The sequence below is a fragment of the Aquarana catesbeiana genome, linkage group LG07 (genome assembly GCF_042186555.1).
Source record: "Aquarana catesbeiana isolate 2022-GZ linkage group LG07, ASM4218655v1, whole genome shotgun sequence".
Taxonomy (NCBI): domain Eukaryota; kingdom Metazoa; phylum Chordata; class Amphibia; order Anura; family Ranidae; genus Aquarana; species Aquarana catesbeiana.
The window spans coordinates 103,909,573-104,197,930 of record NC_133330.1 but is presented as its reverse complement, the minus strand read 5'-3'; the positions used below and the strand labels follow the sequence as shown (position 1 = coordinate 104,197,930).

Genomic DNA, 288,358 nt, shown 5'->3' with positions numbered 1-288,358 from the left:
TACGGAGGTGAATTCTACAAACTTTTGACAATGATTGGATTTGAGGCTGAAATGACAAGTCGGAGTCTAGGATTACACCTAGTACCCTGGCGTGAGGGGAGGGACTGATGGTTGCATTGTTGATTTTGATGGAAAAGTCATGGAGGGGGGCACGGGCGGGGGGGAATATTAATAGCTCAGTTTTAGAGAGATTTAGTTTAAGGAAGTGGTGCGACATCCATGCTGATATGTCAGTTAGTAAGTTAGTAATGCGAGAGGAGACTGAAGGAGTGAGGTGAGGAGTAGACAGATAGATTTGGGTGTCATCAGCGTATAAGTGGTATTGGAAGCCGTGGGCAGTTATTAGGTGACCAAGGGAGGTGGTGTAGATAGAGAAGAGAAGGGGTCCAAGAACCGAGCCTTGGGGGACCCCCACAGAAAGGGGCAATGGAGAGGAGGAGACAGAGTTGTAGGTGACACTGAAGGAGCGCTGTGATAAATAGCCAGAGAACCAGGATAGAGCAGAATCTCGGAGGCCAAGGGAATGTAGTTTATTGAGAAGGAGCGGGTGGTCAACAGTATCAAAGGCCGCAGAGAGGTCAAGTAGTAGGAGTATGGAGTACTGGCTGTTGGTTTTAGCAGTTAGTAAATCGTTAGTGAGTTTTAGTAAGGTAGTTTCCGTGGAGTGCTGCGAGCGAAAGCCAGACTGTAAGGGGTCAAGAAGGTTATTTTCATTGAGGTAGGAGCTAAGACGGTTGTAGACTAAGCGTTCTAGAAGTTTAGAGGTGAATGGGAGTAATGAGATGGGTCTTAAGTTGTTCAGGTCGGTAGGGTCCAGTGAGGGCTTTTTAAGAATGGGAGTGATCTGTGCATGTTTTAGAGGGGAGGGGAAAATGCCACTAGAAAGGGAGAGATTGAAGATGTGGGTGAGGGAGCATAGGATGGAAGAAGAGGGTGACCGTAGTAGTTGTGAGGGAACAGGATCCAAGGGACAATTGGTTAGGTGGGCATTCGAGAAAATTTTTGTAACCTCTTCCGTAATAGCCAATTCAAAAGAGGAGAGGGTTGAATGTGCTGCTGGGCAAGGTATGATGGGTGGGGAAGATGTACGCACAGTGGAGATGTCCTCACGAATTGCATTGATCTTGTCTTTGAAGTGATTGGCAATCTCTTGGGCAGTGAGTGAGTTAGTGGGTAGAGGGGGTGGTGGACGAAGCAGAGAGTTAAAGGTTGAGAAGAGCCGACGGGGACTGGATGACAAGGAATTAATAAGAGAGACAAAGTAGGCTTGTTTGGCAGCATGGAGGCATGAATTGTATTTTAGAAGGGCAGATTTATATAGGGTGAAATCTTGCAGGCATTTGGTTTTACGCCACAGTCGTTCAAGAGCACGGCAATGTCTCTTGAGATTTCTAGTGTTATCAGTTTGCCAGGGTTGTAACGGTCGGGGCCTAATTCTGCGTGTGGTTAGGGGAGCAAGTGCATCTAGTGATGATGAGAGTGAACTGTTGTAGACAGAAGTGGCCAGGTCAGGACAGGACAGGGGAGAGATTATGTCATATAGGTTGTCAGTAGCAGAATAGAGAAGAGAAGGGTTAAAGTGGCGAAGGTTTCTACAAGTAATTGTTTGCTGCTTGGAGGGATGGGTGGTTGGAGGCAAGGATACAGTGAAAGTAATGAGGTTGTGATCAGATAGAGGAAAGGGGGTGTTGGTGAGGTTGCCAGGGTTGCAGAGATGGGAGAATACAAGGTCAAGGGTATTACCATTGGAGTGAGTGGAAGTATGTGTCCATTGGGTTAGGTCAAAAGATGAGGTTAAGTTGAGAAGTTTAGCTGTAGTTGGGCTGTTGACATTGACAGGAATGTTAAAGTCACCAAGAATAATGGTGGGTATTTCAGAGGAGAGAAAGTAGGGTAGCCAGGCAGCAAAGTCATCAATGAAGCGCGATACCGGTCCTGGAGGCCTATAAATTGCTGCAATCCTCAGAGAAATGGGAGAAAACAGACGAATACAGTGCATCTCGAAAGAAGAGAGGGATAGAGAGGGAGGGACAGTAAGGACTTGGAAGGTGCTTTGTGGGGACAGAAGGAAGCCAACTCCACCTCCTTTCTGTCTGTTGGGTCTGGAGGAGTGAGTCCAATGGAGACCACCATGGGAGAGGGCAGCAGGAGAAGCTGAGTCAAAATTTTGCAGCCAGGTTTCTGTTATGGCGAGTATGTTCAAGCCATGAGAGATGAAGAGGTCATGTACAGATGTTAGCTTGTTACAGATGGAGCGGGCGTTCCACAGGGCACATGAGATTGGTGGGGTGCTTTGAGGAAGTAGGGGGTTGGATAGGAGATAGGAGACAATTACCAAAAATATTAATAGCAGACTCAGCAAAGCCAGTTCAGTGGGGATGTACAGTTGGATAGGAGATAGGAGACAATTACCAAAAATATTAATAGCAGACTCAGCAAAGCCAGTTCAGTGGGGATGTACAGTTGGATAGGAGATAGGAGACAATTACCAAAAATATTAATAGCAGACTCAGCAAAGCCAGTTCAGTGGGGATGTACAGTTGGATAGGAGATAGGAGACAATTACCAAAAATATTAATAGCAGACTCAGCAAAGCCAGTTCAGTGGGGATGTACAGTTGGATAGGAGATAGGAGACAATTACCAAAAATATTAATCCCCACACATTATCACTGTTCCTATTTTGTGTGTATTAATCACTTGTAATATATGTGAGAGGAATGGTGTAGGTTGTTTGTTAGGAGCGTAGTAGGAAATCACCGTGATTGCTGTATCCATTATATAACCCATGAGTATCAGGTATCTACCTTCTGGGTCTTTAATTTCTGATGATAAGGTGAATGGTGTGGATCGGTGAAATGCAATTAGAGTTCCCCTTTGCTTGGTACAGGCAGAAGCCGTGTAAATTTGTTGATAAAAAGGAGAAATATATTTTGGAGTAGAATCTTTGGTGAAGTGTGTTTCTTGGAGGCATACTATGTGAGCCTTCTTGTTATGGAAAGTACGGAAGGCTTTGGTCCTTTTTTGAGGGACATTTATTCCCTGAACATTCAGGGAAAGTATATTCAGTGGTGCCATGGCAATAGATCAAATAGTTTTGACTTACTTTTTGTTATGCAGAGCTGACTGCGCAGATCAACCTGTGTGGACTGAAGAGATGAATAGATAGAAAAGAAACCAGTGAATTCTGGAGTAAAGAGTAAACAAAAAACATATGAGATTAGATGATACATTGTATAAATTATTTTTTGAAAGTAATCACAATTTACCCGTGAAAGAGAATAAATATCTCTCTCAGGGGAATAAGTGCCTTCGTCACACTCCCACATAATATGGTTGGGAGAATGAGGAGGGCTAATGGGGGTACACGGATCTTCCGCTTACAGGAGAGAAGTGCTATGTCAAAAGACATCAAAATGATGTTTCATTAATTGGAGTGCAGAATATAGTTTTTGTTGAAATTATTTATTCCAGGGTGGTTGTATATGGTTAGTCTTGCCCTAGGCTAAATAATTCAGTTAGAAAGGTACTGTTAATAACTTTGGTATTGATGAAGATAGTTTGAATTATTTTGGGATTTTAACCCTTTTAGAGTAAACAATTACATATTTTATTCATATGTAACTGTTTAGATATGTTAACTCATAAAATTGAGGTTGTATTGCTTCAGATTAGAATAAACAAAAACATAATTCTAGGAACTAGTTAGGTAATAATATATTTGTTTTAAGAAAAGAAAGAAAAAGCTTCCATTACTTCTGGATTATTGAACATATTTGTCCTAAAAAGTAATAAATCTATTGTTATTACCTGATAATATATAACTGAACAAGAATTTCCTTATTTCACTTATATATTCTAAGGCTATATGAATCAGAAGCAATAAGAAATATAACTGGAATGTAACATGATCCCACACAGTGTGTGACTATCAGAATGCAGTTACATTCAGTTATAAATATAGGTTTTTTTATAGAGAACCATCTCTTAGTATAATAAATGAAGAGATATCAGGAATTAGGATGTCAGTCCATTGAATCTTCTTGGTCCATGGATGATGTGGCATAACGGCCTCTTTTGTGAGAATGATGATTCCCATTTTGTTCTGAAATTTTCTGGGTGCTGCCTGAAGGTGAAGATGATGCCATTCTTCTGCGTGTGGGAGTGTTGCTGCTTGTGGGTTCTGTCAGATTTAATTTTAAAAGGGTTTGTTGTAGTTCATCTGCTGATCTGCTTCTGTAAATTGTACCTTGGTAGTTAAATCTGACTGAAAAGGGGAAGCCCCATTGATACATAATGTTGTGGCGTTGCAGTTCCATTAGTTGGGGTTTCATGGATCGTCTTTTAGTAATAGTAAGTTGGGATAGGTCAGCAAAAATTTGATAATTGTGTCCTTGAAAATTAAGTTCCTTTTTTTCTCTTGCAGCAATTAGTATTTGTTCTTTCGTTCTGTAATAATGAAATTTTGTGATTATATCACGTGGGGGTCCATCTTTCTTTTTGGCTGTGAGGGCTCTGTGTACTCTGTCCAGTTCTAAACGTTCAATAGGGATAGCTGGCTTTAGTTCTTGTAATAGAGCAGTAATAGTAGATTGCAGGTCTGTCACAGTTTCAGGTATTCCCCTTATGCGCAAGTTTGAACGTCTGGCTCTATTTTCGTAATCTTCGAGCTTAGTTTGAAGTATTAAATTCTCTTTTTTTAATTGTTCCAATTCTGTTATATTTTCTTGGGTTGTAATTTCAATTTCATCCATTTTTATTTCTAAGGCTGCGGTGCGGTTTCCCAGCTCTCTTATTTCTTTGGTTAGGCTTTTTGTTATTTGGTCTGAGGTTTGTTTTAAAGCCTTATGAAGCATCTTTTCAAATTGTAATAATATTACTGGGGATGCTGAGGAGGCTTGTGGAGAAGTTTGTGAGAGGATTTGTTCTGTATCTGACTCAAATGGAGAGTCTTGCTGTGACATTTTCTGTCTGTGAGAGCGCCCTGATGCTGTATCTTGTGAGGTGACTGGAGCTGCTTCAGCTGCAGTGAGTGCCTGTGAGCTCTTTGTGAGGTGATTTTTATTTCTGCCACGGTTTCCTCCCAGTACCATATTTCCTGCCCAAACTTTCACAGTTTGTTCTTTGGGGCAAAAAGGTTCAAATGGATACCTTTTGAGCCTGCAGGCTCCGTTTTGTCCTTCTCTTCTCTCCTCAGCGGTGTGGAGCTCTAACAATGCATGTCTGCTCCGCTAGGCTCCGCCTCCTGCCCCCGAGTACATGCTTTTTAACCTTCAATAAAAATACCACTTTGCTTGAATTACTACACTATCTGGTACCCCTCTGTTCTTTCATGTGTTTGCTCTGCTGTTACTGAGGGATCAAAGCACAGGGAACACCAGCACCGGTCCAGGGACCCCAAAGAGAGACCACCTCCTCCAGTATTTGCTTTCTATGCGGTTTTCCCATTACCGCAAGGTGAGGGGTCATTACCAAATTGTGTGTGTTTATGCACGAAGAAGACATACACCCTCTCTCTTTCGGCACCTCACTGGCTGTTTTTTGCACATTGAACTTTTAAAGGAGTACTACCACCGAATGTTTTATATTTTTTTGTTTTCACTGGCACACAGGTTTGGTGTGTTTAAGACTTTTTGTTGGACTTTATATTTTTTATGGCGATATCGTTTGCGATGTGATTTATAGATATATACCACACATCTGTTTGCACTTTATGCGATTTTTGCACAAGTTATAATCTTTTTTTTTGGTTTGCACATTTGCCCATTTGCACTGTATATTCAAAATTGCACATGTCATTATAGCATTATATATGCATGAGGACAACATAGAAATTTTGTATGGTCCTTGCAATGATGTTGTTGTTTCTTTGCACATATTTATGAACATATATAGGATTCCATATATTCTTGTGGGTTGCACATTGGCACATTAGTACTTTATGCTTAGTTTTGCACATGTTGTAATAGCATTATGCATGTATGAGGATTATTTATTTTTGTCTGGTCCCTGCATGCATTGTGTTGCTGCATTTTGCACATGTTTATGATTATAGTACGGGATAGTTATTTATTTATTTATTTATATACTTTTTGCACTTCTTCAATAAGATATTGTGCATGAGATTTCACTATTACCTATTTACATATGATCTTATAGCCCCATTACATTGATTTTACACTGCCATAGGCTATCACATCCTCTCACTCCATCAGGTTAGCGCAGCACCAACTCTTTATGCAAAGTGGGCAATTTGCCCTATCACCCATCAGCGGCCCGCCTGGCCACCTTGTGACTCAATCACCTCTTGCCCATATAAGCCTTTAAAATTAGCACTTTTGTTTTTTTATGTTAGTGTCCCCATAGACTTTAACGGTGTTCCGCGGCTTTCGAATTTGCCGCTAACACCGCATAATGTTCGCTGTTCGCCAAACACCCGATGTTCGAACTTACGTTTCACTGGTTTCCTAGGATTCATTGTCTTCTATGAGCTCCACCTGCCGGTGAAGGCATTGCACTTTGAACATTGCTATGTCATTACTTTTAAAGGGGACACATTACTGGTGTTTATATTAACTCGTTGCTCATTAGTATTAAAGGTACTATAAGCCGACCTGGGGTTCCCCTTTAGTCATAGCATTCTACAGCAATCAATACCTTGCTTGGGGAATCCATTAAATTTGTGTAAATTTGTATACATTGATATTATTCTCTTATTGTTGCAAAGTGTTATTGACTGTTTTGAGAACTATTTCAACCGAGTATTGGCTGTTTATCCATGATTTGGCTGACCAATATCCTTATAAGTCTTTTCTCTTGGCTAAGTTGAGAGAGTTTAAACAGTTTGAACTGTGTCTGTGTGTTATTACTGTGTTATTCCATTAATCAGATTGCTAGGTGAGCCGGAGGGGCTGGGACAGTTCTTTGAGGTTGAGAGGCAAAGTAACAGACTGAACAAACAAAAGCAGCTCCTTCGGGGGTATCGCTAAACTAGTATCCCTGCAAACACCAGGATGGACCCTGCAGTGGTGTGAGGAAGAAGGCGCCCGCTTAGAGTTGAGCATGGTGATTGAGCTCCCTGGGGAGATCTGGGCTGAAGAACAAATCAGCCAGACAGTAAAGACACTGTCCCCAGACAGGGTGTGGGTGATCGATGTTAGGCCAGACCATGGGACCTCTCGCACCTATGCTTTGCTAGAATGGAAGCAAGGATGCCATTGGCTGATAAAACTGATTCCGACTCACCCAGCTAAACACACAAGACGTGTCCAGACAGTTCTAGCCAAGTTGGGGTTACAGAGGAAGACATCCCTGCCACGGCACCCCTGGCCATGATTAGACCAGAGTTCTTTGCTGCCCTGGGAGACTTTATGCCAAAATGTCAGAAAGACACTCCAACATGCTCTGGAACTGGGTATCAGAAGCTCAGGGCCCTTTCTGGAAGACAACCAGTGCCTGCAGGGGAGGACAATTTTGAAGAGTGGCTGGACCAGGCCACCCAAGCCTTAGATGAATGGGACATTCCTAAGACCCACAAGAAACAGAGAATCACAGAGAGCTTAAAAGGGCCTGCCTCAGAAGCCACCCGCTATTTGAAGCTCAGCAAGCAAGATTGTGTTGCCCAGGACTATTTGAACATCCCGCAGGATGTGCTTGGGCACACAGAGAAGGTTTCTGATCTCATGTACCAGCTGGAGCACACTTACCAAAACGAGGGAGAGAAGCTGTCTGATTACATGAGACGTTTGGACAAAATTATGCACCAGATATTGCTGAAGAAAAGTCTAGACCCCCAGAAGGTGGATGAAGTCCATGCACAACAAGCTTTGAGGGGTGCCCAGCCTTTGGACCTCATCACACTCTTGTTGAGAACCCGGCAAGATGGTGACATCTTGAAGTACCCAGATCTGATCCAGATTGTGCAGAAAGAGGAGGCCATGCTGGAAAACAAAAAAAAAGAGTCAGAGGTCAGAATCTGTTGTTGGGATTAGGGTGGCCAGTGCAGCTGATGGCGACCCTGAGGTCAAGCTTCTTAAGGCTCAGGTGTCACAGCTGATAGAGATGATGGCCCTGTTGACCATCAAGCCCACTGTTCTACCCAGTGATGACGTTTCAGTGCCCAAGTAGTCCTCAAGCTCTTATGGTTGCTCAGGCGGAGAAGACAGCAAACCAAGCACTTGCCTTTGCAGAAGCTAAAAGAGCTAGAGATATGGGGCATTGGGACTCAGAACTTCCCCTATGATGGCCATCTACCAGTCAAGCTGACCTTCGATCCCTCCGTAGCTGGGATGGCTGAGACCTTTGACACTTTTTTTTTGTATGCATTTTGGGGATGGAGGTACATTTTTGTAAATGTCCTCATATAAAGTCCCATTTAGTTAGTTCTCTTTTTTTCACCTTTGACACTTTGACAGTGGTCTGTCCTCGCCCACCAGGGGCCAGTAAGAGTTCTCTCATCATAGGGAACAATGCTGATCTTGTCAGAAGACTGTTGACACCTCTTCTCCAAGGGCCGGACACTTCAACTACAAGTGTGCACCCCATGTTGAGATAAGTCTATCAGTGCCTAGTACAAGAACAGAAGGCCCAAGCTGAAGGAGTTAAAAAGATCTGGTGCTTGGACTGGAGTGAGAAGGTGTTACAGTGTTAAAATGGCCTGTTTACGGGCATCTGTCAAACTAAATGGGAAACAACCAGACCCTTGAAGCGGACAGAAAGAGAGAAGACATGGCAACAATGAAAAAATAAAATGCAATAGAGACGTCCAAAGCCTAAATAAAATACCAAAATATGATACTGACAGCAAAACTATGTGCAACAATGATGTGCAAGTATAAAGTGCAAAGTGTAACGCTGAAAAGTAATCCAATCTCATAAAATGCAATAGAGACGTCCAAAGCCTAAATAAAATACCAAAATATGATACTAACAGCAAAACTATGTGCAACAATGATGTGCAAGTATAAAGTGCAAAGTGTAACACTAAAAAGTAATCCAATCTCACATAGCAAGTGAGTGGAAAAGATCAAATGTAAATAATGTCACATGATAATATTTGTGAATAATCCAATCTCACGTGACAAGTAAATGAAAAAATGTGAGCAATGTCACATGATAATATAAGTGTTGAATCAATAAATTGTGAACATCTAGCATAAAATAAGCATCAGAAAATATTACTATTTAAAAAAGTAGTAACGATATAATTCACAGGCATGCGATTCACAAATGCAATTTTTCTATGCGACTTCACTTGCTATGTGAGATTGGATTACTTTTCAGTGTTACACTTTGCACTTTATACTTGCACATCATTGTTGCACATAGTTTTGCTGTTAGTATCATATTTTGGTATTTTATTTAGGCGTTGGATGTCTCTATTGCATTTTATGAGATTGGATTACTTTTTCAGTGTTATGCCCCGTACACACGGTCGGATTTTCCGACGGAAAATGTGTGATAGGACCTTGTTGTCGGAAATTCCGACAGTGTGTAGGCTCCATCACACATTTTCCATCGGATTTTCCGACACACAAAGTTTGAGAGCAGGATCTCAAATTTTCCGACAACAAAATCCGTTGTCGGAAATTCCGATCGTGTGTACACAAATCCGACGGACAAAGTGCCACGCATGCTCAGAATAAATAAAGAGATAAAAGCTATTGGCCACTGCCCCGTTTATAGTCCCGACGTAGGTGTTTTACGTCACCGCGTTCAGAACGATCGGATTTTCCGACAACTTTGTGTGACCGTGTGTATGCAAGACAAGTTTGAGCCAACATTCGTCGGAAAAAATCCCAGGATTTTGTTGTCGGAATGTCCGAACAAAGTCCGACCGTGTGTACGGGGCATAACACTTTGCACTTTATACTTGCACATCATTGTTGCACATAGTTTTGCTGTCAGTATCATATTTTGGTATTTTATTTAGGCTTTGGAAGTCTCTATTGCATTTTATCTTTTCATTGTTCACGTTGTGACTAAGGTAGTGCTACATATTTTTATATTTGTCTATTAAGGTTATGTGAGTACACTATTTTATGTTGGCGGCTCCTTGTCTATTTTATAATTTTTTTTGTGGTTCTTTGCACATTAGTTATTATCCTTAACATAACAACTTCGCCAGTGAAGATGCCGGCTCGGATGTTGCTGGGACAAGTGAATCCGGATTCCCCAGTCTCACTGTCTGATTTGATGGGGGGAGAAAAGGATGGGATCCCTGTCGAGGAGTTCTATCTGAAGAACACTTCTCTCTCACTGAATGGAAAGGAAGAGCCAAGACTCCTGAGATGGCAGGCTGCATTCTCGATGAGTGAATTGGATGTGGGATGAGCAAAGAGTGACAACCACTGGATCTGTCTTTCAGAGAAAGAGTCCGGCTGATTCCTTTAGGAGACTTGGAAGACCTGCTTGAACAATTGGCAGAATTGAAGAAAGCAGGTATCATCTGAGAATTCGGAAGTCCATACGCTTTTCCGATAGTGGTGGTACAGAAGAAGAATGGGTCGCTGAGGCTGTATATCAACTATAGAACGCTGAACAGAAGGACCATTCCCGACCAGTACACCTCCCCACAGATAGAAGACGCCTTGCAGAACCTGTCAGGGGCAAAATGTTTCAGCGTGCTGGACCTGAAGAGCGGGTACTGTCCCCCATGCATCCTTAGGACTGGGAGAAGACTACCTTTATTACGCTGGTGGGGTTCTTCGAATTTGACCGCATGCCTCAGGGCTTTTCCGGTGCCCCAGCCACTTTCCAAAGGCTCATGGAGAAGACGGTGAGTGACATGAACCTGGTAGAAGTGTTGGTGTATCTAGATGACTTCATTGTCTACGGGAAGACCTAGAGGAGCACGAAGAGCATCTGGAGAAGGTCCTCAAGAGACTCCATGACGAGGGGTTGAAGCTTTTCTGGAGAAGTGCCAGTTTTATCAACCCTCGGTCAACTACCTTGGTCACATCGTGTCTGCTGATTGAGTGGCCACTGACCCCCAGAAGCGGGAAGCCGTCACCTCCTGGCTGAGGCCCACTAATGTGACCAATCTCAGGTCATTTCTGGGATTCTGTTCCTATTACAGAAGATTCCTCAAGGGATTCGCTAAAATAGCTCAATGAGCTACTGAAAAGTGAAGAGGAAGACGATGACCCAAATCCAACTAAGCCTGTCAGACCAGCTGGAGGGCCCAGAAAACCTAGAGAGTCAATTCGGGAACAGGGAACTGCCCAATGTGAAGAGGCCTTTAGGCACTGAAATGGAGCCTAACAACCACTCCAGTCCTGGCCTATGTAGATCCAACCAAGCCATATGAACTATACATTGATGCCTTAACAAAAAAGCGTGAACTACATGTATCATCACAGGGTGATGCTCTGGATACACAAGTAACAGTGTGCCAACGTCCCGATATTGTTTGGAAGAAATTAGAGTAGAAACATGGAACTTATAGGCACACATATATATTAGTTAAAAAAATTGAAAGTTTTTAATAGGATAAAGTTAAAACCATTGTATACAAACACATTAAAAAATATATAATTGAGTGACCTGAAGGACTCTCATAACACCTCTAATATACATGTATTTTTATATATATATATATACACATATATATATATATATATATATATATATATATACACATATATATATATATATATATATATATATATATATATATATATATATATATATATATACACACATATATATATATATATATATATATATATATATATACATGTAACAAACGCAAAGGTTTGGAGCGTGTAGAATGATATAAATCCAATGGTTGTTTGGATACGTGGAGAGGTTGAATCGTGTTTGGAGGTCGCTCAGAAAATCGCTCTACATGTTACATGCTTTGATGTGCTTCTTCAGGAGATTGCGTATCTAATAGACATATAGGAAGGTAATATAAGAATACATCAAAATACATCAAAGTATCCGGAAAAAACATGATTACATATAACTAAAAAGATGATAGTCACTCTGGTGAGGCCCAACAGTGCATGCAGCCCAGAACAGGTAGCCAAAGAGGCGACAAGAAACTGGGCCCCTCCATGTGGTATATATATATATATATATATATATATATATCAAGATAGCATATTTACAGAAAAGTATATAGTTGAACATACGGCCAATATAAATTGTGTTATTATATTCTAGCAAATGAATATTTACATTAAAAAGTTCTCACAGAATAATAACAGGATATATAGATTTATGAATAAACACGGGCCAAGAGAATTGTCCCATAATTTCAAAGTAAAAAAATCTATAAATAAAAAAGGGAGACATAATGGCAGCATGGGTGTGTATATATACACATATAACACCCAAAAAAAAAGGCATACTTAGCAGCACTCACATACTAGAGTCAAACCTACAGGTATTGTACACTGGCCATTTGGTTTAAAAATGTTCAAACAAATTACATAGACAGATGTTACAGGTGTGTAGTCAAAACCATGTATGGCTAATAAGTGTCACCACCAAAAAAGAGGTGATAGACACACAATGGTTGATACTTATCCACAACGGCGGAATGAGTGAACTGATGTCAATATAAATTGTTGTAACAATAACCAGCGATGTCCAATGGTAGAGAGGAGAGTGTTTGGCTAAAATAGCCACTCACTTAATAGCCAGGGGAAAATGAAAAGAGAGCAATAAAGTATTGATAGTAGCACCAAAATGGCTAAAAGATAGAAAAAATACAAAAATATATGTGCTCAAATTTAGCCACTAGTCTTAACTTTTGTGGACAAAAGCTGTGGTAAATGATAAAGAATGAGCAACCGCCATGTGTAGTCAAGTGAAGATATATGTATATATATATATATATATATATATATATATTTAAAGTGCGTCACCACAAACCTGAAGTGCGCGGCTCAAAACCGGAAGTGTGTCACCGCAAGCCGGGAAACCAGAAGTGCGCCGCCGCAAACCGGAAGTACGCAAACCGGAAACACACCACCCGGCCTGGCCACAGGCTACCGTGCATGCGCCAAAGGGCGCTGCAAACATGGCAACAGATGGCCAATGCAATGGCAGCAGAAGCAGATCAAAAAGGGTGAGGAGACACCCAAAAGATCTGCTAATTGCCGCGCACCTGGTCAAAAAGGGGACAAGGTGCAAGGCGCTGGGTTGCCACAGAAGGAAGGGCAAAAGGCCTCAATGTCTCCCCAGGTCACAAGAATGGGCAACATGCTGAACCTCAACAGAGCGGCAACCTTAAAAAATACAATGCAAAAGGGGAAGGTAACACGAGCGTCCCTTAAAACAATTATGCCCCGTACACATGGTTGGACATTGATCGGACATTCCGACAACAAAATCCTAGGATTTTTTCCGACGGATGTTGGCTCAAACTTGTCTTGCATACACACGGTCACACAAAGTTGTCGGAAAATCCGATCGTTCTGAACGCGGTGACATAAAACACGTACGTCGGGACTATAAACGGGGCAGTAGCCAATAGCTTTCATCTCTTTATTTATTCTGAGCATGCGTGGCACTTTGTGCGTCGGATTTGTGTACACACGATCGGAAATTCCGACAACGGATTTTGTTGTCGGAAAATTTTATAGCCTGCTCTCAAACTTTGTGTGTCGGAAAATCCGATGGAAAATGTGTGATGGAGCCTACACACGGTCGGAATTTCCGACAACAAGGTCCTATCACACATTTTCCGTCGGAAAATCCGACCGTGTGTATGGGGCATTAGAGTACATAACATATTTACATAAGTCCATAAACCTAAGTTCGGTACAAAGACATACATTGCAACAGGTTTATTATATCGAATCTTTTTGAATGTAGATTTTGAAGAGATTATTGCTAGACCAACAAGGTTCAACCATATATTTTTCTGTAAATATGCCATCTTGCTACATATATATATATATATATATATATATATATATATATATATGTGTCCCCACATGTAGAGGCCCTGTTTCTTGTCCCCTCTTTGACTACCTGTTCTGGGCTGCATGCACTGTTGGGCCACACCAGAGTGACTATCATCTTTTTATTTATATATAATCATATTTTTTCCACATATTTTGATGTATTCTTATAATACCTTCCGACATGTCTATTAGATACGCAAGCTCCTGAAGAAGAGCATCAATGCGCGTAACATGTAGAGCAATTTTCTAAAAGGGACCTCTGAACGCGACTCAACCTCTCCACATATCCAAACAACCACTGGATTTATATTATTCTACACACTCCAAACCTTTGTGTTTATCCTATTAAAAACTCAAATTTTTACCTAATATATACGTGTGCCTATAAAGTCCATGTTTCTACTCTAATTTCTTCTATACATTGATGCCAGTCGAGATGGATTAGGTGGGGTACTGTATCAAGAGAATGACTGCCAACTACAGTCTGTTGCCTATGTGAGTCTGAGCTTGGCACCCGCCGAGAAGAACTACCCCACGCACAAACTTGGGTTCCTGGCCTTGAAGTAAGCAGTGGTGGATAAGCTGAGGGATTACCTGTATGGAGCAGAGTTTGTGATCAAGACTGACAATAGTCCTCTCACCTACATCCTCACTACCGCCAAGTTGGATGTGATGGGTCACAGATGGTTTGCTGCCCTATCGGGGTTTTACTTTCAGCCTGAAGTATCGACCAAGGGTCGGGAACAAAGACGCGGATGCTCTGTTAAGAAGGCCCCATTGCTCCAAAGACCCTCCAGAATAATAGGCCCAGCTGACACCTGAAAGGGTACGAGCCTTATGTCAAGGAGCAGAACATCAAGCTGGAGGTGGATCCAGGGCCGAAGACATTGAAGTATTAGCCGCTTGTTTCCCCACAAGTTATTGCAATGTCACCCAATTCAGGGATGAAGGTCTGCCAAAGCTTTCTAAGAAAGACTTGCGACGGGACCAGTTGGAAGACCCTTTATGTGGTTTGGCACTGATGGCTTTGGAGAGCCAATGCCTTGACCTGCTCCTTACTGACTTCCCAAAGGAAACTCGTCTACTGCCCCGAGAGTGGGACTGATTGCAGCTGCATCAGGGGATGGTCTACCATAGGGGCCCCTCTGATGATCTCGAAGAGAGATGGCAGTTGTTCCTGCCAGAAAAACATAGCGAGACAGTATTTACCTAGGGCCCAAGAAGACTTTTTACCTGGTAAGGGACCGGTTCTACTAGCCCTGCTAGCAGGCAGAAGTCAAGGGTTATTGCCACTCCTGCATCTGGTGCATCCAAAGGAAGACTCTGCCTCATTGAGCTGCCCCAATGGGCCATCTTCAGAACCAAAGACCCATGGAGCTGGTGTGCATTGACTTTCTGTGCTTGGAGCCTGACCTGAGCGGACAAGGGAATATCCTGGTAGTGACTGACTACTTCACTCGGTATGCCCAAGGCATTTCCCACAAGGGACCAACAAGCATCCACGATGGCCAAGATCTTAGTGGAGAAGTTCTTTGTGTACCATTGCCTGCCCCAACGTAAGGGAGAGATTTCAAGAGAAGCCTCATCAAGAGACTTTTAGACCTGTTATTAAGAAGTCCAGAACCACCCCGTATCATCCTCAAGGGGATTCTCAGCCAGAGAGGTTCAACCAAACCCTCCTAGATATGCTTGGGACTCAGAACAAAAGCAGCACTGGAGCAAGCATATAGCCACTATTGTGCATGCCTATAACAGCACCACAAATTATGCCACAGGATACTCTCCCTATGGTCTGATGTTCGGACGGAAGGCCCAGCTGCCAGTATACTTGGCCTTTGGCACGTCCTTAGACCATACATCAGCAACCTCCCACAGGGGATATGTGGATCACCTACGGGAAAGTTTGAAGACTGCCTATGACAAGGCCCAAGCTGCTTCAGATGCCTGAGGACAGAGGAACAAAAGAAACTTTGGCCTCAGGGTATGGGTACAGGACTTACAACCGGGTGACAAGGTACTGCTCAGAAACCTGGGTGTCCCTGGAAAACACAAGTTGGCTGACTCCTGGAAGTTGCAGCCCTATGTCGTTTGCAAACAGCTGCCAGGACTCCCAGTGTATCAAATCCGGCCAGAAGGGAGCACGGGCCTGCTGAAGACTTGGCACCGCAACCATCTGTTGCCCCTGTCGGATGCAGTTCGTGTGCCACCACAGCCAGATTCACAGTCCACATCCATGGCCTCTCAGAGATCCAAACCAGTGACTAGGTCTGAGCCGGTGCCTCTTGCTGAAGAGGATGAGAATAGCGAGGATGAAGAGATGGGAATGGATTGGCTTCGGCCGTCCCAACAAACAGGGCCTGCCACCCCCTCTTCTTCTCCTCCGAAGGTGACCGACAAGGAGATTCTTAAGCCAGAGGCTCCTGAGTTTGGGCCTCAAAATCCACCTTCTGAAGGGTTGGAAGACCCTAAATGCTCAGTTTGAAGCTGTGGAGCTTGGTGTAAGTGGAGCTGGATTAAGTGGGAGTTAAAAACAAGTGTTAGAGTATACAAGTCTTGCTGTCTGTTGGTGTTTGCTGTCTGTTGGTGTTTGCTGTCTGTTGGTGTTTGCTGTCTGTTGGTGGGTGTTTGCTGTCTGTTGGTGTGTGTTTGCTGTCTGTTGGTGGGTGTTTGCTGTCTGTTGGTGTGTGTTTGCTGTCTGTTGGTGTGTGTTTGCTGTCTGTTAGTGTGTTTGCTGTCTGTTGGTGTGTGTTTGCTGTCTGTTGGTGTTTGCTGGGTTGCATTTTGGGGACTTTTCCTTTTAGTTTTTAATTTGCCTTTTGCTGTCACTTTTTAAATAGTTTTTTTTTTTTTCTTGTTTCATCAGTCTATCAATTAAGGGGTGTGGTTAATTGCTCACAGGTGCCTATTTAACTTGTTGTAGGACTCAGTCTGAGCGTGCTCAGTTTGAAGCTGTGGAGCTTGGTGTAAGTGGAGCTGGATTAAGTGGGAGTTAAAAACAAGTGTTAGAGTATACAAGTCTTGCTGTCTGTTGGTGTTTGCTGTCTGTTGGTGTTTGCTGTCTGTTGGTGGGTGTTTGCTGTCTGTTGGTGGGTGTTTGCTGTCTGTTGGTGTGTGTTTGCTGTCTGTTGGTGTGTGTTTGCTGTCTGTTGGTGTTTGCTGGGTTGCATTTTGGGGACTTTTCCTTTTAGTTTTTAATTTGCCTTTTGCTGTCACTTTTTAAATAGCTTTTTTTTCTTTTTTTTTTTCTTGTTTCATCAGTCTATCAATTAAGGGGTGTGGTTAATTGCTCACAGGTGCCTATTTAACATGTTGTAGGACTCAGTCTGAGCGTGCTCAGTTTGAAGCTGTGGAGCTTGGTGTAAGTGGCGCTGGATTAAGTGGGAGTTAAAAACAAGTGTTAGAGTATACAAGTCTTGCTGTCTGTTGGTGTTTGCTGTCTGTTGGTGTTTGCTGTCTGTTGGTGGGTGTTTGCGGTCTGTTGGTGGGTGTTTGCGGTCTGTTGGTGGGTGTTTGCTGTCTGTTGGTGTGTGTTTGCTGTCTGTTGGTGTGTGTTTGCTGTCTGTTGGTGTTTGCTGGGTTTCATTTTGGGGACTTTTCCTTTTAGTTTTTAATTTGCCTTTTGCTGTCACTTTTTAAATAGCTTTTTTTTTTTTTTTTTTTTTCTTGTTTCATCAGTCTATCAATTAAGGGGTGTGGTTAATTGCTCACAGGTGCCTATTTAACTTGTTGTAGGACTCAGTCTGAGCGTGCTCAGTTTGAAGCTGTGGAGCTTGGTGTAAGTGGAGCTGGATTAAGTGGGAGTTAAAAACAAGTGTTAGAGTATACAAGTCTTGCTGTCTGTTGGTGTTTGCTGTCTGTTGGTGTTTGCTGTCTGTTGGTGTTTGCTGTCTGTTGGTGTGTGTTTGCTGTCTGTTGGTGTTTGCTGGGTTGCATTTTGGGGACTTTTCCTTTTAGTTTTTAATTTGCCTTTTGCTGTCACTTTTTAAATAGTTTTTTTTTTTTTTTTTTTCTTGTTTCATCAGTCTATCAATTAAGGGGTGTGGTTAATTGCTCACAGGTGCCTATTTAACTTGTTGTAGGACTCAGTCTGAGCGTGCTCAGTTTGAAGCTGTGGAGCTTGGTGTAAGTGGAGCTGGATTAAGTGGGAGTTAAAAACAAGTGTTAGAGTATACAAGTCTTGCTGTCTGTTGGTGTTTGCTGTCTGTTGGTGTTTGCTGTCTGTTGGTGTTTGCTGTCTGTTGGTGGGTGTTTGCTGTCTGTTGGTGGGTGTTTGCTGTCTGTTGGTGTGTGTTTGCTGTCTGTTGGTGTTTGCTGGGTTGCATTTTGGGGACTTTTCCTTTTAGTTTTTAATTTGCCTTTTGCTGTCACTTTTTAAATAGCTTTTTTTTTTCTTTTTTTTTTTTTCTTGTTTCATCAGTCTATCAATTAAGGGGTGTGGTTAATTGCTCACAGGTGCCTATTTAACTTGTTGTAGGACTCAGTCTGAGAGTGCTCAGTTTGAAGCTGTGGAGCTTGGTGTAAGTGGAGCTGGATTAAGTGGGAGTTAAAAACAAGTGTTAGAGTATACAAGTCTTGCTGTCTGTTGGTGTTTGCTGTCTGTTGGTGTTTGCTGTCTGTTGGTGTTTGCTGTCTGTTGGTGTGTGTTTGCTGTCTGTTGGTGTGTGTTTGCTGTCTGTTGGTGTTTGCTGGGTTGCATTTTGGGGACTTTTCCTTTTAGTTTTTAATTTGCCTTTTGCTGTCACTTTTTAAATAGCTTTTTTTTTTTTCTTGTTTCATCAGTCTATCAATTAAGGGGTGTGGTTAATTGCTCACAGGTGCCTATTTAACTTGTTGTAGGACTCAGTCTGAGCGTGCTCAGTTTGAAGCTGTGGAGCTTGGTGTAAGTGGAGCTGGATTAAGTGGGAGTTAAAAACAAGTGTTAGAGTATACAAGTCTTGCTGTCTGTTGGTGTTTGCTGTCTGTTGGTGTTTGCTGTCTGTTGGTGGGTGTTTGCTGTCTGTTGGTGGGTGTTTGCTGTCTGTTGGTGGGTGTTTGCTGTCTGTTGGTGTGTGTTTGCTGTCTGTTAGTGTGTTTGCTGTCTGTTGGTGTGTGTTTGCTGTCTGTTGGTGTTTGCTGGGTTGCATTTTGGGGACTTTTCCTTTTAGTTTTTAATTTGCCTTTTGCTGTCACTTTTTAAATAGTTTTTTTTTTTTTTCTTGTTTCATCAGTCTATCAATTAAGGGGTGTGGTTAATTGCTCACAGGTGCCTATTTAACTTGTTGTAGGACTCAGTCTGAGCGTGCTCAGTTTGAAGCTGTGGAGCTTGGTGTAAGTGGAGCTGGATTAAGTGGGAGTTAAAAACAAGTGTTAGAGTATACAAGTCTTGCTGTCTGTTGGTGTTTGCTGTCTGTTGGTGTTTGCTGTCTGTTGGTGGGTGTTTGCTGTCTGTTGGTGTGTGTTTGCTGTCTGTTGGTGTGTGTTTGCTGTCTGTTGGTGTTTGCTGGGTTGCATTTTGGGGACTTTTCCTTTTAGTTTTTAATTTGCCTTTTGCTGTCACTTTTTAAATAGCTTTTTTTTCTTTTTTTTTTTTCTTGTTTCATCAGTCTATCAATTAAGGGGTGTGGTTAATTGCTCACAGGTGCCTATTTAACTTGTTGTAGGACTCAGTCTGAGCGTGCTCAGTTTGAAGCTGTGGAGCTTGGTGTAAGTGGCGCTGGATTAAGTGGGAGTTAAAAACAAGTGTTAGAGTATACAAGTCTTGCTGTCTGTTGGTGTTTGCTGTCTGTTGGTGTTTGCTGTCTGTTGGTGGGTGTTTGCGGTCTGTTGGTGGGTGTTTGCGGTCTGTTGGTGGGTGTTTGCTGTCTGTTGGTGTGTGTTTGCTGTCTGTTGGTGTGTGTTTGCTGTCTGTTGGTGTTTGCTGGGTTTCATTTTGGGGACTTTTCCTTTTAGTTTTTAATTTGCCTTTTGCTGTCACTTTTTAAATAGCTTTTTTTTTTTTTTTTTTTTTTTCTTGTTTCATCAGTCTATCAATTAAGGGGTGTGGTTAATTGCTCACAGGTGCCTATTTAACTTGTTGTAGGACTCAGTCTGAGCGTGCTCAGTTTGAAGCTGTGGAGCTTGGTGTAAGTGGAGCTGGATTAAGTGGGAGTTAAAAACAAGTGTTAGAGTATACAAGTCTTGCTGTCTGTTGGTGTTTGCTGTCTGTTGGTGTTTGCTGTCTGTTGGTGTTTGCTGTCTGTTGGTGTGTGTTTGCTGTCTGTTGGTGTGTGTTTGCTGTCTGTTGGTGTTTGCTGGGTTGCATTTTGGGGACTTTTCCTTTTAGTTTTTAATTTGCCTTTTGCTGTCACTTTTTAAATAGCTTTTTTTTTTTTTTCTTGTTTCATCAGTCTATCAATTAAGGGGTGTGGTTAATTGCTCACAGGTGCCTATTTAACTTGTTGTAGGACTCAGTCTGAGCGTGCTCAGTTTGAAGCTGTGGAGCTTGGTGTAAGTGGAGCTGGATTAAGTGGGAGTTAAAAACAAGTGTTAGAGTATACAAGTCTTGCTGTCTGTTGGTGTTTGCTGTCTGTTGGTGTTTGCTGTCTGTTGGTGTTTGCTGTCTGTTGGTGTGTGTTTGCTGTCTGTTGGTGTGTGTTTGCTGTCTGTTGGTGTTTGCTGGGTTGCATTTTGTGGACTTTTCCTTTTAGTTTTTAATTTGCCTTTTGCTGTCACTTTTTAAATAGCTTTTTTTTTTTTCTTGTTTCATCAGTCTATCAATTAAGGGGTGTGGTTAATTGCTCACAGGTGCCTATTTAACTTGTTGTAGGACTCAGTCTGAGCGTGCTCAGTTTGAAGCTGTGGAGCTTGGTGTAAGTGGAGCTGGATTAAGTGGGAGTTAAAAACAAGTGTTAGAGTATACAAGTCTTGCTGTCTGTTGGTGTTTGCTGTCTGTTGGTGTTTGCTGTCTGTTGGTGTTTGCTGTCTGTTGGTGTGTGTTTGCTGTCTGTTGGTGTTTGCTGGGTTGCATTTTGTGGACTTTTCCTTTTAGTTTTTAATTTGCCTTTTGCTGTCACTTTTTAAATAGCTTTTTTTTTTTCTTGTTTCATCAGTCTATCAATTAAGGGGTGTGGTTAATTGCTCACAGGTGCCTATTTAACTTGTTGTAGGACTCAGTCTGAGCGTGCTCAGTTTGAAGCTGTGGAGCTTGGTGTAAGTGGAGCTGGATTAAGTGGGAGTTAAAAACAAGTGTTAGAGTATACAAGTCTTGCTGTCTGTTGGTGTTTGCTGTCTGTTGGTGTTTGCTGTCTGTTGGTGTTTGCTGTCTGTTGGTGTTTGCTGTCTGTTGGTGTGTGTTTGCTGTCTGTTGGTGTGTGTTTGCTGTCTGTTGGTGTTTGCTGGGTTGCATTTTGTGGACTTTTCCTTTTAGTTTTTAATTTGCCTTTTGCTGTCACTTTTTAAATAGTTTTTTTTTTTCTTGTTTCATCAGTCTATCAATTAAGGGGTGTGGTTAATTGCTCACAGGTGCCTATTTAACTTGTTGTAGGACTCAGTCTGAGCGTGCTCAGTTTGAAGCTGTGGAGCTTGGTGTAAGTGGAGCTGGATTAAGTGGGAGTTAAAAACAAGTGTTAGAGTATACAAGTCTTGCTGTCTGTTGGTGTTTGCTGTCTGTTGGTGTTTGCTGTCTGTTGGTGTTTGCTGTCTGTTGGTGTTTGCTGTCTGTTGGTGTGTGTTTGCTGTCTGTTGGTGTGTGTTTGCTGTCTGTTGGTGTTTGCTGGGTTGCATTTTGTGGACTTTTCCTTTTAGTTTTTAATTTGCCTTTTGCTGTCACTTTTTAAATAGCTTTTTTTTTTTTCTTGTTTCATCAGTCTATCAATTAAGGGGTGTGGTTAATTGCTCACAGGTGCCTATTTAACTTGTTGTAGGACTCAGTCTGAGCGTGCTCAGTTTGAAGCTGTGGAGCTTGGTGTAAGTGGAGCTGGATTAAGTGGGAGTTAAAAACAAGTGTTAGAGTATACAAGTCTTGCTGTCTGTTGGTGTTTGCTGTCTGTTGGTGTTTGCTGTCTGTTGGTGTGTGTTTGCTGTCTGTTGGTGTGTGTTTGCTGTCTGTTGGTGTGTGTTTGCTGTCTGTTGGTGTTTGCTGGGTTGCATTTTGTGGACTTTTCCTTTTAGTTTTTAATTTGCCTTTTGCTGTCACTTTTTAAATAGCTTTTTTTTTTTTTTTTTTTTTCTTGTTTCATCAGTCTATCAATTAAGGGGTGTGGTTAATTGCTCACAGGTGCCTATTTAACTTGTTGTAGGACTCAGTCTGAGCGTGCTCAGTTTGAAGCTGTGGAGCTTGGTGTAAGTGGAGCTGGATTAAGTGGGAGTTAAAAACAAGAGTTTAAAACAGGAGGTTATAACAGGGGTCATAGTACCTGTGTAGTGTGAGTATCTGAGTGTTGTCTGAGTAGTGTGTGTGGATCGTTAGTACTTGTGTATTGTGTACCTGTGTATTGTCTTGTCGTGTACCTGTGTATTGTCTTCAGTATTAGTGCCAGGAAGCTAGTTGTTAGGTAATTTGGACAGGGTAAAATCCCCAAATCCTCACTAAATTTAATAGGTACGATGCCCGGCGGGTGTGGAGAGGCGACTCTTTGTACATCTTGCCGCATGTATGCGTTCCTTGATGATCCGATCGAGGGCAAATACTGCTGTGCAAAATGTAAGCACATTGTTTCCCTGGAAGCCCAGGTTCTGAATCTGGGGAAGCAACTGTCAGCACTGAGAAGTCCCTCCATACTAAAGGTGAGCCAGGAACGTACACGGCAGGTGCCGGCAGGGGCCAGCACAGAGGCGGGTGGAGACAAAGAGGTGCAGGCACTAGCAAAGAGTAGATGGGTGACAGTCAGGAGGGGTAGAGGGGGAAGTGCCAGGGAGGCCGATCCAGGACTGGAGCATCCCAATAAGTACACTCCATTGAGTGACATTGGTGTAACCAGTCAGGGACCAGCACTGCTGGAGATGAGGGACTCTCCTAGCTGCCAGGGGAAGAACTCCTCCAGTGAGAGTGGGGGGGCAGCAAAGGGAAAGGAAAGACAGATTCTGGTGGTAGGGGACTCAATTCTTAGAAGGACAGAGAGGGCAATCTGTAACCAAGACCTGAAGCGCCGAACAGTATGTTGTCTACCGGGCGCTCGGGTTCGGCACATCACGGATCTTGTGGACAGATTACTGGGAGGGGCTGGGGAAGACCCGGCTGTCATGGTGCACGTTGGCACATTCCATTGGGTAATAAATTTAAAAGAGCGAACAAACATCCTGGATGGCTTAACTCCAATGTAAAAATGCATATAAAAGCAAAGGAGAAGGCCTTCTAAAAATACAAGGTTGAGGGATCATCCACAGCATTCAGAATTTATAAAGAATGCAATAAGAAATGTAAGGGTGCAATTAGGGTGGCTAAGATAGAACATGAAAGACACATAGCGGAGGAGAGCAAAAAAAATCCCAAGAAATTCTTTAAGTATGTAAACAATAAAAAAGGGAGGACAGACCATATTGGCCCCATAAAGAATGAGGAAGGACATCTGGTTACAAAGGATGGGGAGATGGCAAAGGTATTGAATTTATTCTCCTCCTCAGTCTTCACGAGTGAATCAGGGGGCTTCAGTAACCAAAACTGCAGTGTTTATCCTCATGACACAACACAGGAAGCACCTACATGGTTAACAGAGGACGGAATTAAAATTAGACTTGAGAAACTTAACATTAATAAATCACCGGGACCAGATGGCTTGCATCCGAGGGTACTTAGGGAACTCAGTCAGATGATTGCCAGACCGTTGTTCCTAATTTTTACAGACAGTCTATTGACTGGAATGGTACCAGCTGATTGGAGAAAAGCCAATGTAGCACCAATATTTAAAAAGGGCCCAAAAAACATACCTGGGAATTACAGACCAGTTAGCCTAACATCAATAGTATGTAAACTCTTGGAGGGGATGATAAGGGACTATATACAAGATTTTAGTAATAAGAATGATATCATTAGCAGTAATCAGCATGGATTCATGAAGAATTGTTCTTGCCAAACCAATCTATTAACCTTCTATGAGGAGGTGAGTTGCCATCTAGATAAAGGAAGGCCCGTAGACGTGGTGTATCTGGATTTTGCAAAAGCATTTGACACAGTTCCCCATAAACGTTTACTGTACAAAATAAGGTGCGTTGGCATGGACCATAGGGTGAGTACATGGATTAAAAACTGGCTACAAGGGCGTGTTCAGAGGGTGGTGATAAATGGGGAGTACTCAGAATGGTCAGGGGTGGGTAGTGGGGTTCCCCAGGGTTCTGTGCTGGGACCAATCCTATTTAATTTGTTCATAAACGACCTGGAGGATGGGATAAACAGTTCAATCTCTGTATTTGCAGACGATACTAAGCTAAGCAGGGCAATAACTTCTCCACAGGATGTGGAAATCTTGCAAAAAGACCTGAACAAATTAATGGGGTGGGCGACTACATGGCAAATGAGGTTCAATGTAGAAAAATGTAAAATAATGCATTTGGGTGGCAAAAATATGAATGCAATCTATACACTGGGGGGAGAACCTCTGGGGGAATCTAGGATGGAAAAGGACCTTGGGGTCCTAGTAGATGATAGGCTCAGCAATGGCATGCAATGCCAAGCTGCTGCTAATAAAGCAAACAGAATATTGGCATGCATTAAAAGGGGGATCAACTGCAGGGATAAAACGATAATTCTCCCGCTCTACAAGACTCTGGTCCGCCCGCACCTGGAGTATGCTGTCCAGTTCTGGGCACCAGTCCTCAGGAGGGACGTACTGGAAATGGAGCGAGTACAAAGAAGGGCAACAAAGCTAATAAAGGGTCTGGAGGATCTTAGTTATGAGGAAAGGTTGCGAGCACTGAACTTATTCTCTCTGGAGAAGAGACCCTTGAGAGGGGATATGATTTCAATTTACAAATACTGTACTGGTGACCCCACAATAGGGATAAAACTTTTTCGCAGAAGAGAGTTTAATAAGACTCGTGGCCACTCATTACAATTAGAAGAAAAGAGGTTTAACCTTAAACTACGTAGAGGGTTCTTTACTGTAAGAGCGGCAAGGATGTGGAATTCCCTTCCACAGGAGGTGGTCTCAGCGGGGAGCATTGATAGCTTCAAGAAACTATTAGATAATCACCTGAATGACCGCAATATACAGGGATATGTAATGTAATACTGACACATAATCACACACATAGGTTGGACTTGATGGACTTGTGTCTTTTTTCAACCTCACCTACTATGTAACTATGTAACTATGTAAATCTTCCCTGCTGACAGCAGACCCTGAAGACTTCCCATCCTTCGTTGAAGAGGAAGCTGAAGCTGATATGCAGGAAGAAGGAGAGACCAGTATGCCTGTAACCCCAGAGCCTAAAGAACAGCGAAAGCGAAGGGTTATTTACCCGCCTAAAAGACTGACATATGACATTTTGGGTGAAATCTCTGAAGAGGTCATTCTCACTGCAAAAAGGATTCTTGTAACACCTGATCATTCCACCACAGATTTGGTGGGGGACAATCCCAACTCACCCCTGGCACATCTAGCAGGGCTATAGCAACTCAGGTGGCCTGTAGGCAGGACAACCTCCCCTCCTATGCTAATTGGTGGGAGGTTCCTATGCCAGGTTTTTATGCTGGTGTAAACTGTCTGATTTCCTGTGCACACTAATTTCCTTTTCCTCCGCTTGTATATATAAAGCATGTAACAGGTTCAGGACTTTACTGCCTTTGGAGGACCAAAGGTTTTTTGGTGGGGGGAGTGTGTTGCAGGTGCTGCAGCCAAAGACTTACATTAACACAGATAAGCTGACAGGGCAAAGTTCAGAGTGTCTGCAGCTGTGAGGAGTTTCCCCCCTCCCTTTTCTCTTCACTGACTGCATATTAACACAGGCATCTGCTCACTCTGCACCCTCCCCTGTGTTCCTTTTGGCAGGAGGAAGAAAGCCAATTAAAGGCACAGTTACAGGAGCCAATGAATGAGACTTTAACAAGCAGCAGCAGCTGAGAAGGACTCTGGAATATGAAGTCCCAGCACAAAGCAACCTAACTGACTCTTAAAGGGACGGGACTACAAATCTCAGAGGGCTCTGCAAAGCAGAGGGCTGGTTTAGGACTCCATTTTGGAAGGCTAGGGAGTTCTCCACAAGGCAGAGAAAGAGACAGATGTGATCTGAGGGGCTGCTGCTACCCACGGAGGGGATCCATCCAACCACAGTTCCAGAAGATGGTGTGTTGATCCTGCCACAGCTCCAGAGGTCGGTGTGTTGATCCTGCCACAGCTCCAGAGGTCGGTGTGCTGATCCTGCCACAGTACCAGGAGTCAGACGGTGATGGACGTCCCACCAGCGAGAGACCTCTAGTGCATCTTCATACCAGAAACAAATAAACACTGCTCTAGGCAAACATCCCATAATAATGCCCAAAATGGGAAAAAAATGTAGCGCATAATAAGGAAAAATATTAATGTTATAACATAATAAAGTCCATGAAACCACAAGTCCTTCAACCCAATATGGTGAGCAAAAATAAGTGCAAAAAGTCTATACACCAAAAAATAAAATGTATAATGTCCAACCATATTTGAACACGGATACAATCACTAAGGATGGTGGTTGTTCTAAGTGTTGACAGACGACTAGGTTGGTCCGTGGAAGAAAACCACATCAGACGAAAGATGGCATCAATGAGAGAATAGTAAGTATAAACTCTTACCAGATGGAATGGACTCCCCTGTCAGCAACATGAAGTCTGAAAGGCAGTGTGCCACCCTGGGCAGATAGGGAGATATCCAGGCAGTCTTGCATTTGACTTAGGACCTTGCTAGTGAGGCCTCACGTAGAGGGTCAGAAACCACCCTCATTTGCAAGGACTGTAACTAATTTGGAACCAATTCCCTCCTTAGATGTTCCTCTTTCTTGGCCTGATGTATTTTCTTACTGAAGAAACTATTGCTTGTTTTACAATAGTTTCTTCAGTAACAAAATCATGTAAAGGACTGCCCATATGGATACGCCAGTCCAAGTTCCCGGACATATAGGGAACACCTGGAGTCATGCAGGTGTATGGGATATTCAATCAATAAACTTAGATACGACATCCCAAAAAACCCTGCATACATACCAGATGTTCCACACAGCACAAAAATACAAGAATATATAAATACAAAGTAAACAAAAACATTTAAAACTTCATATATTCACATAAAAAATAAAGAACCAAAACCCATGTGCATATGCATTTGTGTATCATAAAAACATAAACATATAATGAAATAAAATGAAATACAATGCAAATGTCTTGTTATTGCATTTATTCTACACTACATAGGGCCACTTGAGAAAAATATATGATCGGCATGTATCAATAATATTATAATCAAAAATCACACATAATAATGACTCCACTTCCCCTATGAACATAGGACTGCGAATAAACATCGCAGTATAGTGTAGATGGGAGGAATGATATAACTCTAGTATGTAGAAAATCATATGTGGTAAGAAGTCCTGAATGGATCAAACAGGGACACGTAGACAGGAAGTGCATGAGCACATGAAAAGATTGAACTAAACAGAGATTGACGTTAAAGATGGAATCCTAACGGATCTCTAAACAAACATATGACTACAAGAGTCACATGCAGAGGCTAAGGGAAAAAGATATATATATATATATATATATATATATATAATATATAGATAGATGTCTTGCGAGCTACCAATGAAGAGTGTCCAAAGAATGTTTTAAACATAAGAGAACCAATCCACACCCGCTAAGCATATTCACACTTCGCATATTCTGTGTAAAAAATATTAAAAATAAACAAATGCAGCGCTATGTAATATATCACTCACTCAGGTGAAAAAATATATATACATAATTTCCGTGGGCAACACGCGAGTGAATGTTGGAGCAGCTTGAATTCCCAAACAAAGAATATAATGGAAAAAAATGTATAAATGAAATACTTGTTGTCAAGCAAGTGCACAGTGAAACTTAGAAGATGTTGTGTTGTTTTTTTTTTGTTTTTTTTTGTGAAGCAGACAACAAATAGGACAAAATGACAGAAAACGTCAATGTGCATAACCATTCACCCCCTAAAGTCAATACATTGTAGAGCCACCTTTTGTGGCTATCACAGCTCCAAGTTGCTTTGGATAAGTCTCTATTAGCTTGCCACATCTTACCACTGGGATTTTTGGCCATTCCTCCTTGCAAAACTGCTCCAGCTCCAGCTTCTTCAAGTTGGATGGTTTGCTTGTGAACAGCAATCTTTAAGTCTGACCACAGATTTTCTATTGGATTGAGGTCTGGGCTTTGACTAGGCCATTCCAACACATTTACATGTTTCCCCTTAAACCACGTGTTGCTTTAGCAGTGTGTTTGGGGTCATTGTCCTGCTGGAAGGTGAACCTCTGTCCTAGCCTCAAATCACACACAGAGTGGTACAGGTTTTGCTCAAGAATATCCCTGTATTTAGCACCATCCATCTTTCCCTCAACCCTGACCAGTTTCCCAGTCCCGACTGCTGAAAAACATCCCCCACAGCATGATGCTGCCACCACCATGTTTCACTGTGGGGATGGTGTTCTTTGGGTGATGTGTTGGGTTTGCGCCAGACATAGCGTTTTCTTTGATGGACAAAAAGTTAAATTTTAGTCTCATCAGACCAGAGCACCTTCCTCCCACATGTCTTTTTGCAAACTCAAAACCTGCCATTTTGTTTTTTGCTGAAAGTAATGGCTTTCTTTTGGCCATAAAGCCCAACTCTATGGCGCGTATGGCTTATTGTTGTCCTATGTACAGATACTGCAGTCTCTGCTGTGGAACTCTGCAGCTCCTCCAGGGTTACCTTAGGTCTCTGTGCTGCCTCTCTGATTGATGCCCTCCTTGCCTGGTCCATGAGTTTTGGTGTACGGCCTTCTCTTGGCAGGTTTGCTGTTGTGTCATTTTCTTTCCATTTGGTTACAATAGATTTGATGGTGCTGCTAGGGATCATCAAAGATTTGGATATTTTTTTATCACCTAACCCTGACTTGTACTCAGTGGTGTATTTAGGTTTTGTGCTGCCCTAGGCCTGACTAAACTCATGCACCCCCCTAATTTAAATACGACCCACCCCTTGCTGCTGAGGCCACACCCCTTCCTGTTTAAGACCCACCCTATCATCTGTAAACCACACCCCTTCCTCTTTAGGCTCATTTGGCACCTTTCAGGGGGGAGGGGGGAACAGGTACCTGTTTTTGACAGGTACCCTTCCCCACTCCCTGGAGACTGCAACTAAATGTGGACTGTTTAAAGGGTTTGCATTGATTTTAGCATGCATGGAACACTTTGCACATGCCAGTTGCGGCTGGTGCTCAAAATTTTTGGGGGGGTGCAAACAAACTAAGAAATTCAGAAAAAAAGACATCAATTGCAGCCTCACTGTGCCCCATCAAATGCAGCCACTGTTCCATCAAACGCAGCCACTATTCCCACCAAACGCAGCCACTATTCCCACCAAACGCAGCCACTATTCCCACCAAACGCAGCCACTGTGCCCACCAAACGCAACCACTGTGCCCACCAACTGCAGACACTGTGCCCACCAAACGCAGACACTGTGCCCCATCAAATGCAGCCACTGTTCCATCAAACGCAGCCACTATTCCCACCAAATGCAACCACTGTGCCCACCAAACGCAACCACTGTGCCCACCAAACGCAACCACTGTGCCCATCAAACGCAGACACTGTGCCCCATCAAATGCAGCCACTGTTCCATCAAACGCAGCCACTATTCCCACCAAACGCAGCCACTGTGCCCACCAAACGCAACCACTGTGCCCACCAAATGCAACCACTGTGCCCATCAACTGCAGCCACTGTGCCCACCAAACGCAGACACTGTGCCCCATCAAACGCAGCCACTGTGCCCACCAAACGCAGCCACTGTGCCATCAATTGCAGCCACTGTGCCATCAAACGCAGCCACTGTGCCCACCAAACGCAGCCACTGTGCCCATCAATTGCAGCCACTGTGCCCATCAATTGCAGCCACTGTGCCCACCAAATGCAGCCACTGTGCCCACCAAACGCAGCCACTGTGCCCACCAAACGCAGCCACTGTGCCCACCAAACGCAGCCACTGTGCCCATCATTTGCAGCCACTGTGCCATCAAATGCGGCCATTGTGCCCCATCAAACGCGGCCACTGTGCCCATCAATTGCAGACACTGTGCCCCATCAAACGCAGCCACTGTGCCATCAATTGCAGCCACTGTGCCATCAAACGCAGCCACTGTGCCAAACGCAGCCACTGTGCGCATCAATTGCAGCCACTGTGCCCATCAATTGCACCCACTGTGCCATCAAATGCAGCCACTGTGCCAAACGCAGCCACTGTGCCCATCAATTGCAGCCACTGTGCCACCAAACGCAGCCACTGTGCCCACCAAACGCAGCCACTGTGCCCATCATTTGCAGCCACTGTGCCCACCAAACGCAGACACTGTGCCCCATCAAACGCAGCCACTGTGCCCACCAAACGCAGCCACTGTGCCATCAATTGCAGCCACTGTGCCATCAAACGCAGCCACTGTGCCCACCAAACGCAGCCACTGTGCCCATCAATTGCAGCCACTGTGCCCATCAATTGCAGCCACTGTGCCCACCAAACGCAGCCACTGTGCCCACCAAACGCAGCCACTGTGCCCACCAAACGCAGCCACTGTGCCCATCATTTGCAGCCACTGTGCCATCAAATGCGGCCATTGTGCCCCATCAAACGCGGCCACTGTGCCCATCAATTGCAGCCACTGTGCCCATCAATTGCAGCCACTGTGCCCATCAATTGCAGCCACTGGGGCCCACCAAATGCAGACACTGTGCCCCATCAAACGCAGCCACTGTGCCATCAATTGCAGCAACTGTGCCATCAAACGCAGCCACTGTGCCAAACGCAGCCACTGTGCCCATCAATTGCACCCACTGTGCCATCAAATGCAGCCACTGTGCCATCAAATGCAGCCACTGTGCCAAACACAGCCACTGTGCCCATCAATTGCAGCCACTGTGCCACCAAACGCAGCCACTGTGCCCACCAAACGCAGCCACTGTGCCCATCATTTGCAGCCACTGTGCCATCAAATGCAGCCATTGTGCCCCATCAAACGCAGCCACTGTGCCCATCAATTGCAGCCACTGTGCCACCAAACGCAGCCACTGTGCCCTCAAATGCTGTCACTGTGCCCATCAATTGCAGCCACTGTGCCACCAAACGCAGCCACTGTGCCCACCAAACGCAGCCACTGTGCCCACCAAACGCAGCCACTGTGCCCATCATTTGCAGCCACTGTGCCATCAAATGCGGCCATTGTGCCCCATCAAACGCAGCCACTGTGCCCATCAATTGCAGCCACTGTGCCACCAAACGCAGCCACTGTGCCCATCAATTGCAGTCACTGTGCCTTTAAACGCAGCCATTGTGCCCCATCAAACGCTGTCACTGTGCCCCATCAATTGTAGCCACTGTGCCATCAAATGCCAACACTGTTCCCACAAAAATCTTATAATTTATTTAATAACTTTACCTGCTGTTCTGCAGGGTTCCCTTGTGCCTCTCTCTCTGTTTATCTTTTCCTGACGTCACTGCCAGACCCTGCCCCAGTGCCAAGGAGAAGGGTCAAGCATTGTGGAGGAGGGTAGGCGGAGCATAAGGCTCCACCTCCGCCAATCATCGGCCGCTTATGGGGGCGTGAGTCACACGCCGCCCCCCGCATGAAAGAAAGTCCCCCCACCCGTCTTCCTGATTCCCGGCTCCCGCGCCCGCCCCCGCACATATGCAGCCCACGGCAGCAGCCTTGCTGTAGCGGGCGGCGCTGCTGTGTATGGGCGTGCTTGTCAGAGGGTGGAGGGGCGTGAGCTCTGCTAAGCACGCCCATACACACGCCCCTCCACCCTCTGCCAAGCACGCCCATACACAACAGCGCGGCTACAGCAAGGCGGCCGCCGTGGGCTGCCTGTGTGCGGGGGGCGGCCGCGGGAGCCGGGAATCGGGTGGGGGGACTTTCTCTCATGCGGGGGGGGGCTTTTTTTGCCGCCCCCCCGCAAAGTGTCGGCCTAGGCCAAAACACAGCCCTGCTTGTACTGCTCAACAGCATTGTCCCTTATTTGTCTGGAGAGTTCCTTGGTCTTCATGGCAGTGTTTGGTTTAGTGGTGCCTCTTGCTTAGGTGTTGCAGCCTCTGGGGCCTTTCAAAAATGAGTGCATATGTAATGACAGATCATGTGACACTTAGATTGCACACAGGTGGACATCATTTGACCTTTTTATGTGACTTCTGATTTTACTTCACCAACTTAGACTATTGTGTTCTGATCCATCACATATAATTCAGATTAAAAAAACATTGAACTAAAGGCTGTAATGTAACAAAATAGGTAAAAAGCCAAGGGGGTGAATACTTTTGCAAGGCACTGTATAATATAAGCAAGCAAGTGCCCAGTAAAAGAAATATAAAAATATTAAAGTAAACATCAAAAATTCTTAATTTCAGCAAGTTCACAGTGAAAAAAAAATATATAATATAATGTCCCATAAAGTGGCTCTGTGATGATGATCCAAATAATATGAATCGTGACTTCACACACGTGCTCCCCCCCCCCCCCCCATGACTGCGCTCACCTCCAATTGTGTGATTGCGCAATTAAGTTTGGTCCACAACAGCAGCCGAACCACCTCTGGGCTCTAAATAGCAGGATTTACAGGCTTCCCCAGAGGGGATGGTATCCTCAATTAAAAATACAAAAGAGGCCAGATAGTGCAATATAAAATATAGAAATTTATTGTAGGTAAACATTAGGGTACTCACACTTTATGGGTGCTTCCAGCGCACCAGGCTATAGAAACTGTGGACTTGCTGAAATTAAGAATTTTTGATATTTTGATGTTTACTTAATTTTTTTTATATTTCTTTCATTGTGCACTTGCTTGACAACAAGTATTTCATTTATTTATTTTTTACCATTTATATTCTTTGTTTGGGAATTAAAGTTGCTCCAACATTCACATGTGCATTGCCCACGGCAATTATATATATATTGGCTCTGTTTTAATTTATGAATTTATTCATTTTATTCTTTAAACTTAATATAATTTTAAATTTAATTTAAAAGTTTAATTTTAATAATTATCAGTATGTACTGTCTCTTAGCCAATATAACCAATATAGTGCTACAACAAATTGATTTTAGTTATAACTCATACATTTTTTATGTTTTTAAAAGTATTTAATATTATATTTATTGTGGATCACTAGATTCTAATCATGTGCATATTTATTAAAGATTTTAATAAAGAAATATTTATGCGTAAATTCCCCCATCCATTCAATGACATTGAAAATGCTAAAACACTGTTATTTCCTTACCATCGATCCCATCCTTTGCAAATATACAGGTTCTAAACCTAACATTACTTTTAGGAGGGCAAGGTCGCTCAGGGAGAGATTGATACAGAGCCATTTTACTGAGACAGAGAGAGAAGATACCACCTCGAGAGGAACCTGGCAATGTGGTTCATGCGCTTTTTGCCCATGGATATATGAAAACTATGCAATGTATCTGCCAAACGGAGGGCGTGGTGTACATTATGTTTTACGAATGTGTTCGTTTCTATGTGGGCAAAACCAAACAAGCTTTTTGGCATTGAATCAAGGATCATATATATATATTACATCAACTGTAATCAACTGCTGACACCTATAGGATGACATGTAAATCAAATACATGCTGGTGACAGCATTAGACAGCATTAGAACACATTCCAATGAACTCTCAAGGTGGTACCCCATGTGGGCTTATATTTTTTTAATTTTTTTTTATTTATAAAAAAAAACCTTGCCGGTTGCTTGTTGGCGGGAGTTTCCTGTTTTTGGGGATACGTGATGTTGATGCGTTTTTGTTTTTGTTTTTGCGTTTGTGCGATATGTCATTGCACTATTTGCAGCATATGCCCTATTATGGAGGGCTTGTTCTTGTCCGCCCACTTATCTGGGGGTAGAGTTTTGGCGTTAGCCGCTTGGTGTGTGTTTGCGTGGATATGTGTCATTATACTGCTCTATGTATCTCTCCACTTCCTGTGTACATCTATCTAATCACTGGCTAAGTGTTTGTGGTCTTGTCACCACTCACCACGCTTACTTCCTGTTGATATTTGCTGAACCATTTGAGAAGTGTTTTGTTTGGCCACATGACCATGTTCACGTGACTATGATTACACGGTTGATGGTATATGTCATGTGATCAGATACTCCTTTATTCCTGTTGATATCTGCTCAATCATTTGAAAGGTGGATTTGTGGTCACATGACTACACCAACATGACTACGATCACATGGCAATGTCATACGCCATATGACCGGATATCCCTCTGCTTTCTTTATGCCCTATCAAAGATGGTGATGCAGTGTTATGACATGACTTTGAGCATGTGACCCATGATCATGTGGAGCTATTCTATTTCACATTACTCTGCTTTTTTTTTTTTTTTTTTTTGGAGCAATTTTCAGGTTGCCACATCCCTCTACTTCCTCTCCCTCTATATAAATTGGTATGCACATGGGTCTGGGTTTCACATAGCAAGGAAAGCCATCCACAGGGGTGTAGCACCAATAGGTCTTTGCTCAACCATTCCAGCAACCACTATGCAACTTTATGTCCTAAAGTGGATATTTATTCCATTCAATTGCTTCTATTACAGGGGCACACTTTTTCCCTATGTATGCGGCAATACCAAGTTGAGCCCTAAAAAAAGGTCTCCCCCTATGTGATAAGCCCAGTTTTTACACATACAGGTGGGTCCATGCATTTTTTTTTCATATGCCAAATAATAGTTTACTATGCCCCCTCTCTTAGATATTCCATTCGCCTCCATACTTAAAGGGACTGTATACTTACCTATTTAATAACTTGGTCCGGTATCCATGGGCCAGCTCTTGGTACTATTGGTAAGTACTATTTGTATATACTCTCTGGATATCTTCTTTGGTAATTTTTCTTTATTATATATACCCCATCTAACGGGTCAATATCTGATTATTGATTTGGTATATTTTTAGATATTGTATTGAACACGCTTAGACCCCTTTCACACTGCCGACGCCTGGGCATCTGCGGTAAAGCGGCTCTATTTTTTGCAACCCCGTCAGAATTCTGGAGACCCCAATGACACACACAACAGGCAGCTTCTATGTGCAAAGAGAGTCTGAACTCTTTATTAAGAATGATATCTTTATATGTGAGTTACAACACAGAGGGGAGGGGCAAACTCGCTCCTAAGTTTCTAAGGGTTAACCAGGCTTCTACAGAGAGATTTTTTCATCATTAATTTTAGGCAGCTGAAAGGAATTTACAAAGATAGCTTATCTGCAAGAACATAAACTATCGCAAATTGGCCCAAACACAATGATGAGGTCTAAAACTCTAACGAGAAAGAAGTGTAAGATAAGGCACGTACATTCTTTATAAACAAGCTCGTGAAATGGAGGGTAGATTACAAAATGGAGTGACAGTTGATCATATGCTCTATTACAATCCCCTCTTAAGTCATAAAAAATGACTTACATAGTTTCTTGTGTAATATAGACTGAGGTAAGCTTTACTTTCAGCACCTGGGTCAGGGATTTTAGTGGCTCTAGTAATTAAACACATCATTTTACCTTAATCTCACCATCTCATCAACAGCATAAGACTCCTTCAGCCAATGGACTCCAGACACCGACTAATTACTCGCCACAGAGAGCAGAAAAAGTAAGAATAACAGTTTCTTACCGTGGCCACTTGTCTGCTCGACGTGAGTTTCATGTCTCTATGGCCGGGAGCCCACTGGACTGTATCCGAGTCGAAAGGCACCATTCTGTTAAATTGGGTTAGGGAGTCTCTAATCAAAACATTCAGATGAGATAGTAGACCCAGATCTTTGTAAAATAACATAATTAGGTGACTCTAGTTTACTACATATCCAACATTACTCATAACCTGATTTTTTGTGCATATGCATATTTGAACTTCATCAGTAACATTTTATCATGGAATGTGGTTGACCCTTCCCCTATCTCATTTTCTCCCAATGATTCTCTTTTTGACCTTTTACATGTGTCATGTATAGGTTGTGCTCCACATATGCCTTTTATGGCACCCAAGTCCTCAGGGTGATATATACTGTTAGTCATGATCCATGTGGGTAAGAACACAATCAAAGTGATCAAGAATAGGAGGCACAAGGCCTTCCCAGAAGTCAGTATTCAAGGATTTTCACTGTTTACTTCACCTCCTTTGTCTTTAATCTTTCTCTTAAGTGTTTGGTTCACCTTCTTCACACGACTGGCATGAAACCAGGCCTGTTGTCCCTCTACCAGAATAGCTGTGCGGGTAACTGTGATCACTGTGGTTGGGGGTCCAAAGGGATACTCTTGCTTCTTGGTGTGGTTTAATTGCTGGACCACCACAGTGTCACCCACTTGGAAAGGGTGTGTAGGTTCCTGTGAAGAAAAAGGAGAGGTGCGAGCAACATTTCTTTCAATTTTATCCAAAATTTTCTTACATATTCTTCCTGAATGAGATCAAGTTCCCCTCTTTCTAGCATAAGTGGCTGTTTGGCCCATGGGGTGGGGAATGGCCTACCCATTAGGACTTCAAAAGGAGAGTATGCTATTTTCTTAGAGGGTGTCATTCTTACCTCAGCTAGAACTGCTGGGAAGACCTTCTTCCAATTGGTATACGTACCTCCAGTGGCCTTCCTGATCATATCATTAATGGTTCTGTTCATCCTTTCCATTATACCTGAACTTTGAGGGTGATAGGGTATGTGAAACTTCCAGTCAATTTTGAGGGTTTTTACTAGATCTTGGCAGACTTAGGCCACAAATGCAGGGCCATTGTCTGAGTTGATCTGAAGTGGGCATCCCCATCTGGGAATGATTTCCTGTGTAAGAATTCTCACTACTGTTCGTGCATCTTCCTTTGTTGTGACAAGCATTTCTATCCATCTTGAGAACATGTCCACTATTACAAGTAGGTATTTTTGTCTCTTACTCAACTTAGGCATGTGTGTGAAATCAATTTGTAAATAAGTGAATGGTCTGGATGGATAGATTAGGTGTTCATGTTTTGCCTTGTGAGGGTTCCTGGGATTATTCCAGATGCATGTTATGCATCTGGAAACATATTCCTTCACTAAGGAGGGAAGACCAGAGATGTAAAAATCCTTGTCTAATAATTCACATGTGACCTTTCAGCCTCTGTGTCCTACACCATGGTATTGTACAATCAATAAAGGAGCACTTGCTACAGAAATACATGGTCTCCCCCCATGGCAGACAAGCTCAGAATCTGAGCTTTTCTGCACACCTACTGCATTCCATTGGATATATAAAAAATACTGCGCTATAAATAAAAAACATAAAAAAAGCTGCGACTAAAAGTGTTATACTACACCAAACATATGTATAAATAAAATGAAAAGCCGCGCTGAGCAATGAGATTTGCAAAGATGAAAAACAAACAAATATTAAGTGAAGAACAAACAACCCAATAAATACTGATACATATTGATATCTGCAAATTACAATAGGTGTATCTGATAACCCATAACGTGATTATACACCAAATGTGAAAGTGAAAAAAAATGATACATATATATGGGATATTAATTTGAGGTCCATAAAAAAACAGTCTGTATGAGTAAACAACAAAGATTCCAATAGATTTCAATGGAAGGTGAATCCACAGTGATGAATGGTGAAAATTCACACCGAAGTGACTAGTGAAATGTGAAAATCTCCTTCACCACTGAAAAATACTGCCGCTTACCAGAAAGTGTTGGTCCCTTGTTACAGGGGACCACACAAAGCGAATGGCTGCAACCCCAGCCCGGGATCACACTGGCAAGCCCTGGTCTCCAAAGTGTCAGCAAAGGTGGTCAGCAGACAGGATCAGCAGGAACCAGTTTTATAAAAAAACAAGAAAACTCCACATAGTGTAAACCTGTTACATTTTTTTAAGTATAAAAACAGGTGGCAACTTACATCAAAGGAGAGTTTAAAAAGCATATAAAAGATTAGCCGGCCGGCTTGTACAAAGCCCGTATGCTTCCGGGACTCAGCGGTGACGTCAGGGCGTAGCTCCTCCTCCCTACGTCGTTTCGTCACTAGCGGACGTGGTCACGGGATACCTTTTATCTTTTATATGGGCTTGCCAGTGTGATCCCGGGCTGGGGTTGCAGCCATTCGCTTTGTGTGGTCCCCTGTAACAAGGGACCAACACTTTCTGGTAAGCAGCAGTATTTTTCAGTGGTGGAGGAGATTTTCACATTTCACTAGTCAATTCGGTGTGAATTTTCACCATTCATCACTGTGGATTCATCCTCTTTTGGAATCAATTGGAATCTTTGTTGTTTACTCATACAGACTGTTTTTTTATGGACCGAATTTGTATCATTTCAAATTAATATCCCATATATATGTATAATTTTTTTTCACGTTCACATTTGGTGTATAATCACGTTATGGGTTATCAGATACACCTATTGTAATTTGCAGATATCAATATGTATCAGTATTTATTGGGTATTCTTTAGTAGAATGGATACATTGTGAGTGGTGTGTATTGTGGTGGCATGTCCTAGAGTGAATAATGTAGCCATTTCCACCACCATCGCACAGGATGCCAGAGCTCCGAGACACGCTAGCATGCCCTGCACTGGCATAGGCACAATCCTTGTAAAAAATACAATAGGGCGGAGTTTTGCCCCCATGCTTCTGCGCTAGGACCCCCGCCATTGTTTTACATTGTCCCTGGCAGGCAATCCAAGTACATGAGCTGTGGCCATTGCATTTTTAAGATACACAAAAGCATTGTACATTTCATCATTCCATTTCACACAATCTGGCATGTCAGTACCTGTGGCTTGCCTCAGGAGATTATCGTAGTAGGAACAATCAGGTATCCATTGGTGGCAGTAACCAATCATACCAAGAAAAGATAGCATGTCCTTCTTAGTGAGTGGGCGGGGCCAGACCCATTGAGAGCCGCAGCTCTCTTGTGATTGATTTTCCTTTCTCCTTTGGAGAGCACAAAACGAAGGTATTCAACAGTCTCCTGACACTAGGGATGAGCCGAACACCCCCCCGGTTCGGTTCGCGTCAGAACATCTGAGCGGACCAAAAATTTGCGCGAACTTTCGAACCCTGTTAAAGTCTATGGGACTCGAGCGTGAGAAATCAAAAGTGCGAATTTTAAAGGCTAATATGCAAGTTATTGTCCTTAATAGGGTTTGGGGACCCGGGTCCTGCCCCTGGGTACATGTATCAATGCAAAAAAAGTTTTAAAAACGGACATTTTTTCGGGAGCAGTGATTTTAATGATGCTTAAAGTGAAAAAATAAAAGTGAAATATTCCTTTAAATATCGTGCCTGGGGGGTGTCTATAGTATGCCTGTAAAGTGGTGCATGTTTCCCCTGTTTAGAACAGTCCCTGCTCAAAATGACATTTCTAAAGGAAAAAAAGTCATTTAAAACTGCTTGCGGCTTTAATGTCATGTCTGGTCCTGGCAATATGGATGAAATTCATTGAGAAACCCCCCCCCCCAGCCCATTACCAGCCCCTTTGGGTCTTGTATGGATATTAGGGGAACCCCGCACCCAAATAAAAAAAGGGAAAGGCGTGGGGCCTTCAGGCCCTATATACTCTGAACAGCAGTATACAGGCAGTGCAAACAAGACAGGGACTGTAGGTTTGTTCTTAAGCAGAATCTGTTTGTAATTTTGAACTGGTACGTGTAGCTGCAGCCAAAATATCTATTTTTAAGCTTTTTGGAAAACATAGGGAAGGATTATCACCCCTGTAACATTTGTTTTGCTGTCTGTGCACCTGTTCAGAAGATTTCACCTCACTTTATGTCCCAATGACAATTGGATTTTGAAAATTTGGGGGTTTTAGTGAAACAAGGAGATGTTTCATCCTCTGCTCCCTCTGCAACAGCAAGATAAGGTCCACAACCTTACTCTTATAACATGGATCATGGAGGGTTGCCAGCCAGTAATGATCCTTGATACCACAAATACGAGGATCCTTCCGCAGGCTTTGCAGGATCAGGGAGGCTATGCAGCGTAGGTTTGCTGAAGCATTTGGTCTGGAGTCCTCTGGGTCACTAAGGACGACATGATCTGCAGTCACCTCCTCCCAGCCACGTACAAGTCCATGGGTTTCTTTGGACTGTAAATGATCCCTTGAAGGCTGCTGCTGATGCTGAGTGCTGATGCTAGGCTCCACCTCCATGCTGACACAATCCTCCTCCTCCTTCTCCTCGTCCTCTTCCTGTGTGATCGGCGGGCATGCAGGAACACTGTCTGGATAAAGGGGGCCTTGAGAGGTAAGGAAGTCCTCCTCTTCCTGCCTCTGTTCTGCCTCAAGTGCCCTGTCCATTATTCCACGCAGCGTGTGCTCCAACAGGTGGACAAGAGGGACAGTGTCACTGATGCATGCACTGTCACTGCTCCCCATCCTCGTGGCCTCCTCAAATGGTGACAGGACAGTGCATGCATCACTGATCATGGACCACTGGCGTGGGGAAAAAAAAACAAGCTCCCCTGACCCTGTCCTGATGCCATAGTAGCACAGGTACTCTTTGATGGCCCTCTGCTGCGTGTGCAGCCGCTGCAGCATGGCCAACGTTGAGTTCCACCTGGTGGGCATGTCACAGATTAGGCGGTTCTTGGGCAGGTTAAATTCCTTTTGGAGGTCAGCCAGCCGAGCACTGGCATTATATGACCGGCGGAAATGCACACAGACTTTCCTGGCCTGCCTCAGGACATCCTGTAAGCCCAGGTACCTGCCCAAGAACCGCTGCACCACCAAGTTAAGGACGTGAGCCAAACAGGGCACATGGGTCAGTTGTCCCTGTCAGTGGGCGGAGAGGAGGTTGGTGCCATTGTAGCAAACCACCATTCCTGGCTTAAGCTGGCATGGCATCAACCACCTCTGAGCCTACCCCTGCAAAGCTGACAGAATCTCTGCCCCAGCGTGGCTCCTGTCCCCCAAGCACACCAGCTCAAGCACCGCATGGCATCTTTTTGCCTGCGTGCATGCGTAGCCCCTTGAATGCCTACGGATCACCGCTGGTTCTGAGGACAAATCAGCACAGGAAGAGGCCATGGAGGAAGAAGAAGAGGAGGGGGTGGAGGAGAGAGTTGTGGCAGAATCACCACTAGTAGAATTTTGGAGGCGTGGTAGTGGAACAACCTCCAACACTACTGCACCCTATCCTGCATCCTGCCCAGCTGCCAGCAGAGTCACCCAGTGTGCAATGAAATATAGGTAACGTCCCTGTCCATGCCTTCTGGACCATGAGTCAGCGGTAATATGCACCTTACCACTGACCGCCCTGTCCAGCGAGGCATAGACATTGCCTTCCACATGTCAGTAGAGAGCCGGAATTACCTTTCGTGAAAAAGAGTGGCATTTGGGAACCTGCCACTGAGGTACCGCACATTCCACAAACTCACGAAAGGGGGCAGAGTCTACCAACTGAAAAGGCAGCAGTTAAAGTGCTAGCAATTTAGCCAAGTTGCATTCAACGGCTAGGCATGTGGATGGCTGGAAGCGAAATTCTTTCACAGGTGGAGCAACTGGGTTAGGGAAATCTGCCTGCTAGAATCGGACGTTGGTCCACCGATAGCAGATTGCCCACACTTGGTAGTGGCACACCTAATTCTACACCTTCAATCCTCTCAGTGCAGGTTTCTGAGAAGACTGAAGGTATAGTGGGGTTGGAGATCCCAGGTGATGAGGAGAAGCAAGGAGAGGTCTGCCTTGTTCTTTGGTGTGGGTCCTTTAGGTAGTGTTGCCAACGGGCTGCATGGGAGCTCGACATATGTCTGATTAAGCATGTGGTGCCCAAGTGCTTGCTGTCTAGTCCACGCTTGATACGCTTCAGACATATGTTGCAAATAGCAACGGTGCAATCTGCTGCACAAGTCTCAAAAAAAGGCCCACACCAAAGAACTTTTGGAATAACGCGCGGAGTCACTAGCGCCCTGCACTTGCGGAGCTCTATGGTGTGATGTCATCGGTTGGCTGCCCTTAAGCTGGCCCCTGGAGGGCATCCTGCCTCGTTGGAGATGTGCCTCCTCCTCCTTCTCTCTCCTATCAGGCACCCACGTAAAGTCAGTTAGCTCATCATCCCTTCCCTCCTCGTCACTGGAGCAAACCTGGCAGTATTCTGCAGCTGGGGGAACATGACTGCCAGTTTGCTATCCTTCTTGGGCAAACCCTCTCTCTGGGCTCATGTTACTGCCTTCCTCAAGCTGGGTACCATCATCGGAGCCTTCAAAATGCTGCGCATCCTCCTGCAGCATGTACCCGACACTGTGGTCGAACAGTTCGGGGACTCCTCCGGTGGGGCTAGGGAAGGAGTAACTGATGTTGACCTCAAGTCCAAGGAATAGGCCGCTTTGGCACCTGCATTGGCAGCCAAGGTAGCTTGGGTGACAGAGGATGAGGAGGATGAGGACGGCTTGGTCATCCACTCTACCAACTCTTCAGCATGTTGTGGCTCAACACGGCCAGCTGCGGAGAAAAAGGACAAGCGTGCCCCACGGCCACGTGTTGATGGGGATGCACCATGTCCACGACCAGCACTGTTGCCTCTAGACACAGAGCCTGCTTGCCCTCTTTTATTGGCCTGTGACTGTCTGCCTCTCCTTGTTGGCCTTCCAGACATACTGTCTTTGATGTATTGGAATAGGTACACAAGGAATGGCCTGCAGTGAGATGTAGCTGCACAAAGCTGGGATGTATATATATATATATATATATATATATATATATATATACTGATTATACTGCAACTAGCTGAATCGCCTGCCTGCCTGTAGTATTATTAGGAAGAAAACAACAGGAATTGTCTGCAGTGAGCTTTAGCTGCACACTGTGCCCAGTATACAGTACACAAATGTACTGCAGCTAGCTGAATCAACTGCCTGCCTGTGGTATTATTAGGAAGAGAACACCAGCAATTGTCTGCAGTTAGCTTTAGTTGCACACTGTGCACAGGATACAGTACACTGACTGAAAATACTGCAGCTGCCTGCTTGTGGTATTATTAGGAAGAAAACACCAGCAATTGTCTGCAGTCAGCTTTAGTTGCACACTGTGCACAGGATACAGTACACTGACTGAAAATACGGCAGCTGCCTGCCTCTGGTATTATTAGGAAAAGAACACCAACAACTGTCTACAGTTAGCTTTAGTTGCACACTGTGCACAGGATACAGTACACCGACTGAAAATACTGCAGCTGCCTGCCTGTGGTATTATTAGGAAGAGAACACCAACAACTGTCTACAGTTAGCTTTAGTTGCAGACTGTGCACAGGATACAGTACACTGACTGAAAATACTGCAGCTGCCTGCCTCTGGTATTATTAGGAAGCGAACACCAGCAATTGTCTGCAATTAGCTTTAGTTGCACACTGTGCACAGGATACAGTACACTGACTGAAAATACTGCAGCTGCCTGCCTGTAAGTGTATTAGGAAGAGAGTAATAGGAACGGATCTATCTAAACTGAATACAGTGTAGATATATATAGAGATCCAGAGATCCAGCCTGAGAGGAGGAGGATGTCATTTTTTTCACTTACCAGTTGATCCAGGCTTTTTTTCGCTTGTCCTTTTCCTCCCCCTTTTTTTGGGGTTCTGTCTAGGAAAGAACATCAATTAAAGCAGCTTGTTTAACCTGGACTCCTTGGTCTCAAGTCAGTCCTTTATTACAGGATCTCTTCCATCAGTTAAAAACACGATTTTACCTACCCTCTGTGGTCATCAACTGATCCTCTGGCTGTTCTTGCTTCCCGATTTAAATAGCCTAACTATTTGAGTTTGCATTCAATTCGCTATTCCAATTTTTTGCAAGACCTGCATACAGTGCCTGATAGATACTACTCTCCTGAAGAAGCCACGATGTGTGGTGAAACATGTTGAGAAATCAATCCTTCGGTTGCACTATTTAAAGATTGTTTCAGTACATTGCATGTAAACTCTGTTTACAACCATGTTTTTATCAATTTTTCAAAATAAAATGTGAACATTTTATACATAAAATTTGTGTCACCCTGTTTGCACCTTTAAAATCCCAATTTCTCTTTTTCCGTATATTGTATATTGTAGGGATGTGGTGCCTATATTCATTTTGAATGTGAGGCAAGTATTTACTTTTTTTTAGACTACAAGGGAATCTATGGAGGTAAGGAGTAAATGGCACATCAGGCACTATAGGCGCAATGGGCACCACCAGGTTATTTACAGCTCGAAGGTCTTGAATAGGGATGAGCCGAACACCCCCCTGTTCGGTTCGCACCAGAACATATGAACAGGCAAAAAATTTGTTAGAACGCGCAAACACTGTTAAAATCGATGGGACTCGAACATGAATAATCAAAAGTGCTAATTTTAAAGGCTTATATGCAAGTTATTGTCATAAAAAGTGTTGGGGGACCTGGGTCCTGCCCCAGGGGACATGGATCAATGCAAAAAAAAGTTTTAAAAATGGCCGTTTTTTTCGGGAGCAGTGATTTTAATAATGCTTAAAGTGAAACAATAAAAGTGTAATATTCCTTTAAATTTCGTACCTGGGGGTGTCTATAGTATGCCTGTAAAGGGGCGCATGTTTCCCATGTTTAGAACAGTCTGACAGCAAAATGACATTTCAAAGGCAAAAAAGTAATTTAAAAGTACTCGCGGCTATATGAATTGTCGGTCTGACAATACACATTAAAGTTCATTGATAAAAACGGCATGGGATTTCCCCACAGGGGAACCCCAAACCAAAATTGAAAGAAAAAATGGCGTGGGGGTCCCCCTAAATTCCATATCAGGCCCTTCAGGTCTGGTATGGATATTAAGGGGAACCCCGTACCAAAAATTTTTTTAAAAATGGCGTGGGGTCCCCACAAAAATCCATACCAGACCCTTATCTGAGCATGCAACCTGGCAGGCTGCAGGAAAAGAGGGGGGGACGAGAGAGCGCCCCCCTCCTGAACCGTACCAGGCCACATGCCCTCAACATGGGAGGGTGCTTTGGGGTCCCCCCCCAAAGCACCTTGTCCCCAGGTTGATGGGGACAAGGGCCTCATCCCCACAACCCTTGCCCGGTGGTTGTGGGGGTCTGCAGGCGGGGGGCTTATCGAAAACTGGAAGCCCCCTTTAACAAGGGGACCCCCATATCCTGGCCCCCCCGTGTGAAATGGTAAGGGGGTACAAAAGTACCCCTACCATTTCACAAAAAAAGTGTCATAAATGTTAAAAATGACAAGAGACAGTTTTTGACAATTCCTTTATTTAAAGTCTTCTTCTTTCCATCTTCTATCTTCCTTCGGTTTTTCCTCCATCTTCTTCTTCCTCTAGTTCTTCCTCTGATCCTCTGCTTCTTGCTCCGGTGTTCCGTCTGGCATCTTCCTCCGCGGCGTCTTCTTCCCTTCTGTGTTCTTGGGCCGCTCCGCATCCATGATGGGAGGCTCCCACTGTGCGACGCTTCTCGTCTTCTGACGCTTCTTAAATAACGGAGAGCAGGGCCACCCGGTGACCCCACCCCCCCTCTGACGCACGGGGACTTGACGGGGACTTCCCTGAGGCTTTCCCCGTGACATCAGAGGGGGCAGGATCACCCGTTACGTTATGTGTATTGTCAGACCGACAATTCATATAGCCGCGAGTACTTTTAAATTACTTTTTTTCCTTTGAAATGTCATTTTGCTGTCAGACTGTTCTAAACACGGGAAACATGCGCCCCTTTACAGGCATACTAGAGACACCCCCCAGGTACGAAATTTAAAGGAATATTACACTTTTATTGTTTCACTTTAAGCATTATTAAAATCCTTGCTCCCGAAAAAACGGCCGTTTTTAAAACTTTTTTGCATTGATCCATGTCCCCTGGGGCAGGACCCAGGTCCCCAAACACTTTTTATGACAATACCATGCATATAGGCCTTTAAAATTAGCACTTTTGATTTCTCCCATAGACTTTTAAAGGGTGTTCCGCGGCTTTCGAATTTGCCGCAAACACCCCAAATAGTTCGCTGCTCGGCGAACTGGCGAACAGCTGGTGTTCACGTCGAACATGAGTTTGACTTGAACTCGAAGCTCATCCCTAGTCTTGAACAAACCTATAACTGCCATCTGGCTTTTTTAACTGGGTTGATGGGTGTGTTGTAGGGGGATACAACTTCTTTTAGAATGCCTTTCTTTAAGAAGTGTTCTACCATAGGGGCAATGCCTATCTCTTTTTCTTTTGACAATGGATACTGTTTGTGATAAATGGGTTGTGCCCATTCTTTGAGGGTAGCCTTGTATGTGGTACAGGAGATGAGCCCTACATCTAGAGTGCTCTGTGACCATACTTTGTCAGAATCACTGGGTGGTCCTGTGTCTGTCTCTTGCACTTCAGTATTCGACATTATGGGCCATATGGGGATCTTTTTAGAATGAACAATCACACCTCCCTGATTGGTTATCTCTATTCTAACCCCCAACTTACCTAGTAAGTCTCTCCCCAAGAGATTGACAGGGCAGTTTGGTATTATCCTGAAACTGTGGTGCAACAACACTAATCTGCGTTCTACATTTACTACTGGGAGGGGAGGGGTTAACTTTCCTTGGACATGCAGACTCACCACCTGCCGCTCACAAAAGGAGCAAGAGACAAGGGGGAATGCTGGGACACCACCCCCTGGGCAGCTTCACTGTTGTGGCTTAGGCTGGGTCCACTGAATGGGGTATTTCACTCCCTGCTTTTGCTGAGAGTTCTGTATCTGGGCAGGGGCTTGACTATTTTGTTGTTGATTGAAAGGTTCATTTGGGCATTGATTTTTCCAGTGGTCCTCCTGTCCGCAGTTGAAACAACTGGTTCTGGACTGCTGAGGACCCCTAGAAAAAAGGCATTTGCTGTGCCTCTCCCTGGTAATGGGCACTTGCTGTTTTTTTTTTCTTTGCTATATCAAAACATCCTGCAGCATCCCTTTCTGTTAATGTTTTCTGAAAAACATCCAAAGTACTTGTTGGCCATTCAGAAATCATTTGCCTGACCATTAAGCCCATCTGTGGTTTCAGGTTAGAGATGTAAGTCTGAATCATCAGACTAGTCATATCTGCCTGCAAGGATAACCCAGCCTCTTGAGTCCAGGTATCCATGAATCTCTTCCAAAAATCCAACACTGATTCACTTGACTTGTTTGCACGCTATAGCAGTGGGGAGGGAAGACTTATTTTTAAAAGCAATTGTCATTTCTTTCTCAATTTCTTCCCACATTTTCTTCCTACCATCTACAGTGTTAAGCCCGTAATCTGCTGCTTTGGTGTCACCGTCTTGTGTCACAGTTATGGTCGGGAGATGAACCCAGTTCCATGCAGTTGTTTGTCCGATTATTCTATCAATAATCAGGTGAATCTCTTCTTGTGTGTAAGATCTATAGAGAAGCAAAATGATACCCCAGCTCCACTACCAATATGATGATCTATGAACTGTGATCCGGTGCTCTAGCCAGGACGTTCAGGCCCCAAAATGCAGTACTTCAATCAGAAAAGGGCTGGCGACTCGGATGCTCTTGAATAAAAGACCTTTATTGGGTTACATGGATACACGGGTACAGGCTACACTGACGCATTTCGGCTAAGAAGCCTTCATCAAAGCATTCTGATTGTGTAAGATTTATATCTTCTTTGTGAGACTGGGATAGATTTTGTTTGTGTATGGTGGATGGTTAAATGGAAGAAGGGGGGCAGTTGGGTCTAGTCTCTGCTTATCTGCTTCTTCCCTGTGCTTTCTCTCATAATACTCCTTACTTAAACATTTGTTGAGTTTCTTTTGTTTCTTATTATCCCCCTGGAACCAATACGGGGCATATTTCTAACCAGTTCTCCCCTCCATGTCTCATATAAGTCATGTCCCATTGTGGGTCCCCGGAGTACCAGGGAAATGCCTTTTTATCTCCTAAACATAATCCTTTTACCATATCCATATGGAACCTATCATTATCACCATCCCGGGGGAAAGGATCGGAGCTATGCATAGTTTCAGTCCACCCTGATAGACTGGACACCCAGGGGACTATGAACTGACAATCCATACCACAAACCCTAGCTACATAAGCTTTACACGTTTCCCCAGGGTTGGGAGAAGGGGGGGAATTCTTTACCATACAGTCAGGTTCATAAATATTGGGACATCGACACAATTCTAATCTGTGCTTTAACTGCAGACTTTCAGCTTTAATTTGAGGGTATTTACATCCAAATCAGGTGAACGGTGTAGGAATTACAACAGTTTGTATATGTGCCTCCCACTTTTTAAGGGACCAAAAGTAATGGAACAATTGGCTGCTTAGCTATTCCATGGCCAGGTGTGTGTTATTCCCTCATTATCCCATTTACAAGGAGCAGATAAAAGGTCCAGAGTTAATTTCAAGTGTGCTATTTGCATTTGGAATCTGTTGCTGTCAACTCTCAATATGAGATCCAAAGAGCTGTCACTATCAGTGAAGCAAGCCATCATTGGGCTGAAAAAACAAAACAAACCCATCAGAGACATAGCAAAAACATTAAGTGTGACCAAATCAACTGTTTGGAACATGCTTAAAAAGAATGAATGCACCGGTGAGCTCAGCAACACCAAAAGACCCGGAAGACCATGGAAAACAACTGTGGTGGATGACTGAAGAATTCTTTCCCTGGTGAGATTGTGTCAGAGTCAACAATCAAGAGAAGACTTCACCAGAGTGAATACAGTGGGTTCACCACAAGATGTAAACCATTGGTGAGCCTCAAAAACAGGAAGGCCATATTAGAGTTTGCCAAACAACATCTAAAAAAGCCTTCACAGTTCTGGAACAACATCCTATGGACAGATGAGACCAAGATCAACTTGTACCAGAGTGATGGGAAGTGTCATGGCGTGGGCATGTATGGCTGCCAATGGAACTGGTTCTCTTGTATTTATTGATGATGTGACTGCTGACAAAAGCAGCAGGATGAATTCTGAAGTGTTTTGGGCAATATTATCTGTTCATGTTCAGCAAAATGCTTCAGAACTCATTGGACGGCGCTTCACAGTGCAGATGGACACTGACGCTAAGCATACTGTGAAAGCAACCAAAGAGTTTTTTAATAGAAAGAAGCGGAATGTGTATACAATGGCCAAGTCAATCACCTGACCTGAATCCGATTGAGCATGCATTTCACTTGCTGAAGACAAAACTGAAGGGAAAATGCCCCAAGAACAAGCAGGAACTGAAGACAGTTGCAGTAGAGGCCTGACAGAGCATCACCAGGGATGAAACCCAGCGTCTGGGGATGTCTATGCGTTCCAGACTTCAGGCTGTAATTGACTGCAAAGGATTTGCAACCAAATATTAAAAAGTGAAAGTTTGATAGATGATTGTTAATGTGTACCATTACTTTTGGTCCCTTAAAAAGTGGAAGGCACATATACAAACTGTTGTAATTCCTACACCATTCACCTGATTTGGATGTAAATACCCTCAAATTAAAGCTGAAAGTCTGCAGTTAAAGCACATCTTGTTAGTTTCATTTCAAATCCATTGTGGTTGTTTATAGAGCCAAAAAGATTAGAATTGTGTAGATGTCCCAATATTTATGGACCTGACTGTATTTTTGACTCATATTGACAGTGGGAAACAACTGTCTTACCTTACAATCGTCTGATCCACACAACAAATCATCTTAAGCGACAGAAAGAATAAGCAGAAAAGTTTTGGGTCGCGGTGGATTTACCTCAGACTATTCTCCTTCCCACAAGGAGTAAACAGTACTGTTTAAATATTTGTGTCCTCCCAAAGGACTCTTAGGTCTACCGAAGACCTTTTTCTATATATGTGTCCTTGCCAAAAGGACTTTCAGGTCTACCAAAGACCATTTGCTATATTAGTGTCCTTCCCAAAAGGACTTAAAATGACTCAAAGGGACTTAATTAGGTCCTTTTTCTATATTAGTCTATGTAGGCATGGTCCGTCTCCTTTGTATACAATTTAAATGGTTCTAAAGCTTTATCAGAGCCACGGCAAGGAAACAATTTGTCAGATAAGACAAAAAATTAACTTACCATGGAATAACTGCCTGCTTTAATCCAGACGAGCCCCCATTTGTTAGCATAGATTACTGGACAGCCGACCACCCTTGGTAATCCACAGTGACCCCGTCAGAATTCTGGAAACCCCAATGACACACACAACAGGCAGCTTTCATGTGCAAAGTGAGTCTGAACTCTTTATTACGAATGATATCTTTATATGTGAGTTACAACACAGAGGGGAGGGGCAAACGCGCTCCTAAGTTTCTAAGGGTTAACCAGGCTTCTACAGAGAGATTTTTTCATCATTAATTTTAGGCAGCTGAAAGGAATTTTACAAAGATAACTTATCTGCAATAACATAAACTATCGCAAATCAGCCCAAACACAATGAGTTATACAGTGAAAGTTCTAATTAAAAAGTTGGCTCAAGCAAAAAGGTCCAAAACTCTAACGATAAAGAAGTGTAAGATAAGGCACGTACATTCTTTAAAAGCAGTGACAGCTGATCATATGCTCTAATACATATACCAAGTGAGAGCTAAGTCTAATATAAATCGGTCTTTGAATTGGGGAACTTTTATAGTAGCGCCTTAATCTATAATGCATAAGTTTGTTGTTTTTTTGTCTTTTTTAGTGGTATCTACTATATACCACACGATATATGTGTATCCCGACCTACTGTTATGTAGTGCCTCCCAGGAAGCCTGTCAGAAAGATTCTTTTTTACTGTTAGAACATTTAGCATAGACAGGTCACAAAGTGTCTAAGAAAAAAGTTGTAATGGTGTCAGGAAACTGTTGAGTGTCTTGGTTTTACTCTGTTCCATGGTGAAAGGAGAATCAGTCACGAGAGCTGCGGCTCTCGTGGGTCTGCCCCGCACATATACCAAGAGGGAAGTGTTAACCTTCTTAGATATGATTGGTTACTGCCGCCAATGGATACCTGATTGCTCCTACTATGATAACTTGCTGAGACAAGCTGCTCTACCTGACAGTCCTGACCTTTGAAATGGAAAGATGAAATGGTTAATGCTTTTGTGTATCTTAAAACTGCTATGGTAACGGCTCCTGGTTTGAGATTACATGATTATTGTAAAGTGTTTCATTTGTTTGCAAGGGACAACTGTAAAACCATGGCTGGGGTCCTTGCACAAGAGCATGGAGGAAAGCTGAGACCTGTAGCTTTTTTTTATAGAGTATGCCAGTGTGTCTGAGGGCTTTGGCCTCTTGTGCGATGGCTGTAGAAATGGCTACATCATTTACATTAGGTCACCCTACGGAAGCACACACACAGTACTGATGACATTTCAAAGGGAAATGCACTGGCCGACACCACTGCTAAACAAGCTGCTGTGATGATCCCAGCTTTTATACAAATGCCCCCCTTACACCCCCAACTTTACCCTGGGACCAGGTTTTGCAGGACCTACAGGCTATGGCTTTGTCAGAAGATCTGGCCTATTGGCATACACAGCGTCTGACAACGATTCCTGAGACAGGACTCATTGCCAAAGAGGGGAAACAAGGCATACCAAAAGCAAGTGCATTTTTATTCATCTCACAGTACCATGGCATATGACATAAAGGATGGTTAACACAACTTTGCAAATAGAGTGGAAATTCCACATTCCATATCACCCCCAGAGTTCAGGTATAGTGGAAAGAATGAACCAAACAATTAAAGATAAAAAAAGGAAGGCTATCAGTGGTACATTTGGCAAATGAAGAAGTGTGCTGCCTGCGGTTTTAGCAGAAATAAAAATGTCCCCTTCCAAGACCAATCACTTGTCCCCTTTTGAGATCCTGATGGGTCGACCTTTTCCCATGCCCTGGTTTAAGAAACCCTTGGTAAAAGAGCAGAGAGATCTGACCTTGATACAGGAAGAATATTGTAGAAACTTGATTACGAAGCTGAATGGCATCTATGGTAAAGTATTCTCTTCTTTTCCATTATCCTCACAGGACCGAACACACAAGTTCCAAACCAGAGATGTGGTCGTAATTCGCCAGTTGAACCGGACCAAGAAGCAAGATTACCCTTTTGGCCCACCCACTTGCGTAGTCGCAGTGACCAGAACCGCTGTCCTCACGGAACAATCCAGAGCCTGAATCCACGACGAGAGGATAAAGAAAGTACCACAAAGGACCCCGAAGCAAGACACAGATAAAGGAGGTGAAGCAGGTGATGCAAATCCTCGAAGAGTGAGTGAAACAGGTGATAAAAAGACTCTGAAAAGGATGACCTCGCTTCTCTCACAACAGACTTTTGGGAAAGCCTTGTGCCTGCTTTTTATGCTGACACTGATGGTGTTTCTGCCCACATGGATCATCACTAACTGTATCTATCATTCTGAAGACTTCAGGGCTGGCTCAGCACTTCCTTCTCTGAGCTGGCCGCTCAGCTGTCGGCTAATTGCCAGCTCTCATCTCTCTCCACAGTTACCCAGCTGTTCCTGATCCTGCTTGTCTGACCTGCCTACATAAAGCTGTCCAGCTCACTTCATCTCTTCCTTCGCCTTGGTCACATCACAAAAAACCATCTCCTGCGTTCCTGTTTAAAGACTGGCTTTGCTGACATCCCTTCTGGCTCCATATCCTGCTTGCTGTTCCTCTACTTGGATCCCTGACTTCTGGCCTGGCTGATTACCCGATCTGGTTACTGAACTCTGGCTTAGCTGATTACCTGATCTGGTTACTAAACTCTGGATTGGCTGACTACCCGATCCGGTTACTGGACTCTGGCTATGCTTTGACTACGCTTACTCTATTTACCTTTTTATTTTTATTAATAAACAAGTGTGATTTTACTGTACTTCTGTCTCAGTCTGGTTCATGGTTTCTGACATTAGGCACCCTAAAGACGATATGCAGCCCCCCCTTCTAATGGAAAAGTAACTAGACAAAGGAGGGAATCCAATGTGGAGGGCCTAAAGGACCCATACCCCCTTATTGATAAAATGTTTTTACTTCAGTATAAGTATTCTTATGCCCCGAAGTCAGGTTATGACAAATGTTGAGTATGTAGTAAATTGCACCTCAGCACACTTCAGATTCCTCTCTTGGCCATCCCTGTGAACATAATTCCTTTTTTGCATGGTAATCCTCCTGTAACTATAACCAATATATCGGCTATAAATGCGGATAACACAATTTCCTTCCCGATAATTGGTAGAAGCCACTCTCCAGAGTTTGGTGTTTTAACTTAGGAAATTCCTTAAATAAAGGTCAAAAGATATGCCAAAGCTCACAGTTCAATCTTTAAACAGAGATTTGTCCTCCATGTTTCACATCAATAACCCAGAACTTAATACAAATTTAAATACCATCTTGAACAGGGGAGCTGGTATTAACAAACCCTGTGAGTTTCGTTTTGAACCAGTTGACAATGGCTGCCATTTCTGAAAGTTTTCAGGATATCATCCAACGATCATTTTCCTTAGGGGATAGTGTATATGTATGTTACGGCAAAGAATGCTATCCATGAATACCGGTTGGTATCCGTGGGTGCTGTTATTTGGCCTCATTGAGTCCGGTTATGGGAAGCATAGGGGATGAAAAACCAACATCTTTTGAAAGCTAGCGCATACCCCAGGGTACCCCCTTATAAACATAGAAAAAAGAGAGTTGTTTTCTGATAAAGACCAAGCCTGGGCATGGTTTCCCTCATCGACAGGATGGGGAATAGAAATAATGGAAAAGATTGAATAAATACTCCAAAATTATGGATGAAATTATTGAAAAGAATTCTGTAGACATCAAACTGTTAAGTATTGAACAAATTGCTATTTGTAAACTAGATATGCATGAAGAAGCTATTGAATCCATAAGTGCTGCTCTGATTGGACACTGTGAAGTAACGGAGGACTATGAGTGCTGCATATGGATTCATAATACCAGTATTGAACTACCTGATTATTATGATATAATTAATAAACATCGGAAGGAGGTGTCAAACATCCAAGTTGAAGCCAGAGATATTGCCAAAGATGGGTGGAACCCCTTTAGGGGACTAGGAAGTTTCAGTGATTTTTTTTTTGGTTCCATTTTCTCTTGGTTTCGACAGGCAGGAATATCAATTTTAATGTGCCTATTTTTTTCCTTGTTTATATATATATATATATATATATATATATATATATATATATATATATATATTGTTCAAGCTTATTCAATGTATCTGTAATTATACAATGCAATGAAATGACCCCACACAGAGAACATTAAGTGATCATGGGGAAATTACTTTGTGATTTAAGAGGGGATTGAAGGATGAGAAAGAGTTAACATGACTAAAACTTTAAAATAGCTGACAGAGGAATATCTTTATTTTGTCTTGTTTGTCACGAATACTACAGGATAGATAAGGTCTGGTAAGAGCTGGTTTTGAAATGATGTCTTAAAAGTTAAATCCTCAGCATTAAATAGTTTAAATTATGTTTTTAGATGATATCAACCATCAGCTAAAATACTAGTTTAGACTATGTCTGAGATGCTATATGTTTATATAGGAATTATGCCTCATGTGATGAACTTTGTCCTCCCTCATTCCTTTCTCTTTAAGTTGTGCAATATTCTTTGTCCATATCCTGTATATAACTCTGCTCACCTGCCATTAAAACTAAGCATTCATTTAACCACTCTGGTATGCATTGGCTGCTTCCAGAGCTCTGAAAGAATTCTCACTGATTGTCCAGGTCTAAGCAGATTTAACCTCTTACAGTATTTAAATTGAATATCCAGAACACCTCTCATTTACACAGCAATCTAAATGTTGCCTTAAATATTCTGAGTATGAAACAGAGGTTGATAGTTCTTTGCATTCCAAATAGAGAAAAATAAATTCTGAAGATTGGATAGATTGTTCTGGGGATGAAGCAGAAGATGGTAGTAGTTGGCATTCCAAATACCTGGCGTAGGAGATAGATCATGAAGAATAGGCTTACTGGAAACTGAAGCCAAGGATGACAGTCTTAGGCAGGCATAGATTATGCATTTTTTTTTTCATTGAACCAGCGGTTTGAAAAAAAAAAAAAGAACAATTCAATTCCCTACTCCTGCGGAGCTATTATATTCTGACAGCGGGGAGAGCTCCCTGATGTCAGAATACAATCACTTTCACTAATTGAGTGAAAAACAAACGACAGGCTTGTTGTAGAGAAGTTGATCGAGAGATCAACTTCTCTACAACCAGCCACTAGATACTGGATACATTAAATGTACAGGTCATACACAGAAGGAGTAGAAGGTGAATGGGGTTATTTACAGTCACATACAGTGGGACAATAGAAATGAAGGGGATAAAGTGTTATTAAATCTTTCCTGGAGGAGATGAAATATAGTATAGATGCTAATGATGTAATGTTGATGCTTGTTTTCAGTTCCCTTGTGTTCAGCCTCTATTTTTAGCACAATTAGATTTTGTAGTTTTTAGCAACATGTTAGTCATTTCCACCTATTAGAGTGGCTCTGTTGTCCCGAAGGGTCTCCCTGGAGCCCCTCAGTGCTTGCTTCCAGCCAGGACTTTCTCATTATGCGCATGCTTACACTTCTGAATAGGGCATATATGCTTATTGTGGCAGCCGGTCCTTGGGTGCCATGCTGGGGCTGTGCATGCGCAATGTGGCCGGTTGTCTCTTTTGTTTTTAGGGTGTACAAGCACGAGTGGTCGATCAGGTTTCTGTGCTAGGGCCTTGAATGTGCAGTGGGGTTGCAAAGCAGTGAATCATATTTATGGCAGTGTGTGCTCCCTGAAGGGAACTTTGGGCAAAGTGCAGGAGTGTGGAACATATAAGAATGCAAATTAGGGGAAAGACCTTTATTTAAAGCAGTTGTTTACCCTTTTTTTTACCTACAGGTAAGCCTATAATATGTACGGTTTAGGAGAGATTCACTTTGCATGCAGCCGCTGATGTCAGAGGCGCATGCGCTGTGAAGGCCCAGCTGAAGGTCCGGCAGATGCTGCCAGACCTTGCTGGGAAGAAGACTCCAGCATGCATGTGCAGGAGTGACGTAATCACGGCTCCGGTTACTTACAGTGCCGGAGACGCGAACCTGGAAAAAACAGTGAGGGCAAAATGTCAGCTCCCTCGGGGTGGACCGGGATCAGATGTCGGCGCTTCATTCTAAGGTGAGTATTTCATAATGAGCTAGTATGCGCTGCATACCAGCTCATCATGCCTTTGCCTTACAGGTTTTTTTTTTTCTGTGCGGGTATACAACCGCTTTAAGAGTTAATTACATGGAGCTAGAGCTTAAACATTAGTTTTCACTTAGGGTTTAATATTACTTTAAAGTACAAATGTGCAGGATAAACAAAGCGAGAGGTTAATATACAGGTCAGATCAGAGACAGGATTTAGCTGATATATACTGTAGATGGAAAAAATGCACTGTAGAGGGGTGGATTATACTGTTTTTGGTACTGCTGACACTGGTATTGGACTGCAGTGGTACTGGCTGGTAATCACAAAAAAATTTGTCCTCTCACACACTGATGGGGTGTGAAAGGAAAGGGAGAGCCAGCAGCTAACCACAGCCATTGTTTTCATTGTGTAATGCTTTGACACAGTGGTTGCATGGTACAGAGCCCCTCTCATTTGCTCTGTACCCTTTTTTGTGATCTGCACTGTCCAACTGTGCAATCACAATACTTTGCTTGTGCGCACTAGGAAAATAAAAAGGACATTTTAAAATGGCCTTCTGTCCTATAACATCTACCTTACTTTCGTTTATGTACAGTGGGCAAACAGAGGTTATTGTCACTCCGAGGAAGCAAGGTAGGACACCCAGCCTGACGATGAGCCCAGTAATAAACCTTATAAACACATAATGTTAACTTTAGCATTGATGAAGCAAGCTCAGCAAATCATGTGACTGGGATAATTCACAACATGCTTAGAGAACACTAGACAGCACACAGCTAAGCTGTAAAAAAAAAACAAAAAAACTAACAGGTCACAAAAATGCAGAAAGAGAATTTAGAAAAATGCTACATCCCTTTACACTCAAATATTAGAAGTTGAATAATTTATAACATGGGCAAGAGAAAATTGAGTACTGTCCGTGATACTTTTTTTATTTGCACTAACATACAATTTTTCAGGACAAGCTTTCGCGGTATGTCCCCTTCTTCAAGGTCCAAGCAGTACTGATTCACAAATTTTTAAGCAGAATGTTAAAGAAAAAGAAAAAAAAAAAAAGAGAAAAACAAACACATACAAAACAATGGTAATAAAGATAGCAACAGAGTTAGTGAGATAAGACAGAGGGAGAGCTATAGAATGGAGGGGGGGGGGGGGGGGATACTAGTCCCAGAGGGGGACGTAAAACTTTAGCATAACGTGTAAGGAAACCAATATCTAAATTCAGGCCATTATTTTTTGTGTCAAAAAGAAGTATCATTCTTAGTTTAAACGTTTTCCTTTCACACATGTCAACTTCCTGGACACTACAGTATACATCAGGGATGACAAGCTTCACAAGTCGATATACAGAAAACCGACTGACCGATGCAGCTATCTTCATAGTTCAAGTTTTCACCCCCAACACACCAAACGGGCCATCATACACAGCCAGGCCATTAGATACCACCGAATTTGTTCAGACCCAGAAGACAGAGATAAACATCTCAGAACACTGGCAGACTCTTTCCATAAGAAAAGAAAATCTCCTTCAATACACAGAGAAAAAAAAACAAATAACCGAGTACCTCTAGTCACCACATACAACCCAGCACTTGAAGGAATCAAAAAGTTAAGCAAAGATTTACAACCTGTGTTGCGTTTGTTAAAAATATGTTTTAATTAACAGGCTATCGTCTCTATAGCTACAGTAAACAAGTAAGACATTACTTGTTTGAGATTTTTTTCAGCTTTCAAACTGAAAGAATGACTGTTAAATTACTGTCTTGGTTTGAGTAGACAATGGTACGTAGATACCATTTTTGTATTTAATTGACATTTTTCAACAGTCCATTGTTTCTACAGCTACAGCAAACAGATATGTTTTCTGTTGTTTGGTAACTATGGTAAACAGCCTGACACATAAAAGGGGTGAGTGGACACACAGACACACACACACTATCATGCTGTAACATCTGACTCCACTCATGATAGAAGAAACTTGCCTGATGCTCCAGGAGAATCGTTGCCAATGAAGATCACGAACATACAGTAACAGAAGATAAGTAACCTTTAAGTGTATTTGTACTATTATAGACCATAGGCTGTTCAGTTTGCTAGGCATTTTGCTTGTTATAGATATCTGTCAGTCTTGTATTGTATTCCTAATATTATAATAGTTTTGTATGTACAGCATCTTTTTATAGTAAAAGCACATTTACACACTGCAGAAATCTAAGCTTCCTTGCTTATACCACAGAGTAACAAGCAAAACACAACCCATTATAACAGAGGATGAAACTCTGAAAGGAATATTCCAACAACCCCCATAATTGGCTTTCAGACAACCACCCAACCTCAGACACAAACTAATCAGCAGGAAACTTCACTCTGATTATGAAGTCACAAATAATGGAAGCAAACCCTGCAATAAAAAACGCTGCAAACTATGCAACCAGATCAATCTATCCAAAAGTGTTACACACACACAAATGGGACCTTCAATATCATGGGATCTTACTGCTGTACCTCTAGTAATGTTGTGTACCTCATCCAGTGCAAAAGGTGCAGCAAAGGATCTTATGTTGGTGAAACAGGACAGAAGTTGCAAGTGAGGATGAATTTGCACAGACATACCATCAAAGAACATAAAGAAGTTTATGCACACCTGTGGGACATCACTTCTCACAACCGGACCACAATATAGAAGACCTCAATGTTTTAGTTCTTAAAGGGAATTTCAGAACTATCCAGGAAAGGAAAATGTTTGAACTAAGAATGATACTTCTTTTTGACACGAAAAATAATGGCCTGAATTTAGATATTGGTTTCCTTACACATTATGCTAAAGTTTTACGACCCCCTCTGTGACTAGTATCACCCCCTCCATTCTATAGCTCTCTCCTCTGTCTTATCTCACTAACTCTGCTGCTATCTTTATTACCATTGATTTGTACGTGTTTGTTTTTCTCTCTTTTTTTTTTTTCCTTTTTCTTTAACATTCTGCTTAAAAATTTGTGAATCAGTACTGCTTGGACCTTGAAGAAGGGGACATACCCCGAAAGCTTGTCCTGATAAATTGTATGTTAGTGCAAATAACGGAAAATTTATATCAAATACTTACCGTAATTTTCCTTTCCTGATAGGCTCCATGGCAGCATACGTGTGGGTAGGCTCCGCCTCCATAACTACCCAATAGGACCCCCTCTCCCATAAATCTTTGCTCTAGGCTGCTATCCATGTTCCGTAACTAGCCTACTCCAGACATTTTGGGAGGCACTCCTGCTGCCATGGAGCCTATCAGGAAAGGAAAATTACGGTAAGTATTTGATATAAATTTTCCGTTTTCCTGACAGGCTCCATGGCAGCATACGTGTGGGAAATAACTCGCCCAAAAATACACACGGGCGGGCAAAAATGTTTGAGCAAAGAAACCAAATTTATTTTACATGGTCAACCGACAATACTTGTAAACCAAAATTAATGGATGACAGAGCCGCAGGCTCAACACAATAATGAGAAACAAATGTGTTAATAGAAGACCAGGAAGCCGCTCTACAAATGATTTCAGGCGCGACATGCCGGGAAGCTGCCCACGAGGTCGAGATACTCCTGGTCGAATGAGCCGTCACTGCCTCTGGAGGGGCCAAGCCCTTTGCCTTGTATGCCCTCTGAATGGTCTGCACAATCCAAGAGGAAATTGATCTGACCGAAGCTCGCCTTCCTTTGTTTTTACCATGGAGAAGAACGAAAAGGAATTCCGTTTGTCTGAATGGACTTGTGACCTCCAGATATTGCTTTAGAGTGTGGCCTACGTCAAGTGGATGAACATCCTGATCGTCCGTTGTTCTGAAAGTAGGAAGTACAATCTCTTGATTTTCATGAAAGACTGAGGTCACTTTAGGGTTTGAACCAAGCATGGGAATCAACACTACCCTATCTGGAAAGAAGGTTAGGAAAGGTTCTTCAGAACCTAAATTTCTAATCTCTGACACTCTTTTAGCCGATGTCACAGCTACTAAGAAAGTGGTCTTGAGTGTGAGATCTCTCATGGAAAGAGGTTTGTCAGGATCTGATCCGAGATTGGAGAGAAAATCCAAGACAATAGGAAGGTCCCATTTGGGAAATCTAGGTCTTCTTTGAGGTTTAAGCCTGATAGCTCCTTTAAAGAATTGACGGACTAATGTGTGATTAGCCCAGGATACTCCTGTGAAGGCCGAGATGGCTGACACTTGCACTCTTAGTGAGCTGACTGCTAAAGATAGGTCCAGCCCTGATTGGAGAAAACTTAGAATGTCTTCTACTGCTGGAGACTTACACGGATTTGACCGGGAAGACATGTGATCAGAGAATTTAGACCATATCCGTTCAGCCTAGGGATTCAAGCCTTTCCCTCTCAAGAACCACACCCTGAGGTGTAGGCAAGATGGGCATGGGTGTAACATCGAGCCTTGCGACAGTAGATCCGGCCTGAGAGGAAGGGGAACTGGGTCTTGATAACTCAGGAGTGACAACAGAGGAAACCACGGCCTGTTGGGCCAGAAAGGAATCACTGCAATGATCTCCACCTTCTCTGTTCTGAGCCTCCGGAGGAATTGCAGAATCACCAGTACCGGAGGGAAGGCATAAGCCTTCTGAAACTTCCAATGATCTGAGAGAGCATCTATCCCGTAAGCCTGAGGGTCTCTGAACCTCGAATAATATCTGGGCATCTTGTGGTTGCATGGAGAAGCAAATAAATCGACCTCTGGAAGTACTCCCAGGGTCAGAAGCCACTCGAACACCTCTCTGTGGAGAGACCACTCGTTGTTGTCCATCTGCACTCTCGAGAGGAAGTCCGCCTGTACATTCTGGATCCCCGGAATGTAAACTGCCGAGATGTTGGACAAATATTTCTGAGCCCAGCTCATTATTGGCTCCACTTCTTGTAGCAGAGACCAGCTGCGAGTTCCACCTTGCCTCTTTATGTAAGCTACCGCGGTTGTATTGTCCAACCTTAGCATCACAGATGAACCTTCTATTAGATGGCGAAATGACAGGAGTGCCTGAAAGGCGGCCTTCAGCTCCAGAATGTTGGAGACAATCCCTCGAGCAGGGAAACCCCATCGGCCCTGCACCACTTCTGAAAGGCAGTGAGCGCCCCAACCTCGATTGCTGGCATCCGAAGTTAACGTGACCCATGAGATGGGCATGATTGAATGGTGATTGCGCAGATTCTTCCCTTGAAGCCACCAAAGAAGAGACGTCCTCATGGATGACGTAAGATGTATGCGCTGGACTTGGCTGGAAGAATCCCATTGTTGAAGGAACCCTTTTTGGAAGGGTCGTGTATGCCATTGGGCCCACTTCACCATAGGAATGGTAGCTGTCATTGTGCCAATTACTTTCAGGCAATGGAGAGCTGAGAGGTGAGACGACGCAAGGGCCCTGTGTATTCTGTCTCGAATCACTCCAATCTTCTCCTCTGGAAGGGAGATAGTGCCTTCCAATGTGTCGAAGTGAGCCCCTAGAAACACCAGAGATTGTGTTGGCTCTAAATGGCTCTTCTCTAGATTCAGCAGCCACCCGAATTCCTGCAGGGTGGAGATGACTAAGCTCCTGTGCTCTAACAGTTGATCTTCGTTCTGAGCTAGGAGAAGTAGGTCGTCTAAATAGTGGTGGAGACGAACCCCCTTGATACGGAGTAGAGCCACAACCGACAAGAGGACCTTTGAGAAGACCCGAGGTGACGTTGTTAGGCCGAAGGGTAGACAAGTGAACTGCAGATGCTGATTGCCGACCGCAAAGCGGAGGAATTGTTGGAACTCTGTTGCCACTGGCACGTGAAAGTATGCATCTTTCAGATCGATTGAAATCATCCAATCTCCCAGATGTATTGAATGTTGGATCGTAATTAAAGACTCCATTTTGAACTTTTCTTTTCGAATAAAAGAATTGAGATGTGTTAAATCTATTACTGGCCTCCATGTACCGTTTTTCTTCTGTATCATGAACAGAGGAGAATACATGCCTCTGCCTTGTTCATTTTCTGGAACAGGGACGGCTGCGCCTTGATCCAATAAACAGCTCACGTAGGTTAATAGGACCTGCTTTTTCTCTTCTGAACCTGGAAGAGCTGTGGGAACAAATCTGAGTCTTGGGGTATTGCTGAAAACCCACTTGTGACCGGAGGAGACCGTCTTGATGGTCCAGTAATCTCGGATTGAGGCCGCCCAGACATGCCCGAAGTGGCGAAGACGAGCCCCCACCTGGCATGCCTGAGCGGGCCCAATCTCAAAAGGACTTTGTGGCGTCCTGGTTGCCAGAGGAACCCCCTTTTGCGGGTTTCTTGAAAGAAGACTGCCTGGATTTCCAGGATCTAGAGAACTCCCGCATCCCTAGCGCGATCAGAGTTTTGTCTTCTAGGGGAACTGCGTTTCTGATTTTGTAGGCGTCTGTCTTGAGGGGGGAAACCAGACTTCCCACCTGTGGCCCGGGTTATGGCACTATCGAGCTTATTGCCGAACAATGAAGAACCTTCAAACGGAATTCGGCACCAAGCTTGCTTGGAAGCTGGGTCCGCCAACCACGGACGGAGCCATAGGGCACGACGAGCTGAAACAGCTGCCAACATAACCCGGGACATCAGGCGGATGACATCAACAGATGCCTCCCCAAGAAAGGCTGATGCCAGCCTGATCTCTTGGATAGGAGAATCCTTAGCTGTTTCAGTAGAGATACCTCCTAAGAACTCATTCACATTATCAGACCAAGATTCCAAAGCTTTGGAAACTGCAGCTATCGCAAGTACTGGCTTACATGCCATTCCTGACATCAGGTAGATCTTCTTTAAATCCGAATCAATTCGCCTTTCCAAAGGATCTTTAAAAGATACAGTGTCTTCCAAGGGAAGCGTTACATATCTTGCTAGTCTCATTAAAGCTGCATCCACTAATGGAGCTGACTCAAGGTGCTTTACTTCCTCTTCCCTGAAAGGATATAGTTTCAAGACCTTTGACTGCATGGAACTTTTCTTGTCCATTTTGCTCCATTCCTCAGAAATGACCTCACCCAGCTCAGAGAGAAAAGGAAAATACTGTCGCTCCTTATTGAGCTGCTTAAAAAACTTCCTCTGTTTTGGGGGGGAAGTAACTGGATCTTCCCACTTCAGGGCCTCTTTTACTGCCTTCACCAATGAAGGAACTAAAGCGAACTCAAACCCCACGCCAGGATCTTCCAGATCCGATTCGCTGTCTGAAACAGGAGCAGAAGGGTGACTTGGTTGGGAAGAATCCCATGTCTCATGCACAGAACCTTCACCCACTGGAGGGCATAATGGGTCTGATGGGGAATCACGGGGCTGCTGGGCTTCTCTCTCCTGTAGAGATTCTTTCACAACCCGCCTAACCATAGATTCCAAACGCTGGTCTGCACCATCCCTCTCATCTGCAGCTTTAGAGAAGCAGTGGTCACAGAGAGATTTGTCTGTTGGAACAGGCATCCTGCAACCCCAGCATGATTTTCCTGAACTCTCTTTAGAGTGAGATGAAGGGGGGGTGAGAAGGATTTTTATTGCGCTGTTCAGATCTGGAAGGAGATCTATGACGGCTAGACCTGGAGGAAGATTGCCGGTGGTGTGATTTTGATGATCCACTTCCTTTATGGGAACTATGGTGTGGATCAGACCTAGTAGGGCTGTGAGGAAAGAAACACAGAGAAGATAGAGAAAGAAAATCAGCTGGTATCCTAAAAATTCTACTCTCAATCCTTGTACAGGCAGCAAAGCAAACTGCAAACATACCTGCTACAAGCGGGCTGGCCACTAGGGGGCAGTGAGGAGTCCATAGTGTCAATACAATAGGAAGCTTGAACCGCCAAGATAGTAGCCCCGGGAAGTCGCCGTATCCCCCACGAACATTCCCAGGGCTCTGAAAGCTTTCCACAGCTTTTAAAAGTGGCGCCCGTGACGTCATCGCCGATGTCAGACGCGAGACGCTCGCGCGCATGCGCGAACTAAGCCTCGACTTCGTATTGGGTCCGCGCATGCGCAGAACGTACGCCGGTACCCGGAAGTCACAGAGAGAGCGGCTGCTGGAACGCAGAGAGTGTCAGCGCCAATCTAGGATACCAGGAAGCAGGAAAAAAACACACAGAGGTATGATACATATAAACACTGCTGCCATATGTGAATGAATGTAAAAACTTACCCCTCCACCTACGATCACCTGGGCCGAGGAACGCCATCCATACACACACACACCGGACTTGGCAGCAGATAATGGTCGCCTGAAACATTAGGCAAACAGACCGTGTGCACATAGATGAACCGATCCAATCTTCAGCGCTACTCTGCTATACACTCCATACCCTGCTAATAGTCAGGGCCTATCGGAGGAATCTTTGGCACTCGGCATCATCGATCGTAGGGAGGTTTTCTCTTCAGGTAGGAGAACCAACACCTGGTCCTACAGAGGAGGACAAAAAAGGAACATGGATAGCAGCCTAGAGCAAAGATTTATGGGAGAGGGGGTCCTATTGGGTAGTTATGGAGGCGGAGCCTACCCACACGTATGCTGCCATGGAGCCTGTCAGGAAAAAAAAAGTATCACGGACAGTACTCAATTTTCTCTGTCACAATTGCACTAATACGGCTACAATCAAATCAAGTAACATGGGCAAACAAGTTATCGACCACTAGATGGCGGAATTGTATTGAAAACTGGATACATTTTCTTTCAGCAGTATAGGGTTTCTTACTGACCTGCATTGTTCACCATGAGTGTTTATCAGACTATATAACATTCCAGGTAAATTGCAGATTACTCTGTCATTTTCATTTGCTTTTGTTCTTTACTATGTCATTATTAATGTTCTCTTTATATCAGACATGGTTATTTAAAGTGTCAGTAAATCCATTTTTTTGTGTCCGTACATGTTAGAGTATAGTCTCTCCCTAGCTGTATAACCTTTCCATGATGCATGTTTAAAATACCTGGGTGATTCTGCTGTTTCACATGACTTCCCTATTCTGAGTGTCATTGGCAGTGCACTAGAAGCTGTAATGTTGAAGTAGAAGTAGACTTCCTCCAGTGATGTCTGTAGATGGTGTAGCACCCTGATGTTTAGGCAGGGTTGTTTCTAAATTTACCTGCCAGGTGTAATACCTTGGCTCATTGTGAGGGATCAATTGAGTTCACCCTAAGTCTAGAATTGCTGCACTTCTCTCTTCTGCCGCTAGATGGCCGGGTACCTGGTGAGATTAGATAAGGGCAAAGCAAGTACAGATTAGGAGTATATGGGGCATCTCAGCCAATGGGTAGGGGTTTTCTTAAATCCCTTGGCCTGCTGGGAGAACCTATATATTTGGGTGGAGTCAGGTGATCACGGTTTTGTGCCACCTGGACGGCTGTCTAGGTGGACGTGTGTTGTATTGCCCGGGCTGCTAGGCCGGAGTTTAGGCCTATCCCAGCACATCTGGCTGCTAGGCTGTCTGAGGTCCTATCCAGAAGCAACAGAGCAGCGCAGGGTTGGGATTGCGGCTTGCAGTCCAACCAGAAGTGATGGTTCTGCCGGCCGGAGAACCTGCCATAGTCAGAGTTAGAGGGACCAACTACCTTATTACCAGGGACCACAGTGAGTAGCTTCAGTAAATACCAGAGCAGAATTCTCACCAACCGGGGACAGTAAAGAATCTGGAAACTTAAGCGGGTAACAAGCCAGAGACCCAGCCAGGGGAGGAGACGCTTGCAGAGGAACCTTGTGTGTCAAGCCAAGGGCCGAGCAGGCCAGTGGGGTGAAGCTTGGGAAGTATCTTGAGTGCCAAGTTAGGGACCCAGCAGAGAAGCGGGGGTGACGCTTGAGGAAGATACTACAGTGAAGATTGGAGGAGCTCACGGGATTCAGTGGCAGTGAATCATCTAGTCTAGTGAAAGACACCGGGAGCTCAGTGGGCTGAAGAATTACAAGAAGTGATTGTAGTGGAAGTGAAGTAACTGTTACACTTTGTATTAGAAACTGGTAAAGACTGCAGCCATTGGCATAGCTGGCACATCTGTCATCCGGGGCTGGACATTTTTTTGCACTCCCCCCCCCCAGAAGACAAATGGTATGTGGCAATATAGCGGCACCACGCCCAAACTGTGGGTGTGGTCAGATTGCATCAACAGTGGGAGGGGCTTAAAGGGCCATATGCTTTAATGACTGTGCCACAAGCAAATATGTAGCAGACTGTACAAGCCTCAGTACACTCATTTTAATAAAATAAAACTTTTTTATTGTGTATCCTTTACTACACACAGCTACCCTTAAAGTGATATTGAAGTCTTGTTTTTTGTTTTGTAGTGGTTTTGCACAGAGCAGCTTAGATCCTATTGTTCTTGGGTCCCTAGCCGGAACCCCTGGCCTACCCTCTTTCTGGGTGCCCCCACAGCAAGCAGCTTGTTGTGGGGGCACCAAAGCAGGGGCACTCCCAAGCCACGGCTCTGTGTGTACATTCACACACAGAGCCATGGCTCACCTCCGCTCCTTCCGTCTTCTGATTGGCTCACTGGCTGTGATTGACAGCAGTGTGAGCCAGTGGCTCCCGCCAAAAGCCAATCAGGAGTGCAAGTTCCTGGACAACCAAGGCTCTCATGGACATCGCTGGATCGAGAAGGGGCTCAGGTAGAAATTAGGTGGGGCTGGGTGGGGGCTGCTGCACAAAGAAGGTTTTTTTTACCCTTATGCATAGAATGCATGAAGATTAAAATCTTGTGCCTTTACAACCACTTTAACAAAGAATGTGCTGTATTAGAATGCAGTAGTCAGGAGTAAGAAATGTGTGAGGGGAATTTATCAAAACTGGTGCAGTCAGAATTTGAAACGGCTGTGCATGGCAACCAATCAGCTTCTATCTTCAGCTTTAAAAATGAAAGCTATGAGCTGATTGGTTGCCATGCATAGCTGTTCCAAATTCTGTCTGCTCTAATTTTGATAAATTCCCCTAAGGGCTCATTCAGACAGGCGCTGAGACAGGTCCTGTATGCTGACCCACTTTTTGCTGCTTCTGCATCCACCAGAGAGCTTGACCTATAGAAGTGGGTAGACATGTGCGCCGTCAATAGATTTGTTTTGTTTCGTTCCGTTTCGTACGAAAATTAATTTGTATTTCGTAATTCGTGTCCGAAATTCAATTCTGATTTGTACGAAAGACGAATTTTTCGTTAGATTCGTAAACTTTTCGCAAAATAATGAAAGTTCGTTATGATGAATTTATCATTATGAGGGGCTCCCACCATCCCTGTGCTGTGCTGACTTCCTCTGATTGGAGCCAGAGCAGTGCGGAGCTCTCGGATTAAGCGTCCATCCGACGAGCTGCCGCGCATGCGCCTCCGACATTTGACATATCCATGCAGCTTCTGCATCCACATTGACTTTGACTGGACTGCCTGCACAGGGATGCACAGAACACCAAGTATCCCCATCCGGTACACGACCATCACACTGGGCATGAACGCATATGCTCCATGTAAATGAGGCCTAATTGTCATGTGGACCAGATAGCAGGAAAAAGGAGATGCCGGGTAATTAAAGGAGAAGTATGGGAATTTTATGAATCATACTTACCTAGGTGGATGCTGCATCTGTCCCCCACCAGCTCTAAGGCTGAGAACCGATTAATCAAACACCGCCGATCACTCAGTTGTCAGTGCTCCCTGAGCAGAATGCTGGTGGCTGGCAGTCTCTGGGTCTGCTCTGCCCCTCTCCTGGTGCTCACCAAAACACTGGGCTGTGGAGGGGGTGGGAGTGGGAGTGGGAGCGGCTGGCTCAGGCTCTCAGCAGCTTGCTGAGAGGCTGAGCTGGGTGCCGGTCCAAGCATGTAAGCAGATCCCAACCATATGGGTGCAATCTTTCCCCAGCCTGGACTGACGCTGTGATGTCATCCGAAAGCAGGCTTAAGCCTGCTGTCAGCTGAAAATGGGTCACAGGAGAGCAAAACAATCTGCACTGATGTCATCAACAGAAGTACACCTAAATAGGCTTTGGCTGTACTTCTCCTTTAATAAATCTATCACACAACCTGCCTCTCTCCTCCTGTTTGCCATTACTTGCAAAAATTGATACATGTCCCCATTTATGTTGTGAACTCACCCTCCAGGGCCCAGGCAGGCTCTTCCTCGGTCCAGGCTTTAAATCCAGGCTTTAAATCCAGGCTCTTTCTCCCTGAAGCTGGAAGGTCCTTCAGGCACCCCCTTTCCTAGTCCAGAGGGCCTCCACGATCCCCCTTTCATAGTCCAGGGCCTCCAGACACCTGCTGCTCTAGTCCAGGGCCTCCAGACACCCCCTCGCAGTCCAAGGCCTTCACTGCACGCCCCAGTCCAGGGCCTCCTCCGCACCCCCTCCCAGTCCAGGGCCTCCTCTGAACCCCCTCCCAGTCCAGGGCCTCCTCCACCCCCCCCAGTCCAGGGCTTTTTTTTAAGCCTCCCCTTCTCTGAGATGCCTCAGGCAGAAAAGACATAGGCTGCTTGGGCAGGACTAGAAGGGAGACCTGCCTGTCCATTACACTTGATCGGGGGGTAGTGACACCCTTAGAGCAGCAGTCCTCAGTGCGGGTGGGGGCGGCGCCCCTGGCAGCGCCCCCCTAGATGCATCACCCGGGGCAGGCACCCCCTTGCCCCCCCTAGTTTCGGCCCTACATGTGCAGAGGTGGTGTCTTGTTTGAGGCCTTTCCCTGCATGGCTGTCCTCCTGTTGAAGTCTCGGTGTCTGACAATTAACATTGCAACTACCTAAGGGTGTCCTGGCCCTAACCCTCTCTCCCAAAGTTCTGTTAAGAGAAATAAAAATCTCTTTGCATTCAAGAAGTGTCTGGCGCCCAATGAATCTACCTTGAATTACACCCACTATGCCTTACAACCCACCACATACAGAAGGATGTCAGCTATCTCTGGCCCTGGAGGTCCTCATTAGGCTGAAGGAGGCTGGAGACCTTGGTGCAATGATATCAAAGGTTTTGCACTTGCCTCGCTCATAGATCTCACAGTGAGAAGAGTAAGTACCAGAATGTCACATGAACAGGACATAAGGCGAAAGAATTACGGTATTTGGACATAATGTAGCCTGGGATGTGATTGTAGCATTTAATTCTAGTGCAGGGGCAGACTAGAAACTCATGGAGCCCCCGGGCAGTAGTAGATCATAGGGCCCCCTGTGTCCCTGTCCAAACTCAAGTCACACCCACACAAAACTCCACCTACATATTGCACTTCCCACATTACATGTATCCCCTCCCTCCGGTGGTCCTTCATCCTCCAGCTCTTTGCAAGGGATTTGCAGCCATTGATCTTCTCAATGTGTCTCTACTTCATGAAGGCAGCTGGTAGGTTCAAGTCACTGAGCTTGGTGTCCTCCTCCTCCCTGGGAAGCCCCACCAGTACTGAGCTCTGTAGCTCCATCCCGCCCCAGACGTTCTGCCACTTTCCCTCACAGACGGTCTATGGGCGCTGCAATATTGGCTGCTCCCAGCATGCACTGCATGGACAGATCCTCTGGAGCAGTGGTTCTCAACCCTGTCCTCAAGTACCCCCAACAGGCCATGTTTTGGGAATTTCTCTTAAATACATAAAATAGCTATCCAAAATATCAAGCCATTGACTCTGATTTAAACCTGTTCAAGATAAAGGAAAACCTGCAAACATGGCCTGTTGGTACTTGAGGACAGGGTTGAGAACCACTGCTCTGGAGGACCAAAAGCTGGCGAATTGCAATAGACTGAGGAGGCAGAGTTTTCAGAGAAGCAGAGACTTAAAGCTGGTGACCCAATAAAGGAACCAGGAGTCAGGGCCGGTACCAGGATTTTTGTCTACACAGACGAATGTGCATTTTGCTTTCCCCCCCAGGCCTCCCATCACCCCCCTCTTCTGCACAATGCAACCCCCACCAGTTGCTCCACCACAAATACTGCAGCTTGCTCCACAAATATTACAGTTTCACCACAACTAGCACAGCACATCTTCATACCCACCAGCACACCTTCGAACCCCCAGCACATCTTTGTACCCCTAGCACACCCCTGTAGCCCCTCAGCACATTTTTGAAGCCCCAAAACACCTCTGTAGCATGTCTTTGTACCCCCAGCATGCTTCTGTACCCCTTTGCTTATCTATGCATTCCCCAGAATGTGTCCAAACCCCTTAGCAACAACATGTAATTTTAAAACTATATCACACTATGTGGAACCTTTTTTTGTTTCTTGGTTTTAACGTGTGAGTATAAAGGATATTCTCTGGCCTTTTCTCTTTCCTTTCCTTTTTTGTTGTTGATTAACATCACCTATAAGCCCCTTTAAGTCTACCACTTCCGGTAAGCCTTCACATAATTGGTGGTGTTTTTTTCCAAGTTTCTTTTCAAAGAGTTTTTCTTCACATTTGAAGTTATTTGTTTCACCGATGCTTTTCAAGATGTTCATCTTCTGACATTACTCATTGATGCCAGGATTTTTCTCTTGAATCCTAATTATAATTTCTTTCACCTGGTGGACATTTACTTTTTTATTTTATGGACATTATATACATGTTTTTACTTTTCATGTGGTATAAATGATCACAACATCGTTTGCTCTATATATTGTGACAGCAGGCAGGTAAAAATCACCTGGTTGTATCCAGGATTGAAAATATGTATGCCCTAGATTCAGGCTTTATGCTGATTTATACCACTAGGGGGGAGTGCTGGGAGTCCTGCAGGGGAAGCGTTAATGAGCCCAGCTGAAGTAAGTGGGCTCATTAAGACCTATAGAAAACACCCCAGCATGCTTAGGGAGATGCTGCATCCTGGAACCAGTTCTATTTTTGTGTAGACTGGGGAGTGTGGTATCTGTCCTGTGCGGTAAACTTCTGAAATAGGGACTGGGGCAGCATAAGGCTGCACCTGGTTGTTAGATAGGGAATCTACGTGTGTAGTAAGCGGTCAAGCTGACCAGGATTTCTTTTCATGTTTCTTTTTGTTTTGCTGTTATTTTTCAATGCATATAGTCTAAATAAACAGCACCTTTGTTTTTTTTTTCACCTATAACGCTATCTGCTGTGCCTGGTTTTGTGTGGTGAACCCATCCAGGGGGGTCACACACACCCGCTGCCGAGCTAACCCCCTCACAATATATATGGGCTGCATATATTTCTATTTTTATGTACATTATATTATCCATATTAAAAGCCTATACAGGTTACCAATTTAGATTTACACAGGTGGTCTGGTGCTAGAATTATTCTCGATCTGATGTTCGCAGTGATATCTCACGTGTGGTGCAATCGCGGTTTATGAACAAGACGCATGCATTTTTTTATTATTATTTTTTTACACTGTACCTTTAAGGCTTACTTACTGCACGATAGATGTATGGGATAAATCCGCGCAATGAATTAGGTATTTTGTTGTGGATATGGCTGCTGCCTCTACAAATACAATACCACCTAAGTGGAAAGTATTAGAAAATGGTAAAAAAAAGCAGGAGTAGTATGGTGCTGCCCTTATAGAGACACAAAGGATTTTTTCTCTTTATAGTGAACAATAACTCAATGTGTTACCAAGTGTCCATAATTCCTAAAGTATTACTTCTAAAAGCTGTGCGTGCCAAAAAATAAATAAATGAAATCTATGACTGGTGCTGGATTCTTGCTATTAAAGGTGAATTTGCAACATAAGGTGCTTCAATTATTCAACAAAAGTGCATTGTGTACTTTGAATTAGGTATATTGTTGTGGATATGGCTGCTGCCTCTACAGATACAATACCACCTAAGTGGAAAGTATTAGAAAATGGTAAAAAAGCAGGAGTAGTATGGTGCTGCCCTTATGGAGACAAAAAGGATTTTTTCTCTTTTATAGTGAGCAATAGCTCTATGTGTTACCTAGTGTCTGTAATTCCTAAAATATTACTTCTAAAACCTGTGTGTGCCAAAATATTGAATAAAAACTGTGACTGGTGCTGGATTCTTACTATTAAAGGTGAAATTGCAACATAAGGTGCTTCAATTATTCAACAAATGTGCATAGTGCAAAATCAATAAAGTGGCCAGTGCTAAATCATACAAATTCATACAAAATTGTGCAAATTATCCATCATAAATAGTGACTGATGTGCTGTAACCAGTATTAATTGGATAGGAAAAGTTCAGTTTGTGAGAAAAATTTATTTTTGGAGTGTTTTGAGGTGTTCAATCTCTGAGGATCAAATATCTGTAGGATCGCGTAAAACCATAAGTGAACTTTTATTAAAGCTTAATAAATATATGTATTCACATTTCAAATGAAAATATCGAGCATAAGAAAAGTTAGCGAATTCCCTTTGTTAGAGGTTTTTTCATTTGAAATGTGAGTTCATATATATATTAAGCTTTAATAAAAGTTCTCATAGTTTTATGCGATGGGCATCCCTTCTTTCCTTTACATGTAAATACTACACCATAACATGCAAGTAAAGTTTGGGGGACATCCTTGATTGCTACACAGTGGCAGACACTGTGACCGCCTATACCCCTGCAGGGGAAAGAAAAATCTGGTGAGTGCAAGCATTGTCAGAGCATGCAGACAAGGCACTAATTAAAGAACCAGCACCTGGATAAGAAGTTTTCCTACAGATATTTGATCCTCAGAGATTGAACACCTCAAAACACTCCAAAAATAACTTTTTTCTCACAAACGGAACTTTTCCTATCCAATTAATGCTGGTTACAGCACATCAGTCACTATTTATGATGGATAATTTGCACAATTTTGTATGAATTTGTATGATTTAGCACTGGTCACTTTATTGATTTTGCACTATGCACCTTTGTTGAATAATTGAAGCACCTTATGTTGCAATTTCACCTTTAATAGTAAGAATCCAGCACCAGTCACAGTTTTTATTCAATTTTTTGGCACACACAGGTTTTAGAAGTAATATTTTAGGAATTACGGACACTAGGTAACACATAGAGCTATTGCTCACTATATAAAGAGAAAAAATCCTTTTTGTCTCCATAAGGGCAGCGCCATACTACTCCTGCTTTTTTACCATTACTTACTGCACAGTTTAGGAGATATTTACCATATACGCTTGCGCCAACGTCACTGGCGCATGTGCTGTGAAGAAGCGGCCCTCCGTGCCGTTTCTTAACTAGCCGGTGCCATGACTGATGGCTCCCACATGCATGCACGGGAGTGACATCACGTGACTCCGTCCAGTCACAGAGCCAGAGTCCGGGGCCCCTGGAAGGAAGAGGGGACGAAGATGGATGCGGCCAGAAGGGACAACATGGGGTTCTTTTGCAGATAAGTGTCACATAATGGGCTAGTATGCAATGCATACTAGCCCATTATGCTTTTACTTTGCGGGGGGAAAAGGAGGAAATAAAACCTATCAAGGTTTGCTTCCTCTTTAATTAACCATCCCAATAAAGGCCATATGTATATATACGACCTCTTATTGAGGAGGTTATACCAAGATCATGGTTGTGGCACTCTTTTCTTCAGCCAGAGTTTCCCCATCTTGCAGAAGTGATCTGAGTTTCTATACAGCCACTTGATCATTCTTAAAGTGGCAGAAGGTGACCCCCTCCCACTCCTACCTGTCCTGAGCTCTCCTGTGCCCCTAGGGAGTCCTGGACCAATCCGACCACTAGCATCAGCTGCTATACACAGAGTGAGGAATTTCTATGGTTCCCCCGACATCAGAAACCAAAAGCAATGAGGATTTCATCACTTCCATTTTTGGTTTGTTTGTTTACAAAAGGTTATCAGCTTGTAAAGTCACAGACCCCAGATCTCTCCATAAAGAGGACCTGTCACAGCCCATGCTATCACAAGAGATGTTGTCCATTCCTTGTTATAGGGGGGAAAGTTGGATCTCTTGAAGGTGGCCGTTTATAGGTAAGTACACACAAACTGCTTGGACCACATCCAAGGAGTGCAAAGTCCAACACCTTAGGGTGCGAAGGCTAAGGACATGAGGAAGAAAGGACAATATCCTCATACAGGTGGAAATCGGATAAAAGGAAAGAAGGGGACGGATGAAGAACCACCTTATCCTTGTGCAAAACCAAATAGGGAGGCTTACAGGACAAAACTGCCAATTCCAACACCTGCTCAGCAAAAATGATGGCGACCAGGAAGGCAACTTTCTGAGATAGAGTAAACAAGGGAATTTCCTGAATGCTCTTGATGGGATTCTGGAGAACCGATAGAACCAAATTCAAGTCCCACAGCGGCAACGAAGAATGCAAATGGATTGCTACATGATGAGCACCTTGGATAAATGTGCAAATCAAGGAGTGTGTGGCCAAGGGACGTTGGAAGACAACAAGGGCAGAGACATGACCCTTATCAGTGCTCAAGGCAAGCTTTTGGTCAAACGTATAGAAACCATCATAGTGTTTTCCAAAAATAATAAAAAAATTTATTGACTACCAAAATGAAAATGCACTCACATATAAAAGTACACAACACTGATGCACTGCAGATATAAGGCATTCACTATTCCATGATATAACACTGGAGGCAATATACAATGAGACTGCAGTGACATTAGTCAAAAACAGATTTTTTTTAAACGGTCCCCTTTAGAAGTGGAGTGTGCTTAATGTTACCATCAGCATTCAGCAATGTAATCTTATGTCTTGCTTCCTGTTGTGCATCATTGGCTCTGTCCCTTACACGCTACACCACAGATATGTGACTTCATCAGAGAGATTTAAGGCCTTGACATCCAGGATTGGGCAAACCCTGCCCTTCTTGGGAACCGTTCACATTGAAGTAAAAACCCCAGAACCGATCCCACTCTAAACAATCACCCCTCAGAGAAGCAGATCCTGCACTGACTTGTATAGGGTCTGCAGAGTTGATAGTGAATACTGGAGATTGGAAAAAAAGAATCCTTCCACCAGAAAGGAATGCAATTCTGTTTTGTAACCAGACACAATTAGATTGTGGAGCCACTTGTTGGTAATGAGGGAGGTCAATGGGCCTAAGAACCAGCAAACCCCCCCACCATGGAAACGGGTGGGGGCAAATCTTTATACTGGGGAGGACTTATCCGCAGGTTTGGGGGGCTTCTGGGACCAGGAACGCTTGGTACTGCCCATGGGGACCTTGCAGGGTGTGGAACCTTGTCCGAGGAACCAGAGGAATGAACAATCCTTTTTATAAGCCAAGAAGGAAGGCCTGGACTTTCCTCATGGTTCCTTTCCCTTCTTGGTCTGTGAGAGGAAGGTACTCCTGCTACACATTAAGTTCTTTATAATGTCGTTCAACATAGCCCCAAATAGCCACTCGTTCTGAAAGGGCAGGTCTGCCACTGCCTTCTTTAAAGTCTGGTCAGCAGACCAACATTTCAGACAAGGGCCTCGCTAAAGCACCACTCCTGAGACAGAGAGCTTGGAGAGAAGCACAGCAGCATCAAAAGATGCATTACAAATGTATTTCAATTCCTGCACCAACCGGTCTGCCATTTTAGCATAAGCCTGAGGTACCAGGACCAACCACCCCAGGGAGTTGCACCATCCCACACTGAGTCCAGGGAAGGAAAAAAGGGAACAATTACTTACCAGTCCAGCAGAGCGTGTGGGTAAGGCTCCCATAACAGATCCTCCTGTCCACTGAATTGGGGGGTGGTCGGCCAGGGTAACCTTGTGACCCAGACTCCGGCACCTGGTCATATGTGTCCCGGCGAGCCATTTAACTCGCTGGACACCCTATTCCAGCATGTAGCTAAAGGTCTGCGTGAGCTCATGGTCAGACTGGGGTAATCACCAAAAACAATGGTACCTTGTTCCGATGAGGCTAACTAAAATTTACCCAGATGCATCGCCTCCCTTTTTCAGAGGGTATGGCCAGGAGGATACAATGCTCCGCAGCTGGTGGACATGCCCAAAAGTCAAATAGTTTTGGATAAGATATTTTAACTTGGTTTAATTGGTGACCAGAGAAGTGTTCAAAATTCTCTTATGCACCATGGTCGACAATTTGGACTAACTGATAGGTGAGTTTAGAGCCCTGATCCGTTAACAGAATAAATAAATAATGCCCCCCTGATCTTGACAAAGTGATTGTAAATAATGGGTAATTTGGCAGAGTCAAAACAACTCCGTTGGGGGCATTTCCAGAGGATCTCGAAAGTAAGAGGGCTTTATTATGTGCCCTTATGATCTATAAAATGTGCTATCTTGTATAGACCTTTTATTGATCCACCATGCAAACTGTTTCAAGTGTTGTCCTGGGGGAAAGTGCAGATTTCTGAAAACGGGGGCAACTGAGGTATGAGGCGACTTTAGAGAATATATTTTGCACATCCTGTCACAGAGACTCGGTGAGTGAGAAAGAGTGGGGCTCAGAATGGCTCTACGCTCCCTAGGGGGTAACCACAGTAAAAGGTCCATAGGGAGTGGAGAACTCGCCTGAGCCTCCAGTTTCACCCAATCAGGCTAAGTTGTAGAAAAAATTTAATAGGAGTTACACCAACTGGGTCGCTCTATAGTGATGTAAAAAGTGTGGAACCCCCAATTCACCATGCCATTTTGAGACATACAAGGAAGATCGAGCCACTCTGCACCCTCCCTGGCTCCAGATCAATTTGCAAATTAATGATTGAAGTTGCTTAAAAAATCTCATGGGAACTGGTATCGGTAGGGACCTAAAATATTAAAGAATTCAGGGAAGAGTCATCATTTTAATGGCACCTATTCTGCCCATCCAAGAAAGACTATGGTTCTTTAAATCTTCTGTCATAGAAGAAAGAAGAGGGACATAATTTGCCTTATATAGGGTAGATACGTCCGAGGTGAGTTTTACTCCTAAGTAGGAGAGGGCCTGCTTACACCACAAAAATGGAAAGGAAACACGTATAGGAGGTCAGGGTCGAGGCAGAAAGATTAATATCCATTGCCTCCAATTTAGATTGATTGACTGTCAGGCCTGATACCACTCCGAATTTAGATCAAAGTGAAATCAAATTAGGTAGGGTCATGACAGGGTCTATGATAAATAATAAAAGATAGTCTGCAAATAATGCGTATTTATGATCTCTGCCTCCACCCAAGACACCGTAATACTGAACTTTTTCACACTATTCAAATTTTCTGAGATACTGAGTTTTCACTAGCTGTAAGCCATAATCAAAATTAAAAGAAAGAAATGCTTAAAATATATCACTGTGTGTGTAATGAATCTATATAATATACGAGTTTCACTTTTTGAATTGAATAACTCAAATTAACTTTTTTAGGATATTCAAATTTTTTGAGATGCACCTGTATAGGCGTCCACGGTGTGCAGCAATTGCTTAACATACACTGCCTTGTAAAGTATTCACACCCCTTGAAATTTTCCACATTTTGTCATGTTACAACCAAAAATGTAAATGTATTTTATGTGATAGACCAACACAAAATGGCACATAATTGTGAAGTGGAAGGAAAATGACCAATGGTTTTCATGATTTTTTACAAATAAATATCTGAAAAGTGTGGCCTGCATTTGTAGTCAGCCCCCTGAGTCAATACTTTGCAGAACTACCTTTCGCTGCAATTACAGCTGCAAGTCTTTTGGGGTATGTCTCTACCAGCTTTGCCAGCTAGGAGAGTGAAAATTTTTGCCCATACTTCTTTGCAAAATAGCTCAAGCTCTGTCAGATTGGAGGGAGAGCATCTGAACAGCAATTGCCTTCAGAAGTCTCCTAATTAGTAATTAGAGTCCACCTGTGTGTTATTTATTATAAGTATAAATACAGCTGTTCTGTGAACCCCTTACGGCTCATGCACACTGTAGCTCAAAGAAGCGGCTCCTACAGGCTTTTGAGCTCTTACTTTTTTCTGCCTAGAAACTCCCCTCCATGTTAGCCAATGTGTCCATGCACACTTGGCGTTTTTTGTTTATACAGTGGTTAAGAAAATACTATCTAGGAGGGCTGCAGTGTGTACGAGCCCTTAGAGGTTTGTAAAAGAACTTTAGTGAACAAACAGCATCATGAAGGCCAAGGAATACACCAGACAGGTCAGGGATAAAGTTGTGGAGAAGTTTAAAGCAGGGTTAGGTTATAAAAATATATCCCAAGCTCTGAACATCTTACGGAGCACTGTTCAATCCATCATCTGAAAATGGGAAAGAGTATGGTACAACTGCAAACCCACAAAGACATGGCCGGTCACCTGAAATTGACAGGCCAGGCAAGGAGAGCATTAAATCAGAGAAGCAGCCAAGAGGCCCGTGGTAACTCTGGAGGAGCTGCAGAGATCCACAGCTCAGGTGGGAGAATCTGTCCACATGACAACCATTAGTCGTACACTCCACAAATCTGGCCTTTATGGAAGAGTAGCAAGAAGAAAGCCATTGTTGAAAGAAAGCCATAAGACACAGCAAACATGTGGAAGAATGTGTTCTGGTCAGATTGAACTTTTTGGCCTAAAAGCAAAACGCTATGTGTGGTGGAAAATTAACACTACACATCACCCTGATCACACCATCCCCACCGTGAAACATGGTGGTGGCAGCATCATGTTGTGGGGATGCTTTTCTTCAGCAGAGACAGGGAAGCTGGTCAGAGTTGATGGGAAGATGAATGGAGCCAAATACAGGGCAATCTTAGAAAAAAAACCTATTAGAGTCTGCAAGACTTGAGACTGGGGCAGAGGTTCACCTTCCAACAGGACAGCAACCCTAAACATACAGCCAGGGCTACAAGGCAATGGTTTAGATCAGGAATATGCAATTGGTGGACCTCCTGCTGTTTCAAAACTACAAGTCCCATCATGCCTCTGCCTCTGGGTGTCATGCTTGTGGCTGTCAGAGTCTTGCTATGCCTCATGGGACTTGTAGTTCTGCAACAGCTGGAGGTCCACTAATTGCATATCCTTAGTTTAGATCAAAGCATATTCATGTGTTAGAATGGCCCAGTCAAAGTCCAGACCTAAATCCAATTCAGAATCTGTGGCAAGACTTGAAAATTGCTGTTCACAGATGCTCTCCATCTAATCTGACCGAGCTTGAGCTATTTTGCAAAGAAGTATGGGCAAAAATTTCACTCTAGATGTGCAAAGCTGGTAGAGACATCCCCAAAAAAGACTTGCAGCTGTAATTGCAGCGAAAGGTAGTTTTACAAAGTATTGACTTAGGGAGGCTGAATACAAATGCAGGCCACACTTTTTAAATATTTGTAAAAAATGTTGAAAACCATTTTATCATTTTCCTTCTACTTCACAATTATGTGCCACTTTGTGTGAGTCTATCGCATAAAATCCAAGTAGTACATCTGCTAGATAAAGTAGTTTAGAGGCAAGAGGGTACAGGCACAAGTAGAGAAGAGGAAAATACTGGCCAGTCATTATTGGCATTAAATTAAGTAAGCAAATGAAGGGTAAGAGACCCTCAAAAAATGCCCAGCGCAAGAGGAACACTATAAAATATATGAACCGAAGGTGCAGTTCTGTCTATACTGAGCCCCTAGATAAATGGTTAGAGTGGACAGGGATCCACAATGGGTAACTGGGTTACCAAAGTCCACAAGGACTAAGAATCATGCAGAGTAAACAGCTAGAGAAACAGCCATCTATGTGAGCACGATGGATCAAGGGTGATAATTAACACTAGACAGATACATTTTGACGTTAAGTTGTGGGATAAATTTGGGGTCAGGCACTACAACTAGTAAAGTTGTAAAACAGAGAAATGAAAGTTAAAACATAATACTTTATATGTTGTCAGAGAGGGGAGATGGGATGAGCACTATGGCCGCCTGTCTGATCATAGAAGCTAGCGTATGTGAAGTATGGGATTACAATACATTGGATGCAAAGGATATCAGAACAAAATAAGGAAAGCAGAATTTAAGCAGGGAAATATTAAAGAGTTAAAAGAAAGTGAGAGAATGATATGGATGTGTTGTATACAAAGGAGAAAAATGTAAGTGATTTTAGAGAGAGATTTGTGTATGTGTGTGAATGCTGGAACCTTTAGTTCTACATCTTGTGTGTGATGTTAGCTCTTTGCAGACCCCCTCCCTTTTCTCTGTCTCATAAAAGAATGTGCTAGGATGAGACATTAGTGACAAGGACACCCACGATATGACTACACGTATATCATAACAAAATGTGCCGGGTTCGTTAATCTAATGATAAACAATGTGATCACAATTATTTTTTAATTTGTTTTCCAAACATGGTAAAATGAAGGTTACATTAAACTGTGTATTACACAAATTGAATATCTTTTGAAAGTGGAAACAGTGCATTTAAAAAAGGGAAATTAAGTAAAATGTCCTCCTTTAACGAAATATATCTGTGGATATATATATTCGAATTAGGATGTGGTATTGACTTGATTTGTGGTCCATGATGTGAGAGCAATAATAAATAAAATTTAAATATAACAGACCCATCACATCAAGTTCATACTCCCTGTTAGGATAGATGGCACCTGCAGCCAGTTGTTTTTGATCTGGCTGAGAGCTTTCTGTTCTGTCATATACAGATTGTTGGTCCTTTTTGGTTTTTATTTATTTTTGAAATCCAAAGCAGAATGTGTGAATTGTGAAATGATGTGCCCCTTTTCCTTGTAAGTGCAGTGGTATAAGCAGAAGAATACTTTGGATTTATGGACATCTCTGCATGACCGCAGGGTATTGTTATCATTATGTTATGACATCAGGAAAATAATGTCAGATGGAAACTAAAGACTTGTGCTATCTAGCTAAAACTAACAGAGCAGGCAATGAGAAATTATAATATTGCCAGGAAAAAGTTGTCTTTTTGAAACAAACTGGAATTCTTACACAAACAGCATGATAGAAAACAAACCATTGTAATATATTTATGCAAGCTGGACCCAGTAATGAAGGGTTCACCCTGATATATCAGAGCAGTCGTTTTATGCAAAGGTGCTACTAGAGAAAGTTAGACATTATTTTGGTCAAATATTAAATTTTTAATGGTCCCACATGCTGCGCAGCAAATAAACAGCTAACTAAATATCTGTCTAATGAAAGGTTCAAAATATGAATTTGTTTATGTGAAAATCTAACAATGAAAAATGTATACATATGAATCCAGCCACCTTATTGCCGCTATTGGAGGAGGCTGGAGAAAAACCACGTGTTAAATTGATGACGTAGGAATCAGCTGCTGTGAGCCCAGCGCAGGACACACTCCCTGAAGACCCAGATATTAAATTTTTTGTAGATTTGATCCCAGTTTTATGCCGAGGATGGCAATACCCATACTGAGTATGCAGTTTATCACTCATAAGGACACTCTGTATTCAGAGTCATTGGATCCTTTTTCCCCAGCTCAAGAAGCAGAGCTCCATGTTTTAGCAAAGCCTGTGAGCTATAAAAAGAGTATATATTTATATAGCTAATCGAGATATAGAGAGCTTTTGGTTCCATTTGAAGGGCAAGAAGTTTGTTTTTACTTCAACAGGTAAACCAATAAAGCATGCCAAGTTAATTGATTGGCTGTTTTCAGCCTTCCAGCTTCTTGCTGAGGTAGCCATACTAACATTAACACTCACACAGACCAGGCAACTAAGGATGCTGCATTACAGCCCCGGACACTTGCTGGATCTGTGCAACTCAGATTCCACCCTAGTTCTGGCCCAGTATAGCTGGGATTAACAATTCAACTTTAAGGACCCCAGAACGAGAAGAACAAGTGATCTACAGGGGACAACTTCTTATGAAACAGGACTTTGGAAAAATGTGATCTTTTATGTCTGCCAGACACTCTTACCTCCAGCTTGACAAACTGACATCAGTCACAAGCAGTTATGTCTGCCTTAGTAAATGAGCACGTGATAGAGCCAGGGTTCACCACAGTTGTTTTTATAACATACCACTTCTTATTCTACCTGTTACTAAAAGGTGTTAACAAAAGCTGAACATCCCTTCCAGAGATTACAAAGAGATATATCCAGATGCCCAAGTCAGAATCTTACGAGTATGCATTTTGTCTGCATGGACATGTTTTCTGGATGCCTAGTGGCAAATGCTACTGCAAAGGCCACAGTAAAAAGTTTTATCAGAAGTAGTTTGTAAGTACAGAGTGCCAGAATCTACAGAGAGTAACAGAGGAAATCATTTTTATAGGAGAGTCCTTACTAGGAGGTTTTATTTTTACACTCCCTACCATCTACAATGTAGCGGTACTATTTATTCAAATACTTTAATTGTAAGGGATAGATATATATATATATATTATATATATATATATATATATATATATATATATATATATATATATATATAAAATTTGAAAAGTAGTTTAGCCATGTTAAAGTCATATTTGTCTTTTGTACGCCTTCCATTTTATGTAGAATTGTCTACTAGATTGTCCACTAGCTAGAAGGCCATTCTGGCCACAAGAGTGTACAGCCAGTACTCTGTAAATAGGTCTTATCAATCATTTGTTTTTCACAATGAAAAGTCATTTTGTAATGAAAAAGTTGCTCAGCTATTACATTCTCCACAATGGAGTTTTGCCTGTTTGGCCAGAACTACCTCCACCTAAGCGTGTAGAGGTTCCAGGTTAAAGGGGATAGCAGGTATGGATAGTGATCAAAATATTGATCAAAAAAGAGCAGATTGTAAAGGAAATTTGTAAGTTCTGTATATAATTGTATTCTATTTTGTATGTATTGCACTGCCCTCATTGTGCACACGGCACCAATAATGTTTTCAGTACATGTTTGCATTCTTTCGAGTCGTGATTAGAATTAGTCTGCCTATGTTACGCCCCTTGTTACCATAAACATACAATTGTAATATTAATGTGATACCTACGTAATCAGAACAAGTATTTGGAAAGATGCGGAGTGTATCTTTTGTGTCTGTTCCCTACTGCAGTAGTTATATTGCTTTCAATACAGAAAAGGGGGGGATGGGATTATTGCGGTGCCACCAATGAAATAGAACAATTTTGTTGTAAAAATATCATTTTTATTTTAATCGTATCAAAAGAGTTAAAAATGTACATTAGACATACATATGTAGAAAATTCCAAAACACAAAAAAAAAAAAACCACAAGTACAATTCAAGATAATGACCGTCACCAATGATGTTGGAGGGTGATCGTTGGTCACTTGTTCCCAACTAGTTTCGCCAAAACATTGGCTTCATCAGGGGAATATATGGATTAACACAGAGTAAAAACACTGAAACAAAAGAAAAAGAGTATATAATTAAATCCACATAATCTTGCATCGTTAAGGCGAAGTGTCACATCGCAGAGCGGTCAAAATACTGTCCAATAATGTCCCCGGCCTCCCAGTCCCCACACCCAGAACATACCATGCAGGAATTCCAGGACACAAGGAGGACACCACCAGAGCACTGAGAATGGTAGTCACACTCAGCCCAGTATTTGGCTACAGGGGAATTAAAGGGCGCCTGAAAAATGAAAATTGGCATAAAAATATTCAGATATTCATTAATAAAGGGAACTTAGCCTCAATTACATACCCTGATTATATGCAAGAAGGAGCACTCAATAGTGCGCAGAGGAAATTCACGACGCAGTGATTAAATACAAAAATCGCAAGATTTAAGTATAACCAAGAAAGCTAAAAAAATATAAGATAACAAAATAGTAGTATTAGTAAGGTGACCTGGACTTCATATAAATTAAATGAATCAATGGCGAATACTTGTAGCAGATTTAGGGAGCGTATTAGATATTTAATATACTGAAAGTGCTTACCAAAAAGGTGCATATAGCTGGAAACAAAAGTGCGCCCTACACATGAGGTTCCGCCAGTGTATAGGCTAAACATTGGAACCTCCCCAACATATCCTTCAGATAACACCAGCTCAGTTAGATGATCTAAAGATCAATACAAGTGGAAATGCTGTCAGCATGGAAGCCAGCTAACATAACCACATATAGCGACAATGGTGAAGATAAAAAAGCTTGGGCGCCAACTAAGAAGGAAAGGGGTATAAAGTTATTACCTTTAACAAGTGTCACCAGATCCCCACAATCGTCCCGCAGCAGGTAGGTATAAATTGCTGAAATGTGGCTGCCTTTTAAAACCCCCACCTGATCAGCATAAAGACAGTCAGCCAATCAGGAGCGGACGAGAAGCGGACGAGGCGCATGCGCAGTAGCCAAAGCCATCTGCCTACACTACCCAGAAAGCCGAGTGTCGATCGCGTCACATGGCCGTACTTGCCAGTGACGCGATCTATGTAGATGTAACATCTACATAGGTTCCAATGCTTAGCCTATACATTGGCGGAACCTCATGTGTAGGGAGCACTTTTGTTTCCAGCTATATGCACCTTTTTGGTAAGCACTTTCAGTATATTAAATATCCAATACGCTCCCTAAATCTGCTACAAGTATTCGCATATATATCACAACACAAATCAGGGTATGTAATTGAGGCTGTGTTCCCTTTATTAATGAATATCTGAATATTTATATGCCAATTTTCATTTTTTAGGCGCCCTTTAATTCCCCTGTAGCCAAATACTGGGCTGAGTGTGACTACCATTCTCAGTGCTCTGGTGGTGTCCCCCTTGTGTCCTGGAATTCCTGCATGGTATGTTCTGGGTGTGGGGACTGGGAGGCCGGGGACATTATTGGACAGTATTTTGACCGCTCTGCGATGTGACACTTCGCCTTAACGATGCAAGATTATGTGGATTTAATGATATGCTCTTTTTTCTTTTGTTTCAGTGTTTTTACTCTTTGTGTTAATCCATATATTCCCCTGATGAAGCCAATGTTTTGGCGAAACTAGTTGGGAACAAGTGACCAACGATCACCCTCCAACATCATTGGTGACGGTCATTATCTTGAATTGTACTTGCATTTTTTTTTTTGTGTTTTGGAATTTTCTACATATGTATGTCTAATGTACATTTTTAGCTCTTTTGATACGATTAAAATAAAAATGATATTTTTACAACAAAATTGTTCTATTTCATTGGTGGCATCGCAATCATCCCATCCCCCCCCCCCCCTTTTCTGTATTGAAATTTCCTCAACAGGGATGAGGTGTCGTATCTATTAGGACATACCACCTGTCACCTATTTAGTTATATTGATTAGTGGTTCCAAATGAATAACGAGGATAGGAGTTGCCTATCTATAAAATTCCATGTCATTCAAGAAAACTAGGTCCTAGTGTTGGTCTAGTCAAAGAATGTGCCAATTATTTTTAATACTTTAAGGATGACCTGGTACTGGCAACTGAACCCAGTGGTGAACTTTCTGTTTAAAATTTTCTATCAGGGATAAGCTCTGTGATTTACAGTCATCTAATCTCACACAGTTCCTCCTCAATCGGTAAAACTTGCCTACAGGTATGTTGTCCTGCCAGGAAGGATGGTAGCAATTCCCATACTGCAAATAGGAGTTGTCATTGGTCAGTTTATTGTAATGTTGTAAGTAGTGTCCCCATCATTGAATAATACCAAATCCAAAAAAAAAAATCAATGATGTGTGTGGAAGGCCTAAAGTATTATTATTGCAAAGGTCCACAAAGGAGAACAACTCCTAACTGCCTTTCCAATGAGTAATATATTGTCAATATATCGACCGTAAAAGGCGATATACGACGTAAAGTGATTGTTGTGCCATATGGTGTGCTCCTACCAGTAGCCCATAGTGATGTTTGCATAGGACAGGGCATAGTTGGTCCCCATGGCTATGCCATGCACTTGTAAATAAAAATCGTTAAAGAACACAAAATAATTGTGCTCCAAGCTAAACTTGATGCCTTCAACAATAATTTTGTCTGGTGGAAGTTCATGTTGGGATTTTTCAAAAGGAAATATTGCAGTGCAGACAACCCCAGCTTGAGTAGAATTGATGTATAAAGAGAACACACATCCAGGGAGGACCATACATAGCTAGCATCCCACCTATAACTGACCAATGTGTCAATGATATGACTGGATTCAAAATTTAAGATGGCAGCTGGGATGCAAGAACTAGTCAATGTATTGGGCAAGCCCACTCCTGAAGTTGTTGGTGCTAGCCATGATGGGCATCCCTGGAGAGTTCTCCACCGACCTATGTATTTTCAGCATGTGGTTAAAGTAAGTGGTGCTGCACTGCAAAGGCAGCAAACATTGTTTTTCCTTTTTATTTATGACCCCTTCCCTGAATGCCAGGTCAATAAATGACTTAAAGACAGGTTGGAACTCAGGTAGAGGATCCTATGGAAGTTTCCTATAAGTCTTAAGCCTCGTACAGACGATCGTATTTTCCACAGACAAAGCTCCAGATCTTTGTCCGAAAGTGCCTGTGCCGTGAAATAGTCTTGCATACAAACGGTACACAATTGTTGCCCAAAAAACACGAACGTAGTGACATACTACGTGGAATTTCAGCTTGAGCACCATCCTTTGGGCACCTTCTACTAATGTCGTGTTTGGTGAGCATTGATTCAGAGCATGTGTGTTTGGACTTCTGTGTGACGGACTTGTGTACACACGATTACGAAAATCTGACAACAGACCGTTGTCCGCCGAAAATTTACTAGCCTGCTATCCAACATTTGTTGGCGGAAAGTTGGCCAACAATTGTCTGATGGAGCGTACTAACAGTCGGATTTTAGGCAAAGTCTGTCATCACACAATTCCCAGACGAAAATCTGAATGGTGTGTACGAGGCTTTAGACTTAGCTAAAATGTGACAAGACTCATTTAATTGAGAAGATCAGATTTAGTATTGTTGGTGGTATTTTACAGTAAGTTATTTATTTTTTAGCCATTTAATTTTTTCTAGACACCAAAATATGGTTTGTAGATCTGGCGAGCGCCTTTATAGTCACGTCCTGTTCAGGTATCAAATGATAATGCACTGGAGTATTGATTCAATTTGCTCTTATTGTATTTATTTTAGTTTTGAACTGATGTATAATGGGTTTTATTATTTTTTATTTTGTTCTATGAATATGTATCAATGTTTTCATATAACTTTGTAATATGAATTGCATTGTTCAATTGCTGGCTGTTTGGCCTTTAACAAAATGGCGGAAGCTGTGAGCAGTATATATTAACATTACTAGGTCGCCCCCTCCCCTGGTCCAATCAGCTGTGACCTATTGCTATTTATTGCCGCCCCTGGTCTTCTTCACCAAGATTTGACATCAAGATTTAAGGTCACACCTCAAAACATGTAGTCTTAGAGACCAGAGATGCTGTAGGCCTTCGGGGACTTCAGATTGGCCTTTGCTCGGCCACTTGCAGTTCCGCAGTGACACTCATCTGGTCACATCCAGTATGTCAGTTCCTGTGTCTTGACCTGTCTGTTCATATATATATATATATATATATATATATATATATATATATATATATATATATATATATATATATATATACATACATACATATACACATACACACACACACACTGTGGATTTGTAATATTCATTTATATACTGTGGACATTGGTTAGAATATCTTTGGGTTTATATTAAAAGTGTTTTTATGGACATCATTGATCAGTTCGACATTTTATTCACAATGTCATGAATGCCATATATTATATTACCAGTCCTACAACGCAATAGAATTGTTGACACCTGTAAAGACCTTGTGCTGAAGGTTTGTTTGTTACCATTATTACAATATCCAATGGCATCAAGACACCCCTAATGCTGAAGGTTCTGTTGGCAGCCATAGCTCTGCAAGGGAACAGAGATCTGAGGCATGGGCAGCAGGACAGGTAAGCATTCATATTCTTTGTCAGGCTCCTTTTTAATGTGGAATTAAAGGAAACTCCCCCCCCCCCCTCTCATTTTAGACAGAATAAGGGAGGAGTTAAAACCCCTGTAAATTTTATTTTTGCTATAGCCAATGAGGAGACTTCATTTTACTTCCTGACCCATAGGCAAAACAGGAAGCGAGAGGAAATCCCTCCAAAGTGAGGGAATCCCTGCTTGTCACAAGGGTAACCAGAACTAGTGTCCAATTAGAATATTTCAATTCTACTATATTACTGTTCTGGGGAAAACCCAAAATATAGCTTTTACTTTTGGTGATAATGGTAAACATGACAAAAGAGAGGGTGAACCTGCCTATCAGGGGCACAAACAGCAATAAAAACCTGGCAGGTGTTCTAATACCTCTCCATCCAAAGCACAAAAAAGTTTTGCTTTTAGTTATTCTTTATTTTGTTTCCTTTCAGTGACAGAGCCACTTTAAGGAATTCAAGAATGTTGTGCAATACCTGCTGACTATAACAAGCAAAGATTAAAGTGGTTCTAAAGGCTGAATGTTTTTTACCTTCATGCTTTCTTTGCATGAAGGTTAAAAACCTTCTGTGTGCAGCAGCCTCCCCTGCCCCCCTAATACTTACCTGAGCTCCCTTTCGATCCAGAGATGTGCACAAGAGTATCGGCTCTCCAGGGACTCTCCGTCCTCATTGGCTGAGACAGCAGAAAGACACATTGGCTGTCAATCACAGCTAGTGAGCCAATGAAGAGAGGGGGCAGGACCGAGCCGTGGCTTTGTGTGTGAATAGACACACAGAGCAGCGGATTGGGGGCACACCTGCTTGGATGCCCCCATTGCAAACTGCTTGATCTTGGGGGCATTTGATAGGAGGGAGGGGCCAGAAACTCCAGTGGGGAATCCAAGAAGAGGTTTGGGACTGCACAGAGTGGGTAAATAAAACCTGTTTATTGCTTTTAATATAATTTTAAGAAATGTTGGAGTATTTAAGGCCTGGGTATATTTGTAACTCCAAATGCCCATACTCTTACAGGGCACTTCAAGCTTACTGGAAATATTGACATCCAGTGCCCATGCATTCCATATACAGCTATATTTGTGTAGCTTCAAACTGCAAGGATAGAGATTATTTTTTCTCCTGACAAGTTCTGAAACCTTGTAAGGCTTCAGCAAACATGAAGGATTACAGGATTAGTTTTTTTTTTTTTTTCCAGCAATGCCAAGATGAACCACAAGTTGTGGTTGGGTTCTCCACACCAGAAGCATGAAACCATTTCACACAGCTGAGTATACAAATGTTTATTTAATTCCAGTATATAAAAGCTGACATATAGTACACATAGTATATAGCACAGCTGCCAGTGTGCTTTATATCAGCTCTCAACTGATCTTTCAAGCCCTGCAACAGCCAATGTCAGATGATCCCATGTGCAGCACAATGGCAGCTGTGCATTTTCACAGAGGCTAAGATGGCACTAACTTAGCTCCACTATAAGGTAAAGGGTCAGGCTCACACAAAAAAAAAAAGGGTCTTGTACACATTGGTTTCAGCTTGTACAGGAGCAGTATGTACAGCAATCTTCAAGCCGCTTTCTTGAAGTTTTCAAAGCAACCTTCAAATTTAGTAAGGTTAAGCACAAAACATAACGGAACTGGTGGATGTTACTTTAATCTTCCTGAAAGCCTGCTATCAATCTATTTTATACAAGTGCTGAGCCTGCTAGCAGCTTGTCTAGGCCGTTAAGGACCCAAAAGGTACCCAATACATTTGATTATTCCTTGCCTGATGAGTACAATTTCCTGCAGGCACCTTCCGTCAGTTGGACAGCTGTGCTCCTGATCTGTGGTAGCAGAGTTCTCTTTAGCAGCCAACTGACAAATTATAAGGAGCTCAGTGCTTTGTCAAAATGTAAACAGATCTTGACATTCTGAATTCTGCTGCACCACTTCAGAGCAACAAACTACATACGTTTTCATAAAAAAAAAAAACTTTCCGATTCTGCTTATATTTTTATATATATATATATATATATATATATATATATATATATATATATATATATATATATATATATTTTTTTTTTAATATTCTTGGTTTTAGTATCAAAAGTGTTTAAAAAAAAAAAAAAAATCTAAACTTTTGTACTTTACCCTTTATTGAACCCCTAATACCCCAAACAGACGCAATACCTTCCTCTCCCGAATCACATTAGTTATTTTTTTAATATTCTTGGTTTAAGTAGCATAAGTATTAAAACAAACGAATTAAAAAAAAAAGGCTAAAAGTTCACCTTTGGAACATGTAACATGTTCCAGCATCTGCACCCTCGTCCCCCAATCACCCCCTCCCTATGACAGCAGGCAAGGGTCCTGCACCCACTGTCACAATTTGAAAACAGCGTGGCCGTGCATGGCTCTCTACGCCATGAATAGACTATAAGCACCATCAGCCATTGCGGGCGACAGTGTAGTTCACAATGAACTGTGAGGGTGTTCTCATAGTTCTTGATCTTTCTGCTCTCAAGTAACTGCCTGCCTGCATCAGAGGTATGGGCAGACAGCTACCCTGGGAGTCTGCAGGATCCTGGCATTGCACCCAAGATCTACTGATCATGGGTGCAATGCTCTGCAGACTCCTTAGAAAAAAAAAATCAAATTTTTTTACCTGCAAAAAATGTGATTTCTTCTTCAAAAAGGTAATCTAAGCCTTTAATTTTGTTTTTAATAATGTTGACATGATACTGTAAGGTAACACGGGTTATAAAATTTTGTACTGCTTTTTAAAGAAAATTCAACTACACTTGGATGACAATGCCAAACGAAAGCTTAATTTGACCCTCCAAAAATAAAAATGATTGCGAAATTTAAAAGCCCATAGCCCAATTGTGAATAAAGTTCTGAAGCTCATTTGGTTAAAGTAAACAGTCAGCACATGTACTATGATTTGTATTTAACATCCTCAAATTGGAACTGAAGCAATTGTTTTTTCATAAATATGCCCACGTATTTATAATAATTTAAGACTGAATGACCCACATATAGTAATTTATTTAAATACATACTACACTCGGCTGTGCATAACAAGCTTTCCATTGCACTGCATAATTGGTCCATTTATCACACTGTTCAGCTTGTTATGCCCCCACTGATGTTTAAAGAATTGGTGCAGAGAATCTGCATGTCATTTGCAATATAAAGCAAACAGATCAATTCATAAGCCATTTGTGTACACCATGTGACTATTGTCATTAGTAAATAAGTCACATGGTGTAATATGGGTTATAATTATCGCTCACATCAATTACAATAAGCCAAATGTATTTTTTTATTTACTGTAATAATGAGCAACAGGTGAGGACTCATGTCCTATAATACACTATATGACCCATTCACAAATTACAGTAGTAGTCATAAAATTGTAGTTTCGCCGTCTTGTGCAGCTCTATAGCGGACTTGTGAGGGGTCGTATATAGTTTGATCAATTGTTTAGCAAGGAGACCCTTGCAGTATACCAGACCAGGGTTTAAAATAGCAGCACTGATTACATTTTCATTCCATCTGCAGCAACAGCCCTTAACCCATTGTCGCCATCATACATCCCCAATGCCTAGTCCCTGCAGGGAGAAGAGCAGTTATTACATTACAGTTTTGAGATAGTAAGAATGAGTAGTAAAGATGACCATAAACAACAATTTTCAGGTACTTTTCAACCAGCTTTCAAATTTAATATAAAACCAAAAAAAGATCAACAAAAGCCTATCACCAACAGTTTCAATCTTTTTATAATAGGGGTAGAAAAAGTTGGTGGTGGGTTTTGTAGATTTGGAATCTAAACCTGGTTAGAAATATTGTGTATACCCAGCCTAATATTGTGTCTTGAACACCATTTCTATTTATTCAGTCCATGATTCCAGCAGGCTTTCAACAAATTTGTATTTGGGAATTCAGGCAGCACATGGGACAAAGAACCGCAGAGGGCTGTGTGCAAGGAATGTCAGCAAGTGGTAGTTAGAATTGTGGGGGCGATTTACTAAAGTTGGAGAGTGCAAAATCTGGTGCAGCTCTGCAAAGAAACCAATCAGCTTCCATGTTTTATTGTGTACTGTCCGTGATACTTTTTTTATTTGCACTAACATACAATTTTTCAGGACAAGCTTTCGGGGTATGTCCCCTTCTTCAAGGTCCAAGCAGTACTGATTCACAAATTTTTAAGCAGCATGTTAAAGAAAAAAAAAAAAAAAAAAGGGAAAACCAAACACATACAAATTAATGGTAATAAAGATAGCAGCAGAGTTCGTGAGATAAGACAGAGGAGAGAGCTATAGAATGCAGGGGGGGGGGGGATATTAGTCACAGAGGGGGTCGTAAAACTAGCATAATGTGTAAGGAAACCAATATCTAAATTCAGGCCGTTATTTTTCGTGTCAAAAAGAAGTATCATTCTAAGTTCAAACGTTTTCCTTTCCTGGATAGTTCTGAAATTCCCTTTAAGAACTAAAACATTGAGGTCTTCTATAGTGTGGTCCGGCTGTGAGAAATGATGTCCCACAGGTGTGCATAAACTGTCTTCTTTATGTTCTTTGATGGTATGTCTGTGCAAATTCATCCTCGCTTGCAACTTCTGTCCTGTTTCACCAACATAAGATCCTTTGCTGCACCTTTTGCATTGGATGAGGTACACAACATTACTAGAGGTACAGCTGTAAGATCCCATGATATTGAAGGTCCCATTTGTGTGTGTAACACTTTTGGATAGATTGATCTGGCTGCATAGTTTGCAGTGTTTTTTTATTGCAGGGTTTGCTTCCATTATTTGTGACTTCATAATCAGAGTGAAGTTTCCTGCTGATTAGTTTGTGTCTGAGGTTGGGTGGTTGTCTGAAAGCCAACAATGGGGGTTGTTGGAATATTCCTTTTAGAGTTTCATCCTCTGTTATAATGGGTTGTAAATCTTTGATTATCTTTTTGATCCCTTCTAGTGCTGGGTTGTATGTGGTGACTAGAGGTACTTGGTTATTTGTTTTTTTCTCTGTGTATTGGAGGGGATTTTCTCTTCGGGTTTTCAAGGCTGTGTTTATGCTGTTGTTGATGGTTTTTTCTTTGTAACCTTTCTTATGAAAGCAGTCTGCCAGTGTTCTGAGATGTTTATCTCTGTCTTCTGGGTCTGAACAAATTCGGTGGTATCTGATGGCCTGGCTGTGTATGATGGCCCGTTTAGTGTGTTGGGGGTGAAAACTGGAACTATGAAGATAGCTGCATCGGTCAGTAGGTTTTCTGTATATCGACGTGTGACGCTTGAACTTAGTATGATACTTCTTTTTGACACGAAAAATAACGGCCTGAATTTAGATATTGGTTTCCTTACACATTATGCTAAAGTTTTACGACCCCTCTGTGACTAGTATCCCCCCTGCATTCTATAGCTCTCTCCTCTGTCTTATCTCACTAACTCTGCTGCTATCTTTATTACCATTGATTTGTATGTGTTTGGTTTTCCCTTTTTTTTTTTTTCTTTAACATGCTGCTTAAAAATTTGTGAATCAGTACTGCTTGGACCTTGAAGAAGGGGATATACCCCGAAAGCTTGTCCTGAAAAATTGTATGTTAGTGCAAATAAAAAAAGTATCACGGACAGTACTCAATTTTTTTTCTCTGTCACAACTGCACTAATACGGCTACAATCAAATCAAGTATGTTTTATTGTCAAAGCTTAATTGAACAAGCTGAAGTTAGAAGATGATTGGCTACCATGCACAGCTGCACCAGATTCTGAGTGCTCCAGTTTTAGTAAATCTGCCCCTGTGTGTCCTTGTTTTCTACATAGGTGTACAATGTGCAACCTTCAGTTACTGCTTATGTTCACATGATTACTTGATTTTTTCAGAAATTGAACATTATTGGTGCCTTCATATTTACTTTGCCTGGTTAACAGTATAAAAGCTGTTTTGTACCAAGAAAGTGCAGAAAAGCCAACTGCAGAAATATTCTATCCAATTTACTGACAGGCACCTGCACTGGAAACTATATGGTGCTAACAGCACACAATGTTTCCACTACTTTTTCTGGATAAGATTTCTGTAAACGAGACAAGTATAATGGTGTAATACAGTGCAACGTAAAAAAGCATTAAATTGGCAGTTTTTGTATTGTATAAATAGATCCCTACATTTGAAACACAAGTAGTCTAATTAAAGAAAAACGTGAATAGAGACATATGTACAGGTTTCCATAGTGTGAAATAATTCATATAGTAGCTTTCATTTGTGGAGCCAAATTCCAATAGTATATAGCTGAACATGCCACCATACCGATGCCATCTGATACCAGACAAGGCAGAGCACCAGAGATCTTACCACACACTCCCAGAGTACAGATCAAATGAGCCTGGTTCAGACTGGTAAAACCTTTCCAGGAATGTTGCTTTACATGATCCCAAAGAGGAGAGAAGCACAATATATTTCACATCTTCGGTATACAAATTATTTAATGCTAACGGTAACAATATTTTATTTTAAATGTGTTTGTGGTTTCACACTTGTGAATAAGAGATCTACATAAAACATACATCACTCTCACACTGCTGACATACAAACCAGTCCTCACTGTTACTTTGTTTAGAAATATTCAGTTTTGACCTGAACAATACTCTGTGCTTACATGTGAGGAATAAAACTTTCATCAAACATAACACCACTCCCCAGCAGTTTATTATATGTCCGTACAGGGCCTTTCTCTAGCCAGTCATTTTATCAATGACCTCTTAGTATTCAATTGGTATTCACTCTGTTAAATTACAGACATTGTTTACATTCCCAACATTCAGTGCACTCACTTCTGCACAGCTCAGCTCCACCCAGTGCTCTACTATGTCTTCCCACAATTGCTCCCAGTGCATTTATATCACTTACATGTCCACATATACAGTTGGTCTTTAAAAGCAAACATTTACATTCTGCCATACGTAACAGTAAAACATACTAAAATATCCCAAAACTGGTGTCGCAGATTTTGGGCTATAATGACCTTGTGCTACTGTCTTAAGACACGTGAAAGAGGATCTTCATATGATAATAAAAATAATAAACTTTATAAAATCCTGTGATTCACATATAAAATGATGCAGTTTTGTGGCGCAGCCAGAGATGCAGTGATGTCACAGTGTCTGCATATACGCGATATCCGTATCTCCATGAGAAGAGGCATCTAAAGAAACTGTGAATTAAATAAGAATAAGGTGTCAGGACAAAGTATGATTTTGGAATATGCTACTGTACACCCTACAATGGTAATTGTACTTTGTTACACAAAGGCAGCATATTATGTTACATCTGATGTGTAGAACAACACAGGCTAATATTTAGTATAAACCATTCTCACCGCTATTCTCCTACACTGTTTCGTAGTGCAGCCTCTTCACGCAGTGCCGACATGGCGAGCCGCAAGTGTTCCTTTAACTGGTCAATCTCACGCTCTGAGCGGGATTTGATATTATTGAGTTCCACATAAATGTCTTTGTACTTCTCTGATGCATACCTCTTGTCCTTGAAAAAGATGGAATAAAAGCACAACTTGTTCAGGATAAAAAAAATTTATATGTTTTAATAACTTATTTTAAATAAGCTGCACCTACAATAGTTATTGGAGAAAATAAATGTCTTGAGTTTTAAATTGAACATTAATACTGAGGAAAGGAAAATCTTTGAACTACGACTGATAATTCTCACTGGATTTGGCGTGGAGACACAATGGACATCTTCAGCTGCCATTGTGCACATGCTGGGCTTCTAATGTGTCCCTGCGGCTGTAATAAGGAATGGGCTCACTCAAGGCATACCTGCCCTCAGGGCCGGTGCAAGGATTTTTGTCTACATAGGCCAAGATGCATTTTGCCCCCACCCCCTTCGTGCCACACACACACACAGTAATGTATCTCCTGTATTAGAACATCCCCACTCTGGATGAAGGTGCACAGGGGGCAGAGCAGACAGCAGTATTATCAGTCTGGGGGACAGGGAGTGTTACATGTACTAGCAGATTTAAATACACTAACAAACTGAAGTCCAACTTACATTTTATAATCAGTTACACTAACAGTTTTTTTCCATTTGGGATAAAAGTTTTTCATGAATAAGTAAAAGGTGATCATTGTAAGCACCCGTCAGTGGTAAATGGTTTGTCATATCTCTCCAACTGCTACTCCCCTCCTTCACATCAGAGTCCCTTCTTCATATCAGGAGCCTCCGCTTCACACCAAGAGTTCCCCCTTCAAATCCCATTTTCACACCAGGAATCCCCCTTTTGCACATCAGAGTCCCCTTTAGATCAGAAGTTGCCTCATCAATTCAGGAGTCCCCCTTCACATCAAGATCCCCCTTTACACCAGTAGTCTCCCCTTCACATTAGGAGTCCCCCTTTACATTTAGAGCTCTCTACTGAGCATAAGTAGCCCTCTTATTAGATCAGAGTCCCCTCTTTACATCAGGCCCCCCCCCCTTCACATAAGCAGGGGCCCTTTTCATCAGTAACTCCTCTTATATCAAGAGCCCCTTTACATCATGAGTCCCTTTTTTATATCACAGCCTCCCTTTACATTAGTAGTCTTCCTTTACATCAGTATCCAGGGGTGGCACAGTGTGGCTGAAGGGAGGGGGGGCAGAGTGTGGCTGGAGGGAGGGGGGGGCGGCAGAGTGTGGCTGGAGGGAGGGGGGGGCGGCAGAGTGTGGCTGGAGGGAGGGGGGGGCGGCAGAGTGTGGCTGGAGGGAGGGGGGGGCGGCAGAGTGTGGCTGGAGGGAGGGGGGGGGGCGGCAGAGTGTGGCTGGAGGGAGGGGAGTGTGGCTGGAGGGAGGGGGGGGGGCGGCAGAGTGTGGCTGGAGGGAGGGGGGGCGGCACAGTGTGGCTGGAGGGAGGGGGGGCGGCACAGTGTGGCTGGAGGGAGGGGGGGCGGCACAGTGTGGCTGGAGGGAGGGGGGGCGGCACAGTGTGGCTGGAGGGAGGGGGGGCGGCACAGTGTGGCTGGAGGGAGGGGGGGCGGCACAGTGTGGCTGGAGGGAGGGGGGGGCGGCACAGTGTGGCTGGAGGGAGGGGGGGGCGGCACAGTGTGGCTGGAGGGAGGGGGGGGCGGCACAGTGTGGCTGGAGGGAGGGGGGGCGGCACAGTGTGGCTGGAGGGAGGGGGGGCGGCACAGTGTGGCTGGAGGGAGGGGGGGGGCGGCACAGTGTGGCTGGAGGGAGGGGGGGGCGGCACAGTGTAGCTGGAGGGAGGGGGGGGCGGCACAGTGTGGCTAGAGGGAGGGGGGGCGGCAGAGTGTGGCTGGAGGGAGGGGGGGGCGGCAGAGTGTGGCTGGAGGGAGGGGGGGCGGCAGAGTGTGGCTGGAGGGAGGGGGGGCGGCAGAGTGTGGCTGGAGGGAGGGGGGGCGGCACAGTGTGGCTGGAGGGAGGGGGGGCGGCACAGTGTGGCTGGAGGGAGGGGGGGCGGCACAGTGTGGCTGGAGGGAGGGGGGGCGGCACAGTGTGGCTGGAGGGAGGGGGGGCGGCACAGTGTGGCTGGAGGGAGGGGGGGCGGCACAGTGTGGCTGGAGGGAGGGGGGGCGGCACAGTGTGGCTGGAGGGAGGGGGGGCGGCACAGTGTGGCTGGAGGGAGGGGGGGGCGGCACAGTGTGGCTGGAGGGAGGGGGGGCGGCACAGTGTGGCTGGAGGGAGGGGGGGCGGCACAGTGTGGCTGGAGGGAGGGGGGGGCGGCACAGTGTGGCTGGAGGGAGGGGGGGGCGGCACAGTGTAGCTGGAGGGAGGGGGGGGCGGCACAGTGTGGCTAGAGGGAGGGGGGGGCGGCACAGTGTGGCTGGAGGGAGGGGGGGGCAGCAAAGTGTGGCTGGAAGGAGGGGGGTGGCACAGTGTGGCTGGAGGGAGGGGGGGCACAGTGTGGCTGGAGGGAGGGGGCACAGAGTGGCTGGAGGAGAGGGGGCACAGTGTGACAGGAGGAGGAGGAAGAGTGTGGCAGGTGGGGGGCATAGTGACAGTAGGACACACACTATACTATACACTGGGTACTGTGTACAAGAGTCTGCTGTTGCAGTGAACATAGTTCTGGCTACGGGGCGGGAGCAGCCTCAGGAGGGGACTACCTTACCCGCACGACAGGAGCAGCATGGCTGAAGGCAAGAAGTGGGAGCTGGAGTCGGAGGGCGGAGCTGGGAGACAGAGCTACTCTGCACAGAGGAAGCGTCCTCCTCCTGTGCAAAGCGTGTCATCTGTTGCTGGTATGCCAAGCTGCTTAAGCTGCCTTATGCTGGCGCTGGCCCTGCCCTTAATTTATCCACTGCTATATATGCTCTAATTTGGAGAATCTCAAATTAGGACCGCACTTTACAGAGGAGCCTCGGCAAGAATTGTGGCTTCCACATATATTAGCATATGTGTGCAATTAAAACCTCTGTTTTAAACATTGTTAGACGGTTTTACTTTTTTTATGCAGGCTAGCTGGTAAGTGTGCTGGGAAATTCTGTGTTTGTTTACATGTTTACAAAACTAGAAATAAGATGAAGAGGTTGCCATTTTTGTATAGCTTGCTCACTGGATTTGTCATGGGGACAGATTGGACACCTTCAGCTGCCATTGTGCTCTCGCTAGGCTTCCAATGTATCCCTGTGCCTTTGAGTAATAGACTCCCTCCAGGCATATCTGCCCTTAAATTATACACTGCTATATATGTTCCAGTTTGGAAACTCTCACATTTAAGAGTTAGGACTGCACTTTACAGAGGAGCCTTTGCAAGGCAGTGCGGCTTCCACATATATATTTGTAAAACCTCTGTTTTAATATAAATTGTTAGACAGTGTCAAATTGTTTTTTCTTTGTTTTTTAACAGGATAGCTGGTAAGTATGCTTGGAAATGTTCTGTTTATTTGTTTGTATTAGAACTGATGGTTCTAGTTGACTGAATGTGGATCTAATCTCTGTGACTCTTTCTCCCTACCATTTCATAGCCAACTTCTCTGCTGCTTATCTGGCTCACTTTCATTACCCTCTTATTTTGCCCTCTTTTTAGATATTATTTTAAATTGCAGATGTTGTAACGCTAGTGATGACTGATGAACCTCAAACTGCGTAGAGAATGGGAACATGGTACTGAACACAACAATGCTTCTTTCCCCTCCAAAATTCAAAAAGCTACAGATGGTCAGATTAAAATCTCCTGTTCATATTATGGCTAGTACACAAAAATCGGATAAAAAAAATACCGCTTTTTATGCAAACGTCTGTTAATCTGATTGTCTGTACACAGCTTTTGAGAGCCAATCATGACAGTTCATGTAAAATTATCAGAAGGGACAAGCACAACATTTTTTCTCGCACAATACCAGAAAGTACCAGAATCAGTACAGTATTCGTCCGAAAAAAAAAAAAAAGTCGGAAGACCAAGACCACACATGTTCGGAAATTAAAGAATACGTTTTAACCACTTCAGCCCCGGAAGGTTTTACTCCTAATGACCAGAGCATTTTTTGCAATTTGGCACTGCGTCGCTTTAACTGACAATTGCACAGTCGTGCAATGCCATACCCAAACAAAATTGACATCCTTTTTTTCGCACAAATAGAGCTTTTATTTTGGTGGTATTTGATCACCTCTGCGGTTTTTATTTTTTGCGCTATAAACAAAAGAGTGACAATTTTGAAAAAAAAAAAAACACCAAAAAAAAAAAAAATATATCTTTTACTTTTTGTTATAATAAATATCCCAAATTAAAAAAAAAAAAAAAATTTTCCCTCAGTTTAGGCAGATATGCATTCTTCTAGATATTTTTGGTAAAAAAAAAAACGCAATAAAGCGTACATTGATTGGTTATAGCATCTACAAAAATAGGGAATAGATTTATGGCATTTTTATTATTATTTTGATTTTACTAGTAATGGCAGTGATCAATTTTTATCAGGACTGCGATATTAGTAACCAGTGAATTTTTGATATGAGACTAGCATGGCAAAAAAAAAAAAATAACTGGAAGATCATTCGTCCAATATTCTCAACGTGTGTACGAGGCTTTGGGTTGATCACAATGTTGCTGGTTCAGCAGGGACTGGCCGAATTTCAGTCCTTGTGTGGCCACCTCCACTCGACAGAAGTCAATCATTAGATCAACTTTTGGTGAACAGACAATCTGTTGATGGAGCCTGCGTCTACCCTGCTTATGTGGATGGAAAAATCTGTTATTTGTTTAACCTGATGGCTGAATGAATAAACTACCTCTCTAGGGCAAGCTCAAGACTATGTTTATCCTTAAGCTGCAAAAGGCAGCGGAGAGTGGGTACACATTAGGAGGCCGTGATGCTGAATGGAGCTGTATCGCAACTACCCCTCAACTTTCAGTGTGGAGGTGCAAGTTTTTGGGGGTTACATCAGGTAGTGAGGTGACATAATGCTCCCTCAGCATCTGTAAAACACATGTGTGTATTTTCTGCAGTAAAGTTTTCTTCTTACAGCCTGTGCCTCTTCCACTAAATGTACAATGAGCTAAACACGTGAAGCTCAGGATACCTTCTCAGCATGCCTTGGTGCAGGGAAGAACTGACTTTAACTGGGCCAGTCAATGAAGATGGCGAAATACACCGACATTTCAGAAGCCAACTAGGAGAAGATAAGAACACCCGCAAGGGAGGCGATTGTAGGGAGTTTAATTCGGCTTTAAAAATTCCAGTTCAGGACAATTCTGACATTCCTCTCCTACATGTAAAAATAATAATTTTTTTTTGCTAGAAATCTACTTAGAATCCCCAAACATTATATATATTTTTTAGGCAGAGGCCCCATATTTCTCTGCTGGTCTCCAAAGCATCTGATCAAACCGCCTGTAAAAGTAATCCAGAGGCTGTTTAGCCGCTTGGATTACTTTTACTGAAAAGAGAATCACTGGCAGAAAAAAAAAAACAGAATACTGGGAGTGTAGATGCAGTCATGATACCAGTACAATCACTTTAACCACTTCCTGTCCCTTCACTGTTTATAAAGGGTGGTAGGTTGAAGTGGTTCTAAAGCCTAAACATTTTTTTACCATGTTGCATTCCTGCATTAAAGTGGTTGTAAAGGCTGAAGGTTTTAATTCTCTGCGTTAAGGTAAAAACTTTCTATTGTCAGGCTCCCCCCCCCCCAAACACTTAACTGAGCTAGTTCTCGATCCAGAACTGTGCTAAAGAGCAGCAGTGCTGTTCTCCCTCTCCTCACTGGGCTCACAGAGCAGCGGGTGTCATTGGCTACTGCTGCTCTGAATAAAATCCAGTGGTGAGGAAGCGTAGGCAAGGCCGAGCCACACTGTGTGTATCAATAGACAAGCACATTGCTGCTCGGGATCGACCCCATTTGTGTGCCACCATAGGTAGCAGTTTCCTACGGTGGTACACGGAGCAAAGGAGGCACCAGGAATGCCCATGGGGGACTCGAGAAGAGGAGGATCAGAGCTGCTCTGTGCAAAAACCATTGCTTGCTTCCAAGATGGATTAGGAACTGAATATGGGATATGTAGTGTGCATAGAGCAGTGCACATGACCGCAAGGAGAGGTTGGGGAGCTCACGGAGGACATTACAAGTTGGCAAAAAAATGCAGTTAGAAATTATTTCATGAAAATAGATTACAGAAAAAAATTAAGTAGTGGATGTGTATGGATCTGTATGGAAAAAAAAAAAAATTCTCAGAGGGGTTAGGCTGCTTTCACACTGAGGCGCTTTGCAGGCGCTAATAAGCTAAAAATAGCGCCTGCAAAGCTCCCTGAAAGAGCTGCTCAATGCACTCCAATGTGAAAGCCCTGAGGGCTTTCACACTGGAGCGGTGCGCTTGCAGGGCAGTATTTACCGCTCCTAAAGCGCCCCTTCCCATTGAAAACAATGGGGCAGCGCTGCAAACCCGGACGGATGGTTTTAACCCTTTTTCAGGCGCTAGCAGGGGTTAAAACCGCGTTCACTATATCTAGTCTCCCACAGTACACGGAAATGCAATCGTTTTAGTAAATATAAAACTACTAAATACTCTCATTAGCAGTTAGAATAGTCTTGTGACTACTTAAATATCTGGTAAAAGCTTGTGAGAGGAGTTTTCATTCTGCACTGTCTGTCTTATAAGGCTGCAGGACCCCTGACCATCTGTCTGGACAGTGCTGATTGGCCCTGTGTTGATCACGTGCACTCTCCCATGAACAAAAAAAACTCTCTAGCAATACACACCAAACGGAGCATGCGCAGCTTGTCCCCAGCCTCTGTCTTATCAGTAGATAAAAGAAAAAAATGGTGTCAGCACTTAATGGTATATACAGTTGTGCTCATAAGTTTACTTGCCCTGCCAGAATTTATGATTTCTTGGTCATTTTTCAGAGACTATGAATGCTAACACAAAAACTTTTCTTTCACTCATGGATAGTGTTTGGTTGAAGCCATTTATTATCAATCAACTGTGTTTACTCTTTTTAAATCATAATGGCAACAGAAACTACCCAAATGACTCTGATCAAAAGTTTACATACCCCAGTTCTTAATACCGTGTATTGCCCCTTTTAACATCAATGACAGCGTGAAGTCTTTTGTGGTATTTGTGGATGAGGCTCTTAATCTTCTTAGATGGTAAAGCTGCCCATTCCTCTTGGCAAAAAGCCTCCAGTTCCTGTAAATTCTTGGGCTGTCTTGCATGAACTGCACATTTTGAGATCTCTCGAGAATGGCTCAAATGATATTGAGGTCAGGAGACAGATGGCCACTCCAGAACCTTCATTTTATTCTGCTGTAGCCAATGACAAGTCGCCTTGGCCTTGTGTTTTGGATTATTGTCATATTGTCATGTCCAAGTACGCCCCATGCGCAGCTTCCTGGCTGATGAATGCAAATGTTCCTCCAGTATATTTTGATAACATATTGCATTCATCTTGCCAACAATTTTCTGTGCCTTTGTAGCTCACACATCCCCAAATCATCAGCGATCCACCTCCGTACCTTTCATCATAGGCCTTGCAGACTCCTCTCCAAATGTACCGTTTATGGTTGTGGCCAAAAAGCAAAATTTTGGTCTCATCACTCCAAAGGACTTTGTGCCAGAAGGTTTGAGGCTTGTCTCTGTGCCGTTTGGCTTATTGTAAGCGGGATACTTTGTAGCATTTGCATAGTAATGGATTTTTTCTGGCGACTCAACCATGCAGCCCATCTTTCTTCAAGTGCATCTTAAAACAGCCACACCACGTTTTCAGAGAGTCCTGTATTTCACCTGAAGTTATTTGTGGATTTCTCTTTGCATCCCGAACAATTTTCCTGGGAGTTGTGGCTGAAATTTTAGTTGGTCTACCTGACCGTGGTTTGGTTTCAACAAAACCCCTTATTTTTACACTTCTTGATTAGAGTTTTAACACTGCTGATTGGCATTCTCAATTCCTTGGATATCTTTTTATATCCCTTTTCTGTTTCATACAGTTCAACTACCTTTTCCCACAGATCCTTTGACAATTCTTTTGCTTTCCCCATGACTCAGGATCCAGAAACGTCAGCGCAGCACTGGATGAAAGATGCAAGGGTCTGTCAGGAATCCAGAAGCTCATTGACCTTTTATATACACACACACACGCACTACAAGCAAACAGATCACAGGTGAGGATGGTTATCTTTAATAGCCATTCAAACCCCTTTGTGTCAACTTGTGTGCATGTTATCAGGCCAAAATCACCAGGGTATGTAAACTTTTAATCAGGGTTATTTGGGTAGTTTCTGTTGTGATAATGATTTAAAAAGAGTAAACACAGTTGTTTGATAATAAATGGCTTCAGCCAAACACTAACCATTAGTGAAAGAAAATTTTGTGTTATCATTCATATTCTCTGAAAAATGGTCAAGAAATCATAAATTCTGCCAGGGTATGTAAACTTATGAGCACAACTGTAGCTGCTAGCAATTAGTATAGATATACAAAGCACTGTGATAACAATAACAAAGAAAAATTGCAGCGCTCGGCACTATATCAAAAAACCCAAAACACCTGAAGTGTTACGACAGTGAGTCTAATATTGAAAATATTCAAAAGTATCAAACATAGAATAGTTCTTATGAAGAAATATCAAGTGATAAGATTTAGGTGATCTCCCTTCTCTAGTGCTTCAATTACCCAGTGCAACCTCCACCAATGCCAGAAAAACACACTCATCAGATATAGCTGCTGTCTAATGAATAGAACAGCAAATGTTGCATATGATAAGATCTAGGTCATCAGAGGTATGTAGTCATCATTAGCTCGCACTCATCCCCTCTAACCTATACCATGAGAAATTAAACGTCTTGGTATGATACATTTAGAATAGGGTCCTGTGATTCGAACAGAGGGCAAAAGTTCGAGCTATTGATGACCTGGATCTTATCATATGCGATGTTCTAGTCATTAGACAGCAACTATATCTGGCAAGTACATTTTTCTGACATTGGTGGAGGTCACACTGGGTGATTGAAGCACTAGAGGAGGGAGAGATCACCTGAATCTTACCAGGAGATGGATCGGGAACTGTGGAAAAAGAGGAGGCCTTTTTACACAATGCAGAGGATTAACCCCTTAGGTTCCACAGTGAGTATAACAAGCATGCTTTACTGCATATACAGACTGATTTTACTGTTGTGGGTTTAGTAACACTTTAACTTTTGCCTTGCTGAATTGTGAAAAAAAAAAAAAAAGAAGGTGGTTTATGACAATAAGCAAACGTTATTTAAACCTCAACCTTTTGAAAAAAGGGGAAAGATAGATATGGCGCTGCTCTTATTAAGAGCTAATTTGCAACCTCTAGATACTTGAGGGGTGTGTATACCACGGGTGCATATAATGCAAAAAGTGAAAAAAAGTGCAGAAAATAAAAAATGTAAAAAAGATATCCTACTGTGTAAACTTCTTGATCGCTTATTTATAATGCATACTATTAGAAGCTATGTGCATTCAAACAAAAATAAAAAATGAAAAAAACAAATAGAAAAGCGCTAACTTTTCCTGTGTGAAATCCACACTCCTGTGCAAAATCTGCAATTCAAAGTAACATTTCTGTGCGAAAAAAAATACAACATATATGACTGGTATATAGTATTGCTGTGAAACCGGGCTCAGAAACATGCATATACCATCCTTAAACCCTGGTGTATAAAAAAAGTCCAATGATAAAGTGACAATGTGCTCCTTCAAATTGTTCTGTGCTTCTTAGAAAACAGTGCCCCATAAGAAATGCACTCACCGCTATTATTCACCCCACAAGGAGGTATTTCACTTTCACAGTATGAGCCACTGTGCGCCTGTGGAGTAGGAAAACTTCCTGTCCTGTATCCTCCAAGTGCCTCCTTGTCTGTGATCGCCATATCTATCTTTCCCCTTTTTTAATATTTTTCTAGATTTACCTTAGGGTAAATTTATTGATAGAGGCTGCAGCTCTTCACATATTTTACATTTAATTTTCATTTGTACCATAAGCGCAGGAGTCAAATCTTTCATAACCTGAATCTCTTGCCTGCATCATGACAAGGCTGATGACAGCAGATGGGAAAGAAAGAGTAAAATAAGCAAATAGATAGGGTTCCCAGGAGCACAGGACATAACAGGTCATTATGGACTTTATGAACATGGTTTTACTACTCATCTAATTCACCTTCTGATTTTCTGTAGTTCACTTGGTTTGTACTCAGAAATTTATCAAAGTTCTTTGAAAACAACACCACTACAACAGAAAAGTGGCAAAAATCTCTATTACCTTCTGCATGTTCTGGAGATCCTCGCGTAAACAGGAGACCTCTTTTCGCAAATACTGCAGCTCGTTTTCTTTAACTCGCAGTAAAACCTGAGCAGAATAGATTACCGTCAAAGTAAAACAAGTGCAATAATAATAATAATAATAATAATAATAATAATAGAATTATAATACATTCATTTTTCAGGCGTCGTTTAATTTAACATTTTAAATCCTGTTGTGTTGCATTTAGATGTGAACACATAACAGATATTTTCTCAAACAATATACCTATATTCTATATTCTAATAGTGCTTCTTTGTACAGCTGCCTATCCTGATCTCCTGATTTCAGTAACGTGAAAACATCCTTTCCACACAAGTATAACTGTATAAAAAAAACGCACTAGCAAAAAAAAAAAAAAAAAAAAAAAAAAAAACAACAAAGTACAGTCATAGAGCCAAAAAATTTTTTTTTTTTTCTTCACGACTTTACCTAGCTACTGACAACAGTCTGGGCTCCTGGAATGCTTGCATAAAGAGTTAAACACCAGAGAAAAGAAAATTATTAGATGCAGGAAGAGGATGATGTTTTATGAAAGCATGTTTTCTGTGAAGCTAGATAGAAGAACGCCTAATTGCATTAATCTCCCAAGATGTACAGTGTCTGTCATATACAGTGGGGAAAATTATTATTTGATCCCCTGCAGATTTTGTACATTTGCTCACCTACAAAGAAATTAAGGGTCTATCATTTTTATCATAGGCGTATTTTAAATGATAGAGACAGAATATCAACCAAAAATCCAGAAAACACATAAAACAAATGTTATAAATTGAGTTGCAGCTCAGTGAGTAAAATAAGTATTGGATTCCCAAGCAAAACATGACTTAGTACTTGGTAGTGAAACCCTTTTTGGCAAGCAGAGAGATAAGACGTTTCTTGTACAGGAGGTCCGTGGGTTACGAACAAGATAGGGACTGTAGGTTTGTTCTTCTGTCGAATTTGTACATACAACAGTATATTTCTAAGTGTAACTCCAGCCTGTGCAGTGATGTGGGATGGTCCGGGTACTTCTGCACATGCAGTCATGCTATTTGAGGCTCTTGTGGCCATGCAGTACTGCAGTGTGGGATGTGTCTGGCGCTGCAAGATGGTTGCTTGGCAGTATCTGGCACCAGTGTGGAGCGCAAGCAGGCGGCAGTGACGTCACACCACCTCCGTTCATAAGTAGGAGTCATTCGTAACTCGAATGTTCGTAACTCGGGGACTGCCTGTAGTTGGTTAACAGGTTTGCACACATCTCAGGAGGGATATTGGTACACTTTTCTTTACAGATCTTTTCTAAATCCTTAAGGTTTCTTGGCTGTTGCTTGGAAACTCAAAGTTTCAGCCCCCTCCATAAATTTTCTATAGGAACAAAGTGGATGTAAACCCCCACATTTACCCAGTGAAGTGAACAGCCTCAGATGATACACAGAGATTAAACAAATCCCCCTACATAAGTTTCACATGTATATCTGCTGTCTTCAACTTGCTATATTTTTTTTTAGAAAGTGCACATCGTGTTAGAAATGTTCTCATGTTCAGCACTGGGAGTGTAGTCTTGGCATACACTTGCCCCCCCCCCCTCCCATATGGTCAGAGAAAGGAAGGAATGTGCTGTGAATAGACCAGCTCTCTGCTAATCTATTTATAGCACCCACACCAACACAAATTTCAGGCTGGTTGTCGGAGAACTTGTCAGAAGTTATCGTGCGGATAACAGAAGAACAGAACAGCAGAAAGACATGGGACTTCAGGCTTTGGAGAGAGCCAAGAATACACTGCAGATATATGTGCCTAGGTCGAATTTGAGGAAACAGGTGTACACCCACTTTAAGGTCTGGAGCTTGACTAGGCCACTGCATGACCTTAATGTGCGTCTTCTTGAGTCACTCCTTTGTTGCCTTGGTGGTATGTTTTGGGTCATTGTCATGTTGGAATACCCATCTACGAATTTACGACCCATCTTCAGTGTTCTGGCTGAGGGAAGAAGGTTGTCATCCGATTTTACAATACATGGCCCCGTCCATTGGCAAAGGCTCCTGTACCTTTATCAGAGAAACAGCCCCAAAGCATAATGTTTCCACCTCTGTGCCTGACTGTTGGGATAATGTTCTTAGGGTCAAAGTCACCATTTTTCTTCCTCCAAACACGGACAGTCGAGTTAATGCCAAAGAGCTCAATTTTAGTCTTACCTGACCACAGCACTTTTTTTTCCAATCCTTCTCTAAATCATTTTATGTTCATTGGCAAACTTCAGACGGGCCTGTACATTCTTCTTCTTGAAAAGGGGGACCTCGTGGGCGCTGCAGGATTTCAATTCATGGCGGCGTATTGTGTTACTAATGGTTTGCTTGGCGACAGTGGTCCCAACTGCCTTGAGATCATTCACAGGCTCCTCCCGTGAAGTTCTGAGCTGATCCCTCACTTTTCTCACGATCATCCTTACCCCATGTGGCGAAATCTTGCATGGTACTCCAAATCGAGGCCGATTGATGGTTATTTAGCATTTCTTCCATTTGCAAATAATTGCTCCAACAGTTGTCTCCTTCTGACCAAGTTTAATGCTAATGGTCTTGTAGCTTATTCCAGCCTTGTGCAGGTCTACAATCTTGTCACTGACGTCCTTTGACAGCTCTTTGGTCTTGCCCACGATGGTGGGGCTTGAATGGAAGAAAGATTCTGTGGACAGGTGTCTTTAATACATATAACGAGTTGTCGTTAGGAGCACCATCTTAAATTGACAGGACTAATCTGTGTACCACATGAGCACATACTGTAACCAGTCTGTAGGAGCCAGAATTATTGTTGGTTGGTAGGGGATCAAATACTTGTTTTACTCACTGAACTGCAACTCGGTTTAAAACATTTGTATTATGTGTTTTTTCTGGATTTTTGGTTGATATTCTGTCTTTATCATGAAAAAAATTATAGACCCTTCGTTTCTTTGTAAGTGGGCAAACTTACAAGGGGGATCAAGTAATTATTTTCCCCACTGCATATTGCCTGCTTGTGAACAGAAAAGGCTGGGGAGTCAATCTTTTTATGATCTTCACAATGTAAATATTTTCTGCACAATTTTCTTTTGTACTTGTTTAATTAATACATTTTGGGTCCATAAAACACATTATAGTGTGTTGTGTAGCCATTCATGCTGAAGGACACACAGACCACAACATATCGCTTCCTATGAGAGCGTTTGGCAGGAGGAGCGTTGGTGGGGGACCCCAGAAGAGGAGGATCAGGGCTGCTCTGTGCAAAACCATTGCATAAAGCAGGTAAGTAGAACATGTTTAGATTTAAAAAAATTAAATTTACAATCACTTTAACTGGGTTTGGAGGAGAAAATATATTGCAGTTTATGTGATATTTTTTGAGTTTTATATAGTCATTGGATGCTAAAGTATTTTAAACTGTCATCTAGAGGAGGATTTTTGATTTTCACGTGCATTGTTCTTAAAAGAATTTTGGTGATGTATTTGATTGGCTACATTAAATACCTCAAGCTCAGCACTGCTTTTCTCTCCCACTTGTAACCGTCCATCGTTTGGGCCATTACCAGACATGAATGTTCTCAATTTTGCAATCTCTTCTGAAAAACGATTATTCAATTCCTGAAAAAAAAAAAACAAGCCTCATACAGTTAGGACATGTTGAAAAACAAATGAAACTCTCAATCTAGTAAGCAGTGAATACAGATACAGAAGTGACAAACTGTAGGTATTTAGAACCTGAAAAATACTCCATTGTATGCTCAGCCTTGTTTTTACCTACATTGGATTATAGCACCCATATTCTGTAAAATGTTAATACAACTGAGGAATCATCATCAGCATTCCAACTTTACAAAGAATGCAACAAGAAATGTAAGGGGGCAATCAGGGCAGCTAAGATAAAACACGAAAGGCACATAGTGGAGGAGAGTAAAAAAAAAAAAAATTCTTTAAGTACATAAATAGTAAGAAAGGGAGGTCAGATCATATTGATCCCATAAAGAATGATGAAGGGAATCTGGTTAAAGGATGGAGAGATGGCGAAAGTATTGAATTTATTCTTCTCCTTCTCCTCAGTCTTCACAAGGGAATCGGGGGGCTCCAGTAACCAAAACTGCAATGGTTTATCCTCATGACATGTCACAGGAAGCACCCTCATGGCTAACAGAGGACAGAATTAGAAATAGACTTGAAAATATTAACATTAATAGGTCACCGGGACCAGATGGCTTGCACCCGGGGGTCCTTAAGGAACTTAGTCAAGTAATTGCCAGACCATTGTTCCTATTTTTTACAAACAGTCTACTAACTGGAATGGTACCAGCTGACTGGAGAAAAGCCAATGTAGCCCCAATATTTAAAAAGGGCCAAGATACATCCAGGGGAATTACAGATCAGTTAGCCTAACATCAATTGTATGCAAGCTCTTGGAGGGGATGATAAGGGACTATATACAAGATTTTAGTAATGACAACGGCATCATTAGCAGTAATCAGCATGGATTCATGAAGAATCGTTCTTGCCAAACAAATCTATTAACCATCTATGAAGAGGTGAGCTGCCAACTAGATAAAGGAAGGCCCGCAGATGTGGTGTATCTGGATTTAGGGAAAGCATTTAACAGTTCCCAATAAATGTTTACTGTACAAAGTAAGGTCCGTTGGCATGGACCATAAGGTGAGTACATAGATTGAAAACTGGCTACAGGGGCGAGTTCAGAGGGTAGTGATAAATGGGGAGTACTCGGAATGGTCCGGGGTGGAACGTGGGGTCCCAGGGTTCTGTTCTGGGACCAATCCCATTCAATTTATTCACAAATGACCTGGAGGATGGGATAAACAGCTCAATCTCTGTATTTGCGGATGATACTAAGTAGTGGTCGACCGATATGGGTTTTTCTCTGGCCGATGCCGATATTTAGAAATCGCAGTGGCCGATGGCCGATATGTGATGCCGATTTTTTTGGGCCGATATATTAGGCCGATTTTTTCTTTTTTTTTTTCCTTCAGCTCATAAAATCTAACAGTTAGACCCCTTTCACACTGGGGCGTTTTTCAGGCGCTTTTGGGCTAAAAATAGCGCCTGTAAAACGGCTCCCCTGCAGTCTGTGTGAAAGCCCGAGTGCTTTCACACTGAGGCGATGCGCTGGCAGGACGTTAAAATAAAAAGTCCTGCAAGCAGCATCTTTGGAGCGGTGTATACATATATATCCTCCACCACTCCTGCCCATTGAAATGAATGCGCACCGCTGCCAAAACGCCTGCAAAGCGTTTCGGCAGCAGCGCTTCAGAGGCGCATTTAACTCCTTCCTCGGCCGCTAGCTGGGTTATAAGCTCCCCGCTAGCAGCCGAATAGCGCCGCTAAAATGACGGTAAAGCGCCGCTAAAACTAGCAGCGTTTTACCATCAACGCCTGCCCGCTCCAGTGTGAAAGCAACCTTAATTAATAAGTGATACAGAAAATTTTTTACATTTAAACATTTATTAAACAAAACAAACCTCCAATCAGTTCACTTGTATGTAGAATTTAGATTTAAAAAAAAACTATATCTTAAATATTAAATACACAAAAACAGGTAATCAAAACTTTTGGATGAAAAAAAAATGGGCTAACTTTACTGCTTAGTTTTTTTTTTAAATTTATTAGTGTATTTTTTTTTTTTAAATTGTGTTTGAAAGACCGCTGCGCAAATACCGTTTGACATAAAATATTGCAACAACCGCTATTTTATTCCCTGGGGGTCTCTGCTAAAAAAATATATATAATGTTTGGGGGTTCTAAGTGATTTTCTAGCAGAAAATACAGGATTTTTACTTGTAAGCAACAAGTGTCAGAAAAGATTTAGTCTTTAAATGATTAAACTTAGAACTTCTACACACAGAGTTCAGCTCATTGATAAGTGTAAACATTGTATCTCTTCAGGTTCTTTTATCAGACTTGGCAGGCTGCCCAGAGAGGAGAGAAGTCGCTTCACAGAAGACTTCAGGCAACTTGCATTGACTTCTATTACAGAAGTCATTTGCAAGTCGCGCTGAAGTTAGATCGGCCTTTTTTATCAGCACAATCAGCCGATGCCGATTAAGTAAAAAAAAAAACTAATATCGGCAGATATATCGGTCGACCTCTAATACTAAGCTAATCAGGGCAATAACTTCTCCGCAGGATGTGGAAACTTTGCAAGATCTGAACAAATTAATGGGGTGGGCAACTACATGGCAAATGAGGTTTAATGTAGAAAAATGTAAAATAATGCTTTTGGGTGGCAAAAATATGAATGCATACTAGGGGGAAATCCTCTGGGGGTATCTAGGATGGAAAAGGACCTGGGGGTCCTAGTAGATGACAGGCTCAGCAATGGCATGCAATGCCAAGCTGCTGCAAGCAAAGCAAACAGAATATTGGCATGCATTAAAAAGGGGATTAACTCAACTCTAGAGATAAAACGATAATTCTCCCAATCTACAAAACTCTGGTCCGACGGCACCTGGAGTATGCCATCCAGTTCTGGGCACCAGTCCTCAGGAAGGATGTGCTGGAACTGGAGAAAGTCCAGAGAAGGGCAACAAAACGAATAAAAGGGACTGGAGGATATTAGTTATGAGAAAAGGTTACGAGCACTGAACGTATTATCTCTGGAGAAGAGACGCTTGAGAGGGGATATGATTTCAATGTACAAATACCGTACTGGTGACCCCACAATAGGGATAAAGCTTTTACGTGGAAGGGAGTTTAATAAGACATGTGGCCACACAATTAGAAGAAATTATATTTAACCTTAAACTGCATAGAGGGTTCTTTACTGTAAGAGCGGCAAGGATGTGGAATTCTCTTCCACAGGTGGTGGTTTCATCGGAGAGCATCGATAAATTTAAAAAACTATTAGATAGGCACCTGAACGACCACAACATACAGGGATATACAATGTAATACTGACATAAAATCACACACATTTGTTGGACTTGTATCTTTTTTCAACCTCGCCTACTATGTAACTAATTTGAGAATAAGTTGCAAGTAAATCTCTCCACCAATCATCAGTTTTGAATCTCGGATCTGCAGCCATGTGTTACATCACTGACCTTCATAAGTTATTATTTATATTCATTGTAGGATGCTTCTATGCTATAGCACAGTTGCTGCAATATATGTTATTTTTGGGATGATTCTTCAATTATGATTTGACATAACCTCTGCAGGGAAACAACTTGAACAAAATATTTGCGTATTGACAGTTACTATTCATTTTCTGAAATTAAAGGAGGAAGAAGTTTAATGCATTCTCTGCAGCTCACCAACCCCCCCAGCCACTCTTATACTTACCCAAGCCAGATCTCAATACAGGGATGATCGCAAGGGCAGTGGCTCTCTTGGGTCTCTCCCATCATCATTGACTCAGAGACAGCAGCGGGAGCCATTTGCTCCTGCTGCTGTTAAATCACAGCCAGTGTGGAGGCAGTGGGGCTGAGCCGAGTTGTGTGCGTCAATAACGCGCGGAGCAGGATGCAGGAGCGCGCACATGAGTGCCCCCATAGCAAGCGGCTTGCTATGGGGGCACTCGAAAGGGGTGAGGTGCCAGGAAAGCTGTCGGGGGGCCCTGAGAAGTGGAGTATCGGGCCGCTCTGTGCAAAACCATTGCAAAAAGTGGGTACAGAAAAAAAAAAAAAAAAAGGTAGAAAAGTCTGGTCACATGGTCAATCTTTTTCAGTAACACCCCTTTTCAGAAATCACACCTTGTTTCCTACAGCCAGGTAATAGAGTTTCTGCTTTAGGAATTTATTATTCCTAACAGAATAGCTGAAACATTCTCATGATTGTTCTGGATGCACTGCATTTTTTCATCCACCCCATTAATAGTAATTTCACTTCAAAGCTTGGGGAAACTTGTAACGCAGTATTAACATTTAATCGAGAAAATCAATGAAATATGTTACTGGAACTTGGACATGTAAACTTTAAAATAAGACAACGCTATTCATGTTCACGTAATTCTATGGTCAACTTGGCTTTTAGAATTTTTGTTTTACTTTTAAAATTCTCTGCACTGTCAAACTGCTGGCACAAAATACTTGTGACAAATATCTTAGCAGCCAATCTGTGTTCATCAGGCATTAAATGTAAATACTGTACAATACAACATGCATGTAGCCATTTTCATTACTATCTTCACAAAAAAAAAAAAAAATCGATAGGATCGCTTTGTTCCACTTGCCTGATTCTGTCTCAGCAATTCCTGCGCTTCCTGCTGGCACCTCTGTAGCTCTCTCTCCCGCTCTGCAGCAGCTTGATTCAGTGCTCCAATCTCCAGACACTTCTGTGAGTAACGCTCGGACAGGGTCTGCAGCTCTCGTCTTAGAGCTTCCATATCAGATCTAGCAACAGAAGGTGCAACATAAAAAAACATTTAACTGCAAAATACAGCAGACTTAATGAGCAGAATGATAAACATATGCACAAGTGTAAGTTCACCATACAGATTTTCTGTAAAGGTGAACTTACACTTTAAAGCTCAACTGTAGTCACAGAAAGAAGTTTAGCTACTGTATATAAATACTATATAAACATACATCCCTGCCACTTTTCTGTTATGGCATTTTCTCAGTGTGTCTAAATATGACTGCGCAGTCCAACAGGCACCAGCGATTGACTGCTCTGCCCAGAACACACTATTATGTAACAAGCTTGTTCAGATACGCCCACACCCAACTGTTTAACAAAATGCACCTCAAGGAATGAAAACACATGCATTGTGAAACTGCGTTCCGATGTGAACAAATCCTTACTCTGCTCCATTTTTATATTTCTTTTAAAAGAGAAGTAGAAGATTCTTTTTTTTTTTTACATAATAATCCTAATCCTTATGAGCTGCTAGTGCCTACAGATCTTTCCTGCCCTCTGAGAAGCGCACCCTTTGGCCTCATGCACACTCAACGTTTTTACAGCTGCTGTTTTTGGCTGCAGACTTTTTTTCTGCAGCCAAAAAACTCCCCAGCGTGTTATTGGATGTGTCCATGCACACACAGTCTGTTATCAGCAGTTTTTGGCTAGTGGGTTTTGAGAGACGTATTTCAGCTGTAAAATTGCTCCAACTCTGAAAAAATCTTTTTATTCCATGTTTATCAGCGTTTTTAAAGACAAACTTTTCTGAGAGTATAATTTTGTACTTTTCTGGGAGTATAATTTTGTTGAAAAACGCTGAAAAGCTCATTCTATAGCTACAGATTTCTACAGTTAACATTACTGGCTTTTTTTTATAACATCCCGTTTTCTTTAAAAAAAAAAAAAAAAAAAAGTTTATTACCTGTGGGAGGGGTTACAGACTTTCCTGGAGTGTCATGCCGACAATGGAGTCTGAATCCACCCCCCTTCCTTCTCTCGGTGATTGAGGTTGGCCCTGATGCTGGCTCCCCGGGGTTCACACTGCAGAGATCCCCCCCGCCCTCCTCCGCTTGATCCTAAACACACTGTCAAGCCTTCAATAGGCCTCATGCACACTGAAGGTTTCTACAGCTGCTGTTTTTGGCTTTAGGTTTTTTTTTGCACCCAATCAACTCCCCAGCATGTTAACCTAGGTGTCCATGCACACATAGGCTGTTATCGGCGTTTTTTCGCAGGGGCGTTTTCGGTTTGGAGAAAAGACCCAGAACTAGTGGGTTTTGAGAGGAGTTTTTCAGCTGTAAAAACGCTCTAAAGCTGGCCATTATACAATTTTCTTATTCAATTTCTTTTAGATTTACCTTAAGGGCACTTTCACACTGCCAGCACTCGGGTGTCAGCGGTAAAGCGTGGCTATTTTTAGCGGCGTTTTACTGTCGTTTTAGCGGCGCTATTCGGCCGCTAGCAGGGCGCTTTTAACCCCCACTAGCAGCCAAAAAAGGGTTAAAACCGCCCGCAAAACGCCGCTGATTTCAATGGGCAGGGGCGCTTTAGGAGAAAGGAGGACAAAAGACAAAGAAGTTGCTTGCAGGACTTTTGTGACGCCCTGCCAGCGCAGCACCCCAGTGTGAAAGCACTCGGGCTTTCACAACGAGACTGCAGCTGAGGTTTTTTCAGGCGCTATTATAGTGCTAAAGCGCCTGAAAAACACCTCCAGTGTGAAAGGGGTCTAAACTATGTAGTGTAAGGACCTGCCTCACTGCATACCAATTGAAAGTGTTTAGGTTTGACCTCATATTATATGGTTTTGGTAAATCCAAAGGAAAATCGTACCAGAAAATTGTTGTATGGCCAGCCCAACTCTGAAAAAAGCTTCACGCAGATATACTGCGGCAGAAGGGCTCGTACAGGCAAAACCACGTACCTGTACGTTCCCCTTTAAGAGGCGGCCGGCGGGCAAGCTCCGTGAGTCGGGTCACGGACTCGATCGCCACGGGGATACCCGCGATCGCCTCACGGGGAGGAAGAACTGATGTAAAAAAGCATCTCCCCTTTCTGCCTAGTGACAGTGTCACTGAATCTCTGCTCCCTGTCATTGGAGCAGAGATCAGTCACATGTTACACAAAGCCATGTCCCTCACAGTTAGAAACACGCCCCTAGGACACACTTAACCCTACACTGCCACCTAGTGGTTAACCCCTTCACTGCCAGTGTCATTTACACAGGAATCGGTGCATTTGTATAGCACTGATTGCTGTATAAATGACAATAGTCCCAAAAATGTGTCAAAAATGTCCGACGTGTCCGCCATAATGTCGCAGTCACAATAAAAATAGCTGATTGCCGCCATTAAAAAAAAAAAAAAAAAAAATTAATAAAAATGCCATAAAACTATCCCCTATTTTGTAAATGCTATAACTTTTGCGCAAACCGATCAATAATCGCTTATTGCAATTATTTTTTACCAAAAATATGTAGAAGAATATCTATCGGCCTAAACTGAGGAAGAAAATAGTTTTTTTTATATATTTTTGGGGGATATTTATTATAGCAAAAAGTAAAAAATAATGCTTTTTTTTTTTTAATTGCCGCTCTTTTTTTTGTTTATAGTGCAAAAAATAAAAAGCGCAGGGGTGATCAAATACCACCAAAAGAAAGCTCTATTTGTGGGAAAAAAGGACGTCAATTTTGTTTGGAAGCCACGTCGCACGACCGCGCAATTGCCAGTTAAAGCGACCTGTGCCGAATCGCAAAAAGTGCTCTGGTCAGGAAGGGGGTAAATTCTGAAAAAAAATAAAAAACACTCAAAAACACGGCTATTCTGCATTTGTCACCATTTTTGAGCCATAAGCTTTTGTGGGAGTATAATTTTATTAAAAAAAAAAAAAAAAAAAAAATTCTACAGCTTTCCACAGCTAACACTACTGTTTTTTTTTTTTAGAACGTCCAGCATGCATGAGGCCTTAGCAGCAGTGCTTTGGTGACTGTAGGATAAGTCACTGAAAGTAAAATGGAGTACACACTAAGAAAATCGGGCTAAGGTTCGTCTCATTTTTCTCGATGTTTGACAGCAAAATCATAAGGGCCCTTTCACACTGGGGCTGGGGCAGCGTCAGCGGTAAAGCGCCGCTATTGTAAGTCGGTATGCAGCCGCTAGCGGGGGGGGGGGGGGGTTTACCACCCCCGCTAGCGGCCGAGAAAGGGTTAAAACCACCGCAAAGCTCCTCTGCAGAGGCGCTTTGCCGGCGGTATAGCCGCGCCGTCCCATTGATTACAATGGGCAGGAGCGGTGTACACTCTGCTCCTTCACCGCTCCGAAGATGCTGCTAGCAGGACTTTTTTTCCTGTCCTGCTAGCGCACCGCTCCAGTGTGAAAGCAGCAGCACTTTCGGGTCGGTTTGCAGGCGCTATTATTAGCGCAATAGCGCCTGCAAACCGCCCCAGTGTGAAAGGACCCTAACTGATGAAAGAAAATTTGTACGAAAATTCTTACGAATATTCTCGTACAGCAAAGGCATTTTTTTGTTGTTTATGGTTTCTGATCATGTGCAGTTTTCTTTTCAGACTTTTCTTGTACGAAAAAGGTACACATTACAAGGAAAATCGTACGTTCTGTTCCCATCCGAGAAAAATTTTCAATTTGTCCCTTCGGGTAAAATACAACACTAGCTTTTATCAACAGACCAGCATTGCCTGTATTTACTGTTAGAGCAAAACAAAATATACTAAAATCAGAGCATTTATTGTAAGTGGATACTATTCAGATTGTTATACATGATTGAGGTAATGAAACCTTCTGTGCTTGTTCACATTGATGCCGTACGGAGTTCGCAGCAAATTCTGTGCGCTTTCTGCACCGCCTCAAAATCGCTCCCCATTCATGCGAACCGATGTGGGTGTGTATGTTAACGACACCAAACAATTGATTCTCAAAATGCAGTGCGATTTGCAGAATCGAATCACATTCGAATCTGATTCTGGTGCGGCAAAAAAAAAAGGTCCCTGAACTATTTTGGTGTGGTACAATTTGAGCCATACAGAATCAATGGCTCAAATCGCACTGCTGAAAAATCGCATGTGATTTGAACAGGAAGGAGTGTGATTTATGTTCAAAATTGCATGTGGTTTCCGCATCAGCGTGTAATGCGTTTCATGCAGTTGATCCTTGGTTTTCTATATATTTTTATTAGGTCCCACGTTTTTGGCGTGTTTTCTGAAAATGCACAAAAGATGCAGCATACAACTTTCAGAAAACGCACCAAAAACACATAACCTAATAGAAAGTCTATTGGAAATCAGAGGTAATGGCACAAAAAACGCAGGTAGACCCACAGCGTGACCAAACTGCAGCGCAGCAGTGTGAAATTAGCCTTATCATTTCCAAATGGGGAGGACAGTACTATCCAGAGTAGGGGTGGCCGGGGGGCAGGGTGGAAATTTCCCCCCAGGCCGCCTAACTTATATTCAAAATGGCCCCTTTCATGGCTGCTGTCTGCTGACATTTTTTTTTTTTATGAGGGAGGTCGACCACAGTGGTTGCTGATTGGCTGTGCTGCTCCCGCGCTGCATACTGCGCTCAAGTTCCTGGTGGCGATGGGTGAAGAGAACTAAGCAGCGGTGCGCAGCACCTGGAAGCTACAACTCCCGGAGACGGAGTCTTCAGAGGCAGGCAGAGCGTGACTCACTGGCTTGGGCTGGGCGCTGGATGGTTGCAAGCAGGGTCGGTACAAGGGATGGGAGGGGGCGCCAGGTTGTGAGCAGGAAAATCTAATTGTAACACTTGTATACCCCTGTTGCCTGCCCAAAACAAAGATTATGCGCCCCTGCTCGTTGCTCTGTGGCAGCAGATACACCCCTTTCCAGGCTCCCTTCTCTACATGTGGGCGGGGCAATAAAAACCTCACACTGCAGCATCGATCATTGGGTCCCGCCCAGCACACAGCATAGACCTCCTCCAGGGCAGAGTGAAGATGTGTACAGCACGGATGGGAGGTTGGATCCTCTGCTACTGTAAGTCTCCACTGCCCTGCATACTGTGATGTGAACCTGCTCTGCACTTTTCTGTGCAGGTTTATTGAAAGTGAAAGTAAAATTCTTGAATAGGTTAGGAATTATTGTGAAATTTCAGGTGCTACATAGATGTAATCCACATACACATTATATCTTCTAAAAATAATGATTTTTAATAAGATATAATGTGTATGTGGATTACAGCTATGTAGCACCTGAAATGTCACACTAATTCCTAACTATTTAAGAATATAAGAATACACAGCAAAGGATGTGATGATATCCCAGCTCAACTCCAAAAAAGTACAGAAGGCCACTTTTGCAGTGTGGGGGAGGGGGGAAGAGGGGTATAGCCTTTTTTTTACTTACCAGATTCTATGCTCCAGCCAGCTCCAGTGTTCTCCTCCTCCCTAGACATCATCACATATAAAGGAAGATTAATCCGTATGGTATGAAGTGGAGGATGGAGTGTGACCAATGTCATTCCTAACATACACATGAGCTGCAGGGGACAGAACTGCAGGGAGCCCGCTGAAGCAAGGGATAAGGTAAATTTGGGTACACACAGATCAGAATTCGTCGGTTTCAGCAGAGGCTGAATTTTAATCTGTGTGTACCCCTCTATGTTAAGCAGAAACCCATTGTTTTATCATCTTCTGCTGGAAATCCTTGCTCAATTAGCTGTTTGCAGCGGAACAGCACCAGTGTTGACCAGTGTATGCCGACAGGGGACAGTCCCTACTGTCAGAATACAATGTCCCAGTGAGGTGGGATTCCCACATCCACCCACTTGTGTGGAGGGAAGAATCTGCCACTTGCTTGAGCCTCATCTTGATCCAGCAATGTGCACAAGAGCAGTTGCTCTCTGGTGGACTGTTTGTTTTAACCACTTGAGCCCCGGACCATTATGCTGCCTAAGGACCAGAGGTCTTTTTCCAATTTGGCACTGCGTCGCTTTAACTGCTAATTGCGCGGTCATGCAATGCTGTACCCAAACGAAATTTGCGTCCTTTTCTTCCCACAAATAGAGCTTTCTTTTGATGGTATTTGATCACCTCTGCAGTTTTTATTTTTTGCGCTATAAACGGAAAAAGACCGAAAATTTTGAAAAAAAATGATATTTTCTACTTTTTGTTATAAAAAAAATCCAATAAACTCAATTTTAGTCATACATTTAGGCCAAAATGTATTCGGCCACATGTCTTTGGTAAAAAAAATGTCAATAAGCGTATATTTATTGGTTTGCGCAAAAGTTATAGCGTCTACAAACTAGGGTACATTTTCTGGAATTTACACAGCTTTTAGTTTATGACTGCCTATGTCATTTCTTGAGGTGCTAAAATGGCAGGGCAGTACAAAACCCCCCCAAATGACCCCATTTTGGAAAGTAGACACCCCAAGGAAATTGCTGATAGGCATGTTGAACCCATTGAATATTTATTTTTTTTGTCCCAAGTGATTGAATAATGACAAAAAAAAAAAAAAAAAAAATATTTACAAAAAGTTGTCACTAAATGATATATTGCTCACACAGGCCATGGGCCTATGTGGAATTGCACCCCAAAATATATTCAGCTACTTCTCCTGAGTACGGGGATACCACATGTGTGGGACTTTTTGGGAGCCTAGCCGCGTATGGGACCCCGAAAACCAATCACCGCCTTCAGGATTTCTAAGGGTGTAACTTTTTGATTTCACTCTTCACTGCCTATCACAGTTTCGGAGGCCATGGAATGCCCAGGTGGCACAACCCCCCCCCAAATGACCCCATTTTGGAAAGTAGACACCCCAAGCTATTTGCTGAGAGGCATATTGAGTCCATGGAATATTTTATATTTTGACACAAGTTGCGGGAAAGTGACACTTTTTTTTTTTTTTTTTTTTTTTTTTTTTTTGCACAAAGTTGTCACTAAATGATATATTGCTCACACAGGCCATGGGCCTATGTGGAATTGCACCCCAAAATACATTTAGCTGCTTCTCCTGAGTATAGGGATACCACATGTGTGGGACTTTTTGGGAGCCTAGCCGCGTATGGGGCCCCGAAAACCAATCACCGCCTTCAGCGTTTTTAAGGGCGTGAATTTTTGATTTTACTCTTCACTGCCTAACACCGTTTCGGAGGCCATGGAATGCCCAGGTGGCACAAAACCCCCCCAAATGACCCCATTTTGGAAAGTAGACACCCCAAGCTATTTGCTGAGAGGCATGGTGAGTATTTTGCAGCTCTCATTTGTTTTTGAAAATGAAGAAAGACAAGAAAAAACTTTTTTTTTTTTCTTTTTTCAAATTTCAAAACTTTGTGACAAAAAGTGAGGTCTGCAAAATACTCACTATACCTCTCAGCAAATAGCTTGGGGTGTCTACTTTCCAAAATGGGGTCATTTGGGGGGGTTTTGTGCCACCTGGGCATTCCATGGCCTCCGAAACTGTGATAGGCAGTGAAGAGTGAAATCAAAAATTCACGCCCTTAGAAAGCCTGAAGGCGGTGCTTGGTTTTCGGGGTCCCGTACACGGCTAGGCTCCCAAAAAGTCTCACACATGTGGTATCCCCGTACTCAGGAGAAGCAGCAGAATGTATTTTGGGGTGTAATTTCACATATTCCCATGGCATGTTTGAGCAATATATCATTTAGTGACAACTTTGTGCAAAAAAAAAAAAAAAAAAATTTGTCTCTTTCCCGCAACTTGTGTCGCAATATAAAATATTCCATGGACTCGACATGCCTCTCAGCAAATAGCTTGGGGTGTCTACTTTCCAAAATGGGGTCATTTGGGGGGGGGTTTTGAACTGTCCTGGCATTTTATGCACAACATTTAGAAGCTTATGTCACACATCACCCACTCTTCTAACCACTTGAAGACAAAGCCCTTTCTGACACTTATTTTTTACATGAAAAAGTTTTTTTTTTTTGCAAGAAAATTACTTTGAACCCCCAAACATTATATATTTTTTTAAAGCAAATGCCCTACAGATTAAAATGGTGGGTGTTTCATTTTTTTTTTTCACACAGTATTTGCGCAGCGATTTTTCAAACGCATTTTTTGGGGAAAAAACACACTTTTTTAAATTTTAATGCACTAAAACACACTATATTGCCCAAATGTTTGATGAAATAAAAAAGATGATCTTAGACCGAGTACATGGATACCAAACATGACATGCTTTACAATTGCGCACAAACGTGCAGTGGCAACAAAATAAATACATTTTTAAAAGCCTTTAAAAGCCTTTACAGGTTACCACTTTAGATTTGCAGAGGAGGTCTACTGCAAAAATTACTGCCCTCGATCTGACCTTCGCGGCGATACCTCACATGCATGGTGCAATTGCTGTTTACGTTTGACGACAGACCGCCGCTTGCGTTCGCCTTAGCGCAAGAGCAGGGGGCGACAGGGGTGCTTTTTTTTTTTTTTTTTTTTTTCTTTATTATTTTTTTGCTTTTTTATCTTATTTTTAAACTGTTCCTTTCATTTTTTTTTTTTTTAAATCATTTTTATTGTTATCTCGGGGAATGTAAATATCCCCTATGATAGCAATAGGTAGTGACAGGTACTCTTTTTTGAAAAAATTGGGGTCTATTAGACCCTAGATCTCTCCTCTGCCTTCAAAGCATCTGACCACACCAAGATCGGTGTGATAAAATGCTTCCCCAATTTCCCAATGGCGCTATTTACATCCGGCGAAATCTAAGTCATAAAATGCTCGTAGCTTCCGGTTTCTTAGGCCATAGAGATGTTTGGAGCCACTCTTGTCTCTGATCAGCTCTATGGTCAGCTGGCTGAATCACCGGCTGCATTCTCAGGTTCCCTGTTGAGACAGGAGAGCCAGAGAAAAACACGGAAGACGGTGGGGGGGGGGGGGGGGCATTCCCTCCCACGGCTTGTAAAGGCAGTCTAGAGGCTAATTAGCCGCTAGGATTGCTTTTACATGAAAGCCGACCGCTGGCTGAAAAGAATGATACCAAGATGATACCTAAACCTGCAGGCATCATTCTGGTATAACCACTCAAAGTTGTGAATGGCGTACCTGAAGACAAAAAAATGGTTAACAATAAAGCACAGTAAACAGTAAAGTATAAATAATTACATACCTGAAAAACAAACATGATAAAACATAATAACAATAACAATAACAATAAAACACTGCAGAATAGAATACAGTAAAAAAAGAGCAGAACAATAGAGAGAGAGAATAGAGAGAGAGAACAATAAAACGACAACTATTTTTTTTTATTTTATATATATATATTTTTTTTTTTACACTTTTTTTGTAACTAACTTTTATAACGGTAACCGGTTCCAGGTTCGGGTCTCTCAAAATGCGATGGCATCTTGGGAGACCCTGTGAAAGTGTGCCTAGTCTGTGCAATGCTGTACCCTACGCTAATACTCAACTAGTGTATGGTAGCGTTCAAAACATTCACCAATGCAAAGACCAGGATTGTCAGGACAGGAGGGACAATAATAGCGGGTGTCACGCCTATATCCGCGTTTGCTGCAGACACAACATCTTTTTGGGGGGGTTCGTTGGGTAGGGGTACTCGGGAGCACATAAAAATGCCTCTCATGCAGCCGACTGCATTTGGTTGGGGATGTGAATGGGGGAAGTACGGGCGCTGCAGAAGTGGTGGGTTCCCAATTAGGATTGGCGAATGCAGCAGGAAGGGCACTATGGGCACGACGGGCCTGTGTTTGTCTTTTTGGTGGCAGCGGGACACTACTTGTGCTTGCCACCTCACCAGCTTGAACTGCACTTATGGGACTCGCCACGTCACCAAGTGTTACTGCAGCGCTGGTTTGACTACGACCGGGGTGTACTAGGCCGCTGGTGCTTGCCAGTTCAATAAAAAGCTTCCAAAAAAACTGTTAGCGATCGCAGGGATCAGGTCTGACTCTGCGAACGCTGCAGTTATGCGTTTAGTGTTTTGTAAGTGTCAGTGATCGATCGATACTGCACTTGGGTGGGCTGGACTGGGCCGGGCGGAGGGGCAAAACGCAGGTGCTAGCAGGTATCTGGGCTGATCCCGCTAACACTGCGTTTTTGGGAACCCTAAACTGCTGGGGATGCTAGTATAGATCTGATCGGATCAGATATTGATCCGATCAGATACTATACCACTAAGGGAGGTGTACGGTGCGTGCGTGGGTGTTAGCGCTACTGGCGCTAACCTGACGCTGCCTGGTGCTTGCTTGCCAGTTCACCAAAATGCTACCAAAAAAACTGTTAGCGATCGTAGGGATCAGGCCTGACTCTGCGAACGCTGCAGTTATGCGTTTAGTGTTTTGTAAGTGACAGTGATCGATCGATACTGCACTTGGGTGGGCTGGGCGGAGGGGCAAAACGCAGGTGCTAGCGGGTATCTGGGCTGATCCCGCTAACACTGTGTTTTTGGGAACCCTAAACTGCTGGGGACGCCAGTATAGATCTGATCGGATCAGATATTGATCCGATCAGATACTATACCACTAAGGGAGGCGCATGCTGCGTGCGTGGGTGTTAGCGGTACTGGCGCTAATCTGACGCTGCCTGGGGCGACGCATATCACCGCCGGGCGATCAGGGGGCTAAACCTTTATTCGGTAATAAACGGCGGGTGCCCTGACACTATAAAAAATAAACGAACTAACCTGCGTCACCCGTAACGGTTATACGGTGATCAGTGGTGAAAGGGTTAACTAGGGGGCAATCAAGGGGTTAAAACATTTATTCGGTAGTATATGGGGGTCCCTGTCACTATAAAACGCTGACGGCGAACCTAAATATTTACCTCACTAACTAGCGTCACCAGCGACACTAATACAGCGATCAGAAAAATGATCGCTTAGCGACACTGGTGACAGGGGGTGATCAAGGGGTTAAAACTTTATTAGGGGGGGTTAGGGGGGTATCCTAGACCTAAAGGGGGGTAATACTCACTGTCCCAACACTGTAACTGTCACAAACTGACACTATGCAGTAATCAGAAAAAAAAAAAAAAAAACCTGCTGGTGTCAGTTTGTGACAGGGGGGGGGGGGGATGATTGGGGGGGGATCGGGGGGCGATCGGGGGGGGGATCGGGGTGTTTTGTATGCCTGGCATGTTCTACTGTGTGTGTGTGTGTTGTGCACTCACATTGATGTCTTCTCCCCTCGGCCCGGAACGGAAAATACCGAGCCGAGGGGAGATGACATCATTTCCTTTGCTGCTGTTTAGCATACAGCAGCAAAGGAGTGTTCCCATTGGCCGGCGGCGATCGCGAGGGGGGGGCCACGAACGGATGGCCTCCCCCTCATCTCGGATCGCCGGGGAACAGAACGGGACCGCTTCGGGCACCGGGGGGGGGGTCCGATCGGACCCCCCACCCGCGAGAGGCAAATCACGTACATGTACGTGATTTTGCCTGCCCGTGCCGCCTTGCCGACGTAAATCGGCGTTAGGCGGTCCTTAAGTGGTTAAGTGTATTGCTTTGCACTGTACATTTGAATTGCAGGACTGGAAGTTTGGTAGCAACTTCAATGGGCTGTGGGTCCTGCTGGGAGCTGGCCATGGCCTGTGGGTCCTGCTGGGAGCTGGCCATGGCCTGTGGGTCCTGCTGGGAGCTGGCCATGGCCTGTGGGTCCTGCTGGGAGCTGGCCATGGCCTGTGGGTCCTGCTGGGAGCTGGCCATGGCCTGTGGGTCCTGCTGGGAGCTGGCCATGGCCTGTGGGTCCTGCTGGGAGCTGGCCATGGCCTGTGGGTCCTGCTGGGAGCTGGCCATGGCCTGTGGGTCCTGCTGGGAGCCGGCCATGGCCTGTGGGTCCTGCTGGGAGCCGGCCATGGCCTGTGATTATAGTCATGTCATAACAAACTATCTACTAATGGCCAAAACCAATGGACACTGCTGCCTTTGATATGGTTGACCACCCTTTCCTCCTCAAAAAACTCCATGCCTTTGGTCTCCATGACTGTACTCTTCATTGGTTCTCTTCCTACTTATCCAACCGCACCTTTAGCGTTGCTTACAATTCTGCTTCCTCCTCTCCTCTTCCTTTCTGTGTTGAGGTCCCCCAAGGTTCTGTTCTTGGACCTCTCCTATTCTCGATCTACACCTCTTCCCTGGGTAAGCCGATAGCCTCCCATGGCTTTCAATACCATCTCTACAACACCCAAATTTATCCCTCTACCCCTCAGCTCACTCCCTCCGTCTCCTCACGTCACATCACTAATTTACTAAAAGACATATCAGTCTGGATGTCACACCACTTCCTCAAACAAAATCTATCCAAAACCAAGCTCATAATTCCCCCCCCCATGTACCCCTACCCCTGATCTCTCTGCCAAGATCGATGGCACAACCATCATCCCATCTCCGCATGCCAAGGTTCTAGCGGTAATCCTGGACTCTGATCGATCCTTTAAGCCCCACGCCCAATCACTGTACAAATCCTGCCGTCTCAATCTCCACAACATCTCCAAATTACTCCCCTTTCTAACCAATGACACAACAAAGCTCCTAGTTCACTCCCTGGTCTCCTCTCCCTCAACTACTGCAACTCCCTTCTCATTGTCTTACCTTTGCATAGGCTATCCTCCTTCAGCTCACCCACCTTACCAACAACTCCATGTCTGCTACTCCTCTCTGTCAAACTCTCCATTGGCTTCCGCTCACCCAAAGAATTAAAAATTCAAAATACTAACAACTTACAAAGCCGTCCACAACTCAGCCCCCAGCTACATCACTAGCCTAGATTTAAAATACCAACCTAATCTTTCTCTTTGTTCCTCCCTAGACCTCCTGATCTCTAGCTCTCTCGTCACCTCCTCCCATGCTCGTCTCCAGGACTTTTCCAGAGCCTCTCCCATCCTATGGAACTCCCTACCCTAATCTGTCCGATTATCTCCTACTCTGCTTTTAGACTATTCCTGAAAACCTTCCTCTTCATGGAAGCCTATCCTGCATGTACCCAACAACTGTACTTTTATTTTCGCCATCCGTTCATCCCCCACACAGTTATTACCTTTTGTATCACTTGAACCTCCCTCCTAAATTGTAAACTTGAACAAGCAGGGACCCCTGATTCCTTCTGTACTGAATTGTATTGTACTGTCTGCCCTCATGTTCTAAAGCGCTGAGTAAACTGTTGGCGCTATATAAATCATGAATAATAATAATAAGAAGAAGAATGTAACTAGTACCTCTATGGCAAACATTTTCTTTTTTTCAGTATGTTGAAGGATTACAACCCACTTACATTTTTATTGCTATCTGGGGCTGCATTACAAAGCATATTCCCACAACTGCACGCATATATATGAAGTATGGGAATGTTTTTTGTTTTTTTTTTTGCAGAATCATACTTACCTAGGTGGAAGCAGCATCGGTCCAATCCTGCATCTGTCCGCCGGTTATAACACTGAGAACCACGCGATCAAACACCGCCGATCGCTCAGATCTCAGTGCTCAATAAGCAGAGAGCTGGTAATGGTCAGTCACCGGCTCTCTGCTCTCCCCCCACGTATTACTTTTTCAAGACTTCAGCACGATTTTACTGCCCGAGACTATAAGGTAAATCATGCTGCAAATCGTAACTGTGTCTATATCAGCACTACTTGAGCCTGAAAGAAGTTCAATATTAACCCTTTGCGAGTTAAACTTTTGTTTATAACATCACTGTTCCTCCCTGGGACATGGACAGCCCCTTTCACTGAAGTATCACTGAAGTCATATCAAATTGTTACAAATCTCACAAAAGTAGTGGCTTTAAATCACACTGCTTTAAAATCGTACCCGATGTGACCGCAAGCTTCTACTCCATTGCTACTCATATTGCAAGACATCGCTCATTTATTAAGTTAAAATTTATAAAAAATTTTGCTCGTCTTGCAAAACACTAGAGCAAGTTGCTCGCAATCCAAGCTTTTACTGTATTAAAATTTACAATGTAAAATCTCTTCAGGCATTATACACAACTATAACTATTAGAGAAGATTCTTTTGCATTTAAGACCCCCACTTTTATACTGGTTAAAAAGGTATGGGAGAGACTGAATTTTTACCCATATGGAATAATAAACATCTACAGGAAATGGAAAATTTAGGAGAGGAGTAAGGAATGGGAAGAGTGTGGTTCGGTGCGATTGGTCCAATTGTAACAAGTTGCACATCAAAGCTTTGTAGAACAAAAGCTTGGCTCCTGACCAACTGGTGTGATAAAATGGAAATCCTTGATTAGCACTCTGAAGAATAGAAATAATATCTAATATTACTGTATCTCAAGGGCATTTCTGGATGAATAGCATTGATAGTCAGACTGACTTAAAACAAAGTGCGAGTTTACTGTCACACAGTTGGCATTATAAATACAATGTAAAAAGTATAATAGTTCAGTTCAGTGTAGGTAAAAATATATGAAATAGAATAAATAGTTATAAAGCTGTAATAAGCTTATAAAAAGCATGTGTGCTTCATGGCTGCTGCCTTCTGTCACCATGCTGTCTTGTGTAACCAAAAAGCAGGAAATGACGTTCTTAGACTTCTGGGAGAATTCAGCTGTTTGAACTTGTCAGTGGATCTTTATGTGAATATGTCAGTGTCATCTCTCCTAGTGGGTGTTTGTGCGTGTGTCTGTCTGACCTGCAATATGGAAGCGTTGGCTTTATATGTTACATATGAACGTCATAACCTCACAAAAACTTAGAACCTTGTATGGCACACATTCATTTCTGCCAACTTCAGCAATATGCTATACAAAAGGAGATACTAACTCAGAGAGTCACATATGGGATTGTCAATCAAACTCCATATAACACTTGTAGTAATGTGCTGATCATGTAATGTCATATAACCAAACATCTACTAATATGAACACATATTACCAACTTTAACTACATTAAGTAACTATATACTAATACTTAATAATATGACTGAGACTATACTAAACTAACTTAACAGGAAATAAATATGTATCATTCCTCTAGCTACGTAGATACGTGTCTATTTTTGTCTTTTCATCACATTCTATACCAAGATACCTTATACACTACCGTTCAAAAGTTTGGGGTCACATTGAAATGTCCTTATTTTTGAAGGAAAAGCACTGTACTTTTAAATGAAGCTAACTTTAAACTAGTCCTAACTTTAAACAAATATACTCTATACATTGCTAATGTGGTAAATGACTATTCTAACTGCAAATGTCTAGTTTTTGGTGCAATATCAACATAGGTGTATAGAGGCCCATTTCCAGCAACTATCACTCCAGTGTTCTAATGGTACAATGTGTTTGCTCATTGGCTCAGAAGGCTAATTGATGATTAGCAAACCCTTGTGCAATCATGTTCACACATCTAAAAACAGTCTAGCTCCTTCCAGAAGCTACAAAACTGACCTTCCTGTGAGCAGATTGAGTTTCTGGAGCATCACATTTGTGGGGTCAATTAAACGCTCAAAATGGCCAGAAAAAGAGAACTTTCATCTGAAACTCGACAGTCTATTCTTGTTCTTAGAAATGAAGGCTATTCCATGCGAGAAATTGCAAAGAAATTGAAGATTTCCTACAACGGTGTGTACTACTCCCTTCAGAGGACAGCACAAACAGGCTCTAACCAGAGTAGAAAAAGAAGTGGGAGGCCGCGTTGCACAACTAAGCAAGAAGATAAGCACATTAGAGTCTCTAGTTTGAGAAACAGACGCCTCACAGGTCCCCAACTGGCATCTTCATTAAATAGTACCCGCAAAACACCAGTGTCAACATCTACAGTGAAGAGGCGGCTGCGGGATTTTGGGCTTCAGGGCAGAGTGGCAAAGAAAAAGCCATATCTGAGACTGGCCAATAAAAGAAAAAGATTAAGATGGGCAAAAGAACACAGACATTGGACAGAGGAAGACTGGAAAAAAGTGTTGTGGACGGATGAATCCAAGTTTGAGGTGTTTGGATCACAAAGAAGAACGTTTGTGAGATGCAGAACAAATGAAAAGATGCTGGAAGAATGCCTGACGCCATCTGTTAAGCATGGTGGAGGTAATGTGATGGTCTGGGGTTGCTTTGGTGCTGGTAAGGTGGGAGCTTTGTACAGGGTAAAAGGGATTCTGAATAAGGAAGGCTATCACTCCATTTTGCAACGCCATGCCATACCCAGTGGACAGCGCTTGATTGGAGCCAATTTAATCCTACAACAGGACAATGACCCTAAACACACCTCCAAATTGTGCAAGAACTATTTACAGCAGAAGCAGGCAGCTGGTATTCTATCGGTAATGGAGTGGCCAGCACAGTCACCAGATCTGAACCCCATTGAGCTGTTGTGGGAGCAGCTTGACCGTATGGTACGCCAGAAGTGCCCATCCAACCAATCCAACTTGTGGGAGCTGCTTCTAGAAGCGTGGGGTGCAATTTCTCCAGCTTACCTCAATAAATTAACAGCTAGAATGCCAAAGGTGTGCAATGCTGTAATTGCTGCAAAAGGAGGATTCTTTGATGAAAGCAAAGTTTGATGTAAAAACAATGTTATTTCAAATACAAATCATTATTTCTAACCTTGTCAATGTCTTGACTCTATTTTCTATTCATTTCACAACGTATGGTGGTGAATAAGTGTGACTTTTCATGGAAAACACAAAATTGTTTGGGTGACCCCAAACTTTTGAACGGTAGTGTATGTCATTCTCATACACTAGAAATGTCTAGCAATACTCAACTTTAGATGAAGAATCATATCAAATCAATTCATCAAGGTCATTCACACATACTATATTTATTAATCATAAACCCAAATGTTTTGCAAGCTTGCCATGAATATAATATAACACCTATAAGTGCTAAATTATGAATATGGAATAATATTCTAACACTCTGCAAGCAAGCTTCAAAGAGAGATGATTGATGAAGATGAGCTACAGGAGATCAAAGGACCAACAGTCAGTGAAGATGACCCAGGTCACATAGCAATGATCCATGGACAAATACTGCCCCTAGAGGCTAACAAAGCAGGACAGACAGAAATATGATATATTAAAAGGACTGCCTCTTGGCAATATCTCATTGGACAGGAGGCTCGTGGGGTGTGGTTACGAGGGGGTCTGAATGCAGGGTAAAAGTGCACACAGAAGGGAGATCAATCCTTTTTTGCTCTTGCCTGATGGCTCTTCCGTTACCATTTTGAGCCCAGCTGACGAGACAATATCTAGAGGGCAGCCTTACGATAAGTATCTTTGATGTTCTTTTGTTATATGTTTGTAATATCTTCCTTTAGTGTTTTCATGTTAGCATTTTCCTATTTTCATGGGAAATAAATAAGACGTTGTTTTACTTAGCAGCGTGTTTGTTTTCCTAACAACAAATAGCATGTACTTCAAGGTCTAAGCAATACTGCATGTGCATGTAACTGCATCATAGTATTAGTGATGTCTGGTGAGTAGACCACACTAGTGACCAAATAGCCTGCATGTTGCCAAATGTATACAGAGTAGTATAATAGAGCATATGAATACACGTTCCATAAACCTGATCCACAATAACATAGTGGCCTAGCAACATAGCAGCAAGATGTGAATCGCAATGGTGAGTTAAAAAACCAAATTCAAACTTATAGTTGTGTGTCTTCACTGTAACAAAATGGCAGTAGGTGGGATCCAACCGACATAATATGGTAGAAGCATAAAAAGGTTATTGGTGTGAGTAGCATCTAAAAGCTCGACGCGTTTCATGGAACTTGGAAGATCCATGAAACGCGTTGAGCTATTTGGTCACTAGTGTGGTCTACTCACCAGACATCACTAATACTATGATGCAGTTACATGCAATAAATAGTCTGATGATTTTATATTATGGCACCATTATGACCACAATATGCCGCTATCCCATTAAGCTGTTTTATGACGTTTTTACTATGTAGATTACTATGAAATAAAGCCTCCCTGATTTACTACACTGTACTGTTTACAACTTGTTACTAAGTATGCAATACGATGTGTTCGCATACATGGTGCATCCATTAGACATTCTCACCATTATTATGTTGTGTTACCTTCCCAGCTGCATGCCTCATATAAAGTCCCAAACTCCTTTTTTCCCTTTTTTTTGTGAAGCCATTTATTATCAATCAACTCTGTTTACGCTTTTTAAATCATAATGGCAGCAGAAAATACCAAAATGACCCTGGTCAAAAGTTTACATACCCTGGTGATTTTGGCCTGATAACATGCACACAAGTTGACACAAAGGGGTTTGAATGGCTATTAAAGGTAACCATCCTCACCTGTGATCTGTTTTCTTGTAATTAGTGTGTGTGTGTATGTATGTATGTACCATATGTATGTATGGTCAATGAACTCCTGACAGACCCTTGCATCTTTCATCCAGTGCTGCACTGACGTTTCTGGATTCTGAGTCATGGGGAAAGCAAAAGAATAGTCAAAGGATATGCGGGAAAAGGTAATTGAACTATATAAAACATGAAAGGGATATAAAAAGATATCCAAGTGATTGAGAATGCCAAATCAGCATTGTTCAAACTAATCAAGAAGTGAAAAACGAGGGGTTCTGTTGAAACCAAACCACAGTCAGGTAGACCAACTAAAATTTCAGCCATGACAGCCAGGAAAATTGTTTGGGATGTAAAGAAAAACCCGCAAATAACTTCAGGTGAAATACAGGACTCTGAAAACATGTGGTGTGGCTGTTTCAAGATGCAATAAGGAGGCACTTGAAGAAAGATGGGCTGCATGGTCGAGTCGCCAGAAGAAAGCCATTACTACGCAAATGCCACAATGTATCCCGCTTACAATACGCCAAACAGCACAGAGACAAGCCTCAAACCTTCTGGCACAAAGTCATTTGGAGTGATGAGACCAAAATTTAGCTTTTTGGCCACAACCATAAATGCTACATCTGGAGAGGAGTCTGCAAGGCCTATGATGAACGGTACACGGAGGTGGATCGCTGATGTTTTGGGGATGTGTGAGCTACAAAGGCACAGGAAATTGTTGACAAGATGAATGCAGAATGTTATCAAAAAATACTGGAGGAACATTTGCATGCATCAGCCAGGAAGCTGCGCATGGGATGTACTTGGACATTCCAACATGCAAATGATCCAAAACACAAGGCCAAGTCGGCCTTTCATTGGCTACAGCAGAATAAAGTGAAGGTTCTGGAGTGACCATCTCAGTCTCCTGACCTCAATATCATTGAGCTACTCTGGGGAGATCTCAAACGTGCAGTTCATGCAAGACAGCCCAAGAATTTATAGGAACTGGAGGCTTTTTGCCAAGAGGAATGGGCAACGTTACCATCTAAGAAGATAAACAGCCTCATCCACAAATGACTTCACGCTGTCATTGATGTTAAAAGGGGCAATACACGGTATTAAGCACTGGGGAATGTAAACTTTTGATCAGGGTCATTTGGGTAGTTTCTGTTGCCATTATGATTTAAAAAGAGTAAACACAGTTGATTGATAATAAATGGCTTCAGCCAAACACTAACCATGAGTGAATAAAATTATTCTCTGAAAAATGGCCAATAAATCATAAATTCTACAGGGTATGTAAACTTATGAGCACAACTGTACATATCACTGCGCATGTCAGAGTGGGGGCAATTTTTCTAGCAACTGGCCCCAGACCTCCTCCATAACGCTAAACTGATGACCTATAAGGGACTTTTAAAGTGTTGCCTATGGAAAATATAGGGTACTGAAGTATGTCGCCATTTCAAGGGCGCACACAAATTTAAAGGTTTGACATGTTGGGTATCTACTAGGTGCAACCTTGGCTTTTATATTTTATCAAAAAATTAATCAATTGCGTTTGTGTGCCCTAAAACTAACTTTAGTGCATTTTGTACTGAAATTTTACATTTACTAGACCTGCAGTAAAATTGTGTGATGTAAAAAAAAAAAAAAAATAATAAAACGACCACTATTTTATTTACTAGGGTGTCTGCTAGGGATGCGCCGAAACATCGGCCGAAAATGTCCTTTTCGGCAATTTACAGAAAGAGAAATCACGCCAATAATGGGGCCGAAAAAGAGCGAAGCAGCCGGAGATTGGAGCAGCTGTCCCTGTGTGGAGAGAGACTAGCTGCGCAGTGACGTTGCTGAGGGGGCGGTCCGTGCCTGCAGTGATATGTGTTCTTTTCCTCCTCTCTGACTTAACTCCAGCCTGCTGCGATCTGTTCTCCCATCTGTTTTTATGTACCGTAATGGAGGTGGGTGGGGGTTTGTCCTGGGGGGGTCTATACTAAAGGAGGGGGCCGGGGGGGGGGGGGTTTGTCCTGGGGGGGTCTGTACTAATGGAGGGGGATTAGTTTGTCCTGGGGGGGTCTGTACTAATGTAGGAAGGGTGTCCTGGGGGGGGGTCTGTACTAATGTAGGGGGGTTGCTTTGTCCTGAGGGGGGTCTGTACTAATGGAGGGGGTTGGTTTGTCCTGGGGGGGGTGGAGGGGGTCTGTACTAATGGAGGGGGTTGGTTTGTCCTGGGGGGATCTGTACTAATGGAGGGGGTGGTTTGTCCTGGGGGGTCTGTACTAATGGAGGGGGGTGGTTTGTCCTGGGGGGTATCGCTGGGTCAGGTGAGAGGGCTGATCGGCCATTATCTACTAATGTCCATAGGAACTGCAGTCTGACCATCTCCTGTACCATGTCTGCAGTCTCTGACCATCTCCTGTACCATAAAAAAAAAAAAAAAAAAAAAAGATGTGTGTGCTACCGGCGCAAAAGAATTAAAATAATTTACCAATAATCTCTGTTTGCTGCAGTCAAAAAATACACTTTATTCGCGGGCGAATTGTTGAAAAATGATAAACAATATGTGAACCGCGCCAACTTCTAAAAAAGATTTTTAAGGAATGACACAATCTTATTTGCGAAACGCATAGAGGCTGCTGGGAGATATTTACATAATTTCCTGCCAAGCGAGAGCGAGGCCTGGAGCGCACGCCAACCAAGGAAACCATAGGGGAACACACGCTGACACTCCAGACCCAACATACACGGCTGGATTAGCTTGGTCTTGGCTTAGGGGCACATCTAAAATGTGAGTGCAATAGTCTTTTTTAATGTTATCCTAATAAATATATGATGGCTATCTATTTTTTATGAGAACCGATAGAGCAAGAGAAATCAATTGTACTGACACATCGTTTGGAGTGGTTATCCAATTGATGAACCAAAGGCGCATATATATTTGTTTCTGGTGAGTGGCCATTCTATAAGGTGGTGGTGGAATCACAGAATAGTGGAATTAGTTGCACGGATAAGAGATGAATCCTTAGGAATGAACTGATCACTCATTGAGGCTATCCATTGGGACTTGTCGTATATTTGCATTTTGCACTTTTATTGGACTCATCGGGTCATCCACTGAAGATATTAATTGGCAGTTATCCTATATTAGTATTTGCATTTATTCATTGGGATTTGCCCCACATTTTTTATATTTTTATATTTTCTTATTTTTATTTTTTTTTCCTTTAATTTTATCCTTATATTTTGGGTATTTGCACTGTGTTGTTCTAATCGTATATTTAGTATATTAGCACGGCTCACCTATATACACATATGCTGTTTCTATATATATATATATATATATATATATATATATATATATATATATATATATATATATATATATTTTTTTTTTTTTTTTATATATTTGTCCATAGGAGCATTTATTTTTTATTGGAATGTATTGGTAACAACACTTTGGGTATACATTAATTAAATCACCCAGTAGGGGGTTTTTGGAGGGTACCCCGAGAGGTTACCCCATAACAATAGGGCACTAATATATATCATATCTTTATGGTACAATAAAAGTGGGGAGACACAATTTTTTTTTTAGAAGTTGGCGCGGTTCACATATTGTTTATCTCCTGTACCATGTCTGCAGTTCACTGACCATCTCCTGTATCATGTCTGCAGTCTCTGACCATCTCCTGTACCATGTCTGCAGTCTCTGACCATCTCCTGTACCATGTCTGCAGCCTCTGACCACCTCCTGTATCATATCTGCAGTCTCTGACCATCTCCTGTACCATGTCTGCAGTCTACGACCATCTCCTGTACCATGTCCCCAGTCTCTGACCATCTCCTATACCATGTCTGCAGCCTCTGACCATCTCCTGTATCATGTCTGCAGTCTCTGACTATCTCCTGTTCCATGTCTGCAGTCTGACCATCTCCTGTACCATGTCCCCAGTCTCTGACAATCTCCTGTATAAAAATATTTTTTTAAAAACAGTCATTTTCGGTATTGGTCAGTTTCGGTATCTGTTTTCGGCCCAGTGTATTTTTCATTTTCGGTATCAGTTTCGGCACCAAAAAACCCATTTGGTGCACCCCTAGTGTCTGCTTTCAGAATATATATAATGTTTTATGTAATCTTCAGGCCTAAAATGATTTTTTAGGCATGTATGCAAAAAAATGCAAAACCAGGTCTGGCATTGAAAGAAGTCAGTGGGCAATTATGAACAGTGGTGGAAACCCCTTAAGGTAAAACTTCATATATCATGTGCAAAAATGTGCAGATTTAAGAAAAGTATAAAGTGCTTAACTGCAATCCACTTCTGTGTCAGCATGTGTTCTTAAATCGCAACCCCTCGTGAACTTGACCACCAATCACACCATACGTTCACCTCTCACTTTGACTATATTATATACACACACACACACATACATATGTCCCAAAGCACCTTCCCCCTCCGGGGGTCTTATCCACTGGTATAGGATCTCAAAGTCACCAAATCTCGTTTTACCCTCCAACAATGAATCAGCAATCTTCAATGTTGACGTTGGTACTTTGAAAACTGCTGATCCATTGTTGAAGGTTAAAACAAGGAGAGTTGTTGGTGAATTTGTTGAGACCCAGTACCAGTGGATAAGACCCCAGGAAGGGGGTTGTGCTTTCTACCTATTTATATATAGATCAAAGTGAGAGGTGAATGTATGGTGTGACTGGTGGCCAAGTTCAGGAGGTGTGACAATTAAGGAAAACATGCTGACACAGGAGTGGACTGCAATTAAACACTTTATTTGGCACGGATAATTCCCTTATAGGTAAAGTTTTCTTAAATCTGCACATTTTTGCACATGATATTTGAAGGAGGGTCACACAGAGGATCAGAGGAGGTGGTGGAGAGAACATGCCGAAGCTGAAAGCAGCCCAGAACACAGGACCGCACAGCTGCTGGAGGTGAAGAGAGTACAGGGCTCATCTGACACTGCCTCCGCTTCCTGGTTTTAGCATGGTACACATCGCCAAGGAAACGGAGGCACGTGAAAAGCGTGCACACTCTCGCTGCCAGTTCAGGTGTACACCCTTCACCAAACACAGCCACATGTTCAAGGGAAGGAGGGACTGAAAGAGGGGGCATTTTGCTGGAGCAGTATACAACCCCTTCACACTTACAAACAGAGAAGCAGCCGTTATTAGCTCCTTACTGACAGTTTAAATGCATGTATCTCACACATTAACCGCTTGCCGCCAGCCGCCATCATTATACTGCGGCAGGTTGGCACAGCTGCGTGAATCGCCGTAGGTGTACGTCAGCCGCTTTAAGAGTAATAGCAGGCGCACGCGTTGCCACATTTTGTGTGAATTCACATTTGTTCTCCCTACAGGCAAAAAAACACAAGGGGAGTGATGTACATAAACTAGAGAGTGCAAAATATGGTGCAGCTCTGCATAAAAATCAGCCTCCAGTTTTTTTTTTTTCTTTTCTCCAAAGCTTAATTAAACAAGCTGGTGTTAGAGAAGCTTATTAGCTACCATGCAAAAGCTGCACCAGATTTTGCAGATTTTTGCACTTTTCAGTTTTAGAAAATCAACCCCAAGAAGTCCATTTTGCTGCTTTAAGGATTCTGCCATATGTGTGTGGTCCCTTCAGCTCTGGGAAAAATACATTTTTTAATCTAATTTTTTAAAAGAGCTGGGTAGTAAATTTTCAGCTGAACTGTGACGGTATCTATTCCGATGCAGTCGCCGTTTCTTTAGGCTTCTCACCTTCTGGCTATTGTATTCCGACAGCAAGCACCTGCAGCTGTGAGAATACAATAGCTGGCAGGTGAGATTCCTCCAGTCATGCTGTTTTGCTATAGGTTGGTTTTACACGGGTGTTCTCCATAGTCTGCATCCGCCTACTCAGCAGGGGATCTCTCCACTGAACAGGTGGGATGACAGGTCTGTGTCTACTTCTCTATGCAGGGGGGGCACAGACACGGCCCTGCTGTTCTCTATGGGGCTGTCAGATCGAAACGGACCGCTTGTCCATTTCCATAAGTCATCCGATCCGCTGTATTTAATGGACAGGATTGGATGCCGCTGGGTGTCAACGTCTGCTGACAACTGCTACACCATAGAGAGCTATGGATGGTAAGATCAGATCTTCCTGAAAAACTTTAGCCCACACGCAGTACAAGAGAAATCCACATATGGTTAGGTTAAAGCTGGGTATACAAAGAAATGAACAAATTCTTGTAACGGTGCCCACTGACACATGTAAATATGCAAAAAGGATTTCATTCAACAGACCTGAATGGCAATATGTAGGTCAATGCAAAAGAATGCAACATACATGCCTTTTGCAACATATTGCAGCTCACTGGTATGTAAAGATTTTATTTCACGCCTGAATCGCACATAAACGTGGTCCGCGTTCCTGTCTAATTCAGCTGATTTTCAGATTCTTTGTTTGAATGTGCTGAAATTGCACTGGATGGCACAAAAAGTAGTGTATGCACTACTCTTCAAACCTGCATTACCATGTAATCTAGTGCAGGCAAATGCACTGTTTTCAACCTGAGTCTGGGGTATCATAGTTGGAAGTTTCATAGTTGGTAAGGTTGAATAAAGACACCAGTCCATTCACTTCAATCTGTATTGTTAAGAATACATTGCTACCCGCAGCAGATCATACACTCAGCGCTTTCTGAAAGCGATGTGGGAAACCCACACGGAATGCACCTTTCCCACACTGTGTTCTGGTGTGAACCAGCCCTTAAATAATGTTCTCTCTTGTACATGCATTTTGCTACATTTAATATTCTTCCCACCCTGCTTGGCAAGATTGACAAGCAAAACCCAATGCAGGTAGGGCTCAAGTGGCCCAGGAATCTTTCAACACTAACCCTGAAAAACCCCTCTCAATTATAATATAGATAATGGCCATTTCCAGTTGCTAGAACTTCACTCTAATACTGAGACATGACAAAGCAGGGATAACTTGTATTTTTACATATGTTTTTATATTTGCTAGTTTGTCTTATCAAACTGAAAATCTAATAATCAGGGCCCATCTAATTAAAACAACGTACTCTACAGTCTCTGATGATATGAAACACCCAAAACCATCTTGGTATGAAGAGACTTTGTGAACTAGGCTGCCCAGATTTTAGGTTACAGAAGAGAACCCAGAACCAGCAGGTCTTTGTTCCTGGCAAGAACAAGATATTGTCAATCAAAATATTACTGCATTAGTTAAAAAAATGAATGCAATTTTGGACAGTTAACGTAGGCTGATTGATTCAGATCGTAAATCGAAGTGTGTATTTTAATACCAGATTACCTTGAATTTTAGGTGTTAGGATTAAAGCATTTAAGTATATCTAAATCCAATCACCAAATTATCATGCAAGCTTTAACATGTTCATGTAATTTCAAAAGTTATATTTAATTATTTTAAAAATTCAGCTTTCAAGAAAAAGAGCTGGTAAGTCTGCCATGAAAGGCCTTCCTTGTTCAGACACTTTTGCTATAGCTTAGATATGGTCCACCATTAGGATGCCAATCCAGAAATCAAAGAAGAAAACACAAAAAAAAACACATAATGACTAATTGTGACAAAGTGATTTCATAAACCAAAAGTCATCCAGGTAGGGCTTACAACAGATCCACTTTAAAGCAAACAAGCACTACCTACCACGTAAAACATAAGGCTGGAAATATACATACTGGTGTTGCCGCCGAAGCATTTCATTTCCAGTAGATCCTCCATGTTGGAATGTACGAGCCTTCTCCACTTCTCTTTGCAGCTCTTCCTTGTGGGCAGCTCTGATTGCCTCAATTACTAGAGAAAAAAACAATATGGCAGTTAAAAAAAAAATCAAAACACAAACAAAAAAAAAAACATATAACTTTAGGCATGCAAAGGTGCTGAAAATACTATTAGTAATATTTTGACCCCAGGAAGCCAGAACGTTAATAAGACAAAAAAACTGTCTATGTCTAGGATGCAAGGTTTGCCCAACCTTTCCCCATCTCACATGTCCACCGCATTATTGATCCAGTAGTGAAACACAGAAGTGTGAACCAATTTCCTAGCTGGGGTTGACATTTGCATATTAGACCTAAGGTTTTGGGGATCTGTGGGCACTCTAGAAGGAAACAGACATAGAGCCTGCACCAAGATTTTATTTACAGTCTTTTTTCAAAAGTGTCAAGCAAAGCTAGGAAAAAAGACTTGAGGGTTGATTTACTACAGAGGAATAGGCTGTTCACTTTGCCAGGGAATTTTCCCTTAGCTTAGTCAATGCGGTAAAAATGTACTTTACAAAAGGATACCACATGCATGGAACGTTTGCCTACAGATTACTGGATGATGGAAGTCAGCAGAGTTTCACCTCATTCACTAAGCCATGGGAAAACTGTGCCTGCAAAGTGAACAGTCTATTTTCCTTTAGTAAATCAACCCCTTTGTCACCACAAAATGTGCAATTTAACCTTAAAAAGATCACCATTTAGGTAAAATACTTCTGTTGAGCTTGATACAGTGTATGTAAACCAGAAATATATCTTCAGTAGGTTGGCATAATGCCTCAAATTACATTCTTTTTGTCTGGAAATCCCTACCAGTAACAGCACTTCCTGTTTCACGCTGACAACACCGAGCTGCTGCTTTGCAATTAGCTACAACATTGTCGGCTTACAATGCACTCCTTCAGTTGGTTGTTGTGCTGTCTATTAGGCTTGCAAGAGGCAGACCTGATAGTCTTACCCCAACCTATTCTCTACACATTCCACTCCATTGCCCATCTGTGTCTTACACACATCCTCATTGTGTAAGCTGTCTGCGCTCCTCTCTTGTACTGAAAGACTGCAATAATACCTTCTACCTTCTGCACAAATACGCTCTCCTCTCCTGCACTGATAGCTTAACTTCATATCCTCTACCCTCCTCTTCTGCATGGATGGGTTACTGTTCTACTCTTCACCCTCCTCTACTGTACAGATGGCTCAGCGTTCTATTTTGCATCCTCATACAGCCTTCTCATCTTCATGTTTGCCTTTCCTGCCTAGAAGTCTCACCGTCCCCTCTGACCTCCTCTCCTACACAGATGGTTCCCTGTCACATTCTGCCCTCCTCTTCTGTGTAGGAAGCTTACCTTCATACCCTTGTCTCTTGCACAGGCTCACTGAAATGTACTCTAGTCTTACACAGACTGGCCTGCCACCAAACCCTCTGACCTCCTCTGCTGCCCACCTTCACACCATCTGCAATACATCCTGCAATTCTCTCCTCCACGTCCTGCCTACTAGCATCTAAATTTGTTCCCTGCACTTACTTGCCACTAGAACACCTATTTAGCATTGTCTGTTATATCCCCAATCCTGATTATTCTGGACTGGGCACACTTTTGCTCATCAAAGTTAGAAAAAAAAAAAATGATATATTTAATTTACAACACAAATATAAATTTTGAATGTGCCATAACCCCCTTGAAGGAAGATATATCAAAAATAAATAAATGCTACACAGCCTTTAATACTGCTAAAATGGCCGTTATACAAAGACTTACCAGATGCTGTGGCTGCCGCTTCCTCAGCTAACAGCTGGTCCTTCTCCTGTCTCAGTCTCTGAATCTCCCACTCGTGATGTCTCTGAAGCTCAGAGAGGAGCTGCTTGTGAAAAGACTCCATCTGAGACAGACTAAGCTCACAAGATTCCTGTAAAACAGACAGAAAGACAGTCTAATGCCCTGTACACACGGTCGGACTTTGTTCGGACATTCCGACAACAAAATCCTAGGATTTTTTCCGACGAATGTTGGCTCAAACTTGTCTTGCATACACATGGTCACACAAAGTTGTCGGAAAATCTGATCGTTCTTAAAGCGGTGACGTAAAACATGTACGTCGGGATTATAAACGGGGCAGTGGCCAATAGCTTTCATCTCTTTATTTATTCGGAGCATGTGTGGCACTTTGTCCGTCGGATTTGGGTACACACGATCGGAATTTCCGACAACGGATTTTGTTGTCGGAAAATTTTATATCCTGCTCTCAAACTTTGTGTGTCGGAAAATCCGATGGAAAATGTGTGATGGAGCCTACACACGGTCGGAATTTCCGACAACAGGGTCCTATCACACATTTTCCGTCGGAAAATCCGACTGTGTGTACGGGGCATAAGAAGTAATGCAGGTAAACTGATGCTAGAGACTTCACCATGAAGAAAAGGGCATGCAATTGTGTATTAATAGACAGTCCAATACAGTTAAAATTACATTAGAGTAACCGGCATCTTATATACAAGGGAGTATCACATTTCAGTGGTCCAAAACCATACAGCATGCTGAGATTTTAAAAGGTTTTACATAGCTGAAGGACACCTTCCCTGCCCTGGGAACAGAGTCAAAGGTCCGTTACAGTGCACAGACATGAAGGAGTGTACAGTAACTTGCAAAAGTATTTACCCCCCTTTGCATTTTTTGTGTTTTGTTGCCTCAACCTGGAAATAACATGGATTGTCTGAGGATTTGCATCATTTAATTCACAGAACATGCACCCAACTTTGAAGATTTTTTTTTCTTTTATTATTGTGAAGCAAACGAATAGGACAAAATAACAGAAAAAGTCAATGTGCATAACTAATCACCCCCCTAAAGTCAATACTTTGTAGAGCCACGTTTTGTGGCCATCACAGCTCCAAGTCGCTTTGGATAAGTCTCTATGAGCTTGCTATATCTTACCACTGGGATTTTTGCCCATTCCTCCTTGCAAAACTGCTCCAGCTCCTTCAAGTTGGATGGTTTGCGCTTGTGAACAGCAATCTTTAAGTCTGACCACAGATTTTCTATTGGATTGAGGTCTGGGCTTTGACTACATTTACATGTTTCCCCTTAAACCACTCAAGTGTTGCTTTAGCAGTGTGTTTGGGGTCATTGTCCTGCTGGAAGTTGAACCTCCATCCTAGCCTCAAATCACACACAGAGTAGTACAAGTTTTGCTCAAGAATATCCCTGTATTTAGCACCATCCATCTTTCCCTCAACTTTGACCAGTTTCCCAGTCCCAACTGCTCAAAACCATCCCTACAGCATAATGCTGTCACCACCATGTTTCACTGTGGGGATGGTGTTCTTTGGGTGATGTGATGTGATGTGTTGGGTTTGCGCCAGACATAGCGTTTTCTTTGATGGACAAAGTTAAATTTTTGTCTCATCAGATCAGAGCACCTTCCTCCATACATTTTGGGAGTCTCCCACATGCCTTTTCCAAACTCAAAACGTGCCATTTTGTTTTTTGCTGAAAGTAATGGCTTTCTTCTGGCCACTCTGCCATAAAGCCCAACTCTATGGAGAGTATGGCTTATTGTCATCCTATATACAGATACTCCAGTCTCTGCTGTGGAACTCTGCAGCTCCTCCAGGGTTACCTTAGGTCTCTGTGCTGCCTCTCTGATTAATGCCCTCCTTGCCCGGTCCGTGAGTTTTGGTGTGCGGCCATCTCTTGGCAGGTTTGCTGTTGTGCCATGTTCTTTCCATTTGGTTATGATAGATTTGATGGTGCTCCTAGGGATCAAAGATTTGGATATTTTTTTTTATAACCCAACCCTGACTTGTACTTTTCAACAATGTCCCTTACTTGTTTTGAAAGTTCCTTGGTCTTCATGGCAGTGTTTGGTTAGTGGTGCCTCTTGCTTAGGTGTTGCAGCCTCTGGGGCCTTTCAAAAATGTGTGTATATGTAATGACAGATCATGTGACAATTAGATTATTAGATTGCACACAGGTGGACATAATTTCACTAATTATGTGACTTCGGAAGGTAATTGGTTGCACCAGAGCTTTTTATGGGCTTCATAACAAAGGGTGTGAATATATACGCACATGCCAATTATTAGTTTTTTATTTATGAAAAATAGTTTTATGTATATATTTTTCTAATTTTACTTCACCAACTTAGACTATTGTGTTCTGATCCATCACATATAATTCAGATTAAAAAAAACATTGAACTAAAGGCTGTAATGTAGCAAAATAGGTAAAAAGCCAAGGGGGGGGGTGAATACTTTTGCAAGGCACTGTACATACTTTCATACATACTGTAAGAGATTTACAAGTCCCGTGTGACTCACCTGAGAAATAAAGCCTGCAGGAACTGTGCCCTCATATCCTCCTTTCTGAGATTCTATTTCTTTCCTTGCCTTCTCAAGTTGCATCTTTAAACTCTGTATCTAAAAAGTGCAATAAAACTTTTACAATTTTTACTTTTATAAATTAATGGGAAAACAACAAAGGCCCATACTGTATAAAACTTTTTTTTTTACATTTTGGAAAAAGAGTGAGGGTTTCAACCCGTCAGTTTTTTTTCCCCATATGTGTCCAAGCCAATAAACATACTAGTCTTACAATTACAAGGGAGAACGTGCATTTTCTGTTACATTTCCAAATGGTTCCAGTGTATCCATATGCTTGTTAGCGCAACATGCAGCATATACCTACACTTGTTTGTTTAGAACATTCCCAATTTACTCCCTGTTTATACATCTCAATACCAGACACTTTCACCTCCTTCCTGCCCAGACCATTTTTCAGTTTTCAGAGCTGTCACACTTTGAATGACATTTACTAAGTCATGCAACACTGTACCCAAATGAAACCGATTACATTTTTTAAGGCAGATTGAGCAAACAGGCTGTGAAGCCAATTCCTTTACCTAAGATGCCGGCACCTCCACCTGGAGCCGAGGGATAGGTTGGCTTCGGGTGAGGACATCGGGGGCGCCCCGGATAGGTAAGTGTCCTTATTTTAAAAGTCAGCAGCTGCAGTACTTGTAGCTGCTGACTTTTAATTATTTTTTTTTTTTTGCAGGCGGAACTCCGCTATAACATAAATCAGTGTCTATTATGTAGTCAGTGTGAAAGATATAAAGTCTACAAAACTATGGTATATAAAAGTATATTTGGAAACTGATCAATCCTGATCTATTGTCTGTCGATCTCATTTCCTGAAGTCCTAAAATGCCAGGACAGTACAAATACCCCCCAAATGACTCATTTTAGAAAGCAGACAGTCCAAGGTATTTAGCAAGAGGCATGGTGAGTTTATGGAAAATATCACAAGAAATAAGAAAAATAGTTTTGTTCCACAAAGTTGTCATTTTACCAAGTTATTTCTCACACACAGCATAAGAATACTTAGAATTACACACCAAAACACATTCTGCTATGTCTCCCAAGTATGGGGATACCACGTGTGAGACTTTTACAGCTTATATGGATAGCGGGGTCCAAAATCCAAGAAGCACCTTAGGGCTTTCAAGAAGCATAAATTACACATCTATTTTTCAGACTACCCATCACCTTTTTTGAGGCCATGGAGCACCAGGACAGTGGATACCCATAAAATGACCACAAATTTGGAAAGTACACTCCAAGGTATGGCGAGTCTTTTGAAGACTTAACTTTCTTTGCCACAAGTTTTTGGAAAATGCAGAATGAAAATTATTTTTTTTTTACACAAAGCTGTCAATTTAATAAAAAAATTCTCTCATACAACATGGGCATACTTAGAATTACAGGCCAAAACACATACTTCTACACGGATTAGGGCGATACTAGATTTTTTTCAGTGCCTGGACCGATTGTGTACCAGATATTGTATCTTGTGTATCACACAAATCAACCAATTGTATTAAAACCAATGTATTGTAATAGTCTCTATGCGAATGATCAGGAAATATAGCTTAGTGTAGCGTAACCCATAGCAGTCCCTGTTCCTACAAGCCAAACAAGTCTAGCCTACTGATTTGTGGCTGCCCCGAGGAATGCCATGTTCACTGCCCAGGAAGTACAGGAGGCGAAAGAATGGAAGAATAAGAGTTCCTGTGGTTCCAGGAGTGCAGTTGTCCGCAGCAGGTGCCTGTGACTAGTGTCTTGCAGGAACAGTCAGTTGGACATGCAGATGGGTCAGTTCATGAGCAGACAGAGAAATGGTCAGCATACAAAGTCCGAAATGTGGTGAATAAACAGGCATATCAGGAACACTGGTTGTAGCTACCCTGGTCTGGCAGCACTGTGGCTGGTGTGGTGGTGATTGGTGAACTGTGACTGGCTGCACTCTTAGGGCTCATTGATACGTTCGGTTGGGAGGTAGTAAAATCTTGCAATTAAGCCACGGGTTTACCACCACTCAACTGCTACACCTTTACGCTGTAGAGGTATTGGCTGGAGGTGTACACCTAATGTGGCTGCAATGCTTTGCAGCTATGGGAGGAATTATACCCCCTGTACGCCTGCCGATCGTGACCCATTCAAGTTAATGGGGTTGCTTGTGTGGGGTCTAAGGAGTTAAAGCAGGCAGTGAGGAGGTAATTTCTGTCAAATGCTTTGTACATCTGAACAAGTCCTTATGGTGACACAATGACTGGTGTGGCCATGATCAGGGACACTAACTGGTGTTGCGATGATCAGAGACAATAGGATTGGCATGTGGTGATTAGAAATACTGACTGGTGAAAGTATGTAAAAAAAAAAAAAATAATAAATAGTAACTACATTTATTTGTACATACTGTCACCAGAGTAGTGCAGCGTCACCAGAGTGACACTGTACTGCTCAGGCATAGTGATCAGGATTTTTTTTTTTACATTGTGAATGCTTGTTCAAGTGATAACCACTGTAAAAGCAATTGTTTTAAGTGTCATGAATGGCTTTCATTCAGGATTCATTGTTTACTATTGTGATTGACTAAAACTATCACATGGTACAAGGCTACTGTGCTTAGCCATGTACCATGTGATCACTATGCCGATTCATAGAGATCACAATAGTAAGCAATGCTGTCATAAATCAAAACCATTCCGAATAGTAGTTTACTTGTGATCACTGATTTTTCACATAAATCACATGGCACCTGGGCTAGCCACAGTAGCCCAGTAAATCAGTAATTTGCTGTGTTTGGTGGACGCAGTGGACCACAGACTGCGCCACTGAGCACCCCAGGGGACACAGTGGGGGGGGGGGGGGGGGGGGAAATGGGAGGACATCATATGATGTCCTCCTTGAACAGGAGAGCACCTGTCTGCCTATATATATATATATATATATATATACACATACACACACACACACACACACACACACACACACATTGGCCGAGTGGGAAGTGGTTAAAGAGCAATTCCAGTTAAAAGTGATTCTTCATCTCAGTAAACTGAGAAACTCGTATCTGGGGCCAAAACTTTTTTTAGTTTTGGATAAATCAGGGTTAGAACCCCTGTCATGTTTTTTCGAAGTCCCTGTTCGGGAGATTTATTTTCTCTTTTTTTTGTCCTGGTGGTGTCTTCTGTAAGCTGCAAAAAAAAAAAAAAAACTCCGATGGGGACTCCTTTCATTGAGAAAATCCTGTGCATTGATTTCACTGCATGTAACATGATGAATGAGGAAGAACCTGCTAAATTACAAGATTCTCTTCCTGTCTTTTTCACTGCATTTCACAGGAGACTCAGAACTATTAATTGCTGCAACACCAGAATTTCTGCAGCATGAAGATGGCAGACCTGATGGAAAAAAGTGAGGAGTGGGCAGGGACAGAAAGTCTATTTTGTACCCCTGTTAAATGACAGATTGGACCTAAAGGTCTGGGACGTCTACTATCCAAAGTGACACAACCACCAACAGACCTCACTCTGAAGGGAGGACTTCTGGGAAGGCTTGTTGGGCCAGGGCTTGTGACAAAGGAAGTGTTAAAGTGTTACTAAACCCACAACAGTAAAATCAGTCTGTATATGCAGCATAGCATGCGTGTTATACTCACTGTGGAACTTAAAGGGTTAATCCTCTGCATTGTGTAAAAAGGCTGTTTTATCCTGTATGCACAGATCCTCCCCCTCCTGCACTGTCTATCTGGGGGAAGGCCAGCTAACACAGGTAGAGTAGCCAACCTGCACATGCTCTGTTGTATTTTTTATGCTGGCGAAAACAGTTTCTTGTTCTCAGAGCTAGCCAGGTCACAGGATATTGACATCACACATGTGGGCGTGTATACAGGCTGCAGTGGAAATCTCCTCCTACCTGAACTTTCAGCACTGGAGAAACTGTGCAGTTTATCATGTAGCCATGGTATACAGATCATCAAAAAAGGTATATTAGTGGCAGTATTTTAATGTAAAAAGAGGATTTATAAGCGGAGGGCATTGTGGGGGGCAGATTAACTATTTTCATATTACTGGGTTTAGTAAAATTTTGGTTAAGAGGCTGACAGCTGTGAAGGACATTTTTCTTTCTTTGAGTAGAGGAAGAAATCGGTAAGAGTAGGAGACTTAGACTTTTTCCCCATGAGGTAGGAGTACCTTTCCCCCAGTTATTTCCTTGATTAATTTTTCAAGGGATTTCCCAAAGAGGTGCTCACATGCACAGAGATATGAGAAACTCGAGGTTCTCACCATTAAATTGCGTGTGTAGAAGATGTTTCTTATAAGTATCCTGCGCATATGCACAGAGATAAGAGAAACTCCTGAGAATTGGTGAATTACAGTACATTCTCAAGGGCATCAACACAAAATAATGGGGCTGAAGGCATCAGCTGCATTTGTTCTAAGGGAAGGGTCTACAAAAGACACGTTCCTGGTCTATATTCATGTGTCTCAACCAGGTGGCGATATTCTAGCAAACAGACATGGCAGCAATTGTTGGCTTTTCAGTCAGTCCACACAATCTGGGCATGTATGGGAAAAGTCTTTACAGACATAGCCAACTTTTTAGAATCCCATATGGGTCTGTTTTGGCTGTGGAAAATCAGGTGCTGTTAAACAAGCCTAGTGCACACCGCAAATCAAATAATGTGTACCTATAATCTGCAGGGGGAGAAAAATGAAAATCAATGTTCTCAATACTTTCCTCCATATTTTTAAGTCAGAGCCAGTTCACACCAGAACATGGTGTAGAAAGTCTGCGTTTCTGGCGTATATCCCGCACACCGTACAAAACGCACTGCAGTGGGTGTCTATATTAATTTGATGACACCCCAAACGCAGGTCGAAAATGCAGTGTTTTGCCCTGGCAGAAACAAGTCATCTGGGAGACTTGACAGTTACCTCCACTTTCTGCGACCAAGTCCAAATAGGAGGGAAAACCATCAATTTTAAATTTGTCTGTGCTGAGAAGCGTTAGAAAAAATGTCAGCCGTTACACATTTAACTTCACACGATGCACATCATGCCAAACTGAAAGACTAACATAGGATCCAGTGTCTGAAGCAAAAATTACAGGCTGGCCCCACACAATGGGGTCGGGAGAAGGTCCCCAAGGTATACTCAGAGTGTAACTGACACGGAAACTGCTAAGTAGCATGAGGTAATAAGCACTTTATATGCGTTACAGATGAAAGAAATGTCAATGGTTTAAAAAAAAAAAAAAATGCTCCTCTGGAGTCTACAGGTTAAATCACATAGGGAAACTAGCAAAAAAAATAAATAAAATGACTTACAGAGTTGGTAAGGTTACAGTATGTGTGTACACTCTAGTTTTTAGGCTCACAAGTGGTTGTAGTATGTAGTGTAATGGCTGATCGATTTCCATATGTTCATATATTAATTCAGCTTGTATTATTACAGCTTGTTTATCCCGATTTGGTCTCCCTTTGTTAGGTTTGATTGAGGTCTTACATTTGGAATTGTTAAACAAAATGGAATTAGGATAACTGGAGGGTTAAAAAAAGAAAACGGAGTTCAAAACCTGTAGGCAACATCTTACATTTACTGTAAGTATTAATATTGTACCTGGTATAATGAGTGCTAGTAAGAATGAAGGTTTTGCTCAGTGCACAATGTGCCACATGTATACAATAAAGGTGCAACAGCTCTAGGAGGAAAACCGCTAGACAGGTGTGAGCAGGTTGCCATTTTGGAAGCTCACAGAGATCTGAAGAAGCAAATTGTTACACTGAGCGAAACAGACAACCAACCTCGAAAGGAGTCTTATGCTCACTGAGCAAGTGATTAATTGGGTTGATGTGGAGGGGCAAGTCAGGATGTTCAGGTAGGAAGATGGGTTAATTAAAAGGGGTTGTAAAGGTTTGTGTTTTTTCACCTTAATGCATCCTAGCATTAAGGTGAAAAAACACCTGGCAGTCACTGGCCCCCTAGCCCCCCGTTTTACTTACCTGGACCCCTTCATTCAGTAGGCAGGGACGCGCTGTATTTCTCTCCACGGGCTCCCGGCTCTCGATTGGATAGATTGATAACAGCGCAGCCACTGCCTCCCGCTGCTATCAATCAAATCCAATGACACAGGCGCTAGGGCCGAGTCCGGCATTCTGTGTCTATAGACGCAAATGCTGGACTCGGGAGCGCGCCGCAAGGTAACCCCCTTGGGGAAGCGCTTCTCTGAGAGGGTTATCAGATGTGGGAAGGAGTCACGAGAGCCACCGGGGGACTCCAGAAGAGCAGGTTCGGGGCCACTCTGTGCAAAACGAGCTGCACAGTGGAGGCAAGTATGACATGCTTGTTTTTTGTTTTTTTAAAATAAGGCCTTTACAGTCACTTTAAGTTAGAGGGAGTGGTAGTGGCTCAGAGAAAATGAAGGCCGGTCCAGTGTTTGAGCACCCAACAAAAATTTGCCAAGTTGGGTGATGATATGGAGGTGGCAGCCCCTAGATATCACTAGCAGCTGGGAAAGAAGTCCATCTAGTAGGGGTGGTGAGGGTAGTGCAGGAAGGACTAAACCAGGGTTACATGGAACTCTAGGGTTCCTCCAGAGGTAGTTGTAGATCTAGTCATTTTTAGCAGGGGTTCCCTGAGACAGGAAAGTTATTTCAAAAGGTTCATCTGTGTTGAAAAGTTTGAGAAAGGCTGGCCTAGACAGTTAGTGGTAACTGGGGATTCTATAATCAGATGGACTGACAGAATACGTTTTTCCCCCCAAGATTGCCACCACCGAATGGTTTGCCGTCTCCCTGGTGCCAGGATTCCGCATGTGGTGGACTGGGTTGATCAATTACCAGGAGGGTCAGCACATGGAAGATAGACGATCCTTAATCAATTAAAGAACTAGATGAAGTGAAGGATCTCCAAGGTTATATTCTCTGGAAAATTGCCTGTGCCATGAGAACTGAATGCACAGCTAAAGACCTAGTGTAAGGATTTGGGTTTCTAGAGTACTAGGCTGACTTTTCAAAGGGACAAAGAAAAGGCAAAATTATTGAATACCTACTCTAGCTCTGTGTATACAAAAGGAAAATGGGAGAGCTCAAGTCCTTAGTGGGCATATTATGGACATCGCCCCACATGATCCATGGCTCAAAATTCATATGGCCCAGAAACACTTAAACTAACTAATAAGTACCTGGACCAAATGGCTTACACCCTTGGGTCCTCAGAGTTGAGCTCTGCTATTTCTAAGCCTGTGTTTCTAATTTGACTTAAGCCCAATGTGGTGCCTATATCTAAAAAGGGATCAAAGTCTTTACCGAGTAACTACAGGCTGGTTAATTTAATTTCTGTAGTTGGGAAGATACAGGAGATTTTAATAAACAATCACATAGTACAGCTTTTGCTACAGTCAGCATGGATTCACAAAAGACCAAAGCTGTTGAACAAATCTGGTTTCTTTTTTATGAGGGAAGCAAAAACTTAGACAAAAAGGAGTGGCTGTAGCTATAGTATACTTGAATATTTCAAAAGCGCATGACATAGTTTCCCCTACACAGCTAATTTTAACCACTTGCTTACTGGGCACCTAAACCCCCCTCCTGCCCAGACCAATTTCTAGCTTTTAGCGCTGTCACTCTTTGAACGACAATTGCGCGGTCATACAACACTGTACCCAAATGATATTTTTTATAATTTTTTCCCACAAATAGAGCTTTCTTTTGGTAGTATTTGATCACCTCTGGGTTTTTTATTTTTTGTTAAAAAAAACTAAAAAAAAAAAAAAAGACAGATTAAAAAAATATATATATATATACAAAACGGTTTTATATTTTGTTGATAAATTTTGCAAACAGGTAATTTTTCTCCTTCATTGATGTACGATGATGAGGCTGCACTGATGGGCACCGATAGGTGGCAGTGATGGGCACTGATGGGTAGCAGTGATGGGTGGCAGTGTTGGGCACTGATTGGCACCACTGGTGGGCATTGATAGGTGGCACTTGTGGGCACTGATAGGTGGCACGGATTGCTAGCACTTACTACTGTGGGGCCTAATTTTGGCACTGGCAGGTGGTACTGGCAGGCGGTACTTGTGGGCACATATGTGGCAGCTTCGCCTCTCTATGCTCGGGACCAATGTCCCTTCAAACAGAAGCTGGCGATCAGCTTTTTTTCTTCTCATGCTGTCAGCGTGAGAAGAAAAACAAAAACGATTACTGATCTTCTGTTTACATCACGTGATCAGCTGTCATTGGCTGACAGCTGATCACGTGGTAAGGGGCCGGGATTGGCCCCTTACTCGGATCTCTGATCACCCAAGTCTCATTGACTCGGGTGATCACAGCGCGTGCCCCCTTCAGGGGGGCATGGGCAGCTTGCAAAGGGGAGGACGTCTATTGACGGCCCCCCAGCAAAGCAGATCCACACTGTAGCCGTCATTCTGCTATAGCGCGGATCTGAACAAGTTAAAGTCTACGGGCTTAGAAAATTCAGTTTGTAAATGGATAGAAAACTGGTTAAAAGATTGTATATCATAGAGTGGTGATTCATATTCTGAATGGTCTAAAGGTCATTAGTGGTGTACCCCAATGTTCAGTGTTGAGACTTAGGCCACTTTAACACGAGTGGATTAAATTAGGTCTCCCTATCAGTCTTTCAGGCAGACCCAATCAGACCCTCTATACCTCCTCAATGGAGCGGTGAGTCTAAACAGACATGTATCCGTTTACACCCGCCTACATCCAATCCGATCTGATAAAAATAGATGGATGGGGATCTGTTCATCTTCTGTTTAGTGGATTGGACCGCAGTCAGGAGTAAACAGGCAGGCGGTCTGTTAAGATCCAACTGCCCATAGAGGAGAGCGGGCTGTGTCGTGTCTGCTCTGCATAAGTGGAGTTGACACAGGCCAGCCATCAACCTGCTCAGAGGGAATCAGCGGGCAAAGTCCGCCCCGCGTGGAAGGGGCCTGAAGATATTTATAAATTATGTCATGTTTGGGATTAAATGTACTACTTTCTGGTTTGCAGACCAAGCTATGCAGTGGGATAACATCCTCACAAGAGGTCTCTGAAGACCTCATTGTACTATTTAATTGGGCAACAAATTATGTTTATTGTTGATAAATGTAAAGTTACGCACACGGGGGCTAAAAATATTTCTGCATCATACATACTAGGAGGACGAAAGCTGTAGGTGTCAATGGTCAAGAATGATTTGGGTGCTCTAGAACAGGGATCTCCAAACTACGGCCCTCCAGCTGTTGCAGAACTACACATCCCATGAGGGATTGTAAAACTCTGAAATTCATAGACATGACTAGGCATGATGGGAATTTTAGTTCCTGAACTACTGGAGGGCCATAGTTTGGAGACCCTTGCTCTAGAACATCACAGGACTTAATAATAGTATGCAATGCCAAGCTGCAGTTTCTAAAGCTAGCAAAATACGTTCTTGTAATAATAGAGGGCAAGAGTTTACAAAAAAGGATATCAGAGAGCTAAAGAGAGAGTGCACAGAAGGGCAACCAAAGTGATAAGAGGCATGGAGGAGCTCAGCTATGAAGAAAGATTAGTTGAACCAAATGAATTCTCTCTTGAGAAAAGGCCAATATAAGAAGGAATATGATCATCATGCATAAATACACAAGTAGTCCATAAAATTAACTTGTTGTTGAGGTATTCACTTTCATGTCATATCCAGGCCGCAAAAATTAAAAAAAAAAAAAAAAAAAAAAAGAGATTGCAAAGGATAGCGCAAACCCCCAACAATTCTTTAAATATATTAATAGTAAAAAAGGTCAGGTCTGAGCATGTAGGCCCTTTACAAAATAATCTACAGTGGGTGACGGAGGGCAAAGAGAAGGCAAATTGATGAAATACTTTCTTCATCTCTGTTCACACAAAGGAGCATGGGGGAGCTCATGACCATAGTGGGGATGGCATTGACACAGCCCCAAATGATCCACAATGGCTCAAAATTGATATGGTTCACCAATTTTTAGACAGAATAAAGTGAATAAAGCACCTGGACCAGATGGCATACATCTATGAATCCTTAAAGAATTGAGCTCTGTCATTTCCAAGCCATTGTTTCAAATTTTTAGGGACTAATGACTAGAATGGTACCACTGGATTGGCTTAAAGACTATATTTAAAAAGGGACCAAAGTCTTTATCAAGTAACTATAGACCTGTTAGTTTAAATTCTATAGTTGGGAAGATACTGAAGAGTTTAATAAAAGACCACAAAGACGAGTTCTTGCTGGAAAAAAAAACATTTTAAGCAACAGACAGCATGGATTCATGAAAGAATGAGGTTGTCAGACAAATCTGCTCTTTTATGAGGAGGTAAGTAAAAAGGAGCGGCTGTGGATGTGGTATACTTGGATTTTGCAAAAGCGTTTGACACAGTTCCACACACACGGCTAATGTGTAAGGTAAAGTCTATAGTTTGTAAATGGATAGAAAACTGGCTAAAATACCGTATTCAGAGTAGTGGTTAATGATGCTTACTCTGAATGGTTTAGGTTATTAGTGGTGTACCAAGGTTCAGTGTTGAGACCCTGGCCTTTTAATAGATTTATAAATGATATAAGGTCTGGGATTAAAAGTACAATTTCAGTGTTTTTTCAGATGACACCAAGCTAAGCAAGTGGAATAAAGTCCTTACAAGATGTCTCCAACTTACAAGCCGACCTCAATGCACTGTTTCATTGGGCAACTATGTGGCAAATGAGGTTTAAATGTTGATAAATGTAAAGTTATGCATTTGGGGGCAAAGAATATGCATGCATCATACATACTAGGGGGAGTACAACTGGGGGAATCCATAGTGGAGAAGGATCTGGGTGTTCTGGTAAATCATAAGCTTAATAATAGCATGCAATGCCAAGCTGCGGTTTCCAAAGCAAGTCAAATTTTCTTGTATTGAAAGGTATAGACTGCAGAGAGAGATATAATTTTTCCCCTGTACAAATTAGTAAGACCTCATCCAGAATATGCAGTTAAGTTTTGGGCATCAGTTCACAAAAAGGATATTGGGGAACTGGAGAGCAACCAAACTGATAAAATGGATGGAGGAGCTCAGCTATGAGGAACGATTAGAGGAAATTAATTTATTCTCTCTTGAGAAGAGGAGATTAAAGTGGTTGCAAACCCTTACAGACCACTTTTACCTATAGGAAAGCCTATAATAAGGCTTACCTGTAGGTAATGGAAATATCTCTTAAACTTGTACATAATATAACTGTGTACTAACATTTATAGGTAAAGTTGATCCAGGAAAAATCCGATTGCCCCTTGGGGGATCAGGAAGGAATTTTTTCCCCTGCTGTAGCAAATTGGAGCATGCTCTGCTGGGGTTTTTTGCCTTCCTCTGGATCAACTGTGGGTATAGAATTGGGTATATTGGATTGTACGATATTTTTAATTTTATTTATTTTTTTTATGGTTGAACTAGATGAACTTGTGTCTTTTTTCAACCTATGTAACTATACTTACCATATACGCTTGCACTGACATCACTATATCGCACTATAGAAAGGGCACAATTGTGCCGTTACTATAGGGCCTGAGCCGTGACCGTCGGCTCCCGTGTGCATGTGCGGGAGTGACATCACGTGACTCCGGCCAGTCACAAGAGCCGGAGTCCTTGGCCCCAGAAGGAAGAGGGGTGAAGATGGATGCTTCCTGCAGCGAGGACATTGCGGGCTTCGTTTGCAGGTAAGTGGCACATAATGGGCTAGTATGCAATGCATACTAGCCCATTATCCTTTTACTTTGCAGGGGAATAAGAAGGAAGCAAAACCCATCAGGGTTTACTTCCTCTTTAAGGGGGTTATGATCAACATGTATAGATACATAAGGGGTCCATATAGCGAACTTGGTGTTAGAGTTATTCACTTTAAGGTCATCACAGAGGACAAAGGTGTACTCTTTACATCTGAAGGAAAAGATTCGGGTGGAACCAGGATGCACTGATGTCATTACATATGCTGGTACTGGGAATTAGCAATGAACGCTTCTTTGATTTTAACATGCAAATGTTTTTGATTCAGATTTTTTTTTTTAAATTGTGTCGCTGGATTTACACCATTATGGATTTATACTATTATGTTTCTTTTCTTATGCTTTCATCTAGGTTACCACTATGAGCTGGAGAGTCACAGGGCATGCCTGGGATGAGCTGTGCCAGCTGATACATGTCATGTATGTTATGACCACTCTATGACTGAGGGTCATGACGCTTTGGTTAGGATTTCATCATCTTCTTCACCTGGGCATGTGGATTTCACTGTAAAATTGGTAGTAAAGTCTCAGTCTTAACTTGTACCTTCAGGTAAGCTTACAATAAAGCTTACTTGTAGGTACAATGAAGATCTCTTTAAACGTGCACTGTTTAGGGGATATTCAAATCAGAAATAGCTGATGTCACCTACGCATGCGCAGTGATGCTCTGCATTTAGGGCACACAGTATGGTGTGGAATGCAGAGTGCCACGCTGCGTCTGCAGCGCATGAATGATGTCACCACGGCCCCAGCCATTCAAACAGTAGGAGCCCCCGAACCCATAAGGAAGACTGGGTGAAGATGAAAGCCCAGGCAGCAGTGACAGTGCACCTCTGAAGGGCTTTGTTTGAAAGGTAAGAATGTCATAATATGGTGCATACTAGCCCATTATAGCATAAATCTGCAGGGGACACATTTTTTCTTTTTTTGGTGGTTTACTAGCTAGCTTGAACTTTACTGTATTGAGTATCATGTGGAATGCTAACTTATTGGAATAACATCTTCACTGGAATTTGCAGATTGCACAGCTTTGGACACTTGTAAAATGCACCTGGGACTCCGAATACTTTATTTGAATTTTTGTATGAGTGGTTTTTATGAATACAGCTATTGGCATTTTTTTTGTACAGCACTTTACGAGGTCATCTTATTTTTATATCACATGTGTTTGGGTACACACATTCAGTATTGATTTAGTTTATTTATAGAGCATCTTATTTATTTATTTATGCACTACTTTATTACTAATAATTTGTATGCATATGAAATTTTACTGTTTTGCACGTTTAATTATTGTAAGAAGTATGCACATTTAGCATTACCCTTATAACCAGCTCAGTAGATTGTTCTAAAAATAAAAGCTGAATGCATTCCGAAAAGCACAAAATATAAGTGGATACTAACATTTATAGGTAATAACATAAGTGCTAGTTGATCCAAGGAATATCCAATTGCCTCCTGAGGGATAAGGAAGGACCCTTTTTCCTGCTACAGTAAACTGGCTCATGCTTTACAGGGGTTTTTTGCCTTCATCTGGATCAAATGTGAGTATAAAGGATTGTGTATATGGAGGTTTCCAATTTTTTTTTTTTTAACTATTGGCTGAACTAGATGGTCTTCTTTCAACCGGTGTACAGTAACTATTCACAAAAAGGACAGATGACTTATTGTTCCAGGTCACACAGGGGGAGATTTACTAAAAACTAGTTAACTCAGCAGTGGTGCAACTGGTCATAGTTACCAATGAGCTTCCAGGTTTTATTGTCAAAGCTTAATTGAACAAGCTGACGTTAGAAGCCGATTGGCTACCATGCAGATGCACACCAGATGCTGTGTGCACTAGTTTTAGTAAATCTCCCCCACAGCGTCCAATCCATGCCTTGCCATTTCCTGTGTGTTGCATCACAAATGTGGGAGTGCAAATGTGATGATGAAACATTGCATGGTGTGCTCTCTGTAAACTGCTCTACCAGTTTGTTTCTTTTTCAGTTCCAATTACTGTTTAGCGCTCAGCTGCATAGTACTAGACAAACACCCAGGCATTGTGGGATTTTTTTTTTCCCACAGGAAATGTCAGTTCTCACACCACAAACAGGGGTCATGCATTAACCAGTGCAGTGCCATGTCACCTGCCTTGTGTTTGAACACAAACTGAATCTTCTGACACATGAATGTAGAGGTTTGCTATACAATAGGCTGTGTGTCCAGGCCAGCCAATGACCCCATGAATGTAGGAAAGTTTATAATGCCTTTATAGTTTTTTTCATTTTGGATAGAGTAAGGATGTGTTCTAATCTGCCACCTGCCATCTGTGTTCCATTGGGAAGATTTCCTTTCACTTCTTATCCCATAACCAAAACAACAAGTGGGAGGAAATCCCTCAAAAGTAAGGGAAATTTGTGGTAGTCACCCAGTCATTAGAACTAGTGTTTCCATTGGATGATTCCCCTCACAATTTGAGATTTTCTTTAGGGCCTCTTTCACACAGGGCAGACTCTGCCTGCTCAGCGGGGAATCTGTCCGCTGTTCCCCACTGAGCAGGCAGATGGCTTGTCCATGTCCACTCTACTAATGCACAGACACAGCCCACTGTCAAAGAAAAGTAAAAAACTCCAGCACTTAAGAGATTGCCGTGAAGTTGATTATAGAGGGTTGGAAGGGTCTGCAACAATCAAACCACCACATCAGCTGTGCTGCCACTCTCAACAGGTCAGGGGAGACCCAGAGAAAATTCTAAAAGGGAAAAAGGAAAAGAGAGCGCACACGCCTTGCGCATTACCTTTGCAATACTTTATGAATGAAAGATGTAAAAAATGCATACTCACAAACAAGTTACATATTCAGGCATAGAATATATAGTCTATAAGACGCATCACCCAGCAAGATCAGCTGGCAAGCAACAGTAGTGGGATGTATAATCCAAAAAAAGGGCTGAACCGTTTCAAGGGGGTTCCCTCTTCAGAGCTAGATTTGGTATGCAGGTCAATGGTTTTTATAGAGGAATCTGGGATCAAGGGAATGGCCCATGTGATTGAAGGCCCTCCCTCTTGTGGGAGGGCTAATATGATAGATTATTGAAATGCAAGCATGCATCTTTCCCATTTAGGACAAAGATCACCAGCTACAAAATACATATTTTTAAATTTGTGTATACACTAAACATTGTGTATGTGTATATATAGAGAAACACAGAGTATCTTAATATCAGATTCATATATTATAGTAAGAATGGAATTAAAATCAAATGAATTGACACTTGCTATTCTATTGTCCAAAGCACTATACGTCCGATTTGTGATTGGTCAATACACATATATACTCCCTCTCCTTGGGTGGCGGTGGGAGGGGGAGATCTGAGTGTGGAAAGGTGTCACATTACTGGGTGATGTTTGTAATGGCCAGATGTAAGGAAGATGGCTCAAAAAGAGGTGCTCTGGCATGTGGACATTTTGCCATCACTACCTCAGGCTGTGGAACGGTTCGATTCCCAGTGGAACACACAGTGCAGCGATTCCTCCAGGAATCGAGCCGGCGTGTGTTCCACGGTCTGAGGTAGCGATGGCAAGATGTCCACAGGCCAGAGCACCTCTTTTTTGAGCTATCTCCCTTACATCTGGCCATTATAAACATCACCCAGTAATGTGACACCTCTCCACACTCAGATCTCCCCCTCCCACCGCCACACAAGGAGAGTGAGTATATATTTATATATGTGTATTGACCAATCACAAATCAGACGCATAGTGCATTCATTAAAGTGTTGCAAAGGTAATGCGCAAGGCGTGTGCGCTGTTACTTTTTCCCTTTTAGAACAGCCCACTGTCATCTATGACACCTGCCACTCCACAAACGGCAATGGATGGTCCAATCGGGTCTGTCAAAAAAATAAACAAACACATAATCAGTCTGTCCCTGTGAAAGGGGCCATACTTTCATTACCAATGAAAATGGTAACCGAGACAATAAGAATGGGTGATATTCTCTAACAGGGACACTAACAGCAAGAAAAAACCCATCTATAAATGAAATAAAAAAAAAAAAAAATTAAAGTTACGTACCGGTAACGTCTTTTCCTGTATTCTTTCAGGACAGCCACTATTGAGAGATAGTCTCCTCCTCTTCCTGTAGGAAACACTGCGCCAGCCCATAAAACTCTCACTTCCCCTGCCATACCTCAGTTTTTACAAGATCACCTCCGGTCAGCTGGGGAGACACAAGAACACATTAATAACATACCATTCAATATCATTATTATATTGCGTTCTGGTCTTAAATAAGACCCCCCCAAGCTTAGGGTGGGTAACTAGGGCTGTCCTGAAAGACTACAGGAAAAGACGTTACCGGTACGTAACTTTAATTTTCCCTTTACGTCATTCAGGACAGCCACTATTGAGAGGATAATCGAGCACTTACCAATTAGGGTGGGACTACAGCTTGCAGAACTTTTCGCCCAAAAGCCTGCTCACCTGCCGCCACCAGGTCCACTCTGTAATGTTTAACGAAAGTGGAGTAGCTGGACCATGTCGCTGCCTTGCATATTTGCTCTGGCGTTGCTCCAGCCTTCTCTGCCTGGGAAGTTGCCACGGCTCTGGTAGAGTGTGCCTTTATGCCCATAGGAATCTCTTTCCCTGCTAGAGAATATGCTTGCCCAATAGCTAACCTAAGCCATCTGGCAATCGTGCGTCGAGACGCTCTGAATCCTTTTCTGGACCCGGAAAATAAAATAAATAGAGAATCAGACTTTCTTATTGCTTTAGTCATTTCTAAGTATTGTAGGATACACCTCCTTACATCTAAGAAATGAAATTTCAGTTCCCCTTCTCCAGCAGGATTGGGACAAAATGAAGGTAGGACTATTTCCTGGCTTCTGTGAAAGCCTGATGCCACTTTAGGCAAAAATGCTGGATCAGTCTTAAGGACTATTCTATCTGGAAAAATAACGCAAAAAGGAGGTCTAATTGATAACGCCTCAATTTCACTGACTCTCCTGGCAGTTGTCACTGCCACTAAAAATGCTGTTTTTAAGGTTAACTCTTTTAACAAACATTTGTCCAAGGGCTCAAAGGGAATTCCTGTTAGGCTTTGCAACACTAAAGATAGATCCCACCCGGGAAAGGGGGGACCTCGGACAGGTCTCTGCCTAGACAGTGCCCTAAAGAACCTGACCACCCATGGATTGGTGGCCAAAGATTTCTCTAAATAAGCACTAAGTGCTGACACCTGGCTTTTAAGGGTACCTACGGATAACCCTTTGTCTGCTCCACACTGTAGGAACTCCAAAACAGCTATGGGGCTCTGCGCCGAGAAGGAGTTTTCAGTGCACCACTTGTTGAAAAGGAGCCAGACCTTTTTATAAATATGACGCGTCTCCTTTTTTCTACTGTTGAGAAGGGTGGATATTAATTTCTGAGAAAATCCCTTAGATTTTAATATACTCTCTTCAGTAGCCAGGCCGCTAATTTCCACTGGTGTACCTGTGGACAGAGGATTGGACCCTGTGAGAGAAGATCCTCCTGAGGTGGAAGGAATAGGGGCGGTTCCACCGCTAACTGACTGAGAATTGAAAACCATGCCCTTTTCGGCCAATGTGGAGCTACTAGAATGAGGGAGGTGTTCTCTAGTTGGAACTTCCGCAGAACCGCCGGTAATAACACCGGAGGGGGGAAGGCATAGCATGTCCTGAAATGCCAATTCTGAGTCAATGCGTCCACCCCCAATGCTCCCTCTCCTGCGTTTAGGGAGAAAAAACAGGGGATTTTCGCATTGTCTCTTGAAGCGAAAAGATCCACTTCCGGGGGTCCCCATTTCTCGGATATGAGATTGAAAACCTCCTGGTTGAGGGCCCAATCTCCCTCTCTCAGCCTCCTCCGGCTGAGAAAGTCCGCTATAACGTTCCTTTCTCCTCTCAGAAACACCGCTGAGAGTGAGAGAGTGTTGGTCTCGGCCCAATTTAGGATGTCTGTTGCTAAGGCCAGGAGACTTCCGCTTCTGGTGCCACCCTGTTTGTTTATATAGGCTACGGTAGAAGAATTGTCTGACCGTACCTGTATATGGTGGCCCTGAAGCTCTTTTTTGAAAAACCTGAGGGCCAGGCCAACCGCCCTCAGCTCCTTCCAATTGGACGATCTTTTTAGTTCGTCTCCCCTCCATACGCCCTGCGCTAGAAGGGATCCCAGATGCGCCCCCCAGCCCTTGCCGCTTGCGTCCGTGGTTACTATCCGTGAAACTGGAATAAGCCACAGACGTCCCTGCGACAAGTTCGCTTCCTTCCTCCACCACCAAAGAGATCTCTTTAATCGATGGGGAATTTGTACTAAGGTGTCTAGATCCTTCTGACTGTGGTCCCATACCCTTAGTACGTATGACTGTAGGGGACGAAAGTGTAATCCTGCCCACTGCACTGCTGGGAGAGTAGAGGTCAGCAGACCTAGAGTTGACATTAAGGACCTTTTGGACACCCGATGGTTGCATTGGAGAGATAAAACTGCTCTGTCCAGTTTTAGAATTTTTTCTCTTGGAAGAAAAACCTTCAAGAGTGTTGAGTCTAGCAGGTATCCTAGGTACATAATGCGTTGTGAAGGAATGAGACTGGACTTGTCTAAGTTCAGGAGCCATCCCAATCCTGTCAGTACCCTTTTTGTCAGGTCGAGGTCCCTGAGCAATTTCTCTGGGGATACTGCAAAAAGGAGCAGGTCGTCCAGATAGGCTATAACTGACACACCCTGCAGTCGCAGGAAGGCCATGGCCTCTGCTAGGATTTTGGTAAATATTCGGGGCGAGGAGGATAGCCCGAAGGGCAGAGCCTGGAATTGTAGGTGCAGTATTGCGTCGCCCAGGTTTATTGCTAAACGGAGAAACCTCTGAGAGGTTTCTGCAATAGGGACGTGCAAATACGCGTCTCTGAGGTCCAGAGACACCATGAAACAATTCTGCGGTAACAGAGCCCTGACCGTAAAAATTGACTCCATACGGAATCTTTTGTAACAAATTGATTTGTTTAAGGGCTTTAAATTCAGAATCAATCTGAATTTTCCTGAGGGTTTTTTTACCATAAATACATGGGAATAAACCCCCTCTCCTTCCTCCCCCTTGGGTACTCTGCAAACTACATTTTGTAGTTCTAGCTCTTTTAGAGCGTCTAACAAGGCCTGGGTTTTTGTCGTGCAGCTGGAAAGCTGCGTGACAAGGAACCTTTGTGAGGGGGGCCTTGTAAATTCCAAGAGATGCCCCCTTCTTATGATCCCTAGAATGAACCGATTGGGGGAAATGATCTCCCACTGTGGAAGGAAGGCCCCCAGTCTTCCTCCCACTGTTTTTAGAGAGTCATTGATCTTTCTGGGCTTTTTCAGGAGGGCGAAAAATCGCCCCTCCTCTGCCCTTACCTCTTTGGCCCCAGGTTTTCTTCTGTCCCCCTTGTTTAGGGGCTTCCCTGCACTTTTGCGGACGAAACCCCCTCTTTCTCTGTGTAGGGGTCTTTCGTTTGAGTGGGAAGGACTTCTTTTTGTCTGCTGTCCGGTCTAGGACTGTATCTAACCCAGGACCAAATAGTAAGTCACCTGTCAGGGGTATCCCACATAACTTGACCTTAGAGGCGGCGTCACCCGGCCACGTCTTCAGCCAGAGGGCCCTCCTGGCCGAGTTAGCCAGGGCCGCTGATCTGGCTGACATACGGACTGACTCCGCCGAGGCATCTGCTATGTATGCGATGCCTCGCAGAATCGTGGGGAAGATGCTAGGATAGTCTCTTTAGCTGTGCCAGCCTCAATATGCTCCTGAATCTGGAAAAGCCAATGTTCTAAATTGCGGGCTACCACAGTAACAGCCATTTCTGGTTTTAAGTTACCGACTGTTGAGTCCCAGGTCTTTTTCAGTAATGAGTCTATCCTCTTATCCATGACGTCTGATAAGGCCCCCATGTCCTCAAAGGCCAGGTCTGTGTGCCTAGAGACCTGAGAGAAAGCTGCATCCAGTTTGGGATTTTTATTCCAAATGGACGCTGGATCCTCTGAAAACGGAAATCTTCTCTTAAGGGAACTCGAGAAGAAGGGCTTTCTTTCCGGATCCTGCCACTCTTTTTTAATCGTCTCCACCAGAACCTCGTGTACTGGAAAAACTTTTCTCTTTTGATCTCCTAAGCCCTTGTACATAAGGTCATGGAGTGAGAGGGGTTTTTTATCCTCGTGTATACCGAGGGTTGTATATATTGCCCCTAGGAGATCTTCCACCTCCTCTAGGGACAACTTATACCTGGAGATTTTCCTGGACTCCCCGTCCTGGTCCTCTCCCTCTGATTCCTCATGGGAGTCAGAAGTGCCACTGTCTGGTTGCCTAAGCTCCACCCCGGAAGGGCCTGCAGCCTCCTCTGCCGTAGCCATACTAGTGGATCTGGCAGGAGCCGAGCCCTGAGCATGAGGCGGGGTTGAATCCTGCTGAATGGGATTAAGGGGAAGCTGAAACTTCTCAAAAAGCGTTTTAAAGGATGAAAAAGTGGATGACAGCTCCTTTACAGAGGCTGCCAAGCCGGACTGCTGTTCAGAGTCCCTTTCCTTGACCAAGGAATCTATGCATTCCTTACACAGAACCTTGGTCCAAGCTTCCCCTAAACTGTCCCTACAAGAGGCACATTTCTTTTTAGAGACATGAGTGGACTTTGTCTTTTCAGTGGATTTCTGAAATTACATACAGAAAGCACATTACATTCAGCAATTTTTTAACAGAAACAACCCTGGGGGTGTACCCAACCCACCTGTAGGGATCCGAGTCACCCCCACCCCCTGACCACCCAGGGGGTCTGTCCCCCCCTAAGTAAGGAACCGTACATGGGGGGGGACAATCCTAGGTAGAGAGGACCCCTCCCCAGGGAACTCTTACCTTCGGAAGGCTGGAGCTAGTGTCCGTATGAGCTGCAGCATCTGCCTCAGACATGACTGCAGGTGGTTGCCTGTGTAGAGTCTCACACTGTCTGCACGTGTAAACCGACTCCTCCAGCCTGAGCCTGGCCCCCTATCAGCACCGCGACCCGGAACCGGAAGTCGCGGGTTAAAGGTAGACATCCGCCCTCCGCCGGAAATGACGTCGCCCGTCGTCCGGCCCGTTCGTTCCATTAACAAAAAATGCGGCCTGCACAGTGTGCAGGGAGAGCGGAGTGTCCTCCTTGCTGCGGCCCTGTGAACGCGATAGGGGGCCCCCACAGCCTGATGCCACGCTTGACAAGGAAGGGGTGGCTGCTGTTTTGCGGGTATGTACCGCCTATCCACTGCTTGGAAGCCCCTGCTCCCCTGGGGATGTTCTGAAAGAGGCCACAATCTCCCTGATTGTATCAGCCTGGTTCCCTGCACAGTGTCTCCCCTCCGGAGGAAACACTATTAACTGAGGTATGGCAGGGGAAGTGAGAGTTTTATGGGCTGGCGCAGTGTTTCCTACAGGAAGAGGAGGAGACTATCTCTCAATAGTGGCTGTCCTGAATGACGTAAAGGGAAAAAGGGAAGTAGGTTTGCCTTTGGTGATACAAAGAAAATATAAAGTACATCACTCCACAATGCCCATAGATACAGAGGTGAATGATGGCTTGTTTTAAAGTTCTTTTACTGCTCAGAATATGTAAATACTGTGTTGTGCATAGTTCACTTTAAGAATGATCCCATTCAAGCAATGTACCTGTTTTTCAAGTGCTGATGTGTTCTCTCCCATAGCTTTGGTTTTGTTTCCTGCAAGCAAACAAGTAAGAGGAGTCTGTTTAGTCTCCCGCAATGGCAACCGCTCCAGCTCTTTCCATTTAGATTCAATGTCTTCATTGAGCCGCTGCTTCTGCTCTTCAGTCACTGCAGTAGTGAGAGTTCGACGAGTGTTCAGTGTGTCGCCTCCTGGAGTAGCTTCAAACCAACGTTTTCTCTCCTCTAATCTTTGATCCCGCTCTTCCCCAGGGGAGAGTGGTGATAACTCTACATAGTCAAATGAGCCCTGTCGCGATCCTACCAACTCTATTTTCCTCTGCCTAACTTCTGAACTCAGACGCAGCTCTTCTGGCCTTGGTGTAGCACGAGGAGGCACAAATGTATTTTCCTTATTACTTTCAGACAGTCTAAAATGTAAAGCAAGAAAAGATAAAAGAAACAATTTAAGTTAATGTGCAAGTCCGATACTGCACAAAAACTACCAGTACATGTCAATTTAAATGTAAATTTTGGCAAAGTACAAAGTGTATTTTGCATTTAATAAACCTCTAATAACACTGCACTGTAAAGAATTACCCTAAATCATATAACTCATACAATAATAAATAGAGATAAATATGTGTTTTTAACAATTAAGCTATAACAGTCAAAACAATCCTGCTTGCCTCCTTTATAAGAAATAGATTTCTACCATGAAATCTAAAAACGGTTCCAAAAGGGTTATAACCATTTGGTGAGTGAGACTCACATTGGGTGATTGCTTGCAAAGTGTGATAATCACATCATTTTTCCTGCACAATTGGAGCATGGCTATTTGCAGTTATATTATGTGTGGGACTTCTGCACTGACTTAATGAATTTTAACACTAATGCTTTGAATTTCTAGCATTGATCAAGTGCCTTCTGGAATCTATTAACACTGATTTGATTTCATGAGAGAAATGTATTTTGCATTTACAGTCACTTAGAGAACAATGTGTACATGCTAAAAAGTTTTCATCCTAGTACTAATCTTAACTAAAATTTTCTAGATGTCAGTATCCAGATCTTGTGCATGGCCATAAATCTAAACCCGTGGGAATGCAGAACCACCCTATTCACTGTATAACCCCCACTGCAGCCTCATTCACATATTACAGCATGAGAGGAAGGCTGCAGAGCACTGCTTAGATCTCCTCCAGAAACAGCTATTTCTACTTCAAACGATTATATTAACGTTACAATAAACAAATGTACAGTACCTCACAAAAGTGAGTACACCCCTCACATATCTGTAAATATTTTATTATATCTTTTCACACCGAGGCTGCTTTCACACTGATGCACAGCTGCTGCTGGGTACTGGTGACTGGTACTGCTGGCGGGTACTGGTACTACTGGCGGGTATCTCTGGCTGGTACTGGTACTGCTGGTTTATACTGATGGCTGGTACTGGTACTGATGACTGGTACTTCTGGTTGGTACTGGTACTATTGGCTCGTACTGGTACTGCTGGCTGGTACTGGTGGCTGGTACTGGTGGCTGGTGTCCCACATCGTGGGTTCCTGTGTCCTGACCCGCCATCCCTGAGCATATTTGTGACAGAAGCATGCAGCTGCAGTAGAGAGCAGAGCCGATGCTTCCTGTCATAGGCGGAGTATATTTGGTATCACTCTGCCTGTGAAGAAGCCGGCGCTATACAGGAAGCATCGGCTCTGCTTCCCCTAGCGGCGGCTCCGTTCTTCTCACTAATGCTCGGAGATGGTTGATCGGGAACCCGCGATCTGGGCTTGCTGATCCGCCATCTCAGAGCAAGACATGGTGGGCCACATCGGAGGGCGCCGCGGGCCAGCGATTGGGCACCCCTGGCCTAGGCTATAAGATGATTGCCAAGACCCTGAAACTGAGCTGCAGCACAGTGGCCAAGACCATACAGTGGTTTAACAGGACAGGTTCCACCCAGAGCAGGCTTCGTCATGGTTGACCAGAGAAGTTGAGTGCACGTGCTCAGCATCATATCCAGAGGTTGTCTTTGGGAAATGGACGTATAAGTGCTGTCAGCATTGCTGCAGAGGTTGAAGGGGTAGGGGGGTGGGGGTCAGCCTGTCAGTGCTCAGACCATACATTGCATCAAATTGGTCTGCATGGTTGTCCCAGAAGGAAGCCTCTTCTAAAGATGATGCAAAAAAACCTGCAAACAGTTTGCTGAAGACAAGCAGACCAAGGATACGGATTACTGGAACCATGTCCTGTGGTTTGATGAGACCAAGATAAACTTATTCGGTTCAGATGGTGTCAAGCGTGTGTGGCGGCAACCAGGTGAGGGGTACAAAGACAAATGTGTCTTGCCTACAGTCAAGCATGGTGATGGGAGTGTCATGGTCTGGGGCTGCATGAGTGCTGCCGGCACTGGGGAGCTATAGTTCATTGAGGGAACCATGAATGCCAACATGTACTGTGACATACTGAAGCAGAGCATGATTCCCGCCCTTCGGAGACAGGGCCACAGGGCAATATTCCAACATGATAACGATCCCAAACACACTTCCAAGATGACCACTGCCTTGCTAAAGAAGCTGAGGGTAAAAGGTGATGGACTGGCCAAGCATGTCTCCAAACCTAAACCCTATTGAGCATCCATGGGGCATCCTTTAAAATGGAAGGTGGAAGAGCACAAGGTCTCTAAAATCCACCAGCTCCGTGATGTCATCATGGAGGAGTGGAAGAGGACTCCAGTGGCAACCTGTGAAGCTCTGGTAAACTCCATGCCCAAGAGGGTTAAGGCAGTGCTGAAAAATAATGGTGGCCACACAAAATAGACACTTTGGGCCCAATTTGGACATCTTCACTTAGGGGTGTACTCACTTTTGTTGCCAGCGGTTTAGACATTAAAAAGGAGAAGTCCAGCCTGAGCTTTTTAGGCTGGGCTTCCCCTCTGGGTCACAGGAGTGCAACCTATTTTGCACTCCTGTGACCCGTTTTCAGCGGACAGAGCGGTCTGAAGTCCGCTCTCCGCTGACGTCACTGTCATCAGTGGAGGCAGTGCGTCATCCAGACTTCTCAAGTCTGGATCCGCCAGCTGCCTTGATTTATGGCAGCCTCAGTGAGCCGCAGGGACGGCCGATCCCCGCGCCTCCACAGTTCAGCGCTCCAATGAGCAAGGAGAAGCAGAGAGGAGAGGCGCTGACAGCGATGTTCGGCGGCTCGGTTCTCAGTGCAGAGACGGCAGGGGACAGATACAGAATCGGTCTGATGCTGTATCCACATACGCAAGTATGAAACTCAGAAAAACAAACATACTTCTCTTTTAAATTGTGAGGAGTTATTTTTAGGGAACAGCAAATTTACACTGTTATACAAGCTGTAAACTCACTACTTTACATTGTAGCAAAGTGTAATTTCTGCAGTGTTGTCACATAAAACGATATAGAATAATATTAACAAAATGTGGGAGGTGAGATACTGTAAAATATATATATATATATATATATATATATATATATATATATATATATATATATACACACACACACACACACACAACACCATTCCAGGCTCAGAAAATATGGACGGGATCCACTGAGAACCTGAGCCAGCTCTTCTTGCCTCCTCCACAGCCCAGTGCTCCAGTGAGCGCTGGAGGGGAGAGCAGAGAGCTGATGACCGACAGTTACGGCTCTCTGCTCAGAGTGGAGGGGAAGACTGAGCGATCATGCAGAGCCAGTGGGGGACAGATTGATGCTGAATCCACCTAGGTGAGTATAAATGATCATTTATTTTTTAAATCCTAAACTTCTCTTTTAAATAAATGTCAACACTGTCAGCAGTTTGATGCCTTAGGACAATACTAAACTGTGATATTTCTCTTAATACATAGTGTAAAAAAAACAAAAAAACAAAAACGACAATCCAAGTGCAAAAAAACTTTATTTAGATTTACTGGTATTTCTATGAACCTTTCAGGACAGCACCATGGAGAAACAGTGCAGTTCCACCTCTTCACAGGAAACACTGTGCCGTGACAACGCCCCTTTAAAAGCGGCTGCTTCCACAATGCCGTCAGTCGTACACAAGAATTCCTCTGACATGCTAGAAGAGATCAGCAAAACATTGAGCACCCGAGATTATACATCCATATACATAACATGCCCGGGGGGGTGTCCTGAAAGGCTCATAGAAATACCGTTACCGATTAGTCGAAGGCTTTCTCCCTTCGCCTTTCAGGACACCACCATGGAGATGATAACAGAGAACTTATTTCAGGGTGGAACCCCAGTTTGTAAGATCTTTCTGCCAAAGGACTGATCCAAGGCCAACAGAAAATCCAACCTGTAGTGCCTTATGAATGTGATGAAGCTGGACCATGTGGCTGCCTTACAAACCTGTTCTGGTGATGCCCCAGCCCTCTTTGCCCAGGAAGCCGTCGCTGCCCGTATGGAGTGGGGCATTATCCCCTCCGGAGATTCCTTACCTACAAAAAAGGTAGGCTTCTTTGATAGCCTGCTTTTGCCATCTTCCCAAGGTACTCTTGGATTTACTCTCTCCTTTATGCATTCCTGCTGACAGAACAAACAAGGAAGATGATTTCCTAAGGTTTTTTGTTACTTCCAGGCATTTCAAAAGACACCTTTTGACATATCTAAGGTGTGAAAGGCCTCTTCTCACGGGCCTGAGGGTGCTGGACAAAATGTCAGTAGTATAATCTCCTGCGTGCAGTGGAATGCAGAAGACACCTTTGGAAGAAAACCTGGATCTGTCCTTAAGACTATCCTGTCTGGGAGACATCTCAAAAAAGGTCCTGAATTTTGCTAATCCTGCAGGCTGAAGTTACCGCTACTAGGATTGTTTTTAACCACCTCAAAACCGGGCCTATTCTGGCACTTCTCTCCTACATGTAAAAATCATAATTTTTTTGCTAGAAAATTACTCAGAACCACCAATTATTATATATTTTTTTAACAGATACCCTAGGGAATAAAATGGCGCTTGTTGCAATGTTTTATCTCGCACGGTATTTGCGCAATAATTTTTCAAACGCCTTTTTTTTGGAAAAAACGGTTTCATGAATTAAAAAAACAACAAAACAGTAAAGTCAGCCCAATTTTTTTGTATAAATGTGAAAGATGATGTTACGCCGAGTAAATTGATACGTAACATGTCACGATTTAAAATTGCACACAATCATGGAATGGCGCCAAACTTCATAACTTAAAAATCTCCATAGGCGACGCTTTAAAATTTTTTAAAGGTTACCAATTTAGTGTTACAGAGGAGGTCTAGCCCTACTATTGTTGCACACGCTCTACCGCACGTGGCGATACCTCAAATGTGTGGTTTGAGCAGCGTTTATATATGTGGGAGTGGCTTACATGTGCATTTGCTTCTGATCGCGAGCTACCGGGGACAGGGGCGTTTAAAATTTTTTTTTATTATTTTACTTAATTTTTTTTATTTTGACACTTGTTTTTACATTTTATTTATTTATTTTTTTTATCACTTTTATCCCTTGTAATAGGAATCTATGTGACAGGTCCTATTTATGGAGAGATGCAGGGTCAATAAGACCCCACATCTCTCCTCCAGGCTGGAAAGCATGAGATCGGGGAAAAAAAAAAAAAAAATTCACCGATCTCATGCTGACAGCCAAGATCGTGGCTTCGTTAATTTCCGGGATCCCGGGCGTGACATCATAACATCGCGCCCGGGCCTCCGACGGTCATAGAGATGACTGGTGACCATCTGGTCACCAGTCATCTCTATCGTCCTCATCCGGCGCCGGCCAATTCGTTCTCCGAGAGAGTATCACTATATTGTCATATTGTTTATGCAAATCATTGTTTTTTTTGTTTTTCTTGTTTTTTGTATGTATTCGTCATGTAACATTTGATGTTTTTTAATCATCGATCATCTGTATGATCGAACTTTTTATATAAACCGAATAAAATTGATCTTTCGTATTACTTAAGTGTGTGTTGCCTTTAAAGTCCCAAGGAAGGGGTTTTTTTCTTTTTTTCAAATTGTACACTAGGGATGTGGCAACCACACTATTTATGACCATTTATGAAACCCTCTCTCCTATTTTTGGCCAGTAGGGTGCGATTAGAATCAAGTCTGTGGACTCTATTCTGAATATTGCTAGTACTCGCGAAATCAACTAGAACGGAGGGGGAAAAAAATCGTAGGACAGGGGGACGTCCCATTTGTGGGCTAATGCATCCAACCCTATTGCTTGATCCTCTTTGGAGCGAAAAGAAGGCAGGCGTCTTTGCGTTCCACTGGTTTGAAAATAAATCCACCTGGGGCAGTCCCCAACTCTCAGTAATCATCAGAAATTTTTCTTGATTCAATGACCATTCTGACTCCCTTACTTTCCTTTCTACTGAGGAAGTCTGATAGAACATTCTGCGCTCCCTTCAGGTAAATTGTTGATAGCGAAGCCAGATTCGATTCAGTCAAAGATAGGATCTGATGCGCCAGCTCCATAAGCGCTCTTCTCCTTGTTTCACCGGTTTTGTCATCAGGTACAGGACAGCTGTCATGTCTGACAGAACCTGCACATTTTGATTTCCTAAGGACTGCTGGAAGACCCTCCTGTTCCCTGGGAACTTGGATGATAACACCCTGTTGCATCAGCTCCCTTAGAAGGGACGTCATGGCCAGGGCTTTTTCTTGATCCCTTTGGAAAACCGTTATATAAAAACGACGTGGGGGAGTCCGAGAGAACTCTAGGTCGTAACCTTGCCTGATGTTTAACACAAAAGGACTCGTCGTTGCTTCTTTCCAGACCGGAAAAAAATCCTGCAGCCCTCCGCCCAACGGAAGGTAATCGTCATTGCTTTTTTGCAGCTTGTTCTGGGTGCCTGAAAAAGCACCCCCCCACCTCTCCCCCTCTGGGGATTCCAAGGTCCCTTCTGACTCTGCTCTCTCTCTTTTTGGGGCTGCTGAAAAGGACGAAAACTTTTCCTTGGTGGTATTCCTTTCTTTTTTGGCGGAAAGGCCTTCTTGTTCACTGTTCTGTCCTACACGGTTTCTAATTCCGGGCCAAACAGTAAATCACCTGTGAAGGGGATCCCACAAAGTTTTACCTTCGAAGCCGAGTCCCACCAACCAGGTTTTGAGCCATAGGGCCCGTCTGGCTGAGTTGATTAGGGCGGAGGATCTCGCAGACATCCTTATGGACTCTGTTGAGGCATCAGCCATATACCCAACTGCCTACAGGATGGTAGGAAAGGATTCCAGTAAATCTTTCCTAGAAGTGCCCGCTTCCACATTTCCTTTTAGCTGTTCTACCCAGCATTCGAGGTTTCTCGCAACTACAGTAGATGCCATTGCTGGCTTCAAATTGAATAAGGAGGGAATCTGCCCTCTTGTCCATGGTGTCCTTGAGTACCCCCCATGTCTTCAAACGCTAGATCAGTAAGCCTTGAGACTTGGGAGAAGGCTGCATCAATCTTTGGTCTTTTGTTCCAAATGAATGACCTGTCCTCTTCAAAAGGGAATTTCCTTTTTTGAGACAGAGAGAAAAATTGGCCCTTTTCTGGGTCTTTCCATATCCTATGTTTAGTCCATTCTAGACCTTGGTAGGTTTTATTGTGTATCGATAATTGAGTTTTCTCCTCTTGTATGTCCAGGGTGGTATAAACCGCCTTTAAATAGGTCCTCCACCTCTTCCAACATAAGTTTGAAAAGAGAGGTCCTTGTCTCCTCCTCTACATCCTCCTCCTCTGAACTCAATGTTGACTGGGGAATACTGTCTCTCTCCTCCTCGGACTTACTTTCCATCTGTTTTGAAGTAGAGGGTAGAGGATTAGAATGGGAACTCTGGCTCTGAGCGGACCCCTGACCCTGTTTCTAAAAAAACTGCAAAGTTTTTGCAAGTTCCTTTCTTATAGAAGAGAAGAGCTCCTTGCATTCTTCCATGGACTCTTCTTTCACAAGTCCTGCAATGCATGACCTGCAGAGTGGCTTGGGCCAGGAGTCTCTTAGTGGGTTCTTGCAAAAGGGGCACTTTCTCCCTGAAGGGGCTCTTTCTGATTTGGCAATGGCATTGGCTTAGAAGACGCAACAATAAAAACCAACCTTTAATAGGGGCAAGGCCCTGTACTGCCACCACCAGACACCCTGAAGAGGGAAAAAGAAAGGAGATACCCAGAGCGAGGAGAACCCAACCTTACATAGAGCTCCCATTCCCTGCTGAACTGTTAAAAAAAAAAATCCACTTTTAATCAGTCAGCTGCAGGCTTCCCTGAAGGAAGAAAGGAATGAATCAGTTACAAAAACACCCAGAGTGTAAAAACCAAGAGGTACCACTGTACCTCTTACCTGGGCCTGGCTGGGGTTAAGTGCGCCTGCATTCGCCATCCCCGCTGACGGCTCAGTCTCCTCCAACGCAGCTCAGCGGCAGCCGCCAACTCCTGTGCTTTTAAAGCCTTAATCCTTCCAGCATCCCTGCACTCGAGGGCCGGAAGGAAGCCCCAGCCAGAAGACCCGCCTCTTCCCCCTGCGTTCCAGTGGCCGAAACTACTCACTGCCACGCTCCCTGGAAGCCCCGCCCCCTAGAAGCGACATCACCCGCTGTCTGGGACTCAGAGCCAACATGCCAAGAGCTTAAGGCTTCTCTCAGCATGCACGCCAAGCACACCAGCAGCCTCCGAGCACCTGAAGCGGGATCCTTCCGACCGGCCATCACTCCCTTGAGCCAAAGGAGAAAGAGAACACCGGAACACCACCCTCCCTTGCTGAGGGGGTGCTGGATTGGTCATAGAAAGAGAAGCCAGAAGGTACCGCCACCCTCTCCTTATGGAGAGAATGCAGCCCCCCTCTCTAGTTCCCCAGCAGCGCTTCCACCATGGCGGCGGAAACACTAAGACTCTCTCCATGGTGCTGTCCAGAAATGTGAAGGGAGAAATAATGGTTAGCCATTATATAACTCTGTAACATAGGGGAAGAATTTGCAATCATATTTTTACAAAATAAAAATTCTAGACAAGACATGTTTGGTAAAAAAAAAAAAAAACTTAGATAACAACCTGAACAAATAAGCTATTTTAAGCTGAACATTCATCTGAGAATGACTGTTCATTCAAAAATTCAAAACATATTTTGCGAACATTACTATAAACACTTATCTAGAAACATTGTAATATTGTCGGCACCACTGCATGTGTGTTTTCCTAACATTTTTCAGTGTATAAAATGCAAAGCGGACTTAGAAAAGAATGGTTTCCCAACCCATCCTCCCCCCGAGTAACTAGTTTTCCATTAACAAAAAAATAATTAAAAAAAAAAAGGGATCAAGCCTAAGATGCTTGCAAAACGCTCATAAACGCTTAATGAAAAAAGCCTCTAAAAAACGACCTCAGTGCTATGCTCACTTCAAGCATAAATGCAGCCTCAGATTTTACCAACCTAAAACTAGTAAATAAAGTCAAGTTTCTTATCTTTGTATTCCAAATCGGTGACTTTAAAAGTACAGAATCATCATGATAGTCAGATAAACTATTTTTCAGGAGAGGTCAGCTGTAGCAACCTTCCTAGTCCCTCTATACAAGTTTGCTTGCAATGAAATGTGTTTTACTAATGCTAGGCTTTTATGATGCAATGTTTGCAGTTCATATTCTTTATCCAATCATTTGCTCTAATGCGCCTAAAACTTCCTCATACGTGCTAAAATCATCTCAGCAACTTACATGTCTCTACCAATTATCACACTCTAGCCCTACTGATTCTAATGCTGGCCATACACTATACAGAAAATCGGCCGAACCCATTTTCGAAAAAAGAACGTTCGACCGTGACCGCAAACGATCGTGCCATCATATAATGACCGATAAATTGTTCAGTGGACATGAATAAATAATTTTTTGTTCGTTTTTTTACATATACCTAGTGCAGACAGTTCGGACGGGAAACACATTAACCTTGCAATTTATCGTACGTTCAGCAGAAATTTTCCAAACTTTCCGTTCGTTTTTTCCCCACAAAAACGTCACAAACGATTATTGATTTGTGCCCATTAACTTGCCGAAAAACGAACGAAGTGTCTATACGAACGATTTTTCGGCCGATTTTTCGTATAGTGTATGGCCAGCATAAGTCTCAGGACACCAATTATAAGTTGCGGACGCGCTGGTATTGTGTACCTTCAGCCTTGCCACGCATATACCCTTCAGTTACAGATCTTTGTTGGAGAAGCTGCGGCCAGCGTGGTATGCTCCTGCACTTGCGGTGAGAGTATCCCACAATTCGTCCTTTTTTAGTCAGATATTAAAGATCGGATAAAAGCCATTTTGAATGTAGATATCCCATTGTCCCCGGTTCACTTACTCCATTTTCCAACCCTACCACTTGGTCATTATAAGCGAAGTGCCCTACCGCACCTTTTAAATGCAGCTACGAGAGCGATTCCTATTTACTGGAAAAGGGCTCAGGTTCCCAATAGGGAGGAATGGATCAGGAAAGTGAATGAAATCATGGATGCGGAGGACTGGGTGGCGACATGCAAGGACAGCCGGGAGCGCTTCTCTAGTGTTTGGGCGACAGGTCGGGCTCACATATCTGACCCTACTTTGGTCCCATCTAGTTTAGACGTAGCTTTAGCCAAGCCCTCACTTAGACCCCTTTCACACTGTGCCGTCAGCAAGAAAGCGGCGCTATTTTTAGCACCGCTTTACCGTCGCTATTCCCTCGCTAGCGGGGCAGTTTTAACCCCCCGCTAGTGGCCAAAAAGGGGTTAAATCTGCCCACAAAACACCGCTCATCGCAGCGCTGCCCCACTGATTTCAATGGGGAGCAGCGGTGGAGGAGTGGTGGGTTCACCGCTCCAAAAAAGGTGCTGGCAGTACTTTTTCTTACGCTCTGCCAGCGCACCGCTCCAGTGTGAAAGCCCTCCAGCTTTCACACTGGAGTGAATGGAGCAGCTGTTTTAGGGCGGTTTGCAGGCGCTAATTTTAACGCTATAGCGCCTGCAAAACGCTCCAGTGTGAAAGGGGTCTTAAGGTACCTACGTGAATACTGCAGCCACTACCCGAATTTTGTTCTCGTAAATTTTTTTTGGCAGCTTATGTTTATTACTGCCTTTTAATCTTCTTCCAGCCTCCTGGATTGGTGTGGGTGCCTGCAGTCCTGGCACATTTGAATGGGCCCCTTATGGTTAAATACTATGTTTTGTTTTTATGTTACAAATATCTTGTTTTTTTCTTGACACAGTTAGCCCGGGTCCACATGGTTTGCCCCTCGCGGAACGATGGCCCTCCCTCTCTCTTTTCTCTATGAATAGCCCTGTTCATGTTTGCTATGCCATATGTGTCGCTTTCTTTTTCTTATTGTATGAAAAGGATTTATATATATATATATATATATATATATATATATATATATATATATATATATATATATATATATATATATATATATATATATATATATATATATATAACACACACACACACACTCAGCAAAAGACACCTTTTAAGGCTAAATGCAAAAGGCAATAACAAAAAGTGATATAAGTAAAGCTGGGTAACAGCCATTGGCTGCAGCAGCTGATCGAATGCTGTTTTTCCAGCAGGACCATTCAACAGAAGCCAGTCTAAGGATAGGCTTCTGTTGAACACAGAATGCCACAGTCAGATTGAAATTTGATTTGTGTGCACACAGCTTAACACAGATGGTGGTAGTGGACCTGCACGGAGTTTAGGATGTGACTGCTGATACACCAGACTGCTAAACTGAAACACAACATTCAGCTGCCATTGATATACAAGGAAAAAATCCTGTAAGCTACCCCTAACAGTGACCTGTTTTACTATGCAGCAACTTCACTCATAAAGCATAAGGCAACGCCAACTACATACTTCTCACCATTGTATTGGAAGAGGGTTTGGGTGGGATTATAGCGGTATTTTCTGTTTAAATCCTGCCCATACCCTCTTCCAATACATTTGATTCTTTGGGATGAGGTGCCGGATGCTGTGTGGTTACCTGAACAAATACATAAAACGTATCACTATTGTTTATGCCTTCTATATTCCTACACGTATGTTAAAAGCAATAAAGGGGATGAGTTATGATCCATTTTTTAAATTCCTCTAATAAATACGTTTGAATAGACATAAAATACATTTTCAAAATACCCAAATTATCTTTAGTTTAAAGTTGTTCTAAAGCCTGTGTGTTTTTTTTACCTTAATACATTTCCTGCATTAAGGTAACAAAAAATACAAAAAAAAAAAAACAAATAAAAAAAAACACCCCAGTAACCATTGTCCCTCTCCCCCCCCCCTGCCCCCCAACATTTACCTGAGTCTGTCAGCGATTCAGTGCTGTCCCAGCTTCAGGTCTTCCCTCCCCTCTCTTCCTCTTCTCACAGGAACTCTGACAACAGCGTGAGCTATTGGCCTTCTACTGTTGTCAGTCAAATCGTGTGAGCAGAGCAGGGGGCAGGGCCGAGCAGCGTTCCATGTGTTCATAAATGCATACAGCCCCTTTTTGGGAGTAAGCCAGCAGGTGTGCACCCAAAGTAAGAGGCTTGCTATAGGGGCAGAGAGAAGAGGAGGAGCCAGCAGGGAACCCCAAAAGAGGAGGTTTGCCCCCCCCATGCAAAAACATTGCACAAAGCAGGTAAGTATAACATATTTATTATTTTTAATTGAAAAATCTAGCATCTACAAACATTTTAAACCAACTAAGTACATTCCAGGTGCATCAAAACAAAAAGGTGTACAAAGTCCTAGCTCACCACACCCACTTCAACCTGACTGTATTATTGCTGTACAATCCCCTTTAGATTTACCAAAACAAAATTAAAAAAAATAAAATCTAATATATGTCTAAACAGTCAATTCAGTCAGGCTCTTGTACTACATCCTTCTCTGCTGGATACTTGCTTTCTATGTGGAAGCCGTGTTTTCTCTACAAAGGGCCGACCATCTTCTGGGTCAGAGCAGGGGATTTCCATTGAAAGCTCAGGCTCCCAGCTGATTAGAGAGCCCTAGCTCTGACTCAGCAGGGGGGGGGGGGGTGTTAGACCTCTGCATACAGACCACAGAAAGCAAGGCTCATTCTCTGCAGAATGCTGCTAAGAGACAGGCTTTTCAAATTAGGCTGTGTCTACTTTCTAAAGTAAACCGACTAAGACTTTGCACACCTTTTGCACCTAGAAAGCATTTTAAGTGATTGTAAAGCTTTAAATATTTTTTCATTAAAATAAACACGTCACACTTACCTGCTCTGCGCAATGGTTTTGAACAGAGCAGCACCAATTCATATCTTCTGTGGTCCCCGCAGGTGCTCCTGTTTTCTGCCCCGTGCCGACTGCCCCCATAGGAAGCTACTTCTTATGGGGGCACTTGTGGATGCTCGATCCCAAGCCAGGCTGTTTGCATCTATTCAGACACACAGCCTTGCTTAACCCCGCCCCCCCCCTCAGAGGTTTTGACTGACAGCAGCAGGAGCCAATAGCTCTAACTGCTCTCACTCGAGCCTGTGAGACAGGGGAGAATAACTGCTGCAGACGTGCACAGCGCTGGATCAAGATCAGGCTCACGTGAGTACTGAGGGTGGGCTGGGGGGAGCTATTATTAGTTCTTTTTTACCTTAATTGAGAGAATGCATTACAGTAAAAAACCTTTTACCTTTACAACCACTTGTGATTGAGTGATTTGAAATGAAGTCATTTGGGCTTTAAAATGCTTACAACTTACTTTGTCACATCAGGTATGCTAACTGGGTGCACATTTTTTCTTAGAGCCTCAATCCAATTCCTGCGAATGCCAGAAGTCATAGCGGAAAGTGTAAACACACCTTCATTTGTCTGCAAAGAACAGGCAAAAAGAAAAAAAGTTATGGAGATTTCAGAAAGTTACCACACCTTTAAAACACATTTTAAAGTGATACTAAAGTCTTGTTTTTTAATTTAAAAATAACAAACATCTTATACTTACCTGCTCTGTACAATGGTTTTGCACAGAGAAGCCCAGATCCTCCCCTTCTCAGGTCCCTCACCGGCACTCTTGGCCCATCCCTTCTGCCCAGTGCCCCCACAGAAAGCAGCTTGCTATGGGGCACCAGTGCTGAGCAGCTGCTCTGTGTCCCCGCCCTCTCTCTCCTCTCATTGGCTCACCAACTTTGATTGACAGCAGTGGGAGCCAATGGTGCCTGCTGCTGTGTCTCAGCCAATCAGCAGGGAGAGTCCTGGGCAGCTGAGGTTCTCGTGCAACATCACTGGAGCAAGATGGGGCTCAGGTAAGTATTAGGAGGGGTGAGAAGGCTGCTGCAAACAAGTTTTTTTTTTTTTCGATCTTAATGCATAGAATGCATTAAGATAAAAAACCTTCTGCCTTTAGAAAAAAAAAGTGTTTCTTAAAGTGTTTATATTTCAAATAAATATTTTTTAACGCACCTGTAAAATCTCTTTCTTAGAGTTTATCACAGGACACAGGAGATGTAATTCTTAGACCATTGAGTTATGCTTTGAACACTGGCAAACAGAAGAGCTTAACAATGCCTCTCATGCCCAGCACTGCCCTAGTTTTGTCAGCAAGCAATATCAGAATGAAACGAGAGGGGATGGAATTGTGTCCCGTAAATTTACTCCAAAAAAGCGATTTTACATGCACGTCAAAAATCTAGTTTTCTTAAATTGTACATCACAGGGCACAGGAGAGTTAATTTTTAGATCACTGGAGCATCCAAAAGCAATCTCATGAGAGGCGAGCAACAGCAAACGGCTAACATACCCAACAGGAACAATCCTCCTAACAAATAAAGGGGGATAACTGAGAAGGCCTTTGCAGTGCCACCTGTAGGACTTTCACCTAGTAAAACGTAGCGTACGTATAACAGAAGACCAGGTGGCCACCTTACAGACCTGGGAACCCAAGGCTGAAAAGTACATGAAGCACCGACACTTCTTCTGGAGTGAGCCTACACAGAAACCATTTTAGGTCATCTGCCTGAGTGATAATCTGTCAAATCCAACTAGAAGTTTTAGCTATAGAGGCAGCCTGTCCCTTCTAAGAGTCTTTAGGCAATACGAACTAGACTGCTTTCCAAGCAGTGGAAAGCAATCTCTTTAGGATGTTTTGGAGAAGGAAAAAAGAAAAGGCATTACAATGTCCTGATACAAATGAAAAGCTGAGACCACCTTAGACAGGAAGGAATTATGTGGTCTCAAAACAACCTCGTCATTGTGAAGAACAAGAAAAAGGTCCCTAACAGGACAAAGTCTCAAATTTAGTTGCATGATGAGAGGGGGAGAGAAATATCATAAATGGTTTTGAACCTTAGCCTCTGAAGGACCAAAAACACTGGGTTGGGGGTCCCATGGAGTTAGCAGGGAGATACTGGGTGAACATTGTGAGCCATTCTTTGTACAAAGTCTCTGACCAAGGAGTGAGGAAGCTAGCAGCCTCGGAAAAAAAAAAACAATGCCAAAAGCAAAAACCTGACATTTGATAGCCTTCTGGACCTAACTAGTTTTGACTGAAGAAAGAATTAAACCTGTGCAATAAAGTATTTTCTGGAATGAAGCTTTTTTTGCACCAAGCAAGTTTGCTTTCCATGTGCAGTGGTAAATCCTACAAGAAGAGGACTTCCTTGCCTTCAGCAAGGTGGGAACCACAAAGTCCACAAGAACCCTGACAGAACAAGTGATCATTAAAACTTAATTTTCTCAGCTACCTTCTCTGAGCTACAAAAGAATGCTTCCCTATGTAATGGAGGGGAAGGAGGTGTTTGTAGTCCAAAATCAGGAAAACAGCCATTCTAGAGTGATGCCGCTGATGCCTTCTTAGATACAGTGCAGTAAACATCTTCATCTTAGGGCAGGAAATATGTTATTCATAGAACTGCCCGGTGAGAATAAAGGGAATAAAAAAAAAAAAAAAAAAAAAAACGAAATCAGCCATCACTTAGGGACTGCTAAGTTGTAACCTATTACATTTTTGGGTTTAGAGATGCTTTATAATAAAAACTTTCTGTACTGGCAGAAAATGTCCTTCGCCTAAAAAAAATAACAAAAAAAAAAAAAAAAAATGTTCAATCGGGTCCTTGGTGGCAGCCAACAGTGTGTTTTGCCAGACTTTCAGTTAAAACATATTTTGGCTATTACTAAATTAATATTCAAGAACAATTTCTTAAACTGATCCCATCACCTAGCACTGTTAGAAGTTGATCACTATTGCAATTCGGCACCATGAGGTCAGTCTAACAATCTTTTGGTGTTCCTGCTTGTCAGATTATATAAGCCAACCTGCTTGAATTCAGTGAAGAGTTGCAAAGACACTGCAGTCTTATCTCTGGAGCTCTCTGAAAATATATTTTCAGTTTGCCCCCATAACTATCCAAACAAAAGAAAGTACCGATTATAAATGGATACCTACTGTACCCAAAATAGAGCAGACATACAAAATTTCAAAGCTACTAGTCCTTCAAAATCTGGCCTGAACATAAATGCATTCAAACCTAAACATTTATAGACTAAAACAAAGTTCCCGGATCATTGCCTTTGTGAGACTTGCTAGAAATCAGTGATTTATTCGATACCTCCCAAGAGGTCATGTTACCTACTTTATCACAAATCAAGCACAGTGAACGCATAAAAAAAAAAAAAAAAAAGCGTCACGGGGTCCTCACTAACTCCTCAACTAACTCCTCAAATAATATATAAATATCAACAATACATTTCTCTTATTTGCTCCATTTAAAGCATTTTGTTTTAACTGCTTGATAAAGCAGAAAAAGTACCATACTTGTAATGAATGTTCAGGCCGCACTTTGCACTGCACACAGTAACCTGATCCACACCACAATAGTTATATGTGTATACAGTTGTGCTTATAAGTTTACATACCCAGGCAGAATTTATGATTTCTTGGCCATTTTTTAGAGAATATGAATAACAACACAAAAACATTTTTCACTCATGGTTAGTGTTTGGCTGAAGCCATTTATTATCAATCAACTGTTTACTCTTTTTAAATCATAATGGCAACAGAAACTACCAAAATGACCCTGGTCAAAAGTTACATTTGCCAGTTCTTAATACCGTGTATTGTCCCCTTTAACATCAATGAAGTCTTTTGTGGTATTTGTGGATGAGGCTCTTTATCTTCTCAGATGGTAAAGCTGCCCATTCCTCTTGGCAAAAAGCCTCTAGTTTTGCATGAACTGCATGTTTGAGATCTCTCCAGAGTGGCTCAATGATATTGAGGTCAGGAGACTGAGATGGCCACTCTAGAACCTTCACTTTATTCTGCTGTAGCCAATGACAGGTCATTCTGGCCTTGTGTTTTGGATCATTGTCATGTTGGAACATCCAAGTAAGTCCCATGCACAGCTTCCTGGCTGATGAATGCAAATTTTCCTCCGGTATTTTTTGATAACATACTGCATGCATCTTGCCATCAATTTTGACCAAATTTCCTGTGCATTTGTAGCTCACACATCCCCAAAACATCAGCAATCCACCTCCGTGTTTCACAGTAGGAATGGTGTACCTTTCATCATAGGCCTTGTTGACTCATCTCCAAATGAAGCATTTATGGTTGTGGCCAAAAAGCTGATTGGCATTCTCAATTCCTTGGATATCTTTTGTTATCCCTTTCCTGTTTCTTACAGTTCAACTGCCTTTTCCCACAAATCCTTTGACAATTCTTTTGCTTTCCCCATGACTCAGAATCCAGAAACGTCATTTCAGCACTGAATGAAAGATGCAAGGGTCTGTCAGGAGTCCAGAAACTCACTGACCTTTTATACACACACACACACACTATTTACCAGTAAACCGATCACAGGGGAGGATGGTTACCTTTATTAGCCATTCAAACCCCTTTGTGTCAACTTGTGTGCAGGTTATCAGGCAAAAATCACCAGGGTATGTAAACTTTTGATCAGGGTCATTTGGGTAGTTTCTGTTGTCATTATGATTTAACCACTTCAGCCCCGGAAGGATTTACCCCCTTCCTGACCAGAGTACTTTTTACAATTTGGCACCACTTTAACTGCTAATTGGGTATAGCATTGCATGGCCGCGCAAACGAAATTTGCGTCCTTTTCTTCCCACAATTAGCCTTCTTTTGATGGTATTTGATCACCTCTGCGGTTTTTTTTTTTGCGATATAAACGGAAAAAGACCAAAAATTTTGAAAAAAAAAAAATGACATTTTCTACTTTATGTTACAAAAAAAATCCAATAAACTCAATTTTAGTCATACATTTAGGCCAAAATGTATTCGGCCACATGTCTTTGGTAAAAAAAATTTCAATAAGTGTATATTTATTGGTTTTCACAAAAGTTATAGCGCCTACAAACTAGGGTACATTTTCTGAAATTTACACAGCCTTTAATTTATGACTCATTTCTTGAGGTGCTAAAATGGCAGGGCAGTACAAAACCCCCCAAATGACCCCATTTTGGAAAGTAGATACCCCAAGGAAATTGCTGAGAGGCATGTTGAGCCCATTGAATATTTAATTTTTTTTTTGTCCCAAGTAAATGAATAATGACAAAAAAAAAAAAAAAAAAATTTACAAAAAGTTGTCACTAAATGATATATTGCTCACACAGGCCATGGGCATATGTGGAATTGCACCCCAAAATACATTCAGCTGCTTCTCCTGAGTACGGGGATACCACATGTGTGGGACTTTTTGGGAGCCTAGCCGCGTATTTTTTTTTTCACACAGTATTTGCGCATCGATTTTTCAAACGCATTTTTTTGGGAAAAAACACACTTTTAAATTTTAATGCACTAAAACACACTATATTGCCCAAATGTTTGATGAAATAAAAAAGATGATCTTAGGCCGAGTACATGGATACCAAACATGATATGCTTTAAAATTGCACACAAATGTGCAGTGGCGACAAACTAAATACATTTTTAAAAGCCTTTAAAAGCCTTTACAGGTTACCACTTTAGATTTACAGAGGAGGTCTACTGCTAAAATTACTGCCCTCGATCTGATCTTTGCGGTGATACCTCACATGCATGGTGCAATTGCGGTTTACATTTGACGCCAGACCGATGCTTGCGTTCGCCTTTGCGCGAGAGCAGGGGGGGACAGGGGTGCTTTTTTTTTTTTCTTTATTATTTTTTAACTGTTCCTTTCAGTTTTTTTTTTTTTTTTTAAATCATTTTTATTGTTATCTCAGGGAATGTAAATATCCTCTATGATAGCAACAGGTAGTGACAGGTACTCTTTTTTGAAAAAATTGGGGTCTATTAGACCTTATATCTCTCCTCTGCCCTCAAAGCATCTGACCACACCAAGATCGGTGTGATAAAATGCCTTCCCAATGGCGCTGTTTACATCCGGCGAAATCTAAGTCATGAAATGCTCGTAGCTTCTGGTTTCTTAGGCCATAGAGATGTTTGGAGCCACTCTGGTCTCTGATCAGCTCTATGGTCAGCTGGCTGAATCACTGGCTGCATTCTCAGGTTCCCTGTTGAGACAGGAGAGCCAGAGAAAAACATGGAAGACGGTGGGGGGGGGAGCATTCCCTCCCACTGCTTGTAAAAGCAGTCTAGAGGCTAATTCGCCGCTAGGATTGCTTTTACATGAAAGCTGACCGCTGGCTGAAAAGAATGGTACCAAGATGATACCTAAACCTGCAGGCGTCATTCTGGTATAACCACTCAAAGTCCAGCAACATACCAGTACGTTGCTGGTTCTTGTTGGGCTTATATTGTAATCTTTTTTTTTCATGCAGCCTGTGGGCTGAACGAAAAAAAGAGATTGATCGGTGGGTATGCCCACCATTAGAATACCTCCCTTCATCCACCCACTTCTAATGATGGGCATACATGCACCATTTATGTATGCTGAAGCATGGGGGCATCCTACCGCAAAAGGTAGGAGCAAATCGCTCCTCCGCCCCTGCTGCCCCCATGCTTCGGCATAGATCACCTCCGACAGTGCTGGAGTCACGGCTTTATATATCGTGGGAGCAAACGCTGTTTCTGTCAAGATAAATAAATCCGCGCTGCAGCTGAATGGCGTACCTGAAGACAAAAAAATGGTTAACAATAAAACACAGTAAACGGTAAAGTATAAAAAATTGCATACCTGAAAAGCAAACATGATAAAAATAAAACATTGCAGAATAGAATACAGTAAAAAAAAAAGAGCAGAACAATAGAGAGAGAAGAGAGAGAGAGAGAGAGAGAAAAGAGAGAAGAGAGAAGAGAGAGAGAAGAGAGAGAGAGAAGAGAGAGAGAGAAGAGAGAGAGAGAAGAGAGAGAGAGAGAGAGAGAGAGAGAGAGAGAGAGAGAGAGAGAGAGAGAGAGAGAGAGAGAGAGAGAGAGAGAGAACAATAAAACGACAACTATTTTTGTTTTTATTTTATATATTTTTTTGTGTTTTTTTTTTTACACTTTTTTTTGTAACTGTAACTTTTATAACTGTAACCGGTTCCAGGTTCGGGTCTCTCAAAATGCGATGGCATCTTGGGAGACCCTGTGTTAGTGTGCCTAGTCTGTGCAATGCTGTACCCTACGCTAATACTCAACTAGTGTATGGTAGCGTTCAAAACATTCACCAATGCAAAGACCAGGATTGTCAGGACAGGAGGGACAATAATAGCGGGTGTCACGCCTATATCCGCGCTTGCAGCAGACACTACATCTTTTTTGGGGTGGGTTCGTTGGGTAAGGGTACTCGGGAGGACAAAGAAAATGCCTCTCATGCAGCCGACTGCATTTGGTTGGGGATGTGAATTGGGGAAGTACGGGTGCTGCAGAAGTGGTGGGTTCCCAATTAGGATTGGCGAATGCAGCAGGAAGGGCATTATGGGCACGACGGGCCTGTGTTTGTCTTCTTCTTGGTGGCAGCGGGACACTACTTGTGCTTGCCACCTCACCAGCTTGAACTGCACTTATGGGACTCGCCACGTCACCAAGTGTTACTGCAGTGCTGGTTTGACTACGACCGGGGTGTACTAGGCCGCTGGTGCTTGCCAGTTCACCAAAACGCTAACAAAAAAAACTGTTAGCGATCGCAGGGATCAGGCCTGATAACTGCGAATGCTGCAGTTATGTGTCTAGTGTTTTGTAAGTGACAGTGATCGATCGATACTGCACTTGGGTGGGCTGGGCTGGGCCGGGCGGAGGGGAAAACGCAGGTGCTAGCAGGTATCTGGGCTGATCCCGCTAACACTGCGTTTTTGGGAACCTTAAACTACTGGGGACGCTAGTATAGATCTGATCGGATCAGATATTGATCCGTTCAGATACTATACCACTAGGGGAGGTGTATGGTGCATGCGTGGGTGTTAGCGGTACTGGCGCTAACCTGACCCTGCCTGGGGAGACGCAGACCCTATCTTACCCTAAAACCTAAGTTATATCATCGCCGGGCGATCAGGGGGTTAAACCTTTATTCGGTAATAAACAGCAGGTGCCCTGACACTATAAAAAAATAAAACTAACTAACCAGCGTCACCCGTAACAGTTATACGGCGATCAGTGGTGAAAGGGTTAACTAGGGGGCAATCAAAGGGTTAAAACCTTTATTAGGTAGTATATGGGGGTCCCCGACGCTATAAAATGCTGAACCGAAATATTTACCTCCCTAACTAGCGTCACCAGTGACACTAATACAGCGATCAGAAAAATGATCGCTTAGTGACACTGGCGACGGGGGGTGATCAAGGGGTTAAAACTTTTAGGGGGGTTAGGGGGGTACCCTAGACCTAAAGGGGGCTAACACTAACTGCCCTACCACACTAACTGTCACAAACTGACACCAATGCAGTAATCAGAAAAAAAAAAAAAAAACTGCACTGGCAACTGGTTAAAAAGAGTAAACACAGTCAGTTAATTGATAATAAATGACTTCAACCAAACACTAACCACGAGTGAAAGAAAAGGTTTTTGTGTTGTCATTCACATTCTCTGAAAAATGGGCAAGAAATTAAAGTCTGCCAGGGTATGTAAACTTACACACACTAGTAATTATATTATATATATACACACACACATACACATCATAGGTTTTAGGTCTTTTCCATTTATTTAGCAAAAAAAATAAACCCAGTGGTGATTAAATCGCACCAAAAGAAAACAAAACGATAAAAATTTCATACGAGTACAGTATTGCATGACTGAGCAATTGTCATTCAAAGTGTGACAGAGCTGAAAGTCAAAAATTGACCTGGGCAGGAAGGGGGTGCCCAGTATTGAAGTGGTATTAGAAATGTGAAAAAACTGCCACTAGACAAAGTCCTGTTGTGACAAAACTTTGTGTTGGGAGGTATGGCTGAGGCACATACTAGTACAGACATTCTGACAGCACATTCTGGAGCTAAGCAAAAGGTGCAACTTTATGCAGAGGCACCTTGCGGGTGAAGAGACACTTGATACAACTATAATACATTAGTTGCAGTAGCACAGAGTTTGAATATAATTAAGCATGTCATAATGGTTAACATTGCTGTACCATATAAATTTGAGTGCATGTACTAATGTTGTTTTTGATTGCGATTTTAACAGTTAAACAGTTGTTTTTAACAGTAGAACGCTATTTAGAGCAATGCTTATCTTTTTTTACATGCCTTTTGAGTACAATGCGATGTGGACGTCACATTGGAGGAAGAATCTAGTTGTAGGTGGATATTCCACTAAAAGCACATGTGACCTGACATAGTTCATAGTGACCTGACAAGAAGATTACATAGTTCTGGTAAGTGGTGGACACCAAGGATGAGCTCAAGCATGTTCACAGCCGCACGTGCAGAGCCCACCAGGAAGTCGGCACTGCCCTAATCACAGGCAGTGAGACATCTTCCCTATCTGCGGCTGCAATGATCAGGAAAGGTCTTACTGCCTGCAATTAGCACAGTGCAGTGCCGACTTCCTGGCGGGCTCTGCATGTGCGGCTGCGAACACTCCTGCGCTCATCCTCAGTGGACACATGTTTTTTTTCTTCAATAATTTTTTGTTGCAGAGGTAGCGTTGAACATACAATAATGTCAAAGGCACCTAGATTGCCCATGCAGGGGCTAGAATTGGCGCATGAGACAAAAAACAACAAAAGGAAATACAACATAAACCGGAGGAGGGTACCCTCCTTGTTTACAGTCACAGAGGTTCTAAGTGCAACATACATGATTTGGGGTAACCCCCTATAAGTGTAGGAATAACCAGGACAGAATGCTTTAACTCTGTGTTAAAATCATCCGGAGCCTCTGTTGGCAATCAAAAAAAAAAAAAGGGGGGGGGCGGGGGGCTGAGAGCCTTGGTAAAAGAAAAGAACAGAGAGAAGTAAGAAAAAGAGGGGGAGAATAAGAGAAAGTGGGGAAGGGGGTGAAGGGCAAAGGAGAGGGGACCCGGGGCTATCTGGGAAACCAGTCAGAGCCGATCTATACTAGCCAGAGGGAGTTCAGGGAAGGCATACTCCAGCCATGGCCCCTAAACTTTAAGGAACTTGGCGTGCGTGTCTTTGAGTATACTAGACATTTGTTCGTTGACCATCATGGATGTCAAGCGGTTTTTCACTTCCTGAAAGGGGACTGTGGTTTTTTCCATGCTTGAGCAATCGTCCTTTTGGCCACTATGAACAGATAGGTTGCCAGTCTCTGCTGACGAGCAAACAAACCAGGTATGGGGCAATGTAACAGCGCAAATTTGGCCTCTTTACAGACATTTAAATGGAACGGGGAAAACAGGCCAAACACTCTGAAGTCTAGCACCTTTTTTAAGATGTTGAATATAGAAGGATCATTTATGGACAGTTTATTTTACGAGACTTTTCACAGATATAATTTTTTACCTTAGAAGTTTTTTTTACTGTGTGGAGGGTTTATTTTTATTAGTATATTTATTATTAATTGAGTTAGCCTCCGTTCTCATTAGTGTGACTCCAAAGTCATGGAATTTCCAGTGTACCTTTCAAGTAACTTTTACACTCTATGGCAATCAAGTTGCATCAAAGTAGTGCAAGAACCTTTTTTAAAGTCATAGATTGAAACGGGTGCCATTGAAATACGTGACAATATGTGTCCAAAGTCACATGACAAGTCACACTAGAGAGAATGGAATCTTTGACTCAGGGTCCTGAAAGCACATAAGCAGGTGGTCAGTAGGGTTGATGTGGAGGGGCAAGTCAGGATTATCAGATAGGAAGATGGGTTAATGTAGTTAGAGGGAGTGGAAGGGGCTCACAGAATAGGTAGGCCAGTCCTGTGTTTGTGCATCAAAACAAATTTGCCAAGTTGGGTGAAGATGTGGAGGTGGCAAACACAGAGGTGGCAGCCCTAGATGTCACTGCTACCCCTAACAGCCGGGAGAGCAGCCCATCTAGTAAAGGTGGTGAGGGGAGTGCAGGTAGGCCTAGACAGTTGGTGGTTATAGGGGATTCTATAATCAGAAGGACTGATAGAATAATTTGTCGCAAGGATCGCCTCAACCGAATGGTTTGCTGTCTCCCTGGTGCTAGGGTTCGGCATGTGGTGGACCGGGTGGATAAATTACTGGGAGGGGCTGGGCATGACCCAGCTGTCTTGGTCCACGTTGGAACCAATGACAGTATACATGGAAGGTGGAGGCTCCTTAAGAATCAATTTAAAGAACTAGGCTGCAAGTTGAAGGGAAGGACCTCCAAGGTGATATTCTCTGAAATATTGCCTGTGCCATGCGCAACACAGAAAAGGCAGTGGGTGATTAGAGAGCTGAATGCATGGCTCAAGACCTGGTGTAGGGAGGAGGGATTTGGGTTTCTAGAGCACTGGGCTGACTTTTCATTGGGGTGCAACCTATATGCTAAAGACGGTTTGCACTTGAATGGAAGGGGGTCTGCTGTGCTGGGGGGAAAGGTTTATAGGAAGGCTGGAGGAGTATTTAAACTAGGATTGAAGGGGGAGGGTGAAATAGAATTATATCAAGAAGACAGGTCAGTTAGGGGTCAGACATTAATGGAGGGTGGAATGGGGACAGATGGGGGGAGGGTTATGGCAGGTGTCAAGAAATTTCCCATGTTGCAAACAGCCATTGGAAACTGTAGAGCCATTTGTATTACTAAAAATTATATGAAAAACACCAGACCAAAATGTAATAATGCATTAAAGTGTTTGTTCACCAATGCCAGAAGTCTGCCAAGCAAAATAGGTGAGTTGGAAGCTCTGGTGCATGAGGTGAACTATGATGTAATCGGTATTGCTGAAACTTGGCTTCAATCCTCACATGACTGGGCTATTAATATTCCTGGCTATGCACTCTTTCGGAGAGACAGGGTAAAAAGGAAAGGTGGCGGGGTCTGTCTCTATGTGAGAAGTGATCTCAAAGCAAGTGTGAAAGAGGACCTGATTGATGGAGAGTGTGATGAGTCTGAAGCATTATGGGTGGAACTGCATATAGATGGGCGTAGTTCAAAGTTAATCATTGGAGTTTGTTATAGACCACCCAATGTTAACGAGGAGGTGGAGACTCAGCTCCTTGCACAGATGGAAAGGGCTGCAAGGGCTGGGACGGTGATAATGGGGGATTTTAACTACCCAGAAATTAACTGGAGTAATGGCACTGCTGGGACAGTTAAAGGGCAAAAATTTATAAACCTAGTACAGGACAATTTTATGGTCCAGTTTATTGAGGCCCCAACTAGGAATGAGGCTCTGTTGGACCTGGTAATCTCAAACCATGCAGAGCTTATTACTAATGTCCAGATAAAGGAACACCTGGGTAGCAGTGACCAGAACATGATTTCATTTGATGTTAGCTGTAAACAAGAAATACATAAGGGAAAGATAAAAACACTTAACTTCAAGAGAGCAAATTTTCCAAGGATGAGGGCTGCTCTCGAGGACTTAGACTGGGAGGGAATATTGGCAGCGATAAACACAGAACAGAAATGGGAATTCTTCAAAAAGACTGTTTGGGACCTCATTGCAAAGTATATTCCCATGGGCAATAAGTTTAAAAGGCTAAAAATAAAACCTATGTGGCTCACGGTCAAAGTTAGAAAAGCTATAAACAATAAGAAAAGAGCTTTTAAAAAATATAAAAATGAAGGAACACTAGTGTCGTTTAAATGCTACAAAGAATTTAACAGAATATGTAAAAAGGAAATCAAGGGTGCAAAAATTCAAAATGAACGACAGATCGCAAAAAATAGGACAAACCCCAAAAAATTCTTCAAATATATTAACCACTTAAGGACCAGCCTCGTTTTGGATTTTAGGTGTTTACATGTTTAAAACAGGTTTTTTTGCTAGAAAATTACTTAGAACCCCCAAACATTATATATGTTTTTTTTTCTAACACCCTAGAGAATAAAATGGCGGTCATTGCAATACTTTTTTTTGCACCGTATTTGCGCAGCGGTCTTATAAGCGCACTTTTTTGGAAAAAATTCACTTTTTTGAATAAAAAAATAAGACAACAGTAAAGTTAGCCCAATTTTTTTTTATATTGTGAAATATAATGTTATGCCAAGTAAATTGATACCCAACATGTCACGCTTCAAAATTGCGCCCGCTCGTGGAATAGCGTCGAACTTTTACCCTTAAAAATCTCCATAGGCGACGTTTAAAAAATTCTACAGGTTGCATGTTTTGCGTTACAGAGGAGGTCTAGGGCTAGAATTATTGCTCTCGCTCTACCAGTTGCGGTGATACCTCACATGTGTGGTTTGACCACCGTTTTCATATGCGGGCGCTACTCACGTATGCGTTCGCTTCTGCGCGCGAGCTCGTCGGGACAGGGCGCTTTAATTTTTTTTTTTTTTTTTTTTTTTTATTATTTATTTTACTTTATTTTATTTATTTTTTCACTGTTTTAAAAAAAAAAAAAAATTTGGATCACTTTTATTCCTATTACAAGGAATGTAAACATCCCTTGTAATAGAAAAAAACATGACAGGTCCTCTTAAATATGAGATCTGGGGTCAAAAAGTCCTCAGATCTCATATTTACACTAAAATGCAAAAAAAAAAAAAAAAAAAAAAAAAAGTCGTTTAAAAAAAAATGACACAAAAAAAATTGTGCCTTTAAGAGAAGTGGGCGGAGCCGTCGTAATGACGTCGCTCCGGCCGTCACATGGTATAGAGACGGGTGGGGGCCATCTTGGCCTCACTCGTCTCAGTACCTCAGCAGTGACAGGTCTCGATCTCCTCCGCCGCTAGCGACGGCTCCGGTAAGCGGCGGAGGGCGCGGCGGGAGGGGGGGGTGGCACCTCTCCCGCCGCCGATAACGGTGATCTCGCGGCGAACCCGCCGCAGAGACCACCATTATCGTGTACAGAACCGCTCGCTGTAAAGATGGATACCTCGGTTGTGGCAGCAGCTGCTGCCGTTACCGAGATATCCATCTTCAAAAAAATGACGTATATATACAGTGAGCGGTCGTCAAGTGGTTAATAGTAAAAAGGTCAGGTCTGAGCATGTAGGCCCTTTACAAAATAATCTAGAGTGGGTGACTGGGGACAAGGAGAAGGCTAATTTATTAAATACTTTCTTCAGCTCTGTGTATACAAAAGAGCATGGGGAAGCTTATGTCCATAATGGGGGTGGTATTGACACAGCCCCCAATGATCCACAATGGCTCAAAAGGGATATGGTCCAGAAATATTTAGACAGAATAAAGGTGGATAAAGCACCTGGACTTGATGGCATCCACCCACGGATCCTAAATGAATTGAGCTCTGTAATTTCAAAGCCATTGTATCTAATATTTAGGGACTCATTAATGACAGGAATAGTACCACTGGATTGGCGCAGGGCGAACGTGGTGCCTATATTTAAAAAGGGATCAAAGTCTTTACCAAGTAACTATAGACCTGTTAGTTTAACTTCTATAGTCAGGAAGATACTGGAGCATTTAATAAAAGACCACATAGATGAGTTCTTGCTGGAAAAAACATTTTAAGCAACAGACAGCATGGGTTCATGAAAGACAGAAGTTGTCAGACAAACCCGATTTCTTTTTATGAAGAGGTAAGTAAAATCTTGGACAGAGGGGTGGCTGTGGACGTGGTTTACTTGGATTTTGCAAAAGCGTTCGATACAGTTCTGCACACACGGCTCATGTGTAAGGTAAAGTCTACAGGCTTGGAAATATCAGTTTGTAAATGGATAGAAAACTTGCTAAAAGACAGAATTCAGGAGGGTGGTGGTTAATGATTCTTACTCTGAATGGTCTGAGGTTATCAGTGGTGTACCCCAAGGTTCAGTGCTGGGACCCTTACTCTTTAATATCTTTATAAATGATATTGGGTATGGGATCAAAAGTAACATTTCTGTCTTTGCAGATGACACCAAGCTATGCAGTGGAATAATGTCCTTACAGGATGTCTCCAATTTACAAGCTGACCTCAATGCTCTGTTTAATTGGGCATCTATGTGGCAGATGAGGTTTAATGTTGAGAAATGTAAAGTTATGCACTTGGGGGCTAAGAATATGCATGCATCATACATACTAGGGGGTGTACAACTGGGGGAATCCGTAGTGGAGAAGGATCTGGGGGTTTTGGTAGATCATAAGCTCAATAATAGCATGCAATGCCAAGCTGCGGTTTCCAAAGCGAGCAAAGTCCTTTCTTGTATTAAGAGAGGTATGGACTCCAGAGAGAGAGAGAGATATCATTTTGCCCCTGTTCAAATCATTAGTAAGACCTCATCTGGAATATGCAGTTCAGTTTTGGGCACCAGTTCTCAAAAAGGATATCGGGGAACTGGAGAAAGTGCAGAGAAGGGCAACCAAACTGATAAGAGGCATGGAGGAGCTCAGCTATGAGGAAAGATTAGAGGAACTGAATTTGTTCACTCTTGAGAAGAGGAGAATAAGGGGGGATATGATCAACATGTTCAAATATATAAGGGGTCCATATAGTGAACTTGGTGTTGAGTTATTCACTTTACGGTCAACACAGAGGACAAGGGGGCACTCTTTACGTCTAGCGGAAAAGAGATTTCATCTCCAAATACGGAAAAGTTTCTTCACAGTAAGAGCTGTGAAAATGTGGAATAGACTCCCTCCAGAGGTGGTTCTGGCCAGCTCAGTAGATTGCGTTAAGAAAGGCCTGGATACTTTCCTAAATGTACATAATATAACTGGGTACTGACATTTATAGGTAAAGTTGATCCAGGGAAAATCTGATTGCCTCTCGGGGGATCAGGAAGGAATTTTTTCCCCTGCTGTAGCAAATTGGAGCATGTTTGCTGTAGCAAACATGGAGTTTTTTGCCTTCCTCTGGATCAACTGTGGGTATAGTATTGGGTATATTGGATTGTACGATTTTTTTTTTTTTTTATGGTTGAACTGGATGGACTTGTGTCTTTTTTCAACCTGACTAACTATGTAACTATAATAAAAATGCAGGTCAATACAAACATTCTACTGTAACATAAATCATAAAAGGCACACACTCTACCTGTAGGAGCACAAAAACAAAAATGATCATATCTAATAAGCCAGCCAAAGAATCACCCAATAAAAAAAAGTAAAAAATTAGCATAATGTGAAAATTGTTGATGTCATTACCTTTGGAGACCTTAATGAGCTACATATAAAAATACAAGCTTGAAGAGGAGTTAATTGATAAGGTCAATGTAAGCACTACAATATAATTTACACTCACATGAATCTGGAAGCCATAATTCCTTTGTACAGAGAACTCAGGCACGTCAGTGCAAGTTCTAAGATCAATCTCACCATCCAGCTCATCAGCCTTAGGAAAAAAAAAAATGGTCATGTTAAATTCTGTACATTCTATCTGAACTGCAAAGCAGCATTTTTTATTACATATGTTTAGTCTTCAACACTGCAATCCAGTCATGCTATCACAAAACATAAAAAAATATTATAAAAAACACTTGTTCACCAACACAGAGGTGTCTATTTCTAAAATAGAGGTCACAATGTGAATTTGCATCATGAAGTGTGAGTAAACATCCTAAAAAACAAAAAAAAGAAAGAAAAAAGTCTATCTGTGGAACTCTCTCTTCAGAGAGAATTCGACAATGCACATAGTTGTGGCATGCTAGTACAGGCGGTTAAAGCAGGCGGTGCGGTGAAAATACAGCGCATTGCACACAGTTGCAGAGCCTTAGACCCCTTTCACACTGGGGCGGTTTGCAGGCGGTATTGCGCTAAAAATACCGCCTGCAAACCGCCCCTAAACAGCCTCCGCTGTTTGTTCAGTGTGAAAGCCCGAGGGCTTTCACACTGAAGCGGTGCGCTGGCAGGATGGTGAAAAAAGTCCTGCAAACCGCTTCTTTGGAGCGGTGAAGGAGCGGTGTATTCACCGCTCCTAAACCGCTCCTGCCCATTGAAATCAATGGGACAGCGCGGCTATAGCCGCGCTGTACGAGTGATTTTAACCCTTTTTCAGCCGCCAGCGGGGGTTAAAACCGCACCGCTAGCGGCCGAATACAGCTGCAAGAACGACGGTACAGCAGCGCTAAAAATAGCGCTGTTGTACCGCCGACGCCCCCACCGCCCCAGTGTGAAAGGGGCCTTACAGAGTGGCCTCATCATTTGACGGGGGCAGGTATAATTCCAGCCATGACTGTAAAGCAAAGCATTGCAGCAATGACATGTGTACACCCCTGGCTGCTGCCTCTGCAGCCAAAGGGGGTAGCAGTCGCCGCTGTGGTAAAAAGACAGCTCAACTGCTGCTAATGTGAACGAGTTCCTATTGGTAAAAGAAAAATCTGTGTTGTCAGGGTCTTAAATATACACTGCGGCTGGAAGCAGTACCAAGAGGTACTTGCATTTAGGGCTGTTCAGGGGCATATCGCAGGAATGCAGGTATTCTGCGTAACAGGCATATGTCCCTGAATGCATTGGTCCCTAATTGCTCAGTGTCACTCAGTACAGCGTCCATCCACAGAGTATTACAGCCTGTCATAGACTTTGACAGACTGCAGACAGCAGGGCTGAATGCTGCACCTGTGTCTCTTGGGCGCACAAAAATCGCTGCAACTGGTAGCGCAGAACTAAACACCCAGTGTGCATGTGGTGCAAGACACTCCAGGGTAAATAATCCACCTGAACACGTCTTTTAGCAAGAAGCTAAATCAGGGATCCCCAAACTACGGCCCTCCAGCTGTTGCGGAATTACACATCCCATGAGACATTGTAAAACTCTGACATTCAAAGATATGACTAGGCATGATGGGAATTGTAGTTCCTGAACAACTGGAGGGCCATAGTTTGGAGACTCCTGAGCTAAATGATCTGGTTTTGGGTCATTTCAGGCGAACTCCTGATAAACCACTCCTCCTGAACATGAAATTTACCTGGAGAATTAAAATATTAAAAAAAAAAACCTTGCAACTGGATTTCATGAATTTTTTGAACACTTAGAATGTGAAGACTTAAAAGTGATTGTAAAAGTCTCCTTTTTAAAAAAAAATAAACATGTTAGTTATACTTACCTGCTCTGTGCAGTGGATTTGCACAGGGCAGCCTGGATCCTCCTCTTCGCTGCTCCTGGCTCCTCCCTCCGGTCGAGTGCCCCCCACAGTAAGCAGCTTGCTATCTGGGCACCCGAGCTGCCCCCTCTCTTTCCTGATTGGCCAAATGACTGATTGATAGCAGCGGGAGCCAATGGCACCACTGCTGTGTGTTAGCCAATCAGCAGGGAGAGCCCCAGATGGCCAAGGGACTCGTGGACATCGCTGGATAGAGATGGACCTCAGGTAAGGATTAGGGGGGCTGCTGCACACAAAAGGCTTTTTAGCTTTATATGTTAATGCGTACAATGGATTAAGATAAAAAAACCTTCTGCCTTTACAGCTCCTTTAAGAGTCTCCTGGTTCTCCAGAAACATTACTTGCGCAATCCATAACCTCCAAAAATTATATATTATATATATATATATATATATATATATATATATATATATATATATATATATATATATATATACATACATACATATATACATACACGGACTCCCACTTGACTCCCACTCCCACAGCCATACTTTTGGTCAATTACACCAGTTAGCCTGGTCCCTTTCCACAGTAAAGATTGTAGGGAATGTAGAAAGTGATATGGCGCTGTGCATGCTACTTTTAATAACAATGGAACTTCTTCCTGACACCACCCAAAAACCAGTTTTCTTACCTCTTCAGCATTAGAGTCCCTGTAATATTTGAGGCTGGAGTCGGTGAGAACAAACCAGTGTTTCTTCCACTAAGAAAGCAAGAATATATGTTATAAGGTGCATGGCATAATTTTCAACTTCAGTCCTCACACATACAATGCCTTACAGCAGCAGTCATCACACCTATATTATTAGATAGAATTCATCCTGCCTCTGTACTTGATTACAGGAGCAACCAAATAGAAAGGTTACTGTATATTCAGCCTTTCTTAACAGGAGTACTGCCAGAGGTCCCCAGGGATGCCACAGCTTCCTGGTAGAGAAAAGCTGTCAGGACAGACTGAGCTCCCGAACCCAGCCAAACTGAACATCATCACTGGGAACTCAGACTGTTGTATAAACTCAGAAAAATAAAAATGAGGGAAGTGTGTGCTGTGCTCTCTGCCTCCGAACCAAGAAAGAAAATAAAGAGATGTATACACACCCTGAAGAGTTAACTACAGTATAATTTATTGCTATAAAAGAGCAAGGTACAGAAAAATTATACAGCAAACAAATACTTCCCGTTTATTCCCTGTATATAGAACAGGGAGGAGTTACAAAAACTTCCCCAATGTTCTATATTACCCTACATTAATAGAAACAGATACCCCATTGCAAAAACATCCCCCCAAATAAGGGGAAAGATAGGGTAAAAACAGCGATCCACAGACCCCTCCCTCCCCCAAATGAGAGCACCCCCTATAATACCTATAAAACCCCCCAAGCCACCTGTAAAAACAAATGAATGTCTCCAAAAGTACAGGTATAAAACACACTGTTCCACAATGGAATGATGCATTGCACAATCAACACTATTCAAACATACTCATGTATTTCATATGTATTGTTAGTCAAATGAGTCCAAGAGATTATATATATATATATTAAAAAAACTCTCACAGGTAGATGTATTAATCCTCCAAAGGGCAATAGGACCCCACAGTTCTCATCCTGATGTGTAAAGTGCAATAATAAACACAGAGATATGTATCCACGTACCGGGAGATGGTATGAGTCCCTAGATGCTGCAATTACAACCAATATTTTACTTTTTTCCAAAGCCAAAGATATATTCACTGGTGAGTTCAAAATGACCACATACTATGTTTCCCGCGACGTGCAGGCAGGGGCGGACTGACCATTCGGGCACTGCCCAAGTGCCCCATGCCCTAAAGGGGCCCCATCAGGGTTGCCAGACTCAATAAAACCAGGGACAGTATGTAAAAATCTGTGTTTTTTTTTTAAATACCAAGATTATAGCTGCCCCGCCTCTCCAGTACATTTTCAGTGTGTGTGTGTGTGTGTGTGTGTGTGTGTGTGTACGGTGTGGCCCCATAATCTATTGTCTGGGGGCCCCATAATCTCCTATTGCCCGGGGGCCCCATGAGTTGTCAGTCCGCCCCTGCGTGGAGGTAAACTCCCATAGGCAGTTGATACAATTATGTGATTATTCAATGATGGTTACTCATGGATCCAGCTGGTGGCACAGAGTTCTCCACTAATCCTATGTGGAGATCAATTTGTCAGTGTATGTGCAATGCATACAATTCCTCAGCAGGAAACATCTCATCTCTGATTTTCTGTGCATCTTCAATTTGTGCAGTATTTCAATACCATCAAGAGCAGGTTGATAAAAGTCCAACGGACAATGAAATCAAAGTCCAGGATTCTGGTACATAGGATACATCTGTGGCAAGTTATTCAAAATAGTTACTTCTGTGCATCATTTGCTTTCAAAAAAAGAGCTTTCGCATGAAACCAGGGTGTAGGCGGGGGTTGGTATAAGACAGGGGTGCTATCCCAGCGTAGGAGTTTACATGTTTCGTTCCTCTGATACCGGAACGCTCTGCCTCCCCCTACATTGCAGTACCCGGCTGTGTGAGGGAAGGTACTGTGCTATACTGCACGTGTGTGTGTGTGTGTGTGTGTGTGTACAGGTTTCTGTATGTATTTATGTGTATGTAGGTATACATGTGTGTAAGAGATAGAGATATACAAACATGTGTGTGTTCGTTCACGTGTTCCTTTTAAATCTTGACCTCCTATTCCTGTACTATCAGAACTGCTTTTTTAGGGCTTGTACTAGCAGCAAAGACTGCCACTTCTCTGAAAAGCAATCCATGCTGAGATCACTTTTCAGAGGCATTTGATAGGCGGTAAAGAGGCAATATGTTGCCTTCTCCCCAGCTGTTTTAGCCCCATAAATGCATCACCACACCACAATTGTGTGCAATGCACACAGTTGTGGAGTGGTTGCAGTGCAGCCCCCTTCACCTGGGGGTATACTTACAGCTGCAGCCACAGCATGTGTACACCCCCAGTTGCTAAAAGGGGATCAGTTGGGGGTGGTAAAAACTCAAAAGCTCAACCACGTGATGTCCCACCCTCCAACCTCACATGTGAACAAGCCCTTGCTCTACAACAGTGCGGCTGCATGCTGCGTGTAGGGCAGCCCATTCTTTTTTAATGGGCTGCCCTACCCGCAGAAATGCAGGGAAAGAAGTTCCCGATCCTTTTTTTTTTTTTATCGCACCGCACCAAACACACCCCATGTTTGTAAATGCATGGAGGTACCAATAAGAATAGCACCTCTAAAAAGCAGAGCAGGAACGAGTGCATGAACCAAGCTTTGGATACGAGTTCCTCAAGACTGAAAATACTTTTCAAGGGCGCCCCAACTGGGAAAAGGTTGAGAAACAGTGGTTTAAACAGATGTACAGTGCCTTGAAAAAAATATTCATACCCCTTGAAATTTTCCACAGTTTGTCATGTTACAACCAAAAATGTAAAGGTATTTTATTGGGATTTTATTTGATACACCAACACAACTTACAAATAAAAATCTGAAAAGCGTGGCGTGCATTTGTATTCGGCCCCCTTTACTCCGGTACCCCTAACTAAAATCTAGTGGAACCATATCCCTTCAGAAGTCACCTAATTAGTAAATAGAGTTAACCTGTGTGTAATTTAATCTCAGTATAAATACAGCTGTTCTGTGAAGCCCTCGGGTTTGTTAGAGAAACTTAGTGAACAAACATTATGAAGGCCAAGGAACACACCAGACAGGTCAAGGATAAAGTTGTGAAGAAGTTTATAGCAGGGTTAGGTATTAAAAAAATATCCCAAGCTTTGAACATCTCATGGAGCACTGTGCAATCCATCATCCGAAAATGGAAAAAGAGTATGGCACAACTGCAAACCTACCAAGACATGGCCGTCCACCTAAACTGACAGGCCTGGCAAGGAAAGCATCAGAGAAGCAGCCAAGAGGCCCATGGTAATTCTGCAGAAGCTGCAGAGATCCACAGCTCAGGTGGGAGAATCTGCCCACAAGACAACTATTAGTCATGCACTCCACAAATCTGGCCTTTATAGATGAGTGGCAAGAAGAAAGTCATCCTTGAAAGAAAGCCATAAGAAGTCCCATTTACGAGAAGCGATGTGGGGGACACAGCAAACATGTGGAAGAAGGTGCTCTGGTCAGATGAGAGCAAAATTGAACTTTTTGGCCTAAAAGCAAAATGCTATGAGTGGCGAAAACGAACAATGTACATCACCGTGAACACACCATCCCCGCCATAAAACATGGTGGTGGCATTATGTTGTGGGGATCCTTTTCTTCAGCAGGGACAGAGAAGCTGGTCAGAGCCGGTGGGAAGTTGGATGGAGCCAAATACAGGGCAATCTTCGAAGAAAACCTGTTAGAGTCTGCACAAGACTTGACTGGGGCAGAGGTTCACTTTCCAGCAGGGCAACGACCCTAAACATACAGCCAGAGCTACAATGGAATGGTTTAGATCAAAGCATATTTATGTGTTAGAATGGCCCAGTCAAAGTCCAGACCTAAATCCAAATGAGAATCTGTGCCAAGACTTGATAATAGCTGTTCAGAGACGCTCTCCATCCAAGCTGACAGAGCTTGAGCTATTTTTCGAGGAGGAATGGGCAAAAATGTCACTCTCTAGATGTGCAAAGCTGGTAGAGACATCCCCAAAAAGACATGAAGCTGTAATTGCAGCGAAAGGTGGTTCTACAAAGTATTGACTCAGGGGGGCCGAATACAAATGCACAACACACTTTTCACATATTTACTTGAAAAAAATTCTAAAAACCATTTATCATTTTCCTTCCACTTCACAATTATGTGCCACTTTGTGTTGGTCTAGCATATAAAATCCCAATCAAATACATTTACATTATTGGAGTAACATGACAAAATGTGAAAAACTTCAAAAGGGGTATGCATACTTTTTCAAGGCACTATATAGCAAAGATATAAAATGATTTATAGCTGGCTACAAACCTCAAGGTACAAAAGATGCCAGTTGCTGAGCATGTTATATTTAATAGGCACATGAATACTAAGCAGACTGCGGGCAAAAATGATGGCAACAGCAAGTGATCAAGTGACTTGATTTATACTTTATTACAATTTTCATTTTCCATTATCTGTCATCTCTATCAAGGAGAAAGATAAATATATTGGTTTGGTTTATCTCTACTGTCACATTAGTCTATGGATGCATTTGTGCTTCCTGGCATAAAAAGACCTTTAGGCGAGGTGCACACACAACAGCATGAAAATTAGGCATTGCAAGGGTTCCTGCAGCTTGCTCAGTGCTTCCTAGTATTTGATGCAGGAAACACAACTACCAATGACTCATAAGTACAGGTGGGAAATTAGGAACAGGCTTTGTGCTGTTTACATTCCCCAGCCATAGTACCCAGCACTGACTGACGTGTACAAGTAGGTGGATGGTTTTTATAACCAACTTCTCACAAATGTTATTTGTGATAACAGTGGTTTCCTCTTTCTGAAGCAGTATCAAATACTAAAATGCAGCATAAAAAAAACAAAAAAACAAAAAAAAAAAAACAGATGATTAATCATATCCTGCTTTAAAAGTTGCAAGATAGAACCCGATTGGCCAATCTGGGTACCACTGCAATTTTCCTCTGTACACAAAGGCTCAATGATAACATTAAAGAGTTATACAATCCATCAAAACCCAAACTCAGGCTAAACATTGATAATCTAATGGGATTTAGACACATTAAAACAATAATGTCAGTTTCAATCAAAACCATTACAGAATGAATTACTGTATGCATACTGAATGCAACACAACAATGACAAGTGATAGTTTATTATAACGTTAAGCATTAATAGAACACCATTGGTTACAGCAAACATAAACCATGATACACTGACAAACCTTATTTTACTAGCAATGACAAAGTGCAAAGGAGCAAAGCTGAATACATGTTATGGTGTTATATGACAAAAGATGATGTTCTCACCTCTCCATTGCCATCGAGTAAGGACATCCATCCTTTCTTGAAATTCAGCAGGTCTGGCTGTAGGGAAGAAACATCAAGTGTAACTAAATAGCTGTATGTAGATCAGAACAAGTGCAACATAATGAAAACGGAGGGTATGAACAGAGGATCTGTAGTAGAGATTAGACATTGAGAGAAAAAAAAAAAAAAATTATATATATATATCACCTACAGCAGGATAAGATATTTAATATTAAGCAGTTACAGTTTTCCAAGACACATCATACCTCCAGGTCTGTGCTGGCACCTCTTTCTGCAGATGATTTACTGGACAACATAGAGATGTCTTACTTCCTGATCTCTCTACCCGTCTTGTTTACAACACCATACTTGACTACCTCCCCCTATTATCCTTGGTTCACATTATAGAGAAATACAGTAGCTCTTTTGCTCCATGTTTCTTAATAGCTTTAGAAAGCACCATTAAAAGCAATGGATTCTGTGACCTCCACCCTATATTATGTCACTTGCCCCTTTGCTTTCATCTCCCTGCAGTAATTGTACAATACAAAGCCAAAAATAGAACTGCTGAAGAAAAAGGCCTAATTTTTACATTTCTAAATTCTAAGTTGCTATAATGTATATTTGCAGTGCCATGAGCATTGACTTATCTGACATTAGCTGTGTCCCTCTCTCCAGCCCTTTCCTTCTCCAGTTACAGTTGGGTGTAGGAGAGGGACACAAGTTACTCCCACCCCTTGGCCAGAATCCTCGCAGGGCAAAGAGGGGCAGAGACACATCTGAGGTATAGAAGCAGATTTAGTTTCAGGTTGTGAATGCCATATAAGAGACTAGAGAAAAGTGAGACTACTTTCTAACAGAGTATGACCAAGGGTTTCAGATATTTAATACCACAGATACAAGTAACAGTCACTCAATGAAGAGACACACACACAGCTGGTTAATGAAAAGAAGCAGAGAGACCGTAATGAATATCAACGCAAAGGGTTTTAGAGGAGGGACACAGTGATGACACAACTCTGCTTGCAGAGTGACAAGTACCAGATGACTGAAGACTAAAATATAAGAAATAAGCTATCAGACCATCAAGTAAAGGATAAAAGGTAACAATCACAAAAGATCTGTAGAGAGAGAGAGAAAGAAAGAAAAAATAAGTCTTGGTAGAGGAACAGACAAACAACAGTAGGGTGACAGATTGTCACAACAAGAGACCCCAGAGTGACAACATTATCACAACAAAGGGGACGGAAAACTGACACAAGGAAAGATAAAGACAGGTAGTCAAAAAACTGATGCTGGCAATACACTAGATTTCCGGTTCAGAACACAAAACATTCATCTGAAAATGTCGTTTGAAAATCTCACTTGCTTTTCATTTTATTGTATGATAATGAATGCAATTCCCCAACGAAAAACCAAATACACTGACCAAAATCATTTGAGAAAAATTTTCCATCCTAATTTTCTCCTGACTATGGCAAAAAATGAACATCGATTAACGATTAGAAAATCGAACAAACGTTCTTAAAGTGGTAGTAAAGTTATTTCGACTACTTTTACCTACAGGTAAGCATATAACTGTTTAGGAGATATTCCACAGAGCAGCAGCTGGTGACATCACTGGCGCATGCGCTCTGAAGGAACGGCACCGTGTGGCGGAAACTGACTCCTGTGTGCATGCGCGGGAGTGATGTCATCACAGCTTGGCTATTCAACAGTCCACAGCCCACGACCCCGGAAGGAAGACCGGCTGAGAATGGTTGCCCTGTCAGTGGTGACAACAAGCTGCTGCAGGGCTTCGTTTTAAGGCAAGTGCATACTACGATGCATACTAGCACATTATGACATTGCCTTGCAGGGCGACATTTTTTTTCCTTTTAACAAGCTTTACTACCACTTTAAAAAAACATTTTTGAATGAAAATGTATAAGTGTATGGCCAGCATACAGTAAGCATTTCAGAGCTTTATTAGGTTATTTTAACATACAAATTTTGTACAAAGCAGGTGCAAGAACTGCAACACAGCATACACACAGTTATGTAAAGTGCACATCCTTTGTATAAAACAGTGTAAATAACAGTAATAATTTACCAAGAACATACCAAGCATGAACATTCCTCACTAGCCATTACACTTTGGCTGCTGTAAAAATGAAGCCATTTGTATCAGCTACTATTGATAACCTTCAGGGTACTAGGTTCAGCAGAGATCAGCCACATTTTGATCCATCTATGGTTGAAGTGGTAGAAGTCCATCTAGCAATCAACTTCTGTTGAATGGGAATGGTGGAACATTTTCATTCGCTCAGCGGCCGCATTGTTGATCAGGGTATTCTGACAGTGGAGGAGTCCCAGCTGTCTGAATATAATAGCACTGTGGGGAGGATTTCTTCATCCACCTTGCTTGTGTGGATGGGGAAATACTATATGTTTTTTTTGTTTAACCACTTGCCATCTGCCATATAGCAAAATGATGTCGGCAAAGTGGTTGCGTTATCCTGACCAGACGTCATATAACGTCTTTCAGGATAACAAGCCGCTGCACGCCCCTGGGGGCACGCATCACGGCGATCGTTGTTGCGGTGGGTCAGTCTGACACACCGCAACACCGATCTAGGTAAAGAGTCTCTGATGGAGACTCTTTACCACGTGATCATCCGTGTCCAATTATGGCTGATCACAGTGTAAACAGGAAGAGCCGTTGATCAGCTTTTCCTCACTCGCGTCTGTCAGACGTGAGTAGAGGAGAGCCGATCGGCTGCTCCTCTGACAGGGGGGATCTGTGCTGATTAATTATCAGCGCAGCCCCCCCCCCCCACGGATGCCCACACTGGATCACCAGGGACACCACCAGGGATGCCCACCACTAGGTATGCCACCCATGGCCACCAGGGATAACAATCAGTGCCCACAATGGATGCCTGCCAGTGATGCCCATCAGTTCCACCTATCAGTGCCCATCCGTGCCACCTTTCATTGCCCATCCATGCTGCCTTTCAGTGCCCACCCGTGCCGCCTATGTGTACCCATCAGTGCTGCATATGAGTGCCACCTATCAGTGCCGCATATTAGTGCCCATCATCAGTGTCCATCAGTGCTGCCTTATCAGTGCCCATCAGTGAAGGAGAAAATGTATTTACAAAGTTTTGTAACAGAAACAAAAAACTTTTTTTTTTCAAAATTTTCAGTCATTTTTTTATTTGTTTAGTAGAAAATAAAAATCCCAGAGGTGATCAAATATCACCAAAAGAAAGCTCTATTTGTGGGAACAAAATGATAAAAATTTAGTTTGGGTATAGTGTAGCATGACCGCACAATTGTCATTCAAAGTGCGACAGCACTTAAAGCTGAAAATTGGTCTGGGCAGGAAAGTGTAAAAGTGCCCTGTATTGAAGTGGTTAATCAGCCCGCCGAATTCTCTACTGACCAGCTTTATTTTTAAAACTGCTGCAATTCCTTTTTATAAATAATAAACCAATTGTCATTATGTTTACAGAGCTTATGCTGCTCCAAATGTGTATCTGATGGAAAATGACTCAATTACCCAGTCTGAAAATCTGATGACTCAAAAGCTGTTTGCATACATGCAGTTTTTTAACAATGAACTTCTCTTATTTTTCTCCCCTTTGATCTGTGAAATATATCCACCAGAAATCCAGTGAGCTGTAAACTACAGAACACCACCCTCCTATGTTATGGAGATTAGGAGAGTGGAGGTTTTCTATTAGTTCCAGTCTTAAATTTTCAGTAATGGTTCTACAGAAATCTGTAGCTTAGATTTGTTTTTACAATTCAGATTTTTTTTTTTTTTTTATGCTCAAAAAACCCTTTCCATTCAGCCTTCGGTATTCAGTTTTAAACTGTGTAACACCTATCTAGTGGAAGTATGGATAAAATACTAGAATATGGTCACTGCGATTTAGGAGCTAGCAGACACTTTCAGTCCTAATACACAGTTGTTACATTTGGGCAGGCCCCACACATCAAACTCTCCAACATCAGAACCAGTAGAAAAATGTACTGAAACAATATTTTCAAGCCACATAAGAATGCGCTAAACTGATACCTCGTATTGGCATCACATCACTGGTTCCTGATCCTTTTTGGCATTACGGGCCTGTCATTTTGACTGGTGAACCCCAACCAACAGCATTTATCTGTAAGTGGAGATAGAGGTTTGAAAGTCACTGCCTGGGCTTTCAATGCAGCATGTAGGAGTTCAAGTCCCCAAAGAATACCTGTACAGTCATTGGTAGGCAATACAAAAGCGTAGCCGCTTCCAGCAGAAATTCTCTGTGCCTGTACAGGGTCCACCCAGTGTTTACATCCCTCAGCACTCCGAATAATGTCACAAGGAGGACAATTTATTTCTAGAGGACGGAAGGGTCAGTCAGACAGGACATTATTCCCTGTGAACCAGCCTGACACAGATACCACCTGCTGTCAGCCTCTCGGAGAACACATCTGCCCTGGGAGACATGTTCCAGAGGATGTAAACACTGTGCTAAGTTCTATAAAGGCCAGGCAATTGAGAGAAGAATTCCTACTGCAAACAGATAACCATTCATATTTACAGCTTAACCATATGTCTGCTGGTCATTGCAGCCCTGCAATTTTTATTTTTTATAGTGCAGTTATTTAAAAGAAGTCTGCATTGAGAGAAATACGGAAATTGTCACTCCTGATCTCCTACTGAAGATGCTAATTGCCTGTAATAGTCCAGGCCACTGAACTGGAAAAACTATGCAGCCAGCCAAGTCAGAACACCTGATATGCATACTTGTTCAGGGAAAGCAGCAAAATTAGATTTAGGCCTGGTTTACACCTATGCATTTTTTAGCGTGTTTTCAGTTTTGCCGAAACACACTACAGTCCATTTAACATGGTTTCCTATGGATGTAGTTCACATTAGGGAATGATCAATATCGTTTTTTCGATGCAAATACGATACTGATGTTTCGGCCACCTTTTAGGCTAATAGCCAATATTGTGTGACAATAATCTGTACATAAAAAAAGTGTAAAATTGTTTTTTTATATTAATTTTTTTAATCACTTATTGCTGTCACAACAAGTAATGTAAATATCCCTTAATAACAGTAATAGGCAGTGACAGGTACTCTTTTTGGAGGGATCGGGGGTCTATAAGACCCCAAACCCCTCCTCTGCACTTGAAAGTATTTAAAATGTCAAGATCTGCATTTTTGAATACTTTATATTTTTTTAAAAACTGGTGCCTTTAACCGGTTCCCGACCATGTCACGCAGATATACTGCGGCAGAATGGCTCTCCTGGGCGAAATCCCATATGGGTACGTCCTACCCTTTTTCGGCCACCAGAGGGCGCGCGTCCCCGGAGGTGGGCGACCCGATGCGTGTGGCCAGCGGGCATGATCGCCGCCGGCCACGCGCGATCGCATGCACGAGTGCCAGCGCGGGGATTTGTGTGCGTAAACACACAAATCCCTGTGCTGTCAGAGGAGAGGAGCCATAACGTTTGTCCCTACTAAGTAGGAAAAATGATATGTCTCCTCTCCTAGTCAATCCTATCCCCATACAGTTAGAACACACTGAGGGAACACACAAAAATGCCTAAAATCTTTAGCTCATGAACACCGCTAAACGTGGCATGTAAAAAGTGGCATGTAAAAGTGGCAAAACAGACATTTTTAAACATCGGTTACTAGCTGTCAAGTTCCAGTGAGATAAATATAGCAAAAAAATAAATAAATATAGGATTTTTATAACAGCTTACCTGAAAAATCCTTTTCTGTGAAGTACATCATGGGACACAGCCATAGTAGTTACTATGTGGGTTATAGGCCACCTTCAGGTGATGAACACTGGCACGCCCTAAGACAAAAAGTGCACTCCCTATATAACCCCTCTCACTACTGGGGGTACCTCAGTTTTGTAGCAAAGCAATACACGTGTATACCAAAGAAGGGAGGGACCTCTGTGTCCCATGATGTACTTCAAAGAGAGGGATTTTACAGGTAAGCTATTTTCTTATCGTACATCAGGGGACACAGAGCCATAGTAATTACTATGTGGGATGTCCCATAGCAATACCAACTGAAGGAAGGGAGACACAACAAAAGTAGGGCACCAAGAGACAAGAGGACTTATACTGCAGCCTGCAGTACACTGCGCCCAAAGGCGATATCCTCATGATCTTTTACATCTACTTGATAGAATCTGGTAAATGTATGGACTGAAGACCCAGTTGTGTCCTTGCAGATCTGAGCCATGAAGGCTTGGTGATACACTGCCCAAGAAGCACTTACCGCTCTGGTGGAGTGCGCTTTAATATGAAAAGGAGGAATTTTCCTCTTTAAACCATAAGCTTGAACAATCACTTGACGAATCCATTTAGGAATAGTAGATTTTGACGCTGCCTGTTCTCTTTTAGGACCGTCTGGCAACACAAACAAAACATCTGTTTTACGAATCTGAGCAGTCACTTTCTCAAGAGAATGTAGAGACATCTCTTCCACAGAACGTGGTCCTGGAAAAAAACGAAGGCAGAACAATATCCTGGCTTAAATGAAAACCTGACACTACCTTCCATAGGAATTTAGGATGAGGCCACATTACAACCTTATCCTTATGAATAATCAAACATGGCTCTTTACAACAAAGAGCAAAGAACTCTGATACTCTTCTTGCAGAAAATATGGAACCAAGAAAATTATTTTCCTTGTCAAGAGGACTAAGGGAATATCTCGTATTGGCTCAAAAGGCTGTTTTTGTAATGCCGACAGGACTAAATTTAAGTCCCAAGGGTTCAGGGGTGACCTCACTGGAGGATTAATCCGTGTTACCCCCTGAATAAAGTTACGAACCAGAGCGTGTGAAGCAAGCGGTCGTTGAAAAAACACCGATAAGGCCGACACCTGGCCTTTGATAGTACTCAGGGCCAGCTTAATTTCTAATCCCATCTGTAGGAATTCAAGGATCCTACCTATGACATATTTCCTGGGGTGCCAACCTCTGGATTCACACCAGGAGACATATGCCTTCCAGACTCTATAGTATATGACTCTGGAGGCCGGCTTCCTAGCATTAACCAAAGTAGAAACTACCGAAGCTGACAGCCCACGGTCTTTCAGAATGTGGGTCTCAATAGCCAAACCATTAAATTTAGCATTTGTAAGGTAGGATGGAATACCGGACCTTGCGAAAGAAGGTCAGGCCACAGTGGTAGGGTCCAAGGGTCCCCTACCTCCATCTTTATGATCTCGGCAAACCAAGATCTCCTGGGCCAGGCTGGGGCCACAAGAATCACCTCCTTCCCTTCTTGCTTGATCCTGCAAAGAAGGCGCAGAAGCAGCAGAACAGGAGGGAACGAATAGATCAGTGAAAACTGATCCCATGGAAAAACCAAGGCATCTGTTCCGTATGCCAACGGATCCTTTGTCCTTGACACAAAGTTTTTCGATTTTGTTGCTGAACCTAGACGCAAACAGATCCACGTCCGAAACTCCCCATCTTTGACTTATTGACAAAAAGATGTCGGGGTGAAGGGAGCATTCTCCCGGAAACAATTGTTGGCGACTCAAATAGTCTGCCTGCCAATTCTCTATTCCTGGAATGAAAATTGCTGATTGGCAAGGAATGTTGTTTTCTGCTCAAGATAGAATATGATTCACCTCTCTCTGGGCTGCATGACTTCTCGTGCCCCCTTGGTGATTGATATAGGCCACTGCTGTGGCATTGTCAGATTGGATCCTGACAAGACAATTCTGTAGTCTGAGAGTCCAGGCCTCTAAGGCCAGGCGTACTGCCCAAATCTCTAGAATATTGATGGGCAAGGTCCTCTCTGATATGGACCATTTCCCTTGGACAGACGCTTCTTCCAGGACTGCTCCCCAGCCCAGAAGGCTGGCATCTGTTACCACCTTCCAGGTGACTGGTAGAAAGGATTTTCCCTTTTGAAGATTCCTGGATATCAACCACCAATTGAGGCTCAGACGCACTTCAGGGGATAAACGCATTGGGAAGTCCAGAGCTTGGACCTTCCAAGTTGACAGAATACGGTTTTGCAGCAGTCTTGAATGAAACTGCGCATAAGGAACGGCCTCGAAAGAAGCCACCATCTTTCCCAATAACTTCATGCAAAGTCGTATAGAAGGACTCTTCTTTGTTTTGACCAGCTGAATCAGTTCCTTTATGGAACTGATCCTTTTCTGGGGCAAAAACACTTTCTTTTGAACTGTATCTATGATCAGCCCCAAGTACTGTAATCTCCTTGATGGTTTTAAGGAGGATTTCTCCAAGTTGAGAATCCAACCTAGGTATTCTAGGTAGCTGACTGCGGTGACCAAACTTTGATTTAAGTGGGTTACCGACTTATCTATCAAGAGTAGATCGTCTAAGTAGGCTAGTATCGTTATACCTTGAGCCCTTAACCTGGCTAAAGGAGGAGCCAGGACCTTTGTAAAAACTCGAGGTGCAGTAGCTAGACAGAAAAGCAGAGCTATAAAATGAAGATTTTCTACCTCGAATCGTAGAAATTTCTGGTGAGCGGGGAAAATTGGCACATGGAGATAAGCATCCTTGAAGTCGATTGATGCAAGAAATTCTCCCCCTTGTAGGATGGAGACTACTGACCGGATTGACTCCATGCGAAAGGAACAGATATTCAAAAACTGGTTTAGATCTTTGAGATCTAAAATGGGTCTGACATCCCCGTTTGGTTTTGAAACCGTGAAAAGGTTTGAATAAAACCCTAATCCTTGCTCTTCCAAGGGGACCACCGATATCACTCTTTGAGACAAGAGATGATCCAAAGCTAGAAAGAGAGACTTCTCGGGACTTCTCAGGAATTCTCAGAACTCTAGTTTGTAACCTAGAGAAATTGAGGAAGCCATCCATCTGTTTTGACATTGTTTCTGCCAGACCCTTGAAAACTGTAGAAGCCTACAGTAGCGAGCGGAGGCGCCCCTTCATAAGGAGGCTTTAGTATTTTGTTTTGTGGGTTTCCTCCCCCAGGTTTTCTTTTGGCCCTGGGACTGACCCTGAGGTTTACCTCTTGAACCTGACGGTGGAGGCCGTCGTGACTGCCTGGAGGCTGAAGCCCCCGGCACTGGAGAAGAAGCACGTTTAAATGAAAAATGCTTAAACTTCTTCTTAACCGGTAAAAGGGAACTTTTCCCATTAGAAATTCTTTGGATATACTTATCCAGATCATCTCCAAATAACCGTTCCCAATGAAATGGGAAACTGGCCAAGAGCTTTTTGCATGGCGCTTCGGCTGACCAATTTTTCAACCATAGGATTCTACGCACATGTACCAGCCCTAGCATGAGCCGTGAGGCCTGGAGAATAGAATCTTTCATAGCGTCTACTGCAAAACACAATGCTTCTGATAAACAGGCCAAATCCTGGGCCTGCTGATCAGGAATAACCTTGAGTATCTCTATAAACTGGTAATTTAAGAGCCAAGATACTCCGATCACTGCCAGCGCAGGCTGAACGACTGAACCTGGGAGCGAAATATAGTTTTTAAATAGGAATTCCAACTTCTTATCTGTTGGATCCTTTAGCATATGAGCATTGTCTACTGGACGAGTTTTTCTTTACAGAGGATATAGCAGAGTCAATTTTTGGAATTCTCCATTTCTTATAGAACTTTTACACCATAGGATATAGTATTGAAAACTTTTTAGGAGGGAAAAACTGTTTATCTGGGTGCTCCCATTCAGAATACATTAGCTTTCTTAGCCATGAATGGATAGGAATGGCATGAACAGATTGGGGAGGCTTTAGTGAACCCAAACCAGAGGTGGACTCATCGACTGACTACATTACTGTCAGTAAAAATGTGGAGCGGACCAATTCAGTGAGAGACTGTACCAACAACCTTTCCTGCGAACCTGATACTTCCGCATTAGGTTCTTCAGAAGAGGAGACATCAGCCTCTTCCCGGTCCTTTGAGAGAAATTTGTCCTCTCTCGCCCCTTGTTCCTCAGCATGGGGGTCCTGAGCAATGGACAGGGATCTGCTACGCTTAGTCCCACTCTGAGATGCAATTAAAGCATCAATTTTTTGCTCCAAACTTGAAATGGTTGAAGAAAAAACCTCCTTAGTAATATACACAGGGGCTGCAGTGTTAAGAGCAGCTGCAACACTTGCCCCTCCTGATGGCTCACTCTGACCAACCATATTACTCTCAGGTGAGGATGCCATCTTTTTTTAGATGGTTCTAGGCTGCCATGTGACTATAGTCCTTCTAGAGCGCTTTTTTTTTTAGGTGTTTTTAACCCCCCTTCCGACCATAGCCTGATGCACAAAGCAGAGGTACTACCAGAAGGAATGCATCCACTGCTTGAGCAATAGTCCAGCTCTGCTGCTGCTATTAATGCTCAGCCTGATGCAGTAGTAAATGTGTCAAAAGGAATGCCTGTGTTACCAAAAACCTCTTGCATGCCACTTTTGCTCATGTCCCTCCACAGTTTGCAACAGCAACAATGGCGCCTTTTAAAAACAGACCTTCCCGCGCTGGAGGATGCCAACGCCGCGCTAAGCCCCGCCCCTGGCTCTGATCCTATGGGAGAGAGGCAGTAATGGCGAAGGGGGGGCCTGGAAGCCACCGAGCGGCATGCCGTTCGCGCGCCCTTTATATGCACTCCTTCCCCAAGAAGAGGGGAAGGAAAAACATCACAGGGGGGCGTCTGGTGGGGAGGTAGACCCCCCCCAGACTTACCGGAGGTCTGCTGCCGGCCGAAGAGAAAACTGCCGTTTCCTGGACACATCGTGAGCTCTCTGAGAAGCAAGAGATGGTAAGTGCTCTATACAGCCCCCAGTGGTGACACATAGGCATGACAACATTTACTAAATTAAAGGAGACATTCATAAGAAAAATCTTTAAAAATTTCTTAGAAGACTCCACTTACCTTTCCCGCCGTAGGATTTTCTGTGGTAAACCAACAGACCCAATCTTCACCCTTCACGGTGGGTTCCGTTAAACCTTCAGGAGCTGGGGATCCTCGAGGAAACCCACAATCCTGGACCTGTAATAGCACCACCGCTAGTAAAACTTTATGGCCTTAATATCAAAAAGTACTGGATCCCGGGGTCCAGCTCTATAAAGGAAAAGCGTTACAGGCAAGACCTCGTTTCTTCGGATACGAGGCCCGGGTACCATTCAATTCGGCCAAAAAGACACTTTAAATGGATCCGGCTGCACGGCTAGCCCCAGCAAGGATTGCTCCAGTGGAGCTCAGCAAAGCACATCTTCACTCGTGACCAACGCCTTAGACACTGGCGAAAAAAACTGAGGTACTCCCGGTATGGGAGGGGTTATATAGGGAGTGCACTTTTTGTCTTAGTGCGTGCCAGTGTCCATCACCTGAAGGTGACCTATAACCCACATAGTAACTCTGTGTCCCATGATGTACGATAAGAAAAAAAGGATACACTGCCTTGAAAAAGTATTCATACCTCTTGAAATTTTCCACGTTAAAAACATAAATTTATTTTATTGGGATTTTATGTGATAGACCAACACACAGTGGCACGTAATTGTAAAGTGGAAGGAAAATGATAAATGGTTTTCAAATTTTAACAAATACATATCTGAAAATGATGGCGTGCATTTGTATTCAGCCCCCTTCACTCTGATACCCCTAACTAAAAACTAGTAGAACCAATTACCTTCAGAAGTCACCTAATTAGTAAACAGAGTCCATCTGTGTGTAATTTAATCTCAGTAGAAATACAGCTGTTCTTTGAAGCCCTCAGAGGTTTGTAAGAGAACCTTAGTGAACAAACAGCATCACAAAGGCCAGGGAACACACCAGACCGGACAGGGATGACCAAGTCTGATCAAGTTTAAAGCAGGGTTAGGTTATAAAAAAAAAAAATATGCCAAGCTTTGAACATCACACGGTGCACTGTACAATCCATCATCCAAAAATGGAAAGATTATGGCACACCTGTAAACCTACCAATACATGGCTGTCCACTTAAACTGACAGCCCAGGCAAGTTGAGCATTAATCAGAGAAGCAGCCAAAGAGGCCCATGGTAAGTCTTGAGGAGCTGCAGAGATCTACAGCTCAGGTAGGATAATCTGTCCACAGGACAACTATTAGTCGTGCACTCCACAAATCTGGCCTTGGAAGAGTGGCAAGAAGAAAGCCATTGTTGAAAGTAAGCCATAAGAGGTCCTGTTTGCAGTTTGCGAGAAGCCATGTGGGGGACACAGCAGATATGTGGAAGTAGGTGCCAGATGAGACTAAAATTGAACATTTGGCCTAAAAGCAAAACGCTATGTGTGGCAGAAAACTAAAACTGCACATCTCCCTGAACACACCATCTGAAATGGAGGTGGTGGCAGCATCATGTTGTAGGGATGCTTTTCTTCAGCAGGGACAGGGAAGCTGGATAGAGCCAAACACAGGGCAATCTTATGTGAAAACCTGTTAAAGTCTACATAAGACTTGAGACTGGGGCAGAGGTTCACCTTTTAGCAGAACAACGACCCTAAACATACAGCCAGAGCTACAATGTAATGGTTTAGATCAAAGCATATTCATGTGTTAGAATGGCCCAGTCAAAGTCCAGATCTAAATACAATTGAGAATCTGTAGCAAGACTTGAAAATTGCTGTTCACAGATGCTCTCCATCCAATCTGACAGAGCTTTTTTTGTAAAGAAGAATTGGCAAAAAAATGTCCCTCTCTAGATGTGCAAATCTGTTAGAGACATCCCTAAAAAGACTCAGTATTGACTCAGGGGGGCTGAATACAAAATGTACGCCACATTTTGCAGATATTTGTAAAAATTTTGAAAACAATTTATCATCTTTCTTCAAAACTATATGCCACTTTGTGATGGTCTATTACATAAAATACATTTATATTTTGGTTGTAACATGACAAAATTTCAATGGGGTATGAATACTTTTTCAAGGCACTGCAAATCATTAAAGAACACACATTCGTTAGACCACTTTTTACACTGCCAGCGGGCTGCGTCAGCAGTAAAGCTCCGCTAGTTTTAGCGGCGCTTTTCAGCCACAAGTGGGGCGCTTTTAACCCCCATTAGCGGCCGAAGAAAGTGTTAAATCTGCCCAAATAGCGCCGCTCCCAAAGCGCTTTGCAGGCAGCGCTGACCATTCGTTTCAATGGCAGAGGTGGTTGAGGAGCGGTGTATACACCGCTCCAAAGATGCTGCTTGCAAGACTTTTTTTTAACGTCCTGCAAGTGCACCGCTGCAGTGTGAAAGCATTCAGGCTTTCACACTGGGGCTACAGGGGAGGCATTTTTTAGGCGTTTTACAGTCGCAATTTTTAGCCCTTTAGCGCCTGAAAAATGCCTCAGTGTGAAAGGGGTCTTATTTATCACCTGACAGTAGGCAGAGGGGAATTTTGACCTGACCAGTAAATTAGGCCCCTATCACACGGGGCTGTCCGTATTTAGCATCCGCTTGCTCAGTGGGGATCGCTCCGTTGATCCCCGCTGAGCCAGTGGATGGCAGGGACGGACCTGTCAGAGAGTCCGCTCTCCCCTATGGGGGGATCGGATGATTACGGACCACCTGTCTGTTTTCATCCGATCCGCCAGACGGATGGAAAATAGGGTTTCCATCCGTCTGGATTTTGCGTATCGGATTGGGGAGGATCAGATGTCAGCGGACATGTCACCGCTGACATCCATCGCGCCTTAGAGCTGTATGGAGGGACCGTTCAGATCCGCCTAAAAAAACTGATGTGAAATTCACATGTGAAAGGGGCCTTAGCCCTATACAATGTATCAGTGTGGAAATGTTTAGCCCTGACTTTAGGAATGAAAACAAATTGTAACATTTTACCAGAGGAAGATCATTCTATGAATGAAAGCACACTAGAATGTTTTCACAGTTTCATAGTATTTTTGTGTGCATTTATTTCTTCCTCTGGTGCAGTGATAGCATGTAAAATCAATAAAAAAAAAAAAAAAAATTGTGAAAAAACGCTTTTTTAGAATTATCTGGTTGCTAAGCAGCGGGCCAGGAAGCCGGCCGTCGCGTCCCTGACAACGGATGACTCATCAGCTGTCAGTAGGCTTCCCGCTAACAGTTGATTGTAAAAAAAAAAAAAGAGGAAGAAGAAGATCTGACAAAAAGAATGAAAAAAAAAAAAAAAAATGGTGTAGGTTCCCCCAGTCCATACCAGGCCCTTATCCAGGTACACAGCCCCCCACACACACGCTACCTGTACCATACCGGGCCACATGCCCTCAACATATGGGGAGGGGGGGTCTGTCCCCCCTGACCCCCAGAGCACCTTGTCCTCATGCTGAAATAGTGCCAAAATTAATCAATCGAAAAAAAACCTTTAAAAGAGCAATCGATTTCATACATAGTGTTGACGTCTCATGTACAAGTGGGGTCATCTACTAGTTTCGCTCATGTGATAATGTTCAAGATATGTTTTACGGATGACCTTCACACTAACGAATAGAATAATGTTCAATCGCAAACGATATGACACCATTTTTCCAATCGGTCTTTTTCATTCACAATATCAATATCGGGTATTACTTGCTGGGCATCAACAAGTAGAAAACCCGCCGTTTTTGTGTGCAATTTGTGTGTTTATAGAACACAAGGGCTCATCAAGAATATAAACGTCTTAGGCCCCTTTCACATGAGGCGGACTCCGTTTCTACGGAGCCCGCCTTGGTCCGCTGGCTCAGCGGGAGATCAGTCCGTTGATCTCCGCTGAGCCGGCGGATGACAGGTCCCTCTCTGCTCACTGAGTGGGGAGGGGCTTGTCAGGCGCCGCTGCCGCCTATGGAGGGATCGGACGAAAACAGACAGCGTGTCCGTTTTCGTCATGTCTCCCCCGATCCGATCCGCCAGCGACGGACCTGGACGTAGAGCCATCCGTCTGCTTTTCAGCGGATCGGACCGGGTCGGATGTCAGCGGACATGTCTCCGCTGACATGCGACGCTCCATAGGCTAACATGGAACGCCCGTTCAGGTCCGCCGTCAAGACTGACAGGCGGACCTGAACGGTCCGATCGTGTGAGAGGGGCCTTAAGGTCTCATGAACATTGGGCTTGCATGCCTTTTTTTATTTTTTATTTTTTTAGGAGTATGACCTTTTTCAGCCTGTAAAGGCATCTCTAGGTTAGCCTCTGTATCCATGCACACATAGGTGTTTACAGACATATTAGAAGAGAAGCATTTACAGACTGGAGGGAAAAAAAAAAACATCACCAGTACATTAAGGAGAGAAGCTTTTGGCCATAAAAAATAAATGCTAGATGGGTTTAGGCATGTTTGCCCATTAATGCCTTCTACTGGGTAGAATAAATAATATTCTGGGCAATAGAATGCAATAACTCCAAAAGATGCAAACAGCATTAAGGAGCCTAAACGCACCTTCAAAACGCTGCTTTAGGTGCATATTTTAAGCTGCTTATTTCCTGCCAGGAGCAAAGGTGTCCAGGGGAGAAATAAAACATCCCTTCTGCATGAGTCCTAAAAAATTGATCCAAAGCAATCAACTCAGCCATTTTATTTCACAAGTATCACTATTAGTTTCCAGCCTAGCTCATTCTAGACAAACATTTAGAGTGTTCCGCTCCTCAGTCCTAGACCAGGTCACTCTAATGCCCCGTACACACGGTCGGATTTTCCGACGGAAAATGTGTGATAGGACCTTGTTGTCGGAAATTTCGACCGTGTGTAGGCTCCATCACACATTTTCCATCGGAATTTCAGACACACAAAGTTTGAGAGCTTGCTATAAAATTTTCCGACAACAAAATCCGTTGTCGGAAATTCCGATCGTGTGTACACAAACCCGACGGACAAAGTGCCACGCATGCTCAGAATAAATAAAGAGATGAAAGCTATTGGCCACTGCCCCGTTTATAGTCCCGACGTACGTGTTTTACGTCACCGCGTTTAGAACGATCGGATTTTCCGACAACTTTGTGTGACCGTGTGTATGCAAGACAAGTTTGAGCCAACATCCATCAGAAAAAATCCTAGGATTTTGTTGTCGGAATATCCGAACAAAGTCCGACCGTGTGTACGGGGCATTAGGGCTCTCTCACACAGAGCTCCTCCATTCAGCAGGGGATCAGTAAGCAGATGCCCTGCTAAATCGGAGCTGAACAGATAGGATGTTAGTTTTTTTTCTACATTCGTAACTGTTCAGTTTGTGTCCATGATAACATTATGGACAGCCGGATGTAAACGGACTTGTGCCTGTTTACATCAGGCTACCTCTGATCCATCACATTTAGGTTCAGAAAAATAGAAAAGGACACAGTCCTTTTGTTTTTTTTATTTTTTCTGACCTGGGCAGACTCGGAAGTAGGCCGGTGTAAATGGACACAAGTCGGTTCACATCAGCCTGCCCTTGGCGCTTTCAATCAGGTCTGCCTGAAAAAACTGCCCTGATTGGAAAGGTGGCATGAAGGGGCCCTAGGGACCCAGGTGTTGTCAGGGGCTGATCTTTTGCCCTGCATATGACATGAGTTTAGGAAGGAGAAAAGGCTGGCTGCACTCCAGGAAAGTTCAAATTGTGGCAACTTTAAAGAATAAGTTCGCCTTTCTAAACATGTAACACCCATATATAGGGTGTAACATGTTCACCATCAGACCCCTCCCCCCCTCCCTACAATCCCACCAATTCTTGTTACAGCAAGCCGGGGATCTTCTTCCCGTTCTCACTGCCAAAATTTGAAGAGAGCGCGGCTTCATCTACATGGCCACGTCATTGATTCACAGATCTCTGTGCATCAATGAACTACAAATACCTACAGCCTTTGCGGTTGTCAGTTTTCAATGAAGCTCTGTTTTGTTAAAAGGTGAATTTCTCCTTTAATCTAATTTACAGTTAAGCCCAGCTTTGCGATTGAAATGCATCCACAAAAGAAGTACAGCCAAGGTTTTTCTTCCTTCTTATCTCATTCTTGCAAATTAAGTTCTTCCTGAACATCTGTTTCCTGACACATCATGGCAGCACACACATTGGGTTGTGACTCCGCCTCCACAACCTGATAGGACTAGTTAGCTATAAGATCTTGAAGAGGAGTCCACCTTGCATTCTCCTTTTTTTCCTCACCTGGATGGATCGACTGGTTACAGCTTGGAAACCCCTTACCGATTCGCCCCAGCTGGGTTCAAGCCTCTCCTAGCTGGAAGCCCTGACTGTACAGCCTCTAAACGAGCTTTATGCAGGGAACCCCACTCTGGTGGTCTCAGGGGTATGTCCTAACAATCATTTTCAAAAGCCTTAAATAGGTTTTAAAAAAAATGTTCAGCGGTCTCCACCTCTTACCTTCAAATTACACTCTCTACCACCTGGTAGGTCATCACTGTAGCCATATTGAAATTCTTATTCTCATCCTGTTCCGTTTTTTCCTTTTTTTCCTTTTTCCCCCCTCTATACCTTCATCTGGGTCCGCTGGGCTCTGTAGTCCCTTGCCTCGCCTGTCCATCATGGCGGTCGGCTCGGGCTCTCGGCACCAGGAAATGACATCCTGGATAGTCAACTGCCAGCATCCAAAATGGCGCCGAGCGTCGCGGACACCTAGGGCGCATGCGCGGCCGTGACGTCATCACTACAGCGACGGCGGTCTATTTAAAAACCGCTGTTTCTGTCATTTGGAGTTGCTGGGAGGGTAGGAGATCACCCTCCACACCATTACTGCCATAATTGTTGCTGCCTTGCTGGTCAACTATTATCCTTACCTTGGGTAAGTCCATTCCTTCTTCCTATTAAAAGAAGGGGGACCTCTTCCCCCCCCCCCTATATAAAAAAAAAAAAAAAAAAAAAAAAAAAAAAAAACCTTTTTTTTTTGAGGAATCTTTCTTTTCTCTTTTTCTACCTGTATAGACACACTCTACCTTTCCTATGGAGGCCGCTGCCACAGCAGACCATTCACGGACCACAAGGTAAGGGGGCAACAAAATGGGTAAGTAATGAAGAGGAGAAAAGAGAGCAATGCCACTAATACCATCTTATTGGTAGTTCCGGCAGGTCATCAAGGTCATCGCATTCTAAAAGAAAGGAGCGTTCACCTTCAAGACACTCTCATTCTCGAAGAAGTCATTCAAGATCCTCCCACCATAGAGATTCAACATCCTCCCGTCAACCACGAGATGAGCAGTGTATTCGCCCTGCGCCCAATACATGCTGGGTCTGTGGAGCGCAAGCGCTATCCGGCAAACTAGTATGCCAAGCATGCCTAGAAGAGGCAACCCGCGACAAGGAAGCGGACGCAGTGCAGGCATCCAACATAATAAGAGAAACCGTAAAAGAATCTATCCTGCAGGTGGCAACATCCGAATCAGTCGGACAATCCATTCCGACCTCAGCCCCTTACGATCCCCAGGACCAAGAGGATTCACCAGAGGAAGAGGAGGGTCTAGTACCCACTTCCTTCGATTTCGCATTAATAGACCCTTTTGCGAGAGCAGTAAAGGAGGCGATCGGATGGGAGGAAGAAAATGACGCTCCTTGCAAACTAAGGAAATACTTTCCTAACCTAAAAAGAGATCCCGAAACCTTTCCCTTCATTGATGAGCTTGAAGAGTTAATAAAAGATGAGTGGCAAAAGCCAGAAAAAAAATCCGGCTTAAATAATAGGCTAGCCAAGCTTTACCCATTGAGGGAACCAAAGGTAAATCCTCTCATCGCAGCACCCGTGGTCGATTCATCACTGATGCGCCTGGCGCGTCATGTAACATTACCAATTGAAGATGCCGTCACCTTCAGAGACATAATGGACCGCAAGATAGACCTTGATCTTAAAAAAGCCTATTCAGCGGCAGGAGGGGCCTGCAGGCCGGCAGTTACACTAGCAGCAGTCGGTAGAGCCATCTCCAGCTGGGCGTCTAACATCGAAAAATTATTACTAGAAGCAGCAGAGCGGGAAAAGATCACGGCCGCCTTACAGGAACTCAGCCTGGCGGGAGACTTCGTGGCAGAGGCGTCGGTGGACATCATAAGATCCTCAGCGAGAGCAATGCTGGCGGCAGTAACAGCCAGAAGAGCGTTGTGGCTAAAGCCATGGGTCGCAGATGCGACTTCAAAATCCAGTTGGTGTAGAATCCCATACGACGGAACAAACCTATTTGGGCCTAAACTAGACTCTGCAATCTCGAAAGTAACGGGGGGTAAATCGGGCCTCATTCCCTCAGATAGGAAACCCAAACAGCAAAAGAATCCACCCTTCAGACGACATCTGCCCGAAAGATATCGAGAAGCAAGGTCTTATAGGCCAGGTAAACAATTTAAGCGGAATTGGCAAAACCCACAACCAGCCTTTGTGAGGGTACAGAAGCCCAAAAACCCCAACTCAGGGGATCAACAGAAGTCGTTTTGATGGCACGCAAGCCCAACTCGCAATAGTAGGTGCGAGGTTGAGGCTGTTTGCTCACGTATGGATACACTCTATAAGAGACCCCTGGACGATTTCCACCATCCAGGAGGGCCACAAATGGACATTCAAGCACAAGCCACCCAAAGAGTTCTACAGAGTTACCAGACTACCGTCTTCTCTCCCAAAGCGAAAGCTTCTAATCAAGTATATTCTAGAATTACTTCAAAACAGGCAATCATAGAGGTTCCACGGGAACAGAAGGCCACAGGATTCTACTCTCCTCTTTTTCTAGTAACGAAAAAGACAGGAGACTTGAGACCGGTACTCGATCTAAAAAGTCTCAACGAAACGATTCTAGTCGAATCATTCAAAATGGAGAGCCTGCAATCAGTACTGCTAGCAATAGGAGCAAAGGATTGGATGCTATCGGTCGATTTGTCCGATGCCTACTTACATATTCCCGTACACCAAACCTTCCAAAAATATCTACGCTTCGCAATAGGTCGCCAACATTTTCAGTTTCAAAGCCTCCCATTTGGAATATCAACAGCCCCCAGAACCTTTACAAAAGTCCTGCTACCGATAATAGCACAGTTGAGGGAGAAAGGTCTGAGAGTCCTACATTATCTCGACGACATACTGCTACTAGCCGACAGCCGACAAACTCTGCTTCTACATCAAACAGTATTAATTTCCACACTCCAACAGTTTGGCTGGATAATAAACTGGAAAAAGAGCAATCTCATTCCGGCACAAAGAATCATTTTTTTGGGAGCCGAGATAGACACCAACTCCAACACGGTCGGTCTTCCTCAAGCGAAAATAGACCCGCTAGTACAAAAAATAAAGAAACTCCTGGCAGCAGAATACTTATCAGCCAGAACTTGTCTAAGCATCCTGGGGTCAATGTCTTCCACCTTCTTAATGGTCCAGTGGGCGCAGTGGAATTCAAGAACATTCCAGAATTCATTCCTAAAACAGTGGAACGGGTCATCAATGAACCAGCGGATCAGGATCAATCCAGCAGTAAAGAAGTCGGCATGGTGGTGGACCCGAATCAGCAATCTCTCACGCAGCCGTCCCATAATACCGCCACTTCCAGAAATAATCACCACGGATGCCAGCCTCCAGGGGTGGGGAGCACATTATCAGCATCAAGGGGTACAGGGCCGTTGGTCCTTTCACACGCAGGGGATAGTTTCAAACATTCTGGAACTCAGAGCCGCCTGGAAGGCTCTACTAACATTCGGACCACTCCTTACGGGAAGAAACGTTCTCCTACGCATGGACAACACAGTGGCTGTGAATTACGTTCAAAGACAAGGAGGCACCCGAAGCAACACACTCATGGAAGAAGTTCGCCCAATAATCGAATGGGCTCAAGTTCATCTGACAGATCTGAAGGCAATCTACGTCCCGGGAGTACAGAACCAACTCGCAGACGACCTGAGCCGAATATTTATATCAAACAACGAGTGGTCTCTCAACCCTCAAGTATTCGCTCTGCTCACTCGCAAATGGGGAATCCCCGACATGGATCTGGCGGCAACTCCACAGAACAACAAATGCCCTCGGTTCCTATCGAGAGCCACCTATCCAACGGCGGCAGGGATCGACTGTCTCCATCACCCATGGAGTTTCCACTTGGGATATGTCTTTCCTCCGATTCCCCTAATAGCCAGATTTCTGGCCAGACTGAGGAGATCAACGTCCATAGTCATAGCGGTATTACCGTTCTGGCCGAGAAGGCCATGGTTCGCAACCATCCTGCAACTAAACACAGAAGTGCCGTTTCCACTCCCAGTAACTCCAGATTTGCTCTCACAAGGCCCATTCCTTCACCCAGCACCGGATCGACTACACCTAACGGCCTGGAGGTTGAAAGGGAGAGGCTACTAGACCAAGGATGCTCACTTAGAGTAGTGAATACACTCCAACAGGCAAGGAAAGGGACAACAAACAACACGTATAGCAAAATCTGGGAAAAATTCACCGAATTTTCACAACAGCAGTCTTGGAACCCACTCTCTCCTTCAGTCTCTCAAATCCTAGAATTTCTACAACTAGGACTGGAGAAGGGACTAGCTTCCAGCACTCTCAAAGTCCAAGTCTCTGCACTATCCGCAATGACGGGAACCAAATGGGCCCTAGATCCGCTCATAATCCAATTCCAAAAAGCATGCCTGAAAATAAGGCCACCAAGAAAACCAACCTTTCCGACCTGGGACCTATCGATTGTACTAGAAGCTCTGTCTAGAGAACCCTTCTTCCCCCTGGAATCAGTATCCTTATGGGATCTAACGTTTAAATTATCTTTCCTAGTAGCGATAACATCTGCCAAAAGAGTCTCGGAGTTACAGGCGCTACTAATTAAAGAACCACATCTGGTCTTCTACCCAGATAGAGTCGTCCTCAGACCGTCAGATCAATTTATACCTAAGGTAGCGTCTACCTTCCACTTCAAATCGGAGATCAATCTCCCAGTCTTTCTGAATAGTGAAGGGAACCCACATCCATTGGACGTCAAATCGGTGATCTCTACCTACTTAGAAACTACCAAGCAATTCAGAAAGACTGACAACCTTTTAGTCATACCACATGGCCCAAGAAAAGGCCAGGCGGCTTCCTCGAGAACAATAGCGTCTTGGTTAGTGAGAATCATCAAAAGAGCGTACCAAATTCAGCTACTTCCAATACCGGACGGATTAAAAGCCCACTCGACTAGAGCGGTAGCGACCTCCTGGGCAGCATATTGTAGAGTGTCCTCAGAAACCATTTGCAAGGCAGCAACTTGGTCTTCCAGAAATACTTTCATCTCACACTACAGAATAGACCCGGCTCAATTAACTACGGTTGAGTTTGGGAGATCAATCATTCAGACTAATTCTTCTATACCCTGTATTTGAGCAAATAAAAATCTTTTGAAAGCACCCACCCATTTAGCGAGTTATTTCCCAATGTGTGTGCTGCCATGATGTGTCAGGAAAACGGAAAATTGTATACATACCTTCCGTAATTTTCCTTTCCTGACGCATCTCATGGCAGCACACAGAACCCACCCCTCTAAGGTGATAGTTACTGAGAATGCAAGGTGGACTCCTCTTCAAGATCTTATAGCTAACTAGTCCTATCAGGTTGTGGAGGCGGAGTCACAACCCAATGTGTGTGCTGCCATGAGATGCGTCAGGAAAGGAAAATTACGGAAGGTATGTATACAATTTTCCGTTTTTGAGATTTTGTTTTCTTTAACAATAATTTTGTTTCCCTCTTCTGGTCACCTCTGGACATTTGTTGCCATATTCAACAGACCTCCAATCAGGACTGAAGCACCACAGGCTGCATGGTATGTGACAGCAGTCCTGATGGGCTTTAGTGCTGAAACCAGCAGCTGTCAGTGACAGCTATGGTCCAGCACTAAGTCCAGGAACTGAAGTGATCATCAGCTCCTGGGCTTTTGTTTCTGCTAATAAGCAGACTGCTGTCAGGAGGCAATGAAAACACAATGAAGAACAATGCTTCTTCACTGTGTTTACAATGAAAGTGAAATGACATCACAGCACTTCCTGACAGAATGGAGGTTTGGACAGAGCTTTAGCTGTGCATCCTCTCCCTGTAGCAGTAGTACGCTATTTGAAGAAGTGATCTGTTGCTGCAGAGCCGAAGGAGGGGCTGGATAAGGTTCACACTGAGCAAATTCAGCAGCCACATAAAAGAATGAAAAATGTATAGTATATGTATGTGTATATATATATATATATATATATATATATATATATATATATATATATATATATATATATATATATATACACACATATATATATATATATACACACACACACACACACACACATCCCCCTACATAATCAGGCCATTTTTCAGTATTTTGTAAAAACATGATTTTCTGACAGACAATAGCACTTCACTAGGTCCTAAAGTGCCTCCAAATAATTTTAGTTTGCAGTGCAGTCAAAGTGCAGGGGTCAGGAATATGTAATAAACAGAAGAATCTGTAGATTTGGTTGGTCAGAAGTTGTGCCCTTATTGTAGTGATTGATGGTGAGTGCCCCTTAAAATGTTGGGGATGCCCTATAACACTGGTGGTCAGTGTGCTTATGGTCAATATGCCCTGTGTACCTCCTCCTTGCTGTTCAATGTGCTCCCTTTTGTTGGTAGTCTGTGGGAGCAGTATTACTTTCATTAGAAGTAGTGATGAGCTAAAGTTTGGGTCAAACCTGTGAGAAGCTGTGACATATTAGTAAGCAGCAGTAGAGAAGGAAGGGGTGGGCTCTCGGAGGTAAAAACCAAGCGCTGTTAACATTTGTGGAATCACAACAATCACAAGGCACAGAGCCAATCTGACTGGCTCTATGCCTTCTGCCTGCACAGTTCAATCACAGGTATACAAAGGGCATATGGCTGCCCACGCCAGTTTTCTGGCACCGTTTTAAAATGTCACTCCAAAAATAAACAAACACTCATTGCTCCAATTGATCTAATTATACAGCTGTATTGAGGTGATCGAAGTACAGAAAAATACGGTGAACTTTCTAAATGCACTCAGCACTTAAGCCTTGATGTAGGCTGATAACACAGTGCATTTTTTTTGTAGATTGAGTGGCGTCAGCCCTGCCCAACAGTATTTTTCTAATCTACTCAACAATTCCCACTTCCAGATTTCTACAACATAAAGGCTGATCATTCTATAGTCCAAGATAAGAACTAGAAGGGCTTATGCAGGCCATACACAGAGCGAATTTCTTTCCTGCAACCACACAACCTCGATTCCCCACAGACAGTGTTGACAGGGGAATCCGTCCCCCTAAGCCAAGAAGACAGTGATTAATGCTAGCGGCTATACCAGCCGCTAGCAGTAATTGCATGTAGAATCCGGCAGGCTGGTTGTACCCAAGTTAATCAACTTGGTACACTCAGCCTGCCCATACATGGTTTGAATCTTGGCCGGTTCAGCAGGAACCGTCTATAGCCTTAGCCTTTGACATAAGGCGGATCAGTTTTGACGAGCTCCGCTGATCCCCGCTGAGCAGGCCAATGACAGGTCCGTCTCCGCTCACTCTGCAGAGACGGACCTGTCAGAGTCCCGCTCTCTTCTATGGGGACATCAGAAGAAAAACAGACAGCCTGTCCATTTTCATCCAATCCGACCCACTGGACAGATGGCGAATGTATCACCATCCGTCTGTTTTCACCGGATTTTGACAGCTCAGAGGTCAGCTGACATGTCCACTGACATCCGCTGACATCCGCCTCCCCATAGAGGAAAATGGGTGGACGATCAGGTCCGCCTGAAAAACAGACTGATCGGCCCGATTGAGTGAAAAGGGGCCCTAGGCTAGGAAGAGTCAGACTTCTTTTCTGCATTTCTCATACGTAGGGCAGCCCACCGAAATTAATGATTTGCTCTACACACAACACAGGAAAATACGCCCGTGCTTGGTTGCACCTGTCGGTGTGAACCAAACCTTAAAAGCTTTACTACAAATATTGTCTAAATAAAAGAGGCATGTGTATTTTTACTGCAATCTTGGTGTATTTTGTGTATTTTTCAGATTTGTGCAGTAATGCAGTGTGAAACGTTGCCTCTGCAGGACTTTCCTGCAATAAAGACTGGTGACTGCTGCTCTCTCCATGTACTAGGTGACTGGTCTGCTCTCTGCCCCTCCTGTAGTTTTCTCCAAACAGCCTCTAGAGGGTGGAGCCTTCTGAGCCCCTTCCACAGCCTAGCTGTCAGCACATCCTATGTATCATCCCTACAGTTACAAAAAATATCTTGGTTTGTAAAGGCATCTGGTGCTCACAAAGTGGATGTATATCCTGTGTTGGTATTGAGAAACGTACTGTATGTTTATGAAAGTTTTCGTGCGTGTTGAGCTCAGCTTTAACAGAGTGATAGAACACAGGAAGTAGGCAGAGAACACAGGATGGCTCTGAGCTGACAAGATCAGCAGGTGTTGGCTGCACTTATCAAACATCTATACAGAATGCTTCTATTAAAAAGAAGTTTGGGGTTGTTCAAAAAAATAAACCTTTATACACCTTTCCACCTATACCCCGCCGGCTCTAAACCTGAGGACTGAGTGATCACATGATCGCTGATGGAACAGTTCTCAGTCAGCTCTGAGCAGAGAGCGGTGACTGTCAGTCACCGCTCTCTGCTCCTCCAACACTCTATGGAGCACTGGGCTGAGGAGGGGAGGGTGGCTGGCTCTGGAAGGATCCTAACCATATTGTCAGGATCCACCTAGATGCCAGATTGACAGCTGGCTCTGGCTAGCTGTCAATCATGCATCTAGGTGGATCCTGACAATATGGTTAGGATCCTTCCAGAGCCTGGAGTGGCTCCATGATGTCAGCTGATAGTAGACTTTAGCTGTTAGCCAATTGTGGGTCAGAAGAGAGCACAAGTACACTCCTTTGACCTACAGGAGACGTATAGCCAAGAAATCTTTGGCCATATTTCCCTTTTAAGAGAGAAGTATGGGTATTTATCCTACTTACCTAGGTGGATGCAGGATCTGTCCCCCACCGGCTCTAAGGCTGAGAACCGAGCGAACACAAACTGCTGATCGCTCAGTTCTCAGAGCTCCCTGAGCAGGGACTGTCAGTCACCGCTGTCTGCTCTGCCCCCATGGGCTCACTGGAGCACTGGGCTGTGGAGGGGCGGGAGTAGCCGGCTCAGGCTCTCAGAGACTCGCTGGGATTCTGACCATATGGTCGTGATCTTTCCCGAGTCTGGACTGGCTCTGTGATATCAGCTAACAGCAGGCTTCAGCCCACTGTCTGCAGAAAACGGGTCACAGGAGTGCAGAACAATCTGCACTCCTGTGATCCACAGGAGAAGTTTGTACTTCTTTAAAACTACCAGTTACCCTGCCCCTCATGTAATGGAGATGGTAATACAGACATGTTTAAAGTCCATATTAGCAGAGCAGCAAGCAGGGCTCCCTCCATTCATACAGCAGAGGAGTGAGGTAGCCACCCAGGGTCAGGAAGTGTGTTAGGCTCGGGGGGGGGATAAAAAAAAAAAAAAAAAAAAAAAAACATTGATTTTTATCTTTAAAAAATATATACATTTTTTTTTTTTTTTTTTTTTTTGCTTTTTATCAAATTTATTTTAATATAATGCTTTTGGAGTAAAAATGTATCTAAAGATAGTTTTCTATTTAAGATACATTCATAATTTAGTTTATTCAGCTTGGAATGGAGCTTAGTTATGTAGCATAAGGCTGTATATTCTGCAATAGTTACATTTTTGGTAAACTCATTCAATGAATCCAAGCTCTGCAAGCTGAGATAACATGCACTGCATAGATGCATTCACACAATTTCACAGTAACCATGAGATATATCAAAGTTCAGGAGAATTCTTTTATCCCATAGTTTTGCAAATCTATATACACTACAAACTGTATAATTGGATCAGTTCTAATATTGCTGTTTTATTAACCCGACAGCTTATTATTCTAAATAGGAAACCTTTGTTTTGTTTGCAAATATGATAACTACCAGCAAGAATACATCCTTACATTTAAAGAGCACCTGTCATTTCAGATCCATCATGGCAGTTGCTGTTAGCGGGCATCCACTCACCTGCTGCCACCACGACCCTCACCTTGTTGTGTCACTGCCGCATCACCAGCCATTCCATTAAAGTGAATGAAACTGTTGGTGAGTCAACAGCGGGTCAGAGGAAGAGCCGCTGTGGGACAGAAATGACAGTTGCTCTTTAAAAATTATGATTTAAATCGAGTTGATTTAAATTAAATCCACCCTGGTTAGGCTACATTCACAAAAGGGGCGAATGACAGCGACTGCAAGAATCTTCGGATTCCGGCAGCTGTTTACACCACCTGTGAGCAGCTAGCTGTGGCCTCTGAGCTCTATTCACCTCAATGACAGGTTGGTGGTGACCACAGCTATCTGTGGCTGTGCGCCCGGCCAGTAATTACCAGCGGTGATTGCATTTGGACGTAGTTAGTGTGTACCCAGGCAGCAATCACCAAAAGGTAATCCCTGGCACTGACCTGTCATTGGCGTGTACAGGGCCCAGCGGCCACAAGTAACAACTCACAGGTGGCAGAAACATCTTCAGGTATCAGAAGATTCCTGCCACTGTCATTCCCCCATGTGAATGTATCCCAACACTTCCTGGGTGGTAGAAGAGTCCTGCCACTGTCATTCCCCCATGTGAATGTATCCCAACACTTCCTGTGTGGTAGAAGAGTCCTGCCACTGTCATTCCCTCATGTGAATGTATCCCAACACTTCCTGGGTGGTAGAAGAGTCCTGCCACTGTCATTCCCCCCATGTGAATGTATCCCAACACTTCCTGGGTGGTAGAAGAGTCCTGCCACTGTCATTCCCCCATGTGAATGTATCCCAACACTTCCTGTGTGGTAGAAGAGTCCTGCCACTGTCATTCCCTCATGTGAATGTATCCCAACACTTCCCGGGTGGTAGAAGAGTCCTGCCACTGTCATTCCCTCATGTGAATGTATCCCAACACTTCCCGGGTGGTAGAAGAGTCCTGCCACTGTCATTCCCTCATGTGAATGTATCCCAACACTTCCTGTGTGGTAGAAGAGTCCTGCTACTGTCATTCCCTCATGTGAATGTATCCCAACACTTCCTGTGTGGTAGAAGAGTCCTGCCACTGTCATTCCCTCATGTGAATGTATCCCAACACTTCCCGGGTGGTAGAAGAGTCCTGCCACTGTCATTCCCTCATGTGAATGTATCCCAACACTTCCTGTGTGGTAGAAGAGTCCTGCCATTGTCATTAAGGCCAGGCCAAATCACCCGTATGAATGGAACTTTATTGGTTGGGTTACCGGGTGAAAATGAAACCGAAAAAGATTGGAAAGGACTAGAGATCTGCAACAGATAACATTGCTGGTCTGGGGTTTGGATACACATTAAAACAGAGCAAAGGGGAGGAAATAGGAGGCGTTCATGTCCAGAGATCACACACATAAGACATGGGCTCTGTACAGATGGGGGAGACATCTCAGTTTGCCCAGAATACCTGTCCAATGGTCCGTGATGACGTCAGAGGAGAGATCTATGACATCACCCCCATGTACCTGCCATGTTCCATGCGATCCCCTGACACACACACCACACAATCACATCGCTGACATACTCACCGTCATGTTGGTGCCCAGCCCTCCGGACACAGACAGACGATCCAGCCTGAGGTGTTCACAGACAAGGCTTCGGACCCCCTCCCAGCCCCCACCTCCTCCTCACCACCTTTCTCCCACTCTTTTTTTCCTCTAACCTTTTTCCCTCTGTGGGTTTCCTATAATTTTTTCTACAAACTTCCTGGGAGGGGACAGGAAAAACTAACAGGGCGAGGAAGGAGGAACCAGCCAGGAGGGGGAGGAGGAGGAAGGGGGCAGAAAAGTCAGTGAGGAAGTTTAGTATGAGCGGGACCTCCCCCTCCCTCACTCCCTCCTCCTCCCTCCATGGCCGGCCTCTGTCTGTGTGCCTCCATGTGGAGGAAGACCGCAACACCCGGACTAGTTCTGTCATGTCTACACTCCGCTGATAAGGAACTTCACACCCGCCGCCGCCCTCCGCCCACTCTGCCAGGCTGAGACATGGAGGTGTGTGCTGCCGCCTCACAGCTCTCACCTGTGTGACACCATAATATCTCACCCGTTACAACCCTACTATTCCCGACAGTCATATCCCACAACTCCCAACCGTTAAATCCCTACTATTCCCGACCGTCATATCCCACAACCCCCGACTGTCATATCCCACAACTCCCGACCATTATATCCCACAACTACTTATATCCCACAGCTCCTGACCGTCATATCACACAACTCCCAACCATTATATCTCACAACTACTCATATTATCCCACAACTCCCAACCATTATATCCTACAATTCCCGACCGTCATATCCGACAACTCCCGACCGTCATATCCGACAACTCCCGACCGTCATATCCGACAACTCCCGACCGTCATATCCGACAACTCCCGACCGTCATATCCGACAACTCCCGACCGTCATATCCGACAACTCCCGACCGTCATACCCCACAACTCCCGACCGTCATACCCCACAACTCCCGACCGTCATACCCCACAACTCCCGACCATCATATCCCACAACTACTCATATTATCCCACTACTCCCAACCATTATATCCCACAACTCCCGACCATTATATCCCACAACTCCCGACCTTCATATCCCACAACTCCCGACCTTCATATCCCACAACTCCCGACCTTCATATCCCACAACTCCCGACCTTCATATCCCACAACTCCCGACCTTCATATCCCACAACTTCTGACCGTCATATCCCACAACTCCCGACCATTATATCCCACAACTCGCGACAGTCATACCTCACAACTCCCAATCATTATATCCCACAACTTCCGACCTTAACAACCTACAACTCCCGACCGTCATATCCCACAACTCCTGACCATCATACCCCACAACTCCCGACCATCATATCCTACAACTTCCGCCAATCATTTCCCACAACTCCTGACCGTCATATCCTACAGCTCCCAACCATCATCATATCCTACAACTCCTGACCGTCACAATCCACAACTCCCGACCATCACATCCTACAGCTCCCGACCATCATATCCTACAGCTCCCGACCATCATATCCTACAGCTCCCGACCATCATATCCCACAACTTCCAACCGTCATATCCAAGAACTCCCGACCATTATATACTACAACTCCTGATTGTCATATCCCACAACTCCCGACCGTCACATCCCACAACTCCCGACCATTATATCTCACAACTCCGGACCATCACATCCCACAACTCCCGACCATCATATCCTACAACTCCCGACCATCATATCCTACAACTCCCGACCATCATATCCTACAACTTCTAACCATCATACCCCACAATTCCCGACCACATCCTACAACTCCCGACCGTCACATCCCACAACTCCCGACCGTCATATCCCTACAACCCCTGACCATCATACCCCATAACTCCCGACCATCATATCCTACAGCTCCCAACCATCATATCCTACAACTCCCGACCGTCACATCCCTACAACTCCTGACCATCATAAACCACAACTCCCGACCATCATTTCCCACAACTCCCGACCGTCATATCCTACAGCTCCCAACTGTCATCATATCCTACAACTCCTGACCGTCACATCCCACAACTCCCGACCATCATACCCCACAACTCCCGACCATCACATCCTACAGCTCCCGACCATCACATCCTACAGCTCCCGACCATCACATCCTACAGCTCCCGACCATCACATCCTACAACTCCCGACCATTATATCCCACAACTTCCGACCGTCATATCCAAGAACTCCCGACCATTATATACTACAACTCCTGATTGTCATATCCCACAACTCCCGACCGTCACATCCCACAACTCCCGACCGTCACATCCCACAACTCCCGACCATTATATCTCACAACTCCCGACCGTCACATCCCACAACTTCCGACCATCATATCCTACAACTCCCAACCATCATATCCTACAACTTCTGACCATCATACCCCACAATTCCCGACCACATCCTACAACTCCCGACCGTCACATCCCACAACTCCCGACCGTCATATCCCTACAACCCCTGACCATCATACCCCATAACTCCCGACCATCATATCCTACAGCTCCCAACCATCATATCCTACAACTCCCGACCATCATATCCTACAACTCCCGACCATCATATCCTACAACTCCCGACCGTCACATCCCTACAACTCCTGACCATCATAAACCACAACTCCCGACCATCATATCCTACAACTTCCGCCAATCATTTCCCACAACTCCCAACCGTCATATCCTACAGCTCCCAACCTTCATCATATCCTACAACTCCTGACCGTCACATCCCACAACTCCCGACCATCATACCCCACAACTCCCGACCATCACATCCTACAGCTCCCGACCATCACATCCTACAGCTCCCGACCATCACATCCTACAGCTCCCGACCATCACATCCTACAGCTCCCGACCATCACATCCTACAACTCCCGACCATTATATCCCACAACTTCCGACCGTCATATCCAAGAACTCCCGACCATTATATCCTACAACTCCTGATTGTCATATCCCACAATTCCCAACCGTCATATCCCACAACTTCCAACCATTATATCTCACAACTCCCGACCGTCACATCCCACAAATCCCGACCATTATATCTCACAACTCCCGACCGTCACATCCCACAACTCCCGACCATCACATCCCACAACTCCCGACCATCATATCCTACAACTTCTGACCAACATACCCCACAACTCCCGACCATCACATCCTACAACTCCCGACCGCCACATCCCACAACTTCTGACCGTCACATCCCTACAACTCCTGAACATCATACCCCACAACTCTCGACCATCATATCCTACAACTTCCGCTAATCATTTCCCACAACTCCCAACCGTCATATCCTACAGCTCCCAACCGTCATCATATCCTACAACTCCTGACCGTCACATCCCACAACTCCCGACCATCATACCCCACAACTCCCGACCATCATACCCCACAACTCCCGACCATCATATCCTACAGCTCCTGACCATGACATCCTACAACTCCCGACCATGACATCCTACAACTCCCGACCATGACATCCTACAACTCCTGACCATCACATCCTACAACTCCCGACCATTATATCCCACAACTTCCGACCGTCATATCCAAGAACTCCCGACCATTATATCCTACAACTCCTGATTGTCATATCCCACAACTCCCAAGTGTCATATCCCACAACTTCCAAGCGTCATATCCCACAACTCCCGACCATTATATCTCACAACTCCCGACCGTCACATCCCACAACTCCCGACCATTATATCTCACAACTCCCGACCGTCACATCCCACAACTCCCGACCATCATATCCTACAACTCCCGACCATCATATCCTACAACTCCCGACCATCATATCCTACAACTTCTGACCAACATACCCCACAACTCCCGACCATCACATCCTACAACTCCCGACCGTCACATGCCACAACTCCGACCATTATATCTCACAACTCCCGACCGTCACATCCCACAACTCCCGACCATCATATCCTACAACTCCCAACCATCATATCCTACAACTTCTGACCAACATACCCCACAACTCCCGACCGTCACATCCTACAACTCCCGACCGTCACATCCCACAACTCCTGACCGTCACATCCCTACAACTCCTGAACATAATACCCCACAACTCCAAACATCATATCCTACAACTTCCGCCAATCATTTCCCACAACTCCCGACCATCATATCCTACAACTCCCGACCGTCACATCCCACAACTCCCGACCATTATATCCCTACAACTCCTGACCATCATACCCCATAACTCCCGACCGTCATATCCTACAACTCCCGACCGTCATATCCTACAACTCCCGACCGTCACATCCTACAACTCCCGACCGTCACATCCTACAACTCCTGACCGTCATATCCTACAACTCCCGACCGTCATATCCTACAACTCCCGACCGTGATATCCCACAACTCCCGACCGTGATATCCCACAACTCCCGACCATCATATCCTACAACTCCCGACTGTTATATCCTACAACTCCCGACCGTCATATCCTACAACTCAGAACGATCACATCCCACATCTCCTGCACTGTACTCATCACATTAGATTATTTTGTATTTTTCCATTGCTATGCAACTCAGCGCGTTACCACTGCCCCCCTCACACAGGTTGCTGTGTGTGCTCCTGAGTACTGCCCCTGTCTGCTGATGCAAAGTACATAGGAACACACAGGGGTACAAGGTTACCAAACTAACTCTGGCCACAATGTTTCTAATGTTGTATAAAGTGGAATTTATGTAGAATTCCTGTCAGTTTTTATCTCTGTCTGTGACTCCATTAACCACTTCTAGTCCAGACTGTTTCACCCCCTTCTTGCCCAGTCCAGGCCATTTTTCAGTTTTCAGCAGTGTCATATTTTTAATGACAATCATTCAGTCATGCAACACTGTACCCTGATGAATTTTGTATCATTTGTTGAGACAGACAAAGCTTTCTTTTGCTGGCATTTAATTACTTCTGGGTTTTAATTTTTTACTATATACTGTAAATGAAAAAGTTGAAATTTTTGAAGAAAATAACATTAGATTCTGTTAACTTTACAAATAAATAATATTCCCTCATACATTTAGGCCAAAATGTATTCTGCAACATTTCTTTGGTGGAAAAAAAAACAAACACTATATTTTTTTAGACCGTTTAAAAGTTATAGAGTCTACAAGCTATAATATATACAGTTTGTCACAAAAGTGAGTACATCCCTCACATTTTTGTAAATATTTTATTATATCTTTCCATGTGGCAACACTGAAGAAATGACACTTTGCTACAATGTAAAATAGTGAGTGTACAGCTTGTATAACAATGTAAATTTGCTGTCCCCTCAAAATAACTCAACACACAGCTATTAATGTCTAAACCGCTGGCAACAAAAGTGAGTACACCCCTAAGTGAAAATGTCCAAATTAGGCCCAAAGTGTCAATATTTTGTGTGGCCACCATTATTTTCCAGCACTGCCTTAACCCTCTTGGGCATGGAGTTCATAGGTTGCCACTGGAGTCCTCTTCCATTCCATGACGACATCACGGAGCTGGTGGATGTTAGAGACCTTGTGCTCCTCCACCTTCCATTTGAGGATGCCCCACAGATGCTCAATAGGGTTTAGGTCTGGAAACATGCTTGGCCAGTCCATCACCCCGCCAATCATTTCCCACAACTCCTGATCGTCATATCCTACAGCTCCCGACTGTCATATCCTACAACTCCCGACTGTCATATCCTACAACTCCCGTCCGTCATATCCTACAAATCCTGACCGTCACATCCCACAACTCCCGACCGTCACATCCCACAACTCCCGACCGTCACATCCCACAACTCCCGACCGTCACATTCCACAACTCCCGACCATCATACCCCACAACTCCCGATCATCATACCCCACAACTCCCGACCATCACATCCTACAACTCCCGACCATCACATCCTACAACTCCCGACCATTATATCCCACAACTTTTGACCATCCTATCCCACAACTCCTGACCATTATATCCTACAACTCCTGACCGTCATATCCCACAACTCCCAACCGTCATATCCCACAACTCCCGACCATTATATCTCACAACTATTCATATTCCACAACTCCCGATCATCATATCCTACAACTCCCGACCACCATATCCAACAACTGCTCATATTATCCCACACCTCCCGACCATCATATCCCACAACTCCCGACCATCATACCCCAAAACCCCCGACCATCATATCCTACAACTCTCGACCATCATATCATACAACTCTCGACCATCATATCATACAACTCTCGACCATCATATTCTACAACTCCCGACCATCACATCCTACAACTCCCGACCGTCGTATCCCTACAACTCCCGACCATCATATCCTATAACTCCTGACCATCATATCCTACAACTCCCGACCATCATATCCTACAACTCCCGACCATCATATCCTACAACTCCCACCAATCATTTCCCACAACTCCCGACCGTGATATCCCACAACTCCCGACCATCATATCCTACAACTCCCAACCGTTATATCCTACAACTCCCGACCATCATATCCCACAACTCCCAACCGTCATATCCCACAACTCCAGACCATCATATCCTACAACTCCTGACCATCCAACCCCAAAACCCCCGACCATCATATCCTACAACTCTCGACCATCATATCCTACAACTTCTGACCATCATACCCCACAACTCCCGACCATCACATCCTACAACTCCCGACCATCACATCCTACAACTCCCGACCATCATATCCCTACAACTCCTGACCATCATACCCCACAATTCCCGACCATCATATCCTACAACTCCCAACCATCATATCCTACAACTCCCGACCATCATTTCCCACAACTCCCGATCGTCATATCCTACAGCTCCTGCCGTCATATCCCACAACTCCCGACCATCATATCCTACAACTCACGACCGTCATATCCCACAACCCCCGACCTTCATATCCTACAACTCCGGACGAGCACATCCCACAACTCCTGCACTGTACTCATCACATTAGAGTATTTTGTATTTTTCCATTGCTATGCAACTCTTTGACTATATTAAACGTGGACGGGTCTACCCAATCAAATGTTTTTCAGATACCTACAACTGCGTCATGCTTTCCGGCTCAATTTCTCCACCCTATAACGTTGGAGGTCCACGATTTTGAAAGCCTACTGAGAATGCCGGAGGGGATTAAACCCCTCTCTGCCCTTTACTCTACTTTAGCTAGCTGGATACTGCTAAGGTCTCTCAGTTATTATCCACATGTGTGTTGTGTTTGATATAAAATATAAGATTTTTCTATAAGACTGTGATAGAATAGCAATCAGACTAGTTTGATTGCTGAAATCAGTTTTGTCTGAGGATGTTTCTCAAACAAATGCCCTGGTAACAATGGAAGACCACTAGAGCTGTGGAGAGCAAGGCCGTTGATGTATTACAAGCCTGGACTTGTTTCTAAAGAACTTTAGAATGGACTTTCTAATTAACTTTTAGCCAAAGACTGAAACACCTTCTCAGTGACAGAAATATGGGAGGGGTTGCATTCAAGGAAAATTAATGTTTAGAATGAGTTGTTTGTAATGAAGTGAATGTGTTACATTTGATATAAAATATACGATTTTTCTATAAGACTGTGATAGAATAGCAATCAGACTAGTATGATTTCAGAGATCAGGTTGTCTGAGGATGTTTCTCAAATGAATGCCTTGGTAACAATGGGAACAGTTGGCAGTTTGGTTGTTAAGGTAAATGTCTCAGGTTCCTTCCTTATACCACAAAGTAACCTTGATAGATAAATGCAAGCAAAACAACATGACAGGCAGATGTACCTACACTAGCTGATGATGATTGGGAGGAGAGTATCCAACAATATCCCCCCCTAATGATTTCTGCGAGAGATAGATTCATTCAAGTCAAGTTTTTGCACCTGGTACACTACTCCCCAGAGTGATTGGCTAGAATTTACCCTGACAGAAGCTTGGTGTGCCCTAGATGCGACTCAGAGGTGGGTTACTTCTTTAATGTTGTGTGGTCTTGCCCGCAACTGCGGGTCTTCTGGAGTAGAGCAGTTAATGACATCAACTCAATGGGTAAATTACGAGTCCCCTGCAATCTGTTACCTCTATTACTTGGTATTTGTGATATATTGGAAGCCTGCCAAGCTAAAAAATTGTTTGTGATTTTGAAACAAATGATTGCGCTCTCTGAAAAATGTAAATGATTTTATGTGCAGTAAAAATTGTGTAGCTGCCTCATCAAAAAGGTGAATGATCCACCTTTAGTGCATAAACGTCAAATATAAAAGGAAGCCAGCGCTCACAAACTGTATAAGGTGACCTGTGCATCACATATTGCTCCAACAATAAAGTGAATACAGTGCTTTAAAACATGAACAATCAAATATTGCATCAAGTAAAAGTCAATTTGTGACATATCCCAACACTAATCTTGTGCTTCTATTTAGTCATGTCTTCCAAATCCTTCACCACAGGTGCTCAGGAAATAGATGGCAACTCACCAGAGGTGTTTGATCCCTTAATTACAGGTCGTCAAAAATGGCTATTGGAAACCCAATTCGTTCCTCAGTAGCACCTTGCCATTCCAAAAATCGCTCAGGTCAGATTATGGTGTACAAGTAAACTCCACAGGGGACATAAAGAAGTAGCTCATAGTGTAGTAGATTTATTAATCATTTAAAATCATAAAAACAAGTTTGCACTCACATGTAACAGTGACTGTATCCCAGCATTGGAGAAATACAGCATGTGCAGATGGGCCTGTCAATGGGACGCCGGAGTGCAATCCACTGTTAAAAGTAAAATTTTTGTCTTTGCAGATGACACTAAGCTATGCAGTGGAATAACGTCCTTACAGGATGTCTCCAATTTACAAGCCAACCTCAGTGCACTGTCTAAGTGGCAAATGAGGTTTAATATTGATAAAGTTATGCACTTGGGGGATAAGAATTTGCATGCATCATACATACTAGGGGGAGTACAACTGAGGGAATCCATAGTGGAGAAGGATCTGGGGGTTTTGGTAGATCACAAGCTTAATAATAGCATGCAATGCCAAGCTGCGGTTTCCAAAGCGAGCAAAGTCCTTTCTTGTATTAAGAGAGGTATGGACTCCAGAGAGAGAGAGAGAGAGATATCATTTTGCCCCTGTAAAAATCATTAGTAAGACCTCATCTAGAATATGCAGTTCAGTTTTGGGCACCATTTCTCAAAAAGGATATTGGGGAACTGGAGAAAGTGCAGACACGGGCAACCAAACTAATAAGAGGCATGGAAGAGCTCAGCTATGAGGAAAGATTAGAGGAACTGAATTTGTTTCCTCTTGAGGAGAGGAGATTAAGGGGGGATATGATCAACATGTACAAATACATAAGTGGTCCATATAGTGAACTTGGTGTTGAGTTATTCACTTTAAGGTCATCACAAAGGACAAGGGGGCATTCTTTACATCTAGAGGAAAAAAGATTTCATCTCCAAATACAGAAAGGTTTCTTCAAAGTAAAAGCTGTGAAAATGTGGAATAGACTTCCTCCAGAGGTTGTTCTGGCCAGCTTAGTAGAAGGCCTGGATTCTTTCCTAAATGTACATATTACAACTGGGTACTGACATTTATAGGTAAAGTTGATCCAGGGAAAATCTGATTTCCGCTGGGGGGACCAGGAAGGATTTTTTTCCCCTGCTGTCGCTAATTGGAGAATGCTTTGCTGGGGGTTTTTGCCTTCCTCTGGATCACCTGTGGGTTGAACTAGATGGACTTGTGTCTTTTTTCAACCTAATCTTCTTTCAATGTAACGCCTCGCTCTCAATGCTGGGCCTGCTGGATAGTCACATGGCACCCAAAAGTAATGAAAGGAGCAGGGGATTCGTCACTTTCCGGGCCCATGTGACTATCCAGCAGGCCCAGCATTGAGAGCGAGATGTGGATCGCACGCCGGCGTCCCATTGACAGGCCCATCTGCACATGCTGCATTTCTCCAGTGCCGGGATACAGGCACTGTTACATGTGAGTGCAAACTATGACTTTTACTTAATGCAATATATTTGATTGTTCACTTTTTAATGCTCTGTATTCACTTTATTGTTGGAACAATATGTGATGCACAGGTCACCTTATACAGTTTGTGAGCGCTGACATCAATGGAAAACCCTTGTAAACACAGCCCTACCTCTATACAGGTTGACGTATATGGGACGTAACTGTCTGTAAAAGTTATGGGCAGCATGGGTCCGGGAGAGGCAGCTGACCCTAGAGTAGGCTTCGGGAACCCCACAACCTGGTTGACCTATGTGGGATGTGCATGTTACACCTGAGCCTTCCTAAGAATTATCTAGCCATTTCTACTTTCTTCTTAGCTCCTCTCCTATGTGTGGCACCCCCCCCCCCTTTTCCTGTCCTTTTTCTGGAAACGGTTACCTTCTCTCTTTACCGTATGCTGAATTTCCCCTCCTTTTGAAATGCTAAAGTTAATTACAACACTGTTTTCTGATAGCATTTTTTGTTGATATTATTTTGTTCTGATTAAGGTCATCTATACTTGACTGAAATGAATGTACCACTGCCATTTGTTTATCTGTATTGAAACATAATGAAAGGTTAAAAAAAAAGGGCCAATCACAACGGCCCTTTACCACATGATCACTGTGTTCAACCCCAAACAAAGCACGGTCATTGGGAGTTTGACAGGTCTCCTTCCCTCACACGTGACGTCAGAAGGGACGGTGCCAATTGGTGACATAGCGGGTTGACCCCGCCCCTTGCCTATATAAGAACTGTCAAGGCACAGAGCGGGCAGGAGGCCTACCAGGAGGTGGAGCGTTTTTATTTTTTTCTATTTTTCAGGTCTGGTGGACGTCGTGACTGACGATGGATTTACAGTATCTCACAAAAGTGAGTACACCCCTCACATTTTTGTAAATATTTTATTATATCTTTTAATGTGACAACTAGGGCTGGGGAAAAAATCGATTTGAATCTTGAATCGAGTTGAGAGGTCAAATCGATTCACATTTTCAGCAAATCGATTTTTTAGATTTTTTTTTTCAACAGGACCGGCGCTGACACCGCGCTGGTCCTGAGGAGCTACGGGCAAGAAAAAAAACTTGATTCGAATCGTGAATCGAGTTTTTTTTTTTTTTAAATCGCAGATTTTGTTTTTGGAGAAAATCGCCCAGCTCTAGTGACAACACTGAAGAAATGACACTTTGTTACAATGTAAAGTAGTGAGTGTACAGCTTGTATAACAGTATAAATTTGCTGTCCCCTCAAAATAACTCAACACAGCCATTAATGTCTAAACCACTGGCAACAAAAGTGAGTACACCCCCAAGTGAAAATGTCCAAATTGGGCCCAAATTGTCAATATTTGGTGTGGCCACCATTATTTTCCATCACTGGCTTAACCCCCTTGGGCATGGCGTTCACCAGAGGTTCACAGGTTGCCACTGGATTCCTCTTCCACTCCTCCATGACGACATCACAGAGCTGGTGGATGTTAGAGACCTTACACTTCTCCAACTTCTGTTTGAGGATGCCCCACAGATGCTCAATAGGATTTAGGTCTGGAGACACGCTTGGCCAGTCCATCACCTTTACCCTCAGCTTTTTTAGCAAGGCAGTGGTCATCTTGGAGGTGTGTTTGGGGTCGTTATCATGTTGGAATACTGCCCTGCGGCCCAGTCTCCAAAGGGAGGGGATCATGCTCAGCTTCAATATGTCACAGTATATGTTGGCATTCATGGTTAAACTGTAGCTCCCCAGTGCTGGCAGCACTCATGTAGCCCAAGACCATGACACTCCCACCACCATGCTTGACTGTAGGCAAGACACACTTGTCTTTGTACTCCTCACCTGGTTGCCACCACACACGCTTGACACCATCTGAACCAAAAAGTTTTATCTTAGTCTCATCAGACCACAGGACATGGTTCCAGTAATCCATGCCCTTATTCTGCTTGTCTTCAGGAAGCTGTTTGAGTGCTTTCTTGTGCACCATCTTTAGAAGAAGCTTCCTTCTGGGATGACAGCCATGCAGACCAATTTGATGCAGTGTGCGGCTTATGGTCTGAGCACTGACAGGCTGACCCCCCACCCCTTCAACCTCTGCAGCAATGCTGGCAGCACTCATACATCTATTTCCCAAAGACAACCTCTGGATATGACGGTGAGCACGTGCACTCAGCTTCTTTGGTCAACCATGGCGAGGCCTGTACTGAGTGGAACCTGTTAAACTGCTGTATGGTCTTGGCCACCATGCTGCAGCTCAGTTTCAGGGTCTTGGCAATCTTCTTACAGCCTAGGCCATCTTTATGTAGAACAACAATTCTTTTTTTCAGATCTTCAGAGAGTTCTTTGCCATGAGTTGCCATGTTGGACTACCAGTGACCAGTATGAGAGAGTGAGAGCGATAACACCAAATTTAACACACCTGCTCCCCATTCACACCTGAGACCTTGTAACACTAACGAGTCACATGACCCCGGGGAGGGGAAATGGCTAATTGGGCCCAATTTGGACATTTTCACTTAGGGGTGTACTCACTTTTGTTGCAAGTGGTTTAAACATTAATGGGTGTGTGTTGAGTTATTTTGAGGGGATGGCACATTTACACTGTTATACAAGCTGTACACTCACTACTTTACATTGCAGCAAAGTGTCATTTCTTTAGTGTTGTCACAGGAAAAGATATAATAAAATATTTACAAAAATGTGAGGGGTGTACTCACTTTTGTGAAATATTGTACATTGAGGGACATTATTTTATTTATTTTTTTTTTTAATAAAAGACTTGTCAAAAACAGTTTCTTGTGTTTTTTATTTTTTTTTACACTTTTATGGTAAATGGGTAGGGGTATGATGTACCCAATACCTATTCACATGGGGGGCGGAGTCTGGGGGCCCCCTTTTTTAAAGGGGGCTTCCAGATTTTGATAAGCCCCCCGCAGACCCTGACAACCACTGCCCAGGGCTGTTGGGAAGAGGCCTTTGTCCCCATCAACATGGGGACAAGGTGCTTTGGGGTGGGGAGCGCAGAGCCCCACACCCCCCACCCCCCCATGTTGAGGACATGTGGCCGAGTATGGTTCAGGAGGAGGGGCGCTCGCTTGCCCCCCCTTTTCTGACCTGTCAGGCTGCATGCTTGGATACAAGTCTAGTATGGATTTTGGGGGGGATCCAATGCCCGTTTTTTAAAATTTTTGGGGGGGACCCTATGCCGTTTTAAAAAAAAAAATTCTATTGCCGGCGTTCTTTTCTTTACATTCATCTGTCAGTGGGGAAGCCCGCTGACAGATGGTCACTCATAGTTGTTAAGGACGGAGTGGCCAGCTTCCCGGCCTGCTGCTTAACAACCAGCTTTTTCTTCACATTGATTGTTTTTCGACTGATCCGAATTCTAATCTTTCTGAAAGATTGGAATTAGTTTGAAAACAAATAAACAAAACAAATTTTAATGGATTTCGAAATAGTAAATAGTAATACTAAATTTGTTACTATTTCATTCAGCGATTCGGATACACCCAAATCTCCCAATAACCAAAAATGAGTCTGCATTTGTGTTCAAACCGAAACGAATTGCACATGCCTAATCTCTACGCAATCATCTCTCCTGCAATCCATACCAGAAGAAAACATTAGCTTGTGGAACAATGAGAGCTAATAGGAAGGATTTTCTCTCAAAGGCTTGTAAATACAAAACTAAGAAAAGGGGAGTCTGCGATTTTACAGAATGAAGAATTATTGGCTATGAAGTGGAGGAACAAAAGAGACATCTACATGCTTTCCTTAATCTACAATGACACCACTATTCAAATCCACATACAGTATGGAATGGCCCACTCCAGAAGCCAGAGTACATGTTCATGGAGGGAGTCATATTTAATGATCAGATGATCCAGCCCGCCCTACCTTGCAACAAGAAGAACCTGCCACTAGTAGAAGAAAGTTTCTATTTATAGTTTCAATTTGGCAATATATAATTCTTATGTTATCTATTCTAAATCCACTGAAAGACCCAAACCCTTTCTCTGATACCAAGAGGAAATAATCCCTGCCCTTGTGTACCAGGAAAGCCCCCCACCAGAAAGCATTTGCTCAGATGCAATGAGCAGACTCCACAAATGCCATTTTCCCAATAAAGTCCCTCCCAAAACAAGAGGCCAAAAACGTTAAAAAAAAAAAAAAAATGTAGGGTGTGGTCCAGAGGGAGATTTAGACAAGACACCACTTATTATTGTCCCCAGTGTCCTTCCCAACCAAGCCTATGCATAGGAGAACGTCTCTTCTACAATATTAGTGAAGTATGGTGAATGTAGTTCTGAATTCTTGCCATTTCCTTTTGCTGCCTAAACTGACCATGCCTTTGTCTGCCACCTGAGCGGACCCTGGCTTGTTTATTGATGATGCTTCTGCCTGCCCCCAGATCGGGGTCGGCAACCTGTCGATCGCGATCTACCTGTCGACCGCAGACAGGTGACACGTAGACTGCGAACAGGTCTGCACCACATTCTACTTATAGGTACCGGGCCGGTTCTCTCTCTGCCACCAGCCTGCTCTGCCGCGCCTTCAGTCCTTCTCTCTCCTCTCCCCCCCCCCCCGACTCTGCCTCCACCGCTGTTATCAGTGAATAACAGGGAACGAGAGCCAGCACTGCTCAGGATGGAGGGTGGGAGGAGGAGCTACCCAAATTATCTTTTAAAGTTAACCCACGGGTGATTGCTTGCCAGGTCCTAAGCAACCAATCACCAGCTTGTTAATATGAAAAGTCACTCGGCCAGCTCCTGCCCCTTATCCAGAACTGTGCTTCCTCCCGATCTCCGCTGTGTGCAGAGGTAGGATTCAATGGAACATTGCTATGGAAGGGGAGGGGGGGTTCCACAGGTCACTACTATAAGGGAAAGGGGGAGAAGAGGACACTACTGTGTGTGTGGGTGTGGGGGAGATAATGTAAAGGGGGCAGAGGACACTGCTATGGCCCTGAACTCTGCAATCTAAGTGAAAAGCACACCTGAACCCTGCATTCTGAGCTTAATGCACGCCTGATCCCTGCATTCTGAGGGTAATGCACTCCTGATCCTGGCATTCTGAGCATATCGCACTCCTGAACCCTGCATTCTGAGCATAACGCACTCTTTAACCCTGCATTCTGAGCTTAACACACTCCTGATCCATGCATTCTGAGCGTAACGCACTCTTTAACCCTGCATTCTGAGCATAACGCACTCCTGATCCCTGCATTCCGAGTGTAACGCATTCCTGAACCCTGCATTCTGAGCGTAACGCACTCCTGATCCCTGCATTCTGAGCGTAAAGCACTCCTGGTACCCTGAATTCTGAGCGTAACGCACTCCTGATCCCTGCATTCTGAGCGTAATGCACTCCTGATTCTTGCATTCTAGCGTAACGCACTTCTGATCTCTGCATTCTGAGCGCAACGTACTACTGATCCCTGCATTCTGAGCGCAAGGCAGCTTCTGAACCCTGCATTCTGAGCGCAATGCACTCCTGAACCCTGCATTCTGAGCATAACACACTCCTGGTCCCTGCATTCTGAGCATAACGCACCTCTGACTCATGCATTCTGAGCGTGATGCACTCCCGATCCCGGCATTCTGAGCACAACACACTCCTGATCCCTGCATTCTGAGCACAAGGCAGTCCTGATCCCTGCATTCTGAGCATAATGCACTCCTGATCCCTGCATTCTGAGCGTAACGCACTCCTGAACCCTGCATTCTGTGTGCAACGCACTCTTTAACCCTGCAATCTAAGCCTAATGCAATCTTGAGCCCTGCATTCTGAGCACTATGCAGTCCTGATCCCTGCATTCTGAGTATAATGCACTCCTGATCCCTGCATTCTGAGTGTAACGCACTCCTGATCCCTGCATTCTGAGTGTAACGTACTCCTGATCCTTGCATTCTGAGCGTAACACACTCGTGAACCCTGCATTCTGAGGGGTCTCACATATGCGAGGGCCGTCAGAATCGTTTTTCAGAGTAGAGAAAACCAAGTTTTTGTTTTTCTCTGGATTATGTAATTCCTGAATTAGGGTCTGTAAACCGGAGGCTTTGAAGAGATTTGGGTGGGAAGAAGCCTCTACCACTGTGCCCAAGTCCTACCTGACTGAGGCCCTAAGCCTGATATTTCTGCCTTCTGCCGACTGACCCTGACTTGTTAATCATGCCTTTGCCTACCCCCTGAATGGACCACACCACTGCCTGCTACCTGTACTGACTCTCGTCTGTTTATGAACCAGGTTTCTGCCTACTGCTGGGACCAATACTTTAGCTCTGCTGACCATGTTGCTGCCTAGACAATTCCTTTGGCTGTTGCGGACCACATCTCTGCCTGCTGCCTGGACCAATGCTTTGGCTGTGCTGATAATATCTCTGCCTGCTGCCTGCTGCCTGTACTGACTATGGACAGTATTCCTGCCTGCTGCCTGGACAATACCTTTCACTGTCACTGACTATGTCCCTGCCTGCTGCCTGGACCAATGCTCTCCTCTGTCGACAACTGCACTGCTAAAACCACAGGTAATTTTTATTATAAAAAAAAGGAGATTTATTTACCTTTTTGTACCAGATGTTATGCAATTGCTTATGGTTCTTCCACCAATATAACATTTTTACTGTAATACTCACTTTTTGACATACTATGTTATGCAAATGATTGTTCAATAAATGTTTTACTTGTACATCTGATTCCTTTATGTGCCTCATCTAAAGTCCGAATTCCCCTCTCCATTATTGGTAATTTAATTATCCTTTGCTCAGTAGAATGTATTTTGGGGTGTAATTCTTGGTACGTACAGGCTATGTATTAGAAGTATCTTAAAAACGAATAACTAATAGGTTTTCATTTTCTTTCCACCTTTTTCTAAAACTTGTGAAAAAAAATGAAATGTTCAAAAGACTCATTATGCTTCATAGAGTATACTGTGGGGTGTTTGCTTTCCAAAATGTGGTCATTTTGTGGGTAATTCCATTGTCCTGGTGCTCCAGGGCCTTCAAAAATGTGATGGGTTGTCAGGAAATAAGATATGTAATTTATGCCCCTAGGGTGCCTGAAGGTGCCACTTGGATGCTGTGCCTCTGTATGTGGCCAGACTGTGAAAAAGTCTCACACATGTGGCATCGCTTTACTCAGGAGGAGTAGCAGGACGTATTTTGGGGTGTAATTCTTGGCATGTACTTGCTATGTGTTATAAATATCTTATAAATGAAAAGCTTTGTGTAAAAAAAAAATAGGTTTTCATTTTCTTTCCACATTTTCCAAAAACTTGTGGAAAAAAATTACATGTTTAAAAGACTCATTATGCCTTATAGAATATACCTTGGGGTCTTTGCTTTCCAAAATGGGGCCATTTTGGAGCACCACTACAAAGCACCTGGAGCACCACTGTACTGGTGCTCCAGGGCCTTGAAAAACGTGATAGGTAGTCAGGAAATTAAATGTGTAATGTACCCTTTGGCATAGGCGTGCGCATGGTTGTGTGTTTGGGCACACCTTAATCATTGTGTGCAGTGCCGAATACCCCTACTGCCAAGGCTTCTCCCACCTTGTTGGCCCCTCCACCCCACAGTGTTGCTGGCTTCCCTCCTCTCCTCTCCCTAAATATGTAATATTACAAGACGCTGTCATCCTCCCTAGACGTACTTGCTCCCCTTTCTACACGCAGAACCAGGCCCCATCTGCCACAACCCTGGCAAACAGATGACACCAGAGGTCTCAAGAGACGCAGCCGTGCTCTTGAGCGAGCATGGCGTAAAACTAAGTCCCTGCAAGACTTTACCCTCTACAAATCTGCCCTTCTCAAATACAACTCCTGCCTCCACACTGCTAAACAAACCTACTACAACACTCTCATCAAAACCCTCTCATCCAAACCTCGTCAACTCTTTTCTACCCTTAATTCCTTACTTCACCCCCCCCACTGCCCCCACCCACCGACTTACCGCTCAACAGATTGCCAACCATTTCAAAAGCAAAATCGACACCATTCGCAAGGAGATATCCAGCATTCAACTTCCTCCCCTACCCAACACATCAGGTCCAACACCACACTCAATACTCTCCTCCTTCTGCCCAGTTACCACCGATGAATTTGATAAACTCCTCTCCATGGCCCACCTCACCACCTGTCCCCTGAACCCTGTCCCCTCACAATTACTGCGACCACCTTCCCACTCTATCCTAAACTCCCTAACCCACATCTTCAACCTCTCCCTCTCCTCCGGCACCTTTCCTTCCCTGCTTAAACATGCACTGGTTACCCCCATACTTAAAAAACCCTCACTAGACCCCACCTGTTCGAATAACTTAAGACCCATCTCCCTACTCCCATGTGCCTCCAAGCTCACTGAACGCCTTGTTCATAACCGAATGAGTCGCTACCTCGTGGACAACAACCTTCTCGACCCCCTACAGTACAGTCCGGCTTCCTCCACAACATTCTACTGAAACTGCCCTACTAAAACTCACCAATGACCTACTAACTGCTAAAACCAATGGCCATTACTCCATACTCATACTCTTAGACCTCTCGGCTGCCTTTGACACAGTTGACCACCTTCTCCTCCTCAGCAAACTACACTCCCTTGGCCTCTGTGATTCTGCTTTATCCTGGTTCTCCTCCTATCTAAGTGCACTTTCAGTGTCACTTACAACTCCATCTCCTCTACTCCTCTTCCTCTCTCTGTTGGGGTACCCCAAGGCTCTGTCCTTGGGCCCCTCCAATTCTCGCTCTATACCTCTTCCCTGGGCCAGTTGATAACCGCCCATGGCTTCCAATACCACCTCTACACCGATGACACCCAGATCTATCTCTCCACTCCTCAACTCACCCCCTCGATTTCCTCACGGATCTCAAACTTACCGAATGACATCTCGGAATGGATGTCACACCACTTTCTCAAACTCAGTCTTTCTAAAACCGAGCTTGTAATATTTCCTCCTTCCTGGTCCCCCCACGACTTTACCATTAAGATCGACAGCACAACCATTGGTCCTTCCACACATGCCAGGGTGCTGGGTGTAATCCTTGGCCCTGACCTCTCATTCAGCCCCCACATCCAATCACTGGCTAAATCCTGCCGCCTTAACCTCCGCAACATATCCAGAATTCGACTTCTCACACGTGTGATATCGTCATACTCAGGACGAGTAGCAGATTGTGTTTTGGGTTGTAATTGCAAGTATGCTTATGCCAAGTGTGAGAAATAACTTGCTAATATGACATTTTTTTGTAAAATTAAATAAATAATAATTTCTTAATTTTCCATAGAATTGTGGGAAAAAATTACAACTTCAAAAAACTCACCATGCCTCTTAATAAATACCTTGGACTGTGGCTGAAATTTTAGTTGGTCTACCTGACCGTGGTTTGGTTTCAACAGAACCCCTCATTTTCCACTTCTTGATTAGAGTTTGAGCACTGCTGATTGGCATCCTCAATTCCTTGGATATATATTTTATATCCCTTTCCTGTTTTATACAGTTCAACTACCTTTGACAATTCTTTTGCTTTCCCCATGACTCAGAATCCAGAAACGTAAGTGCAGCACTGGATGAAAGATGCAAGGGTCTGTCAGGAGTCCAGAAACTCATTGACCTTTTATACACACACACTAATTACAAGCAAACAGATCACAGGTAAGGATGGTTACCTTTAATAGCCATTCAAACCTCTTGTGTCAACTTGTGTGCATGTTATCAGGCCAAAATCACCAGGGTATGTAAACTTTTGATCAGGGTCATTTGGGTAGTTTCTGTTGTCATTGTGATTTTAAAAAAAAGTAAACAGAGTTGATTGATAATAAATTGCTTCAGCCAAATACTAACCATGAGTGAAAGGAAAGTTTTTGTGTTATCATTATCATATCATATGTAAACTGTATGAGCACAAATATATATATATATACACATTTACAGTCCAGTCCTGGTTACCCTTTGGTTCTTCCTCCTTAATCTACAGTGGATTAGCTGCCTTCTTTTCCTCTCCTAATAAACAAACCCCTCCCATAAATTCTGTCTTTTTACCTCCCTAATCTCCTTTCACTAGGCAGTGCCACTACACCCTTACATTATCCAGTCTACCCAAAAACCTAAAGTACATTTTTGACTTGGGGTCTGCTTTTAGGTGTTTTTATACTTTAATGCAACAACGGTACTCTTTTTATTATAACATTTAAGAGAAAACACATTTCTTGTCAGAATACTCAAGCATCTGATCAGATGCAGTCACTGTTCATTTGAGAATTTCTGGCGGCTCCTTCAATTTTCAATTCAAAGTTTGCCAGGCCAAATGGTGCCAACAAGGCCACCCCGGCTCGAAATTTTTGTATGGCTAGCATTACAATTCCCTCTTTTTTAGTAACACATGTTTATAATGTCTACCAATCAGCAAACTTTGTGTGGTTCACTTTCTTTAGCCAACAGGAATCCATCCTTACCATGAAGGAGCAATCCAGCTGTTTTTGGCCTCCAGGCCGAAAGTTACCAGTCCTCCCCTACATCTAAAACCACCTTGTTTATCAATGTCTTTTAGGTAAGTGATGGATTACAATTGTCTGAAGTCTTGAGATTTCTCAACCTTCCACCTGAAACATATATGCCCATCTTGCCCTGATCCTCATATTCTTACTCAACACTTTTCTCTGTGGAAGAGTAGGAGGAGGAAATTTATTTAAAAAGTGAAAATTTCCTCTGAATACCTTTCATCATCTATTTATAAGCAATAAAGATTTTGAGCCAATGCCTATACGTGTATATCAATTCATAAACTTTCATATAACATTTGAAGTTACAAAAAATAGAGAAATCAAGCTTATAAGGAAATGTAAAACCTACAAACCTTTATATATTTCACTGTAGTGTTTAGGTAGTCACAGGTCTCTGTCAGTTCTGGGGTATTTCTGTCAGAAGCACAGTGAGCATCTTGATCGAATTCTGAAAAATCGTTATTCTGAAAATCGCTATATAAAGAATTCTGAGCTGCTGAATATGTATTTGAAGATTTAAAGCATGGTTCCAGAAATTCTTTGGGACTAATTTCAGGAAAATTCAAATCTTTCATATGGCACGCAGTTGGTTCTATAGAAGGAGTGAGATTTTGAGAACCTTTTGAAATGGTATTAAACGGAGATGTTTGTAACTCTTGAGATTCTTTCTTCAGTGTGTCCGCTGAAATATTAGCCCCTTTCATGGATTCAAATGGAGATTGTTTTCCATCTTTAACATTTTGTGATTTTGTTTCCGTGTTAGGATTGTTTGCGTCTTTAAAAGCATTTTCTTCAGGAGATTGTGGTTGTGATACAATAATATTTGCTGACATATGAGTTCTAGTTGGCTTAAGAACAACTTTGGACAGTGGACTTTCAGTGCCACTATACCACTGTACAAGTTGCTGTGGTTGAGGATCTGGTCGAAAACAGGAAAGTGGTCCTGCTGGTTTGTACATAGAACAGCCTGTAAGATGTTTTGCTTCTTCCCCAGTCTGGGTATCTTCTAGGTCCTGTTCAGGAGAAGCCAGTGATAACTGACCCTGTGTTTGTTGAAGAATTCTCTCAATAGGTGTGTCATTGTAATTTAATTCTGTTTTTCCTCCACTCTGTGGATTTTCCCCTTTATACTGCAGTGATGAGTTCTCATGGCATGAAGATGTTGTCACTTTCAATAAACTATGGGTGGGATCTGGTGAAGGAGTGCGTGACCAATTAAGATTTTTCGTAGTGATAATTGGTGGAGGTGTTTTCAGTCTTTGCGTCTCCTTTTTAAAAGGTTCAGTAGGAGACTGGACTCTACTGGTGGGTTCAGGTGGAGAGTTTTTTACATAGGGAACATTTTGTGAAGTTCTGTGCTGACTCTCTGATATTGTACAGACAGATTCTTGAGAAGATGGAGGACATGACTCAACATTCTCTGGTGCTTGATCTGTTTGTGCTGCTGTTGACCTTAACAAAATATAGGACAGAGAACTTCCAGAGCTTTGATAATATCCAAAATACTGTTGGGCTTGTGGGTCTGGTGTATGGCAGGAAAGTGGCCCAGCAGGCTTGTACTGAGACCATTCACTGTGGCTTTTTGCTTCTTGCCTAAAACTACTTTGATTATACTGTATTTCCTTTTCAGTAAGAGATTCCAGGGATAGATGTCGCTGTATCTCCTGGGTATGTTTGGATCTAGAATAAGACTCAGTGTTATAACTTGCTGTTGGCTTAGATTGTGGCTCTGACTTCTGAATCGCATGTGACTTCTCTAAATACTGATGTTGTGATCCAAAGTTATGACCTAATGGTTGTTCTTGAGGGGCCCTTGAAAGATGTGTCTGTGGACTCTAGAAAAAGATAAATATATTTAAAATGTTTCCTTTTAGTAAACACTCAACTCCAGCTAAATCTCTTTATTAATACTAAATATATTCAACATCTTTATTGCTATTTGTGTCTCAGTTTTTTTTTATTCCTGTGAAACCAGGGAAAAAAATTAGGGAAATGGGGGTCATCAGATAAGGAAGGCACAGACAGAAATAGAACATGATAGTGGATGCACTACTTTAAAAAATGCACTGCAACCGGTTTGCATGTTACTTCTGTACCATGCAATCCGGTGCAGGCAAACACACTTTATTTGCGACCTGCTTTGGAGTGTCATTAACTTAACATTGACACCCACTTCAGATTGCAACTTCAATGGATTTTGAACGCAGCATGGGAAACATGTATGGGATATGGGTTTCTGGCACCGCATTCTGGTGTGAACTGGCACTTAAGTCAGTGTCATGACCACTGCCTCAGGTTTCCTGTATCAGGGTGATTCCTTACTCTTTCAGAATACTATTAAGCCCCCCTTGCAGGCAGGAACTAGAGTTGTGTCTCCCTACACTGTGTGCATCAATACAAACACACAGTCCCATAGCTTAGGGTGGCAAGGCACTCCCTTTCTTCTCCCTACTCTTCCGCCTCCCTTCTCCAAGCTAACAGACTAACCAGAGACTACACTGTCCACTATTTTCTTGTTCCTATGAAGACCAGTAGTCCAGGGAAGCAGCACTGAGAGAGCAGGACATTGAACGTTGTAAACTGCAAGTGCTTGGGTAAGAATTTCAGCAAATAGTTTACAGGAAAATTATCATTTTATTGTGCTCAGTTTGTTAAGTTAGAAAACACTGAGGGTTTAATACCACTTTAACTGCTTGCCGACCGCCACATGTACATATACTTCGACACAATGGCACGGACAGGCAAATGGGTGTACAGGTACGTCCCTTTAAATTTGCCGCCATGCCATCGCGTACGCACCGCAAGCTCTGTCCGCAGGGATACCCGCGATCGTCTCAAGGAGAGGAAGAACAGGGAAAAGCTGACGTAAACAAGCATTTCCCCGTTCTGCCTAGTGACACTGACACTGATCACAGCTCCCTGTAATCGGGAGCAGTGATCAGTGTTGTGTCACACATAGCCCCCCCCAGTTAGAATCACTCCCTAGGACACACTTAACCCCTACAGCACCACCCAGTGGTTAACCCCTTCACTGCCAGTCACATTTACACAGTAATCAATGCATTTTTAATCACACTGATCGCTGTATAAATGTGAATGGTCCCAAAATAGCGACAAAAGTGTCCGATGTGTCCGCCATAATGTCGCAGTCACAATAAAAATCGCTGATCGCCGCCATTATTAGTAAAAAAAATATTAATAAAAATGCCATAAAACTGTCCCCTATTTTGTAGACGCTATACCTTTTGCGCAAACCAATCATTAAACGCTTATTGCAATTTTTTTTACCAAAAATATGTAGAAGAATACGTATTGGCCTAAACTGAGGAAAAAAAATGTTTTTTAATATATTTTTTTGGGGATATTTATTATAGCAAAAAGTAAAAAACAATGCGTTTTTTTCAAAATTGTCGCTATTTTTTTGTTTATAGCGCAAAAAATAAAAACCGCAGAGGTGATCAAATACCACCAAAAGAGAGCTCTATTTGTGGGGAAAAAAGGACGTCAATTTTGTTTGGGAGCCACATCGCACGACCGCGCAATTGTCAGTTAAAACGACGCAGTGCTGAATCGCAAAAAGTGCTCTGGTCTTTGGCCAGCCAAACTGGTTAAAAAAAGTTTACTGCCAAGAAGAGATGAATGTAAACTTAAACTCTAAAGCCCTTTCACAAGTTGTTTTTAGCACGATTTACATGCGCTGCCATGTGTCGCGCATAAGGCAGCCTATTCACTTGAATGGGCTGTTCTATGCTCATTTGTTGCACCAAAGAAGCTCTTGCACCATTTTGGGCGTGATTTTTGCCAAGATTGCTGCACGTTTTTTGTTGTGGGACAGTCGCTGCAAAATTGTATCACATTTGGGGAGCCTTTAACAATAAATGGCACCCAAACACATGTAGCGCATTTTGCTGTGATTGCAAATCACTAGGTGTGTGTGCTAGGGGCCTAACTGGATGACATTTACTTGTTAAAGCACTGGGTACTGTATCATATACTGTATTGCTTTTTTTGATCTTTTTTACTTCTCATTGCTGCCGATTACCTCCAACCTCTTGCAGCCAATATCTGCTGACGTGCACTGACTTCAGTTTCATCTGTGCACTATTCCATATTGAAAGTATGGGATCGATAAGCTCCACCCAACATGTTTCATCAACCTGACGTCATCAGGGGCACCTGATGACATCAGCACGATGAAACATGTTGATTGGAGCTTAGCGATCCAGAGAATGAGACACTGTGAACTGCATGTATCTGGTCTTTGTGCGGCTGATTCCAGGTTTCTGTACACAGCCCCACTTATGTATTATGAAGTGTCTGTTTTCGCCACATTTATGTATTTTTTATTTTTTGGTTTTAAATAAAGAGAATAGCAGTGAGCACTATGCTGCTTTTTCCTTTTCTTTGTGTTTGGCTGCTTGCTATTCCTCTGAGAGACTGTGTTCATCAGCCAGTTGAGTTTATTGGAATTGAGGATTAAATGGAAATGTGTTGTTGACTCCTATAATCTGCATTGCATCTGAAAACTACCTCTCTTGGGTCCATGCAATAGTTCCAAGTTTGATTCTGGATTTACCGCATCATGTGTATCTGACCTTTGTAATGAGGGTCAAAATTTTAAGGTGAGAGCACACCTTTGGGGGAGCTGGTGGAGGTTTTCCTTATCGGCAAGAGACTTATCACTTTTCACAGATTTTGATGTCCCATATTTCCCTTGTGTCACAAAGAGTTTGGACTGTTTTGGATCCTGCACGTTTCTTTATATATAAGAGGTTTAATTTTAAAAGATTGTCATGATTATATTAGCGCAAAACTTGTTTTCTGTTAAATTGATCAGGTGTTTTATACACATTTTGCTAGCAGCTGTATTTAGGCTGTTGCGCAGATTTTACATTTACACATATTTTTGAGATATGCCTCTTGTGTAGAAATACTAGAGGCCCTATGAAATAGAAGTTCAGATACCACTTTTACATTCTACCACCTACATTTATGTTTGTGTAGCTGATAGCCAAAGCAGTAAATAATAAATAAAATAAATATATAATAAATAACATAAAAACTTCACTGATACAACAGAACATCAATTCTATCACTCAATTCCTGCCTTCTAATGTCCAGTGTGTTCTGCCTGGTTGTCAAGGATGAAGTAATATAATTTCTGCTTTACATTGCCATAGATAGAAAGGAAGACTCATGATGTGGTGTCTCAGGCAAGAGAGTGGTGAAGGCAAGAGAGATCTCCTGGACTCATAGTACATCTCAGTCTTATAAGAAACTAATTGACACCCCCGCCTTTCCCAGCAAACCTTTCTTCAGATTCAGCTCTGGTTTATGATTTTGTGGCAGAGGGATTCCAGGAAGTAAAATGCTACATGAATTATCTGCCCTTACTCAAGATGGCCATGGCTGGAAATGTTAAGGGGGTGATTTCTCAAAAAAATAAATCACGGAGACATTGATGGATGGGTAATTTTGCTCTGAATATTAAAAATGAATTAAATAGCCTTTTCAGTTTGTGGTGCTCAGATACATTTTATTTCATTCTTTAATTCATGCAGATTGGGCAGCAGCTGCACTCTTACAATATTCATGTATGTTTTCCAATTGTTGAATCAGACACTTTGATCTTTACACATTCATGGGCTAGAAATGATGACCATGCCAAGAATAGAGTTGGTTTCTCTCTCGTGGGGATGTGCACACATGTGGTCACTCTAAGCGATTAAGTGCAGCCTAGGGAATTCTGTAGCTGTGAGCAGTGAACTAATTACATGCCTACATGACCCAAGTGGGTGGTTATATTCAGTGCCGGGGCAAGGATATTCAGTGCTCAGGGCAAAGATGCCAAACCGCGCAGCCCCCCCCCCCCCCCCCGTTCATCATCTGCAAGCTTAGAGGATCCTACGTCCAGCAGTCACACACACTTGTCAAAATCACTGCCGCTGTCACTACATCTGTCAGTCTTGTAACAGAAGGAAGGCGCCCCATCCCTACAATCCCCAGGGTAGCCGCCCCTCTTACCCACCTCTTGTCCCAGCCCAGGTTATATTCATAGAAAAATATATACAATTATATAGATTGTCAATGCAGCTAATAGTAAAATGAGAAGACAATATGGCAATTTGTCACAGTATGGTTACAAATAGCAAGGCTTGGTAATATGTATGTATATGGTATGGTACGTATATGTAAAAAAAGCTAAAAAATAAATGAAAGAAAAATATACCTCTCTACTTTGGCCATCTAAGCACATGAAGCTTTTGTGGTCAGGGGACACCTCTGTGTGCAGCGGAGTCTAGAATATCAATAATATATATATAGTGAATTAATTACATCTCCAAATGCATTTCCACTGCTCCACTCATTTTAAAGTGAATGTGTGCTTTGCCAATGCAATAAAAAAGCAACAGGTTCAGCTTTAATGCAGACCCCCACAGCTGCTTAAACTTGCCTTACCTTTCTGCTTTATTCAGCCTCCAGACTTGAAAAGAGAAAGCCCTTTGTAAGCTCCAAATCATGACTTGGAGCTTACACAAGCCTGGGAACTGTCTCCCCGCACCAGCAATATTACATGAGAAGAAGGGAATAAGTCACTTCTTTTTTACAGACAACTATAGAAGCAGCTGCAGAGGATATTTTGCCTTACACAGTCAAAGATATATATAAACATTTTAAACCAGGCATCATACAGAACAACTGCAGACTTACAGGTTTATGCCATAAGACAGTAATCAATAGCAACAAATGTCATTTTTATTCTCTTTTGGAAAGGATGCTGTGGATTAGCATATTGCACACAAAATCATTTTTCTAAGATGTTCACCAGAATTGGATGCTACATAAACAATGGTCCTTAACAGATTTGGGATATTATTACAGCGCAGAGTCACCAGATAATAATAAAGTATTTAAAACAGTTTTTAAAACTACCTCAACAAATCAAATCTTACAGTCAAGTGAAAAGTTAAGTACACCCTGTATAAATTGTGGATTTTTATTTGAACAGCCAAACATTAGATCTTTATCCAAACTATGCCTGCAAAAAAAGATGATATTGAACACAAGAAAAATATGTCTATTTAATCATTTATTCAACAGAAATAACAATAGATGTAAAAATGATTGGAAAAAGTACACCTTTGGCATCTATTACCCTCATAGCATTAAGGTCTCATGCACACTGGATGTTAAAAAAAACACCAGTAGCTTTAGCTATAGAATGCTGCATTAAAACTGCAAGTTTTGTAGTGTTTTGCAGCGTTTTTGCATTAGTGTTTTGCAGCGTTTGAGTTTTCTAGCAAAACTATACTCCCATAAAAGCTTGGGGCTCAAAAACACTCATAAATGCAGAATAGCCATGTTTTTAAGCGTTTTTCAGAGTTATAGCATTTTTACAGCTTTTTTTCCAGCCAGAAAATGCCCCTGCCAAAACATACTGATAAAAGCCTACGTGAGCAAGGACACATAGGGGGTTATTTATGAAAGGCAAATCCACTTTGCACTACAAGTGCAAAGTGCACTTGAAATTGCACTGAAAGTGCACTTGGAAGTGCAGTCGCTGTAAATCTGAGGGGTAGATTTGAAATGAGGGGAAGCTCTGCTGATTTTATTATTCAGTCATGCATAAAACAGCTAAAATGCTGTTTTTTATTTTCCTTGCATGTCCCCCTCAGATCTACAGCGACTGCACTTCCAAGTGCACTTTCAGTGCAATTTGCACTTGTATTGCAAAGTGGATTTGCGTTCAGTAAATAACCCCCTAGGATAACATGCTGGGCAGTTTACTGGCTGCAGAAAAAAACACCAGAAGCCTAAAACAGCAGCTTTAAAAACATCCAGTGTGTATGAGACAAGGATAAGTTCACCTTTTGTAAAGAAAATAAATAAATAATAAATGCACATGATTTTACATGTAAAAAATGTGCAATTATGATTTTTTTTTTTACCATGGAGCCTGCTAAGCATTGCGCCGGCGATCAGTAGATACATAAATACATTGCTCCAGCTTTGCCCAATGTAACTATGCATATACCACACCTGGCCGATCCCCTGGATGCTGGAAATCACTGATGTAGACACCACTTCTCTGTAATAGGTGGGGAGCATAAGGGCACCAAGCCACCTCTGCACCTCGTCTAACTAGAGAATGCTTTGCATGCATTTAGAAACTGCAAAGTATTCTCTGAAGGTGCCCATGCTGAGCAGCTGACCTCCTATAATCTCTTAGTCTAGTTTTTTGCAGGTGAAAACTGCATAGTAATTAGATCTGAAAGAAAAAAGCAGGCAGAGCAATGAAGGGAAGAGATGTGTTTTCATCACATTTGTAATGCAACACAAAGAAGTGGCAAGACGTGGATTGGACGCTGTGTGACCCAGAGTAAGAAGTTGTCTGTCTCTTTAGCAAATAGGGACAAGCTAGAAATACATGGATATAGAGTGATTAATCAGCCATGACACTATAAACTGCAGCTACAACCATAGTTGGCAACATTGTAAAAAAATCTATAGGGACACTTTTTTGTCTTATGCCCCGTACACACGGTTGGATTTTCCGACGGAAAATGTGTGATAGGACCTTGTTGTCGGAAATTCCGACCGTGTGGGCTCCATCACACATTTTCCATCGGATTTTCCGACACACAAAGTTTGAGAGCAGGATATAAAATTTTCCGACAACAAAATCCGTTGTCGGAAATTCCGATAGTGTGTACACAAATCCGACGGACAAAGTGCCACGCATGCTCAGAATAAATAAAGAGATGAAAGCTATTGGCCACTGCCCCGTTTATAGTCCCGATGTACGTGTTTTACGTCACCGCGTTTAGAACGATCGGATTTTCTGACAACTTTGTGTGACCGTGTGTATGCAAGATAAGTTTGAGCCAACATCCGTTGGAAAAAATCCTAGGATTTTGTTGTTGGAATGTCCGAACAAAGTCCGACCGTGTGTACGGGGCATTAGGCGGAGTCCTATTATAATTAGGGGACGGGTCATTCGCTTGTAGGTGTGATGTAGCAGGGAAAAAAAATGCGGCGTGGTTTAAATATTGGGCATGGCTTAAAGGGGGCATGACTTGAAGGTGTGATTAGAGTCTAAGATGAACGAGGGATGGAGCGAGAAAGAAAGAGAGAAGGAGAGAGGAAAAGAGAGACAAAGAAAGAGATAGGGAGGGAAGGATAGAGAAGGAAGGAAAGAAAGAGGGATGGAGGGACAGCAGGCCCAGATCCTACACCACAATAGAAATATGTGTATTCCAGAAAGTTTAACAATCAGCAGATAAAGATACTCCAAACACCTGGTGTTATCACTTCAATCCTCCTGGCACCATGGTTGTTATGGTGTCAGGATGATTGAAGCGCATTTTTTATATTACTACATTGTAATATAAAATGAAATAGTTCAACTCACCATAATGCCGAATCAGTGGGAGCCCTGGGGGTGTCACTTGCAATGTTGCCTGCCACCAGATGCCATCAGGTGTCCCCAGCAGAGTCCCTCCTTACATCAGGTGTCCCTAGCGAAGTCCCTCCTTACACCAGGAATTCCCAGCAGAGTCCCTCCTTACATCAGATGTCCCCAGCGGAGTCCTTCCTTACATCAGGTGTCCCCAGCGGAGTCCCCCTTACATCAGATGCCCCCAGCGGAGTCCCTCCTTACATCAGGTGCTCCCAGCGGAGTCCCGTTTACATCAGGTGCCCCCAGCAGAAACCATCCTTACATCAGGTGTCCCCAGCAAAGTCTCCATTACATCAGGTGTCCCCAGCGGAGTTCCCCTTACATCAGATGTCCCCAGCGGAGTCCTCCTTACATCAGGTGTCCCCCAGCGGAGTCCTCCTTACATCAGGTGTCCCCCAGCAGAGTCCCCCTTACATCAGGTGTCCCCAGCGGAGTCCCTCTTACATCAGGTGTCCCCAGCGGAGTCCCTCATTACATTAGGTGCCCCCAGCAGAATCCTTAACTAAATCTAGGATGGAAAAGGACCTGGGGTCCTAGTAGATGATAGGCTCGGAAATAGCATGCAATGCCAAGCTGCTGCTAACAAAGCAAACAGAATATTGGCATGCATTAAAAAAGGGGATTAATTCTAGAGATAAAACGATAATTCTCCCACTCTACAAGACACTGGTCCGGCCGCACCTGGAGTATGCTGTCCAGTTCTGGGCACCAGTCCTTTAGGAAGGATGTACTGGAAATGGAGCGAGTACAAAGGGCAACAAAGCTAATAAAGGGTCTGGAGGATATTAGTTATGAGGAAAGGTTGCAAGCTCTGAACTTATTCTCTCTGGAGAAGAGACCCTTGAGAGGGGATATGATTTCAATTTACAAATACCGTACTGGTGACCCCACAATAGGGATAAAACCTTTTCGTGGAAGGGAGTTTAACAAGACTCGTGGTCACTCAATAAAATTAGAAGAAAAGAGGTTTAACCTTAAACTACGTAGAGGGTTCTTTACTGTAAGAGCGACAAGGATGTGGAATTCCCTCGGGAGCATCGATAGTTTCAAGAAACTATTAGATAAGCACCTGAACAACCACAACATACAGGGTTATACAAGGTAATACTGACATATAATCACACACATAGGTTCGACTTGATGGACTTCTGTCTTTTTTCAACCTCACCTACTATGTAATATATAACTATCAGGTGACCCCAGCGGAATCCTTCCTTACATCAGGTGTCCCCAGCGGAGTTCCCCTTACATCAGGTGTCCCCCAGTGGAGCCCCCTTTACATCAGGTGTCCCCCAGCAGAGTCCCCCTTACATCAGGTGTCCCCCAGCAGTGTCCCGCTTACATCAGGCGTCACCCAGTGGAGCCACTTCTTTCATCAGGTGTCCCCCAGTAGAGCCCCTCATTACATCAGGTGCCCCCCTTACATCAGATGTCCCCAGTGGAGCCTGCTTACATCAGGTTTCTCCCAATGCAGCCCCTCCTTACATCAGGTGTCTCTCAGTGGAGCCCCTCCTTACATCAGGTGTCCCCCAGTGTAGCCCCTCCTTACATCAGGTGCCCCCTTACATCAGGTGTCCACAGTAGAACCCCCTTACGTCAGGTGTCCCCCAGTGAAGCCCCCATTACATCAGGTGTCCCCCCAGTGGAGTCCCCCCTTACATCAGGTCCCAGCAGCGGTGTCCCCCTTACATTAGGTGTACCCCAGTGGAGCCCCTCTTTACATCAGGTGTCCCCCCAGTGGAGCCCCCCCTTACATCAGTTGTCCCTCAGTGGAGTCCCCCCTTACACCAGGTGCCCCCCTTACATCAGGTGTCCCCAGTGGAGCCCTCTTACATCAGGTGTCCCCCCAGTGGAGCCCCCTTATATCAGGTGTCCCAGAAACAGTGTCCCCCTTACATCAGGTGTCCTCCCAACGGTGTCCACCTTACATCAGGTGTCCCCCCATGAAGCCCCCTTACATCAGGTGTCCCCCCCAGTGGAGCCCCCCTTACATCAGGTGTCCCAGCACCGGTGTCCCCCTTACATCAGGTATCAGAAGCAGTGTCCCCCAGTGGAGCACCCCCTTACATCATGTGTTCCCCAGTGGAGCCCCCCTTACATCAGGTGTCCCCTAGTGGAGCCCCCCTTACATCAGGTGTCTCAGCAGCGGTGTCCCCCTTACATCAGGTTTCCCCCAAGTGGAGCCCTCCCCTTACATCAGGTGTCTCCCAGTGGAGCCCCCCCTTACAACAGGTTTCTCCCTTACATCAGGTGTCCTCCAGTGGAACCCCCCCTTACATCAGGTGTCCCAGCAGCGGTGTCCCCTTACATCAGGTGTCCACCAGTGGAGCCCCCTTACATCAGGTGTCCCAGAAGCGTTGTCCCCCTTACATCAGGTGTCCCCCAGTGGAGCCCCCCTTACATTAGGTGCCCCAGAAGCGGTGTCCCCGTGGAGCCCCCCTTACATCAGGTGACCCCAGCGGAATCCTTCCTTACATCAGGTGTCCCCAGCGGAGTTCCCCTTACATCAGGTGTCCCCCAGTGGAGCCCCCTTTACATCAGGTGTCCCCCAGCAGAGTCCCCCTTACATCAGGTGTCCCCCAGCAGTGTCCCGCTTACATCAGGCGTCACCCAGTGGAGCCACTTCTTTCATCAGGTGTCCCCCAGTAGAGCCCCTCATTACATCAGGTGCCCCCCTTACATCAGATGTCCCCAGTGGAGCCTGCTTACATCAGGTTTCTCCCAATGCAGCCCCTCCTTACATCAGGTGTCTCTCAGTGGAGCCCCTCCTTACATCAGGTGTCCCCCAGTGTAGCCCCTCCTTACATCAGGTGCCCCCTTACATCAGGTGTCCACAGTAGAACCCCCTTACGTCAGGTGTCCCCCAGTGAAGCCCCCATTACATCAGGTGTCCCCCCAGTGGAGTCCCCCCTTACATCAGGTCCCAGCAGCGGTGTCCCCCTTACATCAGGTGTACCCCAGTGGAGCCCCTCTTTACATCAGGTGTCCCCCCAGTGGAGCCCCCCCTTACATCATTTGTCCCTCAGTGGAGTCCCCCCTTACACCAGGTGCCCCCCTTACATCAGGTGTCCCCAGTGGAGCCCTCTTACATCAGGTGTCCCCCCAGTGGAGCCCCCTTATATCAGGTGTCCCAGAAACAGTGTCCCCCTTACATCAGGTGTCCTCCCAACGGTGTCCACCTTACATCAGGTGTCCCCCCATGAAGCCCCCTTACATCAGGTGTCCCCCCCAGTGGAGCCCCCCTTACATCAGGTGTCCCAGCACCGGTGTCCCCCTTACATCAGGTATCAGAAGCAGTGTCCCCCAGTGGAGCACCCCCTTACATCATGTGTTCCCCAGTGGAGCCCCCCTTACATCAGGTGTCTCAGCAGCGGTGTCCCCCTTACATCAGGTTTCCCCCAAGTGGAGCCCTCCCCTTACATCAGGTGTCTCCCAGTGGAGCCCCCCCTTACAACAGGTTTCTCCCTTACATCAGGTGTCCTCCAGTGGAACCCCCCCTTACATCAGGTGTCCCAGCAGCGGTGTCCCCTTACATCAGGTGTCCCCCAGTGGAGCCCCCTTACATCAGGTGTCCCAGAAGCGTTGTCCCCCTTACATCAGGTGTCCCCCAGTGGAGCCCCCCTTACATTAGGTGCCCCAGAAGCGGTGTCCCCGTGGAGCCCCCCTTACATCAGGTGTCCCCCAGTGGAGCCCCCCTTACATCAGGTGTCCCAGCAGCGTTGTCCCCCTTACATCAGGTGTCCCCCAGTGGAGCCCCCTTACATCAGGTTTCCCCCAGTGGAGCCCCCTTTACATCAGGTGTCCCCCAGCAGAGTCCCCCTTACATCAGGTGTCCCCCAGCAGTGTCCCGCTTACATCAGGCGTCACCCAGTGGAGCCACTTCTTTCATCAGGTGTCCCCCAGTAGAGCCCCTCGTTACATCAGGTGCCCCCCTTACATCAGATGTCCCCAGTGGAGCCTGCTTACATCAGGTTTCTCCCAATGCAGCCCCTCCTTACATCAGGTGTCTCTCAGTGGAGCCCCTCCTTACATCAGGTGTCCCCCAGTGTAGCCCCTCCTTACATCAGGTGCCCCCTTACATCAGGTGTCCACAGTAGAACCCCCTTACATCAGGTGTCCCCCAGTGGAGCCCCCATTACATCAGGTGTCCCCCCAGTGGAGTCCCCCCTTACATCAGGTCCCAGCAGCGGTGTCCCCCTTACATCAGGTGTACCCCAGTGGAGCCCCTCTTTACATCAGGTGTCCCCCCAGTGGAGCCCCCCCTTACATCAGTTGTCCCTCAGTGGAGTCCCCCCTTACATCAGGTGCCCCCCTTACATCAGGTGTCCCCAGTGGAGCCCTCTTACATCAGGTGTCCCCCCAGTGGAGCCCCCTTATATCAGGTGTCCCAGAAACAGTGTCCCCCTTACATCAGGTGTCCTCCCAACGGTGTCCACCTTACATCAGGTGTCCCCCCATGAAGCCCCCTTACATCAGGTGTCCCCCCCAGTGGAGCCCCCCTTACATCAGGTGTCCCAGCACCGGTGTCCCCCTTACATCAGGTATCAGAAGCAGTGTCCCCCAGTGGAGCACCCCCTTACATCATGTGTTCCCCAGTGGAGCCCCCCTTACATCAGGTGTCCCCCAGTGGAGCCCCCCTTACATCAGGTGTCTCAGCAGCGGTGTCCCCCTTACATCAGGTTTCCCCCAAGTGGAGCCCTCCCCTTACATCAGGTGTCTCCCAGTGGAGCCCCCCCTTACAACAGGTTTCTCCCTTACATCAGGTGTCCTCCAGTGGAACCCCCCTTACATCAGGTGTCCCAGCAGCGGTGTCCCCTTACATCAGGTGTCCCCCAGTGGAGCCCCCTTACATCAGGTGTCCCAGAAGCGTTGTCCCCCTTACATCAGGTGTCCCCCAGTGGAGCCCCCCTTACATTAGGTGCCCCAGAAGCGGTGTCCCCGTGGAGCCCCCCTTACAGCAGGTGTCCCCCAGTGGAGCCCCCCTTACATCAGGTGTCCCAGCAGCGTTGTCCCCCTTACATCAGGTGTCCCCCAGTGGAGCCCCCTTACATCAGGTTTCCCCCTTACATCAGGTGTCCCCCAGTGGAGCCCCCTTACATCAGGTTTCCCCCTTACATCAGGTATCCCAGCAGCGGAGTCTCCGCCGCTATTACAGAAGACCAGAAGTAACAGGTCACTTGCTGAGGTGGGGAACAAACAAGGCGTGGAGCCGGCCGAGTGGCTGCCAATAGATATTGAGCTGCCATCGACCACCCGCCCTGCGGCCTTTCCCACAACAGGTCACAGACCGGCAGCAGGTCACGGGGCGGGGGGTCGACGGCAGCTCAATTTCTGTTGGCAGCCACTCGGCCAGCTCCGCCTCTTGTTTGTTTCCCTTGGCAAGTGACCCCAGTGGAGCCCCCCCTTACATCAGGTGTCCCCCTAACATCAGATGTCCCCCAGCTGAGTCCTTCTTACATCAGGTGTCCCCCAGCGGAGTCCCCCTTACAACAGGTGTCCCCCAGCAGAGTCCCCCTTACATCAGTGTCCCTCAGCAGTGTCCCTCAGCAGTGTCCCCCTTACATCAGGTGTCCCCCAGTGGAGCCCCTCATTACATCAGGTGCCCCCCTTACATCAGATGTCCCCAGTGGAGCCCCCTTACATCAGGTGTCCCCCTTACATCAGGTGTCCCCCAGTGGAGCCCCCTTACATCAGGTGTCCCCCTTACATCAGGTGTCCCCCAGTGGAGCCCCCTTACATCAGGTGTCCCCCCAGTGGAGCTCCCCCTTATATCAGGTGTCCCAGCAGCGGTGTCCCCCTTGCATCAGGTGTCTCCCCAGTGGAGCCCCCCTTACATCAGTTGTCCCAGCAGCAGTGTCCCCCTTACATCAGGTGTCCCCCAGTGGAGCCCCCTTACATCAGGTGTCCCCCCAGTGGAGCCCCCCTTACATCAGGTGTCCCAGCAGCGGTGTCCCCCTTACATCAGGTGTCCCCCAGTGGCATACCCCCTTACATCAGGTGTATCCCAGTGGAGCCCCCCTTACATCAGGTGTCCCCCCAGTGGAGCCCCCCTTACATCAGGTGTCCCCCAGTGGAGCCCCCCTAACATCAGGTGTCCCAGCAGCGGTGTCCCCCTTACATCAGGTTTCCCCCAAGTAGAGCCCCCTTACATCAGGTGTCCCCCTTACATCAGGTGTCCCCCAGTGGAGCCCCCCCTTACATCAGGTTTCCCCCTTACATCAGGTGTCCCCTAGTGGAGCCCCCCTTACATCAGGTGTCCCAGAAACAGTGTCCCCCTTACATCAGGTGTCCCCCAGTGGAGACCGTCCTTACATCAGGTTTCCCCGTTACATCAGGGGTCCCCCAGTGGAGCCCCCCTTACAATCCTGAGAGAGACAGAATGGGGATCTGTCAATGTAAACAGACAGATCCCCGTTCTATCAGGGGAGGATAGACAGATCGTCTGTTCCTAGTGATTAGGAACAACGATCTGTCTCCTCCCCCAGTCACTACACTCCCCCCACAGTTAGAAACACCTCCCTAGGGAACACTTAACCCCTTAATCGCCCCCTAGTGTTAACGCCTTCCCTGACAGTGACATTTCTATAGTAATCAGTGGCTATTTTTAGCTCTGATCGCTGTATAAATGTCAATAATCCCAAAAAATTGTTCGCTGATCACAGCCATTACTAGTAAAAAAAAAAATTAATAATAAAAATGCCATAAATCTATCCCCTAATTTGTAGACGCTATAACTTTTGCCTTATTTTAGGCTTACCTGTAGTCGAAAGTGGTTGTAAAGGGTTTACAACCACTTTACGTGGTTAAAGAAGACAGTTTCCACCTGTATACTCCCGAAGGATGTTCAAATTTCATATATTTAAAGTGCTGATAAATGTAGGGATGTACTTACTTTGTCCATATTACAAATATGAATACACCATGTTATTTTATGTATCATTTGTTTAAGCATATCACCTTTATCTGTATATATTGTTTGAATAGATCTAAGATCTAATCTTCGCCTGTTCAAATATGTTGATAAAGTAAAAAAATACCAATGGTTGTACTTACTTTTACATATGACTATACATGAGATTTTAACTATTGTGTTTTATATATATACTTTAAAGGAAACCTGTACTGACAAAAATATGGAAGCTTCTAGTTACTTGGCTGTCCATGGATACAATAGTTTGTGAGTCACTGACCTGGAACAGGCATGTAGATTTATAAGAGTGTAGGAGCTAGTAAGTTGGACTTTGGAGGCACACGAGTAGTTAGACTATAAAGGATAAAAATAATTTTATTTTATTACATTTAAATTACAAAATTGAAAGATTGAAGATAAATACTGTAACTATTACATTGTATATTTGATATATCCTACCCTACATGCAATTTAAACCCTACTGATTATACATACTGGTGCACGTAAGAGACAATATGGTGGGGGGCACTTTACACCCTATCCCAAGAAAAAAAAACGACAACCACAACACTAAAATTTATGGACACTTCACTTCACCATGGTATCTTTCCTGAAAGAGGTCGTGGGAATAGTTCACAGACCAAATACATGGGATCTAATGCCCAAAAGGCACTGCAAATATTAAACTCTCAGAGCCGAACCAATAATACACCAACCACTGGGAGCAGTGGGAGGAATTCTGAGCAACACACAAGCAATTAACACATCGATGAACACTACCCCTCAGCCTAATTTCTCTAACCCTTTGAGTACATCTAATTCACTTTCCCTTACACAGTTACAAGCTTGTAAAAAGCAAAGTACTCTTGATTCTCATATCAATCAAATGACTACACCCATTATAAATTTTCCAACACTGGGGATACAGCCGCCCCAAACTTAGAACTAGATATCATAAATCTCACCCCTTATCATTCCACTGAACAAGAACTTAGCGTATTAAAACTTGGTTTAAGCTTCTGCCTCACACAAAAAAATCGATAAATATGAAACCATCAAAGATGTTTACATGTTCACTCGTAACTTACTTTACAAATTTTTGTTTGATAAAGATCGCCTGAGAGCAAAAGAAGAACGGGAATTTTCAGAAAGCATTAAGCACTTTAAGATGGAGGACTTTCGGGCCCTTCGAGACTTGATGTTACTCGTAGATGAAAATAACGATACCAATACTACTGATACTGCTACTCATGAAACACCTGTACTTCCAGTCACCAAATTCAAACCCAAATCCAAACAATTTCCTGATTTATCCCTAAACCCCCAGGCCTGGGCCTTCCTACAAAGTGTTGTAAGTGACACGCATGTGCGTCCTTCCCAAGAAAAGTAATTTAACTTTGACACAACGTCAAACTATTTTGAAAATACAAAACCATCCTGATGTAGTTGTAAAGGCGGCCGACAAAGGTGTCAACATAGTTCTCATGACCAGGCACTTTTACAAAACTATGTGTCTTAACATCTTATCTAACCATCATTGGTACCGACAAATTCCTATATCTTGTACTTCTTCTTTCAGGAATGCATCTCTTGACATCATTAATGACACCTATTCTAGGGGTCTAAAAAACAAAGACATCTACGATTACCTGAATGTTCGGTCTCCCAGGGTGGCGACATTCTATGCACTTCCTAAAGTGCACAAGGATCCCCTTTTGCCCCCTGGGAGACCGATAATTTCAGGTATCTGGAGCCTTTATGGGGTTTTTCCATGTGATCATTATAGTTGATCGGAACATATTTTATCTCTTATTTAATGTATGGCATCATATTTTAAAACATGTTTTGCCTACAATGTATATGTACTTATTGTTATATATCTTACATGTATTCAGCAGAACTATCCTTAGCTCCTGAAGAAGCGTTATTCAAACGTGCAACATGTCGAGCGAATAAGAGAAAACCTACCTGGATCTGTAACTTGAATTTGGGAAGTTGGTCTCTATTTCTCATTGTTTGAATGTTGGATTATATGTATAATCAGTAGGGTTTAAATTGCATGTAGGGTAGGATATATCAAATATACAATACCCTCATATGTACAATGTAATAGTTACAGTATTTATCTTCAATTTTGTAATTTAAATTTAATAAAATTATTTTTATCCTTTATAGTCTAACTACTCGTGTGCTTCCAAAGTCCAACTTACTAGCTTCTATACTCCATTTATATATTATAGGGACGTTGGCACACCATTTTTTAGCAGTACCTACAGTGTCACCCTGTTCTCAGGTACATACCCATTTGGGACTCTTTGAAATGTAGATTTATAACTCCCATAACTCCCAAAATTCCATTTCCCAGACTGGAGTATGGGACTGGCATGTAGATTTAAAAGTCAGAGTGAAGTTTAAACTTCCGATGAGCATAATTGTTCTATGTCAGTAACTCAAAGTTTTGAAGCCATCGGTTTTTATGGTTGAATATATTTTTATTAACCATTTTTTTGAGAAAAGTAGTTGGGGGTACAGAATAAAGAAAAACAGGTGGTGGTTGAATGCCACCGCCACATTTACAGTACATAGAATCAATTTATAAAATGCAGGTATCATAATGTAACTATTTGGCTCTTCATTATATATGTGCTGCTGAGTCCGGACTGAGAGGGCAAGACGTGATTACACTGATCCATTCGGGAGTCTGGCTGAGACTGCAATATATCTGCCTGTCTGCTTGATTTGTCTGGTAAGGGGACATTCCCTAAGGTCCGTTTAGTGTCTGCTTCTTTTGGTGTTGGGTTCCTGATTTCACTAGATCTGCATATGAGGGTCTGCCTTCTGGTAAGCAGCTCGTACTATTAGTTTTTTCAGCACCTGGTGAGAGTTTCTCTCTTCACAAATCTTTCATGAAATTTTGAGGTGATTTATACACGCCGACTGCCCAATTACATCTGGTAAGCAGATTTTGGGAGTCGTTGCATTTTTCACCCACTTATAATTTGTCACTCATATTTTGACTCTTTGATTTTATTTTTGCATGTTTGCATGATACTCACCACATTGTCCTAGCTATCTAGCATAGGAGTTTATATGATTACACATGATTTAAGGTCAATTGAGTGTCACTTCTTTTTTTGGTTTGGCGTGGTGTTTATGTAAACAATATTACGCTATATATCTTTTGTTATTTTTTCGGATCATAATTTGTGAATCTACGGAACGAGGGCGCCCTTTCCTGTTTCATCTGGAGCATATATATAAAGGCCCAGGCTGGGTTTAAGCCACTCGTCCTTTTATGGCTTACGTCTGGTAAGCGCATTATATATTGGTGTGTTCCGCTAAACTGTATCCACCTTCACTGTTTCCTTTGGAAGAATTTTTATCACATACTCGTCTTCTTTGTCTGGACTGTAACTGGGCTATTCATTACATTTTTTGTGAGACTTTATATTTGGATCATTGTTTATATCATTTTATAGCGCGTTTTTTTCCTTTTTTGATCATAATGTAAAGTTTGCAATCAATATCTCAGATGTGTAAAGTATCTAAGTAGTCTGGTATATAAAGTTATCATAAACCTGAGGTGTGGGGGGGGGGGGGTAAAGTGGGAAATAGAAGAAAGGGAAGATGGGGTGGGGGTGGGGGGGAGGGTATAGATATACATCCAGTGCGACTGTGGTAGTTTTCCACAACATGGATGAGCTCAGATGGCTAGAAGGCTGTTCACCAGTGTGAGGTCATCAAGACTTGAAGCCATCAGTTTTTAGAAAGCATGGTTGACTCCTTATTCTCATAGTACACTTTTATTTTAACAGTACTTTCTGATTGAATAACAGCAGAAATAGTAAAAAAAAGATCCAATTTCCCAGGCTGGAGTATGGGACACTGATATCAATACTGATTCAGTTCCACAAAGCTAGGAAGCCCAATTTAGAGTCAAGAGTGACAATAGAGTCCACTTTATCATATAGAAAGGTGATGAGATGCCTCTAGAAACCCAAGATTTTAGATTAGTGGTATATTTAAGGTCTCTTTTTTTAGAAAGAGAATAGAGAAGATGTAGAAACACTCATTTAATTTTTTTTGCTGTCTGCGTTCCTTTTGGAGAGATTTCTTTCTTTTTTTTTTTTTTTGCATTTTTGCATTGTTTATTTATACATTTTCCAGTACAAACCAGAGAGGAACCAAAAGAAACACATAAGACAATATATTCCACTGCATAGCTGTTCTTGCCTAACATAGTGTAAACTACAGGAATAACCTAAAAGGCTGCATGTGTTATCCTATTTAGAGGATAGGTGAAAGCCTAGGCATACATTAGACTAGGGCTCTCCCAGTGTGATATTAAATAGTGAGATTTCTTCTTCCTGTTCCTCATCACTGTGATGTGGGTATTATCTACCAGCTTGTAATACAAAACACATTTTTGCATAACAATAGAATTAGGAAGAATATGAGTGAAATAACTTCCAATAACTTCCAATTGAAAGGAAAAACTCCTTTGGAATAACAGGATAAAAGCACAAGCTCAGACGGACAATAAAAAGTTCAAAGGGTCAACAGTTCTGTCTGGTACTCTTTAATCTGCCTTATGCATGATCACTTTTTTATTTACTTCTTCTTTTCTGTGGCTTTTACAAAGATCTCGTCCTTTGTCTGTGGTTTATGATGATCTTTGTGAATATAATGAGAGTAGACAAAGCATGTCAGACTGGACTGCTAAAGTCTACAGAGTACTGTGTCTCATTTTCTGTATACTAGCAACAGAAAAAGTAGGAAAAGAAACCAAAGCCCAATGGAACTGTTTGTGTTCCAGGCCATGCACCCGCCCTTGCATGCCTGACAAACCTGGATGTGTGGGTGAGTCCATACAGCAGGTTTGTCTCCATTCACTAACATAGGATGCCTGCAAGCAGCTCCGGGTGGCTCCAGATGCATAAAGAAATTCCTTTTTAACACTGTACAGGCCTCTGTACAGGGAAATGGAAAGAAAGCCTATATGAAGCAACAGGTCCTTGGAAATGTTTCATTCCAAAGTATACAGCCCTGGATAGTCATGACTGTCCAAAGCTGTAAGTTTGTTATTAAATAAAACATTTGCAAGAAATTGTTGCTGTGTGCTAGCATTCTTTCATTTTCCATGTGGACTGTGGGCTGACAGAAGCCAGGCTGAGTACCAGTGATTCCAAGTAGCCTGCCCAGGATTCATGCATGCAAATCCAAATTAAAGTATGAGTATACTTAAAATAATTCTACAGTTAAAGTATGAAAAATCAGTGAATAACAAACCGACTGAGTAAAATGAATCAAAGATCAATATACATACAGTGCCTTGAAAAAGTATTCATACCCTTTGGAACGTTCAACATTTTGTCATGTTACAATCAAAAACATAAATGTATTTTATTAGGATGTTATGTGATAGACCAACACAAAGTAGCACATAATTGGAAGTGGAAGGAAAATGATAAATGGTTTTCAAAATTTTTTACAAATAAATATCTGAAAAGTGTGGCGTGCATTTGTATTCAACCCCCTTTACTCTGATACTCCTAACTAAAATCTAGTGGAACCAATTGCCTTCAGAAGTCACCTAATTTGTAAATAGAGTCCATCTGTGTGTAATTTATTCTCAGTATAAATACAGCTGTTTTGTGAAGCCCTCAGCAGTTTGTTAAAGAACCTTAGTGAACAAACAACATCATGAAGGCCAAGGAACACAGCAGACAGGTCAGGGATAAAGTTGTGGAGAAGTTTAAAGCAGGGTTAGGTTATACAAAAATATGCCAAGCTTTGAACATCTCACGGAGCACTGTTCAATCCATCATCCAGAAATGGAAAGAATATGGAACAACTGCAAACCTACCAAGACATGGCCGTCCACCTAAACTGACAGGCTGGGCAAGAAAAGCATTCATCGGAGAAGCAGCCAAGAGGCCCATGGTAACTCTGGAGGAGCTGCAGAGATCCACACCTCAGGTGGGAGAATCTGTCTACAGGACGACTATTAGTTGTGCACTCCACAAATCTGGCTTTTATGGCAATAAGAAAGCCATTGTTAAAAGAAAGCCATAAGAAGTCCTGTTTGCAGTTTGCAAGAAGCCATGTGGGGGACACAGCAAACATGTGGAAGAAGGTGCTCTGGTCAGATGAGACCAAAATTGAACTTTTTGGCCTAAAAGCAAAATGCTATGTGTGGTGGAAAACTAACACTGCACATCACCCTGAACACACCATCCTCACCGTGAAATATGGTGGTGGCAGCATCATGTTGTGGGGATGCTTTTCTTTGGCAGGAACAGGGATGGTGGTCAGAGTTGATGGCAAGATGGATGGAGCCAAAACCAGGGCAATCTTAGAAGAAAATCTGTTATGCCCCGTACACACGGTCGGATTTTCCGATGGAAAATGTCCGATCGGAGCGTGTTGTCGGAAATTCCGACCGTGTGTGGGCTCCATCGGACATTTTCCATCGGATTTTCCGACACACAAAGTTGGAGAGCTGGAGATAAAATTTTCCGACAACAAAATCCGATCGCGTCAATTCCGACCGTGTGTGGCCTGTTCCGACGCACAAAGTGCCACGCATGCTCAGAAGAAGTTCCAAGACGGAACAGCTCGTTCTGGTAAACTTAGCGTTCGCAATGGATACAGCACTTTCGTCACGCTGCAATGTTAAAAATGGTTTAATACAGCCCACTCTCTTCTTCTTTATAATGTGACAAGAATGAAGTAGTTTTGCTGCTCCTATTCACACACACTTCTCCCAAAGTTTTATTTTTGTTTTTTTATTGGTATTCCCTGAATATATTGTTATTAGTTGTCACATCTGACATAATTTTTTTTTTTTTATTTAATTTTTTTGGGATTTTAAGCCTTTTTTTTTTTTTTTATTTAATGTTTGTATTTTTTTCAAAGGCTGATCTTTGTTCAATGTTATTTTTATTTTTACTCCAGAATATTTTTGTGTGTGTTTTGTGTGTCAAGTTACCCCAACACCATTGATATCTTTTATTATTTAATCTCAAGGAGATTGTTTGGTGTTGGTGTCCCTTGTTCATTTCACATTGTATATTTGATATGTACCTGAATCCTCACAAACAAACTGTCATTTTTGAAGAAAAACACATAGGAGAGTATAATTCAAAACAAAAATCCTTTATTAAGGGATCAGAACCAAACAAAGAGGAAGGCAACACTGGATCAACAGGAGAAATTAGCGAAGCCTGGGACCCCCACGGCAGACATCAATTCTTGAACATCAAAATTGGTGGCCTGAGGAGTCCATATGTAAGGGAGGGCAGTCTGGTCCGGGATTCTCAGAGATCTTGAAAGCAGCAGATGACATCTGTGTCCCCAGGCTGTGGTACCACAAGAGGCTGCATTTTTTGGCCGACCAGACTGGATCCAGGGTCATCACTTTCTGGTCTTCCTTCCACGCTTCATTCCGGGCTGTGGCTGTGCTGTTGGAGATGTGGCAGGAGGAGGAGTAGGACCTGGAGGAGGACTGGGAGGACCTGGAGGAGAGGGAGGACGAGGAGGAGGACATGCAGGAGGAGGAGGACCATCGCAAAGGTGTGTCTGAGCTGTAATTTGGCCCCTCATACCTTTGTTAAGAGCCTCCAATATGAGGGACTCACACATGACTTGTTGGCCCTCCTCCATCCTCTGCATTTTATATGCAATGACGGCAGCAATGTCCTCCTCCACGGTGTGTGGTGCTCCCAGGACCTCTGTAGCCCTCCAAAAGAGTCCTCTGGCAGCCTCCTCTAGGGTACTCCTCCTACTGCCACTTTCTCTTTTCAGGGGGGGTGGAGGGACCTGCAGATGAAAAAGGGACATGGTTTTAGTTTTTGCATCATCAATCACAATCATAAATTAGTACTCCCAACTAACATCTAGTTAACATCATTGATTGGACAAGCAGAAATATTTCGAGGAATGCTATACCTGGCTCAATCTGGGCTCCTCCACATGCGGCCTGGAAGGCCCAGGTTGGGCGTCAGAAGCCTCAGCCGGGGGGGGGGGAAGGAAGCGTGGAAGGAAGACTGCAGAGGGATGGCCTGGGTTCAGTCTGGCCTGCCAGAAAATGCAGCCTGTCGTAGTACAACATCCTGGGGACATAGATGTCATCTGCTGCTCCGGATCTCTGCGAATCCTGGACCTTCTTGCGCTCCCTTAGATATGTGCTCCTCAGGCCACCAATTAATATCTTTAAATAGGTGATGTCTGCCGTGGGGATCACCTGCTTCACAATTTCACACAATTGCACCAGTGCTGCCTTCCTCTTTGCTTGGTTCTTGAAATGGGGGTGTTTAATCTCCCACAGACAGGGCAGCTCCCTTAACATATCTACGAATACTGACATGAAGTCATTGTCTTTCAGTAGCATATCCTTGTTCACTGCAAGACACAACACAAGACAAAGCCTAATGTCAGAGAAAACTCTCCTAATCTTCTTACAATATAGGCCTCAATGTAGAAGCAGTATTGGCACAAGTTTGTCTCTTACCTTCGTTCTTACGATCGGTGCGTCCAATGCTCCTTCCTCCGCTCACAGATCGTACGTAATACGCACGCGTGTTATGCTTTATACACACTGCGCATGCGTGTAACTCCGCCCGCCCCTGACGTTCTTTCTATTCTATTCCCCGCCCCTTTTCGTTCGGCGCAGTGGGGGAAGAGCACATGGCGGAGTCACAGCAGGTGCGTGATAATTGCAGGAACGAGGAGGAGGAGGAGGAAAGCCCGGATCCGGACACGTCCCGATCCAGAAGGAGACGTTTTAAGGCCACAAATATGTCCTTTGGGGAGATGTTGGAGATGGTCGACATCATGAAGAAGTGACTATGATGGAAAGTATGGGCCTTACCCCAACCCCAATATCAGAAAGGCCAAGATCATGGCGAAAGTGGTCAAAAGTCTGCACAAGAATTTCAGGGTACGACAATCGAAAGATCAGCTCAGGAAGCGGTGGTCGGACCTGAAATTAAGAGAGCCAGAGCAGTACCGAAAGATCCGGAGAGTGCTGCAAAAAAGTAAGCAGTTGTGCTGTGTTCCTATTCTTTCTGTCTTTATTCCATTCGTGCTGCTCCATATGCTTTTCTTAATTGTAACGTTTAAAAGGGCAACTTTAATGTTCATGGGCCCATTATTCGTTCGTATCAAACATTTTTCTTTCGGCCTCTAAAACACCATTGTTTAGGCCATATGCATTTTCCCACATTTTTTTTTGGCCTACTTGGATGCCAAATATTTGTTTGTGTAGATGGGTTTGTTACTAGAATGAAATGCAAACTAGATTCTGTGTAAGGAGAGGACACTGAGCAACTGTTTTCACATCTGGACACTGGAGCACTAGTGTAGGACACAAGAACACCATTTTTATTAGGGGGGCCACACAGGTGCTCCAGTGTATACTATAGGGGGGTCTCCATCTGTGAAGCTTGTACTAAACAGGTAAAGTATTGCAGCTTGACAAAGGGCAATAAAAAAAAGACATCTTGGAACTTGGCTAAAATTGACAATTGTACCCCACTTCCAAGCAATGTTTCCTATTTCTAGTTCTGCCATCTGTGTGCTAATTATACCATTTTTGTTTAACATAGGGGAGAAAAGACTCGGAGGACACCCCTCATCCGAGGAGAACACAGACCCCCCACCTGTGGAAGAAGGGGAAATAACACCAACCCAAGCTGAGCAGGAGGAAGAAGAAGATGTGGTGGAGATTGGCACCACAACAGGTGAGTGTCTGCGACCACAGGCTCAGGTAAGAGATGGATGCCGCAGATTTTTGATACCTGTTTTTGTTTTGTTTCTCTCTTTTTAGGTGATCGTGATCCAGATCCTTTCACATCAGAAAGTGCCCAGATCCTGATCGGGGAGATCATGGGGTGTAATGTAGAACTGCAAAACATACAACAAAAAATCAATGATGTGATTAAAAAAAATAATAACATCATTGATGTTTTGGGGCGAATTTAAAACCCCACAAAATCACTTTTTGGATTGTGGTCCAATCTTTTAAATCTTTTTGCAATGTTTTGTAAAGCCAAATTTGGAGGATGCACACAGTGTGCCAACATGTGCTATCTGCCATCACGGGAGATCAATGGATGCGTTTTGGGGGTGCAACCCCTTCCTTAATTATAAAGTAGCGGTGAGGAAGGGCTTGCTCCCCCAAAACACGTCCCTTGATCCCCCCTGATGGCAGATAGCACATGTTGACATTCGTAAATTGGTGTGCATCTTCCAAATTTGGCTTTTCCAGGGGTGATTTCCCCCCATCTGAACGCTATATCAAACCCAGTTCCTAAATACTGATGTCTGATATAGCCTTCAGGTTTTACCTAATGTGAACTTTGTAAGTTCAAGTTTTTTGTCTTTCTTGTTGGTTTTACACAGGCCTGTTTTATCTTAAATGGACATTTCTATTTTTGATAATGCTACTCCAAAAATTGTTATACAACAAACATGTTGGTTTGTTTTAAAAACCTTTGATAAATGCACATGTGATTGTGCAGGTATAAAAAAGTTGGTTACTCAAGAATGTGTGGATTATTGTCTCAACACTACAACACTTTTGGGGTGATGTAATTGCTGTTTTCAGCAAAAATGGGGGTTATTTCCTAAGGGCAAAACCACTTTGCACTACAAGTGCAGGTTCAGTGCAGTTGCAAGTGCACTTGTAGTGAAATGTGTTTTTACATTTAGTAAATAACAGCCAACAGTGCTTTGTATAATAAGGTTACACAATCACGACATTTTCTGGACTCAACACATTTCTATCAGGGTCAGCTAAAACAAACTCAAGCAGTAAATGTCCACAAAGAATTTATTTATTTTTTATTATAAAAAGGCTTCACAGATCGTCTGGCATATTGATAGCCCCCCTACCCACAAAGAACTCCAGGTAGCGTAACCGGACATCATGGGCACTCAGGGAGGGCAAGCCAGGACGGCCACTTTCAAGCGCCGTCAGTGTGGTTTGATGTATCATTCCGGCCTCAGGCCCAACTGAGCCAGCATAGTTGGCCGAATGTTTCCTTAAAAAGTTATGGAGAACACAGCACGCAAGTATAATATGGTTCAGTTTATACTCCGCCATATGGATGGGTGTCATAAATAGGCGGAACCGGCTGTCCAGGATTCCAAATGTGTTCTCCACCACTCTTCGGGCTCTGGCCAGCCGGTAATTAAAAACCCTCTGTTCCGGGGTGAGGGTCCTCATTGGGAATGGCCGCATCAGGTGGTCCCCCAGCGCAAACGCTTCATCAGCAACGAACACAAATGTGAGTCCTTCCACATTGTCCTCTGGAGCTGGCAAGTCCAAGCTGCCATTCTGGAGACGCCTGTAGAACTCCGTCTGGGCGATGACTCCACCATCGGACATCCGGCCATTCTTCCCCACGTCCACATACAAGAAGTCGTAATTAGCCGACACCACCGCCAACATCACTATACTATTGAACCCCTTGTAATTATAATAGTACGACCCCGAGTTGGGTGGTGGGATGATGTGGACGTGTTTCCCATCAATTGCCCCTCCGCAGTTAGGAAAGTCCCACCGCTCGGCAAAGTGGGAGGCCACAGTCTGCCATTCCTGTGGCGTGGAAGGAAACTGTTGAGGAAAAAACAATAAACATTACTATTTTTACTCTGAAACGTGGCAAGCAGATTAGACACAAACATTATGGGGCAACCTCCAGATAGCATTTATTAAGGGAAATTCAACAACGCCAAAGTATAAGGTACACCTATCATATTCCCCCTCCCCCCATCTCATGGGCCATTTCTAACATTATAGGGGGTGTGCGAAAATCTTGGACAGGTAATCCTCTTCACTTCATTGAGAGATGAATGCCTAAATACAGGGTATTACTTGGAACAGCCCCTCCTTAGTTACACTATTGGCAGCCCACTGGACAGGTAAGAAGGGTCATAATACAAAGATATAAATACACATTGTACACATTTGAGGACATTTGGACATTCTGCTATTACCTATCAAGATAATAATAGGATCCCAAAACTTTAAACAGTACCATTTGAAAGTATACAGGCAGGCCCTTGCACTACATGCTTTGGGGAATTCATCCATAAATCTGAGCACTAAAGAGATGGGTATAGTGTGTATGGGTTTGGCAAAGTCAGCAGATAGATGATTGAGGATAGATAGAGAATTGGGATTAGCTGACTTAGCAGTTGGGGGAGGGAGGGTTACTAAAAATTATTTGGGGACACCACAAAAAAAAAGCCTCTGGCACTCTGCCAGAATTTAAAGCAAAAATAACATTTCCAAACATTTTAGGGGGTGTTTGGGGTAAAGCACTACTATGGAGCAGAAAAAATACATTGTTAAGTGACTACATGAGGTGAATATAGGGCCAGGAGACACCATGCTGGGGAGGTTATTGAAGGGCAAATATGTATGAAGGACCTAAAATAATAATTACATAAAAATCCAGCATGCATGAGAACAAAGGGGACATTCACAGCATATTACAATCATGGTAATTAGGGAATGAGGAAAGAAATGCAATATATTAGCAAACATTCAACACAATAAAATGTGATATTAAAGGATAAAAATCTTACCTTCATATACTCCTTCTGCAGGACCTGTATGATGGCAGAACAGGTCTCTGGGATTATGATCCCCAGAGCCTGGGGGGAGATGCCTGTCGAGAACTTTAAGTCCTGCAGACTTCTCCCTGTCGCCAAGTACCGCAGGGTAGCGACCAACCTCTGCTCCGGAGTGATGGCTTGCCTCATGCAGGTATCCTGCCTGCTGATATAGGGGGTCAGCGAAGCCAACAAATGGTGAAACACGGGGTCCGTCATCCGGAGAAAGTTCCTGAAATCATCAGGATTATTCTCACGGATCTCACGGAGCAAAGGCATATGAGAGAACTGGTCACGCTGAAGCAACCAATTCTTGGTCCATGAACTCCTCCCCACCCTGTTCATGGACTGGACTTGTGTCAAGGTCAGGACCCCAACACCAAGCCCCCGCACAGCACGAACTCTACGAGGAGTACGCATACGCAACATGGCTAGAAAACGGTCGGCTGCTTAGAACGAAGTAACAGAATGCACTGAAGAACAGCAAGGCCTGTGAAGAACAACCTGAAAAACAGTAACGAACGAACAAGAATACAATGACTAATTAAAGTCACACGGAACTTGCTGCACGCACTGAAGAGCAGATACAAACCCACAAGCACAAACTGAACGGCAGAAAACGATCTGAAAGCCACGAGTCTGAAAAAGCGCGAATCGTCTCTCACCAAACTTTTACTAACACGAGATTAGCAAAAGGAGCCCAAAGGATGCCGCGCTTGGTTCTGAACTGGCCTTTTCTAGTCTCGTCGTACGTGGTGTACGTGACCGCGTGGTTGGCGATCGGAAATTCCGACAACTTTGTGCGACCGTGTGTAGACAAAACAAGTTTGAGCCAACATCCGTCGAAAAAAATCCTAGGATTTTGTTGTCGGAATGTCCGAACAAAGTCCGACCGTGTGTACGCCCTATTAGAGTCTGCAAAAGACTTGAGACTGGGGTGGAGGCTCACCTTCCAGCAGGACAACGACCCTAAACATACAGCCAAAGTTACAATGGAATGGTTTAGATCAAAGCATATTCATGTGTTAGAATGGCCCAGTCAAGGTCCAGACTAAATCTAATTGAGAATCTGTGGAAAGACTTGAAAATTGCTGTTCACAGACACTCTCCATCCAATCTGACAGAGCTTGAGCTATTTTACAAAGAATGGGCAAAAGTGTTACTTTCTACATGTGCAAAGCTGGTAGAGACATCCCCAAAAAGACTTGCAGCTATAATTGCAGGGAAAGGAGGTTCTACAAGTATTGACTCAGGTGGTCTGAATACAAATGCACGCCACACTTTTTAGATATTTATCTGTAAAACATTTTGAAAACAATTTATCATTTTCCTTCCACTTCACAATTATGTGCCACTTTATGTTGGTCTATCACATAAAATCCCAATAAAATACATTTAAGTTTTTGGTTGTAACATGACAAAATGTGGAAAATTTCAAGGGGTATGAATACTTTCCAGGACACTGTTTATGATGACGTCGATTAGACTAAACACGAGGAGAGGGACTGTTAGGCTTTATGTATGATTCTTTCTTGATTCCAATGTGGCTTTATTGCATGTTTGGCTGAACTCTGTGGAGAAGTGGAGACTATGTACTTTTAGATGAGCCTGTTACCATATTCCATGTTCCATTCCATGTGAGTGCATATGAATTTTTAGTTTTTACACTACGAGATTGTTTCTTCTTTCTTAAACTGACCTTTATTGGTGTCATGCTGATCATTATATCCATTGAAGCATCTGTATGCAGCCGTTGATTTGACCTCATAGAAATATAAAGCTTCTGTAGCCACATTATAGGGGCTCATCAGTAAGGTGAGCTTAAACCTATGGGGGCCTCTGGGTGCTGGCAGAAGATTTTGACTTTTCTTGGACTTTGATCTTTTTTTTGTACAGTGGGCCTGGTATCTACGGACTGAAATTATTTTATGTTTATCCTATATTTTATGATTATTCACATTTATTTTGCATGTACGGTTGTAGTTTTGAATATCATTTATACTAGGTCCGAATTTCCTATTTTTATTTGGATTTGCATCCATGGTTTTGAATATTATACATATTGGCTAGTCATTTTATGTTGAGATCTCTGATAGCGCAGCACTGATTGGTTCACATTTTCAGTTTCAGTTTGTTAATGCATCAAAACAAAAGGCGTGCAAAATCATTCAATTTGCTTCCTTTAGAAAGCAGCCACAGCTTTAGTAGGAAAAGACCAAGGCTCATTTTTCAGACAGAACGTGGCGGAAGCACTAGCCCTGTGCTTTGCACTCTGGCTTCTGTTTTCAGAAGTGACAGCGCTCTTCTCCCTGGTTGGCTGCACTGAACTTTTCTCAGACATAGCTGGTGTAATATACAGAGGGGGCATCACTAGCACCAGGCATCCAGGTGTTTCCTCGCTGCATTGGCAGCACCCGCTGCATCTCTCCCCATCGGCTGCCGTCTATCAAACTAGTCTAACAGAGCCAGGAAAGCTTCCCCTAGGCTCCTCCTCTGATCCGACATGTTCTATGACAGACCACGAGCAGAAGTCTTGGAAGAAGAACATCCCACTAAACCCTGCACTCTGTATACCATGCACTTCTGAATCTAGCACTCTGTATGTAGCGCACTTCTGAACCCTGCACTCTGTACATACCGAACTCCTGAACTCTGCACTTTGTACTTACTGCACTAATGAAGTCTGCACTCCATACGTAGCATGCTCCTGAACCCTGCATTCTGTATGCAGTGCACTCCTGAACTCTGCACACAGTATGCACACAGTATGCAGCATACTCCTGAACCATGCACTCCTGAACCCTGCACTCTTTACATAGTGCACTCCTGAACCCTCCACTCTGTACATGGCATATTCCTGAACCCTCCACTCTGTATACAGTGCATTCCTAAACTCTGCATTCTATATATAGGACATTCCTGGTATTTATTGCCCCTTTAAGACCCTCCCACGCTTAGTGCAATTTGGCCACACCCACTATATGCTAAGGCACACTCTCCTATCCACCCCTACCCAGGGGAAAGTGTGGGCAAGTTCCTGCACCTATTCTCTAAGCCTGCACCTATTCTCTAAGCCTGTCCCCTGCCAGTATGCTGCTTTCTGTGTAGAAGCAGTGGTCACTCTGCAGAGGACTGACAAGCTTGTGCTCCCTGCTGATTGCCGAATTGTGGTATTGACTCAGCAGGGGGCATGTTGGACCTTTTCAGAGAGACCACTGCTTCCACACAGAAAGAAAGGGTCTTTCTCTAAATCATGTTGCCAGGGGACAGATTTTTTAAAATCAGGCTGTGTCTGCTTTCTAAAGAGAAATTACTTTGATTTATTGTTGCATGGAAGCACCTGGAATGTATTTATGTGATTTAAAATGAATGTTCATTTGAGCTTTAAAGTGGAACTAAACCCATCAATTTAACTTTCCCAAAACAGTTACATTCAAGGCATGTGGAGAATGATAACTGTCACTGTGGCTTGTGCACTCAACTGAACTGTCAAGCCATCAAATGTGCACCACCATGGTAACTGCAGAAACAGAAACATTGCAGTCTGAAACCTCAGCCAGGAATATTGATGTTCAAATATCAGTACTATGTGCAAGTATCTTAAAGGTACAGAACACAAAATACTTTACTATGTCAAAATATTACAAGGGGATCAGCCAGATAGAATACTATATGATAGTCCCATCCCAAAGATAGGAATTGTGGAATCCTTGAGCACTTAAATATTTTTTCATTGTAAGATGGTAATTACATCAAAGTAAATACAACCTACACTTATGTTCATTAATAAATGACAAATAAGCACAGAAAACCACATATACACACCTATATTATCTCACCGATTTAAGGTAGGTCTCCCGGTTTTTCCAAGCAACTTCATTTGTTTTTAATAGGCCTTCTTCTCTCTAAACCAAAATGTAAATGGGGTATGCATAAGGCTTGGAAAATAAGCAGTAAGAAATTGTAATGTTCTATCGTGAAAGTGAGAACAAACAGCTATTTTTTTATTGGCCAGCTTGGAAGCTTGTTGTCAAAGACCATTTGTGTTGTTTTGTATATTGTCCTGCCCTTGTGTACCTTTATATTTTAGTTGGATTTGTTGTAAATGTTGGATTTGGTGCAGACCTATACTGAAAGTCTTATGCCGCGTACAGACGATCGGACATTCCGACATCAAAATCCTGAATTTATTTCCGACGGATGTTGGCTCAAACTTGTCTTGCATACACACGGTCGCACAAATGTTGTCTGAAATGCCGAACGTCAAGAACGCGGTGACATACAACACGTACGACGAGCCTAGAAAAATGAAGTTCAATAGCCAGTGCGGCTCTTCTGCTCGATTCCGAGCATGTGTGGAATTTTGTGCGCCAGAATTGTGTACACATGATCAGAATTTACAACAACGGATTTTGTTGTCGGAAAATTTGAGAACCAGCTCTCAAATTTTGTTTGTCGGAAATTCCGACAAAAAATGTCCGATGGAGCCTACACACGGTCGGAATTTCCGACAACAAGCTCACAACGAACATTTGTTGTTGGAAATTCCCACCACGTGTACGCGGCATTAATCTGCTTGCAAAGGCTATGTCTGGGCTTCTGGTATGTTGGTGAACCTTTAAAGGAGATGAAAAGCCTAACTATTCTTTAAAAAAATACCCCCCCCCCCCCATATTTCTCCTACCTATTCTGCATATCCTGTATAAAAAAGATTTTTGTAATACAGTCCAATCGTATGAACCAGCAGCTCCACTCCAGTCCTTTGTTAGAGAGTGGCTGCTGTAGGGGAGAAGAGGGAGCACCCACAAAACATAGGCCATGAGAGCCTATGGATGATGTCACAGCTCTGGGAATTCAAAGCCGTTGTCGAGTGCTCCCTATACTGGGGAGCCGTAGCTGCAGAATCACGTGACTAAACAGAAATATGAATCTGATCTTTTTTTTCTATACTGTATATGTACCATGCCTAGGAACTCAGTTTAGAGTTAGGCACAACACATATCAAGGGTGTCAGTGTGGCAATGTATTTGCAAATGTATGCAAAAAAACTCAGTTTTTAAGTAGTCAACAATGTTTAGGTAAGGTTTTATATCCAGGGACTGCTTGTGTTATACTGTATTCTTTATGTAACTATATTTTTTTATGTAACTATGGGTTCGATTTACTAAAGCCGGAGCATTCAGAATCTGGTGCATCTGTGCATGGTAGCCAATCAGCTTCTAACCTCAGCTGGTTCAGTTAGGGTTCAGTTATGGTTTGGCAATAAAACCTGGAAGCTGATTGGTTTCTATGCAGAAATGAGCCTGATTTTGCACTCTCCAGCTTTAGTAAATAAACCCCTCTGTACACTAAATACACACTGAAGAACTCAGTTCTGAACTAGGTAGCATCAATAAGAACACAGCCACATATGTACATAACCTTATCATTGTCTCCTACTGGCCGCAATATTCTATCCCGGTTTATCCATTCGGGCTCTGGAGTTGTTGTTATTCTTCCCTGTAAAATGTTCACTGTAATTAATAAATAATTTGAGAATGAAGAAGGAATACTTTCCATCACAGTACAAACGTAAATTTGCATTTCATATTAGCCACAAATGACTAAAAAAATAGGTTTTCAGTTCCCTATATGTTTTGCATCAGCTATATATACTGTACCTCATTATTATAGATGCCTCTTTGGATATTTTTACCTTAATCCCTTGACGGTGTGGAGAGGAGTCTCTACTTTTTGTGCCTGTTCTTGAACTGCTGATACGGTGTGGTGATGGGTCACGACTCATGGCACCCACTGCTCCTGAACTGTTTATGCGATGTGGTGAGGTATCACGGCTTATGGTGCCTGCCCTTGAACTGCTGGCACGGTGTGGGGAGGAGTCTCTACTCTTTGTGCCTGCCCTTGCACTGCTGGTACGGTGTGGTGATGGGTCACGACTCATGGCACCCACTGCTCCTGAACTATTTACACGGTGTGGTGGGGGATCACGGCTTATGGTGCCTGCCCTTGAACTGCTGGTACGGTGTGGGGAGGAGTCTCTACTCTTTGTGCCTGTTATTGAACTGCTGGTACGGTGTGGTGAGGGGTCACGACTCGTGGAGCTCCATGCCCTTGAATTGTTTATGCGGTGTGGTGAGGGATCACGGCTCACGGTGCCAACCCTTGAACTGCTGGTACGTTGTGGTGATGGGTCACAACTCATGGAGCCCACTGCTCTTGAACTGTTTATGCGGTGTGGTGATGGATCACGGCTTGTGGTGCCTGACCATAAACCGACGGTACGATGTGGTGATGGGTCACGACTCATGGAGCCGTCTGCTCTTGAATTGTTAATGCGGCGTGGTGATGGGTCACGACTCATGGAGCCCACTGCTCTTGAACTGTTTCTGCAATGTGGAGAGGGATCACGGCTCATAGTGCCTACTCCTCTTGAATTACTGGAGCGGTATGTTGAAGGGTCTTGGCTCATGGTGCCCAATGCTCTTGAACTGCTAGACCGATGAGGTGAAGGGTCTTGGCTTCTTGAAGTTTTTGAACTGACAGTTCTATGTGGTGATGGGTCTCGGCTCTTTGTACCTGTCGTTCGTGAACTATTGAACCTGTTTGGTGAGGAGTCACGGCTCCTTGTACCTGTTGCTCCTAAATTGCTCAACCACTGTGGTGGAGGAACCTGACTCTTTGAATCTGTACATTTTGAACTATTGAAACCCTGCAAGATAAAATAATTATGTGTTCAGGTTTATGTATTCTTAACAATAGGACTTCACTACAGTTTCTTACTTTGTATTTTATCAAACCCAAAAGTAAACATTTATTATATTGCAGTTTACCAATTTTTAGATATGATGGCTGTATTAGTTTCCCTTTTTAGGCTTTCTTTCTTTTATTTTCATCTGGTCATCCAGTCAGCAAGTCTGTTATTTTTCACTTGCTCAAGCACTACAGCAAAATGTATCAGTTTACATGGATGAGCCAAACCACTTAACAAGGGTAGGGGTGTAAAGGAAATTTGTAAGTTCTGTATATAATTGTATTCTATTTTATATGTATTGCACACTGCCCTCACTGTGCACACGGCACTAATAATGTTTTCAGTACATGTTTGCATTCTTTCGAGTCCTGATTAGATTTAGTCTGCTTATGTTATGCCCCTTGTTACCATACAAGTACAATTGTAATATTAATGTGATACCTACGTACAGTATCTCAC

The 288,358-nt window shown here is 43.3% G+C and overlaps 1 protein-coding gene across 2 annotated transcripts; it reads right to left on the bottom strand.

The window, feature by feature from the left end:
- Positions 1–92,466: 92,466 nt before the first annotated feature.
- Positions 92,467–231,873, bottom strand: TRIOBP (TRIO and F-actin binding protein). 2 transcript variants are annotated; one of them, XM_073592567.1, is made up of 15 exons: positions 231,631–231,873; positions 207,198–207,288; positions 203,132–203,188; positions 197,809–197,877; positions 195,314–195,403; positions 179,447–179,556; positions 165,748–166,171; positions 144,286–144,384; positions 141,728–141,875; positions 139,884–139,998; positions 113,798–113,957; positions 109,096–109,209; positions 105,575–105,661; positions 95,215–95,378; positions 92,467–95,049 (listed from the first exon to the last, which is right to left on the bottom strand). In XM_073592567.1, the coding sequence occupies exons 3-14, from the start codon at positions 203,156–203,158 to the stop codon at positions 95,217–95,219; spliced, it is 1,605 nt and encodes a 534-aa protein (XP_073448668.1). In that variant the 5' UTR covers positions 203,159–203,188; positions 207,198–207,288; positions 231,631–231,873; the 3' UTR covers positions 92,467–95,049; positions 95,215–95,216. The 2 variants fall into 2 exon arrangements, with proteins under 2 accessions (XP_073448668.1, XP_073448667.1); XM_073592566.1 differs by lacking the exon at positions 207,198–207,288.
- Positions 231,874–288,358: the final 56,485 nt, after the last annotated feature.

Excerpts from the sequence above, each read along its gene's own strand:
- TRIOBP (XM_073592566.1), bottom strand. Across the intron at positions 197,878-203,131 it reads TACTCGATGGCAATGGAGAG|TGGAAGAAACACTGGTTTGT; the intron begins GTGAGAACATCA and ends TTGCTTTCTTAG. Across the intron at positions 144,385-165,747 it reads CATCAGCACTTGAAAAACAG|ATACAGAGTTTAAAGATGCA; the intron begins GTACATTGCTTG and ends TGCACTTTTTAG.